The 207,876-nt window shown below is 42.2% G+C and overlaps 1 protein-coding gene and 1 pseudogene across 2 annotated transcripts; one reads left to right on the forward strand and one right to left on the reverse strand.

Moving 5' to 3' along the window:
- Positions 1-34,480: 34,480 nt before the first annotated feature.
- On the reverse strand, positions 34,481-187,344 carry KIAA1549 (KIAA1549 ortholog). 2 transcript variants are annotated; one of them, XM_061638825.1, is made up of 20 exons: positions 186,204-187,343; positions 116,276-118,984; positions 114,049-114,137; positions 110,297-110,474; positions 107,826-107,956; positions 105,601-105,784; positions 103,605-103,664; positions 102,389-102,534; positions 97,281-97,458; positions 89,234-89,415; positions 69,119-69,321; positions 67,777-67,901; positions 63,478-63,683; positions 61,626-61,849; positions 54,104-54,248; positions 52,898-53,203; positions 50,246-50,298; positions 47,455-47,600; positions 41,763-41,917; positions 34,481-37,586 (listed from the first exon to the last, which is right to left on the reverse strand). In XM_061638825.1, the coding sequence occupies exons 1-20, from the start codon at positions 186,451-186,453 to the stop codon at positions 37,332-37,334; spliced, it is 5,925 nt and encodes a 1,974-aa protein (XP_061494809.1). In that variant the 5' UTR covers positions 186,454-187,343; the 3' UTR covers positions 34,481-37,331. The 2 variants fall into 2 exon arrangements, with proteins under 2 accessions (XP_061494809.1, XP_061494810.1); XM_061638826.1 differs by lacking the exon at positions 41,763-41,917 and having other exon boundaries at positions 37,348-37,586; positions 186,204-187,344.
- LOC133363381 (dynamin-1-like protein) lies at positions 79,377-81,422 on the forward strand (annotated as a pseudogene).
- Positions 187,345-207,876: the final 20,532 nt, after the last annotated feature.

The raw sequence follows: 207,876 nt of genomic DNA on the forward strand, positions 1-207,876 counted from the left end.
GCCATTCATATCCCTCATACGTATCAGTTTATGAAAATGAATTCACATCCATCTCTGCTAACCTCTTATTAACTTCTTCATACTAAGGTTATAATTAGATCAGGCACACCAGCAATTAAAAAGCCTCACAATCCAGTGCTGTTATATGTTAATTGCTGGTTTCAAAATACATCTTTAGCTATTTAATCAAAGCCTACATTTGGCAGGGAGGGAGGGACGTAGACCATTTGTTGTTAATAGGGGGAATTCAGCAATCATATGTTGAAGTGATTTCCCTCTAAGAAAATCCAATTGGCAATGAAAATACCAAGTGGCTGTGCCCCCTAGAGAACTGCTGCAGTTATCCATGCCAAAATCTCACCTCAGTTTATCCGTTGTTCAGTTTCCTTTTCTCTGCGTAGCCTGAGCAAATGCTGAAACAGCTTCCAGCTTAACAGAGTGGCAACTGAAACACTGGCATGAGCTGGAGTTTCTAGACGGGTGTCCTTAGAATGGCTGGTCCTGGCCAGGTAAAAGAGACCTCTCTCCCCCTCCCCTCCAGTCACTGAATGGAAATATCAGGAGCCATCCTGTTCCATCTCAACCTTTCACCTCAGATCTGTGAGATAAGAACTAAGGGTGTTGTGTCAGCAGTGAGTGTGTGTTGCCATTACCAACACACTCAGCCATTCCCTCTTGCCACTTGTGTGTGTGTGTGTGTGGTGAATGGTAATAGTTATACACACTGCTCTATGGATCAGAGACAATACTTTCCCCCCCTTATATAGGCAGCTGTCATAAAATGTTGGACAAATAGCTCTCCTTATTTAATCTTTCCACAGTGGTATCCTTATTAGGTCTCATCTGCACTATACGTGTAAAGAACTATTATACCACTTTAAACAGTCATGGTTTCCCCCAAAGAATCCTGGGAACTGTAGTTTGTTAAGGGCGATGAGAGTTGTTAGGAGACCCCTATTCACCTCACAGAGCTACAATTTCCAGAGTTCAATAGGAAGACAGATTGATTGTTAAACCACTGTTTAACTTGGTATAATAGTGCTTTGAATGTATAATGCAGATGAGACCAAAGTCACTTTCTGTGGGAGAAAATAGCAACTGGAAGAGAAGACCTCATCTTGCTCAGTCCCCCAAAGCTTAGAATGGAGAGTTCAAGGCCCCTTTCTGTTATATGATAAGACATGAGAACATGAATGCCACTAGGTTGCCAAATAAGCTAGCATATACATATGAGAATCAAAGACCTTCATTCAATACAGAAAGCAAAGGTAGCCAGCTTGGCCAATCAGAAAGAATTCCAAAATCCACATTAGTACAATACCCTTATTACACCAGCCCAAAAGCTACAAAGTAGTGTGGAAGCTTTCAAGTCCTCCAGACCTCAAAATACAATAATGCAAATTATGAACCCTTCTATTTTCTTGTGCACAAACATGTATGCAAAAAGTCCCAGGTTCAATCCCTGGTGTCTCCAGGGATTTCTTGTGGGGAAGGACCTTAGCTCAGTGAAAGAGCATCTAATTTCCATGCAAACTCCCTGGCATCTCCATGTAGTACAGTAGGGCCCCACTCATACGGCAGGTTACATTCCGGACCCCCGCTGTAAAGCGAAAACTGCTATAAAGTGGAACTCATTGAATAGAATGGCGCACGATGCCCGAAAACCGCCGTAAAAGCGGAACAAGCACCGTATGAGTGGGGCTTGTGTCTAATTGCGTCTAATTGAGACCATTGTATTAGAGAATCACTGTAAAGCGAAGCGCCGTAAAGCGGGGCCCTACTGTAATGGGAAAGAAACCTGTCTGAAACCCTGAAGAGCTGTTGTCAGACAGCATCAACAGGGGGAGATGGGACTTGTGGCCTTCCAGATGCTGTTGGTCTATAGCTCCCATCATCCCTGACCATTGGCTGGGGAGATAGTATTGTCTACATCAAAGATGGGAAACTTGTGGTCCTCCAGATGTTGTTGGACTATAGCTCTCATCATCCTTGACCATTGACCATACTGGCTGGTGCTAATGGGAGTTGCAGTCCAACAACATCTGGAGAGCCACAAGTCCCCCAACCCGCATCAGCCCTAGGCAGCATGGCTAATGGTCAGGGATAATGGGAGTTGTAGTCTACCAACATCTGGAGGGCCACAAGTTCTCCATTCCTGGTGTAGAGAAAACCAAACTAGACAGCCAAGCTCCTACCTCCTACCATACCAAGGCAGCATCCTATGTTCAATCTAAGTTGGACAGCAACACAGTAGTTCCTAGTGTGGCAGTGAGGACCAATCCACCAATACCATGCAGGAGAACCACGATGAGATTTTTTAAAAATCTAAAATAAATAACAAGGTATATAGGTATATTAGCAATTTGGTTTGGTTATTACTAACAAATCTCTTAGGGCGGAAAGGAAGGGAAGAGTCTTTAATCCCAACCCTGCATCTCTGGGCCACTTTCCCAATCCAAATCTCAGCACCCTTTACAAACCCATAATTCTTTGGAGATAGTCGTGACTATTTGAAATTGTATGACCCTGCTTTAAAAGTGTAGTGCAGATGGGGCCACAAAAAGCCAACCAGACTGGCAGTCAAATCTTACTTCCACAGTGGTGACAGGGCAGAGTCCACTACTGCACGTGAGGACAGCCGACTAGCTAACGGGGTGCAGAGCAGGCCACACGGTAGATGCAAGCCTTCTCTCTAACATTGCACGGCTCCTCCGGATTTGCTGCATGAGGCAGCCACCCCATTCTGTCTGATGATAGGGAAGGCCCTGTTCTCCAGCATAAATGTGTCATTTGTCGCTAAGGGTCAAACTAGATGAATTACTGTCTGTGTTTCTTAAACACACACTTGTTTGTATACTAGAAACAGCACATCAGGAGGATGAGCAAAACCCTCTCCCTGTCCCCTGCCTTCCTTTGCCAAAATCTGCAGTTTTAAGACGTGTTCTCCTTGTTCATTCGCTTCCCATGAAGGGAGAACGTTTCACTCTCCTAAATCAAATATAACTTGAAAAGAACAGAGTTAAGTTGAAACATAAAACTGTAAATTATGTAAACATAGATTTTTAATTTTTGCATGGAATAAAATGAACAGTATAAATAAATATAAAGAAAGCACTTCTTTATCCTACTTATAAGCTATTGCCAATTAAAAATTGGCAATTATAAGGTATTGCCAATAAAAATAAGTGCTCCTGAAAACATATAATAGCCAGGTTCATTTCAACATGTTTGTCTTCTTCAGTGGTCAAATGTTTAGCCCTTATGCTTCTTTAGAAAAACAATTCAAACTGGAATTCCAATATAGATGTCCAGACAATTTTCAAAAATCAGTGCAAAGCTGTTCACTTCCCATATCAGAAACAAGCTGAGGGAAAACAGCTGAATGCAGTGCAGTCTGGCAATTTAAAGTGTGCATGTCTGTAGGGGACGGTGTTGCTCCTCTCCTTCCTCCACCTGTGTACTCTTTTTTAGTATAAAACGTCAACACCTCAAACCCATTTTATAGCCAAGTAAATAAGCACACTTCTGGTTCAACGCCAGGCATCATGAGAATGGGAGAGTGTACCAAAGACCAGTTTTTGTTGTTGCCCCAACAAGGGATGATTTGCTTGTACACAGAGCTCTGTTCCAATTTGTTTGGGCTACATCCCTTTATACAAGGTTATGCATAAAGGGCAGTTGATATGCCTCAGGTCATGGCTGCCTCAAGCTAGAAGGGGGAAAAAATCACCAAAGAGTGAGGTCACATCCACACCATACATTTAAAGCACATGGAAAGTACATGGTACCCCCCGAGAATCCTTGGAACTGTAGTTTATCCCTTATGGAGCTACAATTCCCAGCACTCATAACAAACCACAGTTTCCAGGATACTTGGAATCTGAGGCAGCTGTGCTTATCATAGGAACACATGAAGCGGCATTATTCTGAGTCAACCTATTGGCCCCATCTAGATGATTATGCTAGTCACTTTTTTTCCAGAAAGTGACCCAAAGCGACTTGCAGAATAATACAGACATTAAAACCATGTGTGGAAACAAACACAAAATGAAAGTCTAAAAACAGATTCAAAACATATACTAAAAGGCTGATCTAACATAATGCACTACACTAAAAGATAGGCAAGAAAGAGGTCACGATGATACATAACACCCTCCCAATTAAGGGCCAAAAGCCTGGGTACAAAGAAAAGTTTGTGCCTGATGCCTAAGAATAGATAATAATGGCACCAGGTGTGCCTCCCTGGAGATGGCACTCCACAAGCAGGGAGCCACCACTGAAAAGCCAATTCTTGTGTTGCCATCCTCTACATATCCCTTGGAGGGGGCACATGGAGAAGGACTTCAGGTGACTAAAGCAGAATCTGAGTTGGTTCATGTGGTGAAAGGTGGTCTGTGAGGTCCTGAGCCACATCAGGCTTTGTAGGTCAAAACCAGCACTTTGAACTGAGCCAGGAAACTAACTGGTATTGTCACTTACTCTCTAGAGTTTCAGGCAGGAATCTTTCCCAGCTCTGCTTGGAGATGCCAGAGACTGAATCTGGAACTACTGGCATGCAATGTGTGTCATCCGTGACTGAGCTACAGGCTACAGCTCATCCCATCAGTGATTTGTAATGCTGTTATGAGATTAAGGGGAGGGGTTTAGAAAGAGGCTACAGCTGGAGTGCGTCCCCACCCTGTCATCATCTGGTGCCAATTTCTGACCAAACCTGGACATTTTTAAGGATTCCAATCAGGATCTGGTAATCTGACAGCACCACTAAGCCCTTTTCATATAGTCAGGAATTATGTGCAATGAACACACAGTGAGAGGGATTGTGCCCATTGTCTCCACACACACACACCCATCAGCTCTGTGGACAGAGCCCTAAACATGTAAAAGGTGTAAATCATTTGCAGGAACCCCAAATGCATGCACAACTTCAAATTGTATATTCTGTGCACACAGAACGAATTAATATATGGAGGTTGGGAGGGGGCAGGGAAAATAGGTGTTGTCCTGCTCCTGTGCCACAAGTTCATTATAGTGGATGTAGAGGTACACCTACTATGCTACAGGAGATCTCTCCACTTTGTCAAATAGCCACGTTCCACCATTTAAATGTTCTCTAGTATATGGATGGGGAACAGGGCCGGCAGCAGGTATGACTGGGCCCTTGGGCACCAGCCTGACCCAGGCCCAAGGCACCATAGCCCAAGCCCCCTCGATATGGGTGGTGCAGGGCTAATAAGGTCACCTGCACATCCCATCTACCTCTTGTGTTGTGTGAATGACATGCACGCACAGTGCACACACCATTCATACTGACAGTAGAGGTAGGTGGGGTATGCATGTGGGTTTATTAAAGCTCACACTGTCTGTATTGGGGGGTACTTAGGAGCTCCCTCTACATAATTCACGGCAGGGTCAGATTGCAGGATGCGACACTGCCATGGATCATGGAATGGGAGCACCACCCTCCTACCATAAGGAGGGGCCCTTCAGAGGCCCCTCTGGGCTGCAGGGGCCCTTGGCCAGGGCCCAACATGGCCATCCTCTGGCACCAGACCTGATGGGGAACCTCAGGACTGGAGGCCAAATATGGCCCTCCAGACCTCTCTGCCTGGCCCTCAGAACTGTCCCCAAGCCACACCCCTCACTGGCCCTGCTTCACACCCCAAGTGTTTTGCCAGGCTGGAAATGTGTCCTTGAACTCTGGCAATGGCGCTTGCTTGCCTGGATGGAGGATAGAGAGGTGTGTGTGAGTGTGTGCAGAAACTAGCCTAATGTATAAAAGTAAAAATTAAATGTGTTTGCCCACCAACTTCCTCTTCTGACCTCTCCCACCACTGGCCTCTCCCACCACCTCAAAATGCTGCCCAGAAAGCAATGCAGCCCTGTAAAAGGTCCCACAACCCAGCCCTAGTAGAAAAAGTAGTCTTAAGGAAAGAAACACTAGAATTCAATCTACTTTGAGTTAAATGATCAAAACCTGTCACTGCATTCTCTCTTGAAGACACAAATATGTAAATAAAAGAGACACAAGCAGCAAAAGTCATGACTGTGACGTTAAACTGATCTTAAAACCTCAGTGAATTTTAATATTTCTGTGAAATAATCCATGTGTGTATGATGTTCACTGTCAGTTCTGTAACATGTTTTTGGAAATTGGCAACTCTTTCAACATCAGTACAAAGTAGGAGACCAAGAGAAGGATCCATACAAAGGGGAATAATAGTGAACGTTCCTTTTCCATCAAGTATTTGTGATTTTGACGCATGAGTAGCCAATGTCATATCCTCCAGATGTTGTGGACTACAACTCCCATCTAGCATGGCCAAGAGTCAGAGATGACAGAAATTGTAGTTCACAACATGTGGAGGGCACCACATTGGCTACCCCTGGGTTAAGTAGACAATATGAGAGAGAGAGAGAGAGAGAGAGAGAGAGAGAGAGCGCACCAAACTTTTTTGGGGGTGGGGGGAGGGAATCAAGACAGACTCATGCATTTATTTCAGGTCCTGCCTTATAAGGTGATAGTTAATGTTAAATCATGTCTAATGAGCAGCTGTGAAAATATGATTAATGTGTAAAGATACACAAAGAAAAAAAAGCCATCCTAATCCATTTTGAGTATCAACAAACAGAAAGGCAGAGCCAACAAGAACAGCCCACTGGACACTGGATAGAGGCTGCTGTAACTTCCTTAAAAGTTTAAACATAAAACAAAACTGATCTTTAACATCAAACTTAGAAGGTTAAAACTAAATATACCTTTCCTCCATACTAATCTTCTGGCAAATATTGAATAATGTAATAAAAGCCTTCTCAAAGCTGGGTTGAAGTCATAATTACAAAAATGTTAACATTTGGATTAATTATACTTCCCATTAAGTTATCAAATGGAATAAACAAAACAGCTGTTCCATCTGCACAATCCAACCCTAGATTCCTGCTATGTGCAGTTGGGGGGGGAAAGGGGTGGCAGTGTTCCCCCCCCCACATCTTCACATAGCATATAGTTTAAAGCATGCAGTTTACCACCACAAGAAGTAGTGATAGTCATTTTTAAATGTTTCATGGTGAGTATAGGTAATAAACATGACTGCTGTATTAACTCTAGTATCAGAGGCAACATACCTCTGGATGCCAGTTGCTGGGGGGAAATGAGCAGCAGAGCGTGTTATGCTCATGTCCTGCTTGTGTGCTTCCCATGGGCATCTGGTTGGCCACTGTGAAAACAGGATGCTGCACTAGATGGGACTTTGCTCTGATCCAACAAGGATCTTCAAATTTGAGACTGGCCAGCCTTGCATGTAAAACAGTACAGGATACTACTGCAAACAGGGGGAACTAATGAGAACGAGGGCACAGACTGCTGTTGCTCCTTTTTGTCAACCATAATTGGCCATTCACCCCAAGATCCAGATGCAAATGTGCATTCCCATCAATTACTACACACAGTCCTATCATGGCACCCTCTTTGAATTTGGGAGTTGCTGTATCAATTCCATAGTGTTTGGGGTGGGGGGTTTCCAGGTGCATTGTATTCATTTCGATTCTGTTTTCATAGAATCATGGAATCGTAGAGTTGGAAGGGGCCTAAAAGGTCATCTATTCCAACCCCCTGCTCAATGCTCTATGTCTCCTTTCCACCTAATTCCAAGGAAGCTGTCTCGGTTTTAAACCAGTGTCTGGCGTCAGTGGTGGACTGGATGAGGGTGAACAAATTGAAGCTTAATCCAGACAAGACAGAGGTGCTCCTGGTCAGTCGTAAGGCGAATCAGGGAATAGGGATACAGCCTGTGCTGGATGGGGTTACACTCCCCCTGAAGACACAGGTTCGCAGCGTTAAATTTGGAGTCCCAGGTTTCTGCAGTGGCCAGGAGTACTTTTGCACAATTAAGATTAGTGCGCCAACTGCACCCGTTCCTTGAGCTGTCTGATCTGGCCACGGTGACGCATGCCTTAGTTACATCCCGTTTAGATTACTGTAATGCGCTCTACGTGGGGCTGCCTCTGAAGACTGTTCGGAAACTTCAGTTGGTACAACGTGCTGCAGCCAGAATGTTAACTGGGGCTGGTTACAGGGACCGTACTACCCCCCTGTTAAAAAAGCTCCACTGGTTGCCAGTCTGTTTCCAGACACAATTCAAAGTGCTGGTGTTGACCTATAAAGCCCTATACAGCTTAGGTCCAGGCTATTTATCAGACCATATCTCCCTGTATGAGCCTGCCTGGGCCCTGAGATCCTCAGGAGAGGCCCTTCTCTCAATACCCACATCTTCTCAAGTACGACTAGTGGGGACTCGTGAGAGGGCCTTCTCGGTGGCTGCCCCTAGGCTTTGGAATTCCCTTCCTAGGGAGGTAAGAATGACCCCCTCTTTGCAGTCCTTCCGCTGACAAGCAAAGACCTTCCTATTCCAACAAGCCTTTGGAATTGAAGGCTAAGGATAGGGCGTGAAGGGTGCTGCATTGCTAATGTCTATTATATCATTTTTAAACTAGTTTGAACTTTTTTAGCTATATGTGTGTATGGTTTTAATATTGGAAATAGTTTGATCTTATTTTAATGTAGACTTTGTATGTTTTTAATTATATGTATTTTTTATCTGGAAGCCGCCATGAGCCTACCTCTCTAGGTAATCAGTTCCATTGTCGTACTGCTCCAACAGTTAGGAAGTTTTTCCTGATGTTCAGTTGAAATCTGGCTTCCTCTAACTTGAGCCCATTATTCTGTGTCCTGCACTCTGGGATGATTGAGAAGAGATCCTGGCCCTCCTCTAGGTGACAACCTTTCAAGTACTTGAACAGTGCTATCATATCTCCCCTCAGTCTTCTCAAGGCTAAACATGCCCAGTTCTTTCAGTGTCTCCACATAGGGCTTTGTTTCCAGTCCCCTGATCATCCTCATTGCCTGCCTCTGAATCTGTTTTGTGCACAAGATAGCTGTTGTTTGGTGGCACTTCTCCTGAACACGAGCAGATTTCACTGATTGGCTTATGGAGTGGTGCTGAAATAATGAAGTGGGCTCTAGGGCAGGGGTACATAAACTTCATTCAGGTGGTCCGTTGCATGTCTGTGGATTTGTGGTTCAGGATGGGAGACAGCACATCCATCGCACCAAATATCCATATTGATTTTAATTGTATTTAATTGCCTCTTTTATTTCTTATGCTTCTTACTTGATTGCATTATAATTTTAATTCTGTGGAATACAACAAAATGCAATATGTAAGAAACAAAAGAAGCATTAAAAATACAGTTAAAATCAGAAAGCATCCAGCACAGTACTATTGCTCCAACAACGGTGAAAAATAAAATAAAGTGGTCTACCAAGATCCTAAGCAATTTTTAAGTGGTCTGTATGTGTGGGTGTGTGGGAGTTTGGGAACCACTGCTTTAGTCCATTAAAAGTTATGCCAATGCAAGTGTGTTAGCTCTTAAGGTGCCTACCAGCAAAGCTATGTCTCTGAGAGTTGCTGAGGAAAAGTCACTTCTAGGAAATAATAAAAAAGACGAGAGCCTCCTATTGCATACAAAGAAGAAAAAGGGCAGAGCTAGAAAGGTGTGTGCATTTATTTGTTTTAACCAGGGTGTAGTCATCTGGGGTTGCAAGGAGTCGTAGACCTGTTCCTTTTTTGGACCAGGGTCCTAGCCAGTCCCTATATATGAGCCAATCAGCGGAAAAGGGAGCCTGGTAGCTGCTGAGAAGAGTCCTTGTCCTTTCCTGCTGATTGGAGCCAATCAGAGTGAAAGGAGGTGAGTTAGCCACTGAGAAGACTCTTCTTAGTATCTAACACACAGCCTCCCCTTTCATGCTGATTGGCTGCTAGGGATGTCTGTTGTAGTGGAGTGTGGACTTGTGAGATGACAAGGAGAGCAAGGGAGATGAAAGAAAGTGGAAAAGGGGGCATGGCTGTGAGGCAGCATGGTGTGACTATCATGAAGGCACCCTGCACTTCTGAATTTGCCACTACACTACTGGTTTTAACTTAAAAGTGGGGTGGGGAATGCATTTTGAGTTATTTATTTTCATCAGGGATACAACTTACATAACATTTTTTCTGTGCTAAGAGACATTATCCAAATTGTTTTAGGAATAACATGTGTTCAGATCAGCAATGCCCAAAATAGTATAACTGCTGCAAAGTGTGCACTTCATTCTGTTTGCCATTAACTTCCCTAACCCCCCCCCCCCCGGCATCACCCAGCTTGGGAGGAGGGTTGGTTTGCTTTTTGTTTGGGTTAAGCTCATCTGGCAATAGGTGAATTCAAGGTGTTTAAGCAGCACGGCAGGAAGTTAATTTTCTCCACCCACCAGTCTGGACAAGGGATTTGACTTTGCATTGAACTGCTGCAGTCAGTCTCTCTGGTTGCTGACGCTGGCTTTGGTCCTAATCAGCACAGCTCTTGGGGGCTGGGATCCAAAATTCAAGGATGGATCCACCGTCCTGGACTGCTCTCTTCATCCTCTTGCTGTCCTCTGCTTGTCAGAATACTCTTTCACAAGGTGATTTATGCTTTTCTGATTTATCACAGCTAGGGTTGCAGTTAGGATCACAGTGCAGGGGTGTGTGGGTGAAGCTGGCAAACTATTGGGTTGGGAGGTGGGAAAGGGACTTGGGTTATTACTGTACTTGTGTTTTCTAGATGATTACTGTAAGAAAACACATGCATTTCTAAACACAAGTACATTAATACCCCAAATATTTTTTTAATTAACATATTTAGGGGATTGTTGAATGCGGTGAATGTTATTTTGGGAAGAGGCAGGAATTATTTATTTGTGGAAGTATTACATTTCCACATCTAATGAAAAATCTGGCTAAATAAGCCAAAGGCCAGTGTCTTGACTAAAAGTATTTCACATGGCCACCAAGGGGAAATGTTTGGAAAGACTCATGGGCCTGGCACATAGTGAGGTCATGTACACCTGTTGCCTTGGAGCAAAATTTAAGTTTCCCACTGGGAAGCACAAATACGGAGAGAGGATGCAGAAAGTGCTCTGCGTAGAGGAGGGTCTGAATTCTCTATCCCTGGAATCTCCAGGTTCTTTTTTAAAAAATAGAATCAGGTAAGATCAGTCGAGGAAAGACCTCCACCAGAAACCCTGAAGAACTATTGCCAGTCAGAGCAGAGGGGTTGCCATCTTTTGGGGCCCGTTGGCACATTTGCAAACTGAAGAAGCGGTTGGGGGCACAATGCAGATGCTCCAAATGTGCACGCATAACTTGCAACCAGCCATATGCATGTACACTCATCCCACTACCAGCATTTAGTATTAAGAAGCTAAAATGATTAAACTGAAGTTATCACACTTTGGACACATAATGAGAAGACACGATTCACTAGAAAAGACAATAATGCTGGGGAAAACAGAAGGGAGTAGAAAAAGAGGAAGGCCGAACAAGAGATGGATTGATTCCATCAAGGAAGCCACAGACCTAAACTTACAAGATCTGAACAGGGTGGTTCACGACAGATGCTGTTGGAGATCGCTAATTCAAGGGTCTCCATAAGTCGTAATCGACTTGAAGGCATATAACAAACTTCCCTCCCCCCCAAGTTTAATTGGTGGAGGGCGCTGATCTTCCTGGACAATGCAGCTGGGGAGGCAAGAGTTAACCTTCCCAAGCCTAATTTCAGCTGGAAGGGGTGAGGAGATGGAAAAGTGCCAGGGAAGGTCTCTGAGAGCCGCATTGGAGACTCAGAGAGTAGACTAATGGTCCATTTCTCTGTGTTTATGACTGGCTCCCTAGAATTGAGGTTATCCCACCTTTCCCATGGATGCCTCCTGCTCAGAGGATCAAGATGCCCTGTAAGTAGATTGGTGATTAAAATGAAAGTTCACAGTTCATGATGACTTTCTTATAAAAATTAGAAAGAATTGGTTGCACAGTTAGTTGGTCACAACCTAGGCACTCACAAGACTGTGTTGTAGGTACAACAGAAGAACAGTTTTTAGAAATGCGTAAGGACGAGAAAGATTAAAATATGTATGGAATGCATTTTTAGACTTTCCAGCAAGGGAAATACTATGAATATAGGGAATAGAAAGACCTGGTATATTCTTAAGAACAAAAACTAATGAACATGTGATCAGGGAATTCTTTAGGGATGTTGTCTGCTTGTAGGAGATGGAACTCCCTCAACTTTCCCAAGATACAACTCTAAGTCTTTTCTTGGGTTTCTCAGTCTAAAAGACAGCTTTTTCTTATTTTCTAGTGACTGAAGGACACCCTTACAACATTTCAGAACAATGTCCTCGTAAGTATTCATCCTTTTATTTCCAATGTTGTTTCCAATGTTTCAGGAACACTATATTGCTCCTAGTTAGACAAGCACACTCTGTGGTGTGGTACTTCTGATGTCAGGGAATCCATCCTGTGTTTTGTGCTTTCCATCTGAGTCTGAAGCAATGCTAGTATAGGTTATACACAAAGATCAGGAGCTCTAGAAACCAGGCTTTGGGGCAGCTGAAGAGATAAATTGATAGTGGGCTCTTTTTTCATGCTTAATGTGTGTTGAAGTTGTTCTGAATAACATGATTTGGTCACCTTTGCTTAAAGAGTACATTTTACAGTACTATGATGTGACCTGCATATTGACACACATTCAGTGTTGAGCCTATCCACTGCATTGTGCTATCACAAAGTAAACTCTCTCTGGACCAGGAGAGCTTGACCACAGTAGTTCAGGCACTGGTGAGTTCAAGACTGAATTACTGCAATGCACTCTATGTGGGGCTGCTGTTGCACTTGACCCAGAAATTGCAGTTAGCACAGAATGTTGCAGCAAGGTTGCTGACAGGAATGAGACCCTGTCAGCATGTAACAGCTCTTCTCAGAGATCTGCACTGGTTGCCAATTTGTTACCAGGTCCAGTTCAAGGTGTTACTGTTGTTATATAAAGCCCTAAACAGCTTGAGACCAGTTTACTTTCAGGATTGCCTTATTGCCATATATACCCATTCAAGTACTTTGATCTGTGGAGCTGGCACTGTTAAGGGTGCCACATAATACTCATTCTGCACGTGTAAGAAATTGTTCTTTTAGTGTGACAGCACCTACAATTTGGAATTCCCTGCCTATTGACATCAGACAGGTGCCTTAGCTGTATTGCTTTCATTGTCTGCTTAAAACATTCCTGTTTAGGCAAGCCTGTCCAGACGCATAGATGCTGATATGTTTTAATCTGTTTTTTAGTAATTTTAATTGTCTTTTAAATGTTTTTCATTACTTATTTTTAACTGTTTTTATTTATAATTTAATATTGGTTTTGTAAAACACTTAGATGTTTTTTTAAAACCAAGCGGCATATACATTTTTTAAATTTCACCATTCCAGACTCTCTTCTCTTACTCTGCCATCAGATGCCCAATTCTGCTCAGAAGCAGCCAAATGCTGTCAGTTTGGAGTAGATGAATATGGCTGGATTGCTGCAGCTGTTGGGTGGAGCCTCTGGTTCCTCACCCTTATCCTTCTCTGCATTGATAAACTCACGAAACTCAAACCTGATGAACCCAAATATTTGGAAGCATGACGCTGGGCCAAGCTCGTAAAGGCTTCTTTCTGGCAATGTCGTACAGGGGTGAAACAAGGGGATGAAGAAATCAGTTTAGCTTGCAGTGGTGTCACTAGGGTTGGTGTCACCCAGTGCGGTAACTCATGGTGTCACCCCCATGGACCTCCTCCCGTACCAGACCATACAGAATCCTTAGTAATGTTTTTTGTACTAATGTTACTTGTAAATCGTAATTCCCGTATATCACCGAATGTAATGGCAATAGTAGTGACATAAACAACTAGCAAAATTAAAATTACACCTTTAAATTACAATATCATACGCACAGCCCAAATTCTTGCTCTTATCACTAATGGGAGTTAATTATCTTGCATATGCCCATAGTAAATTTTCAGATACTTTCAGATCCTCAGCAATTTTCAAGTGGTCTATGTAGAAGAAAAGTTTGGGAACCCCTGGAATAAGACACCTGCTTATGTCCCTATGCTGTTCTCACCCCTCATTTAGGTGCCTGGGATGCTTGCGTGTGGACATACCTCCTCACAGTTATGGAAAGTGATTCTTAATAATAAGTTTCCAGACACAAAGTTACATAGGTATTTATCAGTTGTTTAGTAGAAAATTCAGAAGTGCAGAGTCCCCTTCATGATAGTTGCAGCCACATACACCCTTTTTTACTCCTGGATTAAGAATGAGATCTTTGTTAATGCGTTCTCTCACAACAACAAACATCTCTAGGAGCCAATCAGCATGTAAGTGGAGAGCGTTAGCAACTGAGAAGAGTCTTCTCAGTGGCTGACTCATCTCCTTTCACTCTGATTGGCTCCAATCAGCAGGAAAGGCAAGGAAGCATATTAGAAGACTCTTCTCAGTGACTAACACACTCCCTTTTCATGCTGACTGTAGGATGCTTGGAGACATAGGGACCCTGCTCCCAAAAAAGCAGAGGGACTAAGATCCCCTGGGTGACTACCCTCCTGGTGCCTATGGACATGACCGTAATATATTTTGTGACGTACAAGTTTGATATTATTTATTAAGTGTGTTTAGGATTACACTGATGGCATTCCCAAACATGTACTTTCACACAGACTTTGGTTTTCCATAACACAATGTTTGTCCAAGCCTCCACACTTGGGGGGGGGGCACTACTTGCACACCCCTTCCATAAGCACATCAAAGTTGGATACACACCTGAACCAAGACCCAGACAAAAGGGCACTCAAAACAAAAAGGTAATTACAGTGGCTGAGTAGATCTTGTACAGTGGTTATACTGACTGGGCAGCCACTGTCCTTCATATTTTACAAAATACTTTTTCCTATACAAAGAATAAATTTCTGTGTATGAAAAAGTAATATATGAAGTGGTCTCAATAGTGAGAAAAGTAAACAAGTGAATGGTGATCCAAATGTTTTTCATTCTCACGTCATGAAGCTAGCTGCCAGATAATGTATCACCTTCCCTACGCATGCAGCGTAGACTGAAAAAAACAGCACCCAAGCCACCATTCAATACGTGCACGTGTTCTTTCCAACATGAATCTACAGGTCTCAAAAAGTAATGTGTGACAAAGTCCTCAAACACCTTATAACATGCCTCAAACATGGTCTCTTGTTCTACCAGCATGCCTTCACACCATCACTTTGCCAAAACATAAGGATAGGTAAATTGCTTTTAGGGAGGTTCACAATTATGATTTCCTATTTATTTAATCTAAAAATATTTAAAATACATAAAAACAGCCAGGGGAAGATATTGGAGAAATATAAAATAAATACAAATAAAAAGGGGGGGAGGTGAAGAGACCTTAAATGTGCTACTCACCATCTCTCAGCCTATCCTCCCCTCAGGATGAAAACAATGGAGAACCATGACCACCCCCAGGAAGAAGGGCACACTTAAAATGTAGAGGCAAAAATCATCTACAACCATAGTGTGAAATCAAATACTTATTGGGTCGCAGTGTGAAGAAATATTTATATAAACATGACTCTCAAATATGTTTATGAATTACACAATCTGTAAATAAATTTATAGTGCAATCCGATGTTTGTTTACTCAGAAGCAAGTCCCAATGTATTCAATGGGGCTTACTTAAACTGGGAAGTGTGCAGAGAACTACAGCCTCAAGTGATAAGGAACTTGTTCTTTCAACTTGTTCTTTTAAGTTGAGACCTTATCCCAGTCTGAGTCTGTGTTGGAATTGCTTTTTAATATGTTTTTAAGCCTTTTCTTTTTTAAAAAAAATATGTTTTTTTAAAGCTTTAAAAAATATTTTCAAAGATGTTTTAATATATTTTAAAGTGTTTTTATGATGTTTTAAAGTGCTTTTAGTGGTTTTGTTTGCCACCCTGGGCTCCTACTGGGAGGAAGGGCGGGATATAAATAAAATAATAAATAAACTTCATTCACCCAACCCAAAATTCAGAATCATGCGTCTTTAGGCTGTTTTCCAACTGTTTATTCTTGCTTTATGGTTATTGGATTTTAAATGGCTTTATTTCTTGTTATGAGCTGCCTTGGTTTCCAACCCTACCTCACAGGGTTGTTGGAAAGACTACACACACACACTGCAGATGTATAAATACATACAGCCCATATAATAGTTTATTGTCAAACCAGTTGGTCATTGCGGAAAAATCAGTATTAGTTTTTAAAAAATCAGTATTAGTTTCCTACAGAATAAAAACTGTAATACCTAAGTAAGCCCTGCCTACTTGCTTTAAAATAGGACTGGAGAAGGGGGGGGAACAGAAAGAGAACACAAACACAATTTTTTACATTCACTCCAAAGTCCCATTGATTTTCAGCACATTCATAACCATGTCTACTCAAAAGTAAATCCTATTGAATTCAATGGGATTTACTCTGGAGATATGGGATTAGCAATGCTTTTACCCCCACAAAAGCAAGTATTGGGAAGGTTTTCAAAACACTGCCCAGGATCTGACTCCTACACACAAGAGGGAGAAAAACTGAAATGTATATACTTACCAAATTTATGAGATTTTCAGATAAATGAGGGGGGAACCACAATTTTCTGGTCTTGCAATGAGGTTTACTAGACACTGCCACAGGTCAAACAAACACTTCACTGATTGGCTGCAATCCTGAACGGGCGGGGTTAAAGCTACGAAGTGCTATACAGTAGTTTAAAAAAAGATTTAACGGGTGGGCTGACGTTTTTATGTGTATCTCAAGAACCGGACCACCTAGAAACTTAATTTTTTTTAAATTAAAGCTGAGAATCACCCCCCTCTGATGGTGTCACCTGGTGCAGTCCGCACCCCCCTAGTGACGCCACTGTTAGCCCGGTCTGCCGCTGAAATGTGGAAAAGTGACATTTATGCATAGCCTAACAAAAAGGGCATAAGAGGAATGAAATAGGCACTGCCAACATATATTTTTATACATCTCTGTATCTTGCCAAGTCTCTGGAAGAGAATACCAGCTCCTTCTTGTAGATGGTATTGACTGCTCTGTCAAACATGCATGCACTGGCTTTCTTGATTCCCGTCTTAGCTGTGAAAAGGACAATTTACCTCCTCTGAAACTGCAGACCTTGAGCTAGCCAGCTGTTACCTCTGATGACACATACGATGACATTTTTGCAGGGTCAGTAATGTGAATTAAAACCTGTAGCTTTCTCTTCTCTCAGTTGTTCCCTCTGTATGAACCCAAGCCAGGCACCGGGTCAATGAGGGAATTCTTCCTGGTTCTCCAGAAAGCTTGTTTGTTTTGTTTTTTACTTCAGCTGTATAGCAAACATGAGACCAGGTGCTTGCACAACAACTAAATTGGGAGCATTTATGGGGGCTCCATAACATAATAAAGAATGTCACTGCTGTTAAAAGTCAAACGGTTCTTTGTAAAATGTATGGAATAACAATCTGATAGCACGTGGTTGCGTACAATCTCTTACACAGGTAGATGCACATACAGAGACCACCCTTCTCCCCACATTATATATTTATTTACTTACCATCCTTTTTTTTAAAAAAGCCACTTAATATAATACAAAACTCTAAGTGGTTTAACTTCAGTAAAAAATTCCTTAAAAATGTTAAAAATAAAATAAAACAAAGCAAAACTGCATATCACAAATAAAACTCAGCAGTGTACAAAACAGTCCAGGAAAGCTTGGGTAAACATGCAAGTTTTTAAGAGGCATTTAAAGGTCATTACTGTCTCAGCCTCATGAATTACCTGAGGAAGGGCACTCCAAAGGTTGAATGCCATCACCTGATGGCCCATTTCCACATTGTCACCAAGTGACATATTGTCCTTTCCTTCAGCTCACACACATCAAAACCCGAGCTGTAATTCAGTTCTACTTTACTCACACACCATAACCTCTTCTTACAGACAACATCTCATATCATTCTGTCTTCTATCCCTTATTTCAGCCATTCCCACACTTTGGATCCCCAGATGTTGCTGGACTACAGTTCCCATAATTTCTGACCATTGGCCATGCTGGCTGGGGCTGATGAGAGTTGTAGTCCTGCAACATCTGGGAACCCAAAGGTTAGGAAAGGGCGCCTTACTCCCTCGGGAGGGTGGGGGGACATTCTCATTCCACTATGGCTTTACTATTTATGAGTTGTATTGAATAGTAGTCCCACTTAGAGTAGACCCATTAAAGTTAATGGACATGACTAATTTAAGTTCAACAATTTCAATCGGTCTACTCTGTGTAGGACTTAGTTGAATACAACCCTGGCTGCATTCATACTGTACATTTATTCCACTATTATTCCACTTTAAACAGTCATGATTTCACCCAAAGAATCCTGAGGAGTGTAGTTTGTGAAGGGTGCTGAGAGTTGTTAGGAGACCCCTATTCCCCTCACAAACCTGCAATTCCCAGAGTTCTCTGGGAAGGTGGAATGACTGTTAAACCACTCAGGGAACTGTAGCTCTGTGAGGACAATAGGGGTCTCCTAACAACTCTCAGCACCTTTCAGAAACTACACTTCCCAGGATTCCTTGGGAGAAGCCATAACTGTTTAAAGTGGAAAAATAGTGGAATAAACGTACAGTGTGAATGTGTCCCCTATGTCAGACATGGATATTCCACCATTCCCCTTTTTATTGTCACAAAGTAGGTTTGGCTAAAACAGTCTTTGCCAACCTGGTGCCCTCCAGCTCTGTTGGACTACAACTCCCATTAGCCCTACCCAGCTGAGAACTGACTGGGACTGATGGGTATTGTAGTCCAAAACAGTTGGAGGGCACCAGGCTGGCAAAGGCTGGGCTAAAAGATATTGTTGACTGGCTCAAGTTTGCTCAGCGAGCCTATATGGCTGAGTGGGGATTTGACTCAGCAGCCCACTAGTCCTAGTTTGATACTCTTAATCACTATACCTCACTGGCTTTCATTGGCTGAGAATAATTCTGCATGTAGGATTGGATTTACACCCAGGGTGGTGGTAGTGGTGCTACTTCCTCAGTGCCCTGGTATGCTGCTTATCAGACAACAGTGTCATGTTGCCATTTACAGTATTCCAAACCTTCCCTATTCACGGTTGAGAAAAGACTTGTATAATAGGATAGAATTCCTCTCCCCCCATTTTTTTTTACCACTGGGGGCAGTAGTGGCATCCGAGCAACTCTTTTGTTAAATATTTCCTCCTGTCATGATATTGGAGAGGAGACCTTGTTCCCAAAGTTCCAGGGAGGGATAAATCAGCTTTCCAAAGCCATCCCTTTCAAAGTACACTCAGCTGTGAAATTCCTTGGAAATGGGATGGAAGACCAACCGATTCACGTATCTGGAAATCATCTGTTCATTGACTTCAGTGGGATTTTTCTTTTAGTAGATTAAATTCTGCAGTCGAAGTCCTCTACTTCTTATTATGTGACTGTAATCCCATTATTGTAAGAAGAATCCCTCTCCTGTTTTATTGGGTCAACACAAAACGAAATGTACAGTATAAACAAAGGTCCAGTTATAACTCAGCTAGTCTCAGCCACAGTGGCTCCTATTGCATCATCCTCTAACTCATGTTTCAAGGGGCTATTCTCCTCTAAGAGGGACTTGGCTGCTTGGCTAAACCAATGCCACTGCTTTTGGTCTGGCCAGCATCACTTCTCAAGCAATCTCACTCTAGGACAGGGATGGAGAACCTGTAGACTTCCAGAGGGACTGCAATTCCCATCAGCCCCAGCCAGCATAGCCAACGGACGAGAGATGGTGGGAATTGTAGTCCAGCAACATCTGGGGGGCTATACTTTCCCCATCCCTGAGAAGCATGAGCCAAGTCAAAAGCTGCACAAAAGGTGTTGCCACTCACCTGGTGGCTGTCCTTCCTCCCAAGATATGAAATATACAGAGTTCATGGTGTTGCGCTGCAGCCAACTCAGAAGGGACAGGAAGGGGGGAGGCATGAGTTTCAGGCGCCTCCGCAGCCAGAAGAAGCAGAGTTGGGGATTGTTGTGTCTGAGCAGGATCGTGCGGGAGGGGGGCAGCCTGCTTTCCAGCCAGTTACCACGAGTAACGCCCTTTCCGAGGAGTTGAGCGCACTGCCTCCAGTTGATGCAGATGACTTGTGGGGGGAAGCTTCAGAGACAGTACCAGCTCCTCCCTTGCCAAGCAGTTCCCAGGAGGATTCCAGTGTGGCACCGCCCCCTGACCTCGAGCCTGTTGCTCGGGAGCAGGTGTCTTCAGATGAGCCGTTGGATGCGCGTCCCCTGTCTCCTCGTTCCCGTCGCCGTGAGAAACGGACAGGGCAAAGACAGGAATTACGAAGGAGTCAGAGATTACGTTCGAAAACATTTCCTATATAAGCCTGCCGCTCCCAGTGGGGGGTCATTGAGTCAACTTCCTTCACACGCTGCAGAGTGAGTTAGCGTAGGGTTTCCTATGAAGCGCAGTGCCTTTGATGTATCCATTACTCTAATAAAATGAGATTTACTTGCACACACACTCCAGCCTCATTCTTTTGGCTCTGGATGGGACAGATTGACTCAACCCCCATCCCTACTCGAACCTGTTCCCATGGCGGATGACATGGACCAGAACAGAGCAAGAGGGGGAGTACCTATCACCATGGAAGCTTTGTATGCCGAGATCCAGAACCTCCGAGTGACTACGCAAGCCCTACAAGCCGAGAACCAAAACCTCAGAGCTGCAACGCAAGCCTTGCAAGTGGATAACCAGAATCTCCATGCCTTGGTCGCCCAACTCCAGTCTGCGCCCCCCGGGGCGGCAGCCCCTGTGAAGTCTCCAGTGGGGCTCCCCGTGCGATATGGAGGCCAGAGTGAACAGTTTGCCATGTTTCTAGCCCAATGTGAGTTGTACATTCAAGTGCGCAGAGCTGAGTTCCCAACTGATGACGCGAAGGTGGCGTTCATCATCAGTTTATTGGAAGGGGAAGCGGCAAAATGGGCCACCCCGTATTTGATTCGCAACGACCAGATATTGCGCCAGTTTGACGCCTTCAAGAATGCAATGGGGGACATGTTCCGAGACCCCCAGAGGAAGGAGACGGTTGCCCGCCAGTTAGGGACCCTGAGACAGGGAAGGGAGTCTGTAGGGCAATACACGAATGCTTTTTGTGTTTTGTCTCAGGAGACGGAGTACAATGACCCAGCCTTGATGTACTTCTACAGAAATGGACTGAGTCCAGAAGTGTTGGATGAACTGGCGCGCTCCACACACCCCGACTCACTGAGGGGTTTGATTCAACTGAGTTTGCAGATAGACAGCCGCTTAGAAGGAAGAAAGTTGGAGCGAAGAATGGAGCCTTCACGGAGTCAGGTTGCTGCTCCGCTGCCCCATGCGCGCCCCGTGCCCAATCCTGGCATCCCTACTGTCTCGGGAGAGTAGCCCATGCAGATTGGGGGGGCTAGACTGCGATTGACAGAGGAGAAGAGGGAAAGACGCCAGAGGGAAGGACTGTGTCTCTATTGCGGAAAGTCTGGATACCTTGCCAGAAATTGTGCAGCCAAAACCAGAAAATCCCAGCCGCCGGAAAACTTCATATCCCAGCTCTCGTAGAGGCTAGTGAGTTGGGGGTGCTACAGACACTGAGCCTCCATTACGACCCCTTCCCTCCCAAGTGGCCCTTCTGTTGCCCATTCGCATCACCCTATCCTCAGGCGAGAGCTTCTCAGCCAAGGCTATGATTGACAGCAGAGCATCCTCTTGTTTCATAGACCGAGAGTTGGCGCTACACCACGCTATTCCCACAAGAGAACTGAGTCAGCCATTGGCAGTGGAAACTATAGATGGCCGGCCTCTGAAGTCTGGGGGGGTGACTCGGGTGACTGAGTCCATGGAAGTGAAGGTCCCTGGGAATCGGGAAGACCTGTCATTCTATGTGGCGTCCTTGCCGCATTTCCCGGTGGTGTTGGGTATGCCTTGGCTGGTTAGGCACAACCCCACAATCTTTTGGGATAAAGCTGTGGTGGTTTTTACCTTCAAGTACTGCCATCAACATTGCCAGCCTGAAGAGGAGCTACAGGTGTTGGCAGGGATGCCTCCCCCAAGGGAGATAACTTTGCCCACCAAGTATGGGAGTTTTCGGGACGTCTTCGATAAAAAGGAAGCGGAGCAACTCCCTCCTCACCGGCCCTATGATTGTGCCATTGATTTGGTGCCTGGGGCACGCATCCCCGCCAGGCGGATCTACTCTCTATCTGAACCAGAGTTGGCAGCATTAAGGGAGTTTCTGGATGCCAATTTGAAGAAAGGCTTCATTCGCCCTTCACAGTCCCCAGCTGGTGCACCCCTGCTGTTTGTGAAGAAAAAAAGGGGGGAGCTCCGTCCCTGTAATGATTATCGAGCCCTAAACCAGTTCACTATCCCCAATAGTTACCCGCTGCCGCTCATTAGGGAAATGTTGGAGAGGTTGCGTTCCACCAAAATTTTCATGAAACTGGACTTGAGAGGAGCTTACAACTTGGTGAGGATTAAGGCAGGTCATGAATGGAAGACGGCGTTTAAGACCCGTTACGATCAGTTTGAGTATTTGGTGATGCCATACGGGTTGTCAGGAGCACCTGGAGTCTTCCAAAATTTTATGAATGACATCTTTCGGGACTTTGTGGACCGCTTTATGATAGTGTATTTGGATGATATCCTGATTTATTCGAATACTCCCGAGGAACATGACTTGCATGTGCGTGCAGTGCTGCAGAAGTTACGGGAACACCGTCTTTATGCGAAGCTGGAAAAGTGTGGGTTTGACCTAACCACGTTGGACTTTCTGAGGTATCGGATCTCTCCAGCAGGAGTAGAAATGGACCCAGAAAAAGTTCGTTGTGTACTCACGTGGCAACCCCCCAAGACCAAGAAGGATTTGCAACGCTTCTTGGGCTTTGCGAATTACTACCATCGTTTCATAGCCAACTACTCCCATCAGACCGCACCGCTCATGGATTGCCTGAAGGGTTCAGGACCTTTCCAATGGACAGAAGCTGCACAAGAGGCTTTCGAGAGCCTGAAGCGAAGGTTTGCTACCGAACCCATACTACAGCATGCCAACCTGGAGCTCCCTTTTGTGGTAGAGACAGATGCGTCGGACGTCGCTATCGGAGGGGTTCTTTTGCAACCGGCCCAGAAAGGGGGAGAACTGATGCCTTGTGCCTACTTTTCCAGAAAGTTAACCGACTCTGAACAAAACTACACTGTGAGGGAAAAAGAGCTATTAGCCATTAGAGATGACTTTGAAGCCTGGAGACACCATCTGGAAGGGGCGCAGCATGAAATTGAGGTTCCACGGACCATCGTAATCTAGAGAGTCTTCATACCACCCATAAACTCAATCAGAGGCAAGTGCGCTGGCCTCAGTTCTTCGCACGGTTCCATTTCAAAATTCATTATATCTCCCAAGCACAGAATAAGCGGGCTGATGCCCTCTCAAGGAAGCCAGAATTTCTGAGGGATCCCACCCCAAGACCGTTACAGTACATAATCCCTCCCGATCGGGGAGTAGTACGGGCCTGCCAAGATTCTTGGGAAGCTGAAGTGCGTGAAGCGCAACAACAGGACCTTTCGTGCAGGAGCAGCGGGTCAAAGAGGGCGCGTCACCCCAGGCAGAACAGAAGGACCTTACATGGAAGGATGGCTTACTGCACCATCAGGAAGCTGTTTATGTGCCCCCCAGAGAACTGCGAGTGAGGGTACTACGTCAGTGCCATGACGCCCCCACGGCAGGCCACTTTGGGGTTTTTAAGACCATTCAAGCTGTCACTCGGGAGTTCTGGTGGCCCAAGGTGAAGAAGGACATAGAGCATTACGTTCGCTCTTGCCCCACTTGCATGAGGGCTAAACATGCCACTGGGAAGCCACCGGGGCTACTGGAACCCCTTCCTACTCCAGGAGGACCTTGGCGAATGATTACTATGGATTTTATAACAGACCTTCCACCTTCGCAGGGGAAAACCACAGTTTTGGTGGTCGTTGATGCCTTCTCGAAAATGGCTCACTTCATTCCGTGCGCAGGGCTCCCAAGCACTCAAGACACTGCCAAGTTGTATGTGCAAAATGTGTATCGGCTGCACGGTCTGCCAGACAGCCTGGTTTCCGATCGGGGCACACAATTCACCTCGCATTTTTGGCAAGCGTTGTGGAAGTTGCTGCAAAGTGAGGTGAGACTGTCGTCTGCCCATCATCCCCAAACGGATGGGCAGTCCGAGAGGGTCAACACAGTGTTGCAACAATATTTACGTTGTTTTGTGGGGTATCAGCAGGACAACTGGATGTCCTACCTGCATTTAGCAGAATTTGCCTATAATAATGCTGTGCATTTGCACACGCAACAGACTCCTTTCTTCACCAATTTTGGCTACCACCCCCGAGCCTTCCCTGCCCCAAAAGACAGTCTCTCAGTCCCAGCCGCTGAGGATTACTTGCAGGAACTTCACGCTATGCAACAGCTACTCCAAGACCAACTAGAACAGGCCAAAGCAGATTACAAACACGCAGCTGACCAGCATCGGAGAGAGGGGGACCTCATACGAGTGGGAGACCAGGTCTGGATCTCTACACGTTTCCTAGCTATGCCTGGCCGGTGTTGTAAACTGCAGGATCGGCGTGTAGGGCCCTTTGAGGTGGAGGCACAGATTAACCCCGTGGCTTACAGACTAAAATTGCCGCCCACCTTCAAGTCTTCCACAGGGCATTGTTGACCAAGGACGCTGCCCCCAACCCTCACCGTCCACGAGTGGAGCCCGCAACGCCGTTGTTGGTAGAGGGGGAGGAGGAATACGAAGTAGAACAGATTTTGGACTTGCGAAAACGCCGAGGGCGTCTTCGGTACCTGATTCATTGGAAGGGGTACGATCCAACTGAACGTTCCTGGGAAACAGAGGAGAATGTGCACGCTCCAACTTTGGTGAGAGAATTCCATGAGGCTTATCCAGAGAAACCTAGACCTCAGGGGAGGGAAGGGTTAAAGCATGGAGGGAGGGATGATGTTGCGCTGCAGCCAACTCAGAAGGGACAGGAAGGGGGGAGGCATGAGTTTCAGGCGCCTTCGCAGCCAGAAGAAGCAGAGTTGGGGATTGTTGTGTCTGAGCAGGATCGTGCGGGAGGGGGGCAGCCTGCTCTCCAGCCAGTTCCCACGAGTAACGCCCTTTCCGAGGAGCCGAGCGCACCGCCTCCAGTTGATGCAGAGGACTTGTGGGGGGAAACTTCAGAGACAGTGCCAGCTCCTCCCTTGCCAAGCAGTTCCCAGGAGGATTCCAGTGTGGCACCGCCCCCTGACCTCGAGCCCGTTGCTGGGGAGCAGGTGTCTTCAGATGAGCTGTTGGATGCGCGTCCCCTGTCTCCTCGTTCCCGTCGCCGCGAGAAACGGACAGGGCAAAGACAGGAATTACGAAGGAGTCAGAGATTACGTTCGAAAACATTTCCTATATAAGCCTGCCGCTCCCAGCGGGGGGTCGTTGAGTCAACTTCCTTCACACGCTGCAGAGCATGTCTAGAGTATAGTTAGGGACTCTAGTGAGTTAGCGTAGGGTTTCCTATGAAGCGCAATGCCTTTGATGTATCCATTACTCTAATAAAACAAGATTTACTTGCACACACACTCCAGCCTCATTCTTTCGGCTCTGGACGGGACACATAGCCACAAGATGGGGTGTTGGTCACTGGCTTAGAATCAGATGGTTTTAAAAGGTGGTTTAGACTCACAGAAGAACAGGTCTAATGACATCTATAAGTAACAGTTGTTCAATGGAACCTCCATGTTGAAGGGCAGTATGCCCTTGAATACAAGTTTCTGGGTGGGACACAAGCAGCAGGAGAGGTCTGTTGACACAATGCCATTTCTGGGTTTCCTGGAAGCATCTGGCTGCCAATGTGGGTCACAGGATGCAGGAAAAGAAGAAGCTTTAGCAAGGACTGGGAAAATAATTGGCAAAGGACTCAGATGCAGCTTGAATAAAACCATTCAACTGTATCTACTGGGGTACCTGGAAGCCTCTTGTTTTGAGTAAAGGTACAGTGATATATTCCCAAAACAGACTTCTACCCTTGCTCTTCAGCCTTCAACAGAAGGGGCCAGAAACTGCACTACCCAAATAGGGCACAATTTCCACCCATTTGGCTTTCAATGATTGTGAACTTCCCCCCCCCCCCAGCCATTAGACGGCAGTGCAAAAATGTTGCCCCTAAGGTGGCTGGATTTCTGGTCTTGGCGGTGGTGGGCCATAAATCATCTATCAAGTCCAGTGATTCAAGATAAGCATCCCTGCATTACTGTATAACACCTTTTCCTCAAACACTAAGCCTAGAATAAAGAAGCAATCATGAGTCAGAAAGACGATGAACTTGATAACGTCTAATTCCAAGTAACTGGGAAAAGAACACCATTTGTTTGCAGGATTTTTTTTTTTTTGAGCTTTCAAGAAATCATTCCTTTAATTGTTCTCATCATTAAACAAAATACAGAAACTGGAACTCTTACAGATAAATTGTTATTGCGCATTATAGAAAATGTCCATCAGTACAGCCTAGTTCTCACCAGGAGGAAAACTTAAGATTGAACTGTAATACTTCACACTGTAAGTAGGAATTCACATGATGAAATGTTCTTCCATATGAAAGCAAACCAAAACTCAACCTACATATAGGTTGCTCTGACTGAGCTGTAACTTTCCTGCCTGAAATTTAGATTTTCTATGCACAAGGTGCTTTTTAAAATTATTTTTTAAATGGAGTAACTGGAGAGAAAAAGAACACAATGCATCACAACAAAAGCCTACCACAAATCAAGCAACATGTCAGTGATTTGGTTGTAAATGCACATGGTCCTTTCTAAAGCAATTGTCAGTGCACAGTGCTTTACAGTGTTCTCTAGCTGTGCTCCATCACACAGGTCAGGTTAGGACAGTGATTTGCCCATAGTTAAGTTCATAACTAAGAAGTGATTGGATCTCTGTCATGGAAAGAACACCATTGCAGCACTGACCAATTTGCACACACTGATCATCACATGAAAGCAGCAGTACCCCAAAACCATGAGATAATCATCATGTGAATGGTCATGTGAGGCTGTCTTACAGCTGGGAACAGGTCAAGCATCCAGACCTGAATGGAATTAAATGAGGTGTGGGATTAATTTACATCTCATTACTGAGGTACAGATCAAGCACCTGACAGGCTGGAGTGCAGCTGAGTTGCCAATTTCAATTAAGGCTGGAGGCTGTTTGTTGTGTTTCCAGGATTAACTATATCACAGCTTTACTCTCAGAAAGATTAGTTTTAACTATACATAACACTTTAAATCTCATTTCTGACCCATTTTTGGGACTGAAACAACTTCAGTTGCACTGGCTGATGATTTGCCCTGGGAATTGGACTGAGGAAATTTGACTCTCTTGATTCTGCTGGACCTCTGCATGGTTTTAGATACCATGGATACCCTTTTGGACTACCTGGCAGGGATGGGGCTTGGGGACTATAGGTTTCTGGTGGCTCTGATTCTTTCTGGAATCAGAAAGATTTTCAGAAGGTTTTCAGCATTTCCAGAAGGTGGTGCTTGGCCCTTCTGCTTGAGACTGTGATTGTTATTGTCTTCTGATCCCCTCAGGGTTTTATTCTGTTTCCCATACTGCTTAACATGCACACTGAACAATTCAGAGAAATCATCTAGAGATCTGGAGCTTGACATCTTCAAAATGCTGACAGCACTCACTATCCTTCCCCCCCCCCCCAATCTAAGCCCAGTGTGCTGTGGAAGGTCTAATTCAGTGTCTCAGATAAGTAATGAACTGAACATGGACAAACCAAAGCTTAATTTAGACAATACAACATGTTCTAAGTTAGATGATTCAACAACAGAGAGACAGCCCATTCTGGATGGAGATGCATTCCTTGTGAAAGATCAGGTTGGTTGTTTGGGAGTGCTCCTGAACCGACTTGGATTCCTGAGCAGCACCTGGGGCCAACAATGATTTTGCCCAACTCAGGCTGATGCAGCAACTGCGCCTATTTTTGGAAAGCGTGGGCCCAGGTATGGTCATGCTTGCCTCAGTTCTATCAATACAGGTCCACTGCAACATGCTCTCCATGAAAGTCCCACTGCCCTCAGAAGTATGTTTGGTTGGAATCCATGAGATGGTCTTTTCTGCAGCTGTATCTAAACTATGGTTTCCACTTTGATGGATTATAATTGATGTCTAAATACTTGTCCTTGTTTTGGTTCAGCAGGCGTTTGGCTTGGCTGATACCATATTTTATTAGCCTTAGCTCTTTGATGTTATAATTCATATTTTTAATAGCTTCTTTTTATTTTTTATTGATCACTTTAAAAAAATTGATGCTAGTAACAGCAGACATTTTTATCAAAACAGAAAGGCACAATATACATTCCTAAATAAAACCACCAAAGAAAGCCTGGTGATAGTGACTTAATATGTTTCTTTTGCAAATTCAGCCCAGAATGGGTGCAAAGGTGAAAGTAGTAACTGTGCAAATTTGGAAGTCAGGCCACAGAGCAATTGCAAATTAGGTAGAAGGGCAAGTGGGTGTTGAATTAATGTAATATAGATAAGTCTTGGCTCAATGTTAGTTGCTGCACAAGTCACCTTGATGGGTTGGACCAAATGTCTAAGTAGTCCAGCACTCTTTATGACTGACTACAACAGATGCCCCTGGGAAAGGTTTAAAACAGTACAATTTTGATAGCCATCAATTGTCACCTGCATCTGAGATGTACTGGCTCTGAACATCAATGCTCCTTTTCTTAGCTTGCATAGCTAATAGCCATGGTAAACCTGTAGCCAAATGTTGCTGGACTACAATTCCCATCATCCCTGATCATTGATTATGCTGGCTGGGGCTGACGGGAGTTGGAGTACAACAAAATCTGAAAGGTACCATGTTGCTTACTCCTTCCCTGAAAATAAAATGGGCTGCCTTCTAGTTGATTCTGACTTATGGTGACCCTATGCATAGGGTTTTCATGGTAAGCGGTATTACAGATCATTTTAATGATGCTCTTGTAAAATTGTATTTTAAATTGTATATCTTTTGAAAAAAATTAAAAAGTAAATGTATTAATCCTTCAATACATTACACTTAATAACAACATTCATCTACAGAAATTAACAAAACTATAATCTAAACAGAAAAAACTCAAATTAACAAACAGAAGCATTGTAACATGTACAAATCATTTCCAAGTAAATTTTATATGTGTCTACAGGGTCTAAGGACAGATCTGTATCAGAAGGAACAGGGAGTCTCCTGACCACTGTCAGCACCCTTCACAAACTACACTTTCCAGGATTCTTTGGGGGAAGTTATGACTGTTCAAAGTGGAATAAATGTCTGGGGTGGATGTAGCCAGGGGCCACCACATGTGGTGGGACTGTGTAAAGGTGAGGGGATTTGGGAGAAAATATTTAGAGAAATTTCATTATTCACTAAACAACCAATCCCCACCCCCTTTGTATTTAGCTCTTCTGAATCTATTTAGTGCTTTGGACAGATATAAAAATATAAAGAATTGGTTATACACTTACTAACAGCAGCCTGGGCAACAACAGCAAAATTCTGGAAGACATTTAATCCTCAAAATTTAGTTTATTGGTATTTGAAAGTTTGGCAAATAGCCCTTTTGGAAAATATATCTCGTAAATTAAAAGTATCCAGAGGACAGATCACTCAAGACTGATTTTTAGCAATACGGGTTGACTTTATTTCTTAGACAAACAGAGGCACACAGGCATCCAGTTTCTCATCTATGCTGAAGTTTGCTGTGAATAAAAGTATTTTCTGTTTAACAGTGCAAGCCAATACATGTCTACTCAGAAGCTCCATTGGGTCCAATGGGACTTACTCCCAGGTAAGTGTGTATTGGATTGCAGCCTAAGTTACTTGTGGTAAAAGAGAGAAAGAATAAGGGGTTAGTAGAGGAATTCCAGACTGTTTTTCCCCCTTTCCCCTCACAGAGCTGCAATCACCAGAATTCTCTGCGAAGAGGGGCTGACTATTAAACCACTGTTGCCCCTGGGTGTGGGTGTGGCCCCAATTAGCCAAGCCCAACAGCTGTTAAGTCTGGGTTTCAGAACACTGACAGTTGGTTCTTACTGAGCATGCTTGCACTATGACAGACTTCAGTGTTAATTTTCTTAAATTAATTAAAAATCAGCCATTCATTTTTAAAAACTGCAGAAGATGAAGGCCAGAGTATGTGGAAAGGTCAATAATAGGATTACAGGTGCTCTGTGAACATGGCTGATTTTTAATTAATTTCAACAAATTATGAGACCACTGACAGAAAGTCTAACAGGGGTCTGGATGTTTTAACTCGTTTTAGACTTTGAACTCTGGATTTTCTCTGAGTGTTTTGTCATCACCATGAATATTTAAGAGGGTTGTTAAGCAAGCATTTTTGAGTTGAGGACTATAAGTTTTATAAGGTTTTGTTTTGAAATGAGCTTATGGGAAGCATCAGAATGGTATGGAGGGTATTTTCAATTTAACACGGCAGAATGTGAAAAAATCATGCTGACTATAGTATATCGCCACTCTCATAGCTGTATAATTTAGCTCTTGTTCCTTCTTCAATTGCATACATACCTATTTTTTTCAAAAGAAAGCTTTGCTTGAAGTCTGCAGTCATAACCCCCTCTATACCCACCTTAAAAAAGGAAATTCCATTGGAAAGCAGCTAAGATTGTGGCAGTCATTTTCTCGAAGCTCAGCCATGCCTATTTTCTTCAACTCATGATGCACACAGTCCAGAGCCTTCATCATGCTCCTTTCTTCCTTCCTGAATCTATTTCGTTTTGTAAATATACACCTCTTCAGCCTTTGACACCCAAGACGTATATTTTTATGAGGTTTTAGGTTGTTTTTAATGCTGTATTTTAAAATTGTTGTAACCCACCTTGTGACCTTTGGGTGTAGGGCCAGTATAAATGTAGTAGTAGTAGTAGTAGTCTTACAAGATCTGAACAGGGTGGTTCATGACAGATGCTACTGGAGGTCGCTGATTCATAGGGTCGCCATAAGTCGTAGTCAACTTGGAGGCACATAACAACAAAGTAGTAGTAGTAGTAATAAAAATCCTTCTTAAAATTGCATCTCTAAACCAACATTCCTTTAGATGAAGCAAGCAACAGAGGGAGGGAACTGTATGTCTTTTCAGGGAGGGGAAAGTAATATGGCCCAAGGTTATATACGATATGCAACAGAAACAAACAAACAGGAAATGCTGAGGTAGTTGCTCCTGCAAACATCTTAATGCATCTTACTATTTAAACAGAGAAGCAGAAAGAGTTTGCTTTCTAAGAAATAATTAAAATAAAAGAAGTTTGAGAACTGTGTAATGTTGCCTGGACTCAAAACTCATCACATACCTTATTCCCCATTGTTCTTCAGTTCCTAATTTTATTACAAAAAAGTATTGTCCTATCACCATTAGTTCTAAAAGTTCCCAAAATGTACGTGTCACAAAAGCCTTCCAGTTAACCTCAGTGGAGAGTAAATAATCATCACATCAGTTTCACACCATTTGGAATCCTAAAAGATGGTTCCTTGTGGTTTTAACTGAACTGTCTGAGCCAGTTAAATTCAAGTTTACAGTTTGGAAGATCAACAGAGAGATGCAAACTGGGAAACAAAAAAAAACTGTGTGCAGATGAAATGCGAAGAGAATACGTAAGGACAACTTCCTCAGAAAGGAAGGCCAATGCTGAGAGCCTGGAAAAAGGAAGACCACAGAAATATGGCAATTCCATTGAAATATAGTGAATAGTTAGGCCCAAACTAGATGATGCATAGAAGATGTAATATTTCTTTCAAAATGAGGCCTCTAGTTCAGTGGTGAAATGGCAGTGGGAGGTCAACAGTTGGGCATAAGAGGTTACTTAACACTTTGTTATCTGGACTATTTCCCACTCAAAATCCTATCCCCAAGTTTCTCCCGCACACACACACACACACATTACAGGTTCCCTTGTACCTTTTCTCCTGCAAGAGGAAAAACAACTTTAGGAAGGGAGATTTTAAGTGGAAAACAGGCAGGATGGGGAAGAGTTAAGAAGCCCTTCCCATTGCTCTTTGGCTAACACTTGCAGCCTAGCCAATTTGAATTTTAGTAATTTAGACCTGTTACACCAATTTCCTGTGTAAAGTCTAGTTTGGTCCTTTTCTGTCAGTGTAACAAATGAGTTGGTAACAAAGGGAGTTAAATTTGAGAAGCATTTAGAGGAAAATTCATCTGGTTGAAATCCATCTAGCTATTTGCATTCCTCTTGTAATGCCATAGTTTTAAACATTATTTAGATCACATATGTTTTTGTGCATGCAGAACTTGCTCACACTGGAACAGCATTATGGGCTTTATAGTGAGTAGCTCTGCCTACATTGTTCTAGCGCATGCAGAATGCCCCTGCTTTGCTTATTAACAGAACTGAAAGCAAGAGCTTATTCTGGATGTGTGAAGGTAGACTCTAAATATTGTTTTCAAATAGTGTACACACCACCACCAAACCAAATGGCCTGATAGAGAAACTAATTCAAATGCAATGGAAGGAACATTACCAGTACAGTGCTTTCAGAAGACCAAATATCCTACATCATCTTCTTCCCTTCTCTCCACTCATTAATATCAGGAATATGTGTTTTGAATCATGTAGTTATCCTCAACTGAGGATTCTATACCCATTTTATTTTTTACAGAAATTCAAAAATTATATATTTTATTTATTACCACAGTCTTTTGTGTGCAGAGCCAAATGTGCAGGATTTTGACTTCACTATCTGGAAGAGTAATTATGTTTGTCACGCAGAATATTTTATCAAACGCACAACACACAACAGGAAGAACTAACCCATATCTAATGTACATACAGTACTATATAGCAGCCAACTGGAATGTGTGGTGTAATATTTATCAACTCTACTCTCGGCAGCTAATTCATAGTCCCTGATTCACAGGGTCGCCATAAGTCATAATCGACTGGAAGGCACATAACAACAAGGCAGCTAAAACAACTTAGAGCCAATTGATCATCCACTTTGCGTATGTCAAAGCCAAGTCCTTTCATCTTTGGTAAGTTGCATACTTAGTGTGCATGGGTGTCTAGACTGAGCTGCTTTTGTGATACACTGGACTATATCGTAGGATAATTATTAGATTTCTTGGCAAGTCAGTTTCACGCTAACTGATGGGACTTCATTTAGTACATCATTACAAGCTTATGAAAATGACAGTGGCCACATTCATACATGGCTACACACACATCCTTCCCCCCCTCCTGTTGCATGCCAGCTTCAGTGCCCAGATCCTGTTTTGCACTGCAAAGTTCTCCGTTACATCAGAACCATGGAATTCAATATTGGTTAACCAACCAGAATAATAAGCCACGAAGTCTGGCTTAATACAAGTCAAGATCTCCATGCCAAAGTTGAAACATGGTGGCAGAAGAAGCAAGGGAGGAGTGTCTGGCCACCGCATTCACCCACACCCTCAATACCATGGATTATAAAGCTGTGGATGAATGTGGCTTGTGACTTAAAACCAGTTTGTATATTACTTTTTCCATTATTTTGACAGCACTGGATATTAGCATGCTTAAGAACATGGCTTCTTATGCTCTTTCTTCATTATATCACATCTATTTTCAACCTATGATTAATCATCTCCTTTTAGACAATAGGATTTTCATAATAATGAAACAAAGAACTGAAAAATTTCCATGTCCCAGTCCAGAGATTTGTATGTATTCCCAGGCCCACAGCCAGCAGGTGTCCAGGTTGGGCCCTGCTTGAGGGCCCCTGTGGGTCAGAGCACTCCTGAAGGGTTCCCCCTTATAGTGGGAGGGTGGAGCTCCCAGTCCATGATCCACAGCAGCTGAGGATCACACAGCGGGAACTCCTAGGCACCCCGGCAATACAGGAGCTTACCTCACCTGTCACATTAGTGCATCAGTGCTTACACCCTGTGCACTCTGTGCATACCTGCCATCACCAAAGATGGCGGAGAGGGCATCAACCCCTTAGGTGATGGCAGGCAGGCAGGCATGCACAGAAGTGGGAGGTAGGTGGAGTGGGAGTGCCTATTTAAGTCCCACGCCACCTGTATTGGGAGGGGGTGTTGGGGCATACGGTTCTGCAGGCCCAGGACAGGCTGGTGTCCAAGGACCCAGTCATGCTTGGCACCAACCTTGTGTATTCATGTGTGTGCATGCATCTCATAGCTCATGCAGAGGTCACAATGGTTTCCATGTGAAGGAGCCAATCTATCTGCAAAAGATATGCGAATCAGATCCTTCAATTAAACTGAATCAGGATGCATTGGCATTCATGCATGAAATACATTACTGGATGGGGTTCAACATATACAATGTAGAGTGCAGACTCAAATAGTAGCTAAGCAAAGTTTAACACACAAGTGAATTAAGCAAGGTAGTAGACCATCAGGTCATTCAATAATACCTAAGGCAGTATGTGCATCAATGCCACACCTCCACACAAAGAACTGCTTTCAACTGTCTTTGTGCCACTGCTTCAGCTTTAATTTAGTCTAAGTTAAAAACAAACAAAAATACACTCCAACAAATAAATAATTTAGTTAGAATTTTCACTCGTCATTATGCAGGTTACAATTAAGCAATGGCAGTATGACAGTAAATTACGCCTCACAACTAGCAACAAAATTAAAATTCTGTAAAAACTAGTGCCTGAATGGCATGTACCGTCATATCAGTAGGAACATGTACAAATGCAGAGGTTGCCATTTCTAGTGGTGAAATCTAAGCTTTTGTTATTCTAAAATGGTCTTTTTATCACAACTCTTTTTTTTTGTAGGCTTTATCAAGAACCAAATGCAGACTGTGGTTTATGATAAACTAGTGCTGGTAATGTGATATCACCCAGGCTGGTCTTTTCTTTTCATCTCATTTCAAACTATAGAACTTGCCCGTTTTATTCTTATAAAAAATATAGCCCACTTGCATTGATGGCCTTTGACAAATTAACAAAAAAGCTTGATCTGCCACCCAGTACTCCCAAGCTTAAAGACAAAGGGAGTTTTCACAAGTGATGCTAAGACTGCCTCTCAAGGCCAATTTACATGTTACATCAGTAGTGGGTGGTGCCCTTTTTGAGTAGCAGGGCAGAAGGCAGGGAGGTCAACAGCAGGTGGAGCTAGAACTAATGATAGGTGGAGCCGGAGTCAATGACAGGCAGAGAAAACTAATTCTAGTTTTGTTCCCAAGCTCCTCCCTACTGAGTTCCACAAGAGCAACACTGAGGCTAGCAAAGAGAAAGATGATAGGCAGTGGGCTCGTTGTAAGTAAGAAGGATAGTTGAGGGCAGACTGAAGTTGGGGGGCAGTGCCCCATTCGCCTAATAGACTACCCTGCACTACCATTTCATTTTTTAATGGAACACCTAAGATTTTTTTTAAGGGCACACTTAAAAATATAGTTACCTTAAAATGCATGAAATGAGGCAAGCACGTTTGGAACTATGTGTACCTTACAGGTTTGCTAATCAGAGAACTAAGATTAGCTTTAGCTCCCTGTCAAGTGCACACTTGGTTGCACACTCAGGTTTTCTCCTTTGTAAAGCGTAGAATGGCCCTTTGCTTCTTTCCTACCACTTAGGTGCTGTTGTTCATGTCATAAGAACATAAGACAAGCCTGCTGGATTAGGCCAATGGGCCATCTAGTTCACCATCCTGTTCTCACACTGGCCAATCAGTTGCCCGTGGGAAGACCACAAGCAGAACCTGAGTGCAAAGAACACTCTTCCCTCCTGCCAGATGTCTAATCTGGTATTCTATGTACTAGCAGCTCACTGTAGTTATAATTCAAATGAGGATCCAATGAGAAAGTGGATTTGCATTTACATTCTGTGTTTCATACCTATTTTGGTCACCTGTGAACAGATATCATCTTAAACAGCACATTTGCACCCTTTCTGAAAATGAAACATTTATCCAGGCTTACCTCTTGGTGCATGTGCAGCCTTTTCTGTTCAAAAACATAATGAGCTTTGTATAAAATATTATTTTTAAAAAATGATGAGCATTTGAAGTGGGGGAAGCACTTCAGTATGAGATGCCTGTAATTTTCTAAGCAATAGAATGGGGTCATTGGCACATAGCCCCAGACTCAGAGGCAAGGTGACCCACTTGAAATAGCAAGGGAGAGAGGTGTTTAATGGTGGAGGCAGAGGGCCGTACGAGTTAAATGCTTTCCCTTCACTGGCATGCACCTTTCAAGGTTACAGGTGCCCACTGGAGGTGGGCAGGAGGCAGACAAATGGAAGCGGAAGTGCTAGGAGCCCACTGATGCTCTTTTGCTAAAAAACAAAACTGGAGTGATCCATGTTTCTTTATTTAAATAACTTCTACCTTTCTCCTTTGCCTGAGGCAGCTTATAGTAAAATTAATGGAAGCGTTGTGATGTCCTCACCATGTATAATAATGTCTTTGTGTCACTTGTGAAACTGCCCTAAACATTTCCATCCACTAATCCACCTATGAATTATGAATACCAAATAAGTCTTTGCTTTTTTCTTTTTTTTAAAAAAAGGAGTGTTTCATTTTCTCAGCCTGAATGAGAAATATAAATGATTATATCCTTGATTTTTCATTAGTTAGTTAGTCTTTTTTAAAAAGCCACCATTTAAACTTTGCAAACATCAGGATGAAGGGACACTTTGAAGCTTCAGCACCAGAAGACCAACAAGGGAGAGTGCAGAGAATGGCTCCATTTGGAAGCACAGAGCAATATTTAACAATAATTGTTCTTGTTCTTGTTTGTTAACAAGTTGCTCCAAGTCTTTTATTTGCAGAGTCTTACAATGGTTTCATTAAAATAATTGCTTGCACAGGGTCAACACTGCTTCTTGTGTATTTGAAGTAAAACGTGTCAGTAGCATACACAGCCCACCTTCCCAGGAATGTTTGAAACCATAGGATTCTTGCAGTCTCTCATGAGACAACAGCTAATTCCATCTTGCAAACTTTCCTTCCTCAAAAAAGAAGTCTGATGTTCGAATAATTGTGATTGTAGGGGACAGCATTGCCACCTCTTGCAGCATTTGGGTTCTTGATGGGAACTGTCATTGAAATGAACAGTCCCAACCAAAGTTTGATTATAACGCCTAAGACGTATAAAAGATTCGTATGTCAATGCTTATATCTTCCCAGGTTTCCCTCCACACTCACACACAAGTTTCTCTCTTGTGCTACTGCTGGTGTTGCAGAGTTCTTTCCCAACATGCCACAATCTCTGGTTTTGTACACACTCACTCCTCTGACAGAAGAACAGGTTCTTGCTGATTTCCTGTGAGTCGAGCTTCCATGGGAAGCAGATACTTGGCAGATTTGCAAGGACATGACAAATCAGCTGTGGTAATTCTGTACAATGGTCTGTTTCTGAGAGAGGCGGAGGAGCTCCTCTCGGATTGCTTTGATGAGAGAGGCTGAAGAGTGACCTGGCTGGAGGTCCTCAGTGGAGCTGGTGTTGTAGCAGAGCCCTGGGCCCTGGTGGTTGCTGTTTGGAAGCTGAACAGGAGGTGCTGAGGGCTGTCGGGCCGAAGTCCTCGACATCTGGAATCCTGGTGAGGAGGAATATTCTTGATGTCCAGGCGTATGTGTCTGGGAAAAGGCACAGAACATTACTGCAGTTTTTGCTTAAGAAGTGTAGGTAAGAAGACAAGAAAGGAGTAAGCAAGACACAACAAGGCAGAGAAGAAAGCAGCAAGTTTCTCTTGGATCTGAAATGCAAATCTGGAAGGTTGAATACATGCAATTATTTTGGAGAAATGCTTGTGTGCTGCTGTGCTGCTCCTAGAATTCCAGGGTTGCTCCACAAGCAACCTTTCACACGTGGCTTTCAGGGGGTGGCCAAGTTAGTCTGCTGCAGCAAAAGTAATAGTCTTGTGGCACTTTAAAGATTAACACGTGTATATGATGGTGTAAGTTTTCATGGACTTATCCTAAGTTGGCAGGTATATATAATGATAGCAAACAAATTGCTGTACACTGCCCTGATGTTTTGCAAGAGGGCAGAATATAAATACTTACATAAATAGATTAATTAATAAAATTGGGATCAGAAAAAATAAAATGAAATGCTGCAACACTGATATGATAAAGAAGATTTATAACGGAAATATGAAAAACCAAATGCGTTTCAAGCAAAAGATCTTCATCATTGGTCACTAATGTATGGGTGTGCACATACATAAGTTGTTTGGCATATACGCAAATAATGAATACAAAAACATTTCCAGCAACCAGACGGAGTTATTTAAAACAGCTGCATAAATCAGCAGTAGAACACCCAATTGGGCTAATTTTAATAATCCTTATCAGGGCAAATAGCTGCCCTTGACTCTGCAGTGAAACTGTGAGCTATCCTTCAGGCTGAAAAGTGTATCTGCTGTGGCCTGACTGATGAGACAGCAAGAAGCGTTGTGTTTTCCACAGTCAATGCTTATTCATGATGTAGGCTTTAATATAATTGTCAGTCTGCATTTGTTTGCATTTTGTTTCCCTCGGACCTCACTGCTCACTTTCCCCTCCTGTGTGTGTGTGTGTGTGTGCGCGCGCGCACGCATGCGCACACACACACACACGGCCAACTTAGGATAAAGCTTTATAAATCTGAAGCGGATGCAGGTCCACAAATGTTTATTATTATTTATTCCATTTGTATACTGCCCCATAGCCGAAGCTCTCTGGGCGGTTTACAACAATTAATGCTTATGTCATTAAAATGTTAGTCTTTAGAGTGTCACAAGGCGTTTGGTGTGCAAATTTTTGGGGGGTGGGGGTTGTCATGGAGATTAATTGCAGTGAGGGGGAAAAATCATCTACTTGCATCAGAAATGTAACACATGTATTGGTTTCACATCTCTTTGAGACCAAAAAAAGGAAACTGCCGAGGCGCAAGCTTGTTATGTATTTTGCAATACAGCTGACAACATTAAATGTACAACATACATTTGGCTTATCTAAAAAGAGCCACTGTCTCTAGAAGGGGTAGAGGGCTAAAGAGAGGGGACTAATCTGCTCTGAAATGCATGAAGGGGAGGGGAATGAAGCAAAGTGATAATGAAGGGCAATCATTGGATTGTAATAAAGAGCCATACAGAAATACATGCATACAGTGTTCATCAAAATTAACAGTATTTGCACACTAACTGCTTCTACTTCGGTGTCAGTACCAACAAAGCAAGGCTCCCTGCACTCTTGAAAAGAGAACACACACCCAACTGCAGACTGGTAAAAAAACAGCAAAAACTTGAGCAGTACAGATAAAATAGGCTGAAGGAAGAAAGAACCAGCAAAGGGCTGCAAAGCAATGCTGAGCCGACAATATTAACAATGGCAGGGCATGCAGAAGCTGCAAGATTAGCTTATTGCAATGGCAGAGAAAACAAGTATAGATGAATTTAATCCAGTAAAAACCAGCAGGTGGGGGGGGGGAGAGTCCTTACTGTGTTTCAGGGCACAGAACAAATATATAAATGTTTCAGACCTTGGTATCAGAAGCTGTGGGGCTCAAACTAGGAGCCTTGTAGATTAGGCACTAGCTCCTCATAGCGCTGCCCAAATGAAGGCAGTTCTGGATGTCACACAGGAAACTAGAATCCTCCTGGTCCACAAAGTCAGATGACACCACAAAACCAATCCAGTGTCACTGGCTGGTCTAAATCTTTTAGATACAATGACATCCCTCAGCTGTACTGCACTGTCCTTGCACTGCCAGCATTCTGGTCTTCGGCAAACCCACTGCCTACCTCCCTATAAGTTGCTGGGCTGCCCCCAACTGCCCAGGGCACTTGCCCATCTTCAGGCATAGACTGGGCAGCTATGATTTCACAGGGGCACAAGGAAACTATATAGGGCAATGCTGAAACCACAGATCTCTTGTGAGAGTCTTGGCAGCAGCCTTCCCCCCCAACAGGAGTCATATCACCTTCAAGATTAATACAAAACATGCTAAAGAGATATCCAGGGCCAAGGGGGGTCCATTTTGTTGTAGGTGTGGGCTATTCCAAATCTCTTCCCTTCCCTCTTCCTTGCATGAAGATATCACATTATGTTGCACTGAAATGGCAAGATCCCCAGTTCCACAATGGAAATTCCCATGGTATACCACTCACTATTAGTTTGTCCCCATGACCCAAGAATTGGGACAAATTGCCCATCCCTAGCTTATATCACGTCTGATTAGCAGCAGTGTTGAGAATTCCAACTTTTCCTTCTGTAAGTCAGGACTGTGTTGCGAATTTTCTTTTTCTGAGTCTCTTTATAGCCTTTTTTTCAGTTTGGGTTTAAAAGGGGTGAGCGGAATGGGGACACCATTACTGGTGATAATAATGTACTTCAGACAGTATTATCTTCCTTCACTGAAAGAAGGAGCTGGAGAGACAAGACTATGAGGAGTAAAACCAAAACACACTAAGGTGCCATGACTAACTGCAAAAGGAACAAACAATAGTTCTGCTTCTTCTGAAAGAGCTGAAGGTGGCATGACAGAGGTATCATCGCTCGTGGAGGGCAGATGAATCCCACGTCTAACAATCTGGATCAAGTAGGTTTTGGTAGTACTTGCAATCTTGAAAAAACCTGCTTGACTATTTAAGGCATGAGGGCAAAAGAAATGCATACGTAAACCATACGTAACAGTGCTTCCATCATCACGGACAGGAAAAGGGTCTGAAAAAGAGAGGGGAGGTGTGTGCATGGAGCGTCAGTGACAGGAACCTGTACTTTTCCTTGTGGGGCAGACCTGGAACAACTCAGGCCTGCATGGTGAGGGTTAGAAAAGGTTCTAGAATGGGGGTGGGGAACCTTTGGTCCTCTAGATGTTGCTGAACTATATCTCTCATCAACATAAGAACATAAGAAGAGCCTGCTGGATCAGGCCAGTGGCCCATCTAGTCCAGCATCCTGTTCTCACAGTGGCCAACCAGGTGCCTGGGGGAAGCCCGCAAGCAGGACCCGAGTGCAAGAACACTCTCCCCTCCTGAGGCTTCCGGCAACTGGTTTTCAGAAGCATGCTGCCTCTGACTAGGGTGGCAGAGCACAGCCATCATGGCTAGTAGCCATTGATAGCCCTGTCCTCCATGAATTTGTCTAATCTTCTTTTAAAGCCGTCCAAGCTGGTGGCCATTACTGCATCTTGTGGGAACCTCGGCCAGCATGGCCAACAGTCAAGGCTGATGGGAGTTGCAGTCCAACATCTGGAGGGAAAAAAGGTCCCAAACTCTTGATCTAGAAGCAGCATCCTGCTCAAATGAAATTGGTTTTTAAAACTAAAACATCACTGATAAAACACAAACTTTTTTGTTTTTGCTGTGCTCAACCAAACAATCTGGGCGTTTTTTGTTACTGTCAGTGCTTTCTACCTACAGTGGTCTCTGAAAGAATTTCAGAGGAGCAGAGCCCATTGAGGGCATAGAGGAGGGACAGGGAACCTGTGTGGTCTTGCAGATGTAGATGGAATACAACATCTCCCACCATTTCCAAACGCTGAGCATGTTGGCTGGGGCTGATGGGAGTTGGAGTCCAACAGCATCTGGAGGTTCACCACGTTTGCTTAAGAGACAAGAGTGAGAAGGGGAAGGAAGAGAGAGAAGCAGAGATAAAGGGACTGGAATGTGAAAGAGGCAAAAGCAGCAGGCTAAGGTCAGAGGAGCAAAGTAGAGATGTCTTGGGAAGAAGCTCCCAGCACCGCACAGGATGAAAAGAAAAGAAGAAAAAGTTCACTGAACGGAACACTGCTTCAGAAACTATGCAAATATGAAGCACAGTACTCACTGCATCTCTCCTAGCATATTCATCCTCTGCACGATATTGGGGCCACCCTGGTTGCCCCGGCTGGCCATGCCCTGCTCTGCCTGAGGGGATCTCCACTTGTTCACCTCCGATCCTGCTAGCAATTCCCACCTGAGTGAGGTGCTGCATCTGAGAACCTTAAAAGCAAATATGGTTGGTTTGTTTGTTCCTTTCATCTTTCCATGCAGCGACAGAAGCATGAAGAGCAAATAAAATCTAACTGCTGCAGGGACGGATAAAAACATGAAAGTGTACATGAGGGATAGGATGCATGTGGGGAAAAAAGGGGCAGTCTGGTATTGCTTAATCAAACTAAGGCTTTTTAAAAAGGCTACCACAGGAGAGTCACCGAAAGGACCCATCTGCATGCAGTCTTTCAGTGGCATCCCTTTGCAAATAGAATGTTTGTTTCTATGTTGTTTAAAATTAGGGTTCTATTGTATACAGGCATGTTGGGGCAGAAAGGGTGGAAAGAGGAGGGGAACACTTCTGACCCACTGATCCTATCAATATTTCAACCATTATTAATGTGCAATTTAAAAGAAAATAATTTTTGAGGTGTGCATGCTAGTGATTTGGCCTTAGTGGAAGAGTAAAACATTTGCTTACTACAGGACACTCAGATGTACAAACACAGCAGGAGAGCACCTTTGGGAGAAGAGTCTTTAAATCAGTTTCTTACATGTGTATAGCAGGTGGCTAGAACTTATGCTACTTGTGAAGTTGAGAGGCACTGACCTTAGTCAATGACATCCATGTCTTGGAGATGTCCCCAGGGCTGCTTCTAATGCTCAATTTGTATTATTTATTACATTTATACTCCACCTTTCCTCCAAGGAGCTCAAGGTGGCATACAAACATGATTCTCCCCTCCCCATTTTATTCTCACAACAACCTTGTGAAGTAGGCTATGCTGAGAGACAGTGACTGGCCCAAGGTCACCCAATCAGCTTCATGGCTGAGTGGAGATTCGAACCCTGGTCCCCAGCACCCTAACCATTATACCACACTGACTCTATCCACTAGGGTGCAAAGTAAAAAATACACACACACACACATACACACTGGCTTCAGTTAACAAATGGGTACATGTATGTCATGACCTTTCCCTTTAATTGACACATTTTCCCCTTGAAAACACATAAAAGTGGTGTGTTTTGCAAGTTCCACATAATGCTTGCTCTGCAGTAGTGAGCAGCCGATCTTTTAGTATGGCAGCACCTGTGGTTTGAAACTCCCTGCCTATTCACTTAGGCAGGTGCCTTCACTAAATTGTTTGAGATGGCTGCTAAAAACTTTTTTTTTATTTCAGCAAGCCTACCTAGAAATATAGGGTGTTATTTAATGCTAATCCTACTCAGAGTAAACCCATTGAAGTTAATAGACATGACTAACCAAGGTTCAAGAATTTCAGTGGGTTAGTAGGGCTTAGTTGAATGTTGTTGTTGTTGTTATGTGCCTTCAAGCTGATTATGACTTATGGCGACCCTATGAATCAGCGACCTCGAATAGCATCTGTTATAAACCACCCTGTTCAGATCTTGTAAGTTCAGGTCTGTGGCTTCCTTTATGGAATCAATCCATCCCTTGTTTGGTCTTCCTCTTTTTCTACTGTTTTTCCCAGCATTATGGTTTTTTCTAGAGAATCCTGTCTTCTCATTATGTGTCCAAAGTACGATAACCTCAGTTTCATTTTCGGTTGTGGCCTCCACTCTCTGGAATTCTCTTCCTTTGGATCTCCGACATGCCTCCTCCCTGATGGGTTTTCACCGAGCCTTAAAGACCTGGCTATTCAGGCAGGCCTACAGAATCCTCGGGGTGGATGAGTTTTTATAATGTATTAATTGATGTTTTAGACTACCTTGTGCTTTTTTGATTGTATACTGTATTTTATTATGTTTGCTGTAAGTCGCCTAGAGTGTCCGTTAATTCGGACAGATAGGCGACTAACAAATAAAATTTATTATTATTATATTATATCATCATTTTAGTTTCCAGTGATAGTTCTAGTTTAATTTGTTCCAACACCCAATTATTTGTCTTTCTCGCAGTCCATGGTATCTGCAAAGCTCTCCTCCAACACCACATTTCAAATGAGTTGATCTTTTTCTTATCCATTTTTTTCACTGTTCAACTTTCACATCCATACATAGAGATCAGGAATACCATGCTCTGAATGATCCTGACTTTAGTGTTCAGTAATACATCTTTGAGGACTTTTTCTAGTTCTCTCAGAGCTGCCCTCCCCAGTCCTAGCCTTCTCCTAATTTCTTGACTATTGTCTCCATTTTGGTTAATCTGTGCCAAGGTATTGATAATCCTTGACAAGTTCAATGTCCTCGTTGCCAACTTTAAAGTTACATAAATCTTCTGTTGCTGTTACTTTAGTCTTCTTGACATTCAGCTGTAGTCCTGCTTTTGCGCTTTCCTTTTCAACTTTCAACAGCATTCATTTCAAATCATTACTGGTTTCTGCTAGTAATATGGTATCGTCTGCATGTCTTAAATTACTGATATTTCCCCTTCCAATTTTCACACCTCCTTCCTCTTGGTCCAATCCCGCTTTCTTCAGTGTATCACTTCCATCTTCCTTTTATTTAATCTGGGTCAGTCAGTGTGTTCCCCTGTTGATTATTCAACATCCCTACTCTTGGTTTAAATTTGTCTTTAATCTTTTGGAATACGGCTTCTGTTCTACCATTTTCATTGTCCTCTTCTATTTCTATCCACTAACTATTATAATAGTTCTCTTTGTCCCTCCGTACTAGTTGCTGTATTATTGCATTTAGGGTTCTGGAGGTGTTTCTGTCTCCTTTCGCTTTCCTTCTTTCTTTAACCATTTTAAGAGTTTTGTCAGTCATCCACTGAGACCTTTCTCTCTTTTTAACTAGAGGTATTGTCTTTTTGCATTCTTCCCTGATAATGTCTCTGATTTCAATCCATAATTCTTCTGGTTCTCTATCAACTAAGTTTAAAGCCTCAAATCAGTTCCTTATTTGATCTTTATATTCTTCTGGGATGTTATTAAATTATATCTTGCCATTATGATTGCTTTGTTCTTCTTCTTTAGCTTTACTCTGATACGACCAGTTCATGATCTGTACCGCAGTCTGCTCCTGGTCTTGTTTTTGCAGAAAGTATGGAAGTTCTCCATCTTGTGCTATCAATGCTAGCAACACAGGAATCAATTTGATTCCTATATTGACCATTTGGTGATATCCACATGTACAGTTGTATTTTCGATTGCTCAAAAAATGTGTTTGCAAGAAACAAATTATTGGCTTCACAGAATTCAGTAAGTCTTTCTCCTGCTTCGTTTCTAACTTGTAAGCCCCATTTCCCCATAATTTCTAGTTCTTCTCTGTTCCTACTTTTGCATTCCAGTCCCCCATGATTATCAGAACATCTTTTTTTTGGTGTGTGATCAATTTCTTCCTGTACTTCTGCATAAAATCTCTCCAATTCCTCTTCTTCTGTGTTTGCCATTGGAGCGTAGACTTGGATGATGGTTATGTTAATAGGTTTCCCGTTTAATCTCATTGATATCACTCACTAAGATCTTGTGTTATAGTTCCTAATTGCTTTTGGTACATCACTTCTCACTATTAAAGCAACCCCATTTCTTCTTAATTTCTCATTTCCTACATAAAATATTTTGTAGTTGCCTGAATGAAAATGTCCCATTCCCGTCCATTTTAATTCACTCACGCCAAGTATTGTCATGTTGATGCGTTCCATTTCTTGCTTGACATTTTCTAACTTTCCCTGATTCACGCTTCTCACATTCCATGTTCCTATTATGTATGTCATACAACTCCGGACTCTCCTTTCGCATCTGTGTGCATCAGCCTCTGGGCTTCCATTCAGCTTTGACCCAGTGGCGTCATTAGTCACAGCACAACTTGTACGTTGTTCTTCACCAGTAGCTCGCTGAGTGCCATCTGACCTGGGGATCTCATCTTCCAGCACTATCTCGTGTTGCATTTTGGATACTCTGTTCATAGGGTTTTCATGGTAAGATGTATTCAGAGATGGTTTACCATTGCCTTCCTCTGAGTTTGGATGCATCTTAGTCTGGTGTCTCAGTTTTGACCATTCCACCTTGAGTGACCCTGCTAGGAGTCTAGCCTCTTGGTCTAGACTCCTGATGGCATTGCTCTCAGCTTCTTCCACACTCTCAAACCCCTCACCACATTAAGGTGTGTATCCTAGAGGAGATATTAGTTGAACACTAGTTGAATACTAGATATTAGTTGAATAATACCATACTAGGTATTGAGAGCCAGTGTGGCATAATGGTTAAGGTGTTGGACTACGACCTGGGACACCAGGGTTCAAATCCCCACATAACCATGAAGCTCACTGGGTGACCTTGGGCCAGTCACTGCCTCTCAGCCTCATGAAAACCCTATTTATAGGGTCGCCATAAGTTGGAATCGACTTGAGGGCAGTACACATTGACATTGAGAGGAGGTATTAGTTGAATACAATCCATATTTTTGTCACCTATATTCCACTTTTAATGCTAGTATATGTATAGGTATTAATAATTTTGTAGATTTTAGCTGTTGTTTATCTATAGTTTTATTATTGCTTGGTGAAGTTCTTTGATTAAGTGGTTTAAAAATATTTAGAAATAAATAAATAGGCCTCTTTGTATTTAAAGGGAGAATGCAAGGATTTAACCATGCATACACTTTCATAAATGTGATGGTATGCATGTGTTTTGTATTTGTGTAACAACTGGCATGAAAAGCTGCCCCTCAGCTGGGAAACTAAATCTAACACCTTTAACCTAGATTGGCTTTTAGCAGATGGGAGTGGAGGCTCCATTGTTAATGGCAACAGAAGCCCCAGGCCTGGCCTTTTCAACTCCTCATATAACAAATGAAAAACGTTTTCTGCTACTGTATGCCAGAAACAAAATAACTTTGTCCACGGGTGCATTATGGAAATCTTTTCAGGTGATAAAAAAGGCACAGTTCTTTACAACAAAGGGAACAATACTCTCTCCCCAAATAATTCATATGGAGCTTAAATCTCAGCTTTAACCTGTTGCATCTATGTATATAATGTGCTAGTCAAACAACGTCCATTGGTAGAGTTGTAGATTGAAACGTATCAGGAAACCTTTAAGGGAACATGGTTGCAAACTGAAGGCCTAAGCTTCAGGTAGAAAAATAAACATTACAAAATCTAATTCTTGATCCCCCCCTCCAATATAATTATAGCACTGCAGTTGAACTACACACACACACGCACTGCAATTGCACAGCTGAATTGGACAAAAAAAAATAGTAAAAGGCATGATCCATCCCCTTTCACATGGGTGGAGCTTAATGGAGCCCTTTTCCCTGTCCCATCCCACCAGTGCTCAGCTGGGAATGCATTATGTTAGGTACTGTGCCATTACTTTTAACAGGAAACCAGTGAGCACCTCCTCTATGTTGATCCAGCCATCCTGCTCTTCCCCAGGTCCATGCATGCAAGTTATGCATGTTCAGAGTTGAAGGGGACTGATCAAGCCCCTTTGCATTCTAAATTCAGGAATTATCGTAGCAGCCATAGCTGCTAAAAATAAATGTTAAATTGTAGAATGTGGCTAGCTGGTATGACAGAGTCACTGGTATGAAAGAGTCACTTCAATGCACAATAGTTAGGAGTCCTCAAGTACCTGCAGTGCTTCCAACTGGTCGTGGACGGGCCACTGATGGCATTTCTTCTGGATAAATCCCTCTTGTGGAATACTGAACATCAGAAGGCTGCTGGTCTGGATGCATTAATTCAACAGGTGGAAGAAAACCTTGGCCCAGGTTTTGCCTGTTGATAGAACACAAACAAAACACAACACTACAATAACTGATCTTCTCTTGAGATAACATCATCACATATTCCAACAATGCAATTTGTCTCTTGTTTGTTTTGCCATCTGTCCACTAAATGCTCTGTGAAACACTGCATGTGCAGCTTCCATAGCTCTGTCCTATATTAGCATAGCTCTATGGCAGCTTCACAAGTAGTACACACTCAGATTTAGCCTTAAAGATCTAGACAGAAGTCCTTTATGCTTAAAAGTATTGTACTATATTATTATATAAATACATTATATTATTATTACATTATATTATTATTACACTGCATTATATTATATTATATTATATTATATTATATTATATTATATTATATTATATTATATTATATTATATTATATTATATTATATTATATTATATTATGGTATTATTATAATTTTTTGAATTTAAGCCCTTTAGTAAGTATGCTGTGTAGCTGCCATAGTTGTGGCGAGTAGCGATTACCCACACAGGCTAGGAGTAGTCTCCAATAATGATCTCCAAGCTTTTATGAGCATATGCTACAGGACATATTTGAACATTTTAAAACTTGGCTAGTTGATAATGAAGCCTGCAGGCAATGTTTGCTCCTTTCCTGATGGCTCCATCACGTAAGCAAAATCAACCATATATTCTTGAATAAAACAAGGGAGATGATGCGGGATTCACTGCTACATCAAACAGGTTGTCATTTCTCAGATTGAACTGTCCTGATTCAGACATGCTGTTGCAATTTTAATATTTTAAATAAATTTTAATATGTAAAATATAAAATAACATTTTCTGCTGCGAAAACAGACTAATACAACTTTTTGGAGTCCCTAAAAATAAAAAAAAATTAAAATCAGTATCTGAAAACGGCACAATCTGATATTTGGATAAATGTGATCAATTCTGTGCATAATTGTATTTTATCTCTTATTCTACTGCTGTGTTCATGACAAAGCAAAATTTTATTTATTCTTTCTACTGATTTTCCATTCTGTTTTTCATTAATGGTCATGTTGATCCTCCCCATAACTTATTATTTAATAAACCTAGAAACAAACTTGTTTCCTATATGCTGAGTGCAATATAATTAGGTCAAGTTCTGGGAGAAAAAAACAATTCAATGCCATGCAATGAGTGTGTATGTTGCATTTTTTGAATTTCAAACTCTGATTTCTGCTTTTACAATTTTAAGTTTAAATGCAGAATATTATGTCCCCAAATATTGTTTTGTGTTGTAGTTAAATATACTCTAGGTATTAGAAGAAATGAACAATATACACAGCACCCAGGTCCAGCCCATTGAAAATCTTGATTGCATGACTGCAAAGAAAAGGAACAATCTGTTTTTCCAGACACTGTTCCAAGAACTGGCCATTCAAATCACTTGACTGTGATATTAGGAACAGTTTGGTATCACAGCAACTGGAAAAAAAAGAGAGTTCCCCAACTCTTGTTAATTTCAATGGGGCTTTCACACAAGCCTCACAGAAATGAATGGGGTTTAGATAATCAAGACAGCATTGACTGGTTAATGACTTTAAGGGCTTGCTTTTTATTTTTAGCAATGTGGAATTAATCTGTTATAACCAGCAAAATTGCCTAAACCTGAGATAGCTACCTACTCTGAAAGAAGACATTCTGATCACAGTTAAGTGTTTTATTGCAATTGTGACTTGTGCACTTCAGGATGAATGAATGAAAGAAACTTTGCTTTGTTATGAACAGAGCAGAACATTTGTTTTTATTCTTACATGTTGTATGGGTGTCATTTGTATGAGAGAAAGCAACTTGTGAATATTTGACACAAAACACAAAAATAAACAATGGGAGAATCTAATGAAACATTACACAATACATGATCTTATGCTGTCACAAAAGGTATCCCCCTATTCTGCCACTGATCATTGGCCATCAGTGGTGAAGGGAGGTAAACGGACAACTCAATAACATCACACCACAGACTGCATAAAACTAGACATTAGCAGGAAGACAAGAAAAGAGACCGAATTATGCTAGCAGCTCTGTGTCTGTCTAATCTTTTAACCTCTAGTTAGGAACTCAAAATGTGGTTCAGTATCAGGAAGTAACAGGTAATTACCAATCTTCTGAACTTGTTGATGCCTCTTGGTATACTTGGAATAAGGGTCAGGAAGAAATTAAATTCAGTTTGCGCCCTTTCCAAAACAATATGAGAACCAAAACACAGCCATCCTTCAAAATTCACAGTTGTCTGAATTTTGCAATGAAGTCCCCAACCAACTAATATTTACAAAAATGCATATATCGGGGGAAGGTGTGCATAAAAATGACTATATCAGTGAGAATAACATACAAAATGGATTATATTATATTAGGATAAAATCCTTGCAAAACTGAGTACATTAGTAAAAACTGCATACAAAAATGTGTGTTAGGAGAAATTTGCACTAAAAAGTGGAGAATGTTCATAGAGATTTTTAAAAAACGAATTCATAAGCTGCTGAGGAAATGTGGCAAACTGAATTTAAGATTGGAAAAATGAGAAACTGAGAGAACCAAAATTGACAGATCCTTCCATCCCTGCTTGGAATAAAACAACAATTAATGCTAGCAGAAAAACACAAATCAAACAATCTGAGAACTACCTCTGTAGCAGGCTTGGTGCTGTTGGAGGAGTCATCCCAAATTCCATGTATCTCTGGAAAAAGAGCATGCATCAGAACAATATTTTAAAAAGAAATGTGTCTGTGTGTGTGCACATGTTGTATGTATATATATTTAAAAACGGTTCTAGCTTTCTAACGTCTTTTGTTCTTGAACAACAAACGAAAATGAGATTTAAAACCATTTACATATCACCGTGGCTGCATTCAGACACAACGCTAAAACATGGTTTAGTGTCTGCTACGTGAATGAGCCTAGCCTTCTCCCAGGCTCACATTCTCCTCCAAGCACAGCCAAGAGGTGGTGGTCAGAAGCTTTTGCTTTCCTTTAACCACCACTTCCTGTGTCATCCAAACAAAGGACTGTGGTTCAATATTGTTAGTTTTAAAGCAATGCAACTTCAAACCATAGATTATAAAGTTGGCTTCTTGAAACCAGTTAGTGTTAACTACAACTCCCTGTTTGGATGACATGGCAAGTCATAGTTATAGAAACCTGAAAGCAAGAGCTTCCCAACATCTCATTTCAGCAGTATGAGAGGGAGAGACTGAAGCATGCAAACCTTGGAGAAGGCTAGGCTCATTCACGTAGCATTATGCTATGATTTAATGACACATCCTAAAAAAGAATCTAAATCTATCCTTTACAAAAACTGAAATAAAAAAATAGGCACAGTAGTATACTAACTCAAGTATTAAATATATATAAATTTGTATTCTTGAATAGTTATCACCATAAAATATAATTAAAACAAGTATCTTATCACATAATATATGTCATCATATGTGAATATGGAAGGTTTGCACATTATCCACAATCTCTTGTGTACATATATATCTTAACAGACTAACTTCACAATAAATACTTAATATACAGAAACTTGTCTAAAGATCAACTTAGTGAAGGACTATATGTGTTTTGACCTGTATGAGGCCGCCTTCAGTGGTCACTACTGAAAAATTTGTGCTGTATAATAATGGGCTCCTTTTAGGTCATAGATGTAGTTACCATAACCTATACAATATATTGTCTAAACATCTGTCTTAATCTGGAAATTTAAGGCAAATCAATAGATGTGTTCACTCCTTTTATGAGCCTTTCTAATTCAATCATTTCCTTGTATGCCAGCCAAATTGGCAGGACTTACCTGGCTTCCCAACGGCAGGGCACTGCTAGTAACCAAGGCGCTCTCTCTCTCTCTCTCTCTCTGTGTGTATATGTGTCAGCAGGGAGGTTAGTGAGGTGTTGGCACAGCAACAGAGCCAATCTGATGCACCTGCCGCTGTGCCTGCACTGTGCCAACCTCTCCACTGCCGCCTCACCCCTCTCCCTCTCGGGAACCAGCAGCAATCTTGCACTGGGAAGCTGTAAGGAGCACATCCCCACTCTGACCTGCCAACTACTACTGCAGTGAATTATCCTGTCTAGTTGGAGTGGCAGATTTGCAGCATTCCTAGAACTATGCCCTTCAGATCTAATTAATCAGTGAAAGCCCTCCAAATCTAGAGCAGAGGAGGAGAAGGTGCTGCCTATCAGACCATCTTCTAATGGTGGACCAAATGAAACAAAAATAAAATAATGTGTCCGCAGAGGGACCTCTCCAGAATTTTCTGCCCAGATGACTTATGCCAACAAGCCAGGGCAATTATTGCTCATTGTTCAGGAGGTTTAGGTACAAATATGGTACCTGCTTGTTTTTTAAACAGACCTAGTGAAGACTAAGGAGAAAGCAAAGGCCATGTAATATCTTTAAAGACCTGCTGAACTAGAGTGATGCTTAGTCTGATCTAGAAACACTATTTTTATGTTCTTAATCCTTTTATAAAAGTAGCTCTCAGTCACTGATAGCTAATTTGTAAGCAATGGTCATTGTATGCAGAACTGGTTTTGTTTTCATGCCAGCCAACAAGCATTCACAGTAAAGTTCTGTGCACAGTGGCCACAATAAACAAATAGGTTGCCACAAGCTGGGGAACACTATGCCACTGCATAGTATAATTGAAAGCTGTCAACCCATGCCAGAGGGTTGATCTGCAGTAACCCTTTTGTTTCAAGCAAAGTGGTAATGTACTATTTAAGGAAGTCCAGAGCTGCTTCCAATGTTGTTATCTATAGACGTTCCTTCTAAAGATGCATGGAAATGCCATGTTACTAGTGCTAATGTTCCTGAAACATGTGCCCTAGCTCAAGTTGGTGTCCATGGGTCCCTTTGATTCTGGGATGCAAACTGAGTTCTGAATGATATTTTTGAAAGGTTAAAAATCATAAATCAAAATGTGTTTAACTTTTCCACTAACTTGAGCATGACTATACTGAGTGCCCACCCCACTCCATCACCACTACTGCTATGATAAGACCTACAGTGAATTCCCCGACTGTAGTGTCCATATATAGACTGAAAACCAGGGGTAAATACAAAGATACAAGATTCAAGAGCACAGGAATCCTTTTTTCCCCTTCTTAATATGTAAACCATAGAATTAAAAACCAACCTAAATCTTTGGAATAGAATGGGCTGTAAATCTGAATACAGGAAAACCCTGAAAGCACAATGGTAGAAGTAACTATAGGATCTCACAAGCTTTAAAACTGCACAGTGGAGTCTTGAAACAACCACCAAGTAGGCTGCTTACTGTATGAGTTGGGCCATATGGTGACCCCCACTGACTGCTCGGGGTGTCCCTCGCCGCTCGAACAGGAGTGTTAGTTGATTGTCCCCCTGACCCTCCGAGTTGTGTAATGGCGGCAGAACTGGATGCTTGGCTACTGGGGGCCACCAGGGCGAAGGCATCATCCAGGAGAGAATGCATTGTCTGACGGGCCTCTTCAATAGATGGCTGAGGAGGGATATACTGAGCGGGGTGTGGGGGCAGGCCTGAGTACTTCCCCAGATCAGTTGAAGAAGGTGTCTGGAGTTCAGCAGGAAGGTCAGGATCAGACTGCAAAAGTAATATGAAGATAGTAGCATAAGGAGGAGGACCATTACCTAAGCAGCTTTAATGTCAAAGTTCCCACTGTTCTGAGAACGATTTTCCTTGCTGCAGGGATGTCACCTATGTGTGACATTTTGCACATTTACCTGAAGACATTATGAGATACGCATGTGAATCATTAATATCACATTCCTATGGTGGTAAAAGGTGCTGCATATTCCAGAAGGTATTGTGACAGGGATGTCAACAACAGAGTGCAAGCCTTTCACTCAACTGCTTCACCTTTAACATATTTATATTTTGCATATTATACTGATCGTCAAAAGCTGCATGATTAATTATCCTATTCTTTCACCTTCTCAAGACAGATGATGAAGGTCATTGTTAGAACATGCACACTTTTTTTTTTGGATATGCAGAGAACTGAATGAAATCTCCTGAAGACCTGCTGAATGCAATGCAGTCACACTAAAAGCACTTCTTTTATAAACAAGCTGAGAATTAGTTCATAACACTGAGCAACTGGCCACCTGTTCTCTCCAACCTGTGGGTGAGTGGGAACACATGCTGGCTGCACCTTAGCTCCATGCTGCAAATGCACATGCCAGTACTGCTTTGGGTTTGCACAGTGAATTGGTCCTCGGTGAATGAAGACCTCTTGAGTACCTGGTTACACCTGCTCTACTATATAATGGATTTGAGACAGGGCTATAAGCAAGACTGCTCAGAATGGTGATTGTGAAGGTTCAAGGCTTTAAAAGACCATTCTTCATAGTGAATTCTTGCATTATTCAGATTCAATCCAGCAGAACTAGTGCTCCTTGAAAGCCAAATGCCTTTTCCCCAACCTGCAGCTTATCATACAAGTGGATAGCAAGAGCTGTCTTCCAAAAGGTCTAAACATACAATATATGCAGAGTTGTTGACTCCTGGAGGTCTCTTGTAAGTCCCATCACTGTCAGTTGTAATTAGCCGGTCCTTGTCAGCATCCATTGGACTTCCATTGATCTGATGCCTCCGACGCTGTTTTGGAGAACGTTTGGCTCGAGAACTATGAAGAAATAAAAAGAAGTAAAAAGCCAAACATCTTAAGAGTTATTAGGAGCACCATGAGTAAGGTTGTGGGTTTTCCTGAGCCTTTTCAATGTGGCATAGTTCAAAAAGCTAGAGTCTTTGTGGAATCCAAACCACATACAAACCGCCATTTTTAAGCAAGGCGGTAGAACGGGTGGTGGCTAAACAGTTGCAGGTGCACTTGGAGGAAGCGGATTATCTGGATCCATTTCAATCGGGCTTCAGGCCTGGACATGGGACTGAAACAGCCTTGGTCGCCTTGGTAGATGATATGAGAAGGGCATGGGATAGGGGCGAATGCTGTGGAGGACGAGGAGAGTCATCGTGGAGACCCGGGAGCGACAAGGGGCAGGACGGCAAGGGCCCTTTGGCTGTAGGCGAATCAATGCCATCTTGGGGAGCAGGAAAGACGCAGACAATTAAAAAAAAATTTAACTGGGGGTGGGAGGCCTGCCTGATTGGCAGACAGGGGAGGAGGCATGTGCAGACCGGAGGGAGAGGCTGGGGGAGGAGTGGGGAGCCATTATATTAAAAGGCTAGGCGGCAGATCCTGGAGGGAAACGGGTGGCAGACCCCGCCAATTTTGGGGAACAAGGGATAGATGCATTATACCCATCCCTTGTTCCAGGCCTGTCCACAACCAGAAGATAACTGGGGGATGCAGGACTCCATCCAACCTTCGACTGCTGTTATGTAACGCCAGGTCTGTGGTGCAGAAGACATCCCTCATCCATGATATGACCCTGGATGAGAACGCAGACCTGGTGTGTATTACGGAGACTTGGCTGGACGAGGCCTCAGTTCCCATACTTGAGGCCATGTGTCCAGCCGGTTTCCGATATGCACAGCAGCCGAGGATTGGTAGGCGGGGAGGGGGTGTGGCAGTTATCTATCGGGAGTCCTTGGTTTTCACCATACCCCCCCTCCACGAGACCAAGTTTGTTGATTGCATGTACTGGAGGTTGGGCCCAAAGGGTAGTTTAGGGATTCTGCTTGTGTACTGCCCACCCCGGTGCACAGCAGACTCCCTGACCGAGGTGCTCGAGGTGCTCGCGGCTGTGCGGTTGCTCTCCCCTAACCTATTGGTTTTGGGGGACTTCAATGTACATGCTGAGACCACTCTCATGGGAGCCCCTCGGGATTTCATTGAAACCATGACTTCGTGGGAACTACACCTCAGTAATACAGGGCCCACCCATGTAGCCGGTCATGCTATTGACCTTGTGTTTGTCTCGGGAGGGAAGGGGAGTGTTCTGGAAATAGGGGCGGTTTCTTCCAACCCCGTGTCATGGTCAGATCACTACCTGGTGAATATAGGCCTCTCAATGCCGCACACCCTCCGCAGGGGACAAGGACCTATTAGGATGGTCCGCCCCAGACGCCTGATGGAATCTAAGGGATTCCTGAATGCGCTGGGGGATTTGGAGCTGACTGAAGGACACCCAGTCGAAACCCTGGTGGCGGAATGGAATAGGGAGATCACTAGGGCGGTAGACCGGGTGGCTCCGAAACATCCTCTCCCCCTGAATAGAGCTCAGACAGCACCCTGGTATACACATGGTTGTGGAGTCTGAGACAGGAGGTGAGACGACTAGAGCGCCGGTGGCGGAAATCTTGCACTGAAGACGATCGGACACTGGTTAGAGCAGCAATAGCGGCCTACCAGGTGGCAACAAAGGCAGCAAAGAGGAATTTTTTTGCTGCCTCTATTGCGTCGGCAGAGTATTGTCCCAGGAGGTTGTTCCAAGTGGTCCGAAGCCTGGTCGGTCCAGTTGCTCAGGAACCCATGGAGCATTCTAAAGCCTCCTGTGACAAATTTGCTAAACACTTTGCCGATAAAATTGAGCGCCTGAAGAGCAGGATTCCACACGCCGTGGATGCAGGAAGTGGGCCAGAGTCGACCAGTTGCATTCCGGTCCGGTGGGATCGGTTTCAGCCTCTCCTCGTGAGGACGTGGACAAGGTGCTCTCTACTGTGAAGCCAACCACCTGTCTGCTTGATCCTTGCCCTTCGTGGCTCATTATGAGCTGCAAAGAGAGACTGGGCGAAGGGATCAAGGCAGTGGTAAATGCATCCTTGGAAGAGGGTGCAATACCATTAGCCCTCAAGGAGGCACTGATAAAGCTCATCTTAAAAAAGCCTTCCTTGGATCCCCAAGAGTTGGATAACTTCCGCCCAGTCTCTAATTTACCATTTTTGGGCAAGGTGATAGAGCGAGTGGTGGCCAAACAGCTACAGACACACTTGGATGAAGCAGATTATTTAGATCCATTCCAATCGGGCTTCAGGACTGGACATGGAACTGAAACAGCCTTGGTCGCCCTGGTGGATGATATGAGGAGGGCGTTGGATAGGGGTGAATATACCTTCCTCGTCCTCCTGGATCTCTCAGCGGCTTTTGATACCATTGACCACGGTATCTTGTTAAATCGCCTAGAGGGATTGGGAATAGGGGGCACTGTTTTACGGTGGTTCCATTCCTATCTCTCAGGCAGGTACCAACGGGTGGCATTGGGGGATGAGGTTTCAGACCCTTGGCCTCTTAATTGTGGAGTACCACAGGGTTCTATCCTCTCCCCCATGCTATTTAACATCTATGTGAAGCCGCTGGGAGCCATCATCAGGAGTTTTGGGCTGCAATGTCACCAATATGCGGATGACACTCAGCTCTATCTCTCATTTAAGTCCTCACCAGAGTTGGCTGTGCAGACCATGTCCAAGTGCCTGGAGTCCGTAAGTGGATGGATGGGCGAGAACAGGCTGAAGCTAAACCCCGACAAGACCGAGGTGTTGCTCGTGGGTGACAGGAGAAGGTTGGGGGACATCGACTTGGTGCTTAATGGGGTGAGATTACCCCTTAAGGACCAGGTCCGCAGCCTAGGGGTCATTCTTGACTCCCAGCTGTCCATGGAGGCTCAGGTTTCGGCAGTGAGCCGGGCAGCTTGGTATCAACTACATCTGATACAGAGACTGCGGCCATACCTTCCTTTGCATCTGCTCCCACGAGTGATACATGCCCTGGTCTCCTCTCGCTTAGACTACTGTAATGCGCTCTACGTGGGGTTACCCTTGAAAACGGTCCGGAAATTGCAGCTGGTATATAACGCGGCGGCACGCTTGATTAAGCATAGCCGTCGCCGGGATCACATCACCCCAGTGTTAGTTGACTGACACTGGTTACCAGTGGTTTACCGGGCCCAATTCAAGGTGTTGGTGTTGACCTTTAAAACCCTATATGGTTTCGGCCCAGTTTATCTGAAGGACCGCCTCCAGTATCACCAACTAGGCCGCCTTACAAGATCAGCCACACAGGACCTCCTCTCGGTCCCACCGGTCAAAACAGCTAGGCTGGTGCGGACCAGAGAGAGGGCGTTCTCAGTTGTGGCCCCCACCCTCTGGAATTCTCTCCCTTATGATCTTCGACATGCCTCCTCCCTGATGGGCTTTCACCGAGCTCTTAAGACCTGGCTATTCAGGCAGGCCTATAGGAATTTTGGGGTAGATTAGCTTTTTGATGTATTACTTGTTGTTTCTGATGTTAGTTCAATTGATAATTATGTTTTATTGTATTTTATTATCCTGCTGTAAGTCACCTAGAGTGTCCGTTAACTCAGACAGATAGGCGACTAACAAATAAAATTTTATTATTATTTATTATTATAACATCTATATAAAGCCGCTGGGGGCAATCATCAGGAGATTTGGGCTGCAGTGTCATCAATATGCGGATGACACGCAGCTCTATCTCTCATTTAAATCTTCACCAAGGTTGGCTGTTGAAACCATGTCCAAATGTCTGGAGGCAGTGAGTGGCTGGATGGGAAGGAATAGGCTGAAGCTGAACCCGGACAAGACCGAGGTACTGTTTGTGGGTGACAAGGGAAGGTTGGGGGATATGGACCTTGTGCTTAATGGGGTACGATTGCCCCTGAAAGAACAGGTCCACAGCCTGGGGGTCATTCTTGACTCCCAGCTGTCAATGGAGCCTCAAATCTTGGCTGTAAGCCGGACGGCGCTGTATCAACTCCATCTGATACGGCGGCTGCGCCCCTACCTCCCCAATCATCTGCTCCCACCAGTAGTGCATGCCCTGGTCACCTCTCGCCTAGACTACTGTAATGCGCTCTACGTGGGGTTACCCTTGAAAACGGTCCAGAAGTTGCAGCTGGTACAGAATGCGGCGGCTCGTCTGATTAAAGGTAGCCGCCGACAGGATCACATCACTCCTGTACTGAAGGAGTTGCACTGGCTACCAGTTGCTTACTGAACCCAATTCAAGGTGTTGGCTTTGACCTTTAAAACCCTATACAGTTTTGGACCAATCTATCTGAAGGAGCGCCTCCAACATCATCAGGGATGCCGCTCAACAAGATCAGCCTCAGAAGACCTTCTCTCGATCCCACCGGTTAAAATAGCCAGACTGGTGAGGACCAGAGAGAGGGCTTTTTCAATAGTGGCCCCCACCCTTTGGAATTCTCTCCCAAATGATCTCCGTCATGCCCCTTCTTTGATGAGCTTCCGCCAGACCCTGAAGACATGGCTCTTCAGGAAGGCTTTTGGGATGGCCTAGGCTTTTACTGTAGTTTTTAAATTTTAATGTTTATGTATTGTTTATTTTGTACGTCACCCAGAGTGGCTGGTGAGCCAGCCAGATGGGCGACTAATAAATTCAATAATAATAATAATAATAATAATAATAATAATAATAATAATAATAATAATAATACAAAGCATTTTATTTGCCCAGGCTTTATAGCTTTTTTTAGTTTTTATCTGTCTGTGGATGCTTTATGCTGGAACTTTCATCCATTCTGCTGTTTACTGCTTTTATTTGTTGTATTTTATTGTTTTATTTTTGCAACCAGTTCTGAAAGTTCTGGCTGAAGAGTGGCCAAACCTAAATAAACACATAAATAATATAAACAAACCAACGAACAAAAGAGCCACATCACATAGTGCTTTCCCTTCTCAGGCTACAAAACTGATTTAATGGAATAAATTAATTTTAGTGAGTTAATCAGTAATCTGGACAAATAGGCAATCTCTGCACATAAGCATAATTCAGCATTGTTTAGCACATCAAAGACTTGAGCTTGTGCCTTCCCCACTCCCCACTTCCACCTGCAGAGCCACTAGGAGTTTAGTTTCACTTGCCCGCTTAGTGTTATGTACAAACTAGGGATCCTGGTTTACACTCTGATCAATATAATATTGTCAACTTGAAACCATGGGTTATTAAGCTGGTTTATTAAACTAACCAGTTTGTTTTAAACCAGGAACCCTGGATCATACAGAACATTAAGCTGAATTTTCTTACAAGTGAAACTGAACTCAGAAGAAGGGAATAATGCGAGTCTTGCATTTTGCTTAGGTGCAGACAGGCTTGCCCATATAGTACATGGTGGGGAACCTCCAGCCTGTGAGATTGTTTTCACCCAGCCACACCCTCCTGCCACTGACCTGACTTCATATGATGTGAGGTGTAGGACAGGTAAAGCTGCAGCTGCAAAGGAACTTTGGGGAGCCTTAGAGGGTACTCCTTATTATTCCCTTGCAAACTCAGCTTGCACTTGGCACGGTTTAAATTTGGCGCCAAGCTCAAGACACACTGCTGGGGTTGGATCCACTAAGAACTCAGTTGCAGCTCCCAAGTGGATCCAATGTCTGTGGCTTGCATTTGGTGCCAAATGTATGTTGGAATAGGCAAATGTTGCATGTTCACTTGGGGGGGATATTTGGGAAATATCCCATGTACCTGTTCACCATGATGTAACTTCCTTATGGGTGGGGTTAGTTACCTGGTTTCCTCCTTCCTTTGCCCTGGAGGATTTTTTGAATATTCTCCATTGCTGATCTATCCACCATAGAGAGCATCAATACCAAACACCAAAAATGGACTGAGACTTCTATTTTCTTTCATCTAAGCCACAGCCTATGTTTCTAACATATGAGGAGGTCGTGAATAAATGTTTTTATCTTTTACCTAAGAAGATTGTGTCTGTTGTTATTTATATAGAGAAAGGTGGGGCTGGTTACATTCTCACTCTGCTGCTTGTGTTTTTATATCTCTGCTAAGAAATAGGACCAACCAAATTAGTTCCTATTTCTCTCTGGTATTTTTATAATACCGAACAATGTAAATGAATGCAAGCTGCACCTGCAAAGGAACGATCCAGAGCACACTCTAAAGGCTCTCGATTGTTCCTTTGCAAGTGTGGCTTATATTCATCATTGTTTAGATTTGATGCCAAATGTAAACTGCACTGCTTTGCCCAAGGGTTAGAACCACCTGATGTCATATGATATCAGGTGACTGACAAGTGGATGGCCCCACTCACCTGTCAAATGTGGCCTGCAAGGGGCTGGTCACAACTGGATTTGGACTTGTTCCATCACTAAATCATAGTTTAACATTATGTGGGAACCAGGCCATAGGAAGGCAACCAAAAAACAGTTTTACTACTTATTTTATTATTATTATTATTATTATTATTATTATTATTATTATTATTATTATTATTAATAATAATAATAATAATAATAACAATAATAATAATAATTTAATTAATTAATAATTTAATTAATTAATTAATAATTTTAATTAATTAATTAATTGATTGATTTCATCCTACCTTCCCACCCAAGGTGACCAGAAAGTAGCTTAAAAAAATAAAGTAACAGCAATCCCAGGGAAAAGAAATGCAACATGTTAAAGTTATTTCCCAAAAGCCCAATGAAACAGTATGGAAGGATAGCCAATATGGTGCTCTCCAGAAGTTGTTGAGCTACAACTCATATCAGCCCCAGCCAGCATGATCAATTGTCAGAGATTATGGGCATTGTAGTCCAACAATGTGTGGAAAGTACCATACTGGCTGCCCTTGCAGTAAGGTTGTGAGCTGTTTTCAGAACAGCAGTAAGCTAGCTACGTGGACTTTATAGGAGGTAACATTCCGTTATTACAGTTGACACTACTGAAAAGGCCCTGCTATTGATGGATGTCAACCTTTATGCATGCAAGAAAGGCACCTGCAGCAAGGCTCCAATTCAGAGCTCTTAATGCTAAGGGAGGAACAGATGGACAAAGCAACTTTCAAATTTAACTGAATATGCTGTCCAAATTTGAGAGGTTAATTAAAAGGAAAAAAGAAAACCAAACATGCTAAATCTGATTACATCATAGAGCTCAGTTATCTCCTACCTTCTGTGGTGTCTAATATTTTCTTCCTTTTGCAAGCAAATATGTCTTCCTTAATGTTATGAAACTAGCACAGCACAAATATAACAGAGTTAGCACACTTCCACATTAACAGAGAAGTAATTACTTCCCCAGCTCTCTCTGTGTTACTGTTACCTCTTTCTGTGTTCTATGAAGACAGTAGGCATATTGCCCCCCGGGTCCAAGATCTTGTCTATCTGCATCTGTGCCTTGCGGTACATTCTCTGCTGCTCTTTGGTGTCAATGATAACCATATCATCCACGATTGGAAACTCATAGTGTCCTTTACGCTTCGCTCGAAGTCGGATCTTATTGCGATGATGCTCAATTTCAGATTTATGTCTCAGAGCTGTTTGGATCTTTTTGTTAAAAAAAGTGAGAAGCATAAAATATGGGTTGGAACACACAACTTCCCTCTGCTCTGGTGGAAAGGGATCACATAAGGGGGCAGGGAATATTGAAAGCAAAATACTGAACACACATATGACTTACACCTTAATACCTCATTCTCCAGCTTGTAGTTCACTCACAAACATTCCAGGTAGAAGAATTATTATACATAGCATGATGATTAACACAGCAACTGCAATTAGAGTCAGAGCGGGGAAATGCAGAATGCTAATAAAAATGTATGAAAAACGGCAAATTATACTTCTTGCAGGTGGCCATAAAAGCACTGCAGCAAGGAAATTAGAAGAGATCTAGGCTACAATATCAGTTAAGCTTATAAAGTGAAATGTGTGTGCATGTGTGTCTAAATATGTATATAAATAAATTAAAATTAGAGAAACAAAAAATTCCTTTTTGAGTGCCTAACAGTAAGAACTATCCATCTTAGAGGAAACCACCTGATGTGTGTCTTGTCTGTGTGAGTCGCTGTTCTACACCTGCCTTTAATTCCTCAGTCTTTGTTTTGGGACTGACTGAATTGTCAAATGATCCCTAATGCAGAGATGTAGCAGAATTATCTCCCTCAGTGTAAGTTGAATGGAAGGAGGCAATGTGAATCATACAGAAAGACAACATTCATTTTGCCCTCCTTCCTATTTTTGACTCCTTTTTTTCATCAGTGTCTGGAAAAAGGCTGGGTAAGGGTTTACCTTGCTTCACACTCTTCTCCCTGTCTCTTGTTAACAGGGACTGGGGTGCTCTTCCCCCCCCCGTCTCTTTAAGATTCACCTTTCCTACTGCAATTTGGTTGGTGGGCCACTCACAAGATGACATAAATGCACATTGCCAAACAGGCATTATCCTTTACATACACAGGTAGAATATCCATTCTCTGTGTGTGTGTGTCTGAATGTATACAAATATGAATATATACACTTCCCCCAGTTCAGAAAAGGCTTACAAATACGGGAACTCCACTGCACACAAGAGTTTCCCCTGGCCGCAATAGCTTGTGGAAATTTATGGTGAGCCTGTGCATAAGACACCAATGCAATTTCCTTTCTCATGAAAGTACATGGGCACCCAGAAAAATATATCTCCTTTTCCTGCCCTTCTCTTCCCACCATCACCTATGTAACTGGGATTTATTTAGAGCAATTCTTCTATGGAAGAAGCTACTCTTAAAATAGCAGAGGATTACTCTTATGTTTCTCTAACAAGCCACACACTTGCACAGCTCAACTCAGCAAGATAAGGCTGTGGTTACATTCAAGAGTATTATTAATAAAATGCAAGTGCCCAGGTTTGAAAGAGGAATGCCTGTGAGCCCCAAGATTCCCCACCTGAGCTCTAAAGTCTCCAAGCAATACTCAAAAGTCGTATCATGGTTTCCCCCAAAGAATACTGGGCATTGTTATTTAGTGAGAGTACTAAGAATCTGTTGATCATTCCCTGTTCAGTTCTAAGATGGCTGAAGAGGGGAGAAGCTCTTTATTAAACCACTTTATTAAGAAACAGTCTTTACTATCTGCCTGTGGCATGTATATGCTCTTAAGATGTATTCACAGGTGGTGAAATAATTTACCAAACAGATTACCTCCTTGTTAATTTTGTTGGTCTCTGCTACTCGGTCAGAAAATGGTTGGTTCTGAATTGGAGGTGCTGCAATTGGCTGCATGGCAATCAACTGGATCTTGCTAGGAACCCTCCTGCTGACTTCTGAGGAACGTGACATTCTGTCCACATGCTCAAAGATGGAGGCTGAAGAGGGTTGCTCTGTTCCATTACTCATCTGTGGAGGGCCTGAATTAAAAAGTACAAATAGAAGCTAGAAAATATTGTTTAAAGCTCCAAAAAGGATGGAAGATTTTTGCAAGATCTTCTGACACACAGCTTTTTTTTGTGACAGTACTCACTGGTACTGAGTACTGGCATCTCTTTTTTGCTGCCCATCACATCCATTTTGTGCTGGCACCCCCGGCACTTTTATTGAGATATGAGTACCGGCACCTCATTTGTTATGAAAAGAGCATATATATATACATGTATACAAACACAAACTCCAGCACACATGTAAGAATGCAAACCAAGCTTTTAGATCATTTCTCCACTCTCTGTGCTCTCAATTCCCCTTGTTCAGGATTGCAAAGAAGTCTAGAATGGCCCTTATAAATAAATAAAGGCTTGTCTTTCTATGGGTCAATCACACTTTCACTTGAATATTGTTTCAATGTCTCTCCCCCACCCCCACTTATGTGTGCATATCACACTTACAGCTACAGATGCCAGAGTATTGGGCTGAAGAGAGGAAGAACAGCAGTGAAAGCAGGAAACTCACTTATTTTGGGGTTGGAAAACAACTGACATTAAATACACTGACAAGGACCAATAGAGGGCAGTTCAAATACTGCATGTAGTACAAGTTAATTAATTCCTAGAAAGTTTATACACTACAACCAGAATGGCTTGTTATGCCAAGAACAGTTTTCATTACACTTTCCTAGGGTTACAAAGTTTCCCTTACAAAAACCACATGACAGCTCTCAATGAATAGCCCATTTATTCTTCAACAAGACCAAGAATTTGAAGAGATCCAAAAATATAGGTAAAGGCTAAACTGAAGTGAGCAAGAATGGACGTTTCACTTCTATTTTCACTTACTTGCAGTTTCGCATTACATATGTGTAGTTAATCTTAACTATGGTTGATTGAAACACGCTAGATTCATACAGCATGTCTTGAAGTTGGCTAGTTTCTGTAAACCACAATTAAGACTAACCATGGCTTGTCATGGGTTTGGATATAATCCTAAACTGTGGTTAGTTAAAAAGCAGAAACAAAAGCTTCCAATCCCCTTCTCACAGCCACATAAAAGCGAGAGAAGGAAGCGCATGAGCCTGAGACTCATTCTTGTAATACTAAACCATCGTTTAACATTGGTCAAGTGAGGGCATAGGTTCCTATTAGATCTAGGCTGAAGTACTAACCCCTTCCTCGCAGCCATATCAGGGTGAAGAGGGAAGTGGAGCCTACAAACCTGAGGCTCATTCATGTTGTGTTGCATTAAATCATGGTTTAGTGCAACCTTGTGAGTTAGCCTCCCAAAGTTACTAACCTGCCCCCCCAAATTACTATACTAATGGGGGCTGGCAGAGGAGCAATGGACAACTGCATTTTTACCCTAGGTACAAAGGATGGGGCTTCCTTCTTCTAGCAGCCTGCTTGGTTCCATGCCCACAATCACCTGCATGCAATTCCTTAAATAGATAGCTGACCCCTGGTTGGGTTGTGGTGGGCCCAGTGCTGAGGCAAATTTGCAAAACGCTGTGCCTAGCCTCCCTGCATTCCCACCCGCTATTGAGAATATTGGAAGCTTGATACCCAGAAATAAACTGAGTTTTCAGCAGCAATAACAAAGTCTAATAAAGTTTGAGAAACACAAGAGTTAAGAATTGTCCCCCACGGAAACAGGAACACTGGATGAAAAAGATGGAAATCAAGTCATGATTTAAGAGCTGGCTTTATAAAAAGTTACGACTAGAGATTTATCTAGCCTACTATTAAGAACAGCCTAGAAACCATTCCAAGCCCTGCTGCCTGGAATCTTTTAACTGGAGATGCCATAGATTAATACTGGGGGCCTCACATGCAAAACATGTATTCTACCATTGATCACATCTCCTACAGCCAGGCCACTTGTAGATCAATTAAGGAGTTTGCCAGGGGCATGGAAACTCCAGAGGGGTGAGAAACTAAGCAGCCTGCTGCTAGGGGGCAAAACACATGTTTCACACTCATGCATACAAACAAGGTCCTAGCACTTAAAAAAACACCCAGCAAAGCCTTTTTTAGAAAGAGGCAACCACCCACACTTAAAATTCTGTAGGAGGTGAAAGAAGTATTTGGGGTGGAGAAACGGCAGATAGGAAAAGAGGTTAGCATCCCCTGCTACTTCTCCACTCTGTTCCTCCCCTTCTAAAGTGACTTTGTTTATTAACAGTGGGGCATTACAGCCATTAACATGCAACATATAGGGAGGAGGGAAACATCTCACAGACAGATCCTCTGTTTTGCATGCCGAAGGCCACAGGTTCGATTCCTGGCATCCAGTAGAAGCTGGTCAATGGGGCACTGCCAACCTCAGTCTGCCCTCAGCAAGCCCCCCACCTGTCTGCTTCTTACTTCCTACAACCAATCAGAGGGTGGCTCTGCCTGCTATTAGCTCTGGCCCCACCTACTGATGGTCTCCCTGCCTTCTGCCCTACCTGCCCCAATGGGCACTGGCCACAACTGCTGGCACCTCCATTTAAATAGTCAGGTAGCAAGTGATGTGAAAAACCTCTTCAAGAAACCCTCTAGAGTTGCTGTCAGTCAGAGTAGGTAAAATGGGAGACAGCTTCATATGCCCATATCTTTAGTGCATCCTTTGATGGCAGATGGACACCTTTAATGGTTCCTGTTGGCTGTAAAGTGGGGAACCATCCAAAAGCCAACTTTAGATTTTAGACAGTGAAATCCAAGTCTACTCCACATATATTTACAATTAAGATTCTCTCTTCCTATGCTTAGATTTGTTGCATGTTCTTTTGGAAACTTACCCACTTTGTTTACTCCTGGAGCATCAAGAGAAAGATAAAAACAGGTAGTTATAATTCAGCAAACTGACAGAAGGAGAGCCAGATGCTCCTAAAAAGAAGTCTAGTATATCAATTTCTAAATTTCAGCAAAAGGGAGTTGATTCAAATATTTTTTTAGAAAGGGCTTGGCATAGGTTTTTCGAGTGTAGTAGCACTGCAGAATGAATGTGTGATTCCACACTGCAGCCCTCCATCATGACAACAATACTGTCTTCTCACACTCAAGGGATTGTTTTTATGTGGGACTGTATCCACCCCACCCCTGCATTCTGGTGAATGTACTACAAGGTTTTTTTTCTGAAGGTCTGAATTAGATCTGACCGACTACGCCTCTGGGATAAAATATCACACAATTATGCAGACATCATGATTTTAAACCCCGTAAGTATTCGACTGACTCACCTAGCCAAATACAGTGCTTCTTGGTGCCCACCAAGTAGAAACATTAACCAAAAAATAATAAGGGCTCCAGTTTAATAGAAGCTACTGTTTTTGGTCTGCACTTCAGTGTTTGCTGAACAGCAGCTCAAATCTCACTAAATCCAAAGGGCTGTATTCTACTCAGACTAGACACATTTAAATGAATTGAACCTAAGATAGTCATGTCTGTTAACTTCAATGGATCTACTCTGAGTACCATGGAATACCACCCTCAGCTTTTAATACTACAGCTGTTAGCTTAGGTAGCATGTTGTATCCAAAAACTAGAACGGGAAATTTATAGAGGCACTCTAAAGCCTATTAGGTATTTATTCCCGGCATGCTTTACACAAGTGTGTGTGTGCGCACTCATGCAAGAAATGGGCACTTTAAAGACAATTTTGTTAAAGAAATGCCCTTCCATCCAAAGTACAGAGGGTTGCCACAAGAGTAGCAGTCTCCCAACTGTAGAATGCTTTTCCCAGGGAGGCCTGCCTGGTGATAATGCCATCCTTTCAGCACCAGGTCAACTCTTTCCTCTGCTCCCAGGCATTTGGTTGTTAATTTTTATCCTCTGTAGTTCAATGGTATTTTTCATGGCTGTTTCAACTGAGGTTATATTAATGTTTGCATTGGTGGTTATTAAACTGTTTTGAATTTATGTATGATCGTGTTTAGCCTTTTATATTATTTAATTGTATCTTTTAAATATCTTTTTCAAGTCTATTATGTCAACAACAATAATAATAATTCAGCACCTCCCCTATTCCTGGCACACACTGTATCTATTCAGGAATAGATACAGGTAGTAAAGTGTCATGTAAGAGAATGCAACATACCAGTCTTGCTGACTCTGTGGGGCTTGACTTCATTTGCAGCTATCTGTGGTCTTGCAGGTCCTTCACCTGTTTCTCGACCACTTGATTGTTCACTTGCTGTGGAGTCGGCATCTGAGGGGGGAACTCTGTACGTATCAAAATTCAAACAAATTTTTTAAAAATTAAATGACTGTATATTAGTTTGTATTTCACCTTTCTTCCATGACAGCACACAAGTTGGTGTACAAAGGGTTGCCAAGTGGCTTCTCATCCAGGCACTGACCAGGTCAAGACTTGGGCTGCATACACAGCATACATTTGAAGCACCTTTCCCCCAAAGAATCCTGGGAACTGTAGTTTATCCCTCATGGAGCTACAATTCCCAGCAGCCTTAACAGGCTACAGTTCCTAGGATTCTGCTTTAAATGTATGGTGTGTATGCAGCCCAGCTCAGCTCCAGCAAGGTTTTTATTCCTTTGTGTTTTTAACAGATTTAATGCTTTCTTTTTTTAAAGTAGTCTTTTTTACTCTATAGTTTTGCTTTATTGATTGCATTTTATTGTAATTGTGATTTTTAAATTTTGTTCTTGTCGTTTTTTGTTTACTCTTATAAGCCACCTAGAGAACTTCTATTACAGGGCAGCCTATAAGTAGTATCCATAAATAAACAAACTAAAATGGAACCCCCACATTCAGAGGCATATGATATCTAGGAACTGGTTTCACTGTAGCCCCCTTTGCATGCTCAATATGCACTAGCCAGTGCTGCTCCGACTTCCACATGTTGACTGTATGGGCCCCCTTTGCAGACATCTACACTTAAAGCACAGGCATTTGGGGTCAGAACTGAGCCAGCACACAATGTTAGGAGTAGGGTCCACAGACACTGCACTGCTTCTCTTTAATTGCATGAAGGGGGCATTATGTCTTGTGAACCTTATGCTCTCTAATAACAATCCAAGAGGCACTTTGGAACTGAAATGAGCATTAGAGGGAACAATCTGGGTAAAGGGCAAGAATACAATAGAAGAGTATCTGAGAATTTAGCTACGCACTGACATCTATCAGTTTGTGCAAGTTTGAAGTATCAGAAAGTTCAGCCATGCAATCACATTTAACACACAGATTCCCAAGACCCATCCTGAATACTCTCATACTTCTAAACTGAAAAATCAATACAATTAAAAAGGCCCGAAGAAGAGCCTAGGAAAGGACGAGACACAAATCCTTGGGGATTAATGTAAAAGGCAACTTCCTGAGCAAAGGCTATTCCAACTGAGAAAAAAACGTATAGAGCAAAATAATCCTCCATAGCTAATTAACTTTAATGTGTGCCATGCAGCGTCTCATCATCTGAACTGACCTCCCTCTGTGCCGGACGTTCTTGGATGGCTTTGAAGAGATCTTGCTTTTAGGGCTCGGCAGGTCACCATTTTCAGAGGGAGTGGTGTCCTTAATTGGTCTTGGTAGAGGAGTTGGCTCATGTATGATCAGGATGTCATCTTTGTTGTGCTGGCCTAAATGCTGTTTTGCAAAATCAAAGCCCTTCACACTGGGGGCTTGTAGCTGAAGTGTTAAAAAATAGAAAAGACAAAGCAATCATGAGCTGACACTGTAAACAAGCAATCCAAAACCTGAAATAAATCCAAAAAGCCTGCAGGATGACACAATACTACAGAAATAGAATAGAGATGCAAGAAATACCAGAAAAAATGGAAAGCGTGAATATCATTTCCATGACAATGTGGTAAGATAACAAGTAGTTTTGATAGGTCATTGGTTACATTAAATCTGGATATTAGTCTCTCCTCAGAGGTTCTGAATTGCCCAGAACAACTCCCAGAAGCAAAGCCCTAAAAAGGGGAGGACACAGCCTACAGAGCAATATGAAGTGTCCCTGTATGCCTAAAATGTCCAGAGATAACATCTTAGGAAGAACCCAGCTGGAGCAGATCTTCCCTAAAGGGCAAACTGTAGGGAAAGGAGGAAGATTGACTAGGTGCCACAGAGAGGCCAAGAGGCTTAAGGTGCCATTGGGTGTAATTGTCTACTCTCTGTGTAATCTCTGTTTCAGACACTCCTTAAAACATTTTGATGCCACTTTTCATAAAAATCCCAAGGTGGTCTACAATATTAAAAGACAACAGAGTAAAACATTAATTTAAAACAATGTAAATAAAAACACATTATAATAAAGAAGCAACTAAAATATAGCAGTGGTCCCACTAGCCAGTACTGAATGAACAAATATTTTCAAGAGACACCAAAAACTCTACAGAGTTTGAAATATGGGGCTTACCGTATTTCAAGGGGGAGATGTTTCCACAGACTGAGCACCACATTGCATACATTTTGAGCCTTCCTCATAATGAACTGGTTTGAATATCATGCTAAGCTGCAGTTTGTTTGAAACCATAGTTCCATGCCTCCAGCTCCCACAGGTGCTGCTCATGATATAAACAAGCTGTAGCAGGACTTTTGTGAACCTGGACCATGGTTTGCTTGGATAGTTAGGTATGTTGGGTCAGGATACCAGAAATGTAGGAACTCTCTATATAATGACTACTTGTCCTGGATCTCATGTCCTTTAGTAAAACATATGTTTTGGGTTCTAACAGTGGTGTTTTGATCAGGGTGGATTCCAAGGTAAATTTACCAGACATCTCTGGTGTCTGGTGTAGCTGTACTTGAGTAAGAGTATAAAGGGAGACTGTTACAGCTCTCTGTATATCAAGTAGGTGGTAGCATCAGGTATAGTGAGGGGAATATGGACTCAACTGAGTGACTCACATTTGTTACCATGTGGGAACAGGCCCATGTCAGGAACATTACACAAACATACCACAATCAGGGCTTGCACAACTCAACAATGCAGACTACGGCTTTACTGTATCACACATGGCACCCAGAACGTTGAGGGAAAACCTCATGAGGTGTGGGAGGCATGTTCATTATTAAGCCGTGGTTTAAGACAAACCATGATTTAATGTGACATGTGAAAAAGGTTAATTATCATTTTTTTCTCTTAAGAGAACAACTTTTGTTCTTAAAGCAAAACTGCGATTTCGAGAAAAACAAATGTACATATAAATCAAATTCACAGAACACTTAGTTCTATTTGTTATGTTTGAAACATGCAATCTTTAATTTTTCAGCCAAAAAAATTAAACGTAATATGGATGGTGTTGCTTCTGCTGAACAAGATGGTATCCCTCACTTCCTGTCAGCAACCTTTATTGCGTAATAGGTTGGAGAAAGCTGCACAGTCAATATGAACCAGCAGATGGGGATAAAAGCTTTAAAGGCAAATATGCTTCTAACACCCATTCATTTCACTTTTAAAGTGTGCTTTTCCAAATTCACACCCACAATTTCCTTAATTGATTCTGGGAAGCTTCTTTCTTTGAGCAGCCTTGGTAACTAAATCTTTTCCTCTGTTGTACTTAGTCTATTAACTAAAATAACACATAAATATATAAATAAAAAGACAGTGCCTTGTAACTGTTAGTGTGTTGGACAAGGGTAAGAGTTCCCAAAATGTGGTCTGTAGGCCACCAGTGGTCCATGAGCTTCATTCAGATGACCTGCAGCTTTTCTGGGGATTTGTGGTTGAATACTGGATATGGCACATCCATCGCATTAAATATTCATATTGATTTTGAAAGTATTTAATTGCTTTTTATGTCTTGTATTTTATTGCATTACAATTTGAATTCTATGAAATACAATAAAATACATTATATGAGAAATAAAAGACACAACAAAAATACAATTAAAATCAAACAGCATCATGCACAGTGTATCACAATTGCTACAACAAGCAGAAAAATCATTAAGTGGTCAGCAATTTTCCTCAACAATTTTCAAGTGGTCTGTAGGGGGAAAAGTTTGGGAATCTATGGACTAGGGAGACATAGGACTGAATTGCCATTTAAACACAGAGTGACTTTATGCCAATCACCATCTTTCAGACTATCCTATTTCTCAGAGTTGTTGTGAGAATAAATGGGGGGGAACCATAAACACCACCTTACTTTTTTAGAGGGCAAGATAAAAATGTGATAAATACAATAACAGAAATTGAGCCCATGGCTAAACATTGCAGCATGAAGTACTTCTGTTCATGATTCCAGAAAATCCAATATATTCTTCCCTCCCATAAAAAAATAAGAAGAACCCTGCTTGATCAGGCCAATACCCCATCCAGTCCAGCATTGTGTTCTCACAGTGGCCAACCAGATGCCTGAGGTAGGTTTGCAATCAGGACCTGAGTGCAACAGCATTCTCCCCTCCAGTGGTTTCCAGCAACTGGAATTCAGAAGCATACTGCCTCCAACAGTGGAGTTAGAACAATATATCCATCAGGGTTAGTACACATGGATAGCCTTATGGTCCATGAATGGTCCACCCCACCTCTCACAGCATCAGCATTCTGGGCCCACTGGGCATGTTCAGTTCTCATTGGGCTTTTTCTAAAGATTGGTTTACTTTTGCATTTTTTGGGGGGGAGGAGCCTGCTGATATCTCCCTCTTGTGTGTGGATATCTTTTGGCTACAAAGGGACCAAGCAGTTGAAGAACTGAGTTGCTATTAGTATATATGATTCTGATCATGGCACCGTGACAACTTCTGAAAGTCATTACTGTTTTCAAAATGCATTTGCTGCTTTGGAGACTGTTTACAGCCTGTTGCTCAATTCCCTTCATGCTTGATCTGGCTGCCAAGCATCACCTTTTCATCTTTTTCTATTGGTTTTACTTTTCACAGACACAGCAGAGGCTGATCCATTAGGGCCCACCAACCTCAGCCTGCCCTCAGCCAGCCCCCACCTGCTTGCCTTCTTACAACCAGTCCAGGGGGTGGCAGTACTACCTGTCAACTTCTACTTCCTTAGTCTCATTGTTGCTCTTGTAGAACTCAGCAAGGAGGATGGGGACAAAACCAGTCTCAGTGGGAGCCAGCCACCACTGCACAGGCATTTTCTTCTGTTCCACCTTCGAAGAATTCTGAATGGATCCGTTTCACTTATCTTTAATTGGAATGGAAGCACTCGAGGGAGAACAAATTCTAAAGATTGTTGTACTTCTGCAAACTTGGGGAGGGTTCCCTCAAGCCTGCTGATACCGCCCTCTTGTCACTAGAAATCACAGTAACTGGGGGATCCTCCGACACTGTCATCACCCAGTTTTCAATGTCATGAAAAATGCAAAACTATATGTTTATCCTGTATGTAACAAAGGAGGTGGTTTTGCAATAGAATCTCATTTGTTTTTCTCAGAACTCTTTTAGCTGCACTAAGCTGTAAAGAAACAGTTTTCTTAAACCTTTACACAGACAATGATCCGGTGAAGTGGCTCCAATCTCTTGCCTTGTTTACACAAAACAGGTTGATCCAAGATAGAAAGAAGGAACAAACCCTTCAGGGACCCGAGGCTGAACTTTGTTTCACACTGTGATTAGGTAAATAATCGTACAGTTATTATCTCGAGCATGCAGATATGGGTAAGGAAGTGACCCATAGTTCAAGCTCAGTCCCAGGCTCAGTCACTGGCATCTCCCGTTAAAAAAGTATCCAACAGCAGGGCTGGTATAAATACTGGTCTTTGGAGAGTCAATGCCAGTCAGACAGACAATACTGGGACAGACTGGCCAATGTTGTTTTATGATCTCTCTGCAGCATTTGATACCATTGACCATGGTAAACTCCTGGACTGGCTCTATGGTATGGTATCTGGGACAGTGTGTTACAGCGATTCCAGTCCTGGGCTAAATCCAGAGAGTAGCATTGAAAGAGTACTATTTGGCTCCCTGACAATTATGCTATTGAATGCTGCAGGGTGCTATATTATCCTCTAGGCTATTTAATGTCTATATGAAGCCAGTGGGAGGAGCCACAGGGAGATTGAGGAAATGTGCCATCAGTACATTGATGACACTCAGTTCTACTTATCTATAACATCTGAACCAGGAGAGGCTGTGCAGTTCCTGGATGCATGGTGGGCTGGAAGAAGGAAAATAAACAGAGTCTGAATCCTGGCATAAGAACATAAGAACATAAGAAGAGCCTGCTGGATCAGGCCAGTGGCCCATCTAGTCCAGCATCCTGTTCTCACAGTGGCCAACCAGGTGCCTGGGGGAAGCCCGCAAGCAGGACCCGAGTGCAAGAACACTCTCCCCTCCTGAGGCTTCCGCCAACTGGTTTTCAGAAGCATGCTGCCTCTGACTAGGGTGGCACAGCACAGCCATCATGGCTAGTAGCCATTGATAGCCCTGTCCTCCATGAATTTGTCTAATCTTCTTTTAAAGCCGTCCAAGCTGCTGGCCATTACTGCATCTTGTGGGAGCAAATTCCATAGTTTAACTATGCACTGAGTAAAGAAGTACTTCCTTTTGTCTGTCCTGAATCTTCCAACATTCAGCTTCTTGGAATGTCCACGAGTTCTAGTATTATGAGAGAGGGAGAAGAACTTTTCTCTATCCACTTTCTCAATGCCATGCATAATTTTATACACTTCTATCATGTCTCCTCTGACCCGCCTTTTCTCTAAACTAAAAAGCCCCAAATGCTTCAACCTTTCCTCGTAAGGGAGTTGCTCCATCCCCTTGATCATTCCGGTTGCCCTCTTCTGAACCTTTTCCAACTCTATAATATCCTTTTTGAGATGAGGCGACCAGAACTGTACACAGTATTCCAAATGCGGCCGCACCATAGATTTATACAACGGCATTATGATATCGGCTGTTTTATTTTCAATACCTTTCCTAATTATTCCTAGCATGGAATTTGCCTTTTTCACAGCTGCCGCACACTGGGTCGACATTTTCATCGTGCTGTCCACTACAACCCCGAGGTCTCTCTCCTGGTCGGTCACCGCCAGTTCAGACCCCATGAGCGTATTTGTGAAATTCAGATTTTTTGCTCCAATATGCATAATTTTACACTTGTTTATATTGAATTGCATTTGCCATTTTTCCGCCCATTCACTCAGTTTGGAGAGATCTTTTTGGAGCTCTTCGCAATCCCTTTTTGTTTTAACAACCCTGAACAATTTAGTGTCGTCAGCAAACTTGGCCACTTCACCGCTCACTCCTAATTCTAGGTCATTAATGAACAAGCTGAAAAGTACAGGTCCCAATACCGATCCTTGAGGGACTCCACTTTCTACAGCCCTCCATTGGGAGAACTGTCCGTTTATTCCTACTCTCTGCTTTCTGCTTCTTAACCAATTCCTTATCCACAAGAGGACCTCTCCTCTTATTCCATGACTGCTAACCTTCCTCAGAAGTCTTTGGTGAGGTACCTTGTCAAACGCTTTTTGAAAGTCTAAGTACACTATGTCCACTGGATCACCTCTATCTATATGCTTGTTGACACTCTCAAAGAATTCTAATAGGTTATTGAGACAGGACTTTCCCTTGCAGAAGCCATGCTGGCTCTGCTTCAGCAAGGCTTGTTCTTCTATGTGCTTAGTTAATCTAGCTTTAATAATACTTTCTACCAGTTTTCCAGGGACAGAAGTTAAGCTAACTGGCCTGTAATTTCCGGGATCCCCTCTGGATCCCTTTTTGAAGATTGGCGTTACATTTGCCACTTTCCAGTCCTCAGGCACGGAGGAGGACCCGAGGGACAAGTTACATATTTTAGTTAGCAGATCAGCAATTTCACATTTGAGTTCTTTGAGAACTGTCGGGTGGATGCCATCCGGGCCCGGTGATTTGTCAGTTTTTATATTGTCCATTAAGCCTAGAACTTCCTCTCTCGTTACCACTATTTGTCTCAGTTCCTCAGAATCCCTTCCTGCAAATGTTAGTTCAGGTTCAGGGATCTGCCCTATATCTTCCACTGTGAAGACAGATGCAAAGAATTCATTTAGCTTCTCTGCAATCTCCTTATCGTTCTTTAGTACTCCTTTGACTCCCTTATCATCCAAGGGTCCAATCGCCTCCCTAGATGGTCTCCTGCTTTGAATGTATTTATAGAATTTTTTGTGGTTGGTTTTTATGTTCTTAGCAATGTGCTGCTCAAATTCTTTTTTAGCATCCCTTATTGTCTTCTTGCATTTCTTTTGCCAGAGTTTGTGTTCTTTTTTATTTTCTTCATTCGGACAAGACTTCCATTTTCTGAAGGAAGACTTTTTGCCTCTAAGAGCTTCCTTGACTTTGCTCGTTAACCATGCTGGCATCTCCTTGGCCCTGGCGGTACCTTTTCTGATCTGCGGTATGCACTCCAGTTGAGCTTCTAATATAGTGTTTTTAAACAACTTCCAAGCATTTTCGAGTGATGTGACCCTCTGGACTTTGTTTTTCAGCTTTCTTTTTACCAATCCCCTCATTTTTGTGAAGTTTCCTCTTTTGAAGTCAAATGTGACTGTGTTGGATTTTCTAGGCAATTGGCCATTTACATGTATGTTTAATTTAATAGCACTGTGGTCACTGCTCCCAATCGGTTCAACAACACTTACATCTAGCACCAGGTCCCGGTCCCCACTGAGGATTAAGACCAGGTTGCCGTCCCTCTGGTCGGTTCCATGACCAACTGGTCTAGGGCATAGTCATTTAGAATATCTAGAAACTTTGCTTCTTTGTCATGACTGGAACACATATGCGGCCAGTCTATGTCCGGGTAGTTGAAGTCACCCATTACTACCACATTTCCTAGTTTGGATGCTTCCTCAATTTCATATCTCATCTCCAGGTCTCCCTGAGCATTTTGATCAGGGGGACGATAGATCGTTCCCAGTATTAAGTCCCTCCTGGGGCATGGTATCACCACCCACAACGATTCTGTGGAGGAGTCCGTCTCTTTTGGGGTTTCAAGCTTGCTGGATTCAATGCCTTCTTTCACGTATAGAGCGACTCCGCCACCAATACGTCCTGCCCTGTCCTTCCGATATAGTTTATATCCAGGGATAACCGTATCCCACTGGTTTTCTCCATTCCACCAGGTCTCCGTTATGCTCACTATATCAATGCTCTCCTCTAAGACCAAGCACTCCAGTTCTCCCATCTTGGTTCGGAGGCTCCTAGCATTAGCGTACAGGCACTTGTAAGCAGTGTCTCTCTTCAAGTGTCTTTGGCACTTGTGGTTTGGCCTGTGGTAATTTTGCTCTTCTGACAAGAGACTCTGTGGGTTAGTGGTTCCTGTGTCCAAGAAACCAGCCAACTGCTTGTCCTGGACAGGGTTGCACTCCCTCTGAAGGAACAGGTATGCAGTCTGCAGGTGCTCCTGGTTCCAGGTTTGTCACTGGAGCCGCAGGCGAGCTAGGTGGCTAGGAACACCCTTGACCAGCTTTGGCTGGTACAACAGCTCTGACTATTCTTGGGTCGGAGTAACACATTAGTCTAGGCATTGCTGGTGCTATTATTTGTGTCTTTTGTTTTTTGCCGCTGTTTTCAGTGGAATAATCTGTCTTTGTTTTTCCTTTTTTATTAGCCGCTTTGAGCAATTCATTTGTGGAAGGGAAAAGTGGAATATAATTATTTTAAAATAATATTTGTTGTTGTTGTAAATTGGAGCTATGTTCAAACACTAATAAACATGTAGACAATTACTGATAGATGTAAGTACTCTTGGATGAAACAGATTATCTTGACCCATCCCAGTCTGGGTTCAGGCCTGGTTATGGGACTGAATTGGCCTTGGTCATCCTGACGGATGAACTTTATCGGGAGGACAGGTGCCTACTGAAGGACAGGGGGAGTGCGATCCTTTAACTTGATCTCTCAATGGCTTTTGATACCATTGACCACTGTATCCTTCTGGGCTGTATTGATGAAATGGGTATTGGAGGCACTGTTTTACAGTGGTTCCAATCCTATCTCCAAGGTCGTTTTCAGAGAATAGCATTGGGTGACTATCTTTCAGCCCCCTGGCAGTTGTGCTGTGGGGTGCTGCAGGGTACCATCTGGTCCCCCATGCTGTTTAACATCTATATGAAGCCCTTGGGAGCGGTCATCAGGAGATTTGGGGCAAGGTGTCAGCAGTATGCTGACGATACCCAGCTCTATTTCTCTGTAACATCTGAATCGGGAGAGGCCATGCAAGCCCAGGACTGCTGCCTGGACTCGGTGGTGGGCTGGATGAGGGCCAATAAACTGAGTCTGAATCCTAGCAAGATGGAGGTGCTCTGGGTTGGTAGTTCCCGAGTTCAGATAATTGGTCTGTTGCCTGCTTTGGATGGGGTTGTACTCCTTTCTGAAAGAGCAGGTCCATAGTCTGGAGGTGCTCCTGGATCCATCTTTGTTGCTAGAGGCCGAGGTGACCTCCGTGGCTAGGAGTGCCTTTTACCATCTTCGGCTGGTAAGACAGCTGCGGCCGTTTCTGGACCAGGATAGCCTGACCACTGTAACACGGTCTATGTGGGGCTCCCTTGAGGTTGGTCTGGAAGCTGCAGCTGGTGCAAAATGCGGCAGCAAGACTGCTCACTGGAGCAGGGTATTGCCAACACATCATTCCACTGCTGAAAGAATTGCACTGGCTGCCCATTTGCTGCCAGGCCAAGCTCAAGGTTCTAGCTTTGGTGTACAAAGCCCTACACAGCTTGGGACCAGGATACCTGAAAGACCGGCTTATTTATTTATTTTATTTATTTATGTCATTTCTATACCACTTTATATCATTTGGAAAACAAATCTCAAAGCGGTTTACAACCTAGATTAAAACACTGAACAAAACATCACAATATATTAAAAGAAAACATTACAAATTCAAGCCAAATATAAGACACATTCAAAACAGCATAATTATCAGGAAAATAAAAGTATTCTCTTAAACATAAACATTATGAGTTAAGCATCAAATACAAAATACAAACTCCCAAAACAGCATCATTAGTTAATTAATTAAAACAACTATACTAGGAGCTACATCCCCCCAATAATTCCTCCCAAATATGTCCTTAACAGTCCTCCATGTCTTATCCCTTACATACCCAGGCGATCACTGTGCTCTGCAGGTGAGGGCATCCTACAGATACCATCTTATCAGGAGGTCCATTCTGCACAACACAGGAAATGGACCTTTGCTGTGGTGACGCCTACCCTTTGGAATTCCTTCCCCTTAAATATTAGACAGGAGCCATCTCTGTTATCTTTTCGGTGCCTACTGAAGACCTTCCTCTTTCAAGAAGCCTTTTAAGTAGACACCTCAGTCTGCGTCTGTGTTGGAACTGATTTTTAATATGTTTTTAAACCTTTTTTAAAAATATGTTTTTAATCTTTTTTTAAAGATATCTTGAAAGCTTTTAAAAATGTTTTTAGTTTTGTTTTAATGTATTTTAAAGTCTGTTTTTATGATGTTTTAAAGTGTTTTTAGTGCTTTTGTTTGCCACCCTGGGCTTCTCCTGGGAGGAAGGGCCGGATGTAAATCAAATAATAAATAAATAAACAAAATAAGATAATTTTCTTATTTTCTTGTGTATGAGCATGTGCTATCTATGCAGGTATTATTTATGTATGTATACCCTCGTGCAGAATGCCATTTTGTTCTATTTAGGATATATACAAAGGGGCAGTATTTCGTGGTTGAAGAGTGAATGGGGCTTTAGCTGGGTCCACAGTAAATGTCTGTAGGGGAAGAACACCTCTCCCTTTGCCCCTCCAAGATCTGCACCTTCGTCACTATGGAGACCCTCATCCCTGTCATCAACAAACAAGCAAGAAATCTTCAATACAGTGGGAGCCGAGGTCATCCAGCTGTCCCAGATTGTTGTAGTGGGCTCCAAAAGCAGCAGGAAGAGCTCTGTCCTGGAGAGCATTGTTGGCCGGGACTCCTTGCCATGTGGCTCTGGCATTGTCACTCGCAGCTGGTGCATGTCCCAACACTAGAGGAGAGCAGGCGGACAGCCAGTGGGGAAAGCGGCATCCAGGCTGATGAGTGGGCAACCTTCCTGCACTGCAAGCACAAGATCTTCACTGACTTCAGTGAAATTCAGCAGGAGATCAAGATTGAGACAGAGCATACGACTGGGACCAACATGGGAATCAGCCCAGAGCCCCTGTACCTGAAGATCTACTCCCCACATGTGCTCAACCTGATGCTTGTTGATCTGCCAGGAATCATCAAGGTGCTTGTTGGAGATCAGCCCCCCAATATAGAGGTTCAAGTCCAGGATATCATCTTGTCCTATATCTCTAACCCAAACTGCCTCATCTTGGCTGTAACTGCTGCCAACACTGCCATGGCCACATCGGAGGCACTAAAGCTGGCACAAGATGTTGACTTTGATGGGTGAAGGACACTGGCTGTGATCACCAAGCTGGACCTGATAGATGCTGGGACGGATGCCATGGATGTGCTGGGTTATTCCTGTCAAGTTGGGCATCACTGGGGTGGTCAACAGGAGCCAACATGATATCAACAGCAACAAGAGATTCAGTGAGTCTCTACAAGATGAGAAGGACTTCCTGCAAAAGAAGTACCTGTTGCTTGCCAACCGAAATGGCACATCATCTGGCTAAGACCCTTAACAGGCTTCTGATGCACCATATTCATGACTGCCTGCCTGAATTAAAGACCCGGGTGAACATGCTGACAGCCCAGTACCAGTCTGTGCTGCAGAGCTACAGGCAGCCCATCGAAGACAAGAACATCACCTTGTTTCAGATCATCACCAAATTTGCCACCAAGTACTGCAGCACCACTGAGGGCACGGCACACAACACTGCGACCTCTGAGCTGCGCAGAGGGGCCCGGCTGTGCTACATTTTCCATGAGACCTTTGGTTGCACCCTGGAATCCATTGATCCACTGGCTGGATTTACTAAGCTGGATATCTTGACAGCCATCCAAAATGCCACAGTAAGCCACCACTGTGGAGCTCAAAGGCCTTTAAGACCAGTCCTGTATCCCAGACACAAGTGCCCTAGTTCAGCCATCTTTAATCCTGAAGTCTCTTTTGAACTGCTGGTGAAACGTTAGATCAACTGCCTGGAAGAACCGAGCCTTCGCTGTGTGGAGCTGGTGCATGAGGAGCTGCAGCGCATCATCCAGCACTGCTCCAACAACAACACGCATGAGCTGTTGCATTTTCCCAAGCTGCATGAGGTCATAGTGGAAGTGGTGACAGGGGTCCTTCACAGGAGGCTGCCCATCACCAATGAGATGGTACACAATCTGGTTGCCATTGAACTGGCCTACATTAACACCAAGCACCCAGAATTCATTGACACAGCTCTGGTCTCTGCCTCAGTGAGCAGTTCTAAGACCAAATCTGTTCCGGATGGTGTCTGGTGATGGAAAAGTGAAAAAACTGAAGAATCTGGTGCTGATGAGAGACCCAAGGGGGCTTCCCAGACCTCTGTCTATTCCAGTCCCATTCAGTCAACCTGCCAGACATGCCTATGCTAGCTACGCAGAAAACGAGCCAGCGTGAACAGCGGGCCTGTGAGGTTATCTGCCGCCTTATCAAGTCCTATTTTCCCACTGTGCACAAAAGGATCCAGGACAGCATTCACAAAACAATGATGTATTTCCTGGTGAACTACGTCAAGGACCACCTTCAGAGCGAACTCGTGGGCCAGTTATACAAGCCACAGCTCCTAGACACGCTGCTCACAGAGTCCAAGGACAGGGCTCAGCAATGCAATGAGGCTGCCAATATGCTCAAGGCATTGCAAAAGGCCAGCCACACACTATCTCGGAAATCTGTGAGACTCGGCTCTGGTGAGGTGCTCCCAATGCTTCTGAAGGCTCCATGTCACAGAGCACAGAGTCACTGTGGCATTTGGTTTTGAAGCCTACCTGAGTCTTCTGGTGCCGTTTCCCAGTAGGAGGGGAGACTCCACGGGTCATCTCAAGTTCCAGCCTAGAGCAAGAGCCTATCTATATTTAATTGGAGAAAAAAGGGAGATGACTGAGATACTGCAATGAGCTGACAACCATTTCTGGATGATCTGTGAAAATAAAGAAAGCAAAGCTCCAGGGGCCCTCAGATAAGTTTAATACATACATGACCCTGAAGGTACAAAATGTGAAGAGCACAACTGTTGCTGTTCAAGGGGACCAGCCATGCTGGGAACAAGACTTCCTTTTTGTGATCAGCCGCCTGGACTTGGGCTTGATTGTGGAAGTCTGGAACAAAGGGCTGATCTGGGACACCATGGCTGGAACGTGGACTGAGCTGAGGGCCACCAGGCAGTCGGATAAGGAAGGGCCTGGGGAGTGGGCTACACTGGAAGCAGAGGTCTTGATGAAGGGCCACGAGGTCTGTGGCACTAAAAACCCAACACCTCATAAGATTTTGTTGGATACAAGATTTGAGTTACCTTTTGGTGAGTGTAACTGGCTAGTTGCAGTGCCCCCAAATCCTCTGTGGAGGTCAAAGACTCATCTTTTTTCTAGGTTCTCCAATGCTGGTGTCCACTGTATGGCTCCATTTTTAGTAGTGATTTCCTTTCAATCGTTAATTCCAATTAAAACAGGCTTTTATTGTAATATTCATGGAAATTTTTAGATATATTTTATAATTGTTATATTCTTTGTTTTGTATATGATTCACTTTGTTTTCATGTTATGTACATTGTTTAGAGATTTATTGCTCATAACTATTTAAAATGTGAATTATTGTTTTTCTTATTATTAGCAATTGTATTGAATGTAGAATTTATATTTATGTTTGTTGAAATGTAAACCACTTTGAGATTTTTTGAAATATATAGTGGTATACAAGTTAAATAAATAAATAAAACAAAGTTATACGGAAGCTGCCAAAGCACATTGCTTAATGAGTAAAGACCTATATTTGATCCCAGGAATAATAGTATTTCAACTCTGGCAGCTAATCTGTGAGCAGCTCTAGAGACCCTGTAAAAACGTCTTGGTAAATTATGACCTGGCAAAAATGCTAGTGTACACATTTCTGGAAAACTGATGGTGATGATGGTGGAAATAGGAAATACTAAAAGAGAGCTTTAAAATGCTTTGATTCTACTTGTCTTTTAAAGAAATCTGTAGGAAATTAAAAGCCAATAAGTAAAGCACTTGTACGGAAATGACTTCAGCTGAGGGTCAGCAGAAACTCAGCCACAGACTTATATCCCAGTCTGATCTTCAAAATACGGTAATAGATGCATGCTGCTATTCTTCAAGGCAACAGAAAGAATGATAAAGGATGAATAACAAAATAGCTACGTCCTTGCATTCCCTGCTGCATCTGCAGAAGAATATTTTTGCTAAGAAGCACAATGTGAGTCCTTGGTCAAGATACAAAACAGCATTTACACCACAACCCTAAGCATTTTTCCTTGAAGGTAAACCATACTGAGTTCACTACTCCTCAAGTAAGCATGAACAGGATCACATCCTAAATTGTGTGATTTATACATACTTTAAACCAAGGGTGGAGAAACTTGTGCCGCCACCCCTGAGGTTTTGGACTCCAACTCTCATCAACCCTAGCCCACATGGCCAATATTCAGTAATTCAAACATTCTTTATATAAACACAACAGGTGGTAAATTATGGGATTTCAAAGAATATGCTGTACTTATTCCACACCAGGAGCAGTAAACCTTTTTTTCCTTCAGGACCACATTTCCCATGGAAGTAATCTGTTGGGGCACGCATGTCATCAGTGGATGCAGCCAGAGCTAGTGGGCAGTGCCACAGTCAAAAGTGGGTGGCGCACTCTCTTTTCTCTCATTATGCTGTTTTCTTTCCTTTGTTTACCCCATCCTTACCACATGCTTGATATTAAGCCATGGAGTACATGTGGCCCTTAGGCCATAGGTTGCCCACACCTAGACTATTCTTAATTAGTTAATGTTTGTTGTTAATAAAAAGTTGAGTGTCCCCCAGAAGGTGAATGTGGGTTCCTTTTTCTATTCTTTTTTTAAAAAGCTTACTTCCTTTTACCCAAGGCTTCAGCATTGTAATCACAGTTTCAAATTTGTTCCTTCTATTATATCATGAGAACTAGTAAATTGGTTAACAAGGAAAGGTAGGATTCTAACGAGTACCCTGAAGGCAATACCTGGGGCCATGGGTTGCTCAGCTCTGATAGAGTCACTTTTGCATATCAGCAGAACATATTTGGCAGTTCTCAGACATGACTGACTGGGGATAAAAGGTGTAAGAAGGCCACATTTCATCTGAAAACTTAGGTTTTTGTGTGCCCATACATGCACCCACTCCCATTTAAGAAGTTAAGCAAAAGACATATTTTACGGCTGAAAATAAGAGAGTCTAAAATTCAAGTGATGTACAAATATCACTACTGAATTAATTTTATTTCTCCAGGAAATGAAACCCTTATCCAACAACACAGATCACATCAAGGGGAAGCTCTTAAAAAGGCTTACAGAGTGGATGATTAATATTTTACATAACTCTTCAACTAAAAAGGCTGTTCTGTCTCAGAGAGACAGATCCATGATTATGCCACTGGGGCAGTAAGGGCTGAGATTTGCCCATGTTGCAAGATGTCCATGTCAGAAACTCACAGCTATCTCTATTATGCTGTCCCTTCTGCCTACAAATAGATTCCAGATAATTCTAATTCTTTTCCCCTACCTTAAACCAAATTTAATCAGCCCCCTCTTGTGTGTCATAAAAACAATGTTAATTTCTTTCCATAACGACTATCTTCGGAAATTGCAATGATCGTTGACTGCTACCTGACTGTCCCACCCAGTTTTCCCAGTATGTTGTGACCCCAGAGCCCAGCAGTGATCAGGACTCAGAGTCAGAGGCTACAGGGTCTCCGGATAAGGAGACCAACAGGAATCAGACTGGATTCAGAGTTCTGAGCCTGCTGCTGGGGATCAGGAGACCACTGAGTCTGGGGCTGACAGACAAGAGCCCCCGGAAGAACCTCCCGTACCACTAGAGCCTCTATGGCCAGAAACAGTACCTGCATGGGCATCTTCCCAAGCCACCAAATGCCTCCCACAGTATTTCAACCAGTCCGGCAGCACAGGGAGTGTACTACATGAGAGGCTATGGAATGGGGGGGGGGGGGCGGGGACAACCCATCTTTAGGACAAACAGTTGACCCTTTTAGAATATGAAGTTATCAACAAGGGGGTGGAGCCTTGGAGGGGCAGTCTGAGGGCAGAGGCTTAAAAAGGCTCAGTCTTCCTCAATGCAAGTTGTTCATTTGGAACTATCTGTTCATTTGGAACTACTCCTGACTCTTCCAATACAATCAAATCCTCTTGGAGCCTAAGTTGACAGAGTATTTTGGGTATCAGACCAGAAGCAGCTTTGGACATTAATGATAATGCAGCAAGTGTGAGTTCTTCTTCCTAAATCTGAGTATGGGAATACACACATCTCCTGGGAAAGGCATGCAAGTCCCTGCTTCGGACACTAATGACATGTATGAAGACAAAAATTATATATAACAGCTGATTTCATTAATGCTATAATTTGTGCATTTCATTAACACTTGAAGTTGCTCTGGACATCCCTTTTTGCTTGTTTACAGGATTGAAACTAGGCTCTTTATACAGGCAAAGCATGTATTCAACTCAAATGAAAGCTTCTTAGGTCTATTATATATAGCTTACATTTAAAGGAACTATGTCTTTTAAAAAGCCACCCTGAGTGCCCTATTATAGGGTAGAAGGGTGGGATAGAAATTTTTTAAATAATAATAATAATATAATAAAAATCCTAATCCAAATAACTTCAGTTTCAATATATGACCGGCATTTAGAACTCAAATCTTACACCTCTCTTTCCCAGGTAAAATTCTGCCTTTAAACTACCAACACAGCCACAGTAAAGCAGAGAACACAAAGGTTATTGGTTCAGAAGTTCATCAAAGGTAATAGCTGCTGCTGACCTTCAGTCTACCATTCAGACTCAACAACAATAAGAGAAGCAGAAGCTGTCATTAATTAGTTCTGGTAACTTCACAACAGTGAACACTTTCTACCTCTCTCATGATTAATTAAGGCCAGTAAAAAGCATGGCACATAGCAGAGGACTCTTACAGCCTACCAGTCCCTAAATACACAAAGACTGCAATATTATGACTACCACTCATGCTAAGCCCTGGTAACTGCAGGTATTGTGACCAGTCCTTGGATCTACTCTCCTCAACATGTGGCATGAGTCATATAGGGGGAAGGGCACGGGGGGGGGGAATTGCCCATCATGTCTGCCAAGCACAGCCTGTTTCTGCTACGCTGCTGTACATTGCAGTCATGCTCACACAATGCAGCCAGAAGCTTGAGCTGAAGGTATGGGATTTTGTCGTTATACCATGCAGTCCTGCCAATGCTGTATGCAATGAATATATCAGACCACAGTGTGAGTTGCGCTACAATTTGGAATCCTTGACAAAGACTAAGCAGAAACTCAGGAACTCCAGCAATCATCTTCCTTCTGGCAACAGTTTAAAACCTCCTAACATACATGAATAGTATGGGTTGTGTGTGTGTGTGTGTATTTTTTTTTTTAATGAAGGATGTATCTGGCTTTCTAGCAGCCATGGCTGCAAAAATAATTTCACTAATAGGCTGCTGGGTGAGACTAGTGTAGTTTCATTCATTGGGCTGGAAACTATTTTTTCTGTGGTTTTATGTAATCCAAGTCTCACTGATCTTGGGCTACAAGCTCTCTGAAAAATATCCTGCAGTTTTTATTTGTTAGTTTGTTTTGGTAAAAATGCATTTAAGGATACAAAGCCAAAACCAATTTGTGGCTATAATATCCACCATGTAACCTAATTTGGGACCAAGAAATCTCAATTGAAATATACAGAAATAATTAGCAGAAAAACCATGAAAACGTGCAGTATGGACAGTGTAAAATATATGTGCAAAATATATGTAAAGGAACCCTTGCTTTTAAGATTTCTCTTTTGGATAAACTTGTTTACGGAGACAAGAGTTTTGACCCAGATGTATTATGCATCACAAATTTCCTCCAGCAGGTACTGTGCACTGTGATGTAACATTTCTGGTGCAGAACATTACACACACACACACACACACACACACACACACACACACACTTCTTCTTTGCCTATAAACCCTTGTATTCATAGTTCCTTGAAATGCCATCAGCACAGATGTCTACAGTCCACAGCATACAGCAGACCAGCCAGAATTTGAACAAACCATTTTGATCTTGACCAAACATTATATGCTAAAATGTAATGAGTCCATTGAAAAGACTTGCTACATAAGCCATCTGACAGTACATCAGTGTACTTACTCCATGGTGCTGTTTAGATGAAGATGAGATTATTTCTAATATGGAACAGAAAGGAGCAGAGAGACATTTGTGTTACTGTACATTGAGGCTAAAACATAGGTCTTACATTACAAACCATTTAAGCCCAACCACCACCACTACCCCAAAAACTCATACTTGATCCAAACAATCTGGATGAATTATGTTTCTGTCTGCCTTTTTCAGTGTACTGGGGGGGGGAGATTTTGGAGATGAAAGTTTCCTAACACTTTCACCAGGTGCAGATTTAATAAAGGCCTTCTATAGAAAAATAAGGAAAGTGTATTTGCTTCACTGTCTGAAAGAGAAGTTATTGGATGCTACTGCTGATCCTGAATGTATCAGAACATAGTGTGAGTTGCGCTACAATTTGAAATTCTTGACAAAGAGCGAGCAGAAACTCAGGACAATGCTCCAACTCCACTCAGGAACTCTGGAAACTCTGACTTTCTATTACCAGAGTTGATATACTCTGAACTTAAGAAATGTGTATACAGCAAAATGTCTGCCAAGTACATAAAATGTCTGACACAGGTTGTTTTTTACTAGCAGCACCTTGATGGCCTAAGACCACCATGGGACCAATCCACAATATTCTCCCTTAACTTTGTAAAAAGGCAAATTATCAGGCTACATTAATGGATTGTTCAGTTCACAGGATGAGTCCTCTTACTATTGTTGGCCATGATTATTACAAGAAAACATGTTGCAATGCAATTGTACTGCCTTCAAGTTGATTCCGACTGATGGCGACCCTATGAATAGGGTTTTCATGAGGCTGAGAGGCATTGACTGGCCCAAGGTCACCCAGTGAGCTTCATGGCTATGTGGGGATTTGAACCCTGGTCTCCCAGGTCGTAGTCCAACACCTTAACCACTACACCACACTGGCTAACCCTACCTAAATTTACAAAGAGAGGTCAAGATCGCTTAAACTGATGACTCTGAGAGACCCTGATGAGTGCTTGGATCTAGACATTCCTGCCCCAGGACTGGGTTCCTGACTGGCTTTCAGACCATTACCACCACCAGGCCATCTCCTTTAGGGCCACAGGAGCAGAGATGACAGGAACCCAGGCAGAAGCTTCAGGACTGCCACCAAAGTGCCTGGCTAGCTGCGAGTCTACTCAGAAGGAGGAGGAACTAGGAAGAGGTGGTGCCTCCAGCTCCTATATAAGTTCCCAGTCTGAGCTACTCCATTGCTGAAGCTACAGCTCCAAGCACCAGCCTCTGTGAACCAGGGAATACACAAACTGTAAGTGAATGTGACCATGCACCAAAGAGACCACTGAAAAATGGCCCAACAGAGGTTCAAACATTCTCCAGTTCCTCAATGAGATGACTAGAGGTCTAGCACCTGATAGAAGGTAGTGCACTGCAGTGGCAAGCATAATACTACCAAAGAGATTGTGTTTCAGTTTTGCTATGGGGCTATCCTACCTAGACCCATATGAATGACGAATGGAGCATGATGACAGTGATTTTGAATGAGAGAGTCTGAATTGTTGGACAGGGAGTTAAAGCATATTTTACTTTCAGCCTAACCACTAACCAACTGTTATATACATCAGGTTGGATGCCAATTAAGTTAGTTGCGCTGAGGTCCCACTGAAATCAATGCATCAAGTTAATCGGGACTCACTGATTTCAATGAGAACTAAGTGCAACTAACTTAGTCTGGATCCAACCCATCACCACATATATGCCATGTTGATCACCTTGTTAATATTTCTACCTGTTCTTAATTTGTTGAAAAATAACACAAATGTACATGGAGACATTAAAACGTAAGCTGCAAGCCTGCTGTACTGAACTGTTTTGTACACATATTTTTCCAATTCACCCAACAGTCTTAACAGCTATGTCAGAAATATGCCCTCAGGAGTGGCTACTGGTCTCAGTAACTCAGACACCAACAAACAAACTCTCAATAAAAAAGGTATTACCTAATCCAATTTTTCCTCTCAGTCACAAAGACTAACATGCACCACATTGTCTAAAGCTGCTACTTATGTTATTTATTAACCGTAACAACCAAGCCAAACAACAGCATTCTCTCTGTATCTCTCTTTCTCAAATGTATCCTATGGGAAAATATAGGACAATATTTTGACATATACTTTCAAAATCAGATTGACAAAAAAGGATTTCCTGGTCACGGGGAGCATCACTCAACCGTCCAAAGATACTGTGTGCTGAGACAATATGTGAGATACATTTTCCCCAATCTGTTGCGCAATAGCCTGCAAACTCTAGCTTCCCCAGAAAGTTCCCATCCACCTCCAGTCCCATTACCTTCTGTCTTTGCTGAAGGTTGCTCATGGTGTCTGGCTGGAATTCCAGTTTGTCAGAGCGGCAGAGCTTCCAGTATAAAATGATGATGATAAGCAGCACCACAGCTACCGGGACTGCAACGCCAACAATAATCCAGAGATTATTCTGTGACTCTGGGGGAGATTCTTTGACTCTATCCACAGCTGCAAAAGAAACATCATTTGTAACATACCCTAGTAGTGTTTAATTATAAGATCTCATAACTTAATAATAATAATAATAATTTAATTTATGTGTCGCCTATCTGGCCAATGGCCACTCTATGCGACGTACAAATCAGTTGCAGTAAATGCAGCACAATAAAATACACATAAAATACAATATAACAAGGAAACTATAAATAGGAATGATAACAGTTCAGAGTAATAGGCAATTAGTCCTGAAAATTAACCCTCCCCGGAAGTCCCAAAGGCCTGTCTGAAAAGCCAGGTCTTTTTTTTTTTTTTTTTTCAATAATTTTTATTCAGATTTTCATAAAACATACAAGACGAAATCATAAAACATTCAAAGACAAAAAACAAAATCAAAAATAATTAAACAAAAAAAAAAAAGAAAAAAAAAAGAAAAATAAAAAATAAAGAGTAAAATATTGACTTCCCATTTGTCAAAGATCAAATCAGTTATAAGTCTATAATATATAACAATCCTGTCTCTTAAGTCATATTATAAAATCACTTTCCTCCAGTAGTTATCTTACTTAATCATCAAATCTCATAAACATTACTTTATTCTTTCCACAAAAAGTCAAAGAGAGGTTTCAATTCTTTAAGAAATATATCTATCAATTTTTTTTTCCAGATAAGCATATCGATTAATCCATCTCATTACTAATTATGATAATCTTATTGTCATAACCATAGTCAAAATAAACATTTCAATTAATCCATCACATCAGAATCTGTTAGGTTCAGTAATTTCAGTAGCCATTGTTCTATTATCCCTATTAGTTCCATTTTCCATCTTCCATCTTCAGTAGTCTTGTTAAGTCCAGTAATTTCAGTATCCAATCTTCCATTATCAGTATTCCATAATAATCTTGCTGTCAAAGCCATAGTCATATAGTAAGAGTCTGATGGGAATTACCTCTATCCCAAATATTTTCTTGCCATCCATTCTGAATAGGTTGCTGAAATACTGCTGTAAAATCATATCTCTGTTCTTTTTTTCAAAATACACTGGGTCATCTCTTGAAAGTTTTTCCATTGTCACATGGCTGCAGTTAATTCCATAGATTTTCTCTATATTGGGCTCCATCACATCAATCCAGTCCAGAAGATTATCCATGCCATTGATAACTTTATCTCTAGAATCTTCATTAATTTCTTCAGAGATAACATTGAGTTCCAAACAATAGATTTTATTTCTAAAGTCCATAGACTCCAAATCTTGTTCCTGTTCCACGTTTGTTCCAATCTCCGGGATCTCCTCTCTCACAGGGACCCCTGTTCCAGTCTCCAGGGTCTCCTCTCTCACAGGGACCCCTGTTCCAGTCTCCAGGGTCTCCTCTCTCACAAGGACCCCTATGTCTTTAATCTCCTGTGTCTCCAAACAATAGATTTTGTTTCTAAAGTCCATAGACTCCAAATCTTTTTCCTGTTCCACGTTTGTTCCAATCTCCGGGGTCTCCTCTCTCACAGGGACCCCTTCCAGGGTCACCTCTCTCACAGGGACCCCTATATCTTTAATCTCCTGCTTCATTTTACTCAATTCAATTTTCAGCTCCTTACAACCCTGTCGCAGGTTTTGTTTCGTTATCTCAATCTCATCCATTATTTTCTGAAACATAGTTATTTCCAGATTCTCAGCCACTTTCTTAATTGCCATTTTAAAAGAAAAATATAGGAAAACCACTTCTTATTTCAGCAACAATTGGGTTAATACTCCAAACTTGGTGACATCACAGTATAAACAGAGCAGACAGCCTTATCTCTCCATGCTTAAGTAAACAAAATGCAGTTCCCAGGATCGAAACAATTAATGGCGGTCGTCAGGAAACAGATTCGTCAAAATAAAATAGACCAAAAAGAGAGTAGTCTCAGACAATATAATATTCTTCAAAATAAAAATCTGGAATAGAAATCCCTCTTCTGTGTATATCTTTAGAATGCAAATCCAGGACAGCTTTTTGCAACAAAAACAGAGATAAGCTATTAATTAGTGAGTAGCAGAGAGAAGTTATGGCTCCCCAGTGAGATGTCAAAAACCGATCAATCTGGCAAATCTCTTTTAAACAGCAACAATTTAAGTCAAGTAAAAGAAAAATATAGAAAGAAGGGTGCTTGCCTGTTAGTGCGTTCTCTCTTAGAAGGTAAGATGAACGTTCGCTTTATCAGATAGAGCTTGTTGTTGAAAATCCGTCCCACCTTCGTCGGCTGGACCTCGTCCCATAAATTAATGAGATCTGGTCGTCCCAACAAAAATAGGCTTTGAGGTTAATCTCTTCGTTTCTCCCTACCCGGGAGAAGTTTAATCAGTCAAAAAAAAAAAAAATCTGACTGATATATCTGAATAAGCTTCTTTTGAGGCAGGAGCCCGTCTCAAAAGCAGGCACAGGCTAAGTCACCCTTCCCGGAAGTCAAAAGCCAGGTCTTCAAGGCTTTGCGGAATACATTCAGGGAAGGGGCATGCCGAAGATCGTACGGGAGGGAGTTCCAGAGAGTGGGGGCTGCCACTGAAAATGCCCTCTCTCTAGTCCCCACCAACCTAGCTGTTTTAGTTGGTGGGACTGAGAGAAGGCCCTGAGTGGCTGATCTTGTCGGGCAGCATAATTGGTGACGCTGGAGGTGCTCCATCAGGTAGACTGGTCTGAAACCGTGTAGGGATTTAAAGGTTAGTACCAACACCTTGAATTGAGCCCGGAAAATAACTGGAAGCCAGTGTAGATCGAATAACACTGGAGTGATGTGTTCCCGGCGGCGACAATTTGTAACTAGTCGAGCCGCAGCATTTTGTATAAGTTGTAATTTCCGGACCGTTTTCAAGGGTAACCCCACGTAGAGCGCATTGCAGTAGTCTAAACGAGAGGTGACCAGGGCATGTACTACCAGTGGGAGCTGATGAGCAGGGAGGTAGGGTTGCAGTCTACGAATGAGGTGTAATTGATACCAGGCTGCCCGGCTCACTGCCGAAATCTGAGCCTCCATGGACAGCCTGGAATCAAGAACAACCCCAAGGCTGCGGACCTGGTCCTTTAGGGGCAATCTTACCCCATTGAACATCAGGTCAACATCTCCCAACCTTCCCTTGTCTCCCACAAGCAGCACCTCAGTCTTATCGGGATTCAACTTCAACCTGTTCCTTCCCATCCATCCACTCACGGATTCCAGGCACTTGGACATGGTCTCCACAGCCAACTCTGGCGAAGATTTAAACGAGAGATAGAGCTGAGTGTCATCCGCATATTGGTGACACTGCAGCCCAAATCTCCTAATGATTGTCCCCAGCAGCTTCATATATATATTAAATAGCATGGGAGAGAGGATAGAGCCCTGTGGCACACCACGATTGAGAGGCCAAGGGTCTGAAACCTCCTCCCCCAATGCTACCTGTTGATGCCTATCGGAGAGAAAGGAATGGAACCACCGTAATACAGTGCGTCCTATTCCCAATCCCTCCAGGCGATGTAAAAGGATACTGTGGTGAACAGTATCAAAAGCCGCTGAAAGATCGAGGAGGACAAGAAAGGTGAATTCTCCCCTATCTAATGCCCTCCTCATATCATCAACCAGAGCGACCAAGGCTGTTTCAGTTCCATGTCCAGTCCTGAAACCCGATTGGTATGGATCCAAATAATCCGTTTCATCCAAGTGTGTCGACAACTGATTAGCCATCACTCGCTCAATGACCTTGCTTCTGTTGTTCTTGTTGTTATGTGCCTTCTAGTCAATTTCGGCTTTTGGCAACCCTATGAACCAGTGACCTCCAATAGCATCTGTCATGAACCACTCCGCTCAGATCTTGTAAGTTCAGGTCTGTGGCTTCCTTGATGGAATCAAGCCATCTCTTGTTTGGCCTTCCTCTTTTTCTACTCCCTTCTGTTTTTCCGAGCATTATTGACTTTTCTAGTGAATCGTGTCTTCTCATTATGCGTCCAAAGTATGATAACCTCAGTTTCATCATTTTAGCTTGTAATGATAGTTCTGGTTTAATTTGTTATAACACCCAATTATTTGTCTTTTTCGCGGTCCATGGTATCTGCAAAGCTCTCCTCCAACACCAAATTTCAAATGAGTGGATTTTTCTCTTACATAACTTCTACTATGTTTATAAGAAAAGTAGTGGAGACTCAGATCCTGTTCTCACATAATGGCTATATGGTCACTAAGCTTATTTCATCTGCAAGGAAATACTGGATTTCTCAATTAGTTTATATGGGCAACAATCACTTTTTCCACCAGGGAAAATGAAAAAAAAAGTGCTTCAAAATGAACCAGGGAGTCCTCCTCCTTTTTTAATAATGAAAGCTCAGTGTCTCAGAGTCTCCCCCACTACACCCTGGCCCTGGGTCCAGTACAGATGTACCCTGTTCAGTGTCTGTGCTATCACTACAGTGGTAAGTTTACAGGACTGATATCTCTAACTTTGATTCCTGGCTCTTGCCCTCTGAACTGTTGCAAGACATCTGACAAGTGCAGATTCTCTTCCCTGCAGCAGTGTGGCAAGAGAAAATGCTGGAACAGCAGTAAGACCTTTTAGGGTGCAGAGAGTTTTAATAGGCATCAACGGCCACTGCTAGAGGATTTATAGAATCATAGAATAGTAGAGTTGGAAAGGGCCTATAAGGCCATCAAGTCCAAACCCCTGCTCAATGCAGGAATCCAAATCAAAGCATTCCCGACAGATGGCTGTCCAGCTGCCTCTTGAATGCCTCCAATGTCAGAGAGCCCACTACTTCTCTAGGTAACTGGTTCCATTGGCGTATGGCTCTAACAGTTAGGAAGTTTTTCCTGATGTCCAGTCGAAATCTGGCTTCCTGCAACTTGAGCCCATTATTCCGTGTCCTGCACTCTGGGATGATTGAGAAGAGATCCCAGCCCTCCTCTGTGTGACAACCTTTCATGTACTTGAAGAGTGCTATCATATCTTCCCTCAGTCTTCTCTTCTCCAGGCTAAACATGCCCAGTGCAACTAGCCAAGAGAAACAGGCGTGCAAGCTGCACATTGACATACTTTCTTGATTATCTCTGTTCTTCTTTAAGAATCTCTTCAAAGTGATTTTAATTTGAATAACAAACAGTATGATTACATAAATTTGATAAAATTAAGTCAATCTTGTTCTGTAAGTTAATATAACAATGACACGTTCTAGAACTCTGTTAATAAGATAACTATAGTAATAAACAGGCAGACCATACCAAGCTTAAAGCATAACTTCTCCTTCTTGTAGCTACTCTTACAAATGTAAGATGTGAAAGAACTAAAAACCATGCAAGTCTAATCCCTAACAGTTTAATAAAATAAAACTGTTGTATTTATATGTATTTATAAACAACAACTTTGCTCCATTGAAACAGAAAATCTTTTACTGCCTTATAAAGAGAAATAAAGTCAGTTGTTTGTTCTTGTTGTTATGTGCCTCCAAGTCGACCACGACTTATGGCGACCCTATGAATCAGCGACCTCCAAGAGCATCTGTCATGAATCACCCTGCTCAGATCTTCTAAGTTCAGGTTTGTGGCTTCCTTTATGGAATCAATCCATCTCTTGCTTGGCCTTCCTCTTTTTCTACTCCCTGCTGTTTTTCCCAGCATTATAGTCTTTTCTAGTGAATCCTGTCTTCACATTATGTGTTCAAAGTATGATAACCTCAGTTTCATCATTTTAGCTTCTAGTGATAGTTCTGATTTAATTTGTTCTAACACCCAATTATTTGTCTTTTTCACAGTCCATGTTATCTGCAAAGCTCTCCTACAACACCACATTTCAAATGAGTTGACTTTTCTCTTATCTGCTTTTTTCACTGTCCAATATGCTGGCGTTTCTTGTCAGAGACACAAACACAATATTCCCCCTCCAATATCACATTTCAAACATTTGTGTCATTGTAGTTGCCCTGTTGCCAGTTGCTCAAAACAATTGCTCACTGATGAACAGAACTAACAAATCTGGCAATGCAGAGCACTGTCTTATTGGTGGCCCACGTCTTCCTTTTCCTTCTTGCTGCCTCGCATGGCACTGCATTGTATTTTTTAGTTCAAAGCTAGCGTAAGGTAGTGGAGTGGAGTTGTTAGAGAGTGTCTGACTAGGACATGGGAGACTCAGGTTCAGCTATGAAGCTCCCTATGACGATGGGTCAAGTCTCTATTTCTAATTTACAGGGTTGTTGTGGTGATAAAATGAGAGGAAGGGAAAACTGTGTACTCTGCTACGAGATCCTTGGAGGTAGAGCAGAATACAACTGCAATCAGTAAATAAAATAAAAATAATATTTTCCCTGAAGCTGTTTGCCCTGCAGGGGGAAAAAACCATATAGTTACCTTCTGAAAGGAACTTTCTTGAAAGAAAAGCAGGACATGACAAAAACTTAAAGAAAAGGGAAACGCATTTTCTGTCAAGATGTTATACAACCAAACTCCACACATGATTAAGCATCCCGAGCCTTAGCAATTCTGAATCCTCCAATGTAGTTTCAATGACTTTTCGCCGAGCCTTGAAGACCTGGCTCTTCAGGCAGACCTATGGGATCTCTGGGGTGGGTTAGGTTTTACACTGTATCAGTGTACGATGGTCTTTAGATGAGATGTTATGACATTAATAATGTGATGATTATGTATATAAGGAGATTGTATTTTATATTGTATTTTATATTGTACGTCGCCCAGAGTGTCCGTTCAGTTGGACAGATGGGCGTCTGCTAAATAAAATTTTATTATTATTATTATTATTATTATTATTATTATTATTATTATTATTATTCCTGCTGTTTAAAATAATTTTTAATTTGAGGACAGCTCAGCTTGTACACGTTTTCCCCTCCTCTCTGTGATATTAACTGAAATCACTAATTAATTCTGACACATAGCTGATACATTATAGAAGTATACGAAAGCTACAATCCTATGAATAATGGACTGACAAAGAAAATGTCATTTAAATCAAGGACAAAATATGATATATGGTACCCAAACTACTTTTTGCCTGGAGTCACAATGTCTTTTATAATTTCTTCAAATGGTATTTAAATCTGATTTCTGTGTTCCCCTGACGTCTTCCCTCCACAACACACTTGACATACAACCAGTAGGATATCTTGCTCTACATTACCTTAATGCCAGTCTTGAAATGCAAACCCAAATTAAGTAGTAAAATGTGTGAATGAAGACAACCATTTAATAAGTAATGACTGTGTTCAGATGTCACACAATAAGCCATAGTTTAGTGTGGCAAAAATGGGCCACAGCAAGTCTGAGGCTTGTGTAGTCCCCTCTTCCCTCTCTGGAATGGCCACAAGGAAGAGATTGGAAGTTTTTGCTTCAGTTTCTGATAAACCACTATTTGATGTGCCACCTGAACGATTAAACTATGTTTAATGTTAACTATGGTTGGTTAAACCCATGGGTTAAAATTGGCTTGTTTCAAACAAACCATAGTTAAAAATTAGGGCCAGTTTGTCGGATTGAGATGACAGAGCAAGCTATAGTTAATCTAAACCAGAAGTGAAAACTTCTAAACTCTTCCTGATGGATGCATCAGGTGGGGTAGGGAGAACTGTACAACACTTGCCTAGGTTTGTTCTGTCATGACAATCTATGTTTTAGAATGACATTCACATGCAGCCAGTAAGGGAACAATCAATCACAAAAGAGCTGGTCATATATCAGTGTGTGTATGATGAGGAGAATATTATACCTTAACATATTCCAACAAGAGGAGTGTTCAAATTCTCCACACCATGAAACTGACATATGGCTCTCCAATGTGCTTAGGAGACCACTAGGGAAATGGTTGCCTGTCCCCACCTCATGCTCTTTTAAAAATGGTGATCACTGTATTTCTTAGGAAGACTCACGCTGAGCCACTGGGCCTTGAATGCGGTATCCAAGAATGATGGCAGCCCTCTGGATATCCACTCTGTTAATCAGATCAGATGTCTTCACAGCACCAAGCCTTTCCCCATCTTGATCCTCCACAAAATAAACCAGCATAACTGGGCTGTCGACTTCCTCAATGCGTGACACATTCACAATCTGAAAAGGTGCATCAACGCTTATTGAACATCAACTTAAAAGTCTTATGTATACTTGTAGATCCCCATCACCACACAATTGATTTTTCTGCATGAATGGAAATGTGAAGGCCCGGGGAAAAAGGAATATTTTTTTCCTGACTTTTTTTGAGCCTTCACATCTCTATGAGTACATTTATAACAGCATGAAAGAGGCAATACCTGATTTGCTTATTCTCCCCTCCTTGCTCCTTCTGTATCATGCATTTCTGATTGTGAGCCATTGTTTCAAATATAAATGGGCCTGGAATGTTGTAGCACCTATTTCCAGCCAGACCATATGTATCTCTTATAAAGTAACTTTTAACTTAAAAACATATTAACTTCTATTATATACTGTTAATAATTCAAGCTTTCTACCTGGCTGCATTTATTAGGGGAGACTCTTTTGATGCAGTTTTAATGTCATGATTAATCCACTGACTGTGGGCAAAGAACATCAACTTTCAAGATATTTCTTAATCAATGCCCATCTAAAATTATGGATGAGACTTTCAATTCCTTCTGCTTTTGGAAAATTAAATCTAGTAAATTTTAAGCCACTTTTTCATTACCCATTTTCATGGGCGATCACTCGTGGCCAAGTAAGATTTTCTTCCAAGATAAGGTCTTTAACAGTGGGTCTGTAAGTGACTGTGGAGGCCAATTCTGGATCCACACAGCCTCCCACAGTGAGGACTTAGGTTTCCAGATGGAAGATGGTCGCGATGAGGATTTGTTTGACGTGCCTTCCGCTTAGCTTGTTTGTCCCATTCGCCCTGTATTTGTGCTTCTTCGAAGACCATAGCACCTTTGATAATAGCCGACCTCCATTTGGGACGTTCATGGGCCAAGACTTCCCAGTTCTCGATGCTCATGTTACATATTTTTAGATTTGCTTTAAGAACATCTTTAAACTTCTTTTGCTGTCCACCAATACTCCGTTTTCCATCCTTACATAGGTTGTAGCTGCTTTGGAAGACGGTGATCAGGCATTCGAACAACATGGCCAATCCAGCAAAGTTGATGTCGAAGGATCACTGTTCCAACATGGGTAGTCTTTGCTTCTTCCAAAACGCTAACATTCATCCATCTGTCTTCCCAAGTAATTTGCAGAATTTTCCAGAGGCAGCATTGGTGGAATCTTTCAAGAAGTCAGGAGTGGCGTTTATAAATGGTCCATGTTTCACAGGCGTACAGTAAGGTCGGTAGTACAATGGCATTGTAAATAAGCATTTTGGTTTCCCTGCGAATATCCCGATCCTCGAACACTCTACGCTTCATTCAGGAGAATGCAGCACTTGCAGAGCTCCGACGATGTTAACTTACAGCACTGATGTCAGCTTTTGCAGAAAGAAGGCTGTCAAGATAGGGGAAGTGATCAATGTTCTCCAGCATCACACCATTAAGCTGGATTGATGGTGCTACAGAGGGACTAGTTCGCACCTGTTGATGAAGTACTTTGGGTTTTTTTAATATTAAGTGAGAGCTTTCCATATGCTTCTGCAAAGACATTTAGGATAGTTTGAAGATCTTTCTCTGAACGTGTGGAGACTACATTATCATAGGCATATTGAAGTTCTACGACAGAGGTTGACATTACCTTACTTTTTGCTTTCAGCCTACTGAGATTAAAAAGCTTTCCATCTGTTCGATATAGGATTTCCACACCAGTAGGAAGTTCCCCTCAATAAGGTGTAGAATCATAGCAATGAAGATAGCAAATTAGGAGCACATCCCTGTTTTACGCCTGATCCAACTCTGAATGGATCACTCTGAAAGCCATAGTTACCCAAAATTGTCACTGTCATGTTGTCATGAAGGAGTCGCAAAATATTCACAAATTTATCAGGGCATCCAGTTTTCAGAAGGAAGGTCCAGAGAGTGGTTCGATTCACTGTATCAAAGGCCTTAGTCAGATCAATAAACGCCATATAGCTCCCGGCATTTTTCGTGAAGCTGTTGTGCAGTGAAGATCATATCCACTGTCCCCCTGAAAGGGCGGAAACCATTTTGAGATTCAAGGGGGACATCCTCTGAGTTCGGTAGGAGACAATTTGCAAGGATTTTACCTGCAGTAGCAAGAACAGAGATACCTCGATAGTTCCCACAATTTGTTCTACCACCCTTCTTTAAAAGGGTGATAATTATGGCATTCCTAAAGTCTTCCAGGATCCATCCAGATTTTTTCGATGAGCTTATGAAGTTGTTGTGTAAGTTCAGGCCCACCTTCTTTAAAGACTTCAGCAGGAATCCCATCAGGTCCACTAGCTTTGTTGTTCTTCATTTGATTGATGGCTTTACTGACTTCATCCAAATTAGGGGATACTGCAAGTTCGTCTCTAGTTTGTTGTTGTGGAATTTGTGAGAAGACCTCACCAGCCACAACAGAGTTACAATTAAGGAGGTCGTGGTAATGCTCTTTCCTGCGCAGTGCAATAGACTCTTTATCCTTAAGAAGTTTGGTACCATCCATTGAATGTAAGGGATTTGTACCATAATTTGTTGGTCCATAGATGGCCCTTGTGGCATTAAAAAAGCCCTGTGCATCGTGAGCATGTGCAAAGTGCTGGATTTCTTGAGCTTTCTTTATCCACCAGGCGTTAAATTTTCTAGTTCTTCTTTGGACCTCAGCCTTTGCACTGGCATAGTTTTTTTTTCTTAGCAGCACAGTTAATGTCTTTCTGCCATATCTGGAAGGCTTTCCTTTTCTTGTCGATATGTTAATTCTCACTATCATTCTCATCAAACCAATCCTGATGTTTCTTAGTTTGGTATCCAATAGCTTGTTCACATGCTGCAATAATGGATGTCTTCAGTTCAATCCAATGTATAAGTACACTGTCTCACTTAAATGTGTGCTGTAAATCAGCCTCCCGTTTGTTTAATTTTCATAATACCCCAGCACATGGCCAAAACAAATTAAACAAACTGCACTGTTATTACATCTGAACAAGGCCAAACTATGGTTAGTTTAAACCATGGTTTATTGAAACAAGCCAAGATCAAATGGTGGTTTCTGATCCTGGTTTATAACAATAAATTATAATTTAACCAGCAGTCCCTGGTTCAGGCATAATGACAAAATGTGGTAAATTTAAACCAGGAAGAAGATGCATCCAATATTTTCCTCACAGTAATGCTAGAGGAGGGGAAGGGAAGCACTCAGTTCCAGGCGTGTTTATATAACAAGCTTTCCAATTTAGGCTTCCACCTGAATTCCCTTTAATACCTGCATAATGTTGTTCCCAGCAAAAGTTGCCCTTCTCCATATCCACCCTCTGCCCAAAGCATTTAATAACTGGGCTAGTTTCCACTCCATCTCACCCTGGAAAGCTTCCTATTGAGTGTCTACAACACTAAACTATGGTTCCACATTATATCCAAACCAGTAAACATTAAATAACACACAATACAGCAACAGAAGAATAAATTACAAAATGGATATATTGGGATTAGAACAGCAGCCATCTATTTATCATAACCATTATATAAAATACTCAAGGTGCCTCATACAAAATTTTAATCTAAAGTCTATGGATGAGAGAACATAAAATCAAATCTAAAACCACAACTAAGAATAGCAAATCAATAGAAGCAGCAATAAATTAATCATTATTAAAAGTCAGAAGAGATTTAAAACTCATCAGTCCCATCAGTGTGGAAACACTTTTCAAAACCAACCAGTAATTCAGCATTTTAAAAAAAATTCAGCCTTGTACAAGGATAGGTACATGCAGGATGGTATGGGGGTCCAAAATTGCAATCTAAGGAGTCCACTACTGGTCATCCTCATGGTTGTGTAGGCACAGCTAGGGGCTCTTAAAATGTTTACCTTCTACTGCCTAGCTCTGCTGCTCTCCTCCAAACAAAATTTTCCCATGTTTGAAATGTGATTTGTATTCAGGTCATGTGCACATGTGGAGGGGCATGCAACACAAGCTTTAAAAATATGTCGACTGCATTTGCCCACAAACTCATCCCTACTTACCTACCTCTCTCTTTCTTTCTCTCTCTGTCTTTCTCTCCTACCTATTGTCTGTTTTGGATTGTAAACTCGTAGGGCCAGGGTCTATTCTTGCCAACATAACACTGTAAGGCATCATGTACACTGATGGCCCTGTCATGTAAGCGTGTAAGCCCTGGAGCACAAATTTCAAGCACTAGCAAGAAAACCTATCTGAAGGTGATAGGCCCAGTGTATAGGCAGTACGCTTAGCAAAATTTGGGGGGCAGAGGGTTACAGAGAACTACAAAACTGAAACTGACATTTAGGGAACTTTTATTAACCCTGAGCATTTCTGTGCCTCTGTTTCATCATCCATTAAAAAAAGGCCACCAACAACTTGCCCTTCTTATATGTTACATATAATAACTTGCAGCCAAATTACATAGAATGTCAAAAAAGGGAGGGGGAGGGGAAAGCAGCTTAAATTTCTGAAGGATAAATTTGGCACGTCTCTAAAGTCTTCTGTTAAGTTATATAGTATTTGTGACCATCTGTTTCAGCGTTCATGGAAACATTAACAAGGCAATATTTTCAAATGCATCTGGCTTCAGCTTGCCATGTGTTAAGAAAAAAAAACCCTGACATCTTCTGTGTTTGGAGAATGAGGAGGAGTTGGGGGATTGATGGAGCACAGGAGAGGAAGGAGAAGAAAACAAGCAAAAATGTCATCTATTTGAAGGAATAACAAAAGAAGAAGTGTAGGTAAACCCCCTGAGCAGTCCAATTAATTAACATTCTGTTTATGTAAGCCACAGTTAGAAACAAAACTTGGCTTTAGCCCTAGCAAATTAAAAGATAGCAGTGCCAATAAAATGTAATGCAAAAACATTGGGGGGTGGGGTGATCACAGATCCAACAGCCTTCGTATGAATGCATAGGCTTCCACTTGAATTCCCTTTAATACCTGCACCACATTGCTCCCAGCAAAAGTTGCCCTTTTCCATATCCGCCCTCTGCCCAAGGCCTCATTTAATAACTGGGCTAGCTTCCGCTCCATCTCAGCCTGGAAAATCTCTTCTTGAATTTTCTGGTTGATGACACCCAGGACAACTACATTGAAATAAACATTCAGATAGAAAATAAATATACAGGAATAATGACCTTGAATATGCAGCTTCAAATCACAGGCAATCTGGCAATTTCCAGTGAACAGAACACCATCCAAGGTAGTGATGTCAGGATTCGATACCTTGGGGACACTGGGGGCTTTAGAGGATATAGCATTGCTAACTAATATTTCAGTGTGTACTACACACATTTAAGTCTAAATCCTGGTTATCAAAAGTTCTTTTTCATTACTGCATTCGCTCTTCCCTCTTTTTCTCAGAAAGAAGAGCCAGTCCTTAGCAACAACCCTGTCTTTGTCTTTCTTTGAAAATAACATGACCTCACACGTGTCACAGCTATCAAGATAATGTTTACATGCAAACTAAATACAGTATATAAAAAGAATGTAAAATTATATTCATATATCAAGGCCTGTCCATCCTGGAAACCGGGGTGTCTTCAGAGGATTAGTAGAGGGAGCAGACTTCCCCCTAGCAGATTTCTGCATTGCCAGTGACCCTGGGGAGCCAGACATCTCTGCCCCATCAATGGCCTTAATTCCTGGATAGCTCTCAGATGCCCCATCACACCTAGGACCACAGAAACCACCTGAACTGCCTCTGCCCCATCCCCTGGTTAGCTCCCCATGGGCAGGCCCATGGGGGGTGTCTTTTGAAGACACTTTGCCCAGGGCACCCTCAAACTTGGCCCTTAGGAAGACCACAAAATCCAAGAGCCGTTGTGCCATTCCTCCTAGCTCACGCTACCACCACTGGTCAGGTGACGAGTGTTTTCAGACAGTGGGGAAGATGATGGAAAGTACGATTAATTTTCTAATCCTTGGAGTGGCTCAGAAAATGAAACAAGTTCTTTCAAATTTTTTTCAGGGGGAGAGAACTGGGTTAATTTTTAACTTAATTCTAGGATAAGCAGGGAGGGGAGTTAGTTCGCTCATTGCTACTCAACAACGCAGCCACCATTTTTAAAATGTAAAGAAACTGTAATGATGGGTTCTTTACAGTATCCAGCTAAGAGGTTATCATGAAGCCATTCAGTCTTACAGTTGCACATACCTGTTCTTACCCAGGAAGATTTCATCAAGTGAGTTGTGTTCAGTTGAGGGTAATAAACAGCTGGGGGGGAAAACAGGGAAAGGGATGGAGGAAAACATGTATTTAAAAGACCCAGAAATCTAACAGCCTGGAAACAAGAGGCTATTTTATAATTCATACTGAGACTGTAAAATAAATTGGCCAAGGTCCTGGGGAAAGTCAACTGACCAAGATAATAATCAGTGCCAACTCCACATTCTGACCATTAAACTAAATTAATTAAATTCTCACTGAGCAATTATATGCTTGTATATTGGGACAGATTGGAGGAGGGGAAGAAAGGTAAAGTACAAAATTAGAAAGCTTGTTATTTTGTTTGCAGTGTCTAAGACTCCTGCCTACATATACTCAGCGGCTGCCCTAATGTACCACCTTCGGGAATCAGGTATCTCAAGGCAATAGAAAAACAACAAGAACATATCTTGTTTTACCCTTCACATACAATGATAATAGCTTCTGCTTCTAAATGTAAATTTCTGCAATGAAATAATTTACTTTTTATTCTCTTTCTTCCCAAATTAAACCTCACTACTCTATTCCCCAAAACTGGGCCCCAACAACTTGAAAACTGTAAAATCTTGGAGCCTGTATAGGCAAACTAGATCATGGGAGCTCTGTGACTGGCGCTCCTGCTGTCGTTTTAAAAAAACGTTAATAGCACCCAGAAGGCTGAATCCTTGAGTTTTGCTTCCGCATGGCAGTTTAGGCTGCAATCCAACACACACTTACCTGGGAGTAAGTCCTATTGAACACAATGGAGCTTACGTCTGAGTAGACATGCACTGGATTGCAGCCTTATTGTGGACTTGATCCTGCTCATGCTCGGATGTTTTTCCACGGCATCTACACAACATCGAAGTCACTCAAAATACCAGTCCTTACCTTTCTGTCATGTAATCCAGAGTTCCCATACTGTGGGAAAATCTGATTAAGTAAAAATAACTTTTTATACATCTGCAGTCACTGCTGGTGTGGAAGCTCCTTGGTGTAATGTTCTGGAGGGTGATTTGTCACGTGTGAGGTGACGTTCTAAAGAGTCGCCTCTATTGCCACACCTCTACTTCCATTTGCTCCACACATGAGTAGATTTGTGCAAGACATGTAATAATAAAAATAAATATTTGGGGCTACTTAGTGCTCCGAGAGGAAGTGGAGGGTATGTGCAGGCCAGTCTGTCTATAAATTAAGACCATTTGCTCTCCCAGCTTTCTCCACCTGACCATCAACTTCAGCTTAAAGCACCTTGGGATCTGTTGAGGGAGGGGTCGTAGCTCAGTGGTAGGGCATCTATCCCAAATTCAATCCCTGGCATCTCCAGGTAGGACTTGGAGAGACTCCTGCCTGAAACTTTGGAGAGCTGCTGCCAATCAATGTAGACAATACAATGGTCTCACTCAGTATAAGGCAGATTCCTATGTTCTTGTTGGTAAGAGAGGGAAGGGAGTCTTGTCACTGTTTTTTCAAACTTCCCCAAGAGTCTCCTCCAACAGGAGGAAGCCCTGCTACATGGAGCTATCAGAGACGTGGGGGGGGAGTGGCTGTGTAAATATCATATATTTAAAGCAAATGGTTTTCCCAAAAGAATCCTGGGAACTGTAGTTTACCTCTCACAGAGCTAAAATTCCCAGCAATTTGACAAACTACAGTTCCCAGGATTCTTTGGAGGAAGTAATGTGCTTTAGATGTATGGTGTGTACGCAGCTAGTCAGAAGAGGCAAGTGTCTCCGTCCAGCAGGAAGCCCACTTGCCACCTCTTGCTTTACTTCCCAGATCTCTCCTTAGCTAGAACCATGATGCTAAGGAGGGAGGGATTGCAAGTTTTTTTTAACATTAAACAGTTTTAATGTTGACAACTTACATGGAAAGCTTTTAAACAAAAGCAGTAGTGTAATTAAAATATTTTAAACAAGCATGGTTAGAGGGAAAACAAGAATTGTTCTATTACATAAATACTCACGTTCTGCAATCTGTTGCACAGGAAAGCCCATGTAGAAACTGAACTCCACTACAGAGAGGTTCCTTAGCAGCTCACTGACTTCAGACCCATTCAAGAATCCGTGTTTCTCTTGAACAGCAAAAACAATCTGCACAGGGCCCTGCCGAAACACTGTTCTAGACCCACCTAGAGTTATATTCAATATCTGAAAAGAACAATGTAAAACATGTAAGAATAAAATACAGAAGCATTAGCACTGCTCTTCCTCCTGTGGACCACCGTTCTAAAAATACAACAGCCACAAAGGACATAGGTTAAACCAAAGTTAACGAAAGTGGCTGAGCCACAGTTGCTCTGACAAAATACCTATAGTTGCTTGCTATAATGTGGGCTTCTTATGCAGTGATTTTTCTAGAAGCTGCATTCATAATTTTCTTTTCTTTTGTCTAGGCAGCTTCTATCCATTGCAGGAGAGCTTTATAAAGTAGCTGTGTTGTCTAAGGATCATGTATGAGATGTAGTGCTTGTGTAGAAAGCCCCCAGTTCAAGTGTCACTTCTGTCATGAACAGCCTTACAAAAGCCATTCCTTCTAATCTTTAACCCTCTTTTTGCAATATGCGGATAATCATACTGACCTGCCTCACATGGTTATTGTAGGGATTGTAAAACAGAGCAGGGGTTGCCAGCATGGTGCCCATGGGCGCATCTGCAGCTCCGTGATGCCAACAGGGTACCCTCTCCTCACCCATCCCTTTGCTGAAATTATCCTTGAAAGCAGGAATCTACTGTAGCTGATAGAACAGGCTACAACGTGTGCTTGGTTGTGGTGTCTGTTGAGTATCAACAGTATGTCCGGTTTGCAAATGTGCCCATGGGCCCAAAAATGTTGGCAACCCGAGATAGGATATGTAAAATGCTCTGAGTACTCTAAAGTACTATATAAATGCTAAGCACTATCAAGTATTATCATTGTTAGGGAGGAACAGGACCTTTTTAGTGGTAGCTCCAGTTCTGTAAAATTCTGTTCTCAGGAAGGTGGCTTTGCTCAATTTCCTGGGCAACCTGATTTATGTTTACTCAAAACTAAGGCCCACATTATTAAATGGGGCTAACTCCCAGGCACGTTTAGGTTTGCAGCCTTAATTGCCTTTTAGGAGTCAAGAGTCTTTTCAGAATAGCTTTTAGGTATACTTTTGCTTATGGTCTGTCTACTGATTTTTAATATGATGGAATACATTGCATTCTGTTCTTCAGTTTTTATTAATATTTTGAACTTCTCTGGATTTATCAGGGAAAATAAACACTATATAAGTGCAGCCACTTGCAAAATTATTTCCAAGCCTGGGTTAAACTACAAGTCAGGAATCATCACCACACAGCTATGTGATAAAGGCACTAGTCTACAAAAATGGTATATCTAATCAACTGCTCCAGAATAAGCAATTTGAGAACAGGGTGCAAAAAGGAACAAATCTGGACCCTAGTAGCTCCAAGTCTATTGGGAATGTTTCCTATTGTTATATCTAATTTTTCTCTTGTATGGGGATATTTCTGGATCAAAAGAGGGGGGCATAATTAAAAAAAAAATGAATAACTGCCTTGAGATACTATTTCTATATGTCAGATAAATGAGGGCCTAACAATTGTGAAATGCTTATTTATGATGACATAAGCAAATCTATATTGTAAAGGTACAATAAAAATACTACAGTAATAACTGAGTAATATTTATTGTATTTTTATATTGTATTTTTATACCTGTGTTTATTTTTCTTTGTAAGCTGCCTTGAGGGCCTTTGGCCAAAAGGTGGGGTATAAATAAAATTTAATAATAATAATAATAATATTGACAACAATTCAGCAGAGGGTATTCAAAGGAGAATGAGTAGCAAAACAACATGTAAAACTCTAACTAAAAGTTTTCTGCTTCAGGAATTGTACACAGCTCACTACTGAAACATCTGCCCATTGTTGTAGGCCTAACCAAAGTATCATTGCTGCAATGCACAAATGCAAAAAAACATACTCCAATCTACTGCCCTGCTAGGATGTTTGTTATTGGGCTTTGGAAGAAAAAGTTCTTGGCCACTGTCTTAAGCACCGGCATCAGCTGGGAATAACTGTAATAACAATCACCAGCAACATCACTGTTGTCACAGATGTAAAGTGAACATTGCTGGGGAGCAATGGGGGGTGGCGTGGAGAGAGGAAGGGCAGTTTCTGCTTCAGCATATGCTCATCTTACCTGCACAGTGAAGCTGGAAATATCTAGGTGATGTTTTCTCACGTCCCCAAATGCAACTGTCAGCCCTTTTTCAATGCGTTGGCTGAAGTTACAGAAACCAACATCAATGCTTTGAGGCACAAACTGAAGCACTAGGAGTAGAAAGCAAATGTCTGTGTTAATACATCTAAGGTTAGTGTTTCCAACTCTAGAATTACAGGATACTTGTACCCACCCCAAAACAGTCGCAAACACAAGTTCAGTGAACCAGGCTGATCCTGGCCAGGACTATATGTTTTCAAGACAATTATTATGCCATACCTGAACATTGGGATACTTTGATACTGTGTTTGTGCTTCCCCATTGCTTCTGGCTATTTTTCCCCCTCCTCCTATTTATCAAACTTTAAAACCTGTTTTTCCACAATTAAGTGTTCAAAGTACTTATTCACACAGCTCATACTCAAACTATGGAATTTACTCCCAGAGGATGCAATGATGGTCCCGGATGGATTTAAAAGAGGATTAGACAAATTCATGGGCTAGCAGCCACAATAGCTATGCTCTGCCTTCACTGTTGAACGCAGCATTCCTCTGAATAACAGTTGCTGAGAACTGTAAGTGGGGAGAGCGTTCTTGCACTCAGGTCCTGCTTGCAGGCTTCCTTTTTTACTTATTGCATAGCTATAGAGAAAGCAAGTACACAGAAAAATACACAATACAACATACAAATTAAATAATAAACACAAAGAAAAGAAAATGGAGACCAAAAAATAGTGACATGTCTGTTTGAACTAATTTTGTCCATACATAAATTAATAAATACATTTTAATCGTATTTCAGCTCTATGGGATTCATAATTCAAGTCAGTATGGAATTTCATTTCTAATATTCCAATACTTCTCCTGTTCACATCAAGTCTAGTAAAACATGTGGCTGAGCTCCATCCTGTGTCTTATTACTTCAATATACAATAAATAAAGACAATTTTTCCACAAACAAGTTGTCTTGTCGCCCTTCCTTCTCTAATTCTGATGAGGTTTGTCAGCTTCACCATATAACCTATATCCCGTATTTTGAAAAGCCATTCATCGATTTTAGGGGATCTAACTTTTTTTCCAATTAGAGGAAATTTGTCATCTGTTTGTGGGCATTTGGTTTGCTACTGTGAGAAGAGGATGCTGGACGAGATGGGACATGTAGCGCGATCCAGCAGGGCTGTTATGTTCTTAAGGCAGCTAACACAACAACATTATCAGTATAAGTTACCTTGGACTGATCCCCTGGGAACTGCATTACACTCCGGCATCTTGACATGTTTGTACTTATCCCCTTGCCAATAACCCCACATATCTTTGATTATGCTTCTGAGCCTGCCTCAACCCACTCAGTTTTGTGGCTGTCCCAAGATACAACCTGCATACTGCCAAGAGTTACCTACAAGAGCCTATTCTTGGCAGTTCTGATAACACTTCATTAGGCAACATTATAATCGGCTTGCACCTTATGACCCTCCAGACCAAATACAGTCCACCAGCCAGATCTGGTGAGCCACAAGGAGCTCGATAACCTCCTTTGGAGCTGCAAAACCAGGGAGCTATCAGGTGCCTAAAACGCCACAATGTATGTCAGTTGGGCTGCATTTGGCTTAATGGATCAAAAGCTGTGCATGCCTGCAATGCAGTTACTGCGAGGCAAACAGTTGGTACAACTAGAAGCTGCTCTGCAGAACTGTGTTTTTTAAGAGTAACAGTGACATGCTTATTAGGGTCAAAAAGTCCAACATCTGAGTCAAGAAATAAGTACCGGAACCAAACATACTCTTGACCAAACTTTGCTACACCAAAGCTAGCTTAACAATTTAAAAAGTCTTCATTTACTCTCAAGATATTATTATTATTATTAACTTTATTTATACCCCGCCGTTTTTCCAAACTGGACCTCACGGCGGCTTCCAGATAAAAAACAGATACAATTAAAACCTACCAAAGTTAAAAGCATATAATATAATAAGATACTATAGTGTGCTCCACAACTAACCCCTCCACCCCGCAAAAAATTAGTACCAAGTGACAAAACATTAAGAATACTATGATGTCCATAAATTATTACCAAATAAAATAGCTAATTCTTTTGTACTGAACAAAATTTGCCACATGTCACAACAATAAGGACTGCTGCTTACACGATTTGACTTCCTGTCCTAGCAATACTATCTGCAGCTCAAAATACTGTATTTAATGTGCATATATGTGTTTTGTGTGTGTGTGTGTGCATGTACACACATGCACTCTCTTTCTCTCTACACAACTATATTGCAATCCGTCCTAAACTTGTAACTTGAGAAAGAGATCATGTCTTGTCCCACAACAAATCTTGGATGCATAATGCCAAGTTGTATTTCATAGAATCATAGAATAGTAGAGTTGGAAGGGGCCTATATTTCCTTCTGTACAAAGTAAAAATAGAAGGAATGATATATTTCAGCTTACCAGTCTGCACCTGGAACTTGCGATCTGGAGAAGGGAAAGAAGGTTGTAGTGATAAAATGAGAGGCCTCTGTCCATGAAGAAGGCTGCTGCTCACAAGAGCATTGATGACAGCAATTGCCGTGTAAACGAAAGGACCTGAGGTCACCAAAAATGAGAATTTGGGAGAAAGTCTATAAACCTATCAAAAAAAGGAAGAAAAAATTAGATTTTTAAGAATCACAGAAGCAGCAGTATTTATCACTACACAATGTTTCTATAGAAAGACTGTGTATATGGAGATGCTGTTCAGCACTCAGGAGGCTAACACAAGCATCTTACGAGCTGGAGGGACTGTGTCTTCTGTTTTGCACACCTAAACATTCTGGGAGATATTCAGTGCATAGTCCTACTCAGAGGAGACTCAGTGAAGTGAATAGGCACAACTAAGTTAGGTTCATTAATTCCACTGGGTCTACTCTGCACAGACCTTTGTTGATACAAGGTTGGATCAAAACTAAGTCAGTTGCATTTAGCTTCCATTGAAATCAAAGGGACTTAAGTCATGGCTAACTTTTCACATTGATTTAACCAGGACCTAGGTGCAACTTCGTGCAATGGGACCACAGCATTTTGGCATTGTGATAAACCTTTCTTCCAGCTGAATCTTCCCATCAAATGGGGTGACTGTGAGTCCTTGGTAACAGTGGCCTCAAATGTTTCAATAGTAAAATCAGGATATCAAAATTGTGGCAGTGTCTTAAGAATTCATGAGATTAAAAAATGGATTCTAATTTGCAATCTTTTTCTGGGATATACATTTTTTCCAGAAACTATGAGGTTTTTAATCTTCTCTCTTTTTTCTGTCCTAAAAGCTAAAATAACTATTCTGTAAACCATCACTACAAAGATTACATAAATAAGTCCCATAGATTTAGCATTCCTAGTAAAGTAAAGTAAAGGTAAGCTAATTGCCCTGAAGTGTCAAGAACACAGAGTTATAGGCCCCTTGTATACCACCTATGTACTGTCACAATGCTGGGCTTAGGGGGTATACTTCAGAGTAAACACAACATATTTCATTTTATACATAGTTTAGATGATAAAAAGGAACAAAATCTATTTTAACACCTAAAGTTGGCTTCTTTAAATCTTGACCACCCCATAATAACCTCTCAAACGCTTTATTCCAGTTTATAACACCTTTACAAACATCTCAAACAAGCAATAAAAACCCATTCACATTGCTACACCTTATGAACAGAACTGTAAGTTGGAGGCCTTAAGATCTAATCCATTCTACACAGCCACAACCATCAACCACAGTCTGCCTCCTTTACCAATTCAATTCATATACCCAACCCAGACACCAGTTTTCTACTGTTATGTTTAGAGGGCTAGTGATGTGTAGGAAGATGGAATAAAGCATAAAATGAGTCCTGTATTTTAAATCTCTGTAATCCACCCAGGGACCTAATGGTGAAAGGCAGGTAATAAATATAATGATGATAATAGTAACAATAATAATAATGTAAGTCAGAAGCACATTGCCAAGTAGTGACAGAGTTGCTGCAAGCAGGAACTCTTCCACCTTTCTGACTGACTGGCCATGGGCCCCCACAGTGGGAATGGTTTCCCATAGGTAGCCACTATTTCATCATCCCACCTCATACACAAATGTGTGCTTCTTAGCAAAGGAGTGTGAGCAGCTGCAGATAAAGACTGAACATGCAAGGAGTTCTCACCCCTCGAAATCACCCTTCTTCAATTACTATTCCCTCCTTTGCAGGGGGTAACCCAGTCCCCAGAGTCCTATCGCAATCCTGTACCCCACAACAAGCACAGTGATAGAGCACATACACAAGATCCCAGGTTCAATTTCTGGTATTTCCAGATAGGGCTGGAAAAGACTCCTACCTAAAAACCTGGAGAGTTGCTTGCTGTCAGTGCAGAAAAAACTGAGTACTGCCCACTGGTCTGACTCAGTGTAAGGCAGCTTACTATGCTCCTCAACACAGAACCATGCCCAATGAACATGAATATGGCATTTCCTGGGGTTGTGCCATGGTGGTGCATATCGAAGAGTAAACAACCAACAACTAACTAACTAACTAACTAACTTATTTATTCATTGTTTTATTTATATCCCACCCTTCTTCCCAGCAGGAGCCCAGGGTGGCAAACAGAAATGCTAAAAACACTTTAAAACATCATAAAAACAGACCTTAAAATACATTAAAACAAAACAATGTTAAAAACATTTTTAAAAAGCTTTAAAAACATCTTTTAAAAAGGGTTAAAACATATTATTAAAAAACACACATTAACAAGCAATTCTAACACAGACGCAGACTATGATAGGTCTCAACTTAAAAATTTACCTACAAATAAATAAATAAATGTATATCCCAACCCTTCTCCAAGAAGGAGCCCAGGGTGACAAACAAGCAATAAAATTTAAAAAATCTACACTTTATGGTGACATCTCTCTTTGTGCAAACTTGATCCATGTTCGCTCATATTTATAATGAAGACCATTGTAAGCTAAAAGGTATGCACCCCCTTTCCTCACCACCAGAAGATGTTGCAATGAAAAAAGTTATCATGTTACATATTTCCTCTCACATTGCAGCTGAGCTATGAATGTTAAATTACAACCACAAATTTCAGTTTTCTAAATGTACTTTGCCATGGCGCTGCATTTAACAGAACTACCTACCCCCTGCATAACACATCATAAAAATGAAACATCTGTGAAGCAGGAAATACAAGATGCAAAGAAAGCGAAACCATGAAACACACACACTATTCATCTGTGGTTGCACTGTATATAAAACTGTTTATGTGCAGAGCTTTACAGTTAAGTCAACTTTGTTGGCAGGGAGCAAGTTTCACACCAGGGAAAGCATTTCCAAGATATCTGACAACAATTCATTAGTGTAGGTTATTAAGCTGCACAGTGGTTAATTTCAAGACATAGCAACCTTGGCAGTATTCCATTATGGGGCATGGATCTCTTTCTTGAGGGAGATAAGAACACTCCAGATATAAATGTTGCAATGAGGAAATAAAGCTGACCTTCATCCAAGATAGAAAGCATGCAAAGACACCATTCGGTCAGAACAGAAATATGAGCGAGTGAATAGAAATAGGTCTTCTGAATGTTATAAGAGATTGCCAGAGGATGAACCCAAGGTGGAAGGTTATGAGGATTATTCTTAAAAGAAGCAGACCTATTGCTGCCTGAAGCTCAATTTTTAATCAGCTCAACGGCTTGCAGTGTAAATGAATGGAAAAGTGTGCATACATGGAACAAGTACTAAAGCAAGGGAATAACAAAATGTTAAAGTCTACTCACAAACATTAGTGCTGCATTTGGGTACGCTGTAGCTAATGTCAGTTTATCTAGCATAAATCTCCTAGCAGATCTTTGACATGAAAGCAGCACAGAACTGTACAAATGACCTTTCCTCTACTATACTATTACTATTGTTGGCTCAGAGAGGCAGATGGATATAAGGCCTTGTCCTGGGACTTCCTAGACCAGCAAAAGAGGAAGCTGCATACAAATTATTACACCAGTACGTCACAAACCACAACATTACACTAGCACAGTAGAAAAATACACCAGCACAACCACTCAAGGATCAAGACATGACTTAACTGGAGGATATATCCAATTACACCCATATGTCTCAAGTATTCCTGTGATGTTTTATATTGAAACAAAATTTTAATAGCAATTATAAGCACACTGTGTATTAGATATTGCTTACCTCCAGTTCAACTGGTCTCCTAAACTCAGTTCTCAGGATTTCTTTGATGGATTTGCTGATGTTTTCTACTACAGATTTTCGGGCTAGCACTAGAAATTTGAATCAACGAATAGATTATTTATTAAGATCATGCTTACACAGACCTAAATAGCAGTGGCAGAACTACAAGGAAATAGAGTTTCTTCCCCTATCCTGACTCCTTTCACTCAGACGCTAACAGACATTTTAAAAACATAGCATCCAATCAATCCTGCATAAAATGAGAAGAGTTTTATAAATCCTGGTGTTATAAAGACTGGTGTTTTTAAAAGTTCAGAAATTGTGGGTTTCACACATCTCTACACATTGGACAAGGAGACAGCTTCAAGGAATATGCAACATTGTCCGGCAAAAAATTAAAAAATGGCATTTTCCCTAAAAATCTCCCTGATGTGCTGGCATAACAAGCTTCTGGCATTCTCAGGAGGCAGACTGCTACATTCTATACCAGCTGCAGCTTCTAAGCAAGCTTTTAAGGGAATCCCTCAGTATTTGGTGTTCCCTGGGATTATGAAGAAAGAAGTGAGACTGTAAGACAATGTTGCAATGTGGATTGCTGCTGTTTGGGATTCCAGCCACTCCATTCCATTCCCTCTCTCCCATGTTTTCCATCTTTTCCCCAGAGTCACTCAACATTTAATGTCTACTGAGCATGTTCAGACCTTCCTGGCAGTACTGCAGTTGCAAATTCAGAAGTGCAGGATCCCTTCATGATAGTCACAGCAACTGCCCCTTTCCCCATTTTTCTACTGGGTTGAGAATGAGATCCTTGTTAATTTCTCCCACAACAAACATCCCCAGAAGCATGAAAGGGGAGAGTGTTAGCTACTGAAAAGAGTCTTCTCAGTGACTGACTCATCTTCTTTCACTCTGACTGGCTCCAATCAGTAGGAAAGGACAAGGAAACATGTTAGAAGACTCTTCCCAGTGGCTAACATACTCCCCTCTCACGCTGATTGGCTTATAGGACATAGAGATCCTGCTGGGACCCTGCGCCCCAAAAAGGAAGGGGTCTAAGACCCCATGAGACCCTGGACAACTACACCCCTGCTCACTGGGCCATTTCGAGCATTCTGTCCCCCCCACCCACTTTAAGATTTTCTTTTCCTAATTTTTTTTTTGTACTTCTAGAAACCTGGGGATTCCCCCCAAGCATGACAGTAACTCCCTCTTCTGTTTGGGCAGTACTCTTTTGGCTAAATAAGCAATGGCACTCAATGCCTGAACATGAGAAATAGAGGGAAGAATGAAGGACAGGCAGCAAATCACAGTGTGCAAGAAAGCTTGGTTAAAAAAAATCCTTGGTCACTACTATTACCCAAAAGGTTCAACAATGAATCTATGTGTTTGGTTGTGAACTGAGAAGCTGAAGGATGCTGCGATCCATCAATGACTAGGGATCCTATCCCTAATAGTCCTCCATATCAAAAGTATTTCTCTCACTGCTAATAAGAAGGAGGAGGAGAAAGAGGAGAAGAATTCTTACCTGTCAGTTCAACTGAAACTGGAATAGTTCCCTCCTACACATTACTGGATCTCTAATCAATGTTATGAAATATAATATATAATAATGTATAATTCTTACCCTCACAGATTTGTAGGGCTGAAAGGTATAAGTCTAGCCCCCTGCAAGAAGGCCAGGAACTTTAAGACCAACCACCTTGGTTTTTGGAGGATTCTACAGTGTGCCATAATACACACATAATACAGCCAAGCAATTTGCCACTTGCCTTCAACAAGTAGCAACTGACCCTGACATAGATCACAGTGGTAAATGCTGCAGTCTGCTCACCTCTCCCACTACAGTAACGATGGGGATCCTGCGGCCCTCCAGATGTTGTGGGACTTCAGCAGATGCAGCCAGCATAACCAATGATGAGCTGTAGTCCAGCAAGATCTGGAGAGCCACAGACTCCCCATCTTTGCGCTACAGCTTGTTTATTTGTACTGCTCCTGACCTGCAACAGAGAGTATTACTATGCAGTAGAGAATTAAACTCAAAGGCAGGTATTAAATATTTTAAATGAATAATATTAGTAGTGGCCATAGTAGTGCTTTAGGAAAATACAGGATACACCATTTGCAACTCAGAAAAACATGATTTTTTTCCTTTAGAAAATGAATTTTTGGATTTTAAGAAACTATTTTTAATGACAAAAATAAAATAACAGATCGGGGGGTGACTTACCAGCTGTCACTAAGTATTTGTCAGGGACTGTGATGTCACAAACATAGGATGGTCTGGTTGTGGTGGCTGGAATGGTTGCCACTGTAACTTGTGTAGTAGTGACCAATGCAGAGGTGGAAGATGATGCAGAAGAACTTGGTGTACTACTGGTAGTTGTAGAAAGGCCAATTGTGCTGTTATAGGTGGTGGCAGTGGAGATTGTCATGCTGGTAAACGCAGTTGTACTAGTTCTTATTGGAGTGTCAGATTCAACTGACGTATTCACAGGTGGAGGCATCGCTGTAGGTACAGATGAAGACGCAATGGCCACTGATTCAGTAGGGGAAACTGTAGTGCTGCTCACTTCTGTGGCCAATGGTGGCATATAGGGGGTGGTTCTAAAAAAAAATGTGGTTGCAGTTGCCTCAGTGAGTGAGGAAACTAAAGTGAGTTTAGCAGTAGCACCAGTATTCTCAACAGTAGAGGATGAGAATGTCAAGATGGGAGTTGTTTGCAACAAGGTGAACCGCGAGGCCACTTGTGTTTCATCCTCCAATATATTGCTGGTGATAACAGGCTCTGACACAGAGGTGGGAAGCACCAGTGTAGGAATAGTTGTATAAATGGCTATGGGTGATGACTCAAACTGAGAGGTAGCTTCTGTGAAAGGTGAGGTAAAATAAAATTCAGATTCCACCACTAAGACTGATGTTGGTTCCAGTAACATAGAGGAGTTCATATAGAAACTTGATGATGGCACTGTTGTAGAACTGTGTGAGACTGAAACAGAAGATGAGTTCAAATTAAAAAATGAAGTTTGCCATGAAGAAGGTTGGGATGCGTCTATGCTTGTGATATCAGCAACTGGGAGATCAGCTGAACCCCAACTAGAAGAACTGTCAAAAAACACAGATGACAGAAGGAATGTGGGTGAAATGTGAGGTAAAGATGTCAAATCACTTGGCATTGTTAGGAAAGATGTGTCTCTAGCAGATGATAGATGTGAAAAGTCATTTGGCTCAGAGGGAAAAGGGGTTAATGAAAAGCTGGATGGAATGTCTGATCTATTTATAGCAGATCCTTGTGTAGGGAAATCCACACGTGTTTTGCCAAGGAAAAGTGTAGATTCTGATGGCATATATTCAGGTGTTTCCAGCAGACTTGTGTTCCTGGTTGTCATGGATGGTGTGTTCATTCTTTCAGTGAAGGCAGATTCAAGGGGAACCATTGCAACATCAGAGGACAGTTCTAGATCACTAGATGTCAGCATAACCATTTCAGTTACAGAGTAGGGAAAACCCACAGAAGCACTTTCCAGTGATATTATTTCAGGTGACTGGCCATAGGAAGGGAAAATTGATGTAGATATTATGTTTTTAAGGCTAATGTCCAGTGCATTTGATGTAGAGACTTCTGCAAACCATGAAGAGAATGAAACAACAAGCCTTGAGGGAAAAGTAGTATCGAAAACTTCAGGAGACTCCTGCAAGTCATAAAGATCACTAACTGCTGATGTAAATGGTGCAACACCTTTTACATTAGAGACCATGAATGACAGTGTCTCAATATAATCACCTGAGCCCACATCATTTTCTGAAGGCCTCACTGAGTAAACTGGCTCTGAGGGAACTGAGGTGAAGTCACAGTAAGAACATGAAGCATATGGTCTAGTGAAAGGCACTGGGCTTGCAAAGTCACTGAAGAACTCAATTTGAGTAGGTGTTTCTGAACCGTCAGACAAAATTGATGCTGTACTTCTGAAGTATTTATGGGATAGCTCATGTGTAAACAATTCCTCATTAAAGATACTACTGGAGACAGTCAGAAATGTAATTGGGGGAGCAGGGGGTATAACAAAAGGAAGACGAGTTGAAAACGTGTCAGACCCTGTGTTAGTTAACAAAACAGGAATTTCCTCTAAAATGCTCAGAACAGGAGAGCTTCGTAGAGTTCCTGTAACACTACTATTAATACTATAGTGGGCTTCAGTGTATGGGCCAGTACTTTTTGTCAAAATGCCTGGCATAAACTGGGTGGCCTCACTGAGCTGTCTCACTAACAGGGATGACTCTTCTGCACTAGAATCCAAAAGCAAAGATGAAGAGCGTGAAGAAAACAGCAAACTCTCCCCTTTTTTTCCAACTGTTGCACCCACCACCTCGGACACAATAGAACTTAAATAAATTGAGGACATGAGCAAGTCTCTGCTTGGAGTCAGAGTTACACCTGTCGTGTCAAAAGGGTTTGAATATGGGAGAGGAATGGTGGGGATAGAGGCAGCCCTTTGCAATGTTGCTTGCAGCATTTCCGTGTAATCCAGCGAAGAGAGGACAGGTAGGGAAGGTGCTAACAACAAAGTTTGCAATGTTTCTTTTGTTGGTTTCACTGGATAGGAACCTGAATTATAGTCCTCTGTAAAAGACTTTAATGAAGGAGTCTGTTGTGCATTTGGAAATGAGTTAATCAATTTATCATTACTTAAGGATGCCTCGTTACTTGTTACTGAAATAGCCAACACTGGTACATTTTGTCCTGAGATTCTGCTTGTTTCTTCTTGGTCCAATGAAGTCACCTCAGGAGAGGTAACAGGTGATGACAACCCCTCAGGAAACACACTGTTTGCTTTGGGATCCATTGTGATTTTTGTTAAGGCTTCATGAGTCATGCTGTCCACAGTCCTTTGACTCAGCAAAAGAGAAGAAATATTCTGCTGTTCCAAATATATGTCATCTAAAATTTAAAAAAAAGAGTAAAGGGAAAGGTAAGTTAATCATATGTTAAGTAAAATGAATATTAACACACTGAAATATCAAAATCCTTTGATGATCTGCTGATCCACCTACTGTTAGGCTGAATCTGCAGTGTTATAGATGGATAAGGCTGAAAAATGGAAATGGACTGCCTTCAAGTCGATCCTGACTTATGGCTACCCTATGAATAGGGTTTTCATGGTCAGCGGTATTCAGAGGGGGTTTAACATTGCCTCCCTCTGAGGCTAGTCCTCCCCAGCTGGCTAGGGCCTGCTCAGCTTGCCACAGCTGCACAAGCCAGCCCCTTCCTTGTCAGCAACTGCCAGCTGGGGGGCAACTGGGCTCCTTGGGCCCATGCAGCTTGCCCACGGCTGCACAGGTGGCAGGGCACATAAATCACTGTGGGGATGATCTTTAGCTGGCCCTTGACACCCAGGAGACACAAGCGGGGATTTGAACTCACAGACTCAGGACACCCAAGCCAGGCTCTCCCCACTGTGCTATACCAGCTGTACGGATAAGGCTAAAAAGGGGGAAATAATCACAGATGTTGTCTGGCTACAACTCCCATTGTCCCTGACCATTAGCTATGCTGGTTGGGGATTATGGGAATTAGTCAAACCGCATCTGGAGGGCCACAGGTTCCCCAGCTCTGATATAGACAGGGCGGTGTCTTCAGGCCCTGGACTGACCCCACCTAACAGGCTGGTCACTGGACCTTCTTGGACAGTAAGGAGTGCTTCCCCTTTCAAACTTGCCCAAGCAACAAGGCCTTCCCAAGCTGAATGTGTTCCTGTATCTTTTTATTGTTCTTCGGTCCTGATTTCTGGTTTGCTCTGTATCATGGTTTGTCCTTTGGTCCTGACTTGTCCTTCACTCCTGACTTCTAGCTTCATCCCTCACTTCCAACCTCTTGGCACAACTCCTGTTTCATCTCAAACCCTGACAAGATCTGGGCAAAAAATTGATCAGAGAAAACCAAACTACTATATATTGGAAGATAGGATGCTGCCTTATACTGAGTCAGACTCACTGTTCCATCTAGTTCAGTATTGTCTACACTGACTGGCAGTGGCTCTCCAGGGTTTCAGACAGGGAGGTGCTCCCAGCCCTACCTGGAGATGACGGAGATTGAAACTGGGGCCTTCTGCATGCAAGGCAGATGATGCTCTACCACTGAGCTATGACCCTACCCCTCTGTTGCGTATAAATGCAACAGAGTAGCAACATACTGGCCTAATTAAAACAGATTTTCCACCTATATCCTAGCAACCTAGTTATCCACAGGAAACCTTTTCACTGACACAGATCCTTAACTATTGTGACATAGTCAAAGCAAACAACCACCACCGTTACCCTTGACTAATCTTCGAAATGTTCAAGTCAACAATTTTTGGTCCCAATTATTCAGTCTTCCTAGACTTTACATTTTAGAGCCTCACAAAATAAAAATAAAAAGTTTCCCAGATCTGTAGGACTTTTTATGCTGTAACTCTATGCGTACTTGTTTGAGAATAAGCCACACTGAACATAGTTGGACTTAAATACAGGTAAAAAACTGATTTATTTATATCCCAATATGCACAGGATTGCACTGCATGTGAATATTAAAATTGGCAGCTGCTCTAGACTCTAAATGAGGTGAGATTGAAGTTTTAAGGAAGGCCACTTCAAAGGAAATGCCTAGTTCAAACTAACACACAAACACTTATTCATCAAAAGATTCTCGTTTAGGCACTCACAAAGCAAACAATTACTTAACCTGGTTAAATTCATTTTGATACTAATTTGCCCACTAAGGTTGCAATCCTATACTCACTTACTTGGGAGTAAGCTCCACTGAACTTAATGACACTTGCTTCTGAGAAACAAGTACAAAAATTGTGTAGTATTATATGGTGTAGTATTCTACAATTATTCTTTTTATACAAGCTGTGATGCAAGTTACTATAAATCTCATGCTAAAATCAAATGAACAGCCCTTATCTTCTCCAGCTGAGAACAAATATGTACAAATGTAATGCATGAACAGAGTAGCAGCAGGTAGTCTCAGCAGCAATTTCTAAGACTACCGCAGCACATTTTCCAGATACCATACTCAAGGGAATTACACAAGTAATCCTAATCTTTCCCTAATACACACTTCTGTCTACAGCTAAGGGTCCCTCCAGATGTGCCCTTTATTGAATATTCACAATTATTTGTGCTCATGATCCTATCAGGGTGGTCATACACTATCCCACTTTCAATGTTATTTGTGCCGGCAAAGCTTTGGGGCAGTCATACTGCTTCATTTCTGAACAGTGCATATCCTGTATGTTTTGGGTTATGTGTGTGCGTCTGTCTGTCCCACTTTTGTTGTACTATAACCCTTCTGTGCAACAATAATAGGGTATCACTGTGGAAACATCACACAACTAACAAAATAAATCCATCACTAATGCACTATTATTGTGCAGAATACACCTACAATAAAACCAGTCTGGAGGGCTCTAAATCTAGTGTGTGATAACATCATCACTCTGTTTTGCAAGTTTCTAAAAAAGGAAATTTTAAAGGCACAATTGCAAACAATTCCAACAAGGAAAAAAGAAGACAGCAGAAATAGCCGATGTTGCTTCACAAAAACCTTAGAGATGACCTGAAAACAAAAGAGGACACATTTAGGAAGTGGAAGGAAGGCCACAACACAAAGGAAAAGTACAGACAGGTAGCACAGAATTGCAGGAATGGCATCAGGAAGGTTAAAACTGAGAATGAGCTGAGGTTAAGAAAGGATGCTAAAAGCAACAAAAAAGTTTTCATCAGATACATCCATAGCAAAAGACAGAGAAACGAAATGGTGGTACAGCTATTCAGTGAGGATGGCAAAATGATAACAAATGACAAAAAAGGCAGAAGTGCTCAATTCCTACCTTTGCTCAGTCTGTAATAAATAAATAAATAAATAATAAAAGAGGGCCAATTACCTTCTTGGCAAACGTGAAGTACAAGTTGGAAGGGGTAGGACTGCAGCTTGGGACTGATAGACAAATAGTCAAGAATATCTAATAACTCTGAATGAGTTCAAATCTCCTGGACTCGATGGACTGCATCTTAGAAGGAACTGGCAGAAGAACTCTCAGAACCACTGCCTATTGTCTTTGCAAAATCGTGGTGGATGGGTGAAGTGCTGGATGACTAGAGGAGAGCTAATGTTGTCCCTGTCTTCAAAAACAGCAAAAAGGAGGAACCTGGGAACTACAGACCAGTCATCCTGACATCAAGTATAGTTTCCAAATGGTGTAAAGTATTGCTTCCTCTCTACTCGCCACTGGTTAGGCCTCATCTTCAATACTGCATCCAGTTCTGGACACCGCACTTTAAGAAGGATGCAGACAAACTGGAATAGGTTCAGAGGAGGGCAACGACGATGATCAGGGGACTGGAAACAAAGCATTATGAGGAGAGACTGAATGAACTGGGCATGTTTAGCCTTGAGAAGAGAAGACTGAGGGAAGATAATGATCGCAGTCTTCCAATACCTGAAAGGTTGTCACACAGAGGAAGGCCAGAATCTCTTCTCAATCATCCCAGAGTGCAGGACGTGGAATAATGGGCTGAAGGTACAGGAAGCCAGATTTTGGCTGAACATCAGGAAAAAATTCGTAACTGTTAGGGCAGTACGACAATGGAACCAATTACCTAGGGAGGTGGTGAGCTCTCCAACACTGGTGACATTCCAGAGACAACTGGACAACCACCTGTTGGGCATGCTTTAGGTTGGATTCCTGTATTGAGCAAGGGGTTGGACTCAATGGCCTTATAGGCCCCTTCCAACTCTATGATTCTATGATCATCACCAGGGTTCTTTACCATAGAAGCATGTATTGTGGAAATACCAGGATTGCTTATGTAGACAAAATTTTAAAAAATGCATGAATCAGCCCCAGTGATCTGGCTGTCCTGGACAATTTTGAATGGGAAATTAAGACAATTTGCACAGGCTTATTTGCACTGGGGAAAAATTATTTTGCATTAAAAAAATTTCTGAAGTCAATAATGCTTTTATTATTATTATTATTATCATCATCATCATCATCTTATTTATACCCCACCCTTTTCCAAACTGGAACTCAGGGCGGCTTACGACTAAAAATGGGTACATATAATTTGGACATATAAAAATCTACATTTAAAATAGAATTAAACTCATTACAGCATTAAAACAATTAATACCTAAAACCAATTTAAGAATAATGTGATCAAGCATGTTTAGTAAACAAAGCTAAAAACATTGAAACTACCAAGCTTGCCTAGTATTTATTTGAGTTGGGATCCATTCACTATTACTATTAAACTAAATCATGTGCACCAGGGCAAAGACGTGAATAATACAGCATCTAGTTTGGCCCTTAAATGCTATTTGGCGGGTTGCCAGAGGGAGGAAGCAGTGGATGAAAATGAAATGCTGACACTAAGTGTGTTTTAGTGTGCACCTTTGGATCGCATGTGTCTATGCTCAACATTTATTTTACAGCTTCATAAGGACTGAATCAAGTTTGTATGTTAAAAATGCATACAGCTTGTTCAAAAAAGGTCATGACTTTTGTCACCTAATTTTAATCAGCCTGTCGGATTCTCTTGTTCCCTTTTGATAAAAGTGACATGCAAAAGGAAATGTGGCTTTCTTTTCTTATCATTTTCCAGAAAAAGAAATCTGTCTGGAGCAAAAGATTCTTATTTGGCCTAATACATGAAAGCAGGCTTGATCACTGCTGTCAGAATATTCTAATGGAAACAACCCATCCACAATGATTTCTCGCCTGATGTTTCAACACCCTGGGCCAGCAGTGTCACTTACATAAGAAGGCTGAACTCCTGACTCTTAATAAGAGTTTGCATTCACATTTGGGTAATGAACTGGGTTCCCAGAATCAAGTATTTCCCTTCCTTTCATAACATTAACTGCCAAAGAAAGTATTTTTTTTAATAATAAAACTGCTTTTGCAGATTATTGTCCACAAGACAGATAATGCCTCATGATTTTTCAGAATATTTTTTCCATGGACGTGGATTGATTTTTGCAGTGGGTGAGACTGTAAAACAGGTGCTTGCCATTGCTGATGAGTTCAACCCTTGGGGAAAGTGAAGCATTCTGCCCCACCTGAACCTGGTTTTGTATGAAAAGAGGAATGACAGAGAAAATTGCTCGGAATAGATTAGGCAATCTCCATTTTTGTGGAGAAGAATGCTAATGAGGCCTCAGCAGAGATGCTTTAGAACCAGAAGCATTAAAGAGGTTGCACTCTTCTTGTTAGCCTTGGGGAACATGTTCTTGTTATGACAGATGGCTATTAGGCATGTGAAATATAATAGCCTGTTATTCATCCCAGTGATGAGAAAGGGGGTGGGCAGGGTATCATGTGAAAGCTTTCAACTATATCCACTCTTTGATGCTTTCAGAAATGGCCCCTTTTTACTGGTTGCAGCCTATCCTTTACACCGCATTGCTTCCACCATCTCCAGTATGACCCTGGGGTTTAGGGTTTCCTGCAGCAACATCTCAATTATTTACCTGGCATGTAATAGAGCTTTGTTATACAGAAAAAAATTAGTCTTCTTCAACAAATACAAAGCAGTGGCCCTCCCGCCTCCCCTAGACTTTGCCCGATAAGTGGTTGGAAGAGTTGTGGAAGGAATTAAATGCATCCATTTTCTGTTCCCATATACTAAATTACTCAAGGACAAAGCCCATGCTGAATTTGAGGATATGGGACATTTGTGAAGGAAAAAATATGGTTGCTTTCACACATGGAGCTTATTGCCTCAGTTTTGAGGATTAAAATGGTAGCACTTCTGTCCCAATTTCTAAAATTCCTTTCACACCGCAGTACCTGTTGTGTTAAGGACTGTGGCTTTTTTGGCCAATATACCAGCATTTTGCGCAAATGTATTTCACACTAGTGCAACGAACAATGTCTTCCTTTCATCCCTCACTTGTTATACACATGTGCACTGTAGTTCCCCACTGTGTAGGAGGTCTAGGACCTCGTCCCATTGACATGTGACCCCTCTTCCTTTAGCATCTGACATCATTTTTGTGGGGTATCTGGTGTGCGTGGGAAAAGGAGGAAGGGGAAACTGTTACCTGTGCCTGCGCTGGAATACTGGTACAATTTTCATCAAACAAAAAAAACTGATGTGTGCCTAAAGGGTGGGAACACATTGCATGCTGGGATGCCTGTCACATGAGCAGCTGCAGCTAGTGCAAAACTCCTACAATTGTCCAGGTTCTCAAGCTTGCAAATGGATTATTTCTGGAATCATTTATCACAGAAATGAGTGCCAAGCTTCCACTATATTCAGATTTCCAGAACTGCTTTAATATTGTGCGAAAGATGGAATAAAATGTGCAAATTACCAGTTAAGAAATTGTTGAAATAATAGAATAAAGTGCAATGTGAAAGCAGCCACTGGGACTTTACAGTCATAGGCAGCTGCCCTATAGTAGTTTAGACTATTTGAATACCTAGCCCAATAATGCCTGAGAGGCAGCAGCTCTCCAGGTACAGAGGCAGAGGTATGTCACATCACCTGCTACCTGATTCTTCTAACTGGAGATGCCAGGGACTGAATCATGAGCTTTCTACCAGCAAAGCAGTAGTCCCTCCTTCAGAACTGTCCTCTAGCACCTTTATGTCAGAATCTTCCTCTATAATTTGCAGTAAAACCTGCAAGATTCCACCTGAGTTGTCTCAAAGATGTAGGAATTCTGGTTGGCATTATTCCAAAGATGGATGCTTCTGAGTCCCATCTCCACTTGCCAATAGTAACTGGGTGTAGTGGAATACAGACTAGAGCCTCTGCAATGGCTTGAACAGTGGGAGTGAGCTAAACAGGCTTGCTTACCCCAACCCTTGAAACAAATGTAGGCACTTGCCTTGAGCTCTGGGGAATACTATAGCAAGAAAAACTATTCCTATGAGTCTGAGACTGGGGACAACAAGCTCAAAAGTTAGAGCTGGTGTAGGATAACAATTAAGAAATCAAGCAACAAATCTGGACAGTCCAGTTTCAAACCTCACCACTGCTGTTAAGCAGGGGCAGCACCAAAGAACAGCCAGGTTGGGCCCTGACTGAGGGCCCCATGGCCCACAGGAGCCCCTGAAGGGCCCCTCATTAGGGCGGGAGAGTCGCGCTCCCCTGCCACAATCTGCTCACTCCACCTACCTATCTCTCCTGTCTCTTGTGCACACTGCGCGTGCAGGGATACCATCAACCAGGATGGCAGCGGAAGCTTCTTTAAGAGGCTGATGCCCCTACTGACATCTTAGTTGATGGCAGGCATGGGCGTAGCATGCATGTGTGTCATCAACCAAGATGGTGGCAGAGGTATCAAGCCCTTAGGGAAACTTCAGCTGCCATCTTAGTTGATGGCAGGCTTGCGCCCACAGTACAACAGGCCCAGCATGCCTGGCACTGGCCTTGGTGACCAGCATTTACCTCTAGGGAGAGGTAGGTGGAGCATGTTGCAGGAGGCTGTCACAGGCCTGCGCAGCAGTAGGGGGTGCCTGGGAGCTCCCTCCCATGATCTGTGCCACGCATTGCGGAAGGGAGAGCTACCTACCCACCCTAAGGAGGGGCCCTTCAGAGACAGGTAGGTGGTGTGTGCATGCATGTGCCGGGGCCAGGGGCCGGGCCGGCAGGTGCCCAAGGGCCCCGGCATGTCTGGGGCTGGCCCTGCTGTTAAGTTTCTAGGTAGCCTCAGGCAAGTCATTCTCTCCCAGCCTCAGTTCCCTTCCACCCCATTAGGATAATGATAGTGACCTAATATAAAGAGCTGCTGTAAAGATTAAAGAAATAATGTGGGTGAAGTGTTTTGAACTCCTAAAAATACACCATACAAGTTATCTTTCGCAAGCTGAGGCCGATATGTGATCGCTCTTGGGCAGGGACAGCCCGGCACAGTTATCCAATGCTGTGATATCAGCCTGTTTGGATTACTGTAATGCGACGCAGCTTCAGACTACTCAGAAACAGAAGCTGGTTCAAAATACAGCAGCTAGACTATTGACTTGGACCAATAGCATATTACACCAATTTTAAACAACCACACTGACTCCTGGTCCATTTCTAGGCAGAATTAAAAGTGCTGGTATTGTATGAAGCTCTAAGCATCTTAGAACCTAGGTATTTAAGGGACCAATTCCTTGCATGTGAACCTGCCATATTTGAAAATCTGCCTCATAGCTCCTCCATCGGGTCCAACTGCCATTAGAAGTGAGTGAGGTGGTGAGTGAAGACAGGGCCTTCTTTGATGTGGTACTCTGGCTTTGGGACTCTCCCCCCACCGAGACAGGTTCTCCTGGCACTGATTCTGTTTTCTTTCAGTGGCAGGTACTGCCTTTGCCTACCAGGCCTCTTAGTTCTATGCTTTGGAACTCTGCTTTTACCTGGTCATGTTGCCATTGAGTGTTATACGAATTTGCTTTATTAGTTTTGCTTTTCATTACTGTCTCAATTTCTTAATATTGTGAGAATTTTTCTATTAGAGCAAGTCCCAGGACATGGCCTGAGGGACCCTCCAGACCGGTGTATTTTGCAACATGTTCTTGACACAATAATGGTGCATTAGTTGTGGATTTATTCTGCTTTATTGGTTATCCTGATATGCTTGCCCTACTTTACCACATTGTTACAAAAGGGCCAGGCCTTAAGTGTGGGCCTGCCTGTTATAGCCCCTAATTCCCAGGTTGGTCGATCAGGAATTAGAGACGAGACCTGTTAACTTGCAAGAACTTGCCTTTATTCCTTTGCAAAGGGAGAGATCACCATAAAGTGGGCTCTCCCTGTAAAACAGATTAGATTGTCACAACATTAATTACTGTCTAGAGGGGTATAGCACAACAAAAGCAGGACAATCTGCCCTCCCTGCTCCACAAAACATTTGTGATACAAAAAGTTACAGGATACGCACTGATTGGAAACAAAGCAGTATAACCCCCCCTTTGCAAACAGTATTGAAAGAGGGACAGTGTATGCCCCACCCCTAATAGCATAATGAGCACAAATAATTATGAATGCACAATAAAAACATGGCTAGAAGGACCCTGAAGGCACATGAGGTCTCCACTTTCCTGAAGTTAAGCAGGTCTGGGTCTGGTCAGTGCCTGATGAGTGACTGCCTAGAAACCATATATAGTCTTGGTGGGTTCCATAATGGAAGAAAGATATAAATATAAATGTCAGAATAATAATATCCCCCAAACAAAGAAACAAACAAACAAGTTAGGCCACTATCAATATCCCAATATTGCAGAGAGAGATTAAGACCAAGACCAAATGGTGTGCCTACTAAATTCATGGCTGATGTGAAAATTTGAATGAGGGACTTCCAAGCTCTCAGCTAATTCTTAACCACTACACTGTTGCTGCTGTTGACACAGCACCATCTATGTACGTTATGCTTTACAAAAAATGTTTATGACAGGTCTCTGCCCCAAGTTGTTTACAATCTAATACAGACACAGGGAAACAACAGAAGAAGGAGGGAAATGAAGGCATGGGTAGGCAGGGAAAGAATATGTGATTACTTCAATTACACTTACAGTAATGTATGCAGAATGGAGGATGATCCAAAGGCTTTCCAGAAAATAGTACATACTTCATATACCCAACCCTGTTCTTTTATGCTACCTCCACCCCCATTCTCCTGTGCTAGCTTTCCTAAGACAGATCACTTTCAAGCCATTAAAGGATTGGAGCTTCACATCTATTTAACATTAATGCTTCAACTCTGCAGAGTACAAATCTCCCATGGCACTCTGATAAACACATCCATTAAAAAAAGATGATGAATGGTGGAAGAGGGGATAATTTGGCACTCCTGCCATAATATGTCCCAGACTATTAATTTTAAGAGTTTTTTACACATTCAAGTCATGTGGCTACTCTTAATGGACATTCTGCACTAAAAGGTTTCCATCAGCATGATGAAAAATTTCTTAGAAATTCTTGTCTACCCGTTGATTGACAAAAAATAGGGGGGTGTCAATAAAGTTAAATTCCTGACAGGACTATTTAGTAAATTTCTGTCACCAGCTTGACTTTCAAGAAAGGAAGAAGGGGATGCACAAATCACTTTCTTTAAAAAAACAAGACACCCTCATTATAGAGAAAATTATACTGCAGCTATCACAGTAACATATTTATTCTCAAATGCCATCCCGCCATACCAAGAATAAATTTTAATTAATGTGCGGGGATTTTGAACCAGGCCTTGGTATTCAGTACAATACACCGGCTTGCATGTTGCTAGGCCTGGGTTCAAAATCTCCACACATCCAGGAAGCTCACTGGGTGACCCTGTACAAATCACGTCATGGTTCGGCCCTGCACTGCAGTTTAAAGTGAGCAAGCAACTGTGGGACAAGTTAAAAGGGGTGGGCAAACATGTCCATTTCAGTTTCTCTCAATTTCTCATTTTTCTAATCTTAAATTCAGTTCTCTGAATTTCCACATTGTGATTTTTTTTAATCAGCATTTTTGTGCTAATTTCTCTTACTATACATATTTTGTATGCAATTTTGCCTAATATCTAGTTTTGCAAAGCAATTTTCCCTAATATAATGCATTTGTATGTTATTTGTAATAACATATGCATTTATATGCGCATGTTAATATATGCATTTTTAACACATTGGAGAACTGCATTGCAAAATTCGGAGACATGCAAATGTTGAAGGATAACTGTGTTTGAGTTCACATATGGTTTCAGAAAGGGTGAATTAAGTAAGTTCACCTTACATGTGAACTGAATCGAATTTCTCCCCCACTCCTACAATTTAATAGTTAAGAACTGAAGAATGAGCCAGAACCAAAGGCCAAAGTCAGGAGGCAAGATCAAGGAGCAAACCAGAAGTCATCATCAAAGATACAGTAATATGCCATAACTCAGGAAGACCAAATGGTTTAGTAAGGCTGAACTAGATCAGGAAGCCCTATCACTTCCTGTCCAAGAAGATCCAATAGCCATACTGGGTAGATCAGGTCAGTCCAGTGCCTGAAGATACAGATCAATGTCAGAGGGTGAAGAACGTGCGGCCCTTCAGATGTTGTTGTCTTACAACTCCCATCAGCCCCAGCCTGCACAGCCAATGGTCAGCAATGATGGGAGCTGTAGTCCAGGAACATCTGGAGGACTGCAGATTCCTCATCCCTGGCCTATACAGAGGTTGCAACATGGAGTTCAGTAGCTCCCTATATGGGGCAATCTTGCACACAAACCCAACAGCTCCCATTTCAAGCCCCTGCAGCTCCTGACATCACCATATCTCAGCCTAACATATTTCACATGGCTGTTGTTTCTCTGAACTCCTGTCAGAGGTGAGCTGTTGGCAGTGATCAAATGGGGCCCAGAGGATAAAGGTAGGAGCCAGTAAGCAAGATGAAAGCCAGCCAGGACCATCACCGGATGGGCAAAGTCTCAATGTGAACATCTATATATAATTTGTGTTTTATTTTTATCCTTTCTGAAGTTACTTTGGAAAATCTATTTTTGAAGCAGGAAAAAAATAACTTAAACAGGTGGAATGAGAGACATGGATGCTAGCTTAGAGCACTATGCTATCCAGACTGCAATAGACAAAGACAAAAAAACAGGCAGGACGAGGGAGAATGCAATGTTCGACAAATGCTTTTTACCATTTTATGATAGATTTTTAATTGGCTTTTAAACTGTGTTTATACCATTTTAGCTACATTGTAAGCCACTTTGTGAAGGCTTGCTGTCCTGAAACGCAGGGTATAATCACCTAAAGAAATGCAATACAAGAGAGGTGAAAGGTGTGGAAGCAAGGACAATAATATGAAGAAGAGGGGTGGCAACAGGCTGCCTAATGAGCAGCAACACATTACAGCAGCCTTCCTCAACATGATCTCTTCCAGATGTTTTGGACTGCAAATCCCATCAGCCCCAGCCAGCATGGGCTATGGTCAGGTATGATGATGTGAGCTGTACTCCAAAGAATCTAGATGGCACCACACTGGAGAAGCCTTTGTTACAGCATCAGTTTTAAAATTGTGTTCCTAGAAATCTTAGATTTCCTTGGAAGTGTATGAGGCTCCTTGAATGAAGACTGGTAATGGCAGACAGCCAGCTTGAAAGATTTATCAGTCATCACCAACCTTCCCCTGCAATATGCAGCAGCAGGGTTTGTTCCTGGATGCAGTTTCATAGTATTATTGTCCCAACAAGCCACACATGGTGCGAGTTACATACCCAAGAACATGGCCCATAAGTCTCTGCAACACAGGGAAAGTTTTGATGCCTAACGTACAGATGTTCCTTAGAAAATAATTCAATGTAGAAATTGTTGCCTTAGCGTAGGAAGTTTGAGGACAACTCTTTAAAGGAAGATCGACGAAAAAATTCAAAGTAATCAACAGACTGCAAGATACAGGCAATAACATCAGCATAAAACCCAGCAAACATTCAACTAACCAGATGAATGTTTAGTTTTCAGTTTCTTGTGTCTTAACTCCACTCTATACTATGCCTATACTATAGTTATACTATAGTTCAGTTCTATACAACTTTTGGAGAGGACTTCTCAGGACTCCACTGAGATGTCTTCAAATTAAACCCCACACAAATTTGGTGCAACCCTTAAAAAAAGGCAGATTCCCCCCTTTATTTCATCTGCTTTGCTATATTTACAGGCACCAAATTGCTCTAAGTTTAGAACAGCCACTGTCTGTGCTTATTTACAATAATATATAAGCATGCTCAACAATAGCAAAATGGGGGAAAACATTAAATTTAAAATGTCACTGCTGTAACAAGAGAACATTTGTTTTTATTTATCAAAATAAGAAGAATAGTTATGATGATTAAGAAAGATCCATGTAACAGTCACGCAGCTTTAAAAGCTACTTCAAATTTATAGGACGTTTAAACATATCAGTTTAGTAAATTATACAAAAAGTTGTATTATGAGAAGCAATTGTAATCATATGTTTTCTTCAAGCCAACAAGTATTTTGCAAGTTAATTATCACTATGGATAGCACTGAGGGCTATCATTTCAGAAAAGCAAAAAAAACCCTTAAAAATTAATAAATGCTCTACTAAAAATTTAAAAATGGAATCTACTCCACAAAAGCTTATGCCACAATAAATCTGTTATACAGCAATTGCAATCCCCACTGAAGGCCAGCTCAGGGAGGCTAGGATGGGGTGGAAGTGCCCCTCCACTGGTGGAGAGGAGCTTTGCTGGCAGGAGAGCACATCCACCCCAAGGTCCCCAATATACCATGGAAAGCTCTGCAAGCATAGATCTACTGCCAGCAATAGGAGCCAAAACGAAGCATGTTGTGGGCAGGCTGTGGATCCGGTAATTGTTCCCCCAACATACATAGACAGAGCTGGTATAGGCATTTCCCCTCCTATAAGTGTCAATGGTTAGGGACAATGGTAAAACAAAAGGGAAAAAGTTGCTTCTTCGCTCCTGCCCTGGAAGGAGCAAGCCAGCAAGGTTGCAGATGTAGTGCTGGTTCTGCCACACACACACACATTTAGAACTGATCTACCTGTCATTAAGGTGCTATAAAACTCTTAAGTTGCTTCAGTAAATTGTGCAAATTAATGTAAAAATTAGAGATAGAGAGGATTATACTTTCCTTTTTAACACAACAGTTTTTATAATTTTTAGGCAAGCATGAAATTAATGCCAACTTTAGGTTTTTCACTTGTGAAATATTTCCTTCAGCAAATAATAACAAATCATGTTCATAATATCCCCATCTACTGTCCAATATATTTTTAAAAATGATGATAGGGTACAGCAGGAGTTGCCAACCTTTTTGGTCCGGATGGCATATTTCCAATTTTGATAAGAGTGATGGGGACTCCAGTCAAAATGGCTGCCATGGGGTCATGGCATAACACAAACTTAGAGTTTCATGGTATGAAGGGTGAAGCTTCTTGTATAATTGCATTTCTTTACTAGAAAAGGCTTGATCTCTTGAATTTCGTCTGCCATAGAGCTGTTAAAGGCATAAGAACCCTGTTTTCCCCCAATGCCAACCCTAAACCAAAGCCTAGGCTGCCATCCAGTACCCACTTGCCTGGACGTAAGCCCCACTTAAACACAAAGATAATTACTTCTGAGTAGTCATGTGTACTACTGTAGGGTAAGTTAACTATACAGTGAATTCTTAATGAGTTCCTGGGCTTTAGCTCCAGCAAAGCACAAGACACGCCTAAGCCTTTTTGCTATTTTTTCACTTTTGCCTTTTGGGGGTGGGAGGGGGATTCTTAAACATTCACCCACGCTTATTGTAGTATTTGCAGAAAACTTCTAGGCACTGCCTGATCTCAGGCAAACCCAGCATTGAAAAAATGCATCTTGGTTCCTAGGGGAAAAGGCAGGGCACACTACGAAGATTCCAAGGACTAGAAAAAAAGGCAAGCAGGAAAAGTGCATTAAAATGGAGGACAAATCAGCAGCTCTTTATAGAATCCCAGGGACTCCTACTGCTTGGTATCCAAAAACTAACTTATCAGTCACACCTCTGACTTCACTCATTGACTAATAACACAGATAGGCAGAAGCAGCCAGGCTGGATCATTTCACTTAGAACAGTACTGTACCTGCACATTTTGCTTCATAACCTTCTTTCTAAGGGGGATAGAGACTTAATTTTTTAAAAAACTGAAAGCTCAGATTTTGAGCCAACTTCTGGGGGCACCAATGAAGGCCTCCAAGGACACACCCATAGACAACAGCTTGGCGACTCCTGGGGTACAGATTCTTAACATCCCTTCTTTTGTGACTGTGATTGCATGTAGTGTTTGGTCAGGTAAAACTACTGTTTCTATAGCACCATCAATGCACATAGTGCTTTAAAGAAACAAAAAGAAAAGAAAAGAACAGTCCCTGCCTCTGTAAACTTGTAATGTAAACTTAAGACAATTGGTGGTTGTGGTGGGAACATCAACAAAAGGAAAAAAAAACAATAGGGAATAGCAACAAATGGCATAAAATAAATATTAAAATTCTCCCTTATGCACAATCACATAATCTAAGGGTTGTATCCAATGATAATCGTACTCAGAGTAAATCCTTTGAAATTTACGAACGTGACTCATCCAAATCCATTAATTTTACTGGATGCAACCAAAATACTTCTCTAATGTTTCCAGACCACAGTATTCTTTTATTGTCATTACAAAATTTAATGCAAGTGAAGTTTTTGACCATACCTTCATAAAGACAACTTGATGTTATGTGCATGAATGGCTACCTGAACTTTTATCAATACATGGTTGGCCATTATAATACACACTTAGAGACAGTCCTGAAACAATATTGATTCAGTGGGGATTTCAATTACGTAGTCAATGTGATTGATTATAACATTGCCCCTGAACAGTCAAGTTCTTCCATTTTGCCAAAGTCCTTTGAAACATTATTCATAAAAAATATCTAGTCTATCCAGTTCTGCAGTATGTTTTTAAGTCATTCATAATTTACTCAGAGTGCATAACAATGATTGGTCATTAATATTTAATTGCACAAAGATCTGTCAGATGAAGCTTCCATAACCTGAGTAGTTTTGATATTAAATCACAAGAGTTATACACAGACTTGTGATTTAAGTGGATTCTATGCAATAAACCTTGTGATCTTCTGAATACACTATCTCCAACGGAACACAGCAGGAATTTATTTAGCCCTTTATAAACAGTATTTCTAATTAAGTATGCACTTTCCTGATAGTTCTTGGGTACTCATTCACACACAAAAATATTTAACATGCAAACGAGATTATCACAGATGCAACAGACAATTAAGTAGAGCCCTTATCCCAGTCTGCATCTGTGTTGGAATTGCTTTTTAATGTTTTTAAACCTTTTTTTAAAAAGTAATGTTTTTAAAGCTTTAAAAAATGTTTTTAAAGATGTTTTATTTTAATATGTTTTTAATGGTTGTTTTGTTTTATTATATTTTAAAGTCTGTATTTATGGTGTTAGAGTGGTTTTAGTGCTTTTGTTTGCCGCCCTGGGCTCCTACTGGGAGAAAGGGCAAGATATAATAACAGCAGCAGCAGCAGCAGCAGCTTCTGTGGTCATGTTATCACAAGGGGCACTTCTTCCAGACATTGCATTACTAGACAGAACTGGGAGCAATCTACATGCTTGTGCATGGGTGAACTGGCCCCTAAGCAGGGCTGTGATTTTTGTGGGCTCTCTGCACAGAATGTCCATAGACCTTCACCATGACAGCTCCCTTCTTCAATCCACCCTCTCAAATCCACCTCCCACCTACCCAAATGGGGGCTCCAATGAGTTGCTATCCTCCTGCTCCTTCCAGCTCACCCACCCAAAAGGAAATGGGAACTAGGGCAAGTTCCCATTTCCCATTGGGAAGGATCCCTAAAGGAGGTACAGAAGCAAATCTCTTGCTTCTTTCTCAAACTGGAAAATGGAGGATCACCTCAGGGTCCCGTGTGATGTTGCAGGGGCCTCTGGGGCGATAACCCATTCCTAGTAAGAGGGCCCTGGTAGCAGTGAAGCACAACAGTCCTAAGTCAAGGAGCTGCGTGGGTCAAAGGCAGGTGTGTGTGATTGCTCTGTTTCCTTCAGTGCTTTTCCCACCAGGAAACAGATGCCTGCAATGGGAAGGGGTGCCCAGAAGAGGCAACAGAGAGCAACTCACTTGTGTTCCACAGGCACTTCTCCAATAAATAAATTGGAAATTAGACTAGCATCTCCAGTCAGCAAGTGGGTATCCTGCTGGGTTGAAAGCCTAAGCATGTGCTCAGCTATGCCATTCCTTGATGCTGGGCTGACTCTGCCACTAGGACATTTAGATAGATGAGTTTCTATGTAGATTAGAAATTACCCAGGACAACTGATAATATGTTCCAAAAGCTATATTGGCTATAATTTGCTATATTTGGTAATAATTACAGCTTAGTGTTCATGTTCTAGCCCAGGAAAATTAGCGCCAATGCCAGCAGAAGATCAAAGTGGCCTGTATGTGTTTCTGAGGAGAATCTTGGGAAAAGGATGTTCCTCTCCATAGGTACAGGCCACCCTTAAAACATTGCCATCAAGGGCCTATTGTTAAAAATCAGGATTGAATTATACATTAAAATGCTCTCTTTTTTGGAAAGCTACAAATAATACAGTGGGAGTGGAGGGAAATCCCACCCACTCACCCACAGCAGGCTGTATGAATTTTACATTCTTAGACAGAAGAATGTGGCAGGCTTTTATTTACTACTATCCAATTTTTAATAAATAGAGCAAGTCCTGTTTGTGGCTTTGACTCTTGGGAGACCCTTCACAGTATTGCTCAAGAGTATGACATCATTTCCTGGCAACTGAAAACCAAGGGGAAAAAGTGTCCTGCCTTTTCTCTCTCTCTATCCATACAAGTAGTTTAATGATTCCACAATAATGCTTGGTATTAGTAAAGTCAGTGGAGTTTTCACTTCACAAATGGTTCCATTTATGGCTTTGTTCACCATGAGGACACAGCCTCAATAGCCTGGCATACTGTGTGCTCCGATACATATAGAACGACAATGTGGGTAAGAAAAGCAAAGTTAAAGGAGAAAAGAAATTCAGTGGCAGCAATTACCTTTGGGGAAAAAACCCTCTCAGGAGTACAGATGGGATCGGCTGGCTGGAGCTGCTTCAAAAGCATTCCATTGACCTAACAGGCTGGTATCGCTTCCACTTCTTTCTTTGTCTCCTAACTGCTGCTTTTACCAATCTGTTTTTAAAAAACTTCTCTAAAAATACTGATATTAATATTGATATTTTTAAAGGAAATATTGATATTTTACAAAGAAATATCAATACAATTTTAATTCTTCATATCGACAATTTAGGTGGAGATTTTTTTAAAAAAACACTTTCAAAAATAGTGGTGGAAAATAGCTACATAAAAATCCAAACCACGATAGAGAATAAGCAAATTAATGGAAAATTCAGTACCGAATTGGCTGGAATTCTAGGACCTCCCTACTGAGGAGTTACTCTATCACTGAGAATATTGTGTACTAGACCACGTTGTGAAAATAACTGAACTGAAGAAAGTTACACTACGTTGAAAAAAGGAGAGACAAAATTGTGATGCTTTTAAAGAAAAATTTTTAAACTGCCCAAGTATTCAGTTCTACTCTAGTCTCCTTCCTTTTGCCATCGTTTGAAAATACTGGTTGTTTGTGTGGATCTGCTGTACACAGAAACTGACAATGACAAATATTCTTAATCAAGGAGATCTATGCAAAAGATTGAAGAGAGAACCAATTTAGAAGCTGTTCCAAGAACTTTACTTTTATGCCTTTCTGAAGGTAGAACTATATCATATCAGAAATGTTGCACTGTTACCAAAAGCATCACTCCTAGGCTAAGCTGCTTCTCACCCTCTGTAATGTGTAGCTCAATTGACAGTATGGTCACCTGACAGGAACAGAAAATAATGTGGAGCATAAGACCCCACCTCAGAGGTTTCCCATCGGTAAAATGAATAAACCTGTTTTAGAACGTTTTCTAAAGGCTTAATTCCTTAATATACTACATGCAGTTGTAGCGTGCAGTGAGGCTCAGCTGCTTGAATTAATCTGCTCTACGTCCACTTTTACTTCTTGGTTTATACCTGTTAGAAGATGGGGCAGTGGGCAGCTGATCTGAGCTTTTTCATAACGGCATCCAGATTGTGGCATGACCTCTACAGGCCTTATTGTCAGCTTTCAAGAGGGCATTAAAAACTGCTTTGTTCCAGCAGACATTCTTTAGTTAAGGGGATGGGGCACTGGAGGGTTTAAAGACCCTGGAATCTATACTTGTCTTTTCTGTTTTCATTGTGTTATGCTGGTATTGCTTTGGATTTTAATTTTTTTTATTGCTCTGTATTAAAAAAGACAAAAGAAACTACAAATATCAAAGAAACAAAAACAGTAAAAAATTCACATACATCTATGATTTTTGTTTTCAGATGAATTGATTGCCAAGAAACAGAAGATATTAAATTGTCAATTATATTTTCAATATATTTTGTTTTTATAAATTGTTCTAAGGCACCTCGAATTTGCTTTGCAGAGAAAAGTGGATATAAATTTTCATAAATAAATAAATAAATGCTACTGAACTGAGAGCCAAATCGTTGTTTTGACTTCTGTGTTGTAATTCAGTCACCACCAAGGGAGCAGAATATTGCTTAAATTTCTCGCCCTTTGGGTCACCTTTAAATAAGAACTGCCATTGCAACATATCTGATTAATATAAGTGTGTTGTCTATCTGGGCTCCTACTGGGAGAAAGGGCAGGATATAAATCTAATAAATAAATAAAAATAATAATGCAGCACAGGAACAGTTTGAAGATATTTGGTCACTGAAGGAAATTCAGGGTGGATATATGTTTTAGCTATATAGTGGGGGGTGGTGTGTGTTTAGTGTATTGAGTTTTTGAATATATAAAACCAGTAAATAAAATATAACAGTAGTGATTTAAGAACATGTCCCACTCCCTATACAAGTATTCGTTATAGAAAAGGAACAAGCAAGTTTGAACAGAATGTATATTAATGATTACAAACTCACCAGACCATCACTAATTATTTTATTTTCTTACCGTGTTTGTCTTTGTCCAAACCAAGCACCACCAGGGGAGGGGGAAAAGAGAGATTTAAAGCACTACAGAAAAATGTTTGAGCATCTTTTTAAAAACCATCACCAAGTATCACCAACTAATCATCCAACAAGAGACAATTATAAGGCTAAAAGCCTAAACTACAATTTCTTAGGAGGAAGATACACTGAAATACACCATGATCACCAAGTCAAAGAGATTTGCATCAAAAGTTAAATGGATTTAATCCATGCAACAGATACAGGTTCAAAGAGATAGTAATGGTTTAGGATAAGCTATAAACCAGCAATTCCCTCATTTTAATCTTTACTCAGGTGTCCCTAGGAAACCCATTTCTCTTCTCTGTCTCAGCATTATCTGCAACAGGGCAATAGTAAAACTGACCTACTTTAGAGGGGTCAACCCCATTGTCAATACATGATATTCTCAAGCAGCTACTGGAACCCCAGCACCCCAGTAGGTCCCACTGCTGACAGCTGCCTAGAGCTCACCTTCAAAAATGCAGTGAAGTCTGGTAGCTGCTATTTTAATTTCTCACAACACTGTCCTAAACAGCTTTACTCCAAGGTATTGTGGGAAATTTAAATAGAGGCATTATGTGGCTGGCAATAGTGCTTTCAGTGGCTGGGTGCAGCTATTTAAATTTCCCACGCTATGCTCCCTGCAGTAGCCTCACTCCATGGAATTGTGGGAAATTTAAATAGCGGCCACCCAGCCATACAGTGTTAATTTAAAGCACTGCTTCCAGACACACAATGACCTGGAATAGTGCTATGCTGTGGATGTAACCAATGAGACCACAATTTGCTTAAACATGCATAGGAGATGGGGATTAAAAAAATCCAGACAAACACCAGGATAAATTAATATGATTTTATCTTTTTTTAAAAAAAAATCCAACAACTATACAGAGTTTGGTTAAAAAGTCACTGGTTTTAAAAAAAAGATTTAATAGCTAGAAAAAGCTTCAGCTCCCAATTTATCCTGCCAATTATACCAGCTTAAAAAATAAACAAGAGACTGTAAAAGAATGGAGACCTCAGCTGCCATGATTCAGGGCTTCAGCATTCCCTAAAAGGCCAGTTATATAAATCAGAGTCACTGAAATTGGTTACTAGCAATCTCATTAATTTCAGTATAGCTACCTCACGTAATCTTCCATGTCAATGAATCCAAATCGTTGAATTGTGTATATCAACAAGGGTGCTGAAAAATAATTAAGAAAACTGCTTCTACTAGCGCTGCCTAGGGCTCCATGTCTTTTTGCTTTTGTTTTGCTTTGGTGCATTTTGGGGGCACGTCTGCATTTTATTTATTTATTTTATTTATTTATTAAATTTATATACCGCCCGACTAGCAATAGCTCTCTGGGCGGTGAACATAAAACAGCATAAAAATACAATAAATAACAAAACAATACTAAAATACAAGCAACAATCCAACACAATAAACATTTTTAAAATTAAATCAGTGTAACTTAAAATGCTTCAGAGAATAGGAAGGTTTTGACCTGGCGCCGGAAGGAGAGCAGAGTCGGCGCCAGGCGTACTTCCTCAGGGAGACTGTTCCATAGTTCGGGGGCCACCACTGAGAATTCAGTGCAACAGCAGCTCTTTTAATTTGAAATGAATATTATCCTGCTGCCTATTTTATTTTGAAAAACTGTAGAGTGCAAATCTTCTAGGCCAGTGGTTCCCAAACTTTTTTCCCCACAGACAATTTGAAAATTGCTGATAGATCACTTAATGATTTTTCTGCCTGTTGTACCAATTGTAGTGCGCTATGCTAGATGCTACAGGATTTTTAATTGTATTTTATTACTTCTTTTATTTCTTATATATTGCCTTTTATTTAATTATAATTTGAGTTCTGGAGAATTCAAACTGTAATATAATATACAATATAAGAAATAAAAAAATAAAAATACAACTAAAATCATTATGAACATTTAATATGATGGATGTGCCATCTCCTGTCTTCTACCACAAATCCACAGACACAACATGGACCACTTGAATGAAGCTCATGGACCACTAGTGGTCTACAGACTACAGTTTGGGAATCCCTGTTTTAGGCCCAAGATGATTTTCAACCTATAACTCCAGATTCACTGCACTGAATCTGGACTAAGGCTTCATTCCTATATCCACTTAGTTAGGGGTAAGTCCCATTGAGCTCAATGATTTCTGAGTAGACACATATAGGATTCTGCTGTAAGTTAGCTGAACTTGTCCCATTAACTTCAATGGGCAATGTGGTGCCTGTAGAAGAGTGAGTTTCAACCAGCTTTCTCTTCCCTCCCCTTAGACCCAAGTGTAGTGTAGTGATGTACAGAGGGCCAGTCTAGGCCCTCCAGATGTTGTTGGACTCCAGCTCCCGACAACTGTAGTGAGCATGGCTAATAGTCAAGGATGATGGGAACTGTAATCTAGCAAGATCTGAAGGGCACCTCATTGGCCACACCTGATTCAGCTCAAAGCTTATTCCTCAGCAAGGTATTTCCTGCAGCAAGTCCCAGTGTTCAAGAAATTGCCAAAGAGTTCAACCATTCCACACAATGTCTCTCTGGACAGTATGGAGGGGCAAGCAGCTGCTCCCTCAAGCTGGATCTACAGTTAAAATCCCCAGTGATGGAGACAGAGATGCATGATCTCCTATGGGCACCATTTCCTCCTGCCTGTTGTTGATTATTATGATGATTAGATTTAATAGATTTCACTAGAAGGTCCTAGAGCGGAATTACAATCCCAGGATGAAGAGGTGCAACTTCAGCATATGACAAAAGCTGTATAATGAAGGTGCTGGACACACCTCTGTGGGGAGGAAATTCCGCAATTTCAGTGTTACTACATATAATGCCCTCTCCCAGGCTGCTGCCCCCCAAATGTCTGAGGGCAGTGGAACTACTAAGAGAGACCCTACTTCAGACCTTAACACCTGAGAGAGTCTACAGACAATCACACTGAAAACCATCTTTCCTAAACCAAATCCAGCAGTGACAGACAGGGGAGGAACATTCATGCAGTGACAGATAGAGGAAGGACACTCGTGTTTCTTATTTCCCCTGTGTTTTTTTTGTGACCTCTGCAACCATTTTACCTCAAAGCTTTCTTTTTTTAAAAAAATGTTTATTGAATTTTGAGAAGCACAATATACTGTATAGATTCTAACAGCTCAATAGCATCTGGCAACAGTTTACAATAACATAGAAAAAGAATAAAGAATAAAGAATGCAACAAATGTTTAACTTTGAAGATTTCTGACAATTTTAATTTAATTATTTATTTATTACTTTTATACCCCGCCTTTCTTTTCATGGAACCCAAGGCAGCTTACATATGGTTCCCAGGCAGTCTCCCATCCAAGCACTGACCAGACCTGACCCTGGCTGGCCTTATGTGCCTTCAGACCACAGCCTGGGACCTCCTTTCTTCTTTCATTCAGGAGAATGAGGTAGCTTGAGAATTCCTTGCATAATGACATTGTTCGAGACAGATATCATGGACTCCAAATTGCTAAAAGTGACCCTTTCCATGGTACTGAAGTTATTATCTAAAACAGATGTTGCTGAACTACAGTTCCCATCAACCTCAGCCCATATCACCAATGGTCAGGGATGATGGTACTACAGGAAGATCTGGAGAGCATCAAGTTACCCACCCTGATTTAAAGAAATTCTTAAGTCAAAAGAACTACCTTCTGATAGCAGGAAGAAGATGGACATTACACATGTACAAGATGGATCCCTGAACAGTAGCAGCCTAAATTACCCACTCAGTAATTGCACCCACACATTTGCTTAGAAATGCTGGTTTAACATGCCTTCAATATTCAAGTGCCAAGCTTGGGACATTATAGTGGCATACAAAGTCAGGAATATAAAAGACAATGGCATAAACAGTACATTTTCCTATATGCTCACAGCCTCCCATTTCCAAGAGCTTGAAATACAATGTAATCAAAACATTCTTCAGAACAGAGCCACAATTTTTCAAACCAGAAAGAGGATTTTCTTGGCAAAAAAACCTTAACACAACTGACTCTTCCACAAGGCATATACAACACACATGTTCCTTTGAGGACAATACGAATATCTGCAAAACTGATTTAGAATCATACAGAATGAGTTTAACGTAACTTAGTGGTTGCTCCTTTCGTTCAGGAGAAAACAGGATTTCTTACATGATGTTCTTTGAGTGGGTATTCTTTACAGTGCTATGGAAAGGAATACCTCTATGAAGACCACAGGTGAGACATACTAAGAAACTCTGGAAGACCAGAAACACTGTCCTCACCTAACCGCACACAGCTGTATTCTTTACATGGGGTGCAAAGACACAGCCAGTGCGTACTTCCTAAGTTCCATTCAGTGGCCGTCATAGAGTGCATGAACTAAATACCCTAAAAATCGAGGTCATGCCTCTCTGGGCAGTCGCCTAATGAGGGAACAGAGGACAGGGTGGAAGATAGCACAGAATGCCCACACAATGAGCAAATGTTACAAGTAAGCTACTCTGCTGTCTTCTTTGTGGATTCTGTGTAGTCTTCCACATGGGAGACTAGCAAGCCTACTTACCTAAATGAGGAAACAGAGGGAGATCAAATGAAGAGACAGTGCAAGATAGCTATTCCAAAGCTCATTTCACATCAGATCTTGGAAGGCATAGGTCATGTGGCAGGTGTTTTATAAGAGGGACATATCTGGCAAAGGCAGTAGACATAACCCTAGACTTAGCAGAGTGCATTAAGATAAGATCTATGCAAGCCCTTCCTTGCATGCCATAACATTGTGGTATAGTCTTGACAAGCCATCAAGACAGGTGATACAGATGTGATACAGTCATAACTTCTAGGGCCACCATAAGTATGAAAAGCAAAGCCCTAAAAGGCTTAGGGTGAAATCCAACCTGTGTCTGTCCAGCAGCAGACTGGGCACCATTGGTTGAGCAGATTCTCCTTCCCCACTGCAGTCCCTGCATGCCCCCCAAATCTGCTCTGGAAGGTTTGGGAGACCCTCAGGAGCAGATTGGGGACACAAGGGACTGCAGGGATGAGGAAAGGAAGAGGAAGACCACCTTCCTACCCAATGTTGGATGTTGCTTATGGTCTGACCTATCCACAAGAAAGACTAGAATACAGGCAGATGTTTAATGAGACAAGGCTCATTCTCCACTGGACTGGCTTACTCAGCTATATTCCCATATATGAGAGTTCACAAAACCCATGAAGAAGAACATTACTATTCAGAAAATTAATTCTACATATAGGGGAAATCTAGTGTTGAGAAACATTACTCAGAGCACACAATATGATGCAATTCACAGGAAACTATCAACCAAATTATCAACACAGTATCGATTAAAAGGGATTTGAGATTATAGTAGTAAGTGAACAAATTAGAATGTCAAATGGAAAAAAGCCCCTAAATCGTTCACCTAACTAACCGAAATCACTTCATTTTGCTACAAACGAAGCTCCGCTCACCGCGCAGCTGACGAGCGGGGCATGATTGCAGGTGGGGGTGAAGACGCTGCCCCCATCTGTTAATGGGGCAACGTCGCGCGTCACGCCCGTGACGTCAGCGCGACGTGCAGCGTAAGGGGCGGGGTCTATAGGACTATTTGAGTCCAGCCGCCCCTTCCACCTTCCTCTTCTGCTGCTCGATGCCCACCCCGCCCTCCCTCTTTTATGGTGTGCCTATGGGGTCGCTTCAGGGCTGAGTAGGAATTTTTATCCTGCCCACCCTCGTTGGCGGGCAGGTTTTTTGCCTGCTCCACACTATAGGACTGGGAGGAAATCGGGTTAGGGGGTGTTGTTTTCAATAGGCAGATTTGGCTCATTTGGCTAATTGAAGTATTCGCAGGTCATGCCTCACAGGACAATGGATTCAGCACTGGTGCGGGAAGGGAAATAGGTAAGGACAACTAGGTGGCCCCCTTAGGCACCTTTGGAGGTGATTGGCGGTTCCAGAGGCCTGTCTCTCAGGGCTTTACGGCTCGAGGGCAGGATATGAGCTGCTTCTGGGGCCAACTTATCCTCATCTACCCAGGGGTTATACGGCCCTGGGTGGGGATGATGTGGGAAGGCCCCCCTACTCACCTGCAGGGTTTGGCTGGGGTAAAGGGTAAGCAGATGGGCTTGCCCTTGCCCCAGCAGGGGCTGGTCGCCCGAGAGCTGTATGGCAAGCTACTTGCTTATAGACAGTTCCCGCACCTAGGTTTCCCTCTGCAGGTCACTTTAAATTGGGTTTTGTTTACTATAATTTAAATAAAGTGGCCCTTGTTCAACCCAAGCTGACGTCTCTGTGTTTTATTTCACCCCTCAACTGCAAATACTGTCACCAGCAGAGAATCAGTTTAAAAGGCTTAAGTCGAGAATTTTGTTTTAAATTTGAAGTCTATGGCTGCAGAAATGATAATTTCTATGAACCTTGAATTATGCCTCAAACTACTGTTCTCTCAGAAAAATATTATCTATGGATCTAAAACATAAAACTACCCTATAATAAATTCAATGACACTTTTGGAAACAAAATATATATGTAGGTGGAAGGTGAATGAACAGTCAGCCAAGCTATCAAATCCTCATACTGAAGAACAAAATGCTGGAATGGACTAAGTTTATTGGCAGCCAAGATTATCTACAAGTGATAGTAAAATAAGCAGCCTCCCCCTGCTTTAATAATTTTACCAAGTGATACTCATTAGGAATCTGCAAACAGGCATATTTTTGTATAGAAAACATGCAAGCCTTGTATTGTTTTGCACTTGTGCCAGTTTTGCCTCATATGTGGCAGCATGCAAGGAGGGAACGCAACACAGTGCATGTCTGGCCAACCCTAAGGGGTTCTTGGCTTGTTCCTTAGGTCTTTCTGCCACCTCAGATACTGGCCATGGTGCTGGAGTGTCTGGGTCTCTTTGCTTCCACTTGTCTCTGCAACAGTAGCAGCTCTCACCACTTACAGGGTAACTACTAAGAGGACCAGACTGACTCATGAATACTACCACTACCAAAACTCTTAGCATGAGTCAAGGAGTAACAAATAAGAGGTACTTAAGGGCATATGAAAGCAGGAAGCATGCATGCACATATACACAAGGCAGTTTCTATACTGTGTGGATGGAGGGGAAATCTCCAATATTATTTATTTATTTATTAAATTTATATCCCGTCCTTCCTCCCAGAAGAGCCCAGGGCAACAAACAAAACACTAAGAACATATTAAACGGCTTTAAAATATATTAAAACAAAACATCTTTAAAAAAAAAAAAAAACTTTTAAAACATCTTTAAAAGCAATTCCACCACAGACACAGACTGGGATAAGGTCTCTACTTAAAAGGCTTGTTGAAAGAGGAATGTCTTCAGTAGGTGCCGAAAAGGTAACAGAGATGGTGCCCATCTAATATTTAAGGGGAGGGAATTCCAAAGGGTAGGTACCCCAACACTAAAGGTCTGCTTCCTATGTTGTGCGGAATGAAACTGCTGATAGGAGTGGTATCTGCAGGAGGCCCTCATCTGCAGAACACAGTGATCGATATCTAGTAGGTAAGACTATCTAGTAGCATATTAAGACTAGGAGTGAGTGACCCTGGGGCCAGCCACTATCTGTCAGGAACCCTGTAAGAATAAAAAAGGGTGAATTAGGGGATTAGATTGGATTATTGTAATGTGCTGTATGTGGGCCTACCTCCAAAGAGTCTTTGGGTCAAGGATATCAAGAGGGCTGCCTCCTCCTAGATCAGCCCCCCCCCATTCATTAAGAACTAGTGGGGGCATCATTCTCTTTATTCCACTTATGGTGGAAGTACAGTTGCTTTGGACATTCTCAGTTGCTGCACTAGTTTTATGGACCAGCTTGGTGACAAGGGAGAGGGCCTTTTCAGTTGTGTCCTGCGAACACCAACAGTGTTTTGTTCTATTTGTACACCATCTTTGCTTCCCTCATAATTTAAATACCACTAAACTACCTCCATACACCACAGATTCAGGTAATTCACACCACAAGAAAAACAGGCTAATCAAGCATCTCAGCAGACTCAGGGGAGACTGGTTCAAGTTGTGTGTGTGTTAGCCTCATCGGGGCCTGATAGTTCAGTAGTTGCTTAGGGATCTTGCATAACACTGGAAAGAACCAGAAAGATTATGGAAACCATGGAGCATGGTGCAGGTAAGTGCCATCAGAGATTTAAAGCTTGTCTGTTAACTACAATACTATAGTACTGCAATATCTAGAAGAAGAAGAAAAGCATCTGGGACCATTAATTGCTGAGGCAACTCAAGCAAATCAAGAAAGAGTTCCTTATCACATTAAATGCCACTGTTCCAGTCAAATATTCTTACTCTTACGGCAAGCTTCATTTCCATTTACTCATGCTTTACTTCCCACATTGCAGAATATCTTGTCTAAATATACTTGCACAACATAACAAAAGATGATCCTATTATGTCCCTGTAGCTGTATGTTAACACATCAAGAAGATGCAGCAAATCATAGCTTCCCACTTTGTGCACTCGCAACAAAACAGATACCTGTGCATTTACTGCAGGCAACAGTTTGGGACAAGGATACCTAAAATATTATCTTACCCCTTACATACTTAGTCAATCGCTGCGCTCTGCAGGTGAGGGGCAGATACCATATTATCAGGAAGTCTGTTCCACACAACATAGGAAGTGGACCTTTAGTGTACTGGCACCTACCCTTTGAAATTCTCAAAACAAGTCTTGAGTGTAATGAGAGATGTCCAGTGAGCACCAACATGATCAAGTAGATCCATCTCTTTGCAAACATATTTCCACAGTAGTGAAAACAAGAAAAGTTGCTCTTTCATAGTTCCAAAAGAGAACTATGGTCTCTGTTGGTCTTTGTTGAATTCCCTCTGCTGTTTTAAGCAAAGAGGGTTTTTTTTCCTGGTAAATTATTAATAATTCGCAGCTTACAACTGCCCCAAGCTTGAAAACTGTGGGTGTCCTTGTTTTACCAGAACAGATATAGTGAATACACTATGAAAGGCACCAAGAACAAGTGGCTATTGTCTGGCTGGGAGCTTTATTTGTTTGTTTGTTTGTTTATTAGATTTATACCCTGCCCTTTCTCCCAGTAGGAGGCCAGGGCGACAAACAAAAGCACTAAAAACACTTTTAACACATCATAAAAACAGACATAAAACAAAACCACCATAAAAACATATTAAAACAAAACATCTTTTATTTATTTATTTTAAAAGCTTTAAAAGCATCTATTTTTTTTAAAGGTTTAAAAACATATTAAAAAGCAATTCCAACACAGATGCAGACTGGGATAAAGTCTCTACTTAAAAGGCTTGTTGAAAGAGGAAGATCTTCCATGGGCGCCAAAAAGATAACAGAGATGGTGCCTGTCTAATATTTAAGGGGAGAGAATTCCAAAGGATAGGTATCACTACACTAAAAGTCCATTTCCTATGTTGTGCAGAACGGATCTCCTGATAAGATGGTATCTGCAGCCATGCAGGGTACAGTGACCGACTGGGTATATAAGGAGTAAGACGGTCTTCCAGATATCCTGGTCCCAAGCTGTATAGGGCTTTGTACACCAAAACTAAAACCTTGAACTTAGCCCAATAGCTAATAGGCAGCCAGAGCAATTCTTTCAGCAGTGGGGTGACATGTTGGTAATACCCTGACCCAATGAGCAGTCTTGCTGCCACATTTTGCACCAGTTGCAACTTCTGGACCAACCTCAAAGGTAGCCCCATATAGAGTGCATTATAGTAATCCAGCCTGGAGGTTACCAGTGCATGGAGAACAGTGATCAGGCTATCCCGGTCCAGAAACTGCCACAGCTATCTTACTAGCCAAAGCTGGTAAAAGGCACTCCTAACCACTGAGGTCACCTGGGCCTCTAGCAACAAAGATGGATCCAGGAGCACCCCTAGACTATGGACCTGCTCTTTCAGAAGGAGTATGACTCCATCCAAATCAGACAACTGACCAATTATCTGAACTCAAGAAGCACCAACCCACAATGCCTCCATCTTGCTAGGATTCAGACTCAGTTTATTGGCCCTCATCCAGCCCACCACTGAGTCCAGGTAGCGGTCAAGGGCTTGCACGGCCTCTCCCAATCAGATGTTACAGAGAAATAGAGCTGGGTATCGTCAGCATACTGCTGACACCTCACCCCAAATATCCTGATGACCACTCCCAAGGGATTCATATAGATGTTAAACAGCATGGGGGACAAGATGGTACCCTGCAGCTCCCCACAGCACAACTGCCAGGGGGCCGAAAGATAGTCACCCAATGCTATTCTCTGAAAACGACCTTGGAGATAGGATCAGAACCACTGTAAAACAGTGCCTCCAATACCCATCTCACCAAGTCAGCCCAGAAGGATACCATGGTCAATGGTATCAAAAGCCACCAAGAGATCAAGTAAGTACAACAGGGTTATTCTTACTTGATGACAGGGTTATCAAGTAAGAACAACAGCACTGAGGATGCAATTCTGAGAAACAGGAGCATTTTAGAAGTATACAGGAAAAGAGGAAGATTAAGAATAGAGCAGCCCTGCTGGACCAGACTAAAGGCCGATCTAGCCCTGCGTTTTGTTCCCACAGTCACTCAACAGATGTCTGCGGGAAGCCCAAAAGCAAGACATGCAGCTCAGTTTGAAGCTGTAGTCCTACAGCCACTTACTTAGTAAGATGTCCCTCTGAATACAATGGGATTTATTGTAAAGTGCACACAGCTAGGATTATGGCAGGGGCAGCCAATGCTATGTCCTCCAGACCTTGTAGACTACAACTCCCATTAGCCCTGGCCAGCATGGCTAATGATAGGAATGACAGGAGTTGTAGGCCAGAATATCTGGGGGGCACCATGCTGGCTATCCCTGAATAAAGATTTCAGGATTGTTAACAGACTTAATGCAGGACATCTGTGACTGGATCCCACTGCTTTGGGGTGTTTTAAAGCTTGAAGGCAGCCATGGAGTCAGGGGCTCTGCTTTTGATCAAAGCAGCAACACTAAAATAACTCTCCTTCTCCAGTCAAAATTGCTCTCCTCCAATTGGGTGGGGTGGCTGGGGGGAAAGAGAGAGATATAGGCATGTTACAGATGCCTGTACGTTCCCCCAGTAAACAGCAGGTTGTCTCCCATGCCATGATTGTTTCAACTCTTCATTAGCTTTTATTTTTCAGTAATTGTTTCTGTACCATGTCACAAGCACACAGAGAGAAACATTCCTGGCTAATTTCTGTCACCTTTACATCACAGTGATGGCTTTCAGTAGAAGTGCCTCTCAGGGAGATCATCACGGCAAAGGGAAGGCCAGCCTGGCCCCATCCATCAGTCAGAGAAGGAGCACTTGCAAGAAGGTGGCTTCCTCCCTCCTTGCCAGAAATGACACTCAGTTTTCAACTCACAGAAGCAACGACAAAGGTCATTCTGGCCCCATCCATCAGCCAAATGAACCACCAACTGCTATTTAAGCAAAAGCACCAACCAGGGAAGATCAGCATGGCCTAGATGGATGCAAATGCCATATTGCTTATCACTCCATTCATTCCACTAGATTGCAGTAGGACAGAAAAGGAGCAGGACTATTCCACCAACTCTGCTAAAAGACTAGATGCCTTTGGCTCATCCTGTCTCTAAACAGCCACCTAACAGCAACCATTCCATCAGGCTACCGGAACTGTTTCCATCCCAGCTGCTTGTTATAAAAGTTGTTACTTTAAGAACTGGTACTTGAGTTAGCTTTCCCTCCCTCTCATCCCATCCCATCCCATCCCTTTTTTCTTTTCCTTTCTTTCTTTCTCTTTTAGATCGCAAACTGGAAGGCAGGGACAATCATCCATACGTAAGCCACTTTGGGAACCTTTTCTGCTGAAGAGTGGGGTAGAAATGCTTCAAATGTTCTGGCCTTGAAGAACTGATCTCCATTCTCCACGGGGCCTCTCATCTAGTAAACTGATGTGGGCCACTTGAGAGACGATACTTGTCTGAAAAGCAGGATAAAAATATATACAAACTGTCCAGGCTAATGAAAGAGACAACTACTGCCAATTTGCCTTGATCCCACCATATCCCCACACCTGAACCCAGACATTCTGAGGGGGCCTCTCCCTCCAGGGGCTAACAAGCCTCTCTGGCCTTCTGCACCCTGTATTCATTTCTAATCTGTCTTTAAAACAAAAGCACCTTCCAGAAAGATCCTTTCTTTTACAAATCTTGTAACCCTGGTGAAACCACACATTCAAATTTATAAAGGAATTAAGAGAATTGCTATAGTGTAGTTTCATGGCCTGTAAATGTGTTTGTGTATTTAGAAGATTTATATCCCACCTTCCAATTGAATGATCCTCGAGCCAGACTGCAAGAAAACAAAACCCAAATATGTACACAACCCAAGTTATCCTTTGTCATCTGGCTGGTGGGTACGACCAGACAGCACATTTCCTTTTAGTTCTGGAGTCTCAGGGCACCAGTCAGCTGGCGGGGGGGGGGGATCAAGCTCCTTCTCTGGTGGCAGATACAGCCAGGCTGGTTTTCTCATTGCCATAATATTTTTCCTGGGAGACAGAGGGTGCAACTTCCAGGTGACCCTTAGTTCTCTGACCAATAAGATGGGGCTAGAGTGAGATTCTCTTCTGAGGGCAAAAGTATAGATCACAGTCCAAGTTTAGGAATGGCATAAGTTTGTTTTGTAGTGTAGATTCAATGTAGTCTGCCAGGACATGTAACTGACAACTAACAAAGACATATAACTGAGAGGAACATTAAGAAGAGTCTATGAAACCCCAAAAATAGACAATAAAAAGTAACTTCAGCAAATTCATAGCATCATTTATTTTCCTTCAGGAGTACGAAGAAAGCTAATTTATAAAACACTGACTTAAACCATATCATCATCTTAGAAAAGATTATGCAATATTTTGTGGGTTTCACAAGACAAACGGCAGGATCCAAAGGAGTATGTAAACCTCACTAATTCACAAAACAGTTTTAAGTAACAAGAAATCAAAAGAAAATAGCTATGTAAAATCATACATAATGCAGTGGTTATGAAAGAAAAAGGGATGTATAACCTATTGTTAAAAAAATTAAATCAAGCTAATGCAATTTAAAATTATCAGACAGTTTTCTATATTTATAACTATTAACTTTTTTTTAATGCAACTTGTGTGTTGATGGAATTCTCAGCAGGTTGAACCAAAAATAAACTAGAATGACCACAAAAATGCAAAGTTAAATAATGAAATGCAGTCACTGGTTATCCATGAGGCCTTTTCAGTGTTAGAGTATTACCAGAAACATCTGAATATGTAGTATGGTTCAGTTTTAAATTTTTAGCTTGCAGTTCAGGTCACAGAGCAATTTGTAGGCCTGTTATGTATTACAGGAATAAGCAGGCACATGACCCTTTATAATGACCTGGACCTTTCTGAACTAACAAAGCATTCTGAACAGCTACAGAGCTAGGTAAAAATATTCAAGCCTATAGTGGGGAGGCTGTCAAAATGTCTTAGCATGAAGCCAAAATTTGCCCCCAAAGGGCAGCAGCCAAACTTACAACAAGAAACTGCAGTAAATGAAAATGTTGCCCTTTGACCAGGTACTGTACATGTTCAGAGATTGCTGGAAGAAACTCCTCTACTAGCAGTCTAATCCTGTAAAGCTGGTGTGGGGAACCTGAGCCCTCCAGGAACGTAGCCTACTGTACAAAGGTCACTTCTTGCTCCACCCACTTTTGCCTCTGGCTGCACCCACCACTGGCATGTGGCCCCAGAAGGTTCACCACAAGGGAATGCAGTCCTTGGGGTGAAAAAGGTGTCTCACTTTTTTGGCCTGGATCAACATAAGGCAGCTTATGTCCCATCTGCCATCAAAGCATAAGACAAACTGGTCTTAAGTTATACAATCAGTAGAACAAATCGTATTTGACCAGGACAGAGCAGCTTGGTTTCTGTCAAAATTATTATGGTATGACCTTCAACAAAACAGTAAGCCAGATGCTGAAGAAAAACACAACCTGGTGCCCTCCAGATGTTTTGGACTACAATTCCCATCACACACATGCTGGCTGGCAATGATGGCAACTGTAGTCCAAAATGCAGGGTTGAGGAAGGCTGCATTAGGTTAAGGGTGATAAAGTTATATACTTCTGCATCTCATTGTGCTTTCAATGGAAGAAACTTACGCACAGACCTAATTCTCCCATTGAAATTAACTTAAAAGCTGTTTTATCTTGGTTGAATTGTGCTGCTGTTTTGTTTTTCTTCTTTTAAATAATAAACAAAATTCAAGCTCCAAACTACGCAGGATACAGTCCCCCAGGAGACTAGAAACACAATATGGTTAAACAGCATGGGGAAAACAATGAGCATATTACTGGAACTGACAGATATATTTTGCAGGTAAGACAAGAGGGCAATGTCCTCTGCAACAAAAGGCTTGGACGAAGTTCCCCAAACATACAAAGATCTCTTTTTCTTTTTTGGTAAGATGTTGTAGTTGTGGCAACTGTTTCCCAACAGGCTCATGCACAATTTCTCAAATGGAAATGAGGCAGGCATCATGAATATTCCAGATGGCACAAATGAGCTACATAAGAGTTTTATATGCCATTATTGCAGCCTGGCAGTCAGTCACATATCTAGAGCAAACAACGACTTCTGGCTAAGTAGCTGTCCAGCCCTGCTGCTGAAGTTGTCCTATAAACACAAGTGGGCAGCCTGAGAAAAGTTGCCTGTAAGATGGCAAGTATAAACAAATTTATCTGTAAGACTTGAGTTATGGCATAAAGTTCTTCCCAAACATCCTCTGCACTGTCGAAACTGATAGCTAGAGCTTTATTATGCAGGAGTTAGAAAAAGTACATAATGTGATACTGGGTGCCAAAGTTTAGCTGGCAATTTCAGCTTTTACTTAAAAAAATATCTAGCCCTTATACCAGTGAAGATACTTTTGACGGTGTGTGGGCAATGCTTGCTAACATCTCAGAAGACAGAGGACATGTTAGCAAATTTCTCTTTTCTTAGAACAGAATCTGAACTGCCTAGATACAGATTTTTTTCACTGCAGAGTTAACAGCCCTGCATATAGCTCAGTTTTCCACACTTAGATTTAAAAAGACGCTATCTGAGAGCTGGGATGCCAGTTTGCTACAACAAAACTTTCAAAAAAAATGATCAGCTAACACTACATAATATCTTTCCATCATAAGCAAAATTATGCCTTAGAACAGGGGTGGGGAACCTCAGGACTGGGGGTAGGACAAATGCAGCCCTCTGGGCCTCTCTGTTCTGCCCCTGGGACCCTTCCTAGGCCACACCCCTTACTGACCTTGCTGTGTGCCTTCCCCAAATGCTTTTGTTTGGTTGGAATATGTCCTTGGACTATGATAATCTGTCTTGCTTATTTGGATGTTGGAGGCGGGAATGGAAAAATGTGTGTGCATGCAGAAACTAGACTTTTGTGTATGTGCACTCTTAGCCTACTGTACAAAAGTAAGATTCCCATCCTTTGCCCCAGGCCCTGTCCACCACTGGGATGCAGCCCCTGGAGCATTACCCATGAGGGAATGTGGTCCTTGGGCTGAAATGTTTCCCCACTCGTGCCCTAGAAATGTAGGAATGTTACCCATCAGTGTACTTTCCTCCCCTGCTCCTATCCCTAAGGATACCAAGCCTTGCTTTTAAAAAATATGTGCCTTCCATGAAATAATGGAATGGCCAATGCTAGGGTATGATGGGAGATGGAGTCTGACAACATCTGGAGGGCACCACATTGGCTATCCCTGGTTTAAACTTGCCTAGTTAAAGCAAAACACCATATCTGGATATCTCAGACATTAGTGAGACAGAATCTCCATTTCTACACTGAACAAGTAGGAAAACGAAGAAAATATTCCAACCTTAACAAGACTAAGTTAGCTTAAAATGCAAGTGTATCATCTTTAAGTCGTTTCTGGATTGTAGCATATATAGTGCAGATCAACAAACCACACCGTTTGTATTGCTTCTCTTCCTCCTCTCCTCAAAAAGGAAGCAGGAACAATGCAGTTTGGTGCCAGAGTGCAAAGCTTTGCTTTATATTAAAAGACCAAAACAGGAAGCTCTGGCTTTACGTAACTATGCAAGGCACCACTATGACTAGCACCTTATAAAGACAGGCCAAAAAAAGTGTTGAATTTACAGAAGATGCCAGTTGACATTTTGTTGTTGACGTACCAAAATTAGGCCACGGCTAATGGAAAAATAGCTTAGCCAAACCAAATGTAGTCAGAGGTCTTTGAAAACTACTCCTCAACCACTAAAAGCCATTACATCACACTGGCTCTGGGATATACATATATGCATATAAACCCAAACATATTCAAATTGTGTAATAGAACTTGGTAAGAGGGAGATTTGGGTTTTAATCCCCACTAAGCTACCAAGCTCTCTTGATGACTTTGGGCCACTCACTTTCTCTCAGCCTAACCTACCTCAAAGGGTTGTTGTGGGAATAAAAAGGATGTAAAGAGAGTCACATGTGCCACCCTGAACTCCTTAGAGTAAGGGCAAAATAAAGATGAAATGAATACATGCAGATCAAGATAATGGGAATAACTGCTATATCTTGATATGTATGTATGCATTTTTATATTCCAGCGCCCTTGCAAAAGAGCAGCAAGCTCAAAATACATTGAGAAGCAGACTGACACTAGACAACAGGCTGGTAGGGCAATGCGGGGAATCCAGACAAGACTGCGACACTGTTAATAGGTGGTTCCTTAGACTGAATGGAGGGGTTGTGGCCTGCTCTTGATGGGGTTACACTCCCTCTGAAGGAGCAGATATGTAGCTAGGGAGTACTTCCGGATCTACTACTGTTGCCTGAGGCTCAAGCGACCTCAGTGGTGAAGAGTGCCTTCTATCAGCTTCAACTGGTGGCCCAGCTACAACCCTATCTGGACAGGGATAGCCTGACTTCTGTTGTCTATGCTCTGGTAACCTCTAAATTAGATTACTGCAATGCATTGTACCTGGGGCTGCCTTTGAAGACATTTTGGAAACTACAGCTGGTGCAGAATTCAGCAGCCAGACTGCTCACCGAGACAAGACAGTTTGAGCATATAACATCAAGTCTCGCACAACTGCACTGGCTACCAATTAGAGTATGTGTGTGTATATATATATTCTTTTACTTTTACTTTTTATTCGCTGTAAGTTGCTTTAAGTGCACATATTTGTGTAGAAAAGCTATGAAAATTAAAATAAATAAATAAAATCAGAGCCAATGATTTGTATCGAGTTGTGCGTGCAGCCACTGCCCAACATCAATGCAGCACAGCTCTATTTATGTCTACTCAGAAGCTAATTCCCAATGTGTTCAGTGGGGCTTAATCCCAGATAAGTTTGCACAGGGCTATAGCCTTATACTGCCTCCAATAAGGTTTCTTTAATGTCCTAAAGTACCTCAAGGAACTCTGTGATGAGTCACCAGAAACAAGAGTGTGACCAGAGCTTGGAAAAGTTACTTTTTTTGAACTACAACTCCCATCAGCCCCAGCCAGCATGGCCACTGGATTGGGCTGATGGGAGTTGTAGTTCAAAAAAGTAACTTTTCCAAGCTCTGTGTGAATCCCCCGTCTCAGCACATGAACCTTCTGCTCTAAACAGACAAGAGTTTGTGCTGATTCTTTAGATATAAAATTGAGACTGATTCAACAACAAAGGATGTTCCAGCTATATTGGGACTCCACAGTGCCTTTATAGGAAGGAATTGGCTAGTTCAAATAGATGCTGGCAATGTAATGCTGACAATGCCTGTTTGAGGTGTGTGATGTGGGTATGTCCTGTGGTGTCTTCTTTCTGGTCAGAAATTATTATTCACATTAACTTTGTTTTGGAAAAATCCTTGATACTTAAAGATGTTTACAGACTTTTAAAATATATTCCTAGGGTACAAGGATTAACAGGTGACAAGGAAAGTGGACCCTGCAAGCCCTTATGGTTGCAAAAACACATACTGCAAAGCTGGAAGGATAAACTTGGACTCGTTCTGGGAGGAAGGGCAGGATTTAAATTTTGATGATAATAATTAAACCCACCATTCATTACTCAGTGATCTGAACATCTCACTGCCCTTTCACATTTGAACATTTATTTTATAATCATCAATCCCATTTGGCTATCAATTTGGACATAGTAGCTGTTCATCTTAATATTTATACTTAAGTCAGGATTGATGGACTATTCAACAATCCTTTTTTCTTTTTGTTATATTTGAGATATATATGAGCTTTATTAGCTCCAACTTGGAGGCTGAAAATGAGCGCGACACAGGCTTTGCAAGCGCAAGGGATTTTGCCAGGTAGGCGGAGCAACCCAGCTGCCAATCATATGATGTCATAGTAAATAGGACTGCCCTGCCCACCTGTAAAAGTTGGCCCATGGGGTGGGCGAAGATAAAGATTTGGTCCCCAGAGCCAAAAAGATTTCCTACCCCTGCTCTAAAGAGCATCTCTAAACTAGCTCTCTATTATCCTGGCTCTGTCTTTAAAGCACCCACACATAACAAATGTTGGGTGCTTGTTTCCCACCTTAGCAGAGTTAGTGGATATATAACATGCTGGCTCAGTCAAATCTCTCAGAGAAAGTTCTGCCTTTCCTCATAAAACGTCCATAAAATCCAAGACCATCTGCTTGAGATTTCACTCGATACAACAGGAAATTGGCCTAACTGACATGTTCTCTTAGAGGAGTCTCACATAGTCCTGTTTTTGAATCACTTCTTTACAAAAAAAAAAGGGGGGGGGAGGAGAAAATTGCAGAAATCCAAAAAATGAATCCCCCTTCAGTAATCAACACACAAGCTGTGGACTAAAACAAAGTTATATCTCGGCAGATTATTCATTTATAAGTGACGTAAGTTGCTTTTTTTCCAACACAAAATTCCTGAAGAGACTCCTTTTAACTTGACTGGAGGGCACATTCGAAAGCCTCAAGAATCTTTTTCATTCTCCATCACCATTTCTGAATCAAAATCACAGCAAGGCAACTATTTTCCAATAATGGAAGGCACAGTTTTCAAAGATTCCTTTTTACTATATGTACATTAACACAGTCAGACACAGACATATTTATTACTTTTATATCCTGCCTTTCGTTCAGGAGAGAACTCAAGGTGGCATACACAGGATTCCCAGATGGTCTTCCATCCATTCAGGCACAGACCAGACCCCCGCCAGTTCAGCTTAGCTGTAGAGGATTGCAGCCTAAACAACATTAATCAAATTACAGCAAGAGTGGGGAATTTGTGGTTCTCCAGATGTTGTTGGACTCCATCTCCTATTAGCCCCAGCCAGTAGTCAGGGATGATGGGAGTTGTAGTCCAGCAACATCTGGAGGGGCACAGGTTCCCCAACTCTGGGTTATAGAATTGCAGCCTAAAACAACATTAATCCAATTATAAACATTTTCTCAAAAGAAAAGAAAATTTAATCAAACAGGCATCAAACCCACCATCTGCAGCCAGCTTAGCCCAAAGCTAATGAAAATATAAAGGGCTAACATCAGTTCTAAAAGATGTCAAGTGTAATGTTTGATAACTTTTTCACTAGAGGGCAAATTCTGTTCTAAAGCCATCCAGTTACAAAGGGACGAAGGCAGACTCTCAGATATATTGGGTGTAAACATTTTAGGTACAGTATTTATAGAAGTAATATCTTAAATTTTGCTCTAAAGAAAATAGGAAACCAGTGCATACACTGGAGAACCAATACAATATGATTTCACCATCCCTGCACCATCATAAAGAACGTCACTGTGTTCTAATAAACTGGAGCAGCCCTTCCTAACAAGGTGCCCTCCAGATGTTTTGGACTACAACTCCCATCAGCCTCAGTCAACAGCCATGTGAGTAGAGGCTGATGGGAGCTGTAGTCCAAAACATCTGGAGATGCCAGGTTGACGAAGGATGAACTAGAGCTTCCAAATAATCATTCACTGGTAAGCATATATAGAGTAGATCATAATTGCTTTATTAGTAAGTTGTTATTTAACTCCATTATGGGGAATAGGATCCGAATGGCAGGTCAAATCCTGACCTCCCCCACCCTTGTGGGCCATTTTGACAGGTGGTTGGAGCCATTCACCTGTCAATCACCTGATGTTACCACAATATCAAGTGACCCAAGTTCATAGAAAAGAATTGGGAGCTCTCCTACACTATGAAGTAAAGGCAATTCCTTGGCAAAAGTGCGGTTTGCAGTTACCATTGATCAGCGCCAGCTGCAAACCCTGTAATGTCACTCACAAAGAGTTATCTTCGGCACTTCGCAGATAAAATTGTTCAGATTCGTTCCGGCTTTGATGCTATAGTTGATACAGGCTCAGTGGATGTAACTTTGGCTCCTGCCTGTCCAATAATAATGGATTTTTTTCAACTTGTACAACCCGAGGATGTGGACAGGATCCTTGGAGAGGTGAGGCCTACCACATGTCTGCTAGATCCTTGCCCTTCCTGGCTTATTAAAAGTGCCAGAGGGGGCCTGGCCGAGTGGGTGAAGGGAGTGGTCAATGCCTCCCTACAACAAGGCAGAGTTCCAATGTGTCTAAACGAGGCAGTTGTAAGGCCTTTGCTGAAAAAGTCCTCCCTGGACCCCTCTATTATCGATAATTATCAGCCAGTGTCTAATATTCCATTTCTGGACAAGGTAATAGAGCGTGCAGTGGCCTCCCAGTTCTAGGGATTCCTGGATGAAACGGATTATCTGGACCCATTTCAGACTGGTTTCAGGCCTGGTTATGGGATGGAGATGGCTTTGGTCGGCTTGGTGAATGACCTACGCAGAGAACTTGACAGGGGGAGTGTGTCCCTGTTGGTTCTGTTGGACCTCTCAGCAGCTTTCGATACCATCAACCATGGTATCCTTCTGGGTTGCCTTGCCGGGATGGGACTTGGGGGCACCATTTTACGATGGCTCTGTTCCTTCATGGAGGGGAAAACCCAGAAGGTGGTGCTGAGGGATTCCTGTTCGACCTCCTGGCCGTTGGCCTGTGGGGTCCCTCAGGGTTCAGTTTTGTCCCCCATACTATTTAATATCTACATGAAACCGCTGGGGGAGGTTGTCTGGAGGTTTGGGGTTCGGTGCCATCAGTATACAGATGACACCCAACTCTATTTCTCCTTTCCACCTAATTCCAAGGAAACTGTCTCGGTTCTAAACCACTGTCTGACAGCAATGGTGGACTGGATGAGGGTGAACAAGCTGAAGCTTAATCCAGACAAGACAGAGGTGCTCCTAGTCAGTTGAAAGGCAGATCAGGGAATAGGGATTCAGCCTGTGCTGGATGGGGTTACACTCCCCCTGAAGACGCAGGTTCGCAGTTTGGGTGTGCTCCTGGACTCAGCCTTAAACCTGGAGGCCCAGGTTTCTGCGGTGGCCAGGAGTGCTTTTGCACAGTTAAGACTAGTGTGCCAACTGCACCCATTCCTGGAGTTGTCTGATCTGGCCACGGTGACACATGCCTTAGTTGCATCCCACTTAGACTACTGTAACGCGTTCTACGTGGGGCTGCCTCTGAAGACTCTTCGGAAGCTTCAGTTGGTGCAATGAGCTGCAGCCAGAATGTTAACTGGGGCTGGTTACAGGGATCATACAACTTCCCTGCTGCAACATCTCCACTGGCTGCCAGTCTGTTTCCGGACACAATTCAAAGTGCTGGTTATGACCTATAAAGCCCTATACGGCTTAGGTCCAGGCTATCTGTCAGATATGAACCTGCCGGGCCCTGAGATCTTCAGGAGAGACCCTTCTCGCATTCCCAACACCTTCACAAGTGCGACTGGTGGGGACACGAGATAGGGCCTTTTCGGTGGCTGCCCCTAGGCTCTGGAACTCCCTCCCTAGGGAGGCAAGAATGGCCTCCTCTGTGCAGTCCTTCCACCGACAGCTAAAGACTTTTTTCTTCTGGCAGGCCTTTGGAACTGAAGGCTTTAAGGGTAGTGATTGAAGAGGGTGCTTATGTTATTGTTTTACCTGTATGCTCTTAAACTAGGTTGCAGTATTTTAAGTGTATGTCTAATTGGTTTTAACATCTTAATAGTTTAATTCTGTTTTAATGCTGATTTCTATATGTTTATATGTTTTATATTTTATATGTTCTTAATGATACGTACTTACTTTTATCTGGAAGCTGCTTTGAGTTCCAGTTTGGAAAAAGGGCAGGGTATAAATAAAGATAATTATTATTATTATTATTATTATTATTATCATATTTTGCTAAATGAACCTGTGAAATTATTTACCCTGAGACACCTTGGAAGGTACAACAAGGATTATACAAATTCATGAAGGCTATTTTAACTAATGGCTATTAGCCACCATAATGCAGACTTATTCTTCAAATATCTGGATGTCTTCAGCTACTGAAACTGATTGACAAGACAAAGATTACCACTTTGTTGTTCCTTGGTGTCTAATATACTCTTCTTGATCCAAGTGGTATGGGTCCATGTCAGACACTAAAGACTGTCTTAGGTGGCACATAGATGGAACGCAAAGACATACATAAATTGAACAAAATAGAGGGGAGCCACATTGTTTATACACCAAAGTATACACTCAGACAACCATTCCCACCTCCATAAGCCAGCAAAGCTCTACTCTCTCACCCCACTCCTGTCTTCCCTGCTGTCATGCACCATCTTCAGAGCTTCATTCCCAGTTTGTATTAAGACAGAGTTTCCTGTTTTGTCCAAATCAGGAAACTTTGGGTTAAAAGCAGTTAACAAATCACAATAAGCCAGGATCAGAGAAGTATTCAGCCCCCACGTTCATTTCTGACTTAAGAGCATAAGAAGAGCCTGCTGGATCAGGCCAATGGCCTATCTAGTGCTGCATTGTTCTCACAGTGGCCAACCAGATGCCCTTGGGAAATTCACAAGCAGGTTCTGAGCACCAGAGCACTCTCCCCGTCCTGCAGTTTCCAGCAACTGGTATTCAGAAACATACTGCCTTCAGCTATGGAGGAAGAGCATAAACCATGGTTTATAAAGCTGGGAACAATTATTTGAACCACTCAACTCTGTTTCAGTGAGAATCTTCAAGAAACAAATACCCTAAAACTGAGGGAGAAGCACCCGAGACTGTTTCTCTGTATGCCTTGGTATATGTACAGTAAACTGAATAGCCCTCTGTATGTCACTTTTATATATGACAATGGGACATACGGATGTAGGAAATGGGTTAGTCCAGACAGAATGCCAAGGCCTCTGAATGCCCCCTCACTTCCAATTTATTGAAAAGCCACACTGTGCTGTTACTTTGCAAGCTATGGTTTACTGAGGGGAAACCAGAGTATGCAATGAGAAGAGAGAGTGGCAGAAGGAAGCAGAGGGTTCATTCACACGGTGTACAACAGTTGTTTGGCAATATATCTGAACCAACTCCATGTCTTAGATATGCCTGGATCAAAGCCACTTAATCATTTAAAAAGGACTTGCCTAGTCCTTTGACCTGAGTCTACACAATAGAATCAGCAAACTGCAATTACATCAAAATATTGCACATATTGCCAACAACTGTGAGTCCAAAAGAACTTTGCCAGCAACTAGCACCATGAACAGCTAACAGCTTTCTTGAGAAATTTAAATTAAGCAAAACAGCAATGCTTGATCTTGACCTGGCTTGTATCACGGAGACCTGGTTGGATGAAGCTGGGGGGGTTAATCTCTCCCAGCTTTGCCCACCAGGTTTCTCTGTGCAGCAGCAGGCGAGACCTGGGGGGCAGGGAGGTGGAGTCGCAGTGGTCTATCGGGATACTATCTCCCTGAACAGGTGCCCTCTCCCACAGTCTTCGGGGTTCGAATGTATATTTGAAGCTGGGTGGACAGGACAGAATAGGGATTCTGCTGGTGTACCGCCCACCCCGCTGCTCAACAGTCTCCCTTCCTGAGCTAGCTGGGGTAGTCTCGGGGTTGGTGTTGGAGTCCCCTCGGCTTGTGGTATTGGGTGACTTCAACATCCATGCCGAGACTGCTCTGTCGGGAGTGGCTCAGGATTTCATGGCCTCCATGGGTCTGTCCCAAGTATTATCTGGCCCCACTCATGTCGCTGGTCACACTTTGGACCTTGTTTTCTGTGTTGGATGGGATGATGGTGATCTTGGTGTGGAGGAACTTTCTATAGTTCCGTTGTCATGGACAGATCACTACCCGGTTGGGTTTAGACTCACTGGGACTCAGAACCTCTGCAGGGGTGGGGGACCGATTAGGATGGTCCACCCCAAGAGGCTTGGGGATTTTCCTGTCACCGTGGCAGGTTATTCTGTAGAAGCCCTGGTTGACCTCTGGAATGGGAAAATGACCAGGGCGGTGGACACGATCGCTCCTGAGTGTTCCCTCTTACGGAGTGGAGCCAAACCAGCTCCCTGGTTTACCAGGGAACTGGCGGTGATGAAACGAATAAGACGGGGACTAGAGCGACGTTGGCAGAAGACTCGGTGTGAGTCTGACCGAACACGGGCTAGAGCCTATCTGAAGGCCTACTCCGTGGCAGTGCGGGCTAAGAAGAAACTTTTCTTTTCTGCCACCATTGCATCTGCTGGGAGCCGTCCAGCGGAGCTGTTTCGAGTGGTCAGGGGTCTTTTAAATTCTGGCCCCCAGGAGGGTAATATAGACCACTCAACAGCCCGCTGTCAAGAATTTGCACGGCACTTTGTAGATAAAGTCGCTCAGATTCGCTCCGACTTGGACGCTAAAATTGATACAGTCTCAGGGGATGTAACTTTGGCTCCTGCTTGTCCAATAATAATGGATTCCTTTCAATTTGTACAGCCCGAGGATGTGAACAAGATCCTTGGAGAGGCGAGAGCCACCACATGTCTATCCTTGCCCTTCCTGGCTCATCAAAAGTGTCAGAGGGGGACTGGCCGAGTGGGTGAGGGGAGTGGTTAATGACTCTTTACAACAAGGCAGAATTCCATCGTGCCTAAAAGAGGCAGTTGTACGGCCTTTGTTGAAAAAGCCCTCCCTGGATCCCTCCATAATGGGAAATTATCAGCCAGTCTCCAACATTCCATTTTTGGGCAAGGTAATAGAGTGTGTGGTGGCCGCCCAGCTCCAGAGATTCTTGGATGAAACGGATTATCTGGATCCATTTCAGTCTGGTTTCAGGCCTGGTTACGGGACAGAGACAGCTTTGGTCACCTTGGTGGATGACCTTCGCAGAGAGCTGGACAGGGGTAGTGTGTCCCTGTTAGTTCTACTGGACCTCTCAGCGGCTTTCGATACCATCAACTATGGTATCCTTCTGGACCGCCTTGCTGGGATGGGACTTGGGGGCACCATGTTATGATGGCTCCATTCCTTTCTGGAGGGACGAACTCAGAAGGTGGTGCTGGGGAACTCCTGTTCAACTCCTTGGCCATTGACCTATGGGGTCCCTCAGGGTTCAGTTTTGTCCCCCATGTTATTTAACATCTATATGAAACTGCTGGGAGAGGTTGTACGGGGGTTTGGGGTTCAGTGCCATCAGTATGCGGATGACACCCAACTCTATTTCTCCTTTCCACCTAAAGCCAAGAAAGCTGTCCTGGTCCTGAACCAGTGCCTGGCATCAGTGATGGACTGGATGAGGGCAAACAAATTGAAACTAAATCCAGACAAGACAGAGGTGCTCCTGGTCAGTCGAAGGGCAGATCAGGGAATAGGGATTCAACCTGTGCTGGATGGGGTTACACTCCCCCTGAAGACACAGGTTCGCAGTTTGGGTGTGCTCCTGGACTCAGCTCTGAACTTGAAGGCCCAGGTCTCGGCCATGGCCAGGAGTGCCTTTGCCCAGTTAAGACTAGTGCGCCAGCTGTGCCCATTCCTGGAAATGCCTGATTTGACTATGGTGATGCATGGCTTAGTTACATCCCGTTTAGACTACTGTAACACGCTCTACATGGGGCTGCCTTTGAAGACTGTTCGGAAACTTAAACTGGTACAAAGAGCTGCAGCCAGAGTATTAACAGGGGCTGGTTACAGGGACCATACAACTCCCTTGTTACAACAGCTCTACTGGCTGCCAGTTTGTTTCCGGTCACAATTCAAAGTGCTGGTTTTGACCTTTAAAGCCCTATACAGCCCAGGTCCAGGCTATCTGTCAGACCGTATCTCCCTATACGAGCCTGCCCGGGCCCTGAGATCTTCAGGAGAGGCCTTTCTCTCAGTCCCAACACCCTCGCAAGTGCGATTGGTCGGGACGCGAGAGAGGGCCTTCTCGGTGGCTGCTCCTAGGTTCTGGAACTCCCTTCCTAGGGAAGCACGAATGGCCCCCTCCTTGCCATCCTTCCGTCGGCAAGTAAAGACTTTTTTATTCCGACAGGCTTTTGGGATAGAAGGTGTTTAGGATTGGGCTTTACAAGGCTTGTTTTATTGTTTTATATTCTTATTTGTATTATTTTAAATTGTTTTTAAATTTTTAAGTGCCTTTTACGGTTTTAACGTTGTGCATAGTTTAATTGTATTTTAATTGTATGTTTTTCTATGTTTTTACCTACATGTAGTTCTATTTGTAAGCCGCCCTGAGTTCCAGTTTGGAAAAGGGGCGGGGTAAAAATAAAGTTTCAATTCAATTCAAATGATTTACCACCTAGAGAAGTGTCCCATGTTAGTGCTGCAACATCAAATGTATTTTATTCTGTTAAGGAATAGCAATAAGAGCCAGTGTGGCATAGTGCTTAGATTGTTGGACTACGACCTGGGAGACCAGGGTTCGAATCCCCACATAGCCATGAAGCTCACTGGGTGACCTTGGGCCAGTCACTGCCTCTTAGCCTCAGAGAGAGGCAATAGTAAACCACCTCTGAATACTGCTTACCATGAAAACCCTATTCATAGGGTTGCCATAAGTCAGAATAGACTTGAAGGCAGTCCATTTCATTTCCAAGGAATAGTAAAGAGATTACCCCAGGCAAAACCAGAGCAAGAAAAAGAAATTTGCCTATATCCTTAGATGCAGGAACCAATCTATGATCTCAAGCTTGTCACCAGTCCAGAGGCTTACATTTCACAATGCACCAGATTAATATTAAAAAGAGAAAAGCAAACTGCACTGATCAATGTGACAGGTTGCTATCACAGGTACCCTGAAGGGTTCAGCATCGTTAGGTAAAAGGGATCTTGAACTGACTGCACTTTAATATTGAAACAAGGGCTCAGAATCCCCAAGGAACTTCTAAAAAGACAAGCAGAGATGCTGAGAACCGGCACAGTCTGGGAGCCAAAGGCTGGTGGCACATGATTTAAAGATGCTAGCGTGAGCAAAACTGATTATGGACTTCTGGAAAATAAAGGTGTGTGCGCACTCCAGCTTTTTAGTTATTTTACAGAAACTTAAAAGACTTCTACATTAGAAAAGGTCCAGGGAGTGGTTAATGCATCATTGCAGGAGAGGGAGATCCAAGCAGTAAACCCTCCCTTTTAGAGGACCTTCCTGAAGACGGAAGGGATGAATAACTACCACCCAGTCACAAATATCCCCATTTGGGTTAGGGTGTTCGAGAGGATGCTGGCAGTTCAACAGGAGGCACATTTGGAGGAAACAGATTATGTGGACGCATTTCAATCCAGTTTAATCCAATCAGATTTGGAACTGAAACAGACTTGGCCACCCTGGTTTGACCTTTGTCAGAAGAGAGAGACAGGAGAGTACGACCCAGTTGGTTCCCCTTGACCTCTCCGAGGGGTTTGGTGCTGTTGACCACAGTATCCTTTCAGACCAGCTCAAAGAGTTAGGCAAGAGGAGGCACAATGTTACAGTGGTTCTACTCCTACCTATGGGGCCTTGTTTGGGGGGGGGATGGGGAGTCACTGTTCAGCGCCACGGGACAGAGTCGGAAGAATGCATATTACACCAGCCATGGAAGAACTACACTGGATGCCTACCTGCTTCCGCATCCAATTCAAGGTGTTGACTTCCCAAATACCTGAAAGACTACCTCCTCTCATACAGACCAGCTCAGGAGTTATTCATGGTAGCCCCCAGACTTTGGAACTCCAAATCTCTTTAGATTTGTGCCTGGCACCAACTCTGCATATATTTCAAAGGCATACCAAAGGCACCCTTTCTACCAAGGTTTTTTGGGAAATGTGACTGGTTGTTCGCTCTGCTGTTAGCAATCTTAAACTGATTATGATGCAATTATTTTTGCCTTTTTTGATCATTTATATATTGTACCATTTTTTTTAATGTGTAATCTGCTCTAGGACCTTCTAATGACAAGTAGGTAATAAATGGACATAATACTTAAATAAATAAGGAACAGGGAATCTGTGGCTTCCAGATCCAATTTAAACTGCCTCTTTCTCCTATCCATCAAACACCCTCCTGGCCTCAGGGAATGGTGGTTCAATGACAAAATACCTAATAAAGCTGCAAATAATGTTGAATGCCAGCACACAAAAAATACGAACTAAGGGATGCAGCAGACTTGCTGTATATTTTCACTATGAATTGGATTATAATCTCTCCAATCCAGCCCACAAAGCTGTGGAAGCGAATGCATGCAGGTCCTCCCTAGCCACTCAGAGCACCAGCCCCTCCCCTGCTATACCTGCAGGGATAGAAACTGCAAATGCATCCTGACTGATTGATTGATTGATTGATATCCCATCCTTCCTCCCAAAAGGAGCCCAGGGCGACAAACAAAAACACTAGAAGCACTTTAAAACATCTTAAAAAGACTTTAAAACATATTAAAACAATACATCTTAAAACATTTTTCAAAAGCAACTTTAGAAACATCTTAAAAAACAATTCCAGCATGGATGCAGACTGGGATAAGGTCTCTACTTAAAAAGCTTGTTGAAAGAGGGAGGTCTTCAACAGGCACCAAAGACAACAGAGACAGTGCCTGTCTAAAATCTAAGAGAGAATTCCAAAGGGTAGGTGCCACTACACTAAAGGTCCAGTTCTTATGTTCTGTGGAACAGAACTCCTGATGAGATGGTATCTGCAGGAGGCCCTCACCTGCAGAGTGCAGTGATCAACTGGGGATATAAGGGGTAAGACAATCTTTCAGGTATCCTGGTCACAATCTGCATTGGGCTTTGTACATCAAAACCAGAACTTAGCCTGGTAGCTAACGCGCAGTCAGTGCAATTCTTTCAGCAACAAGGTAACATACTGAGGGAAGGTAATGAGTGGGGTGCCGCAGGGTTCGGTCCTGGGCCCAGTGCTCTTAAAACATTTTTATTAATGACTTGGATGAGGAAGTGTAGGGAATGCTTATTAAATTTGCAGATGATACAAAATTGGGAGGCATAGTTAATACCTTGGAAGACGGAAACAAAATTCAAAGGGATCTTCATAGGCTGGAGCATTGAGCTGAAAACAACAAAATGAAATTTAACAGGGATAAGTGCAACGTTCTACACTTAGGAAAAAGAAACCAAATGCACAGTTATAAGATGCGGGATACTTGGCTTAGCAATACTACATGCAAAAAGGATCTTGGGATTGTGAATATGAGCCAAGAGTGTGATGTTGCTGCAAAAAAGGCAAGTGCTATTTTAGGCTGTATTAACAGAATAGTTTCCAAACCGTGTGAAGTATTGGTTCCCCTCTATTTGGCACTAGTTAAGCCTCATCTTGAGTACTGTGTCCATTTTTGGACATCACACTTTAAGAAGGATGCAGACAAACTGGAATGAGTTCAGAAGAGAGCAATAAGAATGATCAAGGGACTGGAAACAAAGCCCTATGAGGAAAGACTGAAAGAACTGGGCATGTTTAGCCTGGAGAAGAGAAGACTAAGGGGAGATATGATAGCACTGTTCAAGTTGTCACATAGAGGGCCAGGATCTCTTCTCAATCATGCCAGAGTGCAGGACATGGAATAATGGGCTCAAGTTAGAGGAAGCCAGATTTCAACTGAACATCAGGAAAAACTTCTTCAATTGTTAGAGCGGTATAACAATAAAACCAATGACCTCAGGAGGTGGTGGGTTCTCCAACACTGGAGGCATTCAAGAGGCAGCTGGACAGCCACCTGCCGGGTATGCTTTAATTTGGATTCCTGCATTGAGCAGGGGTTGAACTTGATGGCCTTATGGGCTTCTTCCAACTCTACGATTCTATGCTCCAGTGAGCAGTCACGCCGCCACATTTTGCATCAGCTGCAGCTTGAAGACCCACCTATGCAGGTGCAGTTCAATGTACAAAGATGAAAAGCATATGTATGATTTTCTGAGATAATGAGGAAATTAACCTTGGCTTGTGCATTGTAGTGCATGCATGCAAGTGGCATTTTCACATTCCATCTACATGTATACATGCGTGGATTGTGTGCTGAATGGGCGAAGAGGAGCTGCGTGCACTCGCTCCCTCTAAATACTGAGCCAGACCTGGGGAAAAGATATTGTCCAATCCAATCCTCTGGCATACAATGCCTGGTTTCTCTCTACAACCTGCTACATGCACATACATGGTGGTCCAGAAAAGATGTTTGCCAAACAAAGCAGTCATACAGATAATCTAAGCTCCACTTAGCAGGGAACATGGAGAGCTCAGTCTGCCACAGAGAGGAGAGTTCTTGCTGATGTTCTGCCTTTTCCCCCTTTACCATCTTTCCCTCCAGGCAGTGCTCATGCCTACATGGAATCATCGCCTCTGAGTTCTGCGTGTATATATATATATCACCTCAAATATCTTTCATCGCCTCTCCTTTCTGTGCTATTGAAAGCTGATGGTTGTTATTTTCTTCTGGTTCTGTAAAGATTAGCTTCCAGATGAGTAGGCACCAGGGTCAGCTCATGACATTTTGTTACCTGAGGTAAAGGACAAGATGGTGCTCCTCATTCTACATACAGAAGCTAACCAGACTGGCAGTTACTTCCAGCGCTGGAAACAGGATAGTATCAAGCATCCTCCATAGCACCTAAAGGCAACAGGCTAGTTCAACTTAATGCTGTCTCTCCCCCCACCAGCATCTGCGTGGTTGTCTCATTCTGTCTAACAGTAGGGGCTCACTGTGTTTGTCTGTTGCAGCAAAACCAACAAAGAGTCTTGTGGCATCTCTTCATCCAGTGCATGCATCAGATGATGTGACCTGTAGCTTCTGTGGACCACTGTCCATTTCATTTGATGCACGTAGCAGTTGGTGTAGGCTGCAGTCCCCAAAAGCTTATGCGTTAATAAAATGTTAGTATTGTAAGATGCCACAAAACTCTTTGTTTTTAAAAATTAGCTAATCTCTTTGCTTTTCTTCTCATGAGATGCCACAGCTTTGGCACAGGTACTCGCTTGCAATACTTCAGTCACAAAGCTTTTCACTTCTAGGTAGCAAAATGCACCAAGATACAGGCAATGAACAGGATCATTTAGGGGTGTCAGGGTGTGGGAGTGCTCCACTTCAGACTACCCACACCACAGCACAACACAATGGTGCCAAAAAAAATACTTCACAGGAAGTGCTGATACTTCTTAGTGCTGTCACCGCAACTTTGAAGACTTAATTTGACAGTAAAGAAAATATTATCCAGACTATGTCTAACTAATAAAAATTCCACTCTTTTGCCAAATGGAAAAAAGTGTCTGTCTCAGCAATAACAAACCTGCTTAATGTAGGGTTGCAAAGCTAGACAACTCATTTAGTGTTAAGATCAACAAAAGCTTATGAATATCCATGGGGCCAGTTAACTTGGCTGGTAATTCCCATGCAGTGGGGTGTCAAAATGATGAATGGGAACCTTCTTCAATAAGTTCTTTTTACTAAGTAATTTTCATGGAGGGTGTCAGGACATGTTCATCAGCTAAGGAAAAATGGGAGGCCAGTATAGTCCTATTTGAATTAATTTAGCCTGAGCCAGAAGGAATTTTCCTTGCTGCTCTAGCAACAAAGAGACCAACAAGATTTTTTTATTAACAGGTCAGTGTCTGCCATCTAAAAACTTATTTAGCACACATTTCATATATTAGAGGTGGAAAAAAGTTGTTGCAGTACTTAAAAGAAAACCATGTTTCATGAACATTTTAGTTCTAGAGATGCACAGCATTAAACTGTCCCCACTTAACACATATAAGACCAATTTTCTTACTTCATATACTGATTCCTGGTATATGATGAATGTGCCCCAAACACTAGGCACAGGTAAATAGGATACAATCGGTCTTCAGTGCAAACAGCAAAACACAAAAGCTGCCATTCTAATAACTTTCCTTAATGCAGACTGAGTTCTGAATATTTTCCCCCCAGGAATTCAAAAGTTACATTTGCAGACAAAAGAAATATGCGCAAAACTGTTTATTGGTATTGGCAGGGCAAATATACATTACCACTACACATCATGGGAACGCAGATTTGCTCCCACTGTTATCCCTTCAATTACAGCCACATGTACCTCCTGTGTTATAAACGCTGGAGGTCAAGCATATGATATTAAGACAAGTTTTTAAAAGCTGCAGAGTATTCTGTGGTCTGCAATTTGTTCTGTCCTCTCGACATCTATTGATGGTGACATAAATTGTGTTAATTTCTTTCCAGGCAATTAAAGGGTTGATCTCCAGCCACCGCCAAAACAGCAGATCAATTCAATGGCTTTTATTTTTATTTTTTGAAAGGTGGTGTACCCTATGCGAGGCACAAAATACTATGTCAACAGTAAGAACTATAGTTGGAGAATAGCTCAAGGCACCATGCCTTCACCTGCCAACAGATTTCCAGCACAGGAGACTACTGTGAGGCTGCAGTGCAAGAGATGAACAAAAGGGATGACAAGCTGGAGAGAGAAATTAACTATCCTCTGGTGAATGGCAACTTCTTCTGTCAGTCCTTGCTTTTTAAATAAACAGTTGTTTCAGAGACGGAGCAAGAGCACAGTTCTCTGAAAGTGGAGAGGACAGGGGGGAGGAAGACTCACTGATTTCGGTATTATTATACCTTGATAAATCAGAACAAGCAGATCCTGAACGTCCATTACGGTTCCATTTAAAAAAGCCATTAACATCAAGTCATTTTATGCATCTATCTATGGCTATTGTTGACGCCGCAATCAAACACATTATACGGAAGCGAGCTGAAACTGCAATGTATGTGTCTCATGTTGGCCCAATACAGTAGGGCCCTGCTTTTCGGCGTTCCGCTAATACGGTGCCAGCGGGGCAATCAGCTGGAGGGGGGGCTGGAGCTCCCCACACTCCAGCTGATCTCACCGGAAGGGAAGATCAGCTGTACAGTGCTACAGCTGATCTCCTCCTCCTCTGGCGCGATCAGACTCCCGCATTCCAGCTGATCTTCTCCTCCTCCGGCATGATCAGCAAGTTAGGTTCCAGACCCCCGCATTACAGCTGCTCAGCTTTTTGGCCATTTTTGCTTTTCGGCAGGGGTCTGGAACCTAACCTGCCGCATGAGTGGGGCCCTACTGTACTTATGTAATGTTCTCATCTCCTAACCATGTCACAGCCTCAAATGCCCCCTCCCCCCCTTCCTCCTCTGCATGAATTCTCCTTTCTCTTTTTTGAAAATAACCATTGTACAGCATTATGTCAACATCGATGTAAATATTAAACATGGTTAACTGTAACCAGAATGTTCAGACCTACTGCAAACTCATAATATTGGTGTAGATATAATGCACTATAGTTATATCTGAAAAGGGGAAAGATTCAAGAATGGAGAGTGAGAACCAACAACATGCTTCTAATCTCCTATCCATGATTAGGAGACCAGGAATGGTCTAATGCAGACGTAACATCCTGATCCAAAAAACCCAGTAAAATGTATACAGAAGAGCATTAACAATTCTAGTAACCTGAACTTACCAAATTCTTACCTTGCATAAAAATGTTCCTTCTGAACCTTCCAACATATCAAACAGCTGCTGTTTTTACATCATCATCATCATCATTAGCTTCAGTGAGAAGTTACAGGAGAAGCGGGATATAGTTTCCTTGGGAAGTGCCGCTATTGATAAGACCCACTCTTCCCATACTTTTCTGCAGGCTTGCAGCATAGAGGTAGAAACTCCTATATTCCAAGGCAAAATGGTTTGGAGGGGCAGTGAGGTAGATCATCATGGAGACGAACAGCCACTTAAGAAATGAAATAAAAGGACTTTGGGATGTGTGGGTTGGAGGGGCATTTTACACTGTACAATTCTGCAATCTTCACCTCCAGAGAGAGAGAGAGAGAGACAGAGACACAGAGATTTTCACCTTAGCCCTACATTTACCTGAAGTCAAAAGCTTTATGGAAGAACTATGGTAAACAATGAGAGGCTAGGTGAAAGTGTTATGGGGAATAGAGTTGCATGAGCACCTTCCTCACTAGGACTCCATGTTCGAAACCATGGATGCACTGCACCATAAAAAAGTCATGGCACACATGGGTGCACTCATTCATTCCAACAGAGGGTTCAGCTGTGAATGTGCTTCCTTTGCACACACCAGGCAAAGCTGTGGTACTTGCTGTAACACTTTTATGCGAGTCTCTCTACGTCCTGGATTTCTAAGATTCCCTTGTGGCTCAGAACTTGGCAGCTGTTGCTTTATTGCATAACTAGAGGAGTGGAGAGGCGAGAGAAGAGGCAGTGCCCATGCTTCAAAACATGCCAAAATTAAAATATCAGCAAGAATGAGAGGCAGAACAATTCATTATAACATGGCACCTTTCCTGAGTTGGATTTTCAGGACAAGCAAAGGATGCCTTCCACTATGAATGTGTATGAAAGTCTGGAATGTGAAGAGATGCTGAATTCCAGAATATAGTGTATATCTTCTGTCCTTTAATCCTTTGCTGTGGCATATAGCATCCACTAAATTAAGAAGAAATCTCACTCTAGGGATATTCTATATACATAATGTAACAGATACAAACAGTCATCTTGACAGCTGAGGAGCTCTGAGTGCATATGATACCTGAATCTTGTTGTATACAGTTTATTTTAGACACAGCCTGCTGCAACAGAAGACTTGCAGAAATCCTTGATGGATAGTTTGCTTTTACTCAAAAATATTTCACAGCTGGCCTCAAGTCCCTATGCAGCATATACACTTTGAGGCAAAAAGCATTCCCCACATAGTCAGCTGTGTCTGAGAACGATGCCCTCTTATTTAGAAAAGCCAGTGATTTCAAAACAGTGCTCTCCTGAAGTCGCATGCTGGACAGGATGGTACTACACCACAAAATGTTGCCCCAGAACTGTAAATGTCTACACAACTTAAATGACAGAACTCACTGTACAATGCAAGTTAACTTAGAAATAAGTCACACTATGTCGAAGGGTAAATATGAACAGGATTGCAGCTTCAAAAACAATCAGAGCAATGACTTAAGCTATATGATTATCCAACAAATAATTATTCTAAACCATTCCAGTAATACATTTCTTTAAAAGGTTGCACAACAGTTGGTGACTTCTGGTTTCTGTTGGTAGGTCTGTATGGTTGTTTGTTCTTCCAAGAGGAGGAAACTCTATATTTTGTTAGCCCAACCTGGGTTTCAAATCTTGAGAATTCACCTTTGTTTCTGAAAGTGAGAATTTTACATCCCTGACTATGAAGGGACTGATCCTTTTAGAGTCAATTCAATTTGTGTAAGTATGAAGAAGAGGAAGTCACTCATCTATAGCCTCATATGAAGGGGCAGGGAAATATCAAGTGGCAATAATGACACACATTTCACAAGCAGTCAGATATCCATGTATCTGAACTTCAGACTATTAAGATCTATGGATTACTGTTTCATAAGCTAAGCTACTTCTGGGCAAGTGCAAGCAACTCTCACACCATGGTTTTTAAACCATAAAAGTGTAGTGTGCAAATCAGACCTTTTGCTCATGCTGTCCCTGTCACCATTCCTACTGGAAGCTACAAATAATGGAATTCATTATTATTGTATAGCACTTTTAATATACAAAGTATATTACAGCCTGTCTGTAATTCAGCAAGGATGCCCCTACATACACAAACAGGGCTATCTCAGTATCAACAAAAGCCAAGGGGAGACATACAAGGGATATGTATGTGTGCACACACACATATACACAGTCAGTATGGAATAGTGGATAGTGTGTCGGACTGGGACCTGGAAGACTAGAGTTTAAATACCCACCCAGTCACGAAGCTCACTGAGTGACCTTGAGCCACTCAATGTCTTTAAGCCTAACCTACTTCACAAGGTTGTTGTGTGGATAAAATCAGGAGGAGGAGAACCATGTTTATACATCACCTTGAGCTCCTAGAAGAAAGATGGGGTATTAATGTAATAAATAAATAAGCATGCACATGCATACTTTAGCCAACAGTTACGTCCAGTGTACATGTGGTTTATGTAATGCAGCTGTGATTTCAGCATGACCTTACAAAGAAGGATCTGCATGTTATCACCTTTTTGGATTTGCAATACACCAAAACCACAGAGGCCACTAAGAAAATGAAAACCCACATTCAGTATGCAAAACAGGGTAGAAGCAGAATAACGTCATGTGTTCAAGAGACAGATTTTCAATGCCAGAAGTCCTGCTATCAGAAATTTTTGCTTGCTTTGTTATCGACCCACAAGCATCATGGGCAGCCATAATTTGAAAGCCCAAGCTAAAATACAGACCTCCCATGAGCCTCCTTATCAGCCAACAGCCAACTGTCACCTATAAATCTTGCTTTGTAAGCTGTGGCAGGGATGCTTTTTGTGTCCATGTGTCAAGAGAAAAATTATGTATGTTCTGTTTTAGATTCTCTGCAGAGAATGCAAGACAATGCTGGAGGAAGAAAGGAAAGCCTCATTGCTGTTGTTGATTGCCCTTCTACTTCTTTCTACTAATGAAAGTTACCCATAAATAAAATGTCTTATTGGAGTCAGCAAGTTAAGACACTCTTAGCAGTCATCTGAAACTTATCAACAATCTCAGAGGAGCAGGTTATGAAACAGTCACAGATATAGGTCCTTCTTTAATATAACACACAAATTTTCACACTTCTGCAATTTTGCCCTTGGATCTTTGCCAAAGAAGGTTCTGCCTAATGCTCATACTGCACAAGCACTCCTGTAAGGATTTAGTCTGTCCCTTCAGGCAAAATTGCAATATAGAGTATCAGTATATGCTGCAAAGATACACACAAAAAAGGGTGTTAAGTAGAAAGTCTTATCGCAGTCATTCAAGATATTTAATCAAATACTGTTTTCCACATTGTTCTGCCATTTGAAACAGATGAGAATTTTAGCTGCATTGAACAAAAAATCATGAGTGTTATTTACTACTTAGTAAAATATTTTCAAAGCATTGTTTGAAAGACACATTTTAGTCATTCAATGTTCAACGGAGAAAAGTGCTTACCTGATAAAAGGTAAGGAAAAAAGAAAATCTTAACTAGACTCATGCTGCAAAATCTGATTGTCGTGCCATAAAAGAGATTTGCTTTAAAATTGTCCCATATTCCTCAAAACTAGACTTCCAAATTATAAATGGGTTTCCTCCTTCCAGAGTACACTGTTTTCCTGATGAGACAATTTTCAGTATCACTTTACAGCACAGGCTAAAGCTTTTTTCCTTTAAATGGCATCAGATATAATCACTGATTATACGTATGAACACAAACAATGAAAATTTCCTCGACTGAACTTTAAACTGTAATTGATTTAGCAAATTTTGATCTACATAGTGCTCATATAGACAGGAGTGTAAAGTTATAGAAGAAAAAATCTGTCTCTGAAGCAACAGATGAGGACAATTTATATCCCATTTTCAAAAAAATATAGGTCACTGTTTCACGTATACAAACTTCTAACTAGAGATTAATGGAGAATTTAAAATGTAAATGTACTGCCTCCAAGTCGATTCCGACTTATGGCAACCCTATGAATAGGGTTTTCATGAGGCTGAGAGGCAGTGACTGGCCCAAGGTCACCCAGTGAGCTTCATAGCTGTGTGGGGATTCGAACCCTGGTATCCCAGGTTGTAGTCCTTAACCACTACAACACACTGGCTCTAATGGAGAATTTAGCTCCATACAAACAAAATTACCCCCAAAAAAATCCTTTGCAATCTGTTATTTCATATTTTCCCCACAATTAATAACCTTCCTTTGGGTTAATTTTTATAATTAGTTGATTCCAAGCTACTGCTGATTTTTTATACCGTAAACGTTTTTAAAAAGAAAATGTTCTCCACTTTGAGAACTCTTGTGTACTAAATGATGATAAATTTTCGAAGTAAATAAATACATAGGGTGGTATTTAATGCTAGTTCTACTCAGAGTAGATGCACTGAAGTTAATAGACATGGCTAACTTAGGTTCATTAATTTCAAAGGTTCTAATCTGAGTAGGACTAAGTTGAATACTACCCACAGCATACTTGATTCCAGACCAATCTGAATGTGTTGTATGTTATAACTTGTAAATTGAGGGTGGACAAAAATCAATTATTAGTTTGTTCAAATATAAACAGTTGATCTAAATCAGATTTTTTTAAAAAAAAAAATCTCAGTTCTTTGAAGAATTCCTTAAAAATAACCTGATTTAAAATATCTGAATGCAACAAACATACATTACAAAGTCTAACATCATAATCTATTTAAACTGAGTCAAAGACTCTCACACACATTGCCATTACATGCAAATTATGACCACTAATGCCTGTGATTTGGGCTCATGTTCACACACTAATTCTCTACCTCAAATACATATTTGATCAAATCACTGTTTGTTGTTACATCCAAATCCTGCAAACTATGGCATGTGCAAAATGGAATTGGGACCTACAACTGAAGTAGATTTCCAATTCTGGTTTGGAAGAAAAATATGTTTTCCCAGTTCAGATGCAATGGCAAGCTATGGTGTGATCAAATCAGGAAGTGGAAAATTGAGTGTAAGAGTAGAAAACACATGTGCATGAATAATTAATCTATTTCCACGGTTTGCCACTGACTCATTAAGTCAATGCATGAATGCTTCTTTTATATGTAAAATGAACAAACCAAAGCCCAAAAATACCTGGAGCAGTATCCAGTGAAAAAGTTCCATTAGCGCAAGGATTTCTGTTTGTGCAAGAAAACTTCACTTCCCCTTCCTCTTCCTGTGTGCCCCCCACACCCTTCCCTAACCTGTTCAAGAGGATTGGGGGAAATCCCAGAACTGATTTTGGGGGTGTGGAAAGAGCAGCAGGAGAGGAAGTTCCACTGCACAGCCAGAAGTCCTTGTGCTAACAGAATCACTTCACTGAATACCATATCCGACTTTTTAATCAAATATTATAACTATGGCATAGTTAACTATTATTATTATTGTCATAATTATAACTATAGAAACTGTCAACCAAACAGCATGGACATTTACTTTCGATATCATGGACAGACACTAAACCACAGATTTTGGACTATGATCCTAGGTATAAATAAAGGCTCAACTAAATATTTTTTAATTCTCATAGCAACCAATCAATGCACATGTCTGTTCAGAAAAAATGTTTTACAAATCACTAATGGATACAAATTGACAATTCATTTCATTCTATACCCTGTGATAATTATTCCAGAACTTTTGAGTAACTCTTGGGATAGCTGTGAGGACAATTCAATCAGATACAGAAGCTGCAGGTTTTGCTGATCATAACCCAGCATGTTAGAGTAAAATACAACTTTGTTGCTGGTCAAATGAAGAAATGAAATAGCTTGTATAGAAATTGCCAGTTTCACCAACAGCAAAGCAGCAGCTCAGGCAAAACACCTTAAATACCTTTTGGAAACAAGACATGAAATATAACAATGTCATTACAGGAATACAGAACAGGACAGCTTTTTAAATGGCATCATGCTGGATTGGATAGTACAACCATGAGCTTTATCTCACTGCCAGGTTTATAATTACAAAACAGAAGAAACAAATCTCACCTGCATATCCCCCCCCCAAAAAAAACCAACAAAAAATTAAAAACATGAAAGCCAGGAATCTGTCTCAGAGGAGGAAAACAATGACAGAGAGAATGTTGGCTGGTGCATTTTTAAAAGCATATTTTTGTGCAGTAATTTTTTTCTAAACAACCTAGTGAACATTCAAAATATACAGATAAATCAGAAGTTTGGATAAACAAATGCATTTGCAATGCTGTAATAGTAGAGGACTATAAAGATGACAGCCCATCCTTGACTTCAAGGAGATTTCAGTCTAACTGGGAAAGCAAGAGAGGAAGAAAATGAGTTATCAGGGGTGGGATTCAAAGAGGAGGAGCCTGGCATTTCTAGTTATTTTTAAGGGTGGGCCCAGCCTACCTAATTATCACCTTGGGGTCTCAGTATTTAATCTTTTCCTTGTGCTAGGAATTTAGAAAATTCGCTTTATCTGTGTGTCTGGGTTGCCTCTTTGCCTAGGTACTAAAAGCTGAATGATGGCCCAGAAGAAGCTGCAGTTTGACATAATGCATTGGATGCCTCATATCAGGATACCTGAAAGACCGTCGTACCCCTTATAAACCCAGTCGATCACTGCGCTCTGCAGGTGAGGGCCTCCTGCAGATACCATCTTATCAGGAGGTCCGTTCCACACAGCATAGGAAACAGACCTTTAGTGTGGCGGCACCTACCCTTTGGAATTCCCTCCCCTTAAATATTAGACAGGTGCCACTGTTATCTTTTCGTGCCTTTTGAAGACTTTCCTCTTTCAACAAGCCTTTTAAGTTGAGACCTATTCGCAGTCTGCGTCTGTGTTGGAATTGCTTTTAATATGTTTATTTTTTAACAATAAGTTTTTTTAACCCTTTTTTAAAGATGTTTTTAAAGCTTTTTTAAAAAATGTTTTTAAAATTGTTTTGTTTTGCTGTATTTTAAGGTTTGTTTTTATGATGTGTTTTTAGCGCTTTTGTTTGCCGCCCTGGGTTCCTGCTGGGAGAAAGAGCAGGATATAAATCAAATAATAAATAAATAATATTATCTGTGAAAGCCTGCCTACCTTCTTCAGTTAGAATTCCACCCTTAAGAGTTGCAGTAAGACAGCCTATGCAAACACTGGGCTGTATCCAACCCTAATCCTGCTCAGTGCAGACCCACTGAAATGAATGGACATGACAAACTTATGTTCCTTGTTTTTAATTCATCTACCCCAAATATAACTGTTTTTGTGATGTTATGGGTTATCAGATTAACTTCCCATATGATCTAACCTAACGGTCCACAACTTGCTCTCAGGCTCCGTTGCTCCATCTGTCCGCACTGCAGACAGGAAAGCATGCACATGCACAGCAGACAGATTGGAGAAGAAAAAATTAATATAGAAAGAAGGTAAAAGACCTAAAAGAAAAGCAGGCAGAATGGACTGAGTGGACAAAGGAAGCAGGAACTTCTTGGTCAAGCTGCATATGAGAAAGTCTCAGCTCCATAGAGTGACAGCTTACAAAACCTGATCCACGACAAAATCTGAAGGATGTAAATTACCTAATAAGCCTAAAAAATACGGACCATCTTTCCTCTATACAGCTTTGGACCAGGATACCTGTAAGATCATCTCACGCTTACGTACCCAATCAACCACTGTGCTCTGCAGGCAAGGACTTCCTGCAGATACCACCTTATTAGGTGGTCCATTCCACACAATATAGAAATCAGGCCTCTGGTGTGGTGGAACCTACCCTCTGGAATTCCCTCCCATTAAATGTTAGGCAGATACTGTCTCTATTGTCTTTTCAGCACCTACTGAAGACCTTCCAACAATCATTTTAAGTAGAAATATTTCCCATTCTGCATCCGTATTAGAATGGTTTTTAGATGTTTTATTGATTTGTTGCCCTGGGCTCCTTTGGGAGGAAGGGTGGGACATATATTTAATAAATAAATAATAAATGTAAAAAATAAGAATTATTTCCAGATTATGCAACAATAAGATTTAAGCAATGGTTAAACTGTACTGAAATTAAACAAGGTTATTTTTTTAATATGGTCATACTCTTCAATTACATTTAGCCTTGACAATACCTTTCAAAAAGTTCTGGATACATTTCCATCCACTCCAAAATTCAGCCAGAAGTGTGCATATGGCTGAAAACCACAGGTCACATCCTCTTGTGGCAACTCTTCTTCCTCCCCAGTAGTACCCCCCCATAGGCCTCAATCCACCCATCCCAATTTCTCCCACCCAACACAGTGTCTAGACTAGAGCAACCTTTCCCAACCTGGTACCCTCCAGATGTTTTGGAACACAACTCCTATCAAACCCAGCCACTGCAGCCAACCGTCAGGAATGATGGAAGCTGGACTCAAACATCTACAGAGCCGCAGGTTCCCAATCCCTGACCTAGAAAAACTCAGCAACTGATTCAGAAGCATACAAATTTTGGAAATTAAATATTGGAACACAACCTGCTAAAGAGGGATGGTTCTGAAAATTATTCCTCCTTCTTATAGAAGGCATTCGAGACAAAAGATTATTTTCCTTCTAAATATTTGAGGACCCATGATAACCAACTAACATACTTTTGGTTATGGATACATTTATAAAGTAGCTTTATAAAATTATGTTTTAAATTGCTGTACATCACTTTGGCAACTTTTGTGGAATATGGTAGAAAAATCTGTAATTTATTTATTAACTAACTAGGGGCAGCTGCCCCTGCTCGCTTCACACACCTAGACTTCACCCTATAGCACCCCTAAGGCCTCCTCCCCATCCCCTATGCCAGGTGCTCCCTAGCCATCTCTCCATCCCCTCTACCATGTCGCCCCCTACTACTCCACCACCACCTCTTCCAGGTGCCCCTAGCCATCCCGCCACCCCCTCACCAACCCCACCCCACATGGGTCACCAGAGCTCCACTAAGTGCACGCTGGTCACCAAAGTTCTCCCCCTGCCCCTCCAAGGGTCTCCAAATCTCCCTCCTTCCCCACTTACTTTATGGCCTTGCTGCTGCTGCTGCTCACTCACTCCCAGCTACACACAGGCCAGCTAGCCGCCCCCCCCCGCTGCCTCTCTCATCATCACTTCCACTGCTGCCACTGCCTCACTGCCATGATTTTCTTCTCCTTATCCTCCTCATTTGTAAGCATCATGCTACCTGTGAATGCTTCAATGCAGGTACGCACCTGCGCAAAAGCATTCATGGACAGCATGATGCTTACAAAAATACAGTATAGTAAGATTAAAGGGACACCAGCATGGCTAGTGCCAGCACTACATTTCTGTACTTACATGCTGAAGATGTAAGCAGAGGGCTGAGATGACCAGAGAGGAAAAGAGGGTAAATAGAACAAGTAATAAACACAAGGAGAAGTAAAACTTTATTTTTATATAATATCTAGACCCATTCCAGCCTGAGTTGGGGCATGGTTTTGTCACAGAATCGGTCTGGGTTGCCCCAACAGATGACCTCCTTCGAGGGAAAGACAGAGGAAGTGTAACCATGTTGCTGCTGTTGGATCTCTCAGCAGCCTTTGATACCATTGACCGTGGTATCCTTCTGAGCCAGCACCATGGGGTGAAGGACGGAGGCACTGGTTACAGTGGTTCTGCTCCTATCTGCCTGGCCGGTCTCATAACAGCATCGGGGGATTATGTGTCTACATCCTGGCAGCTTAGCTTCAGGGTGCCACCAGGCATTATTTTGTCCCCAATGCTATTTAACATCTATATGAAACCGTTGGGAGCAGTCATCAAGAGCTGTGACACAGTGTCATCAGTATGCTGATGACACTCAGCTCTATTTCTCTATTAAATCTGAGACAGGAAAGGCTGTGCACAAGGTGACCCAGTGCCTGGATGCAGTGGTGAGATGGAGGAGTGCCAGCAAACTGAAATTGAATCCTGCTAAGGCAGACACTGTGGATATGTGGTTCCTAGATCCGAGATTTGGGGAGCGTGCCTGTTCTAGATGGATTGCACTCTCTCTGAAGGTCCACAGTTTAGAAGTGCTCTTAGAATCATCTTTGTCCATGGAAGCCCTCAATGGTGAAGAACACCTATCACCAGCTTCAGCTGGTGCATCAACTGTGCCATTTCCTGGACAGGAATAATTTGGACTCCGTGAAACATGCAGTGCACTCTATATCGGGCTTTCCTTACAGCTGTTGCAGAGACTGCAGCTGGTGCAGAATGCTGCAGCCTATCAAGCGAATATCACACAAGCACTAAGGGACCAGCTCTGGCTGCCTATTAATCTTTGTCTCAATATTAAGATGCTATTACTTACATGCAAAGCCCTAAACAGCTCCATACCAAGTTACCTGAAAGGGCATTAAGATCAACAAACAGAACCCAGTTAGTTTTGCCATGGCCCAATGATCTGTGGTAATACAGAGCCAGACTTTTTTTACTGATGGCACCAGTATTGCGGAATGCTCCCCCGGCTGAGATACAGGATGCCCTATCCGTACTGGCATTCCAACGGCTCCTGAGGACACACCAGCTTAGGCAAGCATTTCCCTGATCTCCTGACTTGAATCTCCTGCTTTGATTGTTGTTTTGTTTTAACAGGCTTGTTTATTATATATTTTAATTATGGATGTTTTGATGTAGTGTTTTCCTATGTACTTTAATTACTGGTAGCTACATTTTTCTGAAAGACCTTTCTCTTTCAACAAGCCTTTTAAATAGAGACCTTATCCCAGTCTGCATCTGTGTTGGAATTGCTTTTTAATATGTTTTTAAAGCTTTTTTTAAAAAAAGATGTTTTTGAAGATGTTTTAATATGTTTTTAAGGATGTTTTGTTTTAATATCTATTGAAGTTTGTTTTTATAATGCTTCAGAGTGTTTTTAGTGCTTCTGGTTGCTGCCCTGGGCTTCTACTGGGAGGAAGGGCGGGATATAAACCTAATAAATAATAATAAATAATTTTTATAATTGGTTTTATTCTTGTTATTTTGCTCTTGGTTTTATCTGTTTGTGAAGCACCTTGGTATTTCTTCTTGAAAAGAAAGGTAGTATAAATAATAATAATAATAATAATAATATTATAATAATAATAATAACAATTCATTTCAACCAGAAGGCCCGCAAAGCTGAATACAAAAATTAAAATAGAAAATACAACTAAATCAGAACAATGATAAAATAAAGTCATTTCAAAATTAACAAGGAATAGACAAACACCAGAGGCTGGAACAAATCAACCATCATAAAAGGCCTAGCAGAAGAGCATAGTTTTCACCATTCACCAAGAAGAGTAAACTGAAGGGGACAAATGTGCCTTTCAGAGAAAGGGGTTTCAAAACCCATGGCAGGGGTGAGGAACCTGTGGCCTTCCAGTTGTTGTTGGACTATAACTCCCATCATCCTGACCATTAGCCATGCTGGCTGAAGCTGGTGGGAATTGGAGTCCAACATCTGGAGGACCACATGTTCCCTGCCCGATCCCATATACCTACCAACACCAGCCTAACAGTGGGAGAGCACAGCTCCCTCCAAAGATTTCAAGTGGCAGAATGCAGTAGAATAAAGAAGTTAAGGGGTCCTTTAGATACCCTAGGTTGAAGCCATTTAGGTGGAAACCTAAAAGTCAAAAACTGCATTTTGAATTGGTCTCGGAAACGAACAGTATAGCATGTTATGAGAATTTAGTGGCTGACCCAACATGAACGGAACACTTTTCAAGAACAGGACTACAGATGGATGATCTACAGTTCAAAGATCAGTTTTCTTGGCTGAGAAACTCTTAAGAATTGCTTGTAGCTGAGAACGTTTTTCACACAGACAACATTATGTTTTAAAGACCAAGAACCCCAAGTTATGTTTTAAAATCTCATTATTATTTTGGTGTGGCCTTTTTCATGATTCTTGAATATTTATCAATGCTTTTCACCATGTCATCCAGTTAGACAACATTAGCAGTAAGACCCAGGCCACAATCATGAATATGCCAGTTGTTATACTTCCAGGATGACGTTAATAATATATGAAAAGTTAGCTGTGTCCCACTAATGAACAATCCATTTCCAATGACAACTTCAGTGCAGAAAACCTCACCTGTGAGCTTGAAAACCACAACTTTGATATAACCATATGCTGTTGCATCTTTTACTTAATCAATATGCTGAATTGGTCAAAATTACCTCTGACTTTCACCTTGTGTTTAACCCAGTTCAACAGCCAGTAAATTAATGGAATTGTCCCTTTCCTTACCATCATTATTTTGTTAGCTTCCATGGATAGTATAGGTCTGCATATGCTAAGAAAGTAAGAGTCATTCTAATCATGTCTACTCAGAAGTAAACCCTACTAAATTCAAAGCAGCTTACTCCCAGGTAATTGCAGCTTAAGACATTATGAAATATGATCAAAACTGAAAAAAATTAATACCAATTGGCTATACGCTGGGTAAAATTACTACATCTCTAGATACAGTCTCCAGTTGTTGATCTGGATGGCTGGTGAAACAAGGTTTAGGATGTATTAATTTATTACCATATTTTTTAAAAAGAGATGTCTAAACTTTGATTTCAACAAAAGCATACATTAGCAAATACTCTTCTCTCAACTGAGATCTGTGAACAAGGATGGCATTTTCCCTTTCTTAAAAAGAGAACAGAGGGGGAAAGGAGGAGATTTATTTCTACAAGTGGAAGTCTGCATAAGGAATCCATTTACTACAATTTAGCAACTGTATTATAATTTTGCATATTTTTCTATTATCAATAACAAGCAGAAGAAAATAGGTATCTGCAATTTAAATGTACTTTGAAAATACTAACAAAATACAAGAGTTATTGTTCCAATAGAAATACCAGACAAATTATGTGGTGTTTATTTTTTTGGAAGAGAGCAGTGTTTAGTCTTACCGAGTTGTATACTGGGTTCATTTCCTCATTTCAACACTTTGTGGTTCCACGCTGTGCTCTCAATGCATGTATCTGGAATCCTAAAAATGCTATTACAAGCTAATACTGAAACCTTTCCAAGTGCCAAAGCACTTACTTTAAAAAAAAATACTCTACCATTCTCCACAATATGCAAAGTGGACATCAGCTGTACATCAGCTTTCAGATGAGATCATAGAAGACTAGGACACCCAACTTCCGAGGCCATTTCAAGTAACAAGGTAGGAGACCACTCCTTATCTTCTAATTTGCGTCTCCTCCTTTTTTTCACTGTAGGGGTTCAGTTATGCAGCCTTCAAACAAAATGAGCTTTTTATTGAGAGCATCTTTCCTTTCCAAAAAAAAAATTAAAAATCGCTCTGGTTGCCTTGTATGCTCTCAGTGTCATCAACACCGAGAAAAAAATCTCTCTATGGACAGAACATGCCCAAAATAACACACTCCCTTTTCATGGTACATAAAAGCACACAAGGAGGCAGGCACAAGAAATAAAGGTTTTCAGTTTTCATTGTTTATCTTTTAATATTGCACTGGCTATTCCTGAAACACTACTGAAGGGAGGAGTAGAGAAATACTTTTATTGGGGGGGGATCAATTACAAGAGACAGACGGGGTTATTCTAAAAAGCAACCAACTGCAACATATCCTGGCAATATAAAACAGCAGGAGAGTTTGCTAGAGACATAAAAGGGAAGCTTGGCCTCCATGGCCCCAACAAAAGAAGCTGGAGAACAATACCTGGAGCCAGGTAGCAGCCGCATAGGACAGAAGGAATCTTTTCTATATTTCCTTACCTGCTACTGGGGAAGCCAGGGAGGCGGGCACAGACAGCAGCAGAGGCAGCAGCACTGGGAGACCCGTCCAAAGCACCAGGCGGCGGGCAATGCACCAAGGTGGACCCGGGCAACAGAACACCAGCGTGACCAAGGCAACCATGAAGCATGTCATCCCATCCATGGCAAAGCCAAGCATCAAGTCATCATCTCGGCCACCACCGGCATCCCCCAGAAGAAAGGCGGCCTCCCCGCTTCCTTCTTTGACCATCCAACACCGGCAGGCAGGCTGCAGCAGTCAAAGGCATGGGGAGGGGGTTTCAGCAAGCCGCCCCCCTCCCCGGCTCTTAAACCTAAGGCAGGCCCCCAAATGTTGTGAAACAAGAGGACTAGAAGCAGGTGGAGGAGACAGGAGGGATTTGGGGGGGGGAGGGTTTTCTCCAAAGAACAAGTGCGGGAAGGAAGGCAAGAGAATTGAAAGTGAAGAGTCTGAACTGCGGAGAGAAGACGGAGAAGGAATTAAAAGAAAGGGTGAAGTAAAGTGAAGAAGAGATCCACTTAATTAGAGGGTGAAGAAGAGATCCTCTTAATTAGAGGGGAAAGTGGGCTGCAGGAACCAGTTCCAGGGAGATGCTGGGAGGATGGAGCCGGGAAGGCGTGGGAGGATGGAGTCGGAGCTATTGCAATAGCTGGAGGAAAGGAGAGAAGGGGGGAAGAGGGGGAGAGAAAGGAGGGTCTTGCAATGGGATGGGGAAGAAATGGAGGTGCACAGAAACATAAAGTGGGAAGCGGGGAGAGGGGAATCTAGTGAAAGATCACAGGAGGAGGGGTGGGGGGGAAGAGCTGCGAACAGGGCGCCGAGAAACGTTGCCAGGGAGAGGCCCCTCCCTCGGCACAGGAAGAAAGGCTGTAACGCCAGGAGGGAGCAGGCGGCTCGGCTAGCGGGTCTGCTGCGGCCAGGGCGCGGCTCTCGCCTTCCAATAGCAGGAGGAGGAGGAGGAGGAAGGGGGCGCAGGCAGGCACATTAGCTGGGTGCTGCTGTGTGCTCCTCGGCCTTTCCCAGCTCTTCACGTGGGGCGGGGGCGGCTTTGGTGATGGTGGTGCTGTTGCTAACAGGGAACCTCCCCCATCCTCTCCTTCGCGCTGTTTCCTCCTCCTCCGGCCCCCACCGGGAGCCCACCCTCCTGCTTCCCGACGACGCTCCACTTCGGGAGGCGGGGGAGGAGAGGGGAGAAGGGAGCGGCGCTGGCGGACCAGACTAAGAGAGAAAGAAAAGAGAGAAAGCTTGGAAGCTAGAGCAGCACCTGCGCGCGAATATGTGGGTGTATGTGCGTGTGCGCGCGTGCACAAAAGACACAGCGAGCGGGCAGGCAGGCAGAGGATGGTGGCGTAGGCCCGGGCGGCTCCGAACTTCCAGGCACAGGCAAGCAGGCTGAGCGAGCGTACGCGCACGGCACAAACTCCATGGCCGGGCAATTCAGGCCGGGCGCGCGCAAGAAAGAAGGAGATGGGACGTTTTCATTGACAAAAAAAAAAAAGAGAGAGACGAGGATTGAGGGAAGGGGGGCGTCGTGATGTCACCGGCTCTGACTCCGCCTCCGCTCCCTTGCTGTTCCAGCTGCGGTTCCACGCGCTGAGCCAACGAAACAAGGGGCACGAGAAGCAGCCTTAGCTCCGTGGAGCCAGGAACGTGCGCGCTACGCGGAAAGGAAACCCGCTTTCGACGGGTGTCGTTCTCCTGAAGTTGCAGCGGGATTCTTAGCTTTTACCCCCTCAGGGAACCCAGATCTCGTCCCAAGAACAAAAGGCAGAGGACCCATCGGCACTATACATTTAAAGCAGCGTTATTCCACTTTAAACAGTCATGGCTTTCCCCAAAGAATTCCGGGAACTATAGTTTGCTAAAGGTGTTGAAAGTTGTTAAGACGGGAGACCCCTATTCCCTTGACGGAGCTACAGTTCTCAGAGTGGTTTAACAGTCAATCCCTCCTCCCAGGGAATTGTAACTCTGTGAGGAGAATAAGAGGGTCTCCTAACAACAATTGGCACCTTTAACAAACTACACTTCCCAGGATTTTTAAAGGGCTAATGATACTGCTTTAAAGTGACATGATACTGCTTTAAATTTATTTATTTATTACATTTATATCTCACCCTTCCTCCATGGATCTTAAGGTGGACTACAAGCACAGTTCTCCCCCTCCTGATTTTGTCCTCACAACAACCCTCTGAGGTAGGTTAAGCTGACAGACAGTGACTGGCCCAAGGTCAGACCCCAGCAAGATTTGTGGCCAAGCGAGGAATTGAACCCCGGTCTCCCAGGTTCTAGTCTGACATGCTTACCACTGCACTGCACTGGTTCTATAGCGCAGATGGGGCCTCTGTTTTGCCAGTATAGAACTCAGTAGGGATGAGGATGTCAAAACTAGAATTAGTTGACTCTTCCTGTCACTGGCTGTCTCTGCCTATCATTGGCCTCCCTGCTTCTGCCCTACCAGTCCCAGTGGGCACCAGCAACCAGTGCTACTGCACAAAGGAGTATCCTGTTCCCAAGCAGTATCCTGAGATCAGATGCCCTTCCTTCATCATGCTTCCCACTACCCTTTCTTGGTCCACTTGTCTTATGGTTCATGGGCATCTGGATGTTAGTAAGAAAGGGGCAGCACAAAATTGTTTCACTGTGTTAATGTTGCTGGTGAGTGGTATTATCTTTGATTACCAAATGCTAGTGTGTATTGCCCCAAGTCTGATGGGCTTCCAGATTCCAGAGATACCAGGGAGATGAACAGGCTAGACCCAGCAGATTTACTTAAAAGGAGAAGTTTATTGAGTAACTTTCAGCGTACACATGTACCCAATACGAGTGGAACAAACTTGCATGGTTTTGCACAAACCGCTGCCAGTCTGAACACCAAACTGGGTAACAAAGAGCATTTTTATAGGATACATGTTTACAAGCACAGTAATAAGCAACTAATTAGACAAAGAATTAAGTCACCACTTTCCCAGTGATGGGGCTCTTTCCCAGGATCATACAGCATAACAATAGCTGATAAGCAAAGCCGCTAATTGCCTGGCAGGGCATTAACTGCTCCAAGGTCTACACTATCTGGTTAACAAGGCACCTTCCCAGCATCATCAGCGTCACTCTTGGCAGAGCATCAGACTGAATGCCTGTTAGGAACCCCAGATTAGACCCCAGGTGGCTCTGAGCTCACATTGACCATCCCTTGACCCATCTCCCTGCTGGCTTAGACGCTGAATGCTAAACTCTAAAGAGAACTAAGGCTGGGGGGGCATACAAACCCCCCTTGCCTATAGGCAGCTATTCTGCTGGTATAGCTGCTGAGCTTGCCCACGGGCCGGTACATGGTGGTAAATAGGATAGTTACAGAATGTCCCACTCAGGAATAAGGCTGCCTTCTCTGTAGTGTTAACCCGTTAGATGATTTCCTGTAGTGTTATCCCATTAGATGATTAAAAGGCATGCATGGAAACTAGAGAGTCTTGCCCACTTTTAGGACTCTAGGCTTGCTGAGGAGGAGGTGGGGGATGGGGGATACTGAAAGCTGCTTTCTTGCACTCCTTTCCAAAAGGAAAATAGCCAGTCTCTGTTTGCTAATGTGAAAACTGACCAGTCACAGAGGAGGAAGAGGAGGTGACAAAGCTGCTTTCCTTTATCAACCAGAATGATCAAGGGGGTGGAGCGATTCCCTTACGAGGAAAGGTTGCAGCATTTGGGGCTTTTTAGTTTAGAGAAAAGGCGGGTCAGAGGAGACATGATAGAAGTGTATAAAATTATGCATGGCATTGAGAAAGTGGATAGAGAAAAGTTCTTCTCCCTCTCTCATAATACTAGAACTCGTGGACATTCAAAGAAGCTGAATGTTGGAAGATTCAGGACAGACAAAAGGAAGTACTTTTTTACTCAGCGCATAGTTAAACTATGGAATTTGCTCCCACAAGATGCAGTAATGGCCACCAGCTTGGACGGCTTTAAAAGAAAATTAGACAAATTCATGGAGGACAGGGCTATCAATGGCTACTAGCCATGATGGCTGTGCTCTGCCACCCTAGTCAGAGGCAGCATGCTTCTGAAAACCAGTTGCCGGAAGCCTCAGGAGGGGAGAGTGTTCTTGCACTCGGGTCCTGCTTGTGGGCTTCCCCCAGGCACCTGGTTGGACACTGTGAGAACAGGATGCTGGACTAGATGGGCCACTGGCCTGATCCAGCAGGCTCTTCTTATGTTCTTATGTTCTTAATATTTCCTTCAAAATTTATTAATTAATGTATTAATTTCCTTAATTTATCAATATGTCCTTTCAAAATACTGATCTCAATGTCAATATTTTTGGAAGAAAAAAATCAGACCAATAAAAGCAGCGGATAGCAGACAAAGAACAAATTCAAATTGATACCGTCTGTTAGGTCGACAGAATGTTTTCAAAGTGGCATAGCTCAATGGATCCTATCCATAGTTTGAATGCTTTGCTACATAACACTCTCTACACTTACAGAATTAGGGTGCTGTGCAACTGATGGAGCATCTACTCATCTGTTTTAGCTTGCCAACAAGCCAGCCCATCACTCTTTACATTCTATCCTTTTTAAATCAATAAAAACTACTGGTAAATATGCAGATAAGATCATTCTTTATGCATCTGCTTCCATCATAATTCTTTGCTCATGTTTCAGTTATTAGAGCAGCTTTGATGTCATGAAAATAGGCAAACTTATATCCCAGATAACACCCCCATCCTCTCTCAGTCTGATACAATATAGAATGCTGATGCCGGAAGGACTTCCATAAATAAGTCGTGGGAACCCATTGCAAATACTGTTTTTATATTTTGTGCCTGTTTTTTGTTGTTGTATCCTGTCCTCGTTTTTCATAGTGTGTGTGATAGAGAGACAGAAAGATCTTCTGAATCTGGGATTTAAATTACTTTGTTATACCTTGTATAATTTAAACAACTAAAATGAGAACAGTGTGTAAATGAGCCTATCCTCTTGTCTGAAGCTATGTCATAGCAACATCTTCTATGGCACAAATGTTTGTTGACCTGATAAATCCTTTTCATCAAGTGGACGCAAGTCCACAAAAGCTTATGCCATATTGATTATGGCATAATAAATCTGTTAGTCTTTAAAAGTGCTACAAGACTATTTTTGTTATGTTCTGCTGCAACAAATGAACACAGCTACCCCTTTGGCAGTTCCCTCTCTACAATAGATTGTCAACATTTAACAGGCGTTTGGCTCAAAATTTTATACATTTCCATAAACAGTCAGTGACAGCGTATCAGCCAATTGTTGCATAGGTTGGAGGCCCTCTCTGGCTGGAACGCAAAATACAAATAGAAAGAAAGAATAAATGCATAGCTAAATAAAAATAATAATGTTAGGAACCCCGTATAAAATATCTGCAGGATCACAATTTAATGGGCTAGTGTGCCATGAGCTCTGTTGAAACAAATGAGGATTACATTGGGAGAATACTCTGAAGGTGTGATGACTCATGATGAATAAAAACTGGAAGTGATTTAAAACTCATGAGGCTGTAGGGTGTCTCTCCTTCTTAACCCATCTCAATTTATTTATAGAGGATCACCAGAATAATTCCATGTACACGCTCTCACACATTAATACTTAAGAAGGCACCAGGTGCAGTTTCTTTTCCTTCCCTCCCCCCAAGCCATTGAAAGGGCTTCTGAAAGGAGCAGCTGTTAACTCTGAACAAAACTACCCTTCTCTTCCAGTAACACTTTATACAACATAAAATTAAGGTCACGTAAAGGACAAGTGCAAGAGTATCCCTCCCTAGTGAACACTCTAGATGAAAATTAAAAGCAACCCCCCCAAAACAATTAACCCCCTTTGCTTTGGGATTCCAGTTTGCTTGTAAGGTTTGCAAGTGGTCAGAATAAGAGAGACAGATTTCTTTTAAAGGCAGCTCCATCAAAAAGCACAAAGTCTCAACACGTTCAGGTCTACATCTTTTTTTCAAACACGATTGGAAAATCTGGGTTAAATTTACCACTACGCCAACCAGGCTTTCATCTTGGGCCACGGATTCTTCATGGGCTTTAAAATATCTGAAGGAAAAATAATTGAACCCCATGCAAAAATCTCAGCCAACACAATAAGCAATGCAAAACAGGAGAAGCCATGCTGGTAGCCCATCAAAATAATCCAAGCAAAATCAGGAAACATCTCTGCCCAATCATGCTAGATCCCAGATTTAATACTGTGCATGGAATAAATATTTGTTACTATGTCTTTAATCATATTGAAATGACCAATAAATACAGTGTTGTTTGAGGTTGGAATGAGAACCTCAGTTTGTAAAAGCGACTAATTTTGTGTATGACCCACGGCCACTATACACGCACATGGGATGCTTGTGATATACACACACTCCTTCTAAATATCCCTTGCATGTCATCCTTATGACATTTTGCCACTCTGATCATAAAGAAGAGTACATGTACACAGTGGTACAGCTGGGGCTGAAGTCCACAGTCCCATGACTCAAAGAGCTATGATTTTCAGAGTGACTTAGCCGTCAATCCTTCTTCACAGGGAACTCTGGAAACTGTAGCTCTTTGTGCTCCTGCTGGGAGAAAGGGCAGGATATAAATAAAATAAAGAAATAAAAGTGTTCTCCTAACAACTGTTGGCACCCTTTATAAACTACAGTTCCCAAGATTTTTGGGGGAAGCCATGACTGTTTCAATGTATAGTGCAGAGAGAACAAAGATGATGGGAGGCAGTGGTGAACAGGCCTTAAATCAGCACCGGCATGGGCATACCAGCATCCATCAGGGTGATGCTGATCACTGCAGCATCCTTTCTCTTTATTTTTAAATACATTTTATAGTCGGGGCAGCCAGCTGGGCATGTACATGGTTACAGATGTCAATTTTATTATGATCACTTTAAAAATTTATTATCCTTTCCTTCAACAAAGTGATTCTTATTCCCAAGTCAATGTGGTTAGCGTTAGGGCAACAGAAGCAAACCCTATTTTATTGATGTAGCATGATAGTGCCATGATTGAAGTGAGCTGAAAATGCAAAACCACACATGCTCAGAGCTGTTTTTCTCTCAGGGTTGGCAGGCTTTCCATTCTGACATATCTGAGGAATGTAGAAGCAGTTGTAAAGCGTGGAATGGCAGTAGAGGTGGGGAGAAGAGAAATGTTAATTGCTTCACAGCTAACAGGGGCTCCCATAAAACCAGTAAGTCCAGCGCCTAAAAACTGCCTAAACTCTGCATGTGCAGAGTGTTTTGCCCATCACCCCTCTCAAGGGCAATTTACACTTTGCACGGAAAGCATTTTTGCATCATGGATGTTAGTGCCTGCAGCGGTAAAATGGAGATTCCTGTTTCAAAATATACAGTGGACATGTGATGCTACAACACAGGCACAGAGACTGGTAGCAGTTATCAAGGAACTTTGGGTTATTGTTGAAACAAATGTTTGTGGAATGCTCCCCCCTCCCCCAAAAGAAATACACCTGGGGCCATCATGGTCAGTTTTTATATTTTTATTTATTTGTAGAAGTATTTATATACCACCCTCTTGCAAAACATCAGGGTGGTGTACAGCAACGTAGAAATGTTTTAGGTGCCAGGCTAAGACATTGTCCAGGCTTCTGATAGTTATTCTTTTGAGATCTGTATGATTTTAGCCTCTCTTGTGGTGCTCATATTTCAGTGGGGTGGGGTAGGATTTTATTGTATAGTTGGATGGGCACTTTAAGATTTTTTTCTTCTGTGCATTGTTCTTTTCTTTCGGCTTTAATTTATTTTCTTTGTATTTTATCCTGTTAAGTTGCTTTGCATACCCACACCATACATTTAAAACAATATCTTACCACTTTAACAGTCATGGTTTTTCCCTGGGTATGTATGGTATGGTAATTTGTTAAGCCCCTCGCTGGATCGTCACCTTGTAGTGGTGAGTGGGCTTACATGTTCCAGTGAACCCTGTGAGCGATGCCATCGGGAGTCATGTACTCTCAGCAGGGTCACCCATGGCGGTAAGGTCAAGGGAGAGGAACCAGACAAAGAACGATCCAAGAAAGTCCTCAACGGCAGAACAGGTGGAGGATAACAATGTGTATGTTAAAATGGCTGTGAAGGCAGATGAAGGCTGCAGCAGATAAAAGACTTCCAATCATCGTGGTATCCATGCCATTGGATCAAAGCCTTTTTCTGTCAAGATTGTCTGTTGATCATCATACACCAATCTCCCCACATAAAACAAATTCATGCACAGGTGTCTTCCAACCAAATCAAACCAAAAGTCCCATGGCGATCGGCGAATGGCGACGGGGGCAGGACTGTGAAATCCAGAAGCCCCTAGTCATGGACCAGCACATGGGTGGTGGATATAGACTCAGTCAGCCTGGCTCAAGAACCAAGGCAGTTGAGTAGTTTGGCAGCTATATCCACGACCGAGCAGTCCTATTCAGGATCCACTCTGCTCACCCCTTATGGGGAGGGGACTGGAAAAGGTGCCCTAAATATAGTCTGCCTCATATCTCCCCCGACTGGATTACCGCGTCCAGTGGGATCACCACTTAGCGGTCGCAAAAGACAACTGAATTTTGGAACATTAAATATATGGACATTGCTGGACAATACAGATAGTGAACATCCTGAACACAGGACTCCCATCATTGCGAGGGAGTTGAGACATTTTAATATTGACATAGCAGCACTCCAAGAAACTCAAAGAGCAGGAGAAGGACAACTAAAGGAAGAAAAAGGAGGTTATACCTTCTTCTGGAAAGAACTGCCTGAACAAGAACGACGAATACATGGAGTAGGCTTTGCTGTTAAAATTAATCCTGTGAAGCTCTTGTCAGAAGTTCCTATTGGCATTAATGAACGACTCTCAACTCTCCAGTTAAAACTTGCCAAAACCCAGCAGGCAACTATTGTAAGTACTTATGCACCAACATTAGATGCTGATGAAGACATCAAGGAAAATTTTTATAACCAGCTGGACACCATCTTATCAGAGATACCTAAGGAGGATAAAATTATCATCTTGGGTGATTTCAATGCAAGAGTTGGGCGTGATTTTGATTTATGGCCAGAAACCATTGGGAAGGAAGGAATTGGCAATAGCAACCTGAATGGCATTCTACTTGTGACTAAATGTGCAGAGTATAATCTTGTTATTACAAACACACTCTTTCATCAGAAAAAGAAATTTAAAACATCATGGAAGCACCCTCAGTCAAAACACTGGCATTGCCTGGATTACGTAATTGTCAGTGCCAGAGATCATTGTGATGTACTCCTCACTAGGGCCATGATGAGTGCTGATGACTGCTGAACAGATCACCAATTAATTCGATCCGCTATGGCCATTAATATTGTTCCTCAACATAGACTCCAAGGAAGAAAACCAAGGTGAAAAATGACCATCCATGCTCTTCAAGATACTATTAAGTGAGCCTACCAATGAAACTTCCTGAAAACATTGAGGAACACTGGATTACACTGAAGACGTCCATTATTGGGCTCCTGCTGGGAGGAATGGCGGGATATAAATCAAAGAATGAATGAATGAATGAATGAATGAAATATTGCAGTATGTGAACAAACTACTGGATACCAAACTAAGAAACATCAGGATTGGTTCGATGAGAATAATAGTGAGATTGAACATATCATTGACAAGAAAGGAAAGCCTTCCAGATATGGCAAAAAGACGTTAACTGTGCTGCTAAGAAAAAAATCTATGCCAGTGCAAAGGCTGTGGTCCAAAGAAGAACTAGGGAACTGAAGAACACCTGGTGGATAAAGAAAGCTCAAAAAATCCAGCACTTTGCAGATGCTCACAATGTACGGGGCTTTTTTAATGCCACAAAGGCTATATATAGACCAACAAATTATGGTACAAATCCCTTACGTTCAATGGATGGTACCAAACGTCTTAAGAATAAAGAGTCTATTGCGCTGGAAAGAGCATTACCAAGACCTCCTTAATCGTAACTGTATTGTGGCTGGTGAGGTCTTCTCGCAAATTCCACAACAACAAATTAGAGATGAGCTTGCAATATCCCCTAATTTGGATGAAGTCAGTAAAGCCATCAATCAAATGAAGAACATGGGATTCCTGCTGAAGTCTTTAAAGAAAGTGGGCCTGAACTTACACAACTTCATAAACTCATCGAAAAAATCTGGATGAGGGAGGAGATCCCGGAAGACTTTTGGGATGCCATAATTATCACCCTTTTTAAGAAGAGTGATAGAACAGATTGTGGGAACTATCGAGGTATCTATCTCCTTGAAAGGATCCTCGCAAATTGCCTCTTACCAATCTGAGAGGATGTCCTTGTGATGTTCCTGTAAGTTAGGATCTGTAAATATGGTAAGTGCGGGTCTATTGGGTGATGTATGGTAATTGACTGAGAGAGAAAGGGGGAGTACATGGGTGAGAAGCTGAAGTGTGCTGGATGATGATTGGCTGAGTGGCTGGCTGGCTGAAGGTATAAATGGAGGTTTGTGAGTGATGAAGGGGGGTCGGTTGGAAGGTGGAAGAGAGAGTCGGTTAGAGAGAGGGTGTTGAGTTGGTTGGCAGAGTTCTGAGGGAAGTTTGGATTGGATTTGGCTGATATTTAAAGAGGATATATATGAACAGAAACATAAAGAGTAACCGTATATGAAACCACACGCTTGTGAAACATTCCTAAAGTAATCTTGTTATTTCCTGTTATTAGTAAATAAATACTTCTTTGGTTTACCAAAGGCCTGATCCTTGGCTAGGGAATATACAGACCAGAAGGGAGGGCAAGGTAATTACCAAGGCTGAACAGAAGCAGTATCTAATGGTGGCAGCGGTGAAGGGAGAAATAGTAACAAGTCAAGTATCCAGAGCAACCCAGAGTTGTATGCTTTATATATAAAGATACAAGGGGGTTGGGAACAGCATAAGCACGCAGTCACAAAAGTAACCAGCTAGAGAGAGACTCAGGCAAAGTCTCTGGGAGTATTGGTTACAGGACGTGACTGGTGGTGCTGCCTAGCAGTGGGATCTAGTGAGATCTGTGCTAGAGCGGAGTGAGAAACCATATAAAGGACAGTCCGGACTGGTGGTGTCCCTGGTGGTGCCTAGTGAAAGGCAGTAGCCACAAGCAGGTGGGAACCTGACAGGGAGAACCAGGGAAGGGCGTCACAGTCCTCCCCGAATCTCAAAATGGTGGACATGATCTTCACTGCACAGCAGCTTCAAGAAAAATGCCGGGAGCAGAATTTACCTTTATATATGGTGTTTATTGATCTGACTAAGGCCTTTGGTACTGTGAATCAAATCACTCTCTGGACCATCCTTCTGGAAACTGGATGTCCTGATAAATTTGTGAATATTTTGCGACTCCTTCATGACAACATGACAGCAATAATTTTGGGTAACTATGACTTTCAGAGCGATCCATTCAGAGTCGGCTCAGACGTAAAACAGGGATGTGGCATTGCTCCAACCTTATTTGCTATGATTCATTGCTATGATTCCACACCTTATTGAGGGGAAACTTCCTGCTGGTGTGGAAATCATATATCAAACAGATGGAAAGCTTTTTAATCTCAGTAGGCTGAAAGCAAAAAGTAAGGTAATGTCAACTTCTGTCATAGAACTTCAATATGCCGATGATAATGTAGTCTCTGCACATTCAGAGAAAGATCTTCAAACTATCCTAAATGTCTTTGCAGAAGCATATGGAAAGCTTGGGCTCTCACTTAATATTAAAAAACCCAAAGTGCGAACTAGTCCCTCTGTAGCACCATCAGTCCAGCTTAATGGTATGACATTGGAGAACGTTGATCACTTCCCCTATCTCGGCAGCCATCTCTCTCTAAAAGCTGACATCGATGCTGAAATTCAACATCGTCTGAGCTCTGCGAGTGCCGCATTCTCCCGAATGAAGCGTAGAGTGTTTGAGGATCAGGATATTCGCAGGGAGAACAAAATGCTTATTTACAAAGCCATTGTACTACTGACCTTACTGTATGCCTGTGAAACATGGATCATTTATAAACACCACTCCCAACTTCTTGAAAGATTCCACCATCACTGCCTCCAGAAAATTCTGCAAATTACTTGGGAAGACAGACGGACTAATGTTAGCGTTTTGGAAGAAGCAAAGACTACCCGTGTTGAAACAAGGATCCTTCAACATCAACTTTGCTGGACCAGCCATGTTGTTTGAATGGCTAATCACCGTCTTCCATAGCAGCTACTTTACTCCCAACTTAAGGATGGAAAACGGAACATTGGTGGACAGCAAAAGAGGTTTAAAGATGTTCTTAAAGCGAATCTAAAAAAATGTAACTTGAACATCGACAACTGGGAAGTCTTGGCCCATGAACATCCCAAATGGAGGTCAGCTATTATCAAAGGTGTTGTGGACTTTGAAGAAGCACGAATACAAGGCAAACGGGACAAACAGGAAGGCACGTCAAACAAATAATCATTGCGGCCATCTTCCATCTGGAAACCTATGTCCTCACTGTGTGAGGCTGTGTGGATGTAGAATTGGCCTCCACAGTCACTTATGGACCCACTGTTAAAGACCTTATCTTGGAAGACAATCTTACTCAGCCACAAATGATCACCAATGAATGAATGAGTCTGTTAAGGGTCTGGCAACTGTGGCTTTGTGATGGTTTGCCATTATTGTCTTTTCTAGTGAATCATGTTTTCTCATTATGTGTCCAAAGTATGATAACCTCAGTTTCATCATTTTAGCTTCTAATAATAGTTCTGGTTTAATTTGTTCTAACACCCAATTATTTGTCTTTTTCGCAGTCCACGGTATGTGCAAAGCTCTCATCCAACACCACATTTCAAATGAGTTGATTTTTCTCTTATCTGCTTTTTCACTGTCCAACTTTCACATCCATACATAGATATCGGGAATACCATGGTCTGAATGATCCTGACGTTAGTGTTCAGTGATACATCTTTGCATTTGAGGACCTTTTCTAGTTCTCTCACAGCTGCCCTCCCCAGTCCTAGCCTTCTTCTGATTTCTTGACTATTGTCTCCATTTTGGTTAATGACTGTGCCAAGGTATTGATAATCCTTGACAAGTTCAATGTCCTCATTGTCAACTCTAATGTTATCCCATTAAAGTCAATTCAATTTACAGCACAATCCCATCATTACTCTGAAGTATACCCTTTGGCAGTGCTTTTTTGGTAAACAACAAGGTACTGGTAAAATGTTGTGGATGCCAGCACAAAATTGTAGCCATGGGCAGCAAAAAAAAAAAAAGAAGAGGTGCCATTACTCCATACCAGTGAATACAATCACAAAAAATCCCCACCCTTTGGAGGTCAATGGGTATTATTCCCAGGGAAGTGTGTACTGGATTGCAGCCTTAAGCAATCTGAGCATTGGATCACAGCCACTGACTTTGCTTCATTCACTTCAAATAGCTAACTTCAATTTCTTTTATTACAATTTTTTAAAAATTATCATAATAGTGTAATTTTGTGCAGTTATACCAATGCCAAACATTATTCAACCAAGTCTTTGTAAGTCTAATTCACTCTAATCTATTTACTGCAAATTATTATATAAAACCTGCAGCTGTCTTTTCCAATATTTTTTCACCATGCCTTCTGTATCTATTGTCTCCAGTCAGATGCACCCTGAGCAAACATAATGCATTATCACAGTCCTATGATGCGTCTGGCACATATTTAGGCACTTTATACATGATGATGATAGTCCTGTAAGATATACATCCCTCTGAGTAACTAAGAGCAATCCAAATGATGGGAAGCCGGGGAGGGGGGAGGCGGCAGAGAAGCCGGCAGAAAGCCCACAGCATCCACTTGATGCTCAGAAGCTGCCGGCCTGGCTGAGCACCAGCTCTATCAGAACCTGCGCATGGGAGCCAGATGGGAAGAGCCAGCACATACAAACAGTCCTACCGGGGAGTAAGCAGTCCTCGTAGGCCACCATAGTAATTTTTTTTACTGTGTCTGCGTATTACCTGGTGGAATTATTGTGGGGATCGGGACCCAGGGGAGCATTCCGAGGGGACTTGGAAGTCACTTAAGTCCCCCCAGAATGCCCCACTTTCGGGGCTTCCGCCAGCTCTCCATCCGCCAGACTGGATGTCCCCAGCAGACCCCTGTCAGCGCTGGCAGGGTCCTGGCAGCGCTGTGGTGGGTGCTTCTGCTATCAGAGCCTGGCAATGCCAGGAGCCTCTCAGCCTCAGCCAGGAGGCCACTGCATCCAACTCCTCCGAGCTCACCAAAAATATGAGTTGGATTCTAGTATAGGTACGTAGTGTATATTTATTGTTCTTAATCAGTTATAAAAACTGGAATACACTGAATTTACTTTAACTTGTGCTTTGAAGGTACCTAGAAAACATGGCTATGGTCATCACCTTTTTCTCTTTCCCTGATTCATCTACCTTGAAACATCAGGCAGAAATTCAACATGTGTTATTTTTCACCAGATGGAAGCACAGTGATGGGTGAAGCTTCCCTTACCAAAATTCTGCCTTCATGAAACTGATGCAGCTCTCTGTCAGGAAACACCCTGAATATTTTGGGGGCCTCTGAATGCAGAACCTCATAAGACTCCCCTGTGAGCTTTTCATGTATGGCATTATCAGGGTGAGTGGAAACCTTCATATTGCACAGTATGGGAACAAAATATGAACACTGTGTAGAGCAGGACTGATGTAGCTTATCTGCATACCTGAGGGCATATTAAGATTGTGGGAAGGCCCTAGATCAGTGGTTCCCAAACCTTTTTCCCCACTTGAAAATTACTCAGGGTCTTGGTGGACCACTTCATATATTTTCCCTGTTATCACAATTGTAATGTGCTCTGCTAGGTGCTAGGTGCTTTTTAAGTGCATTTTTATTGCAATTCATTTATTTCTTACATGGTATTACAATTAGCATTCCATAGGATTCAAATTGTAATACAATAAAATTCAATATAAGAAATAAAAGATGCAATAAACATATTTAATGTGGGCATGCCATGGGCGACCTGAATGATGCTTGTGGACCACCTTTTGGGAAACTCTGCCCTAGATCTAACCCTTCCCCTGATCCACAGGGGAAGTATTAGCTGGTGTGGTGGAGCTTAGAGCTGCCCTCCAGACACCAGCATCACTGAAGTTTACCTTGACGGTACAAAGACAAAGCAGGGCAGGATGGCAGCAAGATTGGGGCTGCAGAGATACACTGGTGAAGCCAGTCCAGCACTCCTGCTGATATGCCTACTTAGCTCTAACCTTCCTGCCACCTTGCTCCGTCCAGATAATCTACGACGATGCTGGTGTCGGGAGAGTGGTTGCAGTGCCCCACAATGGACAGTGTTGCCCCTAAATGTAAATGTACTGCCTTCAAGTCGATTTCGACTTATGGCAACCCTATGAATAGGGTTTTCATGGTAAGCGGTATTCAGAGGGGGTTTACCAAGCCTTGAAAGATTTTAAAACATATTAAAACAAAACATCTTCAAAACATATTTAAAAAACAACTTAAAAAACATTTGATGGCAAACTTACCTAATTCACACTTTCCAAAAAAATATGGGAACCAAAAGACAGCTGTCTTATTAAATTCACACTTCTCCACATTTTGCAGTGCAGTTCTCCAGCCAAACGATGTGTACAAAAATGTATACACCAGGGGAAAGTAGGTGTTAAAATACATACAAATGTGAAAATAACTGGTTTGCAAAAATGTGTACATTAGGGAAAATTGCATAGAAAAATGTGTACGTTAGGGAAAATTGCATAGAAAAATGTGTACATTAGGGAAAATTTGCAATAAAATGCTGAAAAATTTTCTTCGGGACTTTTTTTTTTAAAGTCACAAACTGATGTGGAAATGTGGAAAACTGAAGTTAAGACTGGAAAAATGAGAAACGGAGAGAAAGCAAAATGGACGGATTTGCCCATTCCTACTCTCTCCCCTGCCTTAGAATTGCAGCCTGAGTGTGCAATCCTGTGGCAACTGGTAGGGCATCCACTGTTCCTCCCACCAGATGCTGGAATTATCAGAGTTATGTAGTAGGGTGAGCTGTCACCCGGTGCTGTTTTCCTTTCTTCCACATGAGTGAATAGTTGCCTTTTGCTCCTTTGGCACATGGCATTGCACAGGGGACAAAACTTGCTTTCCATTCCTCTTGTTCACTGAGTGACCTGGCATCCACTCTTAGGGAGCCCTCTTAGGGGGTACAGTCAGAGCCAATCGGTAGTTGGGAGGGCCATTTGGCCTGGGCCGAAAGCTCAAAGGGGCCCTCAAATTTGGGCACCTGGAATTTGTGTGTGTGTGCGTGTGCGCACGCTTGTTTGGCATTTGATAAATTTCACAGCTTGTTTTTATGCTCATCATACCAAAATGTGACATACACTCTCAGTTTAGGACTACAAATGTAAACAACTAAGAGATGTGATTTGGTGAAAAGAAAAAAAAGTGGGGTTTGGTTTTGGTAACTGATATAGGTTTTGGCATATTCAGGAGCTGACAATGCTCTCTCTCTCTCTCTCTCTCTCTCTCTCTCTGTGTGTGTGTGTGTGTGTGTGTGTGAGAGAGAGAGAGAGGGGGGGGGGATTTAAAATATTATTATGGCTAGGTGCCTCAAAAGCTGGAAGTGACCAGGGCCTCTCTGGGAGGAAGGGAGGGAGGGAGGGAGAAGAGTGGCCCCACCCACTGGTATATGGACTGGCCATTTCCCCCCATGGGTATGTGGCCCCCAACCCCAAAAATGTTGTCCGCTGCTGAGTAATGCAATACAGTCCTCTTGGTTTTGAGAACAAGTAACTGAGGGAAGGGCTGCAGCATAACTTGGATGCATGAGTGCAAGAGCAAGAGTGAGAATTGAGGGGAGGGAGGTAAGCAAAATCTGCTGCCTTTTTTGCTTAGTGAAAATGTCTTGATTTGAATGGGCCCTGACTAGCAAAAGTATGTTTCATGACAGAGGCTTTGTCTGTGAGCAATAAAAAAATTATCTGAGACTTGAGATACACTCCTCTGTAAATTACAAGCATGCAGAAAGTAGAAAGGAGGTATTTCTCAAATTAATCTGGCAGCTCAGTTTAATGTATCCTATTTTTGTCTTTTTAGTAGCCAAATCTGAAAGCCCAGCAGCACGAATAGTGACAAAGAAAGTGCAACCTACTTTTTTCTCCCTCGATGCCTCTATATTATTACTCGGAGGCACATGCATACACATGCATTTTGACAGGTGGCATTTTAGCTCATAGGAGGAAGATTATTAATAGAAAGGTTAAACAGTTTGGGGGTCTGCTGCTTTGGATTGCGATCTCCCCAACTGTTTCAGTCCCACAGGATGCTATTCATAGAAGATCTTCAAGACTTTACGCCAGTCGGAATGATATTTCTTTGGAGCAGTTGAGAACTTGCCTTTATCTCCCTTTTAGATATTTTGGTGCTGCTCACTTGCATTGTTGGCTGCTCTGAAATTACTCTAGAGAATGTGACTGACTATGGTCCTGGCCTCAGAAATTATTCAACACCAAGGTCAGGGAGTAATACATGGGCCAGCTGTCGCAGTGCTGCAGCAGCATGTCCAGCTCATGTTGCTGTCTGGGAATTCTGTTACATCGAGTCTCTGGTTTCCTATGTGTTTATAGGAATGTGAAGCATCTTGTTTTGGGGAGCAGAAGCCACCTGTAAGTCCACACCAGGGGTGGAGATCCTCAAGCCTGGGGGCCAAATGTGGCCCTCTGGCCTCTCTGTCTGGCCCTTGGCAAACTCCCCAGGCCAGACTCCCTCCCCAACCACAGCGCCTCTCCTCAGTCTGTCCCCCTCACTGGCCCTGCTTTGCCCTCTCCTTGGATGTTTTTGCCTGGCTAGAATGTTTCCTTGAATTCTGCTAATACTCCTTGTTGGCCTGGATGGAGGATGGAGAGGGGTGTGTGTAGAAACTAGCCTACCGTACAAAGGTAAATTGTTTGAATTTATTCATATGCTGCCTTTCCACACCAAGCTGAGCCCAAAGCAGCTTACAACGAAAATTCAAAATGCAAAGCACTGGGGCAGGGAAGAGAAGTCAGTTTACAGAAAATAACAATGAATTAAAAAACCAACCATTTAACACACATAAAATAAATTCAGTATTACAAATGAAATAACCTAGATTTAAACCAAAGAAAGAAAGCTTAACAGACGAAAGAGCTCCAGATGCTCATTTTGCTACTCTCTGAGGAGCCTCAGCATCCTGGCTTAGATACAGTTCGGGGGGGGTCCTGTCACCAGGATAGATGACCTACAGCTGGCTCCCTCTTCAATTCTCCAGAGGAGATCGATAGCAGCAAAAAAAGTTGTTGCTCCACCCACTTTTTCCTCTGGCCCTGCCCACCACTAGCAGGTAACTCCTGGAAAGCTGTGCAAGAGGGAATGTGGCCCTTGGGTTGAAATATGGTTCCTCATCCCTGATTTACACACTATAAAGTTTTACCTTTTTGAGACCTAGCACTGAAGAGTGGCTAAAATGTTGAGTTTTGGATTCAGGAAACCAAATTCTTTGCTTATTAGCTAGGAAGTCACAGGGTGGCTAAAGACAATATCATTTGGCCTAACCTACCACATAAGATTGTTGTGAAGCAAAAATATTGCTCTGATGTAGGCTAGGAGTAAAAACAATGTAACAAATAAACTGATATATTGGGTTGACTTGAGGGCACGATCTGAGTGCAACCCCATCAGCCGTCATATTTATTTGTGTTTGGTTTTCCCCTTCCCAAAATGTAATCATCCATAATTTCCATTGTTTTGCAAGTTGTGGATAAAAAAATGGCAACTGCCACAAAAACGTAGTATCCATCTTTGGTGGGGGGCACCATCATTACTAGGAATAGCTAGTGGTTCCATTTTTACATTCAGTCTTGTCAAACAGAGAGATGATGGCTTCCATCAAGGGTTAAGTGTTGTGCTGCCCGAACCCACTGAAGTCAGACACAAACACGGAGTTGTGCTTTTCTTTCGTATTTTTAATGGAAAGTTTCAGTTCAGAACACTTCATGAATCAGCATACAGGTTACTGTACACAATTCAGCATCATTACTAGGAATAGCTAGGCACGACAACACTGCACTAAGACATTGTTGCAGCAACTAGACATGCTTCCTTACCAACCTTAAGTAAGGATGGGCAGGCAACCTACTTGCATGAACTGAGTGTCACTGTTGACAGCATACATACACACAAGCGCTCCTCAGAGGGGCAGTGGGGGCTCATTGAGTTTGCCAGCACCACAGCCTATGTGTCTGAGGTGAGGGTGGCTAATCCACCTCAGCATGGTCCTCCCCAGCAAGGGAAGGGGGGTTGTGTGGTGGTGACAGAGGAGCAGCCAAAGGAAGAAGGTGAAAGTTGGGCAGAAAGACTATTCCCGGACCAGGCTGGGCCTCCTCACTAGTAACTGGATCTGTAGGGGTGGAGCCAACACGGTCAATAGCACAAGAACTTTCAGAGTCCAGCGCACCTGAAGGCATGTCACTAGTGCCTTCTTCCCATTCAAAATCAAATTCTTCCTCGTTCTTGCCACTCCATGCCCTTTCCACGGGGCTCATGACAAGCGCGCTTCACCAGCTTAACCTCGTTCATTACCTCATAGGATTTTGATGGGAGCTCCTGGCTGGAATATCACTAGGAAAGGACAAGGAGAATGGCAAGAAAGGCTGACTTAGTAATTCCATCTCCATACGGACAACATGTAAGTTCCGTTCCTATACTAAATTTGTGTGTGATTTTATTTTAAGAATCTTTTGGAAGCCGGTTTGACAAGAGTCTCTTTGAGGGGAATATAAGTATTTAAATTAATAAACTTATAGTGCATTGCATTTTGGGAAAACTAAGATGACAGCTGCAACTGTGGCCTCCAGGGTCCTGAAGCAGAGGCCCCAGCAGGCAACACTATAAGCAGTGGGCCCCAGCAGGTATTACCATCAAGTTTAGACTCCAGAAGGATGCCAGGCCTAGTCAGATTCAAACATACGTTTCCGTTCATCTCATGCAAGAGCATTGTGTAAGAAAAGTGACACTAAATCTAAAAATGCTATTCCACTTGTCCAACTGCTTGCACATAGAGAAGCGTGAGAACCAACTCGCCTCCTCTCACTACCACCCCCGAAAATTGGTACACCCAACAGAATCTACACACACATGGCTGCCTTGAACTCATGCGCTACCTTCAATTGATCTCCTTGCCTGGGACCCCCTTCTTCCCTCCCCCCTCTTTCTCTTCACACTCAGACCCAGAAACGAAACCATGATTCTATGTCATTACAAATAATATATCATATACAGACAATTTAAAAAAAGAGACTTGAGAACTGCAATAGAACCTACCAATTACAGCACTTATGTATTTCCAGCAGAACAAAAGTGGTTATCTTGCTTCTGCTCATGATTCTTTAGATAGGAATATGGGAAGCTACCTTATACTGAGTCATTGGTCCATCTAGCTCGGTTTTGTCTACATTGACTGGAAGCAGTTCTCTAGGATTTCAGATAAGTGTATCTCCCAGCTCTGCCTGGAGATGTCAGGGATTAAATCTGGGACCTTCTGCATGCAGAGCAGGTGCTCTAGCATTGAGCCAAGCCCTTCCCCCAACCTATTCTACTTGTTATCTGTATTTCCACATTGATATACCAATCCTCTGGAAATTTCCAAGGTCAAAACAGTGAAATTTCTTAGTCAAAACAGTGAATTTTCCATATTTTACATCCTGATCTTAAACATATTTATTTATTACATTTATACCCCACCTTTGTTTTTTCATGAAACCCAAGGCGGCTTACATATGGTTCCCAGGCGGACTCCCATCCAGGCACTGACCAGACCTGACACTGCTTAGCTTCAGCAGGGATCTGGCCATATGTACCTTCAGACCATAGCCTTAAATACATGTTTAAGTATGTAAGTATCAATGATTTGCATGGAACTGATTTCTATGCAACTAATATATAGATGGAAAGATCTGTAAGCGTTTTCAGAATATTACATTCTGAATACTACTATAGTAAAAAGTTACTGATTTTTGCATCTATATATTAGGTTAATCCTAAACACATTGCGTTGTAGTTATATATATTCATCATACCTTCAGGAAAGGAGATTTTTATCCCACTCAGTAGCTATATTAAATTTAAAATTGTTTTTATATATGCAATTATTTTAACTATTTTAGATGAGCAGTTGTTTCTTATATGTATTGTGAAAAATGCTTCAAGATGCTTCATAGGAAGTAATTCATAACATGAAATAAATTACTATTATATATAAATATTAATTTTGGTCTTAATAGCAGACTGTAGTGATCACATTTCTGTCTTATAACTGGCAGCACCAGCAAATATATATTGCATGACTTCTGTTCAAGCATAACATCATAATCTAATGCATTTTTCTATCAAGGTGCCAGTGTCAGGGCACTTCCAGACAATTGTGGTAATCCCACATATGAAGTAAGGGAGAAAGTATCTCCAGGAAGAAAGTACTCACTAGTGCTGGGCTAGGATGTGGAATTATTATTGCTCATTTGGTGTGTCAGTTGTTTTTGTCTTATTCATTGCTGAATCTGCTACCATCTGAACCACAACCAACAGCATGGGGATTGTTGCTTGGCACTGGTGGCCCCAGCTAGCAAGCCAAATGTATTGCACTCCA

This window comes from Rhineura floridana, chromosome 8 (assembly GCF_030035675.1).
Source record: "Rhineura floridana isolate rRhiFlo1 chromosome 8, rRhiFlo1.hap2, whole genome shotgun sequence".
NCBI classification, from domain to species: Eukaryota; Metazoa; Chordata; class Lepidosauria; order Squamata; family Rhineuridae; genus Rhineura; species Rhineura floridana.

Excerpts from the sequence above, each read along its gene's own strand:
- KIAA1549 (XM_061638825.1), bottom strand. The coding sequence starts at position 186,453 with ATGGTCAAAGAAGGAAGCGGGGAGGCCGCCTTTCTTCTGGGGGATGCC. Across the intron at positions 118,985-186,203 it reads CCTGGCTTCCCCAGTAGCAG|ATGACATATATTTGGAACAG; the intron begins GTAAGGAAATAT and ends TTTAAATTTTAG. Across the intron at positions 102,535-103,604 it reads ATCTTCCTGGGTAAGAACAG|TTGTCCTGGGTGTCATCAAC; the intron begins GTATGTGCAACT and ends ATTTCAATGTAG.